This window comes from Periplaneta americana, unplaced genomic scaffold, assembly GCF_040183065.1.
Source record: "Periplaneta americana isolate PAMFEO1 unplaced genomic scaffold, P.americana_PAMFEO1_priV1 scaffold_19, whole genome shotgun sequence".
In the NCBI taxonomy this organism is placed as follows: Eukaryota; Metazoa; Arthropoda; class Insecta; order Blattodea; family Blattidae; genus Periplaneta; species Periplaneta americana.
The window spans coordinates 198,929-487,286 of record NW_027185500.1 but is presented as its reverse complement, the minus strand read 5'-3'; the positions used below and the strand labels follow the sequence as shown (position 1 = coordinate 487,286).

The 288,358-nt window shown below is 36.1% G+C and overlaps 1 protein-coding gene and 2 long non-coding RNA genes across 15 annotated transcripts; 2 read left to right on the top strand and 1 right to left on the bottom strand.

Moving 5' to 3' along the window:
• Nucleotides 1-48,933: 48,933 nt before the first annotated feature.
• LOC138693722 (uncharacterized) lies at nt 48,934-185,158 on the bottom strand. 6 transcript variants are annotated; one of them, XR_011330406.1, is made up of 9 exons: nt 182,874-183,360; nt 178,084-179,057; nt 162,035-162,120; nt 157,062-157,229; nt 146,679-146,723; nt 138,708-138,752; nt 133,982-134,026; nt 96,100-96,160; nt 48,934-50,022 (listed from the first exon to the last, which is right to left on the bottom strand). It is a non-coding gene; the product is annotated as an uncharacterized lncRNA (long non-coding RNA). The 6 variants fall into 6 exon arrangements; XR_011330408.1 differs by lacking the exons at nt 178,084-179,057; nt 182,874-183,360 and adding an exon at nt 185,033-185,158; XR_011330411.1 differs by lacking the exon at nt 162,035-162,120 and having other exon boundaries at nt 182,874-183,368.
• LOC138693723 (uncharacterized) lies at nt 172,708-174,125 on the top strand. Its single transcript, XR_011330412.1, has 3 exons — nt 172,708-173,597; nt 173,745-173,882; nt 173,995-174,125. It is a non-coding gene; the product is annotated as an uncharacterized lncRNA (long non-coding RNA).
• Nucleotides 185,159-185,476: 318 nt separating the features above from the next.
• Nucleotides 185,477-281,901, top strand: LOC138693721 (conserved oligomeric Golgi complex subunit 4-like). Of its 8 annotated transcripts, XR_011330401.1 has the most exons (10): nt 185,517-185,663; nt 201,762-201,911; nt 225,889-226,016; nt 226,706-226,800; nt 244,338-244,534; nt 248,825-248,981; nt 253,674-253,881; nt 256,432-256,587; nt 275,066-275,275; nt 278,928-279,231. XR_011330401.1 is itself a non-coding variant. In XM_069817544.1 (8 exons), exons 2-5 carry the CDS (start codon nt 201,893-201,895, stop codon nt 253,703-253,705), a joined length of 405 nt encoding a protein of 134 aa, XP_069673645.1. In that variant the 5' UTR covers nt 185,515-185,663; nt 201,762-201,892; the 3' UTR covers nt 253,706-253,881; nt 256,432-256,587; nt 275,066-275,275; nt 278,928-279,224. The 8 variants fall into 8 exon arrangements, 3 of the variants coding, with proteins under 3 accessions (XP_069673644.1, XP_069673645.1, XP_069673647.1); XR_011330402.1 differs by lacking the exon at nt 226,706-226,800 and having other exon boundaries at nt 185,477-185,663; nt 278,928-281,901; XR_011330405.1 differs by lacking the exons at nt 185,517-185,663; nt 201,762-201,911 and adding an exon at nt 208,482-208,654 and having other exon boundaries at nt 278,928-281,901.
• Nucleotides 281,902-288,358: the final 6,457 nt, after the last annotated feature.

Sequence of the window (288,358 nt, the reverse complement as noted above, 5' to 3'; positions counted from 1 at the left end):
TTTCGCCATAAAAGGCAAAGAACTGGTCAAGCACGTCCTCACTTTCAGCGTTGTCATATGGTCCCATTCTGAAAGTGGTGACTCAGTTCTACTTCATCAGTATTCCATAACAAATCTTCCTCTGGACATCCATAGCGTTAGAAATTCCGCACTTATTTTTTAAAGGATTTTATCACTGTTTCCACTTCCACTTTTTTCCATGATTTCAGCGCAAGCTCATAAGTGACGCAGCACACATGTTCATAGTTTGGGGTTCGTCTTGAAGGACAGATATAAGCTACAGTAAAACCATAATACTGTGCTCGAAATTTATACCTCGTCTTATCTGTGGAAATATACGCCTTCTAAAAATTTAACACATGATAGAACAACATCTAAAGCTTTACATACAATAGGACAATATAATACAAGCATAAAAAGATTTGACACAAAATAAGACAATATTTAAGAATTTGGCACACAGGGAAACAATGTTCATGTACAGTTTTGGTATAGAAAGTCGATCCTTCTTTCTTTCTTCGAAGCAAACAAATCAATCACAGTTTCATTAAAATTAGCAATGTTGCTAATCATGCTTTTTTCAATAGAAAGCATTGCTAATGCACTTAACTTTCCTTCGGTCATGGTACTTCTTGGAAAGGTCTTTATCATTTTTAAGGTTGAGAAGCATCTCTCGGCCTCAGAAGTTGTCATAGAAATTGTAATAACAATGAGCAATAGCTTGTGAGTCTCTGAAAATGTATATTGTAAGTTATTTTCTATGAGAAATTACAAAAGACTGGCAGAGCCACTCATATTCCTAAAATCCGATCTTCTGTAGATAATCTGCAATTCTGTTTTAAGGCGATCCTTTTCCAGAAGTTCATAAACATCTATTATTTCTTCAATTAGTTCATAAGGGAAGTGATTCTCATATTGTTGAAATTTTTTGCCATCAAAGAGACACAAGGCAAAAAAGTGAGCAGTAAAAGAAAATCTTCTTTTTGCTTGATTTGCGATGTTGTCGCAGACTTCCTTAGCTGCCACAGTGTAATGTAAGTAGACTTATTTTCTTCTCTTTTTTTTTTTTTTTTTTGGCACCTCCACATTCTCAACTTCCATGCTTACTGCCTCCATTCCCTCTCTTTCCTTCTGCATTGCAACATCATATACTGGCACAGATACGTAGACGACATACTAAATCCATACAAAGGAAACAAAAGACAGATTGAAAACCTACACAAACACATAAACAAAATACACCCGAAACTACACTACACACTACAAACAGAGAACAACAAATCCATAAATTTCTGAGACATCGCAATAACAAATACAGACAACAAACACAAGTTCAAAATATACAGGAAACCCACTACCACAGTAACACACATACACAACACCTCCAATCATCCCACACAATACAAACACGCAGCATTCCGATCCATGATACACAGATTCATCAACATTCCTATGAACTAGCAAGACTATAAGTAAGAAATACACACTATCAAATACGTAGCATAGGAAAATGGATACAACCCGAACATAATAGACAACATCACAAGAAAGACTAAATGCAAACAACACTAACATATCAAAACATGAACACATACAAAAATGCATCATCATTCAAGGAACTAGAATACAACATAGAACACAGAACACACTACAAAAACATCTTAACACACAGACAAGACATCACAAATAAATACAACTTAACAAGAGTTTACAAACTATCATGCAACAGCAGCAACGACTTCTACATTGAACAGACTGGAAGATCATTTCAAACACGTTACAAAGAACATATCACAGCCTTACCAAACTACACAACAATTCAATCTACGCAGAACACATCACAAACTCCAACCACAGCTACAGCAACATAGACAAAGACATGAAAATATACACATCCAGCCAGAAAGCCAGAAACTTGACACCCTAGAACAATATGAAATTTATAAGCATACAAAATCAGACCCACAGCACATCCTGAACACTCAACTCAATTTCAAAACACACACAACCATGAACACATCCCACCACAACAGGAAACCAGAAGAAAGCGCAAGATTTCACTAGACTTTGGACAATGAAGCACAAGACTTCGAAACTAATCAAGCAAGGTAAATCCTAAAGATTAACACAGTAAGGAAGTTGGAAATTTAATCAATGACATATAAGACTTATGTGAAACCAGTTTTAATGTATGGCAGTGGAGTTCTTATATCTATGACACCAACACAACCTAATGAAACAGAACCAAGCTAAGAGGATAATTACATGTAGTGTTAAATGTGCCCCCACGCAAATAAGTACTGACAATAAGGTTAAAAAAAAATGGACCGATGACACATGTCTGAGTTCCAGAAACAGAACAGTGCGCATGCCATCACCTTGAAGCTCCAGTTCATGTAAGTGTGCTGCATTTTGTTCTAAAACAACTGAAGAGTGAAATGGCAATAAAATTGATAAATACTGAATCTATCAAAATGGGGTACAAAATTTACCAAAACGAAGATGAATGAGAAAGATACGTAATACGCCAGCTTAAAGTATGAGCCATTGTAGCATAGGTGGCTTAAACATGGGTCTAAACGAGATAGCATTGGTTGTAGGAGGTTCGAATCTCGGTTAGTCTCAGTGTTTTACATTACAAAATTACCATGTCGATTGAATGTTAGTACATAGCACAACCCGTCCCCTGGGCAACACTACTGTCTTCATAAAACCGTCTGCATTTATATCTCATTTATAGCTTTTAAAAATATTGTGTGTTTAACTACAACATTAAAACATGTTACCATTGTAAACATTAATTTTGTTCTATTTCTTTTAATAATGGCAATACTCAAGTGATACTGTTTACCATTCTTCAGTTTAGCTTTGTTTTGTTTACCTATATTCTTCACAGGGAGTGTTGACAACGTTTGAAAGCCAATTTTCATAAATAATAAAACAATATTTGAAATAATAATAAAAAGTAGAGCGATATATTACAATATATAACATACTGAATGATCTTCCACATCTGCTTCGGCATGTGGACGTGAGGCCAGCAGCCGGCTGGTCAGTCTTGGCCCTTCATAGGCTGTAGTGCAATGGATTTACTTTACTTAATATGGCTGCAAGGGTATCTGTCGGATACAGGGGGGAGAGCCATTAATCGTTCCCATTGAAGGCTTTAAGGAACCAACCTGGACAAATACCCAATGTCCCATCCCTACCTTCCCGTGGTGCAGCTGTTAGTAAGCATAATTTTACGAGCTGAACTAAAGGGAGGGGCTACTCATCCATTAGCACTGGTCAGCTTGATGAGTTAATGACTGAATTTGGTATAATTTTCCTCTATCCAATATCTAATTCCCTCTTTACCCTTTCCTATCCAGTCCTCTGACTGAACTCTTACTTTCTTCGATCCCGACGGCATTAGAGCATTCGAGGCCTAGGGGTTCATTTCCCTTTCCTTCCTCCTCTTTCTACTTTTCTGTTCCTAGTGCTGACCTGCTATGGCACTAAAATCGTCCTCCAGTGGCTTAAGGAGGGAAAGCTGGTGATCAACAAGATCTCCCAGCTAGGTCCAATGGACCCGTCGACAAACAGCAGGTGTGGTCCTCCAGACATTCTGGGGGTTGTGTGTGAATGAAGTAGCCACCAAAACGTTAAAATATGGTGTTCACTTAAATCGGCTATAACTTGCTATTTATACCTCAAAATCTGTGCTTCATTGGCTGGTCATGATAATATCTTTGAAAAATATTGGAGTGCAAGAGGTCGAATGACTTTATTGTCAAACGTCTGGCATTAGAAAACAACAACAACTTTACTTAATATACAACATATTATATTGATATTTCGTATTCTTCGTCAGTCATATGTCAGCTGATACTTGCAGCCGTTTAGGTTCTTAAAGCCCCTTTTTGGGCCAGTCATGATATTGCAAACATTAATTAGGGCCTACATATCGAATTAAACCATAAAATTTTGCATGGGGTCTAGAGAAGGATAGTTCGTCTTTTTATTTAGATACATATTAAAATTATTTTACTTTAATATGTGTTTTGAATATTAACTCCAGAAATAAATTGTATTTTCGTCCAAAAACACCCTTGACACGAAATTTTAACAACTCTCATAATGTTGGATCATTCACGTCTTACAAATGTGTTATGACAAGGGAGGAGAATTCTATTACAATGAGACAGTCTTCACTCAGCGATTATGTGGCTTGGTCTGGGGCATTTGTAAACAAACAAGTAGAAATAATATCATTATCAACATCGTCATATTTTTACGACATGGATTAAGTCAAGATTGTTCCAGTTTCAAAGTGGTTTAAAATTGGTCTGATCAGCGTTTTCTTGGACGTCCTATTTTTCTCCTTTCATCTGGTTTGTAATAAAGCAGTTTACTGTATATGGTATTCCAGGATTCTATTCATTCTACATGTTGTCTCCAGTTATTATTGTAATCTTCTGTTTATTGAGATATAATTGTAATTTCCCCGCGTAGCATGGCTGTACTTATATAACTAATATCATATAAAATTATTAATTTCTGCAAAGAATAAGAGTCTGGGAAATTATTATTATTATTATTATTATTATTATTATTATTATTATTATTGTTATTATAGCTATTATCACAGTTGTCATTATCATCGTTATCATCATCATCATTATTATTATTATTATTATTATTATTATTATTATTATTATTATTATTATTATTAAGGTGATATGGTGAACACATGAAACTGACTATAAATGTTATTTACTCATATTTGATGTGCTTCTGATTTTCAAAAAAGCAAATAAACTATTAATTTTGTATACAGGCTAGGTAGTGCCTAATAATAGCCCACAATGATACTTGCATAACTAAGTTTATTAACAAATTCCACTAACATTTGTCATTAAAAATATAAAATAATAGAATAAGAGAAAATCAACTCTACCAGGAAGCGAACTTACACCTCTGGTTTCGAAATCAGAAACATTACCCCAATGCCACACCACCTCGTTGCAATAGCTGCATTGCAGATGGGTCGCTGTCAAAGAATCGACCGGAACAAACAACACAGCACTGCCTTCGAACACAATGAGTTTGCTTGTGTGAGCCTGACTTAAAAACTTTACATTTAAATTGCCAATTGTACCTATTAAATACGAAATTGAGAAACGAAGTCTTATTTTGTTTGAGAAATTAAAACTAATTCCAAAGAAAGCTTACTAGGAGGAACTACAAAAATTCTGAAGGAAACTCAAAACACAATCTGGCTTCTTCCAGGATATTTAAAAATTACGAAGTAAATACAATGTACAAACAACTGAAAATATAGAAAAACTTCTACTCCCAGAAATTAAATGTGAAAGTGAACTGATACAATACATCACTGCAAAACGTGACATTGACCAATCAGTATTAAAATCATTAGCTATTGAAATCATATGTACAAGATATCCAAAATCTGAATGGCTTCATATTTGTACAGATGGATCTCTGCTTGACAAACACAGTAACGCTGGAGCAGGAATCTAAGTGACTTTCTTAGCTTTTACAAATCTCTTGGAACAATGTCCACTCATTATGATGGTGAATTAGAAGCAATCAATATAGCTTTCCATCACATACATAAATTTAACAAAGCAGTTATACTTAGTGATTGTAAATCTGGACTCCAAGCAATAACAAAACAGACGAGTAAGAGAAATTCTTTCTGCTCTTAAAATGTTATAAGGGCTTCGTAAAGAGGTAGTTTTTCAATCAATACCCTCACACTGTGGAACAGTAGCTAATGAGAAGGCTGACTTCCTAGCCAAAAAAGGAACAAACATCAGACAAACTCGAAATAATATGAGTACAATCTCCTTTCATACCTCAAAAGACAGGAGCAAAGACATAGTCCAGTCCTTTTGTAAACAGGAATCCCTGAATAAAAGCGAAGGCAAATCTTGGAATATTCTGCTAGACAGTAATAACATCCCAGATTTGCTGTCGTTATATTTCGCTTAATCACCGGACATGAATGTCTCGCCTCTGATTTGCATTGGATTAATATTTACCAGCATCCACAGTGCACACTGCACCCTCTGTAGAAATCAAAACTCCATCAAGGAATAAACAACACCTGCTACAATGCCCAGAAATAAAGAAAATAAATGCTGATTTATCACCACAGCCCACCATATATTATTGGGAGAATCAGAGAAATCCAAGATCCTTAGCACTGGTCAACAACAATAACAGTATTCAGTATTCATATTGTAAATTTGTGTACGTTACACTGTTTAACACGAAAGCTGGAATAATCTTACTCTTGTGCATTCCAGAAAAAGCACAGTTAAAGTTACGGCACTTTTCATTTCCAGGTATGATCCATTAAAGTTACACGAAAATGCTAAGCAGACTGAACAGGCACCACAAAGAGTGAACAGCCCATCTCAACAATATCGTAATAAAAATACGCGCATTCTCATATGCACTGAGTACTTATTTTTCTCCAAATTCTTTCTTGGAGCGAGTCTTGTTGGGAGTCCACCGGTATGTAGGCAACAATTTCGCACGACTGTCCACAAGTAGCATATATACAGGGGCTCTTGTTTACTGCACATGTGCAGTGAGCTGTAAGCAAAACTTATACAATAAGAGACGTCCAAATTTGTTTTCCGTATCTGTACATACTCGTAGATCTGTGGTTCACACTTTTGTACGTGGTTTGTAACACCTGGGGCTATTCCACAAAGATATGGTGTTGTAGATTACAAATTACTGATGAAAGATGTTGTAAAGTATGGAGTTGTATCTTTCTGTTCCACAAAAGAATTAAAGTGTATTGTACATTACCAATGAACCACTACTAATGACGTCATATCAATAAACATACTATGTCATAACATGAAGCAACTGGTTATCTTCGTATTTCATTAATCGAATTCAGTTATGTTTGCCTCTTTAATTGTAATGTATTTTAAGGTTGGTTATAGATTCGAAGATTCTATGAATTTCATAACACTGCAATGTTATTTATTTTAGTTTACTTCTTTAATAATGAAAAATTTACTTCCTTATTATCATCAAGTTCTGTGATCCCCACATAATGCTCCTTGATAGTTTGATAGTTTCCCATATTAGCACTATACTAGGGACAGAAGAAATAGGCGGGAATGGCGAACCCCTCAGAACCTGCTTGGTGTATGGTCCTGTGCCAAATAACTTACTCCTCCATTCACACTTTTTGCGCTATAGGAAAACTTAAAAGAACAAATAAAATGAAGGGCTCGGTGCAATAAGGTGCTAACCCTCACTTTTGTGAAAAATTGAGATTTATACACAAACATATGTGAAATAATATTGTGCACTTTCTGTCAAAAGATGGCTCTGGTATGAGTATAAATTTCGCAGCAGTAAATGCATATCCTTTTTCTAACCAATGTTAAGAGTCATTTGTTTTGAGCAATAAGGCGCCAACCTATACAAAGCTGGAAGGAAAAAGTAGCCAAATGAACAGATTCTAAAAAAATAAGTTAATTGAAACGATGACGTAAGTATAGGTCGTGCCAGGGATTTTGGCAGATGGATTTTCTTACTGTGATCTGGCGAACGAGTCCTCACCGCTGCAAGATCGGCTGTTATCTCTGTCGCAGTGGAATGGGTAGGACATAAGAGTAAACATGCACGCCCGAGTGTTTGTGCACTCTGGACAGTCACCTCCAAAAACTAAACAAATATTACAGTAGTCTATATGTGTCTTTGGTATTCCCAAGAAACTTGTTCGATTAATTAAAATGTGTCTCAATGAAACTTACAGCAGAGTCCGTATAGGCCAGTTTCTATCTGATGCTTTTCCAATTCACTGCGGGCTAAAGCAAGGAGATGCACTATCACCTTTACTTTTTAACTTCGCTCTAGAATATGCCATTAGGAAAGTTCAGGATATCACAGAGGGTTTGGAATTGAACGGGTTACATCAGCCTTTTGTTTATGCGGATGACGTGAATATGTTAGGAAAAACTCCACAAACGATTAGGGAAAACACGGAAATTTTACTTGAAGCAAATAAAGCGATAGGTTTGGTAGTAAATCCCGAAACGACAAAGTATATGATTATGTCTCGTGACCAGAATATTGTACGAAATGGAAATATAATCTGTTATATATATGGAAATATATACGAGGCGCATCCAGAAAGTAAGTTTCCCGATTTTTTTCCCTTGAAAGTAAACGTAATTAGCCGTGTCAATTGCGCATGCGTAACAGATCTATGACGTAACAATCATATGCCAACCGGACAGGTCCCGCCTGGTGCCAGTAGTGTGGCAGCAGTGGTCCGAAATGGAAGCTCTTATTCCTTTCCCCGCCGCCTGCGAGGTTCGGTCGGTGATAAAGTTCTTTAATGCTCAAAGCATTGCGCCAATTGAAATTCATCGGCAGCTCTGTAGGTCTATGGGCCGAACATCATTGAGTAAGCAGATGGTGCGTCGCTGGTGTAGGCAGTTTTCCGAAGGTCATCAAAGTGTCCATGACGAAGAGCGCAGTGGGCGATCGTCCCTCATCAATGATGATCGTGTTGAGCTGGTGCGGCAGTTCATCATGGAGAACCGTTGCTTCACGATTACGGAGCTGAGTAGCCATTTTCCGCAGATATCGCGATCCTTGTTGCATGAGATTGTCACTAAGCACCTGCTGTTCAAAAAAGTGTGTGCCAGGTGGGTGCCGAAAAACCTGACACCCGAACACAAAATGCAACGTTTAGGAGCAGCACTGACATTTCTGCAACAGTATCAAGATGACGGCGACGAGTTCCTCGACAGGATCGTTACGGGCGATTAGACTTGGATTTCGCACTTCACCCCAGAAACCAAGCAGCAGTCGATGCATTGGCGGCATAGTGGATCTCCGGTCAGGACGAAATTCAAACAGACGCTGTCGGTACGGAAAGTGATGTGCACGGTGTTCTGGGACAGAAAGGGCATTTTGCTCTTTGACTTCCTTCCAAGAGGTGAAACAGTGAATGCTGACCGTTACTGTGAAACAATGCGAAAATTGAGACGTGCCATTCAAAACAAGAGGCGTGAAATGCTTACTGAAGATGTTGTGCTCCTCCATGACAATGCTCGTCCACATACGGCTCGGCGCACAGCAGCTGTTTTGACGGAATTTGGCTGGGAGTTGTTTGATCATCCATCCTACAGTCCTGATCTTGCTCCCAGCGATTTTCACGTTTTCTTGCACCTCAAGAAATTCCTGTCCTCCGGTCAGTGTTTTGTCAACGACGAAGAGCTGAAGACGTCTGTCACACGCTGGTTCCATTCACAGGCGACAGAGTTCTACGACAGAGGGATACAAAAGTTGATCCCACGATACGACAAGTGTCTCAATTCTGATGGTGGCTATGTTGAAAAATAGCTAAAACATTGCTGTACCTGTTGCCAATAAATGTTTTCCTGAAAGTGTGTTCCTTTTTTTTAAAAAATAGGGAAACTTACTTTCTGGATGCGCCTCGTATGTAGATGGAAATATGTTAATCCTTAGTCAATAGATAAGACTGAGTTTTACGAAATACGAACATTAAGGGATGGAAAATGGGAAGCAGTAATGATCAAAATAATTATACCGATTTATTTTTTTTAACCAGCAGACGTGCATCCTTTAAATTTAAAACAAAGATTCACTCATAAAATTCGGTTAGACTATTCATCTCATCTCTCAGAATTGTTTCTAAAATGTATAAGGAAAGTAAAAAAATTCAATTTCATGTAGGCTACTCCCTTGAAATAAGTTCAGTTTTTTTACTTCCGAGCAGAGAGGAGAGAGAAAGAAGTCGACGATTTAAAAATTCACTAAACTATATTTAACTAGAGACGTAAAATTTAAAATGGAGGTTACTCTCTACAATATTGGTTAAACATTCTTAGATTTTTTAAATATCATATCCTAAGGTACTAATGAAAAGGCAGAAGGGAGTGAGAAATCTCATGTCATCCGATCTCGATGAAAGTCGATATCTGGGGATCTTTGCGATCACAGAATATGAATAAGGTATTATTTAGTCCGACTTTGTCCCTAAAGTGGTGGAGTGGGACAAAAATGGGTGAAAAATTAAATTAGATATCTTAGGGGTTTTCGAGACGAAAATTATGAATAATACAATTTGTGCGAATTCAATATGGCAGTTTCAGTATATTTTAAAAAATTAAACATCGGATATCGCACAGGTAACACATGTACAGTATTTAAGGGGGTATGTAACACCTTTTGATAGTAGGCCTATACATTTAGTAAAATCCAAAGTGTAATTTCTACATATTCTGAATGAATGTTGTGCTGGAATTAAGTATAGTCATCAGCCAATACCTCTAGATTAATAAATAACATTTTAGAATCCATAAAGTACAGTATTTATTGTGAATGGTAATTATGTTTTGCAATTGGTGCCATTTGTGCAGGGAAAATTGGTTTCTCCGATATTTTGTACGATTTCGAATATTTTAAAATGCTTTCTTCTCTGTTCTGTTCACAATGTGCGTGTGAAGAAATTATTGCCCTTGTAATATCCATTACAATCCTATTTATTATACTCTTATATAAATCTAACTTCCGAAGCATGCAATTTTACCCAATTAACCGAATTATATTTTGATTATTAAGAAGAATCGTAATTTTATTAACTTGAATTGTCGTACCACTAGTAGAAGATCACTAGATTATTACTGGACAAATCTTGTATATTGATCTGGTAAGGGTAGGATTATATATATATATATATATATATATATATATATATATATATATATATGCGCAATGAAATGCTTTTTCCTTTTAATTAAGAATTAATTTAATTTAGAAAATGTAGGAGACGTATTGTAAAATCATTGCGAACAGAAGTCATTTACATTTATTAAAGGTATTCTTTGAGTAGGACTGTACCGTGGTGTGTTTCATAATAAGGATAATTGATATGAGCTGCTGTTATGAAAATATGAACAACTCAGAATGTTATCGCATCTCATTCTCGCAGCTTACACAAACAATATTGGCTCGCCTACTGGAAATGTCATTGAGGTCATCTGCCAAAATCGGTGCCTCCAACTATAACTACACTGATGATAGCATCGACGACCCAGATTATATTATATCAGACTGGAAATGAAGGCACATCGGAAGAGGTAAGGATTAATTTAATTTCTCATTATTAAAATAGTATTGGGGGATGGCACCTTTCTGCATCAAAGTTAAACGTTAAAGAAGTCACATATATGAATATATATATATATATATATATATACATAATTTTACTCCACTATTTCAGTGTGAATTAAACATATCAAGGGAACCTGAGATCAGTCACATCAAATTCCCTCCAAACAGGAAAAGAAAGCGTCACCATCAAGACTGAGAACGTTTAAACACAAGAGAAGGAAAAATAAAGGACAACAATATACTTCATTATTCAACAAAGAAGTTATTCAAACTAGAGCGATCGTGATTTTGGTCGCATACAGTAGAGTTGTATTCTCAGAGATATTGTTCCACCATTTATACTACAGAAGATTGGTCATATACAGGGTGTATCAAAAGGTCAGGTCAAGCCTTAGGAAGGTGATTCAGGATCTTATTTGCAACAAAAAATCCTAATACACTTTTTCAATATTCATCCCCGTTTCCGAGTTACATGAATATCACGTACCGTATCTATCCCCATTTGATTCCACACCTAATGGACATGTTTGATTGAGAGAAGGTAGGCTAATTGTCAGTTGTCTAAGCAGATGCTCAAAATGTCCCCCCCTTGCATGAACACATGCTTCAGCACGTCGTCTGCCCTCTCGCTGCTCATTATCCAATCCGTGCTGGTGTATCTCCATTGCAGCCATGTTAATCTTTGCAACGAGCTCTTCCCTGCTTGCTATCTCTGTTTGGTACACTTTCTCCTTTTGCAGCCCCAGAGAAAGAAGTTCAATGGTGTTAAGTCTGGGGACCAGGCTGGCCAGGCAACTATGATATCAACTATATGGTACTCCACCACATTTCAGACTTCCAGTACGCCAATGGTTAGATCACCATTTTCGAGGTAGATGGATTGAAAGGGGTGGTCCCATTGCCTGGCCATGGGCTGCATGCCATTCTCAGTGTCACTGCATGGGCTCCTGCTGTTCCCAGAACATTTCAGAAAGTGGAATAATAAATGGTAACATTTTAATCGACAATGGTGAAGTCTTAAGGGCTATAAATGCCGTAATTTGGCTCACTTTCCAACAAAAATAAAGATTGATGCATTAAATTAATCTTATTCCTGAATGAGTGGATTCTATGTTACATTCAGAGTTCACTTTCTCTGAAAATTTTCTCTGTCACAGATAGATCTCCCTATAGGCCTAAAATACTGCAAGAAACTTTGATGATCGAATCAGCGAATTACATGTAGATTCCTGGAATTGTTTCGAAAGTTCTGAAAGACTTGTAAAAGCCGTCTATAAAATTTTCGGAAAGCTTGGAATTTAATTTAACACAGCTAGTGGTAACAGGCATAGATAGAATAGGGAAAGGGACTCGTGTGCTGGGGAAGTGAGTTTGATTACACTCCGGCTCACTGATTATATTAGCATATATTTTTTCTTTCAACGCTCTTGGAAGCAGTGCCGAAAATGCAGTACACAGTGTAACTTTCCACATCTGAACGAGGAAAGATAAACTGTAGGCCTATGCACTTTTTTTCTTTCCAGCAACTTATATGTCTGTTATTTAACGAGGTCACTCATCAACTGAATTAGTGGAATGGAGATGTTATTAAGGCAAGATGAAAGGATTACGTGACCCAAACAAGTGATCAGACCAAGTGGGATATAAGCAGTTGTGGAATTCAATATATTTCAATTGCTGTCAATGTTGAGACCACTTCGATAATAGTAGCTCGAAAGAAGAAAGATGAGTTCATTTAGTTGTTATTAAGAGACCTGTGGCCACCTTTAAGGCCTTTGATATTGTGAGTTCATAACGTGGATGAAAAATTACAAACATTTCGTAGCAGTTGTTCATTCGCACAATATATTCCTGTTAAATTAGAGATAGGTGAAGATTTTCATAACAGTTACTTGAATTTGAATTAAATTTAATAATAACTGTAAACTTATTGTAATGCATTATGCCTGTGTTTCTCAAACTTTTTCCATTTCCGATCACTTTTAACATATTGTACAAACTTAGAATTCTTGTAGTCCATTCATTATTATTATTATTATTATTATTATTATTATTATTATTATTCACACCTATAAGCAGTGCTGACTAGATCAGACGCTATGGACAGTACTCTATAACAGAGTCGCCAGTATGAAAGGATAATTCCAAGCCTTTGGCGTGAGATGAACTCGATAGCTCAGTGGTAGAGCGCCTGACCGGAGAACAGGAAGTCGCAGGTTCGATTCCCGCTCGAGGTTGTGTAATTTTTCTTTCATACCATGGCATGATTGTGACTATAATAGTATTTAAATTCAATATTATTATTATTATTATTATTATTATTATTATTATTATTATTATTATTATTAATCATTGGCACTTCTTCACCACACTCGGGAGGAAAAACGTACATATATCATTGAAAATAACTTCAAAATTGTAACATACCATTCTAGAGACACGATGTCTTCACTGACAAGGTTATATTAATAGGTAACAGTTGGGCTGGGGGGTCCCTGGCAGATATTAATTATCCACAAACCCCTAAAAGCCCAACCTTGAGTGGGTACTGGACGTGCCAACAGGTGGTGGATAGCCGAGGACCTGCACTGGGAATAGTGCGAAATCACTAGGCCTGGTCAGGCCTGTCTCTGAATATCAAATAACAGACTGTGAACCAACTCCCCAACCCTGAAGTGTTGTGCGATGGGGTGCATGGCACATGGGACTGTTACTAAGGAGTCTCCGAGAAACTGGCGAACACAAGTACAGAAATCAAACTAACTGAAACTGACCAAGGAGCCACTTCGGCAGACTTGGCAGTACTTCCTCAGAAAAGGCTGTCGAGTCCTTGGCTACAGGCGTTGAGAAAACGAGACTGCAGTCCGGGAAGCTCTCAGGAACGCAAAGGAAAAAACTCCTGAAAGAGAAAAAAATGAAAGAGGGTACTTAGACAGTTGAAAAACCGCACAAGAATACCTCTCCAAAAAGAAAAGAAATAGCGGGACTCAGTGGGAGACTTAAAAGGCCCCACTCAGGATTCTAGCACCTCTACTTCCGTCAAACAACATCCCAAAAACAACAGGAGCTTCACTGCGGAGCAGACTGTGTCTTATTGCGGGTATGAAGATGGCAGTTGTCTGTCAACGTCATCCTGATACCAAGCTGACCTGGTTCAGACTAAACTAACTGCGGCAGTGGAAGCCACTACTGGAGAAGGAACACCACTGCAACCTATGGATAACCTGTGCAAATGAGGGTACGGTAGTAAAGACTGGCTTATCCGGAGGGAACCTTTGGGAGGGGGCGGAGCTGAAAGTTGTCAGTTCCAAACAACCCAAGGTGTCGTCTGGATACCAGAAACTGTTTAACTATCAACAGTTAAAAACAGACTCAGGATACAAAATCCTGAGTTCAAAACTGAAGACTGGCTCCTTATGAGTCGGAAGGTGGGAGAGAAGGAGCAAATGCTGGCTTATCAGTTGACTTCCACTCATACAAGGAACTGGAAAAAAGAGATTTCAAGGCCTTTTGGGGCCTTGGGAGGATCTCCTTTAAAAAATTGGACTGGGAGGCTGGTGATGAGGGTATTGCAGGTATTAAATCTACATCACAATAGGGCAGCACTGTCTGCCCTATGTATAAAGATAAGTCCTGCGATGTAGCACTCATCCAGGAACCCCGGTGCTACAATGGTATAATCAGAGGTCTCAAGGAGGCTGGTGAGGTATTGATATACAATAGAACCACCAAGACTCTAAGAACCTGCATCATAATTAAAAATAATACGAAAATACTACCGTTAATAAACCTTTGTTCCAGGGACCTTACAGAAGTAAAAATAAAATCATCAAGTAAGGAGGGACCGAGGGAGATAGTTCTTGGATCGATTTACCTCGTCCACCAGAGATGTGGAGAAGCTGTCAGAAAGAGGGCTTACATCTGGTCATCGGTTGTGATGCAAACTCCCATCACACTGCATGGGGGAGTTCAAACACCAACAACAGAGGTGAGTCTCTGTACAATTTTATTGTATCTAATAACTTCGATACAGCCAGTATTGGTAACAAACCTACCTTTGTTACCTCTAGAAGGCAGGAAGTTATCGATATAACTCTGGCCACCAATTATCTGGTACATTTATTAAAAACTGGTATGTATCTGAGGATGTAAGTTATTCGGACCACAGATACATCCAATTTGAAATATTATGTAATTTTAAACAGGAAGAATCTTATCGGGATCCAAAAAAGACAGACTGGGGCTCCTACAAGGAAGACCTAACCAGACATCTAAAGACGATGGACAATAAGATTAATGATTTCTCTGACTTAGAAATTGCTGCAGGGCAATTGCAAGATGCAATTATCTCTGCATACAATGACAACTGTCCTCTTAAAACAAGGAACCTGGACCTTGCTAATAAGAGGAAGGAGACGAGAAGGCTATTTAATGTAGCAAAGATAACAGGACAATGGACTGAATATAATAAAGCCCTGAGAGAAGCTAAAAGAGCCTCCTGGAGAAGACACTGTGAGGAGATAGAACAGGCACCAGAATGTGCCAGAGTAAAGACTCTCGGTGTGCTATTGGCAATCTCCAATTAGAAAACGGAGAATTTACTAAAACAGAGAAGGAAACATTGGAGGAACTCCTTGTCCACTTCCCTGGTTCACAAATCATACAAGAGCCTCTTGGTGGCTGGGACAGTTTTGGACTTGAATTTCCAAATTACCGGGGTTTAAGAGAAAACTGGGCACTGCCAAAAGTGTTATTAGTTACGACAAGTTGAAATGGGCCGTGTTCTCATTCCAACCATACAAATCCCCAGGATATGATGAAATTATGCCCATCATGCTCCAGCAAGAACTTCAAATAGAACCCATTATGCAGTTCATCAGCAAATATCAACTTCAGTGGAAGGGTCATCTCGAACGAATGAATCGATGCAGAATTCCAAAAGCACTGCTTCATTACCATCCATATGGCAAAAGATCTCTAGGCCGTCCAAAGAAGAGATGGGCTGAAAATTCTAGTTTGAGACCGTAACAGGCCACTTGGCCTAATACTTGTTAGGAAGATGATGATGATGATGATGATGATGATGATGATGATGATGATGATGATGATGCTCCAGCAAGGATTAGAACCAATGTCCAAACAACTGATACTTATTTTAAGGGCTAGTTTGGTATTAGGACGCATACCAATAAACTGGAGGCATAGGTACAAGGGTAGTATTTATACCAAAACCAGGGAAATCTTTGATCCTGGCGAAGTCCCTACGACATATCAGTTTAATGTCATTTATACTCAAACTCTTGACAAATTGGTAAAGGATGGTGAGTTGAATACCTTTTCTTTGCACAAGAACCAACATGCCCATCAAGAAGGCAGATCAATAGACACTGCACTTTTTCAGGTTTCACGAAAACTGGAAAAGACAATTAAAGCAAAGGAAGTGGCACTAGGTGCCTTCATTGATACTGAAGACGCCTTTGACATTACCTCCTTTAAAGCTTTTACTACAGCTGCAAAGAAACATGGTATAGATGAAACCTGTATCAGATGGATTGAGTCCATCTTGAAAGGCAGAGTGGTACATACAACCCTCATGGGCAGCAATTTAGCTGCAAAGGTCATGAGTGGATGTCCACAGGGAGGTGTATTATCACCCATCCTGTGAAATGGATTACTGGATGAAGTCAGTAGTCTAGGATTTGAAATTATGGACTATGCTGATGATATAGCCATCATAGTTCGGGGAAAATTCACGAATACCATTAGGGAACTTATGCAAGTGGCCCTAAATAAGGTAACAACATGGGCTGAGAGACAAGGTCTTAAGATCAGTCCTCATAAAACAGCCTTAGTACCTTTCACCAGATAAACAAATTTGAAGGGATTAGGACCATTATTTCTTAAAGGTGAAAAACTCAAAATGGTTGAGGAAGTCAAGTACTTAGGGGTGATTTTTGACTCTAAGGTAGACTGGAATCAACATTTAAAAAGAATAACACAACGAGCAAATACAGTTTTTGAAACTGTTAGACGTACGTACAGAAAAAAATTGGGACTAAGGCCTAGTATGATTCACTGGATCTACACTAGAATAATCAGACCATCTACAACCTATGAGCTCTCGTTTGGTGGAAAAAAGAACTCCAAAATCAAGCTATGCAGAATTCAAAGAACAGCCTGCATGGCTATAATGGGAGCTATGAAAACGACTCCCACTGCAGCTATGGAAGCACTCTTAAACTTGACTCCATTAGACACAGTAGGAATGGAGGAAGCGAGACTGCAACATTCTAAGCAACTGATATTCTCAGATGTAGAGTTGGGTTTTTGCTGGAATTCAAGAGATTTATGGCAGATGACATACTGTGCATGGAATCAGACCATATTAATCCTGTTCGACATTATACAAAGAATTTCAGTCATCATTGACTCTGAAGTATGGAAAAACAAAACTCCAAAATTTCCTGAGAAGTCTCTGATGAGGTACACAGACTCAGGAACTGGATCAGGAGTCTATGGCATCAGACCAATGGTTAGCTTAAGCTTCCCCTTGGGTAAATATGCCACTGTTTTTCAAACACAGATATACACCATTATGCAATGCGTTCTTGAAAATATAAGAAGAGCTTATATAGGAAAGCAGATTCTTATATTCTCGGATAGCCAGGCTGCCCTTATGGCTTTAAATACCATATTGTTACTTCAGGACTGGTTCTTAACTGCCTCAATATAATTTGGATCCTTGCAGAACAGAATGAGGTTAAACTCATCTGGGCACCAGGGAAACGAAAAAGCTGACGAACATGCAAGACAAGGAGTGGCTTCAAAATGTATTGTAACAGAATACCTAGTTGTTCTGTCAGAGAAGCAATTAAAAATGGTTTACGGTTCAACACTATAAAACCTGGATTAAGACACCAGGTATCAATCATGGGAAACAATTTATTATTAGACAAGCAACAAAAGAGCTGAAATATTACTACAATGTAACAGATTTCAGCTGAGAACAGTCACAGCTTCTCTCACAGGTCATGCACCTGTGAAAAAGCATCTACACTGTAGATTCTGCGGGAAGGAGGCTGAAACAGCCCAGAACATTACTTGCTTCTGCAACGCATTGGCTCACAGAAGATACCATACCTTATCCTTGGGAAAGATTCTCTAGAACCAAAAGATTTTGAACCGAGTTCTATATCTGAACTGTATACCTTAATCAAGTTAACAGGGCTGATGGATCGGTATTATATTATAAAACATAGGTAGCACAATAAGCTTAAGGCTGCGGTGCGTCTGGAGCAATGACGGGCCTAAATGTTGGAAAAAAAAAAAATACAACACAAATCAGATAACAGTCTCATGTGTGGAATGGGAGGATTTCGAAGTTTCATTATTATTAGAATAATAATAATAATAATAATAATAATAATAATAATAATAATAATAATAATAATAATAATAATAATTATTATTATTATTATTATTATTATTACACATTTATTGACGTGGGTGTAACTATGGAATTGAAACTAATTATGTTAATAATGCACATTATATTGTATAAAAACTTGCATTTTCAGTTTACTCAAACAAAATAATCAATACGATGCAAATGTACCACGATTTGCGTGGTAAATCGGGAATCAACTGTGGATTATGATGCAGAGAGTTCCATTTTTTCCCTTGAGATTGTGTTATCAAATTTTGTTTGTTGAAGTCTAAGTATGTAGATTTAATCAATCTTTTCACAGAGGAATACGTAGATTTAGTAACAGTTCTGTAAGTAGCAGTGCTGCCCTTCTTTGCTAAAGCATCCGCATTCTCGTTTCCCAGGATTCCACAATGGGATGGTATCCATTGGAATACAATTCTTTTATTGAGTGTTATTAGTTGAGAGAGCATTTTATTTATTTCTGCTATTTGAGATGAAGGTGTGTGTCTGGAGACTATTGATAGAATAGCTACTTTGGAGTCTGACAATATAACTGCATTTTTAAATTTATTGATGTGGCAGTGAAGATTCCTGAGACTTTCACTTATTGCAGTGATTTCTCCATCAAAACTTGTTGTTCCATATCCAAGAGATCTATAAAGTGAGAAGAGACAGCACGTAACACCTGCACCTGCACCTTGTTCCCTGGAGATCAGGGATCCATCGGTGTATAAATGAAGCCAGTTTTGTGGAGGGTACCTAATATTAATTGTCTCTAAAGACAATTGTTTCAGTATTTCAGTGTTTACTTCTGATTTCAGTATTTCTTCTGTTAAATTTAGATTATACTCTATATTTAATAGTGTTAAAGGGTTTGGTTTAATTTGTAAGTTTTCTTTTAAATTCGGGACGTTGATTTTCTGTTTTACTTCTTGAACCATTGATATGAAACTTTTTTGAGTTTTTAATCTACGGAGAGGACTGTATGAATGTCAATTGTTTCCTGGTAATCTGGTAAAAAAAGAAATGTCAATTAATGTTAAAAAAAATACATAATGAAATTTAAAAAAAGAATATTCTGCGACAAGATGTGGTAGCTATCAAAACGATAAAAATAAATAATATAAATTGAATATTATAAAGATGAATAGAGATGGTAATTGATGTTCAATAAAGATTTTAAAATGGTTGATGCAATTGTCTGAAGAGTCTTTTCAGGAACCTTTAATTTTCTGAGGATCTCCAATGTAAATTTGGGAATTGTTCCTCGCCCACCAAACATAAGTCCAATGACATTCCAATCTTGAATATTATATTTGTGACTGAGATCATCACAGCATGAAAGGTAAATAGCGCGTTTCTCTTCATGTACCTGCATGGTTGATCTTCATTAATTTCGAACCTTACAGTGGGGTCAAGAATGAGACCAGTTTTTTATCACGGTCAATTATTATAAGAAGTGACACGAAGTTGTTTATGATGTTACGTGGATTAATGGTTCCAATATCGTTGACATTAATTGGTAAGTGGCAAAGGCTGGCAGTAATTTCGCTTGAAGGTTCCTAGTTTGATTAATATAAGGGCTGTCTTCTTTAACTAATAATCTGCAAACATTAAGATGTTGGAGAAAAGCTTCCCACTGTGCTTTAAAAATTCCAAGTCCTCTCAAATTTCGAGGTGCATACAGCATTGCATCCGGTACATCTGTCGGTAAGCCAACGATTTCCTTGACAGAACTACGGATAAGTTTATCAATATCATTAACAAATTTTAATTTAAGATCCTTTAACGGTGCACACTGAAATGGATAGATAAGCTGAGGCCAAATATATTGGTTTAAAATGTCCAGTTTTTGATCAGAAATGAGCAAAGGTGATGACACTAGGTGGTTGAGCCTATTTGTCAACTTATTAATAATATCTGTAGGATTAAATTTAATTTGATCATGAAAAGTGATTCCCAAATATTTGATGTTTTCATTAGAAGTCAGACAGGATATTATAGATCCATCTATTAACTTAAATGGCTGAGAAGAGAGTTGACCTCGGTGAAGAGAAATGACTTTACTTTTATCAGTATTAATCGGCAGTCCAATTTTTGCAAGTGAGTTCTTGACTAACATTGTCAGATGTTTTGCAGCACTATCATTTTGACTTATAAGAACTAAATCATCAGCAAAAGCTAGCACTGATATGTTTTCAAAGTTAGGAATGATATTTTAACCATATTCTTCTACAACTTGCTTTTCACTCAATTCTTTTAAAAGAAAATCTAGTGCCATATTGAAGAGAATAGGAGAAAGAGGAGCACCTTGTGCAACTAATTTTTGCATTGAGATTTGTCCTGTTTTAGATGTTCTTTTTATGGAAACACTAGTTGTATTGCCCTTAAGCAAAGCAATGATGAGATTTTTCAATTTAGAAGGAACAGGGAAAGTATGAAGAGTCTGTTCTATGTGAGCATGAGGAAGAATACTACTGTACAATCTTTATATTTCAATTTGGAATCAGTTAAACAGCCATTCAAAATCAATGAATTAATGTAAGCTCCTGGAGTGGCCATACATCCTCGTCGGTTGGCATTAAGGCAGAGAAACATTCTAAATTTGGTGTCATTTATTCTTTGAACAATTCGGCAGATTAAGGAGAATACTGTGATTGGGCGCCAGTTTTTAACTTCGGCTGGGTCACCATTCTTAAAAATTAAAATTGTTTGACCATGCTTGAGAGGGAGTGGGACATAACCCCAACGAAGCATGTATGTAGCGAGGTAAGAAATTGCTTTATATATTTTAAGTTCTCTTATAACTTTCATCCTTACTCCATCCAGCGTATACTCCTACAAGCTTTGATGACATCAGTATCTGTTATTAGTATACTTTCTATCAAGATCAACATATAGGTTATATCTTTCCATTAGAATATCATTTGTAGATCCAAACTGGTTATTAAAATAATCGGAAACAGTTGAGGTATTGAGTTTACATTCAATTGAATTAGAAGAAGATATTACATGATGAACAATTTTCCTCCTTTGATAATAGTAATAAAATTGAGCTAGTTCAAAGTCAAATTTATTTTTTCTTCTTTCAGATTGTTTTCGATTGTTTTTTTTTAGATTAGCTAAATTATTCATTCCAGGGCAAATAAAAATGCTTATAGCGGGAAAAGGAAGCAAAGAAGGGAAGAACAAGACATAATCCCTGCATTAGCTCAGAGAGCAATTAGTGATAAACTCTACAATCATTTGAGATCACAGGTAGGAATTCCTCTACCAAGCATTGCTACCCTGCAGCGTTGGACAAAAAAATTGCCCTTTTCTCCTGGTATTCTTACACCGGTACTGAAAATTTTAAAAGAGCAGGGACTGTCTTTGAGCGAAATGGATAAGTTATCAGTGTTACTATTTGATGAGATGAGTGTCAATGTTACGACCACGAGGATGATTCGATATTGGGCCCTCACAGAAGTGCTCAAATCGTAATGATCCGAGGATTGACAGGTGAGTGGAAGCAGCCCATCTATTATGATTTCGATGCAACAATGGACAGAGAGCTACTGTTCGAAATTATAACAGAAATTGAAGTGGCAGGTTTCAGAGTAGTTGCAATAGTTTCTGATCTGGGTAGCGGCAACAGAAGACTGTGGAATGAGCTACAAATAAATGTAAATCAGACCTGCTTTTCAAATCCTGCTTCAGAAGAAAATATTTTCCCCACCTGATTAAGTTATTAAGGAACCATTTTATTGATAGTGGGTTTCAATTGAAAGACACAATTATAGAAAAAAATGTAATTGAACGGATTATTAAATCCGATTCTTAGGAGTTGCAGCTATTCCCGAAATTACATTGGGGTCACTTTACTGTGCAAGAGAATGATAGGCAAAGAGTTGCACCAGCCATGGAACTTTTTTCGCATCACACTGCTGCGCTGATTAAATATTTGGTACCCGAAAGTGAGTAAGTTCATGAATTTTTTTATTCACAAATGACTTCACAGATGTAATGAATTCCGAAAGATCCCACAAGGAACAAGTAGAAGGAATGTAGGAAACAGTAGAACTGAGAGTCAGAGGCAGAAATACTCTTCTACCTTTTCAGAATGGCTTCCTTACCTCTATTAACTCTATTAAGAGCTTGAAAGGGTTGTATAGCGATTTAAAAGAAAAGGAATTGATTCTATAATGACCAGGAAACTCAGTCAGGAAGCTCTGGAGAACCTATTTTCCCAAATTCGTGGAATGGGACATTTTTATAATAATCATCTGACTGTGGAAGTGAAAAACCTTTTGCGCCTATTAATATTAGGATGTCACCTGCCCCACCCTACAAGTGCCCCAGTAGAAAATTCAGGTGGAATAATAATAACAAAGCAAGTTTTCAGGATCTCGTGGACATTTCTCATGAAAGCGTGAACGACATCCTTGAGGAAATAAACTCATTAGAAGTGGATACTGATGATAGAATTGACACAACAGAGCTAATGAAAAGGGAAGAAGTAGAATTGCTCAGATATGTTGCTGGTTATATTGCTAGAAAATGTAACAACAGAAGTGCTGTTTCGAATGCTAATTCCAGTCAACAATCTCCAGGATGGATAGAGGTCGCTACATGTGTTGGACTGGTTCATCCCTCTCCTCAGTGGATGGCAACAATTGAAGAGTGTGAAGTTATATTTAGAAAATTTCATAAAAAATCAGTCAAAAGAATGTAAAAAGCTGCTTATTTAGATTTTTGAGGACAAAGTTTCCAAATGAAGACCTGGAATTACTAAAGTTATTTAGTAGAGCACGAACATTTTTTAGAATTCGTTACCTAAAGATAGAAGAAAACAGGAAGAAACTGCATGAAGCAGAAGCAATGGCCATCACGCCCTTCACAAGACTATTTGAGTCAGTTCAAATTTTGTGAAACATTCTTAAAATAAATTGTTTGCTATTGCAATCCATCCTCAACCATTCCACTAAAATAGGTTAATTTACAAAATTTCATTTTACAATCCTGTATAAAATTAATTATCAATTAGTTTTAGTACACACTCTACTCCACTGTTATTAAGAGAAATTAAATACATTTTGCATGCGTAATTTAAATTATGTCGTTCACCAGTAATATAATTAATATTTTGAGGCTCGGAAACAGAAATTGCCGTGTAAAATAAATTAAATATAAGCTGCCTATTGTGCAATGTGTAGGCCTATTCGTTAATAACATTCTTTAAAATTGGACTGAAATATTCTACAAAGATTAGAGATACAAAAGAAAGTAAGTACAATGAAGCAGTCATAGTAGTTTTTATATTGCTATGAGAATTTGGAAAGTAAACGATCATTGAATTAAAAAAAAAAAAAAAAAAGATGGGATATTGAAGTGAGAGTTCTACCTCTAAGCCTTTACTCCTCCAGTGTGTATGTAACCCAAACAAATATATATAAATATAGGTCTTTAAATCACTTGGTTATCGTTAGAAAGTGCAAGCTGAGAGTTGACAATGTTGCCGTGGTGACGTCACAGATTTACAACCCTCTTGAATATCTCTTTAAATGCTGTTATGAAGGGACCTGTGAGAGTGATAGCGACCGACAGTTCACCGACCTTGGTTTTTTGTATTAACACCACTGCCACCTGGTGAGTGAAATTATAACTACTTACTCAAGTGGAAGCTTTTGATGGGTTAGGTGCAAGACACAAGTCTAGAAAATGGGTCACAGTCCTGCCATCTATCCACAAATTGCGGAATCCGAATCACTTAAAGTGAAGTGAGTAGACATTAGATAGATAGGCTACATGCTAAGAAATAAACATGAATTTCTGTCTACATTAATAATAAGATTATTAGAACGATATAATTTTTAAGTTCACAAATACTATTAATTAATTTTTAGTTTGCGCAATAACTAGATGCGAAACAGGAACAAGATAAAGTTAAACTTCTATCAAGATTAATCCCTTCAGACCTGAATTTATGTTTTAAAAAATTGAAAAAAAAAAAAAAAAAACTGGTCACATAATCATTCTGGGGATCCAAAATTCCTGAATCAAGTCTTCACAGAAAATCAAAATTTAGGAACAATTTTGACACCTGGGGCCCCAAAATTTTAAATTTTATTTTTAATTCAGATATAGAAATGTTTAAAAAATAATATTCTCCATTTCTATCACACTGAATTTTTCAAAATATTTAAAAGTATCGGAAACATTCCAAAAAAGAAAAAAAGAAACAATGTACAGTATAATGTAGAAACATCAGGCCTGAAGGAGTTAAGCAAACTAACACTTCAATGTTATTTATTTATGCAGTGATAAGAGAAGTTGTGAAACAAATACAAAGAAAACTCGTGAACTGAATACAATTTATTAGAGTAATAACTATAGGATTGATAGAATTCTGAAAAAAAAAAAAAAAAAGTTTTAACTTCAAGCTTTATATTCGTATGGAGTGGAAGGCACACAGGTATGCATGGGATAATTTTGATTGTGCTACTAAAGCCCCTTGAGTCTTGGTGTTGCCTAAACCCCAAAAGACACAAACCCCCTATAAGGAAGAACATACTGTTTTATCGTCGTTAAAATCAACATATTTTCACACAATTTGAACGCAGAAACTATCAAGAAATCTCTACTAACTAATTTCAAGAATTAAGTAGAATTGCCCGTTCAAGATGGTATGAACATGCAATAATTTAACATTAATATTTCTCAAAGCCAAAACCTTATATTTCTAGAGGTAAATAATCATAAACCCTCAGTTTCCTGCTACTGCAATGCGGACCAGGAACATTTCTGGAGTAATAGTTCATGCTAATTCAATTATTTGACCTAATAAAGAAGATGAAAGCCGCAGGTCTTACCTTGTTGGCGAAACGTTTAGTCCACCATCATTAATTCCATTGTCTGGAATCCTGATGTTCGACTGGGTTAGTTAAAGGGTCTCACCCCATGGGCTGCAGGTTGTTGTCGGCGTCGATGCCTTCCCACCCTAGAAAATTTCAGAAATGTGGAACAATAAATGGTAAAACTTTAATCGACGATGGTGAAGTTTTAAGGGCTCTTTGTCTCACTTTAGAACAAAAATAAAGTAAGATATCCCATGATACAGATTGACGCAATTAAATTAGTCTTATTCCTGAATGAGTGGATTCTATGGAAGATTGAGAGTTCATTTTCTCTGAAAATGTTCTCTTTCACAAAAAGATGTCTCTGTAAACCTACAATACTGCAAGAAACTTCGATAATCGAATCAGTGAATTACTTGAAGATTCCTGGAATTCTTTCGAAAGTTCTGAAAGACTTATAAACGCCGCCTAAAATTTGGAATGCAATTTAACACAGCTGGTGATAACCGGCGTAAATGGAGTAGGAAAAGGGACTTGTGTGCTGGGATGTGAGTTTGATTACAATCCGGCTGATTGATTATAATTATTTTTCTTTTCACGCTATTGGAGGCAATGCCGAAAATGCAGTACACACAGTGCAACTTTCCACATACAAACGTGGAAAGATGAAATGCATACACTTTCTTTTTCCTTTCCGGCAGCTTGTAAGTCTGTTATTTAACGAGATCACTTAGCGTCGACTGAATTGATGGAATGGAGATGATATTAAGGCAAAATGAATTCATGATGAGCTACGGGATTACGTGACCCAAGCAAGTGATTAGACCAAGTGGGATGCAAGTAGTTATGGAATTCAACACATTTCAATTTCTCAGTCCACAGTGAACAGCGGAGGGAGTTCGGCAGTGAAGAAATATTGTGTAGAGGCATTGACACCGACATCGCGTAGCAGTGTAATAATGGCGAATATTGAAGATAATAGCCAAGCAGTAGTAAACCTGGAAGCAAACATTGAAGAGATCTACAAGAAGTTGTAAACTCTACAGAAGGAAAACGACCTAATGAAAAGTAAGGTGAATATCTTAGAAGAAGATCAGAGAAGAAAGAAATTAATATTTTTTGGAATCGAGGAAAAGGAGGAGGAACAGGCATTGGAAACATACGAGATTGTGATGAAAGTGTGCTGGGATTGATTCAGGATTGATGTGAGTAATGGACAAATAAAAGAAGCATACAGAATCGGGAAAAATGGAAATAGTCCTACTCTAGTTAAATTCCCAAGTGTAATGGCAAAAGAAAAAATTTTGAACAAACGAAAGGACTTAATAAACTCAAATATTAGACTGGAACATGATTTTGAATATGAAGTAAGATGCAGGAGAAGAATATTGATTTCTTTTATGAAGGCTGCAAGGAAAAATGGTCATTTCGCTAGATTATACGGAGTCAAATTTATATAAATGGGGAGATGTCTGATGTGGAATTCTGTTTGGACAATTTGAACCATACAGAGATAGGGACAATGAAAGAGGAGATAAGGAACATTATAATGAAACATACGAAGGGAGAACTATTTGAAAAATTAGAAGGTGGAGAGGTCATCACACAGGAAATAATAGCAAGCGATGGAATGAATCAGTCAGCGAGTCAAATGAGCCAGGAAGAGAGGCCAGCGACCAGAGTTTGCACAGCGCAGCAACAGCAGCAGATGAGGATGTCAACAAGCGATTAAAGAAGAAACAAGAGGCTTGCACTAAAATTATGATGACGCCATCAAGGAGACAGGGGAGAACAGAAGGACGGCATACAGGAGCTGAGAACAGCAAAAAGAGTGCAGTGAATCCAGCTGGAAGAAAAAATGTGGGTGAGCAATTACAAAAGGGATTGACAGATGAAGAAGATACTAAGATAAGAAGTCAAACTTCTGCAAGAACTGGAAGGGATGAAGTAATATTAGCAACACCGAATAGAGTTATGTCAGTGGGAAGAAAATAAGGGACAGAAAAGTTATAACTTAAGAGGTTGGTGCATGAGTAACAAAACATAGGAAAGTGATGAAGTGAAAATGGTGATGGTGACAGAAAAGACGGTAAGGCAAGGGGATGATAGTGAAAAAGGATAAGATACAAGTAATAACCAGAGAGTGATAATAAATATTTATTTAGTATTGTTTTAGTATTTAGTATTTATTTATTTATTTAACCTGGTAGAGATAAGGCTGTCAGTAGTGACACAAATATAATAAAAAAAGTAGGAATGGAAATGTAATGAAACTTCTTCGTCTGAAAATATACAGAGTAGGTTAATGGGAATAAGTGGTCAGTGAATAAATAAGTTAACAACTATGAAAGAGTTCAACTAATGTAAACAATGTTGGGAACAAGTAATAAGAGGTTGAGAGAAGTGACTGTATTGTTAAATGAGATTAGTTAGAATAAGATAACACTGCGTAACAAATTTTAACTATGGAATTCACAACACATTTCTAGCTTCCATCGTTCATAGCATTTTAATACTATCTTGTATACCTACATCTCAAATGGCTCAACTAACCTTATGATATCAGTTTTAAAGTCCATACTGATAATTCAAGACAAGATGGCCTAGAAAAAATATTTTAATAGTACAAGTAATTTCCACTCTGCGTGTATGATTTCTTAGTTTATTTCTATGTAATATTGTAACTTTATGAATACCACATCATTAGGCCACAAGCTTGTTCTATAGCCTACTGTAAGAAATACCTCGCATCTGGAATTCGTTACCTAATGACGTCAGAGACTGCCGGACTTTATCACAATTCAAAATTAAATTGGAAAATAATCCTGCGTATGATGCAGCCATCACCAAGTAACCTAACTTGAGCTTAGTACTGGTGCATAACTTAAAAAAGGCTGCTTTTATACCCCAACCCACTCTAATAATTCATTAATTCATTTAGTGTCCTGCCGAAGGGCAGGTATTTCACTGCAAACTCAGCTTTCTCCAATCTTCCTTATTTTCTGCCTAGGACTCGAGTTACGGAATGCGCGCTGGTTCGAGTCCTCATAGGGGAAGAACTTCTCATGAAATTACTGCCAGCGTATGGTGTCCAGCATCGTGATGCACTTGGGGAGCTACGATAGGCAGCAAAATCCCCTTACTAAACGTAACGCTGCAATATGAGAACGTTATAATCATGGGGGGACTTCAATTTAAATTTAGTTGACTCACATTCTAGTACGACTAAGATACTTCAACAGAGTTGCCAGATTTCCCGATTTTAATATAAAAATCCTGAGTACCACTTCTATTCGAGGCGGGATGCAAAAAGTCCCTCTAGAAAATTAACATCACTTGTATGATCTTATGGTTACCTAGTAACTATTACATTTAATTAAATTCCATTTAAAATTTTTGTTTTTTAACATTGGAAAGAACGAATATTTTGGCAAGTGTAAGGTTTGTAGCAGTGAATTCAGTGGTGAATATGATATTTCTAAACATTTAAAAAGAGACGTTCATCAGAAATGCGTGGCACAGGGAATGGAAAAAAGCTTGTTGAAAATGCTAAACTCCAGTGATAAATATGTAGGGTCTATATAAACTCTGTAAATGTATACTGTATGTTAAATGATGGGTTTTGAGCAGTAGAATGCCAGGGCACAATATAAAATGTCAGTTTAGATGTATGTCTTTAAAAACACAGGTAGAAATATTTCAAATAAATTATTTAAAATTTAAGCCCTTTTAAACTTTGTCCCATACATAACACATAATTACACCACTGAAAACATTTTCAAGCTCCCTTTCAAAATTCTGTACATTTTTGCAAAATTATCCATGGATCTAAGTAATAGAGATTTCAAGCTTTAAAATGATGTATCACACAATGGTCTTTCACTCATTTTATGTCTGGTCTCTTCTGAACAGAAACACTGTGGCTGTAGCCTTATTGCTTCTGCATTTAGCCTATTTCGATAATTTGTTTTCGTGGATATTCAGAGAAACCAGATATGAAACTGATATTACATTCCTTTTTAGACCTTTAATAGTATTATTGATATTAATAATAATGAAATGTAATTATTAATATTTCTTTTGTAATATTACGATTAGCCTATATTATAATATTAATTGGTGAGTTTTCATGTTTTTATTGATTCGTATTTTCGTGACTTTGTATATATTTTGCAGTATTCTCCAAATTTAAAATACTATTTAAATACAATTTACGATTCACAGAATTCCAAACTTTCAGATGCGCTGCATTGTGCGATTTATTTTGCTTGATTTGATAAGGCAGGTTGGTCAAAAAAAATATCATGTATTAAAACTATAAAACCTCATTGTTCTCAGTGATTTTTAAACTGCGCCATGCGTTTGGTAGAGTTTCTAAATGTGCCTGTCCAATAGAGGCTTAATTTATTATCAGCCCCCAATAATATAGACATTTATTCCTAGAATCGTCATTGCCGCTACAAAACGTAAATGTTTTTATTCCCTACTTATTATTGCAGTTTTCAAGCAGGAATCGTAATATAACTTAGGAAGTTTACCTTTATTTGGAAGAGGTTCATCCTGGTTGTCCCATGGGAATCGAACCGAGCTCTTCAATACATGTACTCTCCATAAAACGTTATCTCTGCGTGCTTTAAATGAAATAAAAAATCATAATGGCAACCCAATATGTCATTTACATTGTTGAAGACAACATTGTTACACGTTGAGAGATGAATGTGAATTCCATAGAGAATGAAAAGATGGATCCAGTGTCAGTGAATAGAAGCTGTACATAAGACAATAAATTGATAGTACTTGGGTCGAGTATTTTCGACCTGATTTTAAAATACAGTCAACTGGCCTCAAGGAAATTTAAATATTGTTTTCATATTTTATATTTAAAACATATTTTTAAATTTTTTGAAGAAATTGATATAACTTACATTTTATGAGCAGTTACAGAGCCACGCACTGCATTCGTGTTACTTGATGTTTATCAGTATAAAAATCACAAATCTTTACTTTTCTTGAGAATATTAATTTCAAAATTCTTTGGCTTGAAGATTTTCTTCCTCTTTTATTAATTTTGTAACTGAAAGGTGAAACTCATTCTATACTATGTTGGCTGTGTTCTCATTATAGTCAGGACTGAGTTCTTCTTATGCTGTGGTTAGGAGATGAACCTTAATGTTGTGACTGCAGTTAACAAATTATCCATGTAATATGTACAATTCAAAATTTGTTTTGTAAATGGTGTACTTTGCATTCTAGGCAATCCCTGTTTAGGGAAAGTGTTTGATAATAATAACAATTGAATATAAACATAATTCTTCTCACATGCTCATCCGTGTATTATCATTACAAATAATTTATCAGCATATCAATAACAACCTCATAAAATTACTTACAAAAACACTCCCAAAAATAATATACACTTATGAAAAATAAATAAATAAATAAATAAAAAATTATTGGATTAACAATATTTTCACCGTTACAATTACACATATATAAACACTAAATATAAACATTTACATAGAGATAAAAAATTTTACAGTAGAAAAAGTTCGTCCAAAGGGCTGGACTCCGGAAGAGTACCCAAAACGCTCATTGCATTTCCGCGTTGAATAGCAATACTTAAGCGTTGACGCAAATAAGTAGTGCAACGGCGATCACCAGTAATGGAGATCAAAATTTGGCCGATTTGAGATACCAAAACTTTAGTGTCATGGCTCCAAGGACCGAAGGTCTCCACAGCAAATGGGACAAAGATATAATTGTCTAAAAGATGAGCATATTTATTGACTTTCTTCTTCACGGCTAATTCAGCAGCAGATGCTGCGCGTCTGGAGGTATTCGGCAAGTGAGATGGAGCTAGAGTGTCAACGCTAGTGGAGTCCCAAATTAAAGATGTTCCTCTAGACCATGGAATTAAGGTGAGACCATCGGGTCGTTTACCATCCGCGCGACTAATACCTGGTGGTTCCAAAAGAGACGGGATGCCACAAGAAGTCAGAGATCTTTTAATGATATCATTGAGTGATGTATGTCTGGGAATGCGACCCTTGCTCCACGCACAGCTGAGTGCATGATAACCGTAAATATCAGCAATTCCCCCACAAATACATTGGTGTGGCTGGCAGAGTTTACAACCAAGGCGTATTTGGTTTTTAAAAAATTATATTTCTTTGCATGTGTCTTCATTTTCTCTGGAACAAGTGAAAGAAGACAGTTGAAATTTCACAGTTTTCTCTATCATACTACATTATGTCAGTCATGTAGTAAGACCGTACTGATTGAAAATAAAGTTTAGAAACCTCTGTAAGGGTCAAAACGTTTTCAAATAATAATACAATAGAAATATATTACCTAATTCGACACTGAATAATTGGAATAAATGTCTGTTTCTCTAGTAACTGCTTTAAAACGAATGTTGATAATTAACAGAGTCAAGGGGATGATAGAGGTAGTATCTTTGTTTGGGGTTGACCCAACACTGGTCCTCATCTACCCAGGGCTAAGCGGAGGCAATTGCAAGATCTTTTTTGCTGAGGATGCTATAGTCAAGACCGTCCATGCATGGCAAAGCGCCACATCCTGCAAGAGGTGACCCTGCTTATACTGAACATGGTGGATGTGGAGTAACGATCAGCGCGTCTGGCCGCGAAACCAGATGGCCTGGGTTCGAATCCCGGTCGGGGCAAGTTACCTGGTTGAGTTTTTTTTCCGGGGTTTTCCCTCAACCCAATACGAGCAAATGCTGGGTAACTTTCGGTGGTGGACCATAAAATAACCCAATAAAAAAAGCATGGCGGATCTAGACTTGGCTAGTCGAAAAAAAAGCCCCGACATGTAGAACAACAACACATGGTAATCTGGTGAGTTTTTTGGCTGGTTGATAAACCTGTGAGATATTCTTATGCATTGGAAAGATATCTACAAAAACCCAGGTAAACATCTGAAGAACCAGCGATCTCCCCAGGGAAGTCCAAAGGCGAAAATCCGGTGCCTAATCGGGAAACCAATGCTAAGGAATGGTAACCCCTACAGCAGAGTCCCTGGCCCTCCAGGTGGGGGGTTGGTCGTTAGGCTAGCTACCTATCACTGTAAAAAAGAATTTGCTAAAGAGTCTCAACAAACAAAAGTCAGAAGGAAAAATGGAATCGGACTAAGGCGAAGACAAAGGAACACGAGTAAATTAAATATTGGAACATGGAATCTAACTGCTCTTCTAAAACCGGGAAAAATGCAAGAACTAGTAGAACAAATAACTCAGACCAAATTAGATATAATAGCATTGCAAGAAATTAGATGGAGTGGAAATGGCATAATAAATAAAAAAGATTTTACTCTATATTATAGTGATTCAGATAAAAGAAAAGGCCAGCCTGGTACTGGCTTTTTAGTTTTAAAAAAGTTACAAAATAATATAATGGATTTTAAACATTTCAAGGAAAGAATGTGTAAACTAAGAATCAGGAGCAAATATAACAAGATTACCTTAATAAGTGCATATGCACCAACAGAAGACAAGAACATTGAGAGTAAGGAACAGTTTTATGATGATTTAGAAAAGTTAGTTAAGGGAGTGCCTGGAAGTGACACACTTGTGATCTTGGGAGATTTCAACGCGCAACTAGGAAGAGAATTAATAATATATAGATACGTCACTGGTCAACATACACTGCATGAAAAAATTAATGAAAATGGTGAACTCCTATGTCAATTTGCAACGGCGAATGATTTAATAATAATGAGTACATAATTTCAGCACAAAAGGATACACAAAGGGACTTGGATCTCACAACACTGTAAACCAAATAGACCACGTTATAATTAATAATAAGAAGAAAGATCTTATAGAGGACGTAAGAAGTTTGAGAGTCCACATATTGATTCTGATCACTTTTTAGTTAAAGTCATCATGAATCAAAAACTGCCAAAGATATACAAGAAACAGAAAACTGATCAGATGATTAAATGGAATAAAGTTAATTTACAAAATACCAAGAAAATTAAGCAATATAGAACAAAGGTGTTTGAAAATCTTAAAGGCCTACCAGAACAGGTTGTTAATAACAAATGGGAAGGAATTAAAAAAGGCAATAGATGAAGCGGCAAATGAAACAATTGGTAAGGAAGAGAAGAAACAAAGAAATGAGTGGTGGGATGAAGATTGTAGGAATATTATAGCTGAAAAAAATGAAGCAAGAATGAGAGCATTGCATAATAAGACAAGAGCTAGTAATGATATTTATAATCAAAAAAGGAAAGAAGCTAATACAATATGTAAAAACAAGAAAAAAAATGGTTAAATGAGAAGATCATCAAAATTGAAGAAAATTCCAGCAAGAACGAAACAAGAAAATGTTTTGCAGAGGTTAAGAATTTCAAATGTCAGCAAAGTGTGAGTCCCATGATATGTAAAAGTGCCGATGGCAACATACAAATACAACCAAGTCAGGTACTGGATAGATGGAAGGAACACTTCCAGACACTCCTTAATATAAATAAGTTACTAATGAAACAGAAATAACACAAATTTTAGGAATGGAAATAGATACTGATCAACAAGTATCCTCACCAAGTTTTAATGAGGTATGTCATATAATTAACAATCTGAAAACAAATAAAGCTCCTGGATCAGAAAACATCCCACCGAATTTGATAAAATACGAGGGAAGAATGCTCAAACAAGAAATGCATAAATTGACGACAAAGATATGGGAAGAAGAGAAGTTATCAACACAATGGAATGAAGGAATCATCTGCCCAATCTTTAAAAAAGGAGATAGATTAATGTGTATTATGTTATTAAATATAACATATAAAATATATGTCATTATATTAGACCAAAGACTTGTTAAAATAATAGAAAACAAACTGGATGACTATTGAATGGGTTTCCGAGCTAACAGATCAGCTGTAGACAATACATTTATAGTTAGACAAATATTTGAGAAATGCCTTGATTTTAATATTGACCTATATAACATCTTTATTGACTTCAGTAATGCTTTGGATGCAATATGTAGAAATAGAATTATTGAGTGCCTAAAATTTTATGAAGTACCTAATAAAATGATACGATTAATAGCCATAACATTAAGAAACACTGAGGCAAAAATAAAGGTGACCAATAAGATAAGCGAAAAGTTCAGTATTCGAAACAAGGTGATCTGCACTCAGCTGCACTATTTAGTTTGGTTATAGACTTTATATTGAAGAAACTGGAGATGAGGGGGAAACATTACAACAAAATTAAGGCAATGTATAGCTTATGCTGATGACATAATAATAACTGCAAGAACAAAACCGACTTTGACAGAAACATTTAACAATCTAAAAGAACAGGCAATGAAATATGGATTGATAACACTGTGTAACAATGATTTTGTTTAAGTTAATTTTTTTGCTGTTTATAATTCAGTACGTTGCAAAACACAAGAAAACATCAATTTCCCATGTGTGAAATTGTTTTTAGAGATATGGCATCCTTTTGTACAATATAGGTGAGTTTACAATAATAGTTTTTTCTATATTAAGGCAGAAAACATATACAGGGTCTGAGCAAATGTGCAGAAGTTATGTAAGTACATTAAAACATTTACACGTCATAAAAACGCATACACAGTGTCTAAAGATGTATTTTTTCCTACTCTCCCTTTTGTAGGTTAAAACACTTACACGTCATGGAAAGATATTCACAGTGTCTAAAAATGTGTTTTTTTTCTTACTTTTTCTCTCGTAGCTTACATCAGACTCTGATCAACCCCAGATGTAGTCGCCACTATACTGTACTTGGTAGTCCATCTCTTTTCTAACAGTTGTAGGTCTTGATGGAATCTTTCGCCCTGTTCCTCTGAGTATGCATCCATGTGTGACTTGAAAACATCTGACTGGAGGACATGTAACTTGAATGACTTTCTTCAACTCATTGCTTTGTAATTCTTCAGAAGACCCTACACCACCTCCCTGTAATTGTCCACTCTACGATCACCCAGGAAACCTTTCACTATATCACGGAAGCTTTTCCAGGTTCCCCTTTGTATAGGTAGAAGTTTCACAATGAATTCATCATCGTGAAGTAATTTCTTCACCAGGGTGCCCACAAAAATTCCTCCCTTGACCTTCACCTCTGAGAGTTTGGGGAAGACAGATACTTGAAGATATCTGAATTTGTATCTAGTACTTTTACAAATTGCTTGATGAGGCCAACCTTAATGTGGAGCGGAGGCATCAGAATCTTGTTTTCCTTCACAGAGAGCTCCCACCCGTTTTTCTCACCAACCACAAACTCCGTCTTCAATGGCCATTCACTGGTTGAAAATGCCTGGCTATATCCCTGCTAGCCTACAGGCAAAGAAAACAAGGATATTTTGTGCACCCACCTTGTTGTCCCATCAAAGACGCATCATTTTTAAGTCACTAATTACATTCCACTGTTGTTCTGCATAGTTAACCATCTGTAGAAGCTGCTGGACATGGGAGTAATCTTCTTTAAGATGGACTGAATGAGCAATTGGAATTGAGGGACACTTGTTGCCATTGTGTAGGAGGACAGCTTTCAGATTCTTGCAAGAACTGTGAATGAAGAGCTGCCAGTCTTTTGGATCATATGGAAACGCTATTTCTTTAACAGGTCCCCACATTGTGGCAATAACACAGTTTGTCAGTGAGAGTGAAGTATTGCGAGAATGTTTGGTGACACTTCCTTTTGTCCGGATACCTTGCAGCTCCAGTCCAAAATGTTCCACTACTTTTAATCTTGATGTTAAAAGTTCTGCACAGGATTTTATTAATCCTAAGTCCCTGATTAAATCGTTTAACTCCTTTTGAGTGGGAAAGTGAGGTGTAGTCTCTGCATCCTCTGAGAAGTCCTCTTCCTCGCTGACATGATTCACTATTGGAAAAGTCAGACTACTGCCGTCCTGGAGGAGGAGAAACCAGAAGCTCCTCGTTGTGTGCAATAGGCCTGAGTGATGATGGTAGGCCCGGATATTCGAACACATTGTTTTCGTACTTCTTCTGTGTACTACTTCTGGTCTCTGAGGTGTTGTGAGACACCCAGGTCTCATCACCAGTCACAATTTGATCAAAAAAGGCGTCTCCATCTGTGTGATATCACATCAAGAATGTCAATGCTGAGGCCATTCTCTGAGTTTTGTGTTGGTAACTCAGTTGCCGTGGAACCCATCGTGCACAGATTTTGTGGTAGCCAAGATGTTGCGACACAATTTCACCAAGCAAAGAACGAGAAATGTCAGGAAAGGCAATATGCAATTCGTCGAGTGATGTGCGCCTGTCTTGCAAGATTCTGTCGTTCACTTTAGTCTTCAGGTCTTCTATAATGAGTGATGGGCGTCCGGGTCAAGTTTCATGGTGGACATTTGTTCGCCCATTGTTGAACATTTCGCACCATTTTCTCACATTTCTTTCATTCATTACGGTATCACCATACACTTCTTTGAATTGCCGGTAAATTTCTGCAGGTTTCAAATGTCGGGCATTCAAAAATCGAATCACACTCCTCACCTCACAGTCGGTGGGATTATCAATCGCGTCGTTCATTTTGAAGTAACACAAAATGCACAATGGCGACTTGTTGCAACCAGATCTCACAACATTATGAGAACACATGTTAAGAAAGCCAGTTGACCTTCAAACAAGGAAGGGGAGTCAGCTGCGCGGCGGGTATGCGCGAACGGTCGTTATTTCCTGGATCCCCCTCGTAAACAGAATGGAGAATAATAGAGTGGTCAAACAAATATACAAATGGAAACCAATAGTTAACAGAAAGCAGGGTAGACCACAAAATTGATGGGAGGATGATGTCCTGAATGATTTGAAATTGATGAAGGTGGAAAACTGGACAAAGATAGTTGGAAGCCGTAAGGAATGGAAGAAAGTTGTTGAGAAGGCCAAAACTTTCACCTGATAGTTGTAGAGCCTGAAGAAGAAGAAGAAGAAGAAGAAGAAGAAGAAGAAGAAGAAGAAGAAGAAGAAGAAGAAGAAGAAGAAGAAGAAGAAGTTGATAATTAACACTGCATTGTAATTTTCGAAGTTTACATTATTTGGAAAATTCATTAATTTCAACGAAAATAGTGCCCATTCTGCAATCCAAGAGGATGTTGATGAAATGCAATTATTTTTTCTTTCAGCTATAATATGTTGTCCTTTAGTACATTTATTCATTTTATACAACTTTTAACACTAGGCTTATATCACTTAGGAATACAATAATAATTACTTTCACGTGTTAATAGCACAAGGAAAGGTTGTCAGATCGATGTCACAGTTTTCTATGGGGATTTGTTTGGTGAAAATACACAAAAAATGAAACAACCAGTGTCTCAGCTTTCTCTCCCATAGGGCCTAGTTTGCACGTAAAAAATAAAGTATGAAATACTATCGGATGTTCTTGAGTTGCTGTTGCATATTCATACAGCAACACAGACTGATGTCTTCGATCTCTGTAACCGAGTTTACAATACATTATATTACTGTTTGTATTGATATTATTAAGCCTATTGTTTTTTACTTATTATAATTATTATTTGTTGATTTTATGGACACAAACACATCGTCTGACATTCCGATAAATGTGGAAACTCTCAATAAAGCTGTTCTCACAGGAGCGGTGCTATATTTTCAAGGTAAAGACGTTATGTATCACTACTTTTTAAAATTACCATCATCATTATAATGGTTTTTCGTTTCATGAAAATTTGAAATCAATTTTCATTCATAGTAGAAATACACTCATTAAAATAACAACAAAATTAACTAAATAAAACATAATTTGAAACACTACTAATTCGTTAGAAGCACAGAATTTTTTTATGTTATTTATTTTAACTACCAGATCGGCTTCTAGAGGTGGGACTGATTGAAGACCTCTCCAGTGCAGAAGTAAATTTGCAGTCTTGACAGGTGACAAGGCCGTAAAGTTATTCATGAACACTCTAGAAAGTTTCAAGTTCGAAGATACAGAAGAATTAATCTTCAATGAAGCTGATCCTGAAAATGATGCAGAAACATGTAGTGCTACCTCAACAGAAGAGAGTGATACCAAGTCTAGAAATCTCCCGAGATACGAGTGGATACCATTGGACACAAAAATAAAAGTGGCTCACGAGCATTCGAATTGGAGTCTGCATGCATTGCAGCAACATCCGTCAAGACACAAGAGACTTCTGCATTGTGGCAAAGAAACACTGAAATGGGAGGTACGTGGTACAATAAAATGGTGATGATGGACGTGGGTGTATGACAGATTTGTGGAAGGAATGAACAAGTGACAATCAAGAGACTGCAGGAGTGGGCTTTAGCGGTGGCCTTTCAATATTGGGGTTCTTCTTTCGACTTCACAGCAAGTTACAGCTGAGTTGTTGCTTTTAAGAAACGATATAAAATAGGCAGAGAAAAATACAAATCTGGTCTCTGCTCGAGAAACTTATTCGGAAGAGGAAATACTGCAGTCAGCAGATTGTTTCCTGATTACGTCATTAATACCGACCAGACTGGATGCACATATCAGGTCAACATTAAAACAACTTTAACTATCAAAGAAGAAAAACAAGTTGTTGTTACTGTTGGCGACCTGAACAAAGTATACTGCACAATATGCAATAACATCTTTGGGAAAAGTTTTACCTGAAGTGTTATTGTGTATGCAGGAACTTGGAGGTAAATTTGGTCTAGAGTAAACGCAAAGGTTAATGAATTACAGGAGGAACTAAAAAATGTGGTTGTTACATGTTCAATTTCAGGAAAACTGATTTCTGCACCTTTTGAGAAATTTTTGGATAGGTACAGTCCTCCAGTCATATGTGAAACAAAAACAGTTCCTTCTTATGTTAGATTCATGGGGTGGACAAACAGTACAACGAAAAGTTTATTAATGAAGACAACCTGCCAAATGTACTACTCTAAATGTACACCATTATGCCAGTCATGTCACATGTATTTTTACAGGGAGATTAAACAGTTTACATATCTATTAGAAAGGAGTCAAAATATCTCTTGCCGGGAGGATGAAATAGAAATTCATTCCCTTTTACATATCACCTGTCGGCTCCAATTTTTAAAGACATGCTACTGTATGTATGGTATGCAAGTAAGTTAGTAGCGGACAGAAAGCTTGTCTTGAACATCAAAGTCATGTGCTTCTGAATGACGTTAAGAGAAGCAAGTGTGATTGTGGAATGATGATAATCTTCATGAGCTGTGCTGGTGCAGGAAGTGTAACTATTTTCATCCACAGTCCTGTAGTGAGTGCACCATTACAAAGGACCAGGAGTAGGTGAGTCCTTTCATTAATTGAAGACTTGAAATAAAAAGGCTCTAAGTGCCATAATCATGAATTTGAGGAAAATGAGTTTTAAGTGCACTAGGTAATTAATGGTCATAATTTCAGTATTAATGTGTTTTAAGCATAGTATGGAGCTAGTGTCCAAAGGAACTTACAAACGTAATATTGTAATAGTATGAAAAATGTACTGGAAGTGGAAATTTAATGAAATGCTCTAAGTTCCATAGTTCAGAATCAGCAAAAAGATAGTGAAGAGGACAAACGAATGAAACAAAAATGGTTAATTGTTCATAAAGTCAAAGTTCATTCTGTAATGCTTCTGTAAAACTGTTTGTGGTCATAATTTGTCAGGTACTGTATCTTTTCAGTCAAATTCTTCTTCTTCTCGGTTAATACCTGGATTTTCTTCCGAGTTTACGAAAATATTTCAGAAAATGTTCCTTGTGCAAACTTGCACTAAGTCACCTTGCCCATCTGGAACAGTGTAATGAATAGTTGCTTGTCTCCTCCTCTGTGAAGGGTCATCGTAGGTACCATGACGTCTTCTTTTAACATGTGATACTTGCATCAGCCCCATCAAGTAACTCCCTCGCTTCTCAATATCTTCCAGGTCATAAAAATCTTCAAACAGCCCGACCTTGTGTTCATAGCTGCATTTACACTTGCATGCACACCGACTGTGAAAGCAAGATGGAGAACCCTGTGCACTATACCTCACTAGGTCTACCAGTTTTTTCTGATGTCACAACCAACCTAATTTAGTTAGACCTTATTGCTGCTTTCATGCAAAAAGAACAAGAATAAACAGTCTGTCCAGGTATGGTGTAGGTTAGCGATCAGTAATGAGACTAGCCCCCTGTGCTGGACAAGCTTTTGCAGGAACATGTTTATTATTTGAACTTATGTATTCATTTGCTTCATTTTTCAGCTTTTTTTTTCATTGCAGCCGCAGTACCTTCTCCTTTAATTCGTCGTTTCTTTCCACTCAGACTGTTACAAACATCTGTCGCCTCCGCCATTTAATCTAACTATGAGGAGGAAGCGCGCGCACAACATAGAGCCTTTCATAACAGCAGCGGCAGTTAAATCGTATGCTATCTGTCAATTGCATTTAGTACTACATTTTCAATTGTGGCAGTTCAAGTCTTTTATACATTATTGGGCTTGGCATAAAGATCCCATTTTGCACACAATTTCAAAATTCCTTATTATGGCACTTAGAGCCTTTTTTATTTCAAGTCTTCAATTAGTATAGCATGCTTCTCTGTTTCTTAAAATGTTTTCTACATCTTGATTGCACAACTTTTAACACTATATCACTTTGGGAAATGTATTATGTATTAAATTTAACACGTGAAAGACAACATAATACATTTTCCAAAAAATGTTTTGATTAGAATCCTTGAAAGAACAATGTAAAGCATTAGGTCTACTTCTGACTCATCATGGTATTGTGGCAGCTATGCCTCGGAACAGATGCGGCATAGCCTTCATGAATTGGTCTGCAGTATGACAGTAGCTACGTGTGAGTATAACCGCAGTCTAATACATATAGTCACGAAGCTTGAGATGATTTTTGCATTTGTCGCAATACAATGCTCCAAGCAGTTAGCAACTGAGAGTACTGGGAACAATAATCTGTGTGATAGTAGTGATCCTAGTGGTTAGCAACTAAAGTTCTACTGTCATTGCATGCATATTCCCTATGTATTGAGCTTCGTGACTGTATGTACTAGATTGTGGTATAACTATAACTGGCAATGACTCTATGCGCGCAAGAAGGGACTATTATTTGGGCTTATCTGGATCACATGAAAGAAAATGCCGAAACATATATCCCTTGATTTTTTTATTCTCTATCAACTAAAAAGAATCCAAGTTTCTGCAGGATGTTAAATTATTGCACTTCCAATACATATGAATATTAAAAATTTGCTCTAATACAGTACTTTTTTTTTTTCCAGGAGATCTAAGACCTATGGGAGAGAACACTGAGACATGAGTCTTTATATTTTTAGTGTATTTTCACCAAAGAAATCCCCATGCAAAATTGTGACATTGTTCTGATAACTTCTCCTTGTAAGTTTAAGAATTACCTTAGTTGACTAGTTTTGGCTTGGAAGCCATCTTCAGAACTGCATTGGTCCTCGTGGTTTCAGGTATCTTCGCCCCCCAGTGGGGGTTGTGCAATGTGAAGTCAAACAGTGTGTGTTCTGAAATTCAGTTGTGTGTTGAGGATTTGTTGTGGGTGTGTTTTTGTGTACTTGTATATTTGATATTGTTCTAGTGTGTTTAGTTTCTGCTTTTTCGGTTGGATATGTAGAATTTCAATGTCTGTGTCTATGTTGCTGTAGGTGTGGATGGCGTTCATGAGGTGTTTTGCATATGTGGAAGTGTTATGTGATTTGGTTATGGCTGTGATGTGTTCTTTGTAACTGGAACGTGTTTCAAATGTATTTAACTACGGTATTCTTAAACTTGGTTCTATTAACATGTGAAAGTAATCATTATTGTATTCCTAATTCATTTTATTTTTTTAACAAAACAAAATAATGCAATTTTTATGTTGTGCTACCTGAAAGCGCCTGGCGTTGCCTGAAAATATCAGGGTTGACCGGGTCTTTCTTTTTGCTTCTATTTTTAATTAAACTGGTTGTTAAGACTTTCCAGAAATCTCGGAAACTCTTTTTAATTTTAAAATTAATATTTAAACACATCAGTGACAAGATAATAAAGTCTCTACTGTGGAGGCAGCTGTGAGGAGTCTCTCCGAGTGCTACTGACAGAATAACATGATGTTACTGGGGAATAACATTCCTAATTACAGTTGAAAGCAGAAGTGCTTGCGAGCCCCATCCAGAGTTAATGCTTATAAAGAAAAATTTACAGACCTCCCATTACCCGCAGAGCCAATACTCACGTGGGTTGAAGCTGCTCTCTCTATTCAGATAATTTCAATGCAGTTAAAGAATTCGTTGGTGCGCTAAATCCAACTGAAGCCTTGTCAATTCAACGTTCACAGAATATTTTAATAGTGAATATTTGCAAAGGGAGTTGGCTGTAATTAAGGCACATTTCAAAGTTATACTTAGCTGAAGTCACATAAAACTTGAAAAATATGGTTTGTCTTTACATGAATCTTTATCAGTCCTCAAGGATGTTTAGAGTAAACGTCAGAGTGCTCCTTTAAAGTATGTTGAAAAATTAAGTGATAAATTGTGCGCTGTTTTAGGGAGAAATCCTGACAAAGTTTTAAGTTCTGTGGATAAATATCTTCAATGTGAAAATGTTGTGCTTCCAGAAGAAATTTCGCCAGAGCTAGTAAGCGCTTTCAGATTTTGCTCAATAACATTTGTAGACATGAATGGTCCTTCTCAGTTCTGTGATAAAGGTCATAAACTTACCCGAGCATTTGGAGAAAATAATCATTGTATACTGCAAATCAAATTACAATAACCAGAATGTGTCTAAGGAAGAATGTACATCATAAGTAACAAAATGCATAAGCCTGAAATTAAAATTTTTAGTGCATGTTTAACACATATTTTCGAAATGGAGCATATTTTACAGATTTTGACAGCATAAATGCATGCATATTTTAGATATTTTTAGTGCATATAAATCCGATGTCTATTTATTACACTAAGAACAAAAGGTCAACTAACATGTATATATGACATGAAAGCAAACGTGCAAAAGTTTTCATTTAGTAGATTTCAATATGCACTCCATTCGTAGCTCTGCATATGTGTAAACAATATTCAATCACTTCCCATGTGCATGCCATCATGTTGGGAGTTATGTTTGCTAGGCCTGCAAGTATCCTTTCATGTAGATCATAGACGATGAAGGTCAGAGTACACAACATTCTTAACATACCCCCACATAATGTATAATGTCTGGACTTTGTGGTGACCATGGGATCAGCCCTCCTCTTCCAAGCCATCTGTTAGGAAACCATAAGTTTAACGCTGTGCATTTTAACCATTGATGAATAGTCTTACCAGTTAGAGCAGTGCTGAGATGTGCAAAGGGTAAGCTCCGTCGTCCAGCAGGAAGAGGTAGAGAGCATACCCGCTAGCAGACCTTGGTGCACTGTGTTCTCCGTGGGTAAGAGATGCTAGCCCCAGGGTGCTCTGTGCTGACGACTGCTGAGTTGGAGCATCACCACAATCTTCTCGACGAAAATTTCGTTGAAATGTTACAATTGACCGTGTTTCAATCATGCAAATTACAGTCTGTGCTTTCTGCTGTGGCATTGCCATTCTGACATTTCTGTGCATTTCGAACTGGCAGCTCAAGGTCAAGCAATGGACTGCATTTGTGATGTGTGCTTACCCCAATCCTGGACCGTTCTCCTCAAATAAAGTCACTGGAACAGCTGGGATTACCAGTGCTTCAGTTCAGTGACTCGTGCGTGGTTTGTACTCTTGTATGTGACCTTGAACAGCCAGCTCGAAATGCACAGATAATAATGATAGCAATGAAATGTAAAAACAAACAAAAGCCTGTAAATTTATGCTCCAGGTGAGCCAATTAACGACCCATTTACACTACATCAAACATTTTGAGTTACTGAACATGCGTGAAAAATAGGATGTTTTCATCTCACTTATTTCTCCTATTGTGATTCTTTTTATATCCTGGAGTTCTTTTGTGGAAACCCTGTACAGGACTAGTTGAAAGCACCCGGCATTGTCCGGGTTTCCTTTTTCCTTCTATTTTTAATTAAACTGGCTGTTAGACTTTTGGAAATCTTGGAAACTCAACTACTGGCAACCAAAACGAATTGTCTTTACTAAGCTTTCCCTGTCCATAAAGATCAAAAGGCTATAATATAAGAGAGGGATTCATCACTATCCAGCACTGTGAGTGCTACCACCATTTCTTACCAACATTCCACCAATGAATTCAAATTCAAAGAAATGGAAAATGAACATGTGTGCTTTTGGCTTAAGTTGTCAGTCCTGAGTCCTAACAAGGAAGGTGAAGAAAGACATCTTGCCAGCATTGCCAACTGTGGCCGAATTCGACTAATAGTAACGAGCTTGTAACAGAATGGTCGTAGTCGAATGTCAAAATGTAGTCGAATTGAGATTCGATTGGGCGATCATCTGTGAATACTCTACTTTTATGTGTAAACATTTTCTTTTAAGAGAGAACACTAGCGAGTTTTCTAACTTTTACAATTTTCAACCGAACTGAATGATTTTTATATAAGTTAGCACATGTAATTTTATTTGCAGATGATACAAGTGTAATTATTTCAAGCAAACAATACGATCATTTTATAAACACTTCTAATACAGTGCTGAATCTAATGAATGAATGGTTCCATGCAAATAAACTAGCACTTAATGTTGATAAAACCAGTGCAGTCAAATTTAGTACACACAATAGTGCTCAGGTTTCCTACAGTATTCATCTCAAAGAATCTATAAGCACAAAGTTTCTTGGTTTAGAATTGGATAATCACTTGAACTGGAAAACGCATATAGAATGTATTACTCGTAAATTGAGCTCTGCCTGTTATGCATTAAGATCCTAATCTACTATTGGTGATATAAACTTACTTAAAATGTCATACTTTGCATATTTTCACTCTGTAATGAAATATGGATTAATATTCTGGGGTAACTCGTCTGAAGCTAAACACGTTTTTGTTTTACAAAAGAAAGCTATAAGAATAATGGCCGGTGTGCATAAAAGGACCTCATGTAAAAATATTTTCCGAAACTTAGAAATCTTGACTTTACCTTGTGAATACATTCTTTCCCTAATGATGCTGTATATTAAGAACCAAGATAAATTCAGTACTAATCAAGACATTCATCATTTTAATACAAGACATAAATCAGATCTTCATCTACCCTCTGTTAGTCTAAGCTGTTTTAAAAAAGGAGTTCGCTATTCATGTATAACAGTCTTCAATGCACTGCCTAATTATCTTAAAGATTTGAAGAACAACGAGAAAAGGTTCAGAAAAGAATTAACCAAATTTCTACATACTCATACCTTCTACACAATTGATGAATTGTTTATGCTTATGAATTGAATTATTCTACTTAAATGACATGTACAATTTTATATAGCTCAACTAAAATATGTTTTTATATTGACTTAATCTGTTTACTATGTATTGTATTTTTTGTTTAGCATAACTGATGAATTGTATGTACTGTAAATTGAATAGTATACTGCATAGGTCAACTGATGAATTGTTTAAGCTTATAAATTGAATTAATCTACTTCATATGAATTGTATAGCTTAACGAAAATAAGTTTGTAAATTGAACTAATTTGATTGTATATGTTTGTATAGTTTGGCTGATGAATTGTATATGTTCTTAAAATGATTACTAGTCTGTGTAGCTCTACTGATGAATTGTATATAGACCTACTGTAAATTGAATGGTAACATGTATAGCTCAACTGATGAATTGTTTATGATTATAAATTGAATGAATCTACTTGTATAGCTTAATGAAAGTATGCTACTTTGTATTGTATATATTTGTATAGTTTTGGCCGATGAATTGTATATGCTTTAAATTGAATAGTAATCTATATAGCTCTACTGATAAATTGTTTGTGTTTATAATTTGAAGTAGTTTGCATGAATGTATTATCAATTTCTGTATATCACAACTGGTTGAATTGTTTATGCCTTAAATTTAATTAAATTGGTTTGTATTATAATATAGCTCAACTTATGAATGATCGTTTGCGTTTGTAAATTTAATAATCTGATTGGCTATGTATTGTATACTTTTAGTAGAGCCATCGATGTAGCTCAGTCGGCAGACTCGCTGGGCTGCTGATCCAGAGCTGCGTTCGGGCTTGGGTTGGATCCCCCTTTGGACTTTGGTTTCTTCGGAGGTTTTCCCCAGCCGTGGGACTGAAGCCGGATGGTCTATGGCGAGTCCTTGGCATCAACCCCTTTGATTTGATTACCCCCTTTGACTTGATTACCTGGTTGGGTTTTTCCGAGGTTTCCCCCACCGAAAAGGCAAATGCCGGGTAATATTTTGACGAATCCTCGGACCTCATCTCACTACATCTCGCCAAAATGTAAAAAAAATTGTACAAAATTGTAAAAATTGTAGAAAATTACTAAATTGTAAAACTATAAAAATTTGTAAAAATTGTAATTGTAATATTGTAAAATGTTGACATGTTCCACATCTTAAAGCTTCATTGCTCATGTAAGATCTATGGAATAAAATAAATGAATGAATGAATGAATGAATGAATCAATCAATCAATCAATCAATGTTATAAAACTAAGTATCATGCAAAATTTGAAGCTGATTGGTTGTTTGGTTCTGAAGTTATTAAGTATTTTGTATTTTTTAAATGTGCATATTTGACGAGCCCCAAAATTTGAAAAATTTGATTTTGGATGTTTAACTTTTTTAAATAATAAACTGAACCTTACTTTTGATTTCTGAGTGCAGGTTTGCCATTCTTATATGTGTGGTGAAATGTGTCTGTACCATATGTAAATGCAAGGTAACAGCACAGGAACGTATTTGTAAAGTCAAACCATGTCAATTGATGTACTGAGCTAGTATAATGTATCATGTAAAATTAGGAAGTAAGATGGACTCTTCTTGCATGCAGCTAAAGCAACCCTCAGAATATCCATTTTGCTTCACGGTACATATGTGTGGCATAGCCTTTCACACGACCCTGAGCATACCTAATTCCCCTAGAGACTGTCGCCCCTTGAGAAAACATTTTATTTCTCAAAGAAGTAATTAGCCTCAAGGGCCGAAAGGTTGCATCACATCCTGACCCAATATTATAAAAGAGGCGGGACATTGTATCCCTGTGTGATTTCTCTCTGGATCTTGCTTCAGGCAAGTCCACTTAAAATTGTAACATTTATACCAGAATAAAACATTATCTACTGACTACTGATTCTTGTTACTGCTGTTTGTCTTCGCCAAGACCTGAGGGTCCAACCCACGTGACTAAAAAGTAAAGACTGTTCTACACTACACCACATATGTAGAAGTGGGTTATTACACTGTTAAAATTAATAATGATATTTAATTTTCTTTTTTTTTAAGTTTTGCAGGGTTATAAATGCTCCTTAACCAGTTCATATTGTGAATATCCAAAAAAAATGCCACTACAGTTTGTTAACCACCTATTAGTGATATGCAAGCAAAATTTCACAGCAATCAGATGAAAAATAATCATTTTGGAGTGTTTTGAAGATGTGAAAATGTCATCCTGAGAAAAATGGCAATTTGTAAAATACCCTGCAGCAAGTGAACTCATACAACTGCCCAGGATCACATGTTTCATCCTCTGCATGTTTTATGGCTCTCTGTATTCTCGTTCTCTTTTCAGAGCTTCTCCATTTGCTTATGCATTTTCTCTTTTCGTCATGTCTCTTGTATACAATTTGGGCTACCTCTGTCAGCTCACTATTTGTCACTGCAAAATCAATCCGTTTCTTTGAAACAAATATTTGTTCTGGACATGTGGCCCAGATTACTGAATGAACACATTCATCTGTATTTTGTGTACACCTGGCTAGAATTTCATTACATGCCAAATGTTGATATAGAGAGAAACTTTGTCACTACTTCAGAGCTCAACTGGTGTTTCATTTTGTGTGACTCTGAGACTCCTCTCCCTTAGCCTGGCTTCTGTTAGGAATCGGACAGTGATCATGACTTGGTTTCTAGTCAGTTGACATGCATTGAGATAGAGTTGCATTCCTGTACATCAAGGATGCCACTTACAATTTGCAGCTCTATAGTAATTAGTGAGAGCTGAAATTGTTTTTCCATTCAGCTTTCTTCTTCCAAGTGTTATGCATTTACCTCCCACTCTCTGATCAAATTTCTCAGTCCTGTGCCCATGCGCTTGGCGACATGGTTTATGCACTCCCCTTTCATAATTTGGTATCGTCATAAATGTTGAGTTGAGCCAAATGTTGCGATTTTTAGCATCTCCATCTGACAATATGGTGGTCACTCTGCTGCCACCATCTTCATTGCATAATGCATTAAGCAAAGCAAGAGAGACAGCCTACCTAGCTCAAATGGGATGGAAGACGTAAGAAAATTTATGAAAACAACAGGATTTTTTTTTGTGATGTATGGCTTTTTCGGTTATGTTGTGGTATATAACGTTTGGAAGTTTTGTTGGTAATTATATTTTACATCATGTGAATTTCATAAAATTTATTACAAAAATGGAGACTGTATTTAATTCAATATGGCTACTGTATTGGTTACAAATATGTTTGTAACATCATCAAGGCCTTCATATCATATCTTTAAAATAGCCTATTTTCTAAACTACAGAAATATGGTATTGGCCTTACTTTACTCTTTCCCTGATGGTGTTTTATGTTACAAACTAAGATATTTTTAGTATTTAGTAATCAATATATTTTTAATTTTAATGGAAGAAATAAATCCTATCTCCATCTGTCCTCTGTTAGTCTGTTACATAAACAAAGAGTTCACTGTTCATTCATCACGGTCTTCAATGCACTGTCTAATTATCTTAAAGCTTTGAAAAAAGGTTCAGAATAGAACTGATAAAATTTCTTCATATTCATACCTTCTACTCAACTCATGACTTGTTTATTCTTACAAACTGTATTAACCTACACAGGCGGCTATGTAGGCCTACTTATAATTTTGTACATCTTTTGACTTCTTCCTTATCGCAAAGGTACACTGCTTATCAATAAATGAAATGTAATACATTTACATCTAACATTAACTATCCACTAGCACTGCATTTTTGTCTATTTTTCTGTACCTTTTCTTGAAACTGCACGCACACACCGATTTCTCTTGACTTCCTTGTATTTTTTCCGGAGCCAAGCAACTTCTAATGATTTATATTGATACTTTTCTCGTAACATAGCTAGCATAATGTCATTTTCATTCAAAGAAAGCTCTGTTTGTGTGGAAGCATCACACATTTTATTTGAGAGATCACTGGTAAAGTCATCAAGTTCAGCTGACGCACAATCTTGCAGTAAAGAGTCACCATTAAAGGATTGACGTAACTTTTTCCGCAATACTTCATACTTTCTGGTGCTCAATTTTCTTTTTACTGGAGGAGGCGGATTAGGAATATCGAATAGTGTGAACAGCATTCCACACTAACTTGTTCCTATTAGTGTTCCTAACTGCCCATCTTCGAAATGATTAGAGCACAGTTTTATATTATTATATAAATAGTCAATACTCTTATCCATTAAATCTTTCCTTCCAAGGTTTATCAACCACAATCTGTTCCTGAAAAAAAAAAAAAGCATTAGATTAGATTAGTCTGCATTTCTATAGCACGGGACACTGAAATTTCCAACATGCATTTTTCTAAGTTCTGTAGTGTGGAAATCTGTGACAGGTTAGTTTAGGCTTTTGGTATGCCTTGCATATACTAAGTGAAGTGAAATGTACGTTTTGCGTTCATTTTTAAGTGTTCTACCTCTTTATTTTGCGTGTTAAACAGTCACTTTTAGGTTACCTACACTGATCAGTTCTTTCCAATTTTTAGTTACGCTGGCCAGCAAAAAAGTGGATCACCTAAGATTTTAAAGAACTATAATCATTTTATAGCTTATGCTTTAGGTTATTTTTTCTTCATTCTGACTAAGGCATATTGTAAAATGAAAAAAACATGTAACCTGTGCACTTCATCCTGTCATCAAAATGCTTTTTGTTTGCAGTTTATTTTAAGTTCTAAAGTGTTGTAATTTACACAAAATTTCAAGTAATCCATTTTGTGGCTTACATTAACAAATGATTAAGCCACTGTAACTGTTACTGTGTGCGTATTGTGTTATCACTCCTAGTGTCCTCCATGCTAACCACCAGATCCTGAGATTCCACTTCTCCTACATATGCACAGATGTTCAATAGGATTTAAGTCCGGCTGCATCCCAATGTCACGAAGGCAGTGAGCAGCATGGAGGGGGATAGTTATGCAAAGGGAATTACACGGTCCGCTAACACCTCCACTATATATTGGTGCGCCTCCATCGACGAAAACAAGTTTTGCTTGAGTTCAAAAACTGATATCGCTCAAACCATGACAGAACCATCCAAACAGCGTTCTTTCGGGAAAGTTGCAAGGCGAATATTGCTCCCCACTCTCTCTTTCTCTAACATCAGATAACCGAAAGCAAAATCGCGATTCACCCGTGAACGGCACCACTGACCACTAGTCCACAGTCCAATTCTGGTGTTGACGCATGCACTGTAATCACACTGCCCTATGCTGGAGGTGAGTGATGGTGAAATTACAGGTCTTTTTGAGGTCAAATTGGCTTCCTGGAGCCTTCGTGTACCATTTCTCTCACTCACAGTGATGTTCCTCACTGTTTCGAGATGCTTTCTGGCCTGGACCGCAGTCGTGTGGAGATATCGCAAGATACAGAGAATCAGAAACCTGTCCTCCTTGGTTGATGTAGATCTATCACGGCCTGATTCTGGTTGTCTGAGGTTGGTTCCCAGTTCATAGAATCACTGTAGGACACATAGAATGCTTCTGATAGCATTAACCGCATAAAGAATGATTCATCCATCTTCAACAAACATGACAGCTCTCGTAATGTCGTCTCAAATAAGAGGCATTTTAACATATCAAATTGAAAACAGAAACTGAAGAAACATTTTGATTTACGACATACAATGTGCGATGCATTGATAATTCATTAATAGGGCCACCACACAATTGTAAAACATGAAAGTTTTATTACTGGTCTGTGTCGTAAAATCATAAACCATACAGTCTAATGGTTAGGGATACAAAGTGGCTCACGAGGTGGTGTGGCATTTTATAACATTATGTTCATCTCCAAAAATGTTGAATACATCCATAGGCGGAGAGAGAACAGTTTCCTTGGGGGACAAAGCAAAACCATGGAATTCCCATAACGCAGTTATGGTGTCATCATTTACGTCCTCCCGTCAACACCTGTGGAGTAACGGTTAGCGCATCTGGCTGCAAAATCAGATGGCTCAGGATTGATTTCCGGTCGGGGCAAGTTACCTAGTTCAGGTTTTTTCCGAGGTTTTCCCTCAACCCAATATGAGCAAATGCTGGGTAACTACCAGTGCTGGACCCCGGACTAATTTCACCGGAATTATCACCTTCACCTCATTCAGATGCTAAATAACCTAAGAAGGTGATAAAGCTTCGTAAAATAACCTACTAAAAAAAATTACATCCTCCCCTCATTGTAGCTTGCCTTCACCTCATTCAGACGCTAAATAACCTAAGATGGTGATAAAGCTTCGTAAAATAACCTACTAAAAAAAATTACGTCCTCCCCTCATTGTAGCTTGCCTTCACCTCATTCAGACGCTAAATAACCTAAGATGGTGATAAAGCTTCGTAAAATAACCTACTAAAAAAAATTACGTCCTCCCCTCATTGTAGCTTGCCTTCACCTCATTCAGACGCTAAATAACCTAAGATGGTGATAAAGCTTCGTAAAATAACCTACTAAAAAAAATTACGTCCTCCCCTCATTGTAGCTTGCCTTCACCTCATTCAGACGCTAAATAACCTAAGATGGTGATAAAGCTTCGTAAAATAACCTACTAAAAAAATTACGTCCTCCCCTCATTGTAGCTTGCCTTCACCTCATTCAGACGCTAAATAACCTGAGATGGTGATAAAGCTTCGTAAAATAACCTACTAAAAAAAATTACGTCCTCCCCTCATTGTAGCTTGCCTTCACCTCATTCAGACGCTAAATAGCCTAAGATGGTGATAAAGCTTCGTAAAATAACCTACTAAAAAAAAAATTACGTCCTCCCCTCATTGTAGCTTGACCATGGTACAGTACAGCGTATCAGATTATGATCATTTATTAGTATAGGGCTTGAACTGTAGATCTGCTATAAATTATAATAGGGCATAATTTTAAACAATCTCCCTCTTTTTCTCTCTTGTACACAAACACATGCATACATGCGTACTGGTATCACTGCTAAAAGAAATATTTTTATCTTTAGCTTTCCTGAAGATATCTAATTTTGTGCTGTTTGGGTACAGGGAGACAAGTCATAAAAATGAGTTGGAGACAAATTAAAATTAAACTTGGAGCCCTTATTGCAAACACAAATATAACACATCAACTGCTAGTATTCTTTTGATTTTTGCACACTCACTTGTATAATTTAACTGAGTGTTCATCTGGGGAACAAAATTCCATCTGCACAAAAAAAATGACTTATCTGAACACCACAGAATTATTTTATTTAATCTCGTCTTTAAGTTTACACATTATACCCGGATCACTTTTCTTTTTTCTGCATTTTTGTGCAATATGTTATTCATATTGCTCTGTGGCGGTCTGAACACCTGCAGACTTTTAACACACGAGTACAGGATGTTACAAAAGAAACATTACAATGCTTCCATTCCACAAATGAGGTATAGAAATTCTTATACATTCAAAAATTTAAAATAAATATTGTCCAGACAATGATCTGAAGACATTAACTCGTCAATTTAAGCACAAAAACTTAATCATAAACAAAAGAAAATTCAATATTTTGTAATGTTAATAAAAGAAAGAGTTTAGACAAGTTTGGGGGGCAGTGCCCCCCCCCATGTCCTTCCATAACTCCGCCTATGAATACATCTCTCTTTGGTCATAAAACCTATTCAATTTAATAATACTCTCTCTAAATTGGTGGTTTATTATAGATGATTCGATTTTTACAAAGTGATCCATTTTTTTGCCGGTCAGTTTATTTTCTAATATTTTAAAGCCAACTGACGTCCTATATGAATTCTTCATATTCCTAACTAGGTCTACCTTCTCTCTGAAAATTACACCATTTTTTCCATTTTTTTTTTCAAAAAAACCTTCAGTGTCGTGTGCTACAGAAAACCCAAAATGAGATTTACAGCATTACCAGTACTGTAATGTTATCCATATTACGGTAATAATAATTTATTTATTTAATCTGGCAGAGCTAAGGCCAGTAGGCCTTCTCTTCCACCCAGCCACACTCCAATTCTAATTGAATACAATAAGGTTACAGTAGTCATTACATTAATATCTAGGTCGTAAAACAAGATGAAAGTGAATTATGAAAGTAAAAGTAAACAATGAAGGTTAGAGGGAAGCCAGAGAGAAAAAGACCTTTGGGGAGGCCGAAACGTAAATGGGAGGATAACATTAAAATGGATTTGAGGGAGGTGGGATATGATGAGAGACTGGATTAACCTTGCACAGGACAGGGACCGATGGAGGGCTTATGTGAGGCAGCAATGTACCTGCGGTTTCCTTAAAAGCCATAAGTAGATAAGTAATGTTTGTGAGACAGTAACTTAATAACCACTGATAAGAAATAATAATAATAATGAGAAAACTCAAATCACTGACAACCAACTGGCTGCACACGGTGCTATGTGCAGGTATTGAGCACGGTGTGAGCGGAGCAGTAACGTGTACAGTATCTTCTCGGTAGTAGTGGCATCTCGTAGGTCGACGCCTGTTTGTCATGGAAAGAAACACGTTAAAGTGAAGGCCTCTGACGCCAACAAACAATTTTAATCCTGAATGGGAAGCAACAGACTTCATGGAATGTAGCAAAGTTCTGTGCAGATTTTTCGAATTATTGGAGGAGATAAATTTGTTTCTGGAAATGAGTGGAGAACTTGTTGCACAGCTGGAAAATACAAACAGATCACAGATAATTATGTTATGCAGTATCAAGCTTTAAACAATATGCTGTCATTATGGGAACGTCGACTGTCCAATGGCGATCCTGGTCATTCTCAGGTTGGCACGTGTGATTTCTTAGAGACGGGCTGTTATCTTGAAAATCTCCAGTTGTTTTCTTATGAATGACTTTGAAGACAGATTTCAAGATTTGAGTCGCCTAAAAACGGATTTCGATCTATTTGCTACACCATTTACAGTGTACAATAAATATTGATGATACTCCCAAAGATCTCCAACTGAACTAAACAACTTGAAATGTGCCATTGAGCTGGCTGACAGTCACAGGAACAGACGTAGTTTGCTAGACTTTTACAGCCCATTTCGTAAATCAAGATTCCCTCGTCTCCATAGGCTTGAGGCATCTTTAATTTCAATGTGTGCTTCGGCCTCTGTTTGTGAAGCTTTATTTTCAGGTATGAAACATAGCAAAGGCTATGAAAGAGCCACCCTCAGTGATCATAACTTGAAGTGTGCATTAAGGGTTCAGAGTTGTGTTTCATTATGTCCAAATATAGTTCATTTCGTATAAACCAAAAGATGTCAAAAAGCAAGAGTGTGTGCCGATTAAATCTGAAAGTGTGACTCTTAATTGAGATATGTATCCATTGCACAATTTAGATCACTTTAATTTGAAACCATCTTTCCAGTATTATCGTTGTATTTGTCAATATGTTTTGTTTACATTTTATAACATGCCCAGTGTGTAGGAGCTTCATTTATAAATTGCTAACCTTCATTGACAATGTATTGTTTCCTTCTTATATAACTACACTTAAAAAGATGTTGCAAGTATATGCTACAATTATAGTTATATTGGTTCAATGTATTTGTATTTCTATAATGTAGGCTATTTGCATTTAGTTGTTTATGCTCGACCATGCCGAAATGTAGTAATTATACACCTGGTAGCAGTCCTTTAATGCATGTCATTAAAGTATACCTATTCATTAAAGTTCAGGTTTTCGATTATTCTCGGATATGCAATCGAAAGACGAGGGAAACGTCATGGAGGCAGGAAATTCAATACTGTCACAGAAGGTTATGTTCTGTTACTATAATAATTAGCGTTAATTGTAAATAATATTCAAATAAATTCAATTATTTGTCATCTCGTTTTCCAATTCTAAATCAATTTCCAGGTTATATCAAAATTAGTTCATGTTATTCATGTTAGGAATTCAAGAATGGATATCAGGCAAGGGTAAACATGTTCAAGGATGAGAATGGTGACTTGCTTGCAGATGCTCATTCGATCCTGAGCAGATGGAAAAACTATTTTGGACAACTACTAAATATACATAGGCCAAATACAAATGATCGGGACGAAATTGAAATACAAACTGCTGAGCCATTTATACCCGAACCTACACTTTCTGAAGTCGAAATTGCGATAAAAAATCTGAAAAATTATAAGTCTCCAGGTATTGATCAAATTCCAGCAGAATTAATACAAGAGGGTGGAAGCGCATTATCTAAAGAAATTTATAAGCTTGTACTTGCTATTTGGGAAAAGGAAAATGTACCAGAACAATGGAAGGAGTCCATAATCGTACCTATCTTTAAGAAGGGGGACAAGACTAACTGTAGTAACTTTCGAGGAATATCACTTTTGTTGACGTCGTACAAAATTTTGTCCAATATTCTTTTGAGAAGATTAACTCCATATATAGATGAAATTATTGGGGATCATCAGTGTGGTTTTAGGCGTAATAGATCAACTATTGACCAGATATTTTGTATTCGACAGATAATGGAGAAAAAATGGGAGTATAAGGGTACAGTGCATCAGTTATTCATAGATTTCAAAAAGGCGTATGACTCGGTTAAAAGAGAAGTTTTATATGATATTCTTATTGAATTTGGTATTCCCAAGAAACTAGTTCGATTAATTAAAATGTGTCTCAGTGAAACGTATAGCAGAGTTCGTATAGGTCAGTTTCTGTCAGATGCGTTTCCAATTCACTGTGGGCTAAAGCAAGGAGATGCACTATCACCTTTAATTTTTAACTTTGTTCTAGAATATGCCATTAGAAAAGTCCAGGATAACAGAGAGGGTTTGGAACTGAACAGGTTACATCAGCTGCTTGTCTATGCGGATGATGTGAATATGTTAGGAGAAAATCCACAAACGATTACGGAAAACACGGGAATTTTACTGGAAGCAAGTAAAGAGATAGGTTTGGAAGTAAATCCCGAAAAGACAAAGTATATGATTATGTCTCGTGACGAGAATATTGTACGAAATAGAAATATAAAAATTGGAAATTTATCTTTTGAAGAGGTGCAGAAGTTCAAATATCTGGGAGCAACAGTAACAAATATAAATGATACTCGGGAGGAAATTAAACACAGAATAAATATGGGAAATGTGTGTTATTATTCGGCTGAGAAACTTTTATCATCCAGTCTGCTGTCAAAAAATCTGAAAGTTAGAATTCATAAAACAGTTATATTACCGGTTGTTCTTTATGGTTGTGAAACTTGGACTCTCACTTTGAGAGAGGAACATAGGTTAAGGGTGTTTGAGAATATGGTGCTTAGGAAAATATTTGGGGCTAAGAGGGATGAAGTTACAGGAGAATGGAGAAAGTTACACAACACAGAACTGCACGCATTGTATTCTTCACCTGACATAATTAGGAACAATAAATCCAGACGTTTGAGATGGGCAGGGCATGTAGCATGTATGGGCGAATCCAGAAATGCATATAGAGTGTTAGTTGGGAGGCTGGCGGGAAAAAGACCTTTAGGGAGACCGAGACGTAGGTGGGAGGATAATATTAAAATGGATTTGAGGGAGGTGGGATATGATGATAGAGAATGGACTAATCTTGCTCAGGATAGGGTCCCATGGCGGGCTTATGTGAGGGCGGCGATGAACCTCCGGGTTCCTTAAAAGCCAGTAAGTAAGTAAGTTATTCTGTAGATTATAACAAGGTCAATACCATTATTGTTCCTCGGAAAAAATCAATACTTTCGCGTCTGCGCACATCTCACAATTTACGAGAGATGCACAAGGTCACTTCCACTCTTCGGTTAGATATGAATAAAATGAATACTTCCGAATAATTGCAAGTTAAAAATATGGTCGAGCATAAAAAGTCGTATGAAACTTGCCTATAATGGTAATTAAGACGCTCGTATGAAAATTATGAAATTCACTTGCGCTCGTTTCATAAACAAACATACTCGCCTCTTAATTACTATCATTATAGGCTTGTTGCATAATGTACTATTAGGCTTTAGGCGTAATTTAGTGTTGGCACAAGCTAAATAATGAACAGTGTTTATCAAAGCGCATGATGTATTCTTCTTTACTATCCGATCATCTACAGAGTAATGGTAAACTCAACTACAGATTACAGAGGCAAGCAGGCTGCCACCGCACTACATTCCGCGCTGACAAAGATCCTGCACCATGCGCACAGAAGTAACATGGCGTGCTTGCGACTTGGTTGATGGTGACTTAAATATTTATCCGTATAACCATTAAACGTTGGGAAACTTGAAACAACTATTATTAACGAGAACTGCTTGAAAAATATTTCCTTAGTCGATTCTTAAATTGGTTTGATGTCTGACATTACTCGGTAGGGAATTCCAGAGTTGAGGAACAGCCACATTGAAAGAAGATGAGTATGAGGATGTTCGGCGGCAAGGATAATACTGAGGAGTGCTGTGATCGTGTGTCTAGATTATGTGGCGGATAAATTTTGAAAACGAGATAGACAAGAGTGGAGAAATGCAATACATGAAAGAGGAGGAAATGTCAGTGGATTTTTTTGTGATCTTCTAGATGGAGCCAGGACAACATTTCGAGGGATGGTGTTATGTGATCAGCCCGGCGAATATTGCAGTCTCTGCGTCAAAGTAACACTTAGACCAGTAAACAGAATATCACGGTAATTGAAGTGGCGCATCATGAGTGTTTGCACTAAAATCTTTTCAGGAAAAAGGGTAGAAAGTTCTTCAACCACTTAAACAAGTGGATTAGTAAGAATACTTTCTTAGAAGTTTCTGCAACTTGAACGTTCCAATTTAAACTTTTATCCATATAAGGTTCTTCACTTATTTACTGAACGGAATTTCGGTGCCATTTACTTTAATCGGAGGCACATTTGATATAGTAATAGTGCTTAACAAACGTCAATGACCACAATTATTGACTGTGATTTTTATGGATTTAGTTTAAGTCGGAATTTCGTTGTCCATATCCAAATTGAGTCGAGATCGTCATTAATTTTAGATATTGCATCATTTATTTTGTCAGTGTGGAATTTTATGTATACTTGAAGGTCGTCTGCGTAGAAATGGTATCGGCAGTACCAGTACTTTAAAGATTGTAGTTTGTATAGACTGAAAATAATAGAAGCCCGAGAACTGATCCCCCCTAACCTCACGGCCTGCCAAGAGAAAGAACAATTTCCAGCTATCACATTTTGTTGGCAGCCATTAAGGTGAAAGGCAAACCACAGGACATGTTCTTCTAGGTGTAGGCGTCTGAGTTTACAGATTAACAGGTCAACGTCTACAGAACTGAAGGCTTTGCTGAAGTCAAGTAAAGTCATTATTGTCAATTTACGTCTGTCCCAGGCCTCAGACAGATCTTCCATGACTTTAAGTAATGCAACACTTGTGTTATGTCTGACCCTGAAACTTGAGTAGAAAAGTTTGTACTTGTTTAAGTAGTCTGTCAGTTGCTTGTGTACAATGCATTCCAATGCTTCGGATAAGACAGAATGATGATAGGTCTATGGTCATGAGATGCCTGTGGTTTAGTCTTGGGAAGTGGGTGGATAAAAGTGACTTTCCATTGTTGTGGGCAAGTCGAAGTCATAATTGAGGCATTGAAAATGTGAGTCACAGTCAGTAATATTAAGTCCATTATTTTGTTTAATAACGAAATGTTGCCGTGGTCTGGTTCTTCTGTTGCAGGTAGTTGTGTTTCGTTTCAAGGCTTTCTTTACGTCAGATTGTGTAATGTACGAAAAGTAAAATTTTTCTCTTGAGGAGATGGTCCATAGGTTAGAGTTCAGCGATTGTTTGCTGTTTGTCGATGGAGCTACGGATTGTAGGGTGAGTTTTCGTAAAGTGGTCATTGAGACATTCCAGTGAGATTTAGTTGCAGTCTACCTGGATAACGGTATGTATAGTGAAAATTCCAACTAATATACACAATAAAGTAAATCAAAATCATTTTACAGCGTTTTCTCACCTTACAGGGTCCTTAGGAAACCTAAAAAATGAGAGTTCTGGCGTTTTCTCCTGGTTGTTGCTACAATTAAAAGCACTGCATACTGACCCTTTGCAGGGAGTCATTTTAGGATTAACTTCGTATCAAAATACTATAGAAAAAGTCTTCTGCAATAAGAATTGTTTATTATGTGTAGTCATGACTAACATGTGCTTATTATCTACTGTCTTTTCTGACCGAACTACATAGAATGAAGCTTACTGGTCATCACTAAGGCAACAATAAATGATTCGAGTTTCGTGACTGTGAACACCAGTCAAGATGGAGAACAATAATTATAATCCAGCTGAAAACCATGAAGGTATAAACAACGTCCTTCCAGGTAAAGCGAAGACTTCTGGCCAAAGGGAGTCTATGTAAGGCAATTCATTTTTCATCAACAACAGTTTAATGGCGCATGACTTTGAGGAGAAATCAAATTTAAGCAAATTCCAACTGAATAATGCTGTACAACATAGGATTAAAAAACACCCTCACAATGTCGTCAAAGGACATTACTGAAGACTAAGACTTATAATGCTAACAGAAACCATGCTAGTAAATATAGTCGATCTACCAGGCCTTTATGCAGTTCATGCACTCACCCAAGAAAATCAAAAAGGCAGCTCATCTGCCCTGGAAGGAATGCGGAGTTGGGGGTAGTTTCGTAATAGTAGTGGAAGGGGTGGATGGAGAAAGAGAGAAAGTTTGAAAATAGAAATACAATGTGGCATGCATTATAAAAACATTGACTGACCAATTCTGCGTTGCATTACAGTGGAGTAGGTAGCTAATTTTGAATCACTTTCATCATCATCATCATCATTATCATCATTGCTCCTATCATCACTATCGTCTTCTTTATCCAAAGAAATAATCAGATTATCCACTACTGCAGGCACAGTATTATGCCGAAATCTATATTGGCTCTCCACTTTTAATGTATGTTGACAATAACCCTTCCAGTTCTCTTTGGGGCAATCCCGGTTTCTTTCCTAATTTGTTTTAACGTAAATTCAGACAAACCAGTGTGCAGTAATATGCTGCGTGTTTAGTGCCTGAGTAACTAAATGTGTAAGACTCTTATTCTTGGCTTCATTATCACACGTTTCTATTACTTTCGCTATTAGTTCACGTACTTGAGAATGAATTACCTTCTTTTTCTTAGGAGCCGGCATGATTAGGTACACTTAAGTCTAAATTTAGTTGCTATATACAGATACGCTTAGAGATACACTTAGTCTCTCTATATATGCAAACTCTACACACACACGAAAATTTTATTGCTACGTCTTAGCCTTGAATATATATTTACATCAGCAATTCTATTAACTAGAGAAAACAAACGTTCACCTCCATCTTCCACATATAAATGGAGAGAAATGTTTTTTGAAGAAAATAGGCCTAGAAAGGGGATTAGGGTCATTCCATAGTTACACACGTAACATTTTTGAAGTAATTAACTATGATCTTTGCAGGATATTTAATTGAATACTTAGTAGTTCATAAAAAATATACTACTGTCTTTTAACATAAGCATTCCTAAATATAAACACAAATTCTTAATGAAAAGGAATAATTAATAATGTAAAAAATATGAAATATTGTATGCCACTTGATTTATTACCAAAATGGAAAATGTTCATATTATTGTGCCAAATGACATAAATGCATTCAGTTGTTTTCCATATAATTAAGACACTTGTTTAGTACATGTAACTGCTAAATCACAAACTTAAAATATCTTTGAGCAACAGTAACAAGTATAAATGATACTCGGGAGGAAATTAAACACAGTATAAATATGGGAAATGCCTGTTATTATTCGGTTGAGAAGTTTTTATCATCTAGTCTGCTGTCAAAAAATCTGAAAGTTAGAATTTATAAAACAGTTATATTACCGGTTCTTCTATATGGTTGTGAAACTTGGACTCTCACTCTGAGAGAGGAACATAGGTTAAGGGTGTTTGAGAATAAGGTGCTTAGGAAAATATTTGGGGCTAAGAGGGATGAAGTTACAGGAGAATGGAGAAAGTTACACAACACAGAACTGCACGCATTGTATTCTTCACCTGACATAATTTGGAACAATAAATCCAGACGTTTGAGATGGGCAGGGCATGTAGCACATACGGGCGAATCCAGAAATGCATATAGAGTGTTAGTTGGGAGGCCGGAGGGAAAAAGACCTTTAGGGAGGCCGAGACGTAGATGGGAAGATAATATTAAAATGGATTTGAGGGAGGTGGGATACGATGATAGAGACTGGATTGATCTTGCTCAGGATAGGGACCAATGGCGGGCTTATGTGAGGGCAGCAATGAACCTCCGGGTTCCTTAAGTAAGTATAATACATTACTTCTTCTAAAGACTTTTATACTATGCCTACATTTCTTGTTATACAAAACAACACTAGATTACACTAAAATGCACGGTCCACAGTTTACAACCATATGTGGTGATATTTCCTGTATAATGTCATGTGACGAATATACCAATGTGTCAGCCATTTGTAGTACTTCCCTTCCTTGGACATCACACACACTTTCACTTCTTTGCCACCACAAGCTTTTGTAATTTCACCTGTATATTTGATGTCATTTTTTTTTACTACATCAACGACTAGGTTATTTAGTGTCAATGGGATTGGTGATAGCGAAATGGTATTTGATGAGATGAGGCCGAGGATTCGCCATAGATTACCTGACATTCGCCTTACGGTGGGAGAAAACCTCGGAAAAAACCCAAAACAAGTAATCAGCCCAACTTAATTCTTGAAAATACTATCAAAAAAAGTTAAATGTATAAACATTTATATCAATAGAACAACTAATATAGATTTAAAAAGGCCTATCTTTTAGAATTGCTAAATGATACCTAGGGTAAGTTAATTGATGTTATTAAATAAAACGATTTTAAATTAATATCAGAAATTTAGTATCATTTATCTAATGTGCCAATAATCACGTCAATTTATTTATACATAGTCCTAATATTGTGGCTATCTACTTACCATAAAAATGTACTGTATAAGCTTGTTTTTTTTTTATAGGTAATAAATTAACATAAACCAATTTTTGTAAGGTTTTAATTCAAGGAATTAAAAAATAATAAATATTTTATACGAACTCTAGGCATAAATTAAATGTTTTATGCTAATTTTAGGCCTACACACTATATTTTGACAACAATTGTTACTGTTTAGTCAAATGTCCAAAGAAAGGTGTGAACCTCACAAGTGATACCAAGAAGGCACCACTTATGAGGCAACTAGGCCAGGAGATAATGGGGTAGCGTGACCAGTTCTTTTCCCCCTTACAACAGTTATGGAACACTTATTTTCAAGAGTGTTTAACCTACAGTATACGTACATTGAAAAAAACGCACAGGTGCGTGTGTGCACGCACACACACACACACACACAATTATCTAAATCAACAATAAGTATTTGAAATTTCATTACTAATTATGTTTAGGCATAAAGACTTCCAATAAGAATAACAATTGTAACTGGATTTTACGATAAAATTTGGTCACACATGAACATAACATTTTTCTTCGTTTGTACATAAATCAAAATGTTGTCCATATAAGAAGTTGATTTCGGAATATGTATTTTATAAACTTTGTGTTAAATTTCTATCGTACCTGCTAACATGTTTCGACCTATTTATGGGAAATCTTCAGAACTGGGCGTTGTTGGTTTTGGCGCCTATTGTTTTGTTTCCTGTGAGGGTGCGTTCGTGTGATGTAGTGTAATCAAAGAGTGTGTGTGTTCCGAAGTTGAGTTATATGTTGAGAATTTCATTGCGGTGTATTTTCGTGTGTCTGTATATTTCATATTGTTCTAGTGTGTTTAGTTTCTGCTTTTTGGTTGGATGTGTAGTATTTCCATGTCTGTGTTGATGTCTTTGTAGGTGTGGTTAGCATTTGTGATGTTCTGCATATGTGGAGGTGTTTTGTAATTTTGTTATGGCTGTGATGTGTTCCTTGTAATGTGTTTCAAATGATCTACAGAGACATCAACACAGACATGGAATTACTACACATCCAACCAAAAAGCCAGAAACTAAACACATTAGAACAATATGAAATATACAGACACACAAAAACACTTACTTACTTACAAATGGCTTTTAAGGAACCCGAAGGTTCATTGCCGCCCTTACGTAAGCCCACCATCGGTCCCTATCCTGTGCAAGATTAATCCAGTCTCTATCATCATATCCCACCTCCCTCAAATCCATTTTAATATTATCCTCCCATCTATGTCTCGGCCTCCCTAAAGGTCTTTTTCCCTTCGGTCTCCCAACTAACACTCTATATGCATTTCTGGATTCACCCATACGTGCTACATGCCCTGCCCATCTCAACTGTCTGGATTTAATGTTCCTAATTATGTCAGGTGAAGAATACAATGCGTGAAGTTCTGCGTTGTGTAACTTTCTCCATTCTCCTGTAACTTCATCCCTCTTAGCCCCAAATATTTTCCTAAGCACCTTATTCTCAAACACCCTTAACCTATGTTCCTCTCTCAGAGTGAGAGTCCAAGTTTCACAACCATATAGAAGAACCGGTAATATAACTGTTTTATAAATACTAACTTTCCGATTTTTTGACAGCAGACTGGATGATAAAAGCTTCTCAACCGAATAATAACACGCATTTCCCATATTTATTCTGAGTTTAATTTCCTCCCGAGTGTCAATTATATTTGTTACTGTTGCTCCAAGATATTTGAATTTTTCCACCTCTTCGAAGGATAAATCTCCAATTTTTATATTTCCATTTCGTACAATATTCTGATCACAAGACATAACCATATACTTTGTCTTTTCGGGATTTACTTCCAAACCGATCCCTTTACTTGCTTCAAGTAAAATTTCCGTGTTTTCCCTAATCGTTTGTGTATTTTCTCCTAACATATTCACGTCATCCGCATAGACAAGAAGCTGATGTAACCCGTTCAATTCCAAACCCCAATGAAATTCTCAACACACAACTCAACTTCGGAAAACACACACTCTTTGACTCTACACTACATCACACGAACGCACCCTCACAGGAAACAAAACAAGAGGCGCCAAGACCAACAACGACCAGTTCTGAGGATGACCCATTAAAGGTCGAAACATGTTAACAGGTACGATAGAAATTTAACACAAGAAAGTTTACAAAATACATATTCCGAAGTGATACAATGTTAAAAGTCGTGTAATCAAGATGTAGAAGTTGATTTTTGTATGATGTGCCTCACTTTTACATTTATGAAACATTAAAAAATGAAATGGTTTTGAAGAAATATAAACAAATGTCCATTTGAGCGTGAAACACAAACTCTCAACCTTTCGTTGTAATAACTGTAATCAAGCACGAAATAATCATTGTTTTACTGTTTCTATGCATTATAATTATTAACAAAGGTCAGTACTTCATTATTAATTGAATTTAACATACGTAAGTAATGATTTATTTGCCTTAAATGTGCATTCAAATATGTGACTTCTAATAGATAATTTCGCGCTCTTAAACCACAAACTTCTTGGCGCTTTTTCTCCCACTTACGTGTTGTTACATAATCAGTGTTGTCAGATTCAAAAAATTCGGATATAACGAAAAAAAATGACATATAACAAGCAGAGATTCGTGAGATTTTTATTTTTCGTGAAAATGTCGCATTTTCATTAAGCAGAGTGTATTCGCCTGAAGAGTACCGTTAGCCAGCCGCTTGCTCCAAGGTTAGACTCACACCCCTCAAAACAATCACCCCTAACTTCTCCAAGGTTCAGGGCAGATGATCTGTGTCACCGATAGTACGCATCAGTGAAGTTTCTTGCTTTTACAAGAGGATTGGAAACCAATAAAAATCCATACAGAAGAAAACGTCGTCGTAATTAAAACGAACCACATATCAATTGTCAGAGTCTATATCTACTGTGATGCTATAGCAAGCTGTCATACATATAAACCCAGATGACAATAGACATTCAGAGTATCTATACAGTCAACTGCAAGATAAAATTCGAACATTGGTTCAACAAAGAGTGTTCGGAGATATGTAAGGCCAACTGAACGTCCTTCATAGAGGCAGAGCCTCCAAAAATGGACCCACTGAATTATGCGAAAAAACACAGGATATAAGATTCTCCCGAAGACAACTAAATCGGAGTATAGCGAAAATGAGGCTAATCTGGCAGCAGAAGACATAAAAAACTCTTTCTCTGCCTAGAAAAGAAAACCCTTGCCCCCTACAATAGGAATTCACATCCTATACAGGAAATTCACTTCTCACAAAATGGCAAGAAAGCAACAGACTGAACACAAAAATGAAAATAGGAGAGAGGAACTCAAAATCACCCACCCATTACATGGAAGTGAAGGATGCTACCACACAGCCAGTCCAAATGAGCACATAAAGCAATCAGCCTAGACACCCGGACATCACTGCTGAAGGATGGAGACACTGTGATATCAAAATATTGTACAAGAGCAAAGGCAACGTGAATGATCCAAACACAAACAGAGGAAACCCTGGAAAACAATAGCTTCACACTGCTAACGAAAATATTAACATCAGAGGAATAGTAAGAATACGCTCTAGGTTGTAAACACCCTGTTGCAAAAGATTTGACAAGAGTTCCAGAAAGGGAGCTGTGTAACATATCTTCATTGACTTCAGCAAACAGATGCTGCAGAAGTCGGCCCACACCACAGCCACAGTGAGGGGCATACGTCCAAGTGAATGGCAAACAGTTGGTGTCCTGCCTTCCTTTTCGTGTTTTGTTAACAAATAAGTGTGATTCGTTCACCTCAACTACATGTCTTACACAGTATTTGAAATACTTTGAATTTCGTAATTTGTAAGGATTTTCGAAAGTATTTTGTATTTAAATGCATAAAATTGATGTATTTTGTATTTCAAATACTCAAAATACTTTCTTCTTCTTATTGTCCTTCAAGTTTTGGATTTGGATTTGAAGAATGAACTTTTGTCTTATTTGCCTACCCATTTCAGATGTGCTAGCCATACACTTACGTTTCTTGCCACAACTGATTTCCTTAACACTAGGAGGACCAGATACTGTCTACCTACAAGGACCGGACCCGTTATTTTGACGGGTGCAGGTTTAACAGGTTTTCTTTCCAAATATTTAACACTTTTGAATAGGAATGATTATTTATATAATTTTTTAATGCTTTTAAAGTATATGTATGATTTTTCTCTAGGATATGACATTTTTAAAATTTCAGTAACTATTGAATTCATCTTAAAAAATCTAAGTACAAAAATGAAAGAAATAATTTCCATATTTAAACACTATGCATTACACTATAAACAAGAAAGACAAAAATAAGCTTCCTTTCATGATTGTTTATTCAAAGCCACCGGCTGCATCACAACACCTTACACAGGCACACTCGGAACTTGCTAAGCATGGTCCACACACGTACTTGAAGCACTTCGACACTGATTTTCACTTCTGTTCTTCCCTCTGCATCCTCCAGTCTGACATGTCTTGCGGATGTTGCGCTGCTGAGGAATTATTTCAGGAAGAGGGGCTGGTGGTCTAGTGGTTACATATCTGGCTGCTAGTTCTTCTCCCAACTTGAATATGAACTGGTGCCAAGACACATTATCACCTGTTACCTCCTGTACAGAATCCATGCGTTGATTGCGGCAGGTCCAGCACATTGAAAAACACTTGCATAGGCCATCTAGGGCATCCGTATTTCACAGTGTAAAGTCGAGCCATTTGATCTACGATGTCAACACCACACTCAGTTTCAGTATAGAACATCACTGTTTCAGGTAGCTTTTTTTGAGGCTGCTCATTGATGGTAACTGTGTTGTGTATTGTGCTCAACAGGAGCACATTCTTGTTCTTTTTACACTGATAGGAGGTTAGGGTCATGTCACCTGACTTGTAAATAGTGGTACTGTGCAAGGGCACTGTAGGTGATTTTGCTGATGGAGGAACTTCCCATCTAGACGTTTCCAGTGTACCGACTATGCTAATACTATTGTGTTTCAAATTTTCTCCAAGATTTTGCCGTGAAGAAATTGTTGCATGTAATATTTCTTCCCTTAGAAAGGTAGGGCTCTGCCAGACGCATTACAACATGTTCTGCTAATAGTACACTGCAGGACGCTCCTCATCTCTACCAAGGTAAGGAAAATCGTTCACCAAGTATTTAGAGCTTGTATCAACAGCCAGCCAAAACTTTATTCCAACTTGTCTGGTTTGCTGTTCATGTACTGTATGAATGGGCAGCGAGCCTTGCAAGGAAACAACTGTTCATCCACAGTGACATAACAAGCAATTGGCAATGAAGGTATTCCATACAGGAGTAGCAGCTGAGATCGTGTGGCTTTCTCGTCAAATCGCAGAAACCTCAAAATTTCACTAAATTGATTTCTACTCATGGTGTTTCGAAAAAATGCTGGTCCCCAAACCTGCGACCATAATAATTTTAGGAGAAAGTTTTTGCGCCATACACTCCTCTCACATACATAAGAGAAATAGCAGTCTCTAATGCTTCAATACTAATGGTCCAGCTGTCATCTTGTAATTCCTGACGTGCTCTTTTTTCAGTGCATCTTTTTATATTCAGAAGCATGCTGTCATCAATTAGAAGTTTCCATGCACTCAAGTGCTTACCATTTATGACGGACCTCTTCGCATGGTCTGTAGGTCCGGGGACTTCTGCCACGATATTCTGTCGTGCTCTTCTTCCAGGTGCAGCTTGTGGAGGAATAACAGTCCACTGTGTCCCATCAGCAGCAGTCTCAACACTTCCTAGGACAGGATTGTTTGTTACCTGAGAACAATTTCGTTCTCGGCCTCTGCCACGGCCACCTCTGGTAGTTGGAATATTAGGAGCCAATGGTAATGAAGCAGCTGAAAACATAATTAATAAATTATATACTTTTATGTTAGAGACACAATTCAATCCAGGAACTAGAGTTACAAAGATTTTTTCACATTGCTGTTGTGGTAATTAGAATTGAAGTAACATATTACTGGTATTTATAAGAAATATGGTGATGAAAACAATAATAATAATAATAATAATAATAATAATAATAATAATAATAATACGACAACGAATAAATAATAACAATAAATAATGATGATGGTAATAATAATAATAATAATAATAATAATAATAATAATAATAATAATACGACAACGAATAAATAATAATAAATAATGTTGATGGTAATAATAATAATAATAATAATAATAGTAATATGACAACGAATAAATAATAACAATAAATAATGATGATGGTAATAATAATAATAATAATAATAATAATAATAATAATAATAATAATAATAGTAATACGACAACGAATAAATAATAACAATAAATAATGATGATGGTAATAATAATAATAATAATAATAATAATAATAATAATAAAAATAATAATAAGTACCTAATAATAAAAAAATTACGTAGCCTAACTTACCTTTGTAGATGAAGTATCAGCTGGCTGTTCTGGTTGCTCATTATCTTGCCTCACATTATGCGATGAATCTCCATCTGAAGAGTCACCAGTTTCATCTCTGCTAGGAACGTGATCTGCGTCCTTATCAGCGTGGTCTGTACTTTGATTTTCACATAATTCGTGGATTTCGTCAATTTCGCACAGATTACGGGGATCTTCACGTTCTGAGTCGTTACCAGACGTATTCATCAAATAGTCGATTTCTTCTTCTGACAAATAATGTTTGTCAACAGAGGCTGCCCTTGTGAAACTGAATTTTCGCCGACGAAAACAGCGCGCATGTGTCAAAACAACACACACTCAGAGAGCAATATTTTATTTTTAGATACCGACAAAGGACCTGCCGAAGTCATAAATCATTCACAGAGTCGAATGAAATCTAAACATTGCTGCAACAATAAAAATTTGAACCGCATCTGGTATGCAGGCACGGCCGGTCTGAAACTTGAAACCCGTCAGAATGACGGGCGATGGTGCTACTAGTAGTAATTGCTTGTAACATCCTTTAGAAAAGTCATAAAAATCCAATATTTTTAGGAATCATACATCACAAAGATAAAATAAAAGTCGTAAATTGTGGGAGTCATAGGATGAAAAGCTTTCGAATAAGAATTATTTAAATACGTGGTACCCAGCAGAATGACGGGTCCGGTCCTCCTAGTGTTAATGCCATAAAGAAATCTCCAACAGCATCAAGGATCCATCACCCAACACTTGCTAAATGTTCAGCATTATGGAATGCGTCTAGGAGACCCAAATCCTCAGAAATTATATCAGATGTCTTGAAATATTCATTACAGTTTCCTTGCCCGACTCGATGGAATTCTCTTCATGACTCAATCTCTCAAATATTGCAATTCAAACGTGATACAAACAATATATGTGAAACACTGGGATAACCAACTGCTGTAGCCCTTGATTTAATGCAAAATGAGAAGACGTGCTATTACGGCCAACTTTTGTCCACATTAATTTCCCTCAAAAACAGATTACATATTCTGTTACCTACTAAACTCTGCTATCTATTCCAAGTAACTCCAATCCTAATAAGTTCGCTTTCATCAAGATTTAAAGCGATGTTGATCTGATCCCAGAAGCAATTGAGCTATGACAGCTTGCTTCCACCCATCATTTAAAATGGATGGCTACCTGACACTGCCTCACCAAAAGATAAGAGGATACAGAATATGTGTGTGAAATCAGCTGAGCAGTTCTCTGCTACACCTTTGGTTAGTTCAGAGGATGAAAACAATTCTTATGTTTTCAACTCAAGTACAACAGACTTTGAAAAGCAAAAAGAAAAGAACTTGTCTACTGCGGAGTATGAGCTTTCATACAATTCTTAAACAGCAAAGGGACAACCCTGTGCACTCAAGAGAATTACCCAACAGTGAAACAAGCTTTTATAAAGTATAATACAAGTTCGTGTTCGTCTGTGCCTGTAGAAAGACTGTTCTGTTTTGCAGGATTTATTCTTTCACAAGCAAGAGGATCCTTATCTGATAAACTTCTTGAGAAACTGATTTCTTTGAAAGGGAGCAGTAATTATTCATATGTAGCATACTTTCATTGCTGACTGTTCAGTCACAGTGTTTATAGAAAACTTCCGAGGTAAAAATACTTTTAATGTTAATATAATATTTTAGATTTTTAGTAATATTATTTCTTTAGGCCTATATACTGCATTGATTATTTGAAATACAAATGTATTCTGAGTATATAAAATAGGCCTACAAATGTATTTTGGTTAGGCCTAATTTTTTAAAAGTATTTTGTATTTGTATTTCAAATACTATTCTTTGAAGTAGGCTATTTTGAATTTATATTTGAAATACCTGGATGTCAGTATTTTGCCGAGCTCTGGTCCTACACCACCAATCTTCTGTTGACTGTTAGTAATGATAACATAGTAAACTTCCCTGTAAAATCTATAGTAGTCCACAACAGTATTGGCACCGACTTTGGCTTTGATTGCAGCGTCAAAGATCTTTATATGGAGTAGCTGGAGATAAATGAATATTAAACTCTGGACAAGAGTCAGTTTATTACATTCAAACAAGGTCTTGACTGCTATCGCACAGCTAACTACTATACTTCAAGCAATGCGGCACACTATTACTCTTACTTCTCTTCTGCTGCACCACTTTTCCTTCAGCTCCACAATCAATACACTTGATATTTTCTTTGCTGGGCAATAATTTGTGGACGACACAGAACTCTATGCAACTTTCAATATCTCTACAAGATTCATACAATTTGCGTAAATTAAAAGCCATGACTTGAAAGTGGCACTTCTACTAACAATGCATGTTTATAAGGTTGCTATAGCAATGACATCACGAGAATTGTTTATTCAATATTGGCGTATAATGATACAATTTTCATAAAATTTTCGTCTAAATATATTGTATATTCGTCCTTCTGCCACATCGGAAATAATTTCGATACAACAATAAATTCTAAAATACATACTTTAATTTCCAAAAAGACACTATCATAACATATAAGGTTAATCGAATTTTCTGTTTAACTTGGTCGATTAACCTAAGGGGTGGTGCTATAGATCAGGAAGTTCCAGGTTCGAATCTTGTCTCGTCTAAATCAAAGTAAGTAAAAAGTTGCATTTATATGATGTTGTAATGTAGGCTATAATGTAATTCGAGATACATAAATTAGATGGCAGAATTGGAGTAAAAAGGGTGTAGAGTAGAGTGAAGTATAAAAGAAGAAAAGATTTGAAGAGAAGGGAGAGACACCTAGCAGACAAAAAGAGAAATACATTTTAAAGATTTATATCACTCACTAGAGGAGTTGATTCAACTAACCTGGAAATAATGTGAATCGTTCAGAGACAGTTTCTTGGAAATAACTCCAAATCCTTCAGAATCCATATTCAAGACGAGACCAAAACAGATTTTCGACATCACAACACTATCATTGGAACAGATCCATTATAGGACCCACCCCGAGTATTCCATAGTATCGATTATATACAGTATATTTTCGATTATTATATCAAGTATGCCATCTTAAGAAAACAAAAAACATACAACAAATATGTATCATTTAATAAAACCAACAACAATGCAATTAGCTCATATCAGTCATCTTTGTTATGCAATAAATTATATTTTATACAAAACAAAGTTAAAGAAACAAACCAAAGCTAAACTTAAAACACAGTAACATTGAACTTTCTCAAACAATAAAACATTGGAATTAATACAACGATGAAATTAAGTTCATATCAGCCATCTTTATAATATATTATGTTGTATATCATTCAAATTAAATTAAAGAAAACAAACCATTCAAAACTAAAAAAAAATAAAGAAATAAACAGGGCTAAACTAGGGCTTGGTTAGTTCCCTTTGTACTTCGCTTAATCCCCCGTAACTGTCTTACAGCTATATCCTCTGCAAGAGGGCTTAGAAATATAACAGAGGGGCTCATTCCTATCCTTTACCCTGTTAACTGCTGCTAAACTCCTTTACCCAACACTATGAGAGCTACCATCGTTTCTTACCAACATTCCTCCACTGAAATCAGACTCCAAGAAATGGAAAATGAGTATGCGTGCTTTTGGTTTAAGTTGTCAGTCCCGACAAGCAAGGCGAAGAGGGAAGAGGGAAGACATTTCTGAATTTGTTTGATGTGTTGTGCTATATTAAAAATGCCATCACATGTAAAATGCGAAAATTTCGAGTGCAAGAATCGGAAGGACAGCCACCCGAAGAAATTGCCAACGTTTCTTCAAAATACCGGGAGATAGTGAAAGGTGAGTTTTCATTTACAGTGTATTAATATTATCATTTAAACTAATTTTATGTATTGTAGATTTTCCTAGCAACGTGCATCATGATGAATTGCATGAATTGCCGGATACTAATGTTTAAGTTATATAGGTGTGTGTATATATTAATTTATGTAATATGTATTCGTCTAAATTAACAATAACTTACCCGATGAACAGATGCAGTAAGCCACGGTAGTACACCGTTTTACTACAAATTTTCGGCATATGAAAAGCCTAACAATATTAATTTTTTATTAGGCCTGCATTTAAATTTGTTTGATTCACATCGTATTTTTACAAATGAATAGCTATGCGGGAAAACGTTCCAAACGACATTATTTCTGTTTCTCTAAATTATAATTTTGCAAGTTTTTCTGCTTTGCTATTAAAATATTGTCGTAAATGATGAGTGTTTTTCTCCAAAAATGCGTTACAAATGGAGTAATAATTAGTGTTTTACCTCTAAGGTCATTGGAGCAGTTTCTTTTCATTTTCTAGCTTATTCGAGTGATTTTACAAAGTACCACGAAATGGTGTTGCTGTGCTCATCATTTATATTTATATTTTATTCTCCCTTTTGATTTCAGATGCAAGGCATGACTAGAAGCAATTGGCAGAGAAGACCTAATGGCGAATGTGCTCAAGAAATTGTACAACAACTTTCGGGTGTGTGCAGACCATTTTGAAGATAAGTATTTCACAAGTACCTTCCGGACACATCTGAATAGAGAAGTCATACCTTGCAAAGTTCAGGCTATCTCCATCAAGTCAAGGTAACTTATTTAATCGTATACTTTTTAGGTATCTAAAACAAAGTCCAAATTTTCCAGAATGTTGAAATCTTTGTGTAACTATTTTTAAAATGCTTCTGCTGATAACATCTCGTTAGTATGAAAATGCTTCTACATTTTGTATACCTGTACAACAAATGCATAACAATTGTTAGCTGGGGTATAAAAATAATAAATTCTTTTGTGCTATTTCCTGAAATGCAGTTACAAGATTTTTAAAGTAAGCCAACGATATGCAATTTCAATGCTTCAGAACTATACTCATAAATTCTGTCATAATTGGAGATTCTGTAATTGTTATTTATAGGAAAAGATATGTAGTCCCATATTGGGCTTAGTAGACCCCATAACTATTCGTGGTGTTATAGGCCTGCTTACTCTTACTGTTAGTTTATAATTATATATTTTCTGTTTTGTTTTATACAGATTCTGCAGGGCCAAGTCACATGGAGTGGGAAGAGGCTGCTCAACCCACTGCGAGCTCCGGAGACCATGAGAAGATTGATAGTAACACAGAAGAGGAGAAAGATTCACAGTCTTCGAGTACAATTGCATCGTCTGAGAGGAAGAGTTCTCAAGACTTCCCAGAAAGAACCGAAGATACACACTGCCCTTGCATGTATAAAGAGTAAGGTTCCTGGGCCATTATATGAACTGGTAAGAAAACGCATCTCTTCAGATGGACGGTGTGTACAGAGGAAATCAGTGGTCACCGTAAATGAAAACAAAGGCTCTTACCATTTATTTACAGAGCCCAAGTTCCTATAGGATGATTAGGAAGTTATTAAATTTCCCTTGAAAATCTACATTGCTTAGAGTAATGCAAAAGTATATCACTGATATTGGTTTTAATGATAAACTATTTGACATACTAAGGAATGCCTGTAGTAAGATGACTGAGACTGACAAACTGTGTTGCCTTATGTGGGATGAAATGTCTTTAAAAGCAAACTTGTGCTACAATAGTAATGAAGACATCGTAGATGGCTTCGAGAGATATTGTAGCAATTATTCATCAGATAGAATTGCCAACCAAGGTCTTGTGTTTATAGTTAGACGTATTTGCAGTAATAACAAACAATTTCTGGACTATTTCTTAGCACATTCAAGCACCTCTGGCAATACATTAGTTGAACTCATTGGCAAAGGAATAGAGAAGCTGAGAAGCATTGGTTTAAAAGTAGTAGCTACTGTTTTTAATCAGGGCTCTAACAATAAAAAAGCGTACCATTTATTGGGAGTTACTACAGTTCAGCACTCCTTTACAGTAAATGACTGGAAAATTGTGGCATTTTTTGACACTCCACGCTTGATTAAAAGTACACAAAACATGTTCAAAAAGTATTCTGCGAATTTACTTAAATGTGTTGAAGCTATGACACATAAGTTTGATTGCAAGTAGATTGCAAATTGAATGTCTGCCGATCTGAAATTCAGACTGAAATCGATGGTATTAGTCTTTTTTTTTTTTCAGCGATTAGCAAATGATGCCACAGACATCTCCCAACTAAGTCAGGAAGTTTTGGTTTTTCGATACGTAGTGCATTTTTTTTTTTACTTATTAGTAATGGTATCAAAAAGTGAAATTTGTATGTACCAAAATATAATGCAGCTCTCCCAATCCACAAGTTCACGAGCCGCCACTGATGTTACATATTCAAATAAATGCATTTTTTATTGTTTCCGGACCTATATGGTCACCTTTATGACATGCGGATGTATAAATAACTTTTTCATATTCCTTGAACATAAATGTTATGCCCTCTTGTATTTTTCATTGTCTGCAAGAGCTGCACGACAACTAACACACTGCTTAGCATCACAGGTCTTCTTAGCAATATAACCAACAATATATTATTATAATGCATTTGCATTCACGATCTCATTATCAACATCAGAGAAATTAAAAGATTCCCTCACCAGCTATTAACCTCTTTCACAATTTCATTTGTTACTAGAACATAACATTATTTTAAGCAGCAATGCCCGATTACTGTACTGAATATCATTGCAGGAAGAGTTATCTGGCTTGTTCTACCATCCTTATTTCTAATTATGCAAAAGTAAATCTCTAAATAATCTTGATTAATACTCCAAATTAAGAGCGAATGCATACCAGTGTACATTTTTAACGACTTCCTACAAATCATACAATAAAGGAAGTAAATTCAGTTGTAGATTATAGATATAGGTTGGGATGAATTCTTTAATCAGTGCAGCTTATTAAATATGTTCAATAACATATAAAATTTAATATTGTTAACTAATGCTGAGTTTTTTCATTCAATAAACCCATCAACTCTCTTGCTCTCCAATATTCCCATACACAGTCTAGAATTTAATGTAGAAAATTACGAACAAACTGGCATAATGCTATTAAGTGTTAATCTTAAAAAAAAAAATGTATGTGCCTTCAATGTCATCACAAGGCTTAACACATTGTAATCACTTATTTGAAAAATCAATATTTGAGGAGTTCAGAGCTAAAGTGGATTAAGTCACAAATTTTCATACATTGAGTTTAATTCATTTTCTGATTGTCTGAAGTTGGATCTTTTCCGAGCAGTGATAGATCAAGACTTAATTTCCAAGCATTCGCCGGTAGGTGACACTAGTCACTTTTAGCTCAGATTATTTGTTCACTATGTTCTGAGCCATAGTGGGCCAAGTCACCAAAGCGTTGCATCAATTAACATCACGATTGTTTATATTTTATAAATCTAGAATTTGGGAATGGAGCAATAAAATTATTGCTAGTGAAATTAGATAATATACTAGAGCAGGTTTGTCCTGCACCGTGGCGTCATGGTCTAAGGCATCCTGTCTAGGACTCGTGTTAGAAATATGCGCTGGTTCGAGTCTTCATATGGGAAGAAATTTTCTCGTGAAATTTCGGCCAGTGTATGGGATCGGTGCCCACTCAGCATCGTGATGCACTTGGGGAGCTACGGTAGGTAGTGAAATCCGGTTACGAAAGCCAGCTATAACGGCTGGGGGGGATCATCGTGCTAACCACACGATACCTCCATTCTGATTGGATGATCGTCCACTTCTGCTTCGGCATGGGGTCGTGAGGCCAACAGCCGGCTGGTCGGTCTGGGCCCTTCACAGGTTGTAGCGCCACGGATTATTATTATTATTATTATTATTATTATTATTATTACTAGAGCAGGTTAACTTTAAGTCCTGTCCACATCTGTGGAGTAATGGTCAGCGCGTCTGGCCGTGAAACCAGGTGGCCCGGGTTCGAATCCCGGTTGGGACAAGTTACCTGGTTGAGGTTTTTTCCGGGGTTTTTCCTCAATCCAATACGAGCAAATGCTGGGTAACTTTCGGTGCTGGATCCCAGACTCATTTCACCGGCATTATCACCTTCATATCATTCAGACGCTAAATAACCTAGATGTTGATACAGCGTCGTAAAATAACCCCCCCAAAAAAAACTCTAAGTCCTATTATCTCAAAACTACAGCTCATGGAAATGATCCACTAGCTCAGAACGCCTCATTTATTTGTACAAGACAATAAGAATACAGCATTGCAGACTCCAATTTCTACTGAGGATGATTTGAACTTATTTTCTTCATAACAGAATAATAACTCTAATAATAAATCTAGACATTTAAGAAAATGAAATAAACTGACTTTAAATATTTTTTCATGAAATAATCTCTGATTTCCAACAGACTTAAGTATACGTATGATTTTTTGTACACTTTCCTGTGATGTTAATTACATTAGTGTACTAATAGTGAACTTAGGATCATGAAATCTTTTCTGTATTGCAATAAAACAGTGGAATTTAATTGTAACAAAATATCTTGTATGTTTAAGAAAAAAATATTTGGTTGGTTATGTCTAATTCATTTCATATTTCACAGCTCTTTTCCTACCTTCACTTCCTGGCACATCACGTTCTGAAAATCCTGATGATGTTGGCTCAAGAACTTTATTCCAAAGAAAATTAATAAATAATTGTAATAGGGATGGTTACATGTCAAACATTGATATATAACGGAGAGAATTTGTAAATAATTCACGTGGAGGTGTAAGTAATTATTGGCGAAGTCTTGAAATTGTAAGTAATAATACTACTACAGAGGGGAAGGGAAGAGAAATCTTTATTTTCCCGCAATTTTTTGCTTGCTCGTGGCGCTCCTCTGGTAGCTACGAGAAGCTTATTGACAGATTACACTTAATCTAGCTTATGCACCCCTCTCATATACAGGGTGCTTCAAAAATACGGGGCATAATTTCAGGTATGTACTGTATTTCCCACATGTAGACAATCAAAATAGTTCATTACAACATGTGTCCGGAAATGCTTCATTTCCGAGTTATGGCCTTCACAACATTGAAATTCACCGGAACGTTTTTCTTTCTGCAGGTCGTTGTCATTACAGAAGATGTTCAAAATGTCCACCTCCTGCTTGAATACAGACCTCACATCGATGTCTCATTGACTTGTGAACACGATCCCAAACTCCAGGAGTATTGCGTATGTCCTCAGAACATGCCACAATTCGATTCTGAAGGGATTCCAAATCAGGCACCGGAGATGAATAAACCAATTATTTTAAATGGCCCCACAAGTAGAAATCGAGAGGGTTCAGATCAGGTGAGCGTGGAGGCCAAGCAATTGGGCCACCTCTACCTATCCATCGATCAGGAAACCTTCGATCCAAGTACCGGCGAGCCGTACGACTGAAGTGTGCAGGAGCGCCATCATGCAAGAAGTGAATGTGTTGACGATTGATCAGTGGAGTGTCTTCTAAAACATGAGGTATGGTGTTTTCCAGGAAGTTTGTTTATGCCTGCCCCGTAAGTCTGTTTACAAGTACATGGGGTCCAATTAATCGATCACCAATGATACCAGCCCACATGTTGAGGGAGAACCGCACCTGGTGACGAGATGGAACAGTTGCACGTGGGTTTTCATATGCCCATACAGTACATGCTGATTGTGGAAATTTGTTATGCCATCTCGTGTGAACTGTGCTTCATCTGTAAATAATACTAAGGCAGGAAAGTTCGGATTTACACCACACTGCTGCAAGAACCACTAACAGATCCTAACTCGTGCAGGGTAATCTGCTGGTGACAGGGCCTGTACATGTTCCGGCGAATTTCAATGTTGTGAAGGCCATAAGTCGGAAATGAAGCATTTCCGGACACATGTTGTAATGAACTATTTTGATTGTCTACATGTGGGAAATACATACCCGAAATTATGCCCCGTATTTTTTAAACACCCTGTATATTCTAAGCCCTCTTGATCCTCTGTGATAGCAATATAACTTTGGTGATATTACGAAAGTTTCACGCTAGTGTACACTCGCGCTAAGCACTGCATATACGAATCTGTGACAGGTTAGGTTATGTTAGTTTAGGCCATTGTTGTGCCTTGAATATACGAAACTATGCAGGATTTTCAAGTGCTGGCAAAGCCTCGCGATGTTTCTTTTTAGTGGTGTTATCATTAATGGTCTATTGGTGGCTAGTTTAATGGCTGACATGCAAACTAAGTTGCATTATGGAAAGTGTGTGTTTATTTCATTATTATTTGTTATGCTCCACTATATTTCAGTAATTATTGGATTAATACAAGTTTTGCGTTCTTCACATTACATAGTATTGTGTGTTTTATATCTCTAATTTCCTTTCCTTCACTAGAAGTCACAATGTTTGTACGTCCATGACCACGCACCTATCAATCCAGACGCAATTTAATACATTTCCAAACAATTTCCTTTTCTTCAAATATACCCGTATAAAATCCTCAAGTTTTCAAATCCACCTCCAAAAAAATCCCTTAGAAATTCACTTCCAAAATCACAGGAACTAACTCAGCGCTAGTTTCGCCAAAAACAGTAACACTGAACTTAAAGCAAAACAATATCAATTATCGTACAATTTAGGTAAATTTACATGCTACGTTATCAAAACTTAAAATCGCAGCACCATAAAAACAATTTTAAAAAAATCCAACACTGAGAATAATATGATATAGTACTTGATTACATTCCCCCCCCCCCCACAATTATGATATTAAATCAAACAACAAACCAACATTGTCTTTAGAAACACATTTTTTCACTTTTTACTCCAATCAATTTCCCCAACAATTTCCAAGAATTTCTTTGTAATGTCTTGTCCTTCGCTTTTTATTCTTTTCCTGAACATATATTGGGCCAAGTACTTCACAAACTCTTTGTAGGCTGGTAGTGATGCTTTAACACGCCTCCATGTACTTTCTATTGTGTTCGTATGGGCTCCTGTTTCAGTATTAACGAACTCAATGCTATGGTTTACTGTTAGATGCTGGTAACCACACTTACTAAGGTTTGAATACGCTTTCCAACAGTCTGATATTATTGTAATTTTAGGATGGATCCAGTTTTCAATCACTTCGATTAGTGTTTTCCCACTCCTATCATGTACTGCTACTAAAAACCATCTCCCGCTGTCCCTTTCCACTCCTCCAAAACCCACTGCCCTCCCACGAAATGATCTCTGTTATATTTTCGACGACCAAATTTGTTTTCGTCTATTTCTACTACCTTACCATCTCCTCCAACTTTTTCGCTGTTTACTTGTACAACCTCATCAATAAATTGCCTCCAGTCTGTAATAGTGTGATCTCCAAAGAAGTATTCCTTTTCAATTTGTGCATTCGTACAACCATTCACAATATCATAGGTTAACAACATTACTTCTTGCATTGTTAATTTACTCTGTGTAAACCACGATCCACATCTTATCGATTTCGTTTTTCCACACTGTTTACCTTGTATTTTTTGATAGCATCTCCATATAAGTCCATCTCGTTTACTTTTACATTTTTTCAAACTCATCCCAGAATTACATGTATTGCAGAACATTTCACTCCTAAGTAAACCACAATCACATAAAAAACCATAGAACATATCTGTATTCATGGACAAAGCAACTACAAAGTTTCTATTTATAATTCCATAATTTCCATTTCTAGGCTTACATTTTAAGCCAAGAGGGAGAATTTGATACACTTCTTTTTGATATTTAACTATAGCATTCGAAATTGCCGCCATGATTCTGATGAAACTAATTTTCAATAATATTGGTTGGTTGGCAACATAATAAAAACGATATATATTGATAATTTAATTGATCGAAACGCTACTTCTGTTGACCTATTTTTGCGGCTTTGCATATTTTTATATTTAGGGTGGGTCCTATAATGCATCTGTTCCCTATCATTAGACACAGCCATGATTTTATTTCAAGCGAAGATTACGCCCATCCTCAGTTATGGCCTAGGACTGGTATGGAAAGAAGCAAAAATTATCTAAAAACATTAGAAAAGTCATGGCACGTTCCCTGTATGTCTAAATACATATCATCCAGACTCGTCTATGAGTTAGCGAAAAGAACTTTTCCCATCGGTAACTTAAGAACCATCCCTATGTTACTCCTACGACCTACGAAGAACTCGCCAAACCTCTTACCAGACAGGCAGAGGAAGAAATAGGATATTTAGCCAGGTTTCTACCACACACAAGCCATAACCACAGAACAACAAAATGATGCCACAACAGACAAAGGTGGTCCACACCTGTGCAGTAACGGTCAGCATGTCTGGCCGCGAAACCAGGTGGCCCGGGTTCGAATCCCAGTCGGGGCAAGTTACCTGGTTCAGGTTTTTTCCGGGGTTTTCCCTGAACCCAATACGAACAAATGCTGGGTAACTTTCGGTGCTGGACCCCGGACTCATTTCACCGGCATTATGACCTTCATCTCATTCAGACGCTAAATAACCTGAGATGTTGATACAGCATCGTAAAGTAACTTAATAAAATTTAAAAAAATAAAAACAGACACAGGTCAACCTTCATTTTCCTCTTGCCACTGCCAATGGACTCCTAACGAATATTCACACGTTTATCACTGGGATTGTGGCGCTGGAAATCAATTTTTAACACTTTTATCACAGCCACGACACATTTCAATTTTTAATGTACAATATATAAGCAATTATCACTACGATGACACAATAATTCTTGCAGATAACACAGAATATGTCCCTCCCACCATGATGATCTACACACTTTCACTTCATTGCCACTAGATGACTCTCGATTTCCACCAGACGACGTAGCAGGGATGCCAATATCAGCAAACGAAACTAATGTGAGGAATGTTACAGCAGGTGTGCTAAACGTGAGGAATGTTACAATAGGTGTGTAGCACATTAGGTTAGGTTAGGTGTGTAAGATTATATGAATGGTTACCACAGTTGGCGATACTGCAATCATTCTCCCACTCCACCTCAAATTACATCACAATGAAGAAATATGGCCACCTTCTTCATCCAAGCAGGACGATTTTCCTATATAAGTAAGGAACCTATTTAGGTCGGGTTGGGTGGGACCACAGCTCTCCGAGAGATCACATCGAGTTTCTACTATTCCACACTACAAAACTAAGGCATTTTCAGTGTTTGTTTCTAATTCCCTATACTGGCAATACGTGACTGAAACTTCCTTCGAAGTTTAATGTTTGCAGTAAGGGATCAGTAATAAACTTAAGTAATTGTTTCGTTCGGATAAATCGCAATAAAGAGAACGCCAGTAGGGGAAGTTATGCTCACCCACATGAAATTTGCATTCGACATAACACTCACCTATCACGTAGTGTGTCTGATGAGCAAGTAGGGAAGGGGTGGTGGGTGGAGCTTCTACGTTCTGCTTATTGCGGTTTTCCCTTTCGTTCTGTCCCAGATTTATATTATTATTTTTTTTCTTCAAAATCCCCCAATTTTAGGGGGTTTTACAACATGTTGAAAAATAAAATAAAAGCGGAAAACACGAAACATCATGGTAATTATTTTTATATCTGCCAAATTTAGGCCTATGTAGGAATGGCCAAGCGGCCGACCTATGTGACAAGGTTAGTGGGTTAGTTGAGATATAGGCCTATAAGTGACCTTGTCACATTAGTAGGCTAGTTATGTATCCCCTCGACTAACCCACTATGTGACAAGGTTAGTGGGTTAGTTGAGATATAGGCCTATAAGTGACCTTGTCATATTAGTAGGCTAGTTATGTATCCCCTCGACTAACCCACTATGTGACAAGGTTAGTGGGTTAGTTGAGATATAGGCCTATAAGTGACCTTGTCACATTAGTAGGCTAGTTATGTATCCCCTCGACTAACCCACTATGTGACAAGGTTAGTGGGTTAGTTGAGATATAGGCCTATAAGTGACCTTGTCACATTAGTAGGCTAGTTATGTATATCCCCTCGACTAACCCACTAACCTTGTCACATACCTAAGGCCACTTAGCTGTTCCCGTATAAATTTGGCAGAGAAGTGAATAATTACCTCATCTTTTTTTCTTCCTTGTAATATTGGGACTTCCGTGATTATTTAGGCTAAACTGCTGCTCATACCCTGCTTCCCACACCTTCAGCTGCCTCCTCTGCAATACCAACATAACTTTGGTGACATTTCATGCTAGTGTACACTCACGTTATGCCTTGCATGTACGAATTTGTGACAGGTTAGATTAGGTTAGGTTAGTTAAAGGCTTTTGTTTTCCTTGCATATACGAATCTGTGACAGGTTAGATTAGTTTATTATTTACTTTAATGACACCGTGGTTTATCGTATTTGACACATGTTGGAAAGAATGATTCTGTAATTTGCCCTTTCGACATAGTTTGCCACAAGTTTTCCCATTTCGATAAACTATGTTGTTTCATGTCAGGTAGTATTTCGGTTTTTGGAATCTTCTCGTAACAGATTTCCAGTTCACTGTCTTGAGATGCTTGCTTCGCTAGTTGGCCAGCAAGTTCATTGCCGCATGCTTTACTCCAGCTGAATTCTATGATCCAGTTGTCTGAGTTTCGTCCTACATTCTTCTTATGGTTGTTGTTATATTGCAACTGTCTTGTCTGTCTTATCTTTTCTATTATCTTATCTAAAGCCTTCACAATTGCCATCTGTTCAGCTTGGTTATTACAACACCTCGCACCAGTCTGAATTTCAGTTTATGTGTAAGTGTTCCATCTGTAAATATTGCGATTCCCGAACCTACTCCTCTCTCACTTTTACTTCCGTCAGTAAATACTTCAAACTTGTGAGTCTTATTTTTATTCACTTTTATTTTGACAATGTCTGCAGGGTGTGACCATTTGTCACATTGAACATCACGGTCAATGTTTTCTTCTCTTGTTGCATTGCATATCTTTGCGAGCTCTTGTTACTCATACCCCATTCCCAATATAGTTGAAACATTAGAAAGTTTCTCTGGTACAAAGCATTTTAGTAAAATTGATCTTTACAGTGGCTTTTGGCAAGTGGAAATCGAAGAAAAGGATAAAGAAAAGACTGCCTTTAGCACCCCACTAGGTTTTTATGAATATAACAGAATGGCATATGGTTTGGTTGGAGCCCCAAGCACATATAAGAGATTGATGGACGGAGTACTATCCGGCCTAAAGAGAGTATCCTGTTTTATGTATATTAATGACATTGTCCTGTACAGTTCAACCATAGCAGAGCATGCTGAAAGACTTCGAGAAGTTTTACAAAGATTAAGAGATGCAAACTTAAAAGCACACCCTGTGAAGTGTACATTTGCCGTGCACGAAATCGACTATCTCTTTCAGACATGTGGCAGATAGGAATGGCATTTGCCCAGACCCAAAGAAAGTACAAGCTGTACAAGAATTTCCGATTCCTAAAGATGTTAAGGAAGTCCGCTCATTTCTTGGTTTAGTTGGTTACTATCGCAGGCACATAGCAGATTTTGCTGAGACTGCAAAACCATTTATCGAACTTACAAGAAAAGATAAACAGTTTGTATGGCTAGAACCACAACAAGAATTCTTTGACATATTGAAAAAAGCCTTGTGCAGTGAACCTACTTTGAAATATCCTGATTTTAAACAACCGTTCATTTTAGCGACTGACGCCTCAGGAGTTGCCCTCGGAGCAGTGCTATCTCAAAAGTTGGTTCAGAAGAACATCCCGTAGCATATGCCTCTAGAGTTTTGAATAAAGCTGAACGAAATTATAGCACGACAGAAAGGGAATTACTAGCACTTGTATGGGCTACGAAACACTTTTGTTGTTATCTATATGGTCATGAGTTCATAGCCGTGACCGATCACACAGCTGGTTAATGAGTTTAAAGGAACCAAATTCTAGACTACTTCGTTGGACTTTAAGACTTTCTGAATTTCAATTCCAAGTCCAATACAAACCCGGTAAACGTCACCAAAATGCTGACACTTTATCTCGAATGCACAATGTTTTCGCTATAAAAAGTGAACAGACAGTCAATCACTCAGAAATCTTCAGATGGCAGAACCAAAGTACTTAGAATGGGTAGCAGATACAGAAAGATTTAAGTTAGACGAAAACAGTATTCTGTTTTGTTTCGATACAAAGCAGTTGAACTCAGAGCAACGGTTAGTTGTTCCTTGTCCTATGAGAAATTTGATTTTGAATACTTACCATGATACTCCTATTGGTGCACATCAAGGTCAAAAATGTACATTCGAACTGCTTAGGCAACGATTTTACTGTCCGAATATGAAAACTGATATTGAAAATTACATCACGAAATGTGTATCTTGTAATGAGAGAAAGATGGGAAGGCACCCTATAGCTCTGTCACAGAACTTTGCTACTTGTTTAAAGCCTTTTGAACTAGAAAGTATGGACATAGTTGGTCCATTTCCCAAAACAACTTCAGGTAACACATATTTGTTGACTTTTATGGACACTTTCACAAAGTATAGCGAAGCAATCCCGATTTCTGATTAAACTGCTGAAACAAAAGCTAGAGAATTTGTTACGACGATAGTAGCACGACATGGCACTCCGAAAAAGCTACTTACAGATCAGGGTAGAAACTTCTTGTCTAAATTATTTAAAGAAGTTTGTAAATTGCTACAAATTCAAAAAATACAAACGAGTCCATATCACCCTATGTCGAATGGCTTAGTGGAATGCAGTCATCAAACATTCACTAACATGTTATTACATTTTGTACGTGCAGATCAGAAAGATTGGGACAAATGGATAGCAATAGTCCAGATGGCGTACAGGAGTACACCGTACTCCGTAACGGGATATTCCCCACATTTTTCGCTTCACGGTAGTGAAATGCAGCTCCCATTTCCTATCGATATCGTTCCGAAATTTTCGAGAAGTAACATAACCGATGAGCATGTCGAAGTTTTAGCAGATAAACTAGAAAAAGCTTACAAGGTAGTAAGAAACCGAATAGCTCCTAGTAAGACTGCACAAACAAAGCAGTACAACAAAGATCCTAGTGTAAAGTTTCGTTGTCTCAAGGTAGGAGACTTTATATTTCTACACTCTCCAGCAATTAAGAAAGGTGTAACGAAAAAATTGTCGAAACCATGGATCGGTCCATTTCAGGTTGAAGAAAAATTAAATGAAGTGAACTACAGAATTAAGTTCAAAGATGGTAGAATATAGGTAGTGCACCTAAACTGGTTGAAACTATGTCCCCCAGAGTCTGAAATTAAAGAAGGCAAGTTTCGTCCCTGGCAAGCAGACAAAGACAGTAGTTTCAGTGAAGCGGAAACCATCGAAATAATTAGAGACGACCCGAAGTCATACGAAACTCCTCGTGAGGAACCAGCAGCAGCGGATAGTGATGACGGATGGTCCTCGGAAGACGATATTCCTCTTAGTCAGTTACGTGTTCCCCAGAGTGATGATTTCAATGAAGAAGATGATGTACCTCTAGCTCAGCTAAGGTATTATTACAAGCTGCACCGAGAAAGGTAACTGCACAAACTAATGACCTTCCTTACTTACTTACTGGCTTTTAAGGAACTCGGAGGTTCATTGCCGCCCTTACATAAGCCCGCCAATGGTCCCTATCCTGAGCAAGATTAACCCTGCTGTTCTGTTACATTCTACTATACGAATGTACTGTTCGGGTCAATATGACCCAACCTCTGATAATTGCATATAAAATTACAAAATCATGTTTGTGAACATTCGCATGACTACAATATCATAGTTTATCATTATTGTTATTGTTAATATTACTGTTATTAATTTTTTTTTTTTATTTTTATAATCTTACATTATTTTGCTTTTTTTACTATTATTCGTTTGTGATATTTTATTTTCCTACATTTTCATTAATTTTTTTCTACATTCTTATTAAAAATTAATAACAACAAATTGAATAAACATACTTGTTTGAATGAAATGTTTAACTTATAATATAACAATAGGCCTTGGAAAATTATAGATTGAAGTGCTTGTGCTATGTTATAATGATAAACTTCTGTCTTATGTTTTGTGTAACACACATGATATACATAATCACAATTCTTTCTCATTGCTTACAATTATGTGACTCAAATATATAACATGACCTTTACAATATGTTTGCTGTAGTTTCCGTACAACATGTTCGTTTTATTGTCATTGGTTGATGGACAGAACTTATAGCGTTCACGTTTTACAGTTTTTCCTCTTGTAGAGTCTGATACCGGTAATGTAGTCACCATTATAGGTTTTTGAATGTTCTTGACAATTCTGATTGCTTCGTCTGTTCTTGAAAAGTGCTTTCTTGATGAAATATGTTCCTTTGTCAGTGATTTTTCAAGTTCCTCTAAGATTAATCTCCTTCTAGTCAATGTATTTGCATTCCAATTTGGATCTATCGAAGTCCACAAGACATACGCATTGTAAGCAGAAACATCAAGAATGTTATAGAAAAATATCACTGGCCATCTGTTTGTTTTTCTTTTGCAAGTATATGTATATGTTACTTGGTCAAGTGTGTCTACAGCCCCTTTGGATGCATTATAATCTTAACTCATTTGAGGTTTCTTATCATTCCTGTTGCTGACTTCATTGACATGATGCAGTGTACTCATTAGCACAACATTTTTGTTTTTCTTTGGGACACAATTGACCACAGTAGTATCATTTGTGAAGCAGAATGAAGAACTATGTATTTCCCTTTTGTTCATTTGCTGTGGAAGTTCTGGCTTATTTTTACGTATAGTCCCCAACATTGTCATTTTTTTTCAAAAGTATTGTTCCAAATTGTAAGAAGTGAAAAATTTGTCACAAGTTACATTTTGACCCCGTAGGTTACTGGAAAGATCACACACTACCCTCATACCCTGACTTTTTTCTGATAGTGCATATTCATTCCCTGTATAAACTTGTGCTATCCATGCATATGAAATTTTGCTGTCACAAAGCGTCCATATTTTTTTTATTCCGTATTTCGATGGTTTGCTGGGAATATACACCTTGAATGGACAGTGACTTCAAAGTCCTACTAACTGTTTGACAGATATTTTCGCTAGGATTGAAGAATTTAGGAAGGACCTCCAGACATTTCTCCCAAATGCAATGAATAGCAGCAAGTTTATCAATGAGTCTTCGTTATTCTCTAGTAGATTTCTTATCAAATCGAAAGACACGCGATATCTTGCAAAAGATTTCAAGTGACATAGTTGCCCGCAAAATGTTTCTGCCCGTTTTCTGATCCCACAAACATTTTGTTAACTCCCCATGAGATCGAGTCACACCAGCAAGAAGCAAGAGTCCTACATAAGCCTGGTAAACAATACAGTCGATATTTGCCCATTACTGGCCATAAACTTGCCGTCCTTCTATGTTTGGCATCTATATTATTTCATTATGGTGGCATACCTTGTAAATCCTGGTGTAATCTTGTTGAGGTTCGAGGCAGAAAGATGCTCCTGTTGTGGAGGTGGATTCACCTTCCACTCTATAGCTTTATTCTTGAAAGAATTGACTGAACAATATTGACTGGTTGTTGACTGTCAAAATCGTCATCATTTTCACTTTCAGATTCACTTACATTATCTTCAAATTCCGAAATAAACTCTTCACTGTCGGAGGAATTCACAATTGATACTAACTGATCATTAATCAGTGGTCTTTCCGTCATGGTGTGTGAACTCAAACTGAGAAACAACATTGAAATATTTATCCAGAAAAAATGCAACAGTTTAGAAGGAATTCATTCAGAAAAACAAAAGGAAACCAGTCCATTGTTGTAAATTAGTGTATCTAATTGTTGGGAATAATTCAATTTCTACTCATTATAATAAAAGCATGATACAAATTCTTGAAAAATGTTAATACCACATTAGAAAAATAATAAAATCTTAAGCTGGGTCATATTGACCCGAACGTTACACAAGTAACAATTACAGATTATGACAAATCTATTTGAAAATTTAAAATTATTTTTAAATCACAAATGCATATTGCATTATTAGACAAAGTCACTGAGTCTCATAAGCATATCTCACTATTTCAAGGAAATATTAAGAAAAAAATATTCACTTCGGGTCATATAGACCCGAACAGAACAGCAGGGTTAATCCAGTCTCCACCATCATATCCGACCTCCATCAAATACATTTTAATATTATCTTGCCATCTACGTCTCGGCCTCCCCAAAGGTCTTTTGCCCTCCGGCCTCCCAACTAACACTCTATATGCATTTCTGGATTCGCCCATATGTGCTACATGTCCTACCCATCTCAAACATCTGGATTTTATGGTCCTAATTATGTCAGGTGAAGTATACAATGCGTGCACCTCTGTGTTGTGTAACTTTCTCCATTCTCCTGTAACTTCATCCTTCTTAGCCCCAAATATTTTCCTAAGAACCTTATTCTCAAACATCCCTAATCTCTGTTCCTCTCTAAAAACTGAGAGTCCAAGTTTCACAACCATACAGAAGAACCGGTAATATAACTGTTTTATAAATTCTAACTTTCAGATTTTTTGACAGAAGACTAGATGACAAAAGCTTCTCAACCGAATAATAACAGGGATTTCCCACATTTATTCTGCGTTTAATTTCCTCCGGAGTGTCATTTATATTTGTTACTGTTGCTCCAAGATATTTGAATTTTTCCACCTCTTCGAAGGATAAATCTCCAATTTTTATAGTTCCATTTCGTACAATATTCTGATCACGAGACATAATCATATACTTAGTCTTTTCGGGATTTACTTCCAACCCTATCGCTTTACTTGCTTCAACTAGAATTTCCGCGTTTCCCCTAATCGTTTGTGGATTTTCTCCTAACATATTCACATCATCCGCATAGACAAGAAGCTGATGTAACCCGTTCAATTCCAAACCCTCTCTGTTATCCTGAACTTTCCTAATGGCATATTCTAGAGCAAAGTTAAAAAGTAAAGGTGATAGTGCATCTCCCTGCTTTAACCCGCAGTGAATTGGAAAAGCATCAGATAGAAACTGGCCTATATGGAATCTGTTGTAAGTTTCACTAAGACATTTTAATTAATCGAACTAGTTTCTTGAGAATACCAAATTCAATAAGAATATTATATAAAACTTCTCTCTTAACCGAGTCATACGCCTTTTTGAAATCTATGAATAACTGATGTACTGTACCCTTATACTCCCATTTTTTCTCCAATATCTGTCGCATACAAAAAATCTAATCAATAGTCGATCTATTACGCCTAAAACCACACTGATGATCCCCAATAATTTCATCTACATATGGAGTTAATCTTCTCAAAAGGATATTCGACAAAATTTTGTACGATGTCAACAAAAGTGACATTCCTCGAAAGTTACTACAGTTAGTCTTGTCCCCCTTCTTAAAAATAGGTACGATTCCATTGCTCTGGTATAATTTCCTTTTTCCAAATTGCAAGTACAAGTTTATAAATTTTGCTAGATAATGCGCTTCCATCCTCTTGTATTAATTCTGCTGCAATTTGAACAATACCTGGAGATTTGTACTTTTTCAGATTTTCTATCGCAATTTCGACTTCAGAAAGTGTGGGTTCCGGTATAAATGGCGCAGCAGTTTGTATCTGAATTTCGTCCCAATCATTTGTATTTGGCCTATGTATATTTAGTAGTTGCCCAAAATAGCTTTTAGTAGATTCAATATTCTGAAATTAAAGGACGAGGAAACTAAGCAATGTTATCAGGTTGAAATTTCAAATAGGTTTGCTGCTTTAGCAACTGCTGACGAAGCTGAGGAAGAGTTAGATGTTAATAGCGTGTGGGACAATATCCGAGATAATATCAAAATTGCAGCTGAGCAGAGCATAGGTTATCATGAAACTAAAACTAATGACCTCACCATGACAAATTCTGATGTGACGTCTGCTTCCTATGTTTCCTCTCGCCGTGAAGATATGAACCCAGATGATGATGATGATGATAGTTCTAACTTAGATAATGAAGAGGTAACTGAACCCAACGTAGGACAGAATAGTGATGAAATGTCCTCCCTTAGATATAATTTACGTTTCAGACCAACTGATTAGATTATTTCGTTTCAGACTGTACACTCGCTACTACACTCCTGCTCACGATAGTAGTTTGTGATTCAGTAGTTAAAATAAATTAATAAAGTAACGCAGAGAGTAACCGAAATTGAAAGCACTCTTATTGAATTTAGACAATCCATTCATATAACCGCAATGGACAAGCTCCTTACTTTGTCTTCACAAGTGACAGGCAATTTTATGCTCTCATGGAAGAGAATGATCTATCTCAAAGTAGAGATGAAATGTACATGTTACGTCCCCCAGATGTTATTTTTTCAGCCTCCTTGCAATCACATTGTTTAGCAGCTCTATTTTTTTTTAAATCCCAGGAAGCAATGAGACTGTGTGACCGACGGCTGGTTGGACCACACAGGTGACCTGTATGGTACAGATCGTACCAGAATAATTATTGGGTGTACAGCATACCAGCTACCGTACGTATGACTAGAAGTTGTCATAACCCAAATGCTACACGACCGTAAACTTTTACATTTATTATCCAAGGGACAGGTATTATTAATATATCTGCAAACTGTCATTTTTATTCTGATCAGTTTAAACTGTTTCCCCATGTTTTTGGAAAACTGCACCCAGTATATGAGCCTAACGATGTTATTGTCCCTGATATAACTTCTGAAATAGTTAATCCAGATCTAAATCTATGTGAACAACATGTCATTACTTAAGAATATGCTTCCAAATATTAAAGATTTTAATAATGATTTGTAATTCCTCTATGATTACAAGAGAAGATTAAAAGTGTAAAATCTAAAGTAGAAGAATCCCCCACACAAGTAAGTGCAAACCCCTGGCTAATTGCTTTAACCATAACAGGAGTTATATTGTGTCTTGCTTGTACGCTACAGACGTACCGACAATGTCCACGTCTGCATGGTGTCCGGTTATATAAGCTCACCCGCAAACAACCAGAGACAGCAGAACCTTTACGAGAAGGCCAGAACGAGATGGAGCTTGGCCCAGTGCAAGAAACCAGAACTCCCATCCCTACTGCGAGGAAAGCAGATATATCAACCGATGCCTGCGCTGGCCCAGCTTCAACCAACACAGTCTTTGCCGGACCTAGATTTGTCTCCAGGGCCTAGATACTACTCTTCATTTTGCAACAGTCATCTCTTCGCCTCAATGAAGAAAATTTGTATTGAAGAAGATTATTCTTTACTGATCATTTTTGTGAATGACATCACTATTCTTGTATCTAACATGTAAGTGCTAAGTCTCAGATGATGCCAGCATATCACTTTGTGTGCAAAAAATTCGTAAATACTATCGAGTTAAATGACAGACACCCTGCAAAGTTATAAATTAAAACATCCAGGAACTCAGTTTACATTAAATTATGCCTCGTTACGTAAATGGATTACTCATTTAATGCATAGATACATCAGATTTATTAAATAGCAGCAGTCCTACCGCCATTATGATATCAATGTCAAAAATTATATCAATTTCGATCTATTGCTTATGAAAGTCAAAATCTTTGGCACTTCGCCCTCCATAAAGACTTTTCTTGTAATTTGTAATGTGAATGATACAACACTAGCTTACAAGACACAGACGATCCAAATCCTCAATAAGAATGAATGATGGCCTATATAATGGATTAAAATCCTGCAAGCCTGAATGATTCTGAGGGCCACTAGTGAGGGAACTACACCCCGTAAGCCTAACAGAAAAAGGTCTACTAAGACTTGTGTGATAGTCATACTTCACAGGATCCGACATGTCTTGCCATTCATTTGATTAGGAGTAAAAGCACATGCCTATTACGGCATCGTCTTTTAAAAAGAAGAGGGCATTGTTGTGCCCAAGGATTATGATACGCAATCATAACTTTGTTATGGCCATAAGCAATACATTTTCACTTTATTTGAAAGTAATGAAATCGTACACTCAGTTTAATCATTGAAGACAGGCGGCAGCTTCCTGTTGCGATTACAGTTGTGCATCTTAGTGAAGTCAGCAAGAAGCAAAGTCCAGTCCTTGAACAAGGCAGGAAATGTGTACGCTTACATTTTAGTGCAAAGCCATTCTTATGCAACAGCTGACATATAACGAAAAATACTCAGATTATGCAGCAATCATTAACAAACCGCGTCTCTTGCAAGACTTCTAATTGGTGATCATTTTGAATTCTGATTTTCTATTGGTTCAATCAAAAACAGACATTCAATCGTGAGAGTTCCTTAAATCTGTACTGTTGCAAGTGACAACAGGAAATGCCGATCCGAAATAATGGTTAGGAATCAGAAGTGTGGTGTTTGGTCAATGCAATACTGTCTTCATAGAAGATTCGCGGGCAAAGTAGCATCACTCTGTTACGTCGCAAGGGCGTGGTTCGAGAACTTATAAAATGGACATGAAACGTCCAAATTGTGATCATTAGTCTTTGGTCAAGACAGCAGTCATGCAGTGGCAGTCGTAACTTCCAGACGTCCAGAAAGAAGGCGGAAAATGGCATCTTCTTTGAATAGCACAGGGTTCGCCCTACAGAAACTGTAAGTAAAATTAACTATTCAATTCTCATACTTTACAATTAACAGCCATTACGAGACTTCAGAAATAATCCTTCCATTTCAATACTCCATATTTATCTGTTCTAATTTGATATTTTGTTAATAAACTTAGTAATAGTGAATAGCTAGAAAGCCTGAGATCACATTCTAAATAAGGAATCCCTCCTATCTATAAGGAGGAAGTACAGTATATAAATCGTCAGAGAGATAGGAAGTGCAATGCAGTGTAATTCGTTTGTGTTGTCTTGATAAATTTGTTGCTATGCCAAAAAGGGCACAACAAAATATTTTGGTTTTCGTAAGTGGGATATAACTCGCGATTTTCTCAAAGATAAGCCATCCGCCCTGTTCGTGGTAGAGGGCACGACAGTACTATGTAGCAGAGTGAGTGGACAGGAATACTTCTCTCTATCTCTATTTATAGGTGTTCATATATTACACACTAATAGTAATTCATAGCGTGTCAGCCCATGTAGGGCACCGGCCCTTATGCACTATGTTTTCTCTTTCCCTGCTTTGCACACCTTTCATTGATCCTCGCAGTGATGATGAATGTGAGCTACTGCAAATCAATTTGTCATCCTGTTCCCGTTAATTGAAGTTTTATTTTGGACAGTTTTCTTTGTTAAGAGTTTATCCATTATTTCCATTATCAGTTACAATGGCCTATGCAGTATTTTGTTAAGGGGAGTCATTATTAAAATTAAGTACAATTTACATTATCGGTATTTAAAATTTTGTGTATTATTATTATTATTATTATTATTATTATTATTATTATTATTATTGTTATAAACTGAGTTTTCACAGGGGATGTGAAACTACAGTCCTGAGAAGAACATAGTCATGCTGTGGCTGCATAGAAACATTTGCCAATGTAAAATTTTCACTAACCGTGCGAGAATCTTACCAGACATTTTGCTAAAAAAATTGTAAAATTGAGTTTGTGGTGGTTTAGACACATCAGAGAATTGGGAACGATAATAAGAAGTTTACATTAAAAATATGAACTGTCAAATGCACAAAATATTAAACGGACATTTCACAATAAAGTCAGAACCCAAACGAACAGGTGAATACCACTCTTAAAATGAGTTTAAAGTCGACAATGCACAATATTTAACAACACCTACACTGCGGAACTGTCAAAACTACTTTCTCAATATGTTTCACAAGTTTAATTTCTTATTGTGTCAGCTTCATTTTATTACAAGATCAGTACTAGGTAGTAGATCTTTCTATAATAAAGAAAGCATTGTTGCAATTCGAATGTTCCACAGCACCAAAGAACAAAGGCTTGTAATAATACACTCTAAACAAATAAGTAATAACATAAGGTACAGTACTACCCACAGCAAAGAAAGAAAGAGAGTAAGGAAAGAGCGAAAGAAAGACAGTCGGATAATCTGCCAATCGGTTAATAGGGTGACGGGTTCTACTTACTCCAGCACTATTATGTCAATACCAATTTCAAACCTCGTGCTCCATCTAGCATCCACCTTGGCCTCCACTCAGGGTTGCCAAACGAAGAATGCTCTGGCTGTAACTCTGTTTAAGTGTATATTACTGTTGATTACTGGCTTTACCTATGGCATGCAAGCTCCTTCACTTAACTGTGCATTGTACATGTGCTGTGTCACATCCTTCGACTTAAGAGGAATAAACAGTGCAGTTTCCCCTGTTTATGGAGTGTACGGCCAAGTGCAACATAGTTTACTACACACATGGTGGAAAATTGTGCACATATTGTTTGGCAAGGCGTTGCTAAACTTTTTGACCCCACCTTTACTTGCCAGTTATTATCAGTTGTTTTAAAGTTATGTGAGACGAAAATAAAAACAATTTTCCCGTATGTTAACATGAACAGATCCTTGAGGGTTATGAATATTTTAATACCAAAATTGTTCAAAATATTCAGAACAAAAAGATGTGGACTGGGTGTAAATGTCATTGGCTTTAAAGCTTAAGTAGCCACCTAAGCATTCTGCAATATATTTTGGGTCCTATCAGCAGCGTTGATGCTGAAAGATTTTTCAGTAAATACAATTTAATGTAGGAAGTAATAAGACAACACGAATGACGGAAGAAAATGTACAGGTGTGTTCCTTCTACGATTTCTTTGTTACGAATTCATGAACATGAATAACAGGATCATAAATTAAATTAGTACCTCCATGTCAGTATTATTTTAATCCCCAATATTTTCAAAAGACATGACCTATCCTCCTATATTGGCGTAGAGTCCATGTCTTCCTTCAAAACGCCACAGAACGCAAAATGACGAATGTATGAAAGCTACAAAATGCTAAATGTTAAAATCAAAATGCTAAATTTCTAAAAATCATAACCCCTAACAATGTAGTCTTTGTAGTTTTGTATAACAGAGTTAATTACTTACAGGCTTTAGCAGTGGATAATCTTCAGAAGCCTCTCTGATGTTCGGAAGGCTGAAGATTCATCTGTGAAAAGAAAAGAAACCAGTAATTATTATGTTCAAAAATTTGTCACTGGATTATATATTCTACTGCATTTATTAATAATTTTAATACACACTAAGATTTAGTAGCCAGTTCGGTATTACTGAGCACAGTTACATTCAATACCCAAGAACTATTCCATTTGCTTAAAGTGCCAGCCATATACTGAAATGGTGTTTTCTAGGAAATACCTGGTTGAAACAATATTACTAATTTCAAATCTCCAAAATGTTCAAGACAGAAAACACCTGATAAACACAAGCTAGATATTTTGATAACTAGTCAATACAGAGGTATAGAGGCCAAAAGGGGATGCGAACCCATGCTGCGCTCCTGGCTGTCCATGACAGTGAAGATCGAGAGTTTGTCCCTGGACGTGAAGGAGCTGAATGAATTGAAAGAGAGGGAAATGGGAAGAGAAACTTTAAAAGGTTCCTTGCAAGGGAGTTTGGGGCTGAGAAAAACTGAGGCCACTTGTCTCATTTCGGGTTTTGCTGCTCCACTGAAGGAGCTCTAGAAAATTTTGGAGGGAAAAAAGCCCAAAATGGACGTAACCTAATAGCTACCACGTAATGGGGGGAGAAAGAGGAAGAGGAGGCATTCAACAAACTGTAGTTACTTTCTTTATTTGCGTGGTATTTGTGGGCCAACCTGCATTGCAGGCCCTAACATTACGCCCTGAAAAACTAGAAAGGTATTGAAACTTCAGTGGCTTCTAAGCGTCACCATGGCCACTGCTCAAACTAGCCAATCAGAGACCATGTCAACAGGCCAACGTTGCCGACTGTTTCAAAGCGAGCACATGCTTTGTTTGGAAGTGTTGAATCTTCGTTGCTGTGTTACAGCAAGTATTGGTGTTCTGTTGTTGCTATTGTTTTCGTAGATGTTTTTTTGTTGATGAAGATAGGCTTAGTTTGAGTTTAGTTTCAAATTTAGTTTAGTTGTGAGTGTATTTGTAACGCGATTTATAGTGTCCTTGTGTTTCACTTATACCATGTCGCAAGGCAGATAGTGGCACAAAACGAGCCACAGGCTCAGATGGAAAAAGGAGTGCTGCAAGGGACAGCAAGAAGAAACGGAAAAGACGCTCCTCTTCCAAGTCAGGCAAGAGAAATGGTTTGTAATGTGCGGGACTATTTCGAGAAAGAAGAGATAATGGCGGGCCTCTTATTCCAGTACAACAGGTGGTAAATAGTACTGCAGAGGCTCTCAAAATAGGAAAGAACACCATCGTTAAAATAGGAAAGGAAAATTTTAAAATGAATGAGCAAGAAAATGGACCTTCCTGACTTGAAACCCTGGGAAAGAAAAGAAAAGTAGAGCGGGTGACAAATTTAGATGCCTTTCAGGAGGAGCAATCTGGCGGCATGTATATTTATAATACTGACGGGAGGAGCATCCTACGTTAAAAGAAGTTGCAAACTTCACTTTGAGATGCAGATCTTTTCCACAGCAGTGTTTCTTCTCTGCACACTGTCTTAAAGAATTTAGGTTTCAAGTATAAAAAATCAATGGTCGTAAGATATTAATGGAGAGAAATTATCACTTACATATTAGCCTATGTACCATATTCACATTCATTCATACGTTTATTATTATTATTATTATTATTAGTCCGGTCTAAGATTACTGTATGATACAAATTTGTGAGTTCACAATTTCGTGTCAGCTGCTTAGTTCCGACACGGCAGACAAAGAGCCACACTGCACTACTGCACAACTTCACAACGTCGCTCCCTTTCTGCGTCTGCGAGAGAGAACTGTCAATATCTTTCTAGTTTTGTATAGACTGTAGTTGCAACATGAAACATATGGTCTCTTCTCCTTAGTTGCAACTTACTGCATGAAATGTACAGTCTCTTCTCCCTAGTTGTGACTTATTGCTAGAGCCCTGAATTTTACATGCTAAAAGTTAATATTGTTCCTCACTATAGCCCATAAATATAGACGCCACGCCCCCATTTCTTTGAGATGTCATTCAGTATTTTCCTTCGGTACCGTTAAAGGTCTCTAATCCTCTTAACCACCATTTACAAACTAGCATACGATTTATCATTGCCATGCCTCCACTTCTTTGAGATGCCATTCTTGCCATTCAATATTTTCCCTTTGGTATCGTTGAAGGTCTTTAATCTTCTTATCCACCACTTACAAATTACCGCACGGTTCACAAGATCCATTGCTCAGTCCTTCTGGCTCTGCTGTCTATTATTACATATCGGACTCTTGTGAACTAAGCTTAAAACCCTCCTCACGGGCACTACTTCTATTCATCTACACTCAGTGTCAAATTAAAGCTGAAAGTCCATAGTGTATGATGAACTTAATATTTTCCCTTTAATAGTTACTAGTTTCGAGATGCAGATCTTTTCCACAGCAGTGTCTTAAAGAATTTAGGTTTCAAGTATAAAAAATCAATGGTCGTAAGATATTAATGGAGAGAAATTATCGCTTACATATTAGCCTATGTATCATATTCACATTCATTCATGTTTATTATTATTATTATTATTATTATTATTATTATTATTATTATTATTATTATTAGTCCGATCTAAGACTGCTGTATGATACAAATTTGTGAGTTCACAATTTCGTGTCAGCTGCTTAGTTCCAACATGGCAGACAAAGAGCCACACTGCACTACTGCACAACTTCACAACGTCGCTCCCTTTCTGCGTCTGCGAGAGAGAACTGTCAATATCTTTCTAGTTTTGTATAGACTGTAGTTGCAACATGAAACATATGGTCTCTTCTCCTTAGTTGCAACTTACTGCATGAAATGTACAGTCTCTTCTCCCTAGTTGTGACTTATTGCTAGAGCCCTGAATTTTACATGCTAAAAGTTAATATTGTTCCTCACTATAGCCCATAAATATAGACGCCACGCCCCCACTTCTTTGAGATGTCATTCAGTATTTTCCTTCGGTACCGTTAAAGGTCTCTAATCCTCTTAACCACCATTTACAAACTAGCATACGATTTATCATTGCCATGCCTCCACTTCTTTGAGATGCCATTCTTGTCATTCAGTATTTTCCCTTTGGTATCGTTGAAGGTCTTCAATCCTCTTATCCACCACTTACAAATTACCGCACGGTTCACAAGATCCATTGCTCAGTCCTTCTGGCTCTGTTGTCTATTATTACATATCGGACTCTTGTGAACTAAGCTTAAAACCCTCCTCACGGACACTACTTCTATTCATCTACACTCAGTGTCAAATTAAAGCTGAAAGTCCATAGTGTATGATGAACTTAATATTTTCCCTTTAATAGTTACTAGTTTTGTCTGAAAGACCATTAAAATTCTTACTTCCTATTCCAGCAATTGGTGAAATTTTTCCATCCACATTACATACATTCTTATGAAACAGTACAGTCCATGAAACCACATTTCCGAAACGAGTTAAGTATGCAAAAATTATCTGAAATATGAAAAAAATAACAGCCCATAACAGAAAAAATGAAAAAGATATTTAAAAAAAATTATTTAAACTAACAAAGGAAACTTTACATCACACTCCTTTCACATTTTATTGGAACACAGCTCATTTTGAAGCTCGTGAAAACGAGAATAAGGAACGACCTTGCAAATATGCCGAAGTTGCTTCTAAAGGGCGTAAATCCTAGTTGAGAGTCACTGCATGCCAATTAGTATACTTTATAATTATTATATCATCGTTCACGTAGCTCAACCATTAGTGACGTGCCTTTCGAGTAAAAGTTCTCGGTTCAATTCCCGGCTACTTTTGATTATTTTGACATTTTAAAACAAAAACATGTAGAGGACTGGACTTCTGAATACCGATGCTTGGATGTGAGGATTATGACGTTGAAACTTTTGAAAATATGAAGAATATATGCTTTGACAGAGCACAAGGAAAAAAATGTGGAATTTATTTGTTGTAGTATTATGTTACAATGTGTTGTTTTGATCATATGTTCAGTAATGAGACCTTCCACTATCATTCACTGCAGAATTAAGTTGCTTTGTTCGCAATAAAATAAGTAAGATACTTTTATTTTATTAGTTTAGAGTAATCACATTTGTTTTGTCTTTTTTTTTTGCCATTAGATTTCAAACAATGAAAGAATAATAAAAAAACTAACAAAAAGGATTACACAAGAAAATAAAACATTATTATAAGACAAGATGACAAGATGTGTATATGATTTGAACACAGGTCTTCTACTTAACAACTAAACACGCTATCCGTTGAGTTACCTCTGTGTCCTTCAGAAGCCATTCCATGTCCATTACACATTTACATACAATGTTTTGTGATTCTTGTAACGTTATTTAAGCCCTTTTAATAATAACTTCGGCATGTTTTGATTTTATATTTTGATTCAGATCTCTCAGAGCAATAAAATAAGTTATCATTTGTTAAAATCTGGAGGGGGGAGCAATGAAAAGTTCCCTTGTAAGAAAATGCAAATTTTGACTTTTATACTTCAAATCTGTCGTCAATTTGCAAAAGGAGACATGTCCAAAATAACAAAGTCTTGGAAAATCGCAAAAACTATAGCCTAACTAAGTTAACAAATTAAAATGTTCACATATTTTTTTCTAATTAGATCACTATGGGTACATACATTCAGGATCCATGAACATTTTAATTTTTTAAGACTGTTATGTTTTTTTTTATTTTTTTTTTTTTTGCGATTTCCCAACACTTTGTCCCGTTTTGCAAATCGACGACAGACATCAACCTTAACCTAGGCCACATATAATAGTTATTTAAAAAGTGTTACGGGCGAGACATATTTTTTTCTAATTAGATCACTATGGGTAGATACATTCAGGATCCATGAACATTTTAATTTTTTAAGACTGTTATGTTTTTTTTTTTTTTTTTTTTTTTTTTGCGATTTCCCAACACTTTGTCCCCTTTTGCAAATCGACGACAGACATCAACCTTAACCTAGGCCACATATAATAGTTATTTAAAATGTGTTACGGGCAAGACATTAATGGCATGTCCATAATACTGTCATTGGATCTATAATTTCCTATGAGATGAAGTAACATTATTATTTTTATATCAGATGAGTTCAAACAAGAGAGTAACAGAGTTTCGAAAAAGATTGAAGATTAGCCAATCAAAATATCTGAAACATTTGGCAAAGGAGTGACAGAGAGATGCTAAAAGAAGAGAAATTGGGCTGAAAAAAAAAGCAAAAACTAAAAAATAAGAAAATACAGTATACACAGCATGTGAAACACTAAAAAAAATTGCTTATACTGTAGGTGTCCACGAACTATGGCGAAGTCTTTGAACAGAGTAAGTAAAGCATTACCAAATAGCCCTCACAAAAATTGATTTTACGGAAGAGCCCTCAAGCAAAGAATTTCTTTGTCACAAGAAAATCTACCCACAAGACATATAGGGTGCTATTCATAGACATTTCGCAGCATGCGCTACAAGTGTACTAAGCTAGCCCCGGCTATCCACTGGTTACTTGTACAGAATTCAAATCATATCCTATCGCTAACGATTGGTTTATGAATACGAAAAATGCTGATCATCCACCGAAAGCCCGCGCTAAAAATGTCTATGAATACGGCCCATAATGAGCAAAGTGAAAATAAAATTTCTGACTTTGCTGTAAAGGCAAAATGAAACCTTTTTGCTTCCTACCACGGATGATGTTAGCTTGCAGTGAAAAGTATAAAAGCCAATATTACTACTCCAGAGGAGTTCTATAACTGCGCAAAAGAAATTGATCCTGGCATTAAAATGAAATATATTAATGCTGCTGAAAACTGAAGCTGTAAGAGGACTGTTAGAAGCTAGATGGGAATAAGTGTCTTAAATTTCAAATTTGCAAAGCCTCCACTACTTTACCATTGCAGAAAAATGTGACACCTTAGTTGTGAGTCAAACCTCTATTAATGCCAACACCAAATGAACTTTGTACTGTTCTTCCATCAAGCAATGAGCATTGTTCAATTTTAGAAACAAAACCAACTATTGTGAACAATGGGGATTTTTTTTTTTGTTCACTTAAAAGAAAGTGTAAAAGAAGATAGTAGAGAGAAAAATTATTATGCTATTGTACTACACATATGGGACGATGGAGGATATTGTTCACTTACTAATTTATATGTATTCTAACACATCAAAACATTGGATTCAGCCAGAAGAAAATGATAATTCCTTTCAGACAATTTGTACATTTTTAAGGTAGTTTTGCTCCCCAACATCGTTGCACACATGATGCCCTAACTATATACAAACCTTAAATAATTAAGTGTTCCAAAATAGAAACCACCAAAGAATACCATATTGCAAAAGAATTTAATTTAGGAATATCACTTCTTAACGAACAAATTTCAAATGTACACAATCCTTTGTTTAATTTAGGCCTATTTAAATTCATCAACATTTACAAACCTCCGTAATTAGCGCCTTCCAACACCCACCCACTCCTTATTTTACTCAACCTTCCCCATATGACGTAATACCCTCACACACACACTTTGTAAGCCTGCTTGTGTCCATCATTCAACAATACAACCTAGCAGCTTTCAACACCCATGCAAGTCCTAAAGAAGAGATTGAAAACTATTAATTACTAGCTAAGCACATGTTTTTTTTTTTTCGTTTGAATATTTGCAGTTGCATATGGCCTGGTTGATTTACACAACTTGCAAAAATCTTCCTTATGGAAAACTACAACATTATTAACATCAATTATAAGAGTGAACGAATGTTCAAAGTAAACAAATAGCTACAAACAATACCATTTTTCATACAATGCATTAATGGAAGATAAAATTTTCTTCATTGTTATATTGTTTATTTTAACCAACTTATCAATTAGCAGTAATTATTTTAACTATTTTAATTTTTTACATTGTCTGTGTGCTAATCCAGTAATGTGTTCATATAGCCTATTGTTACATTTATATCAAAATGATCTGAAGATGGCAAAACATTTGCCGAAAACGTCCACCTATGTAACACTGTCAAACACATCATGCTAATTTAGCGAATACACTTCACTCAGCAATTGATAAGCTTTTTGATGGCAAACAGTCAATAAACTTCTGTATTCTCAGCTTATCGACACTTATATAATATGCCTGTAAAACTTAAATATTACCTATATAGGCTAGATTAAATTTGTGTTTTACTTCTGAACTAGGCCTGTTATGAATTTAAAATGTTCACAACTGTATCAATTTCATCGCCGACAAAAATATTCAAATCTGTTACAAAATTTGTTGACTGTTAAATCAGAATTTTTCTCTGCTGCCATTGTTTAAAGTCAACTAACTTTAGTGGAAATTCCGAGATAGACGAACACCTGAACAATGATGGTCAAATCAAGACATCTTGAGACACAGGAACAGGCTCAAATGAATTTGAACCTTATCTGTTGTCATCATCCTGATGGAGGTGAAGTAGGCTACTGTATAACATAGATGCATTCTCAGCCACACGTCTAAGTCAGCACCCCTCCACTTTGAAGGTATTTTTCCAACTTCACCATTTGTGGGAGAAGGTCAAAGGTTATGCCAGCTTTGCTATGGAAGAAAATTAAAGTCGTAAAGAAGCAATGCTTTTTTTTTTTTTTTTTGGAAATGTACGCTGCACACTGCTGCCAAACATACCAGTAATTCGCTGAAGGGGGTTTGAGTTCCGTGTAGCCTCATGTTTGCCCAGCAGTGTCAAAGACGACGTTTTTCTTTGAAGAGGTAAGATAAGAGTTTGTTTATTGATCAGGATTTCTCAGATTTGCTCCAACCACAAGGAGCTTTAACATACGTTTAACTAATGAGTTAATATTTTAATTCACGTGTCAATATAAACTCCATGCCGAATACAAAACATTGTGATTATTATGATATAGGCTATCGAGTTGATAGATAGACAAAAAAAGTTAATAATTGTAATATGTATTATATGTCTTTCTCGTGTTAAATTTTACTGTACCTGGTTAACATGTTTCAGCCTGTTATGGGCCAGCTTCAGAACAGCACACGAGAAAGACATGTAATACATATTCCGAAGTGATACAGTGTTAAAAGTTGTATAATCAAGATGTATAATAATTTTAGTTTCAATTTTAAATAAAGGTCATCTTATTGCTTAAAATTTGTTTTCTGCAGATGGTTGTGGTACGAATCAGTGTATGGATGTTGGTATAAAAATAATTTATCTAAGGATTTTCTTTACAACGAAAATGTGACAGCACTGCTTGACATTACAAGCTTTGATGTGTGTTTAAAAAAAATACAAGATAAATCCTGTCACTAGGGGATTAATTCAACGATTTTACTATATTGAAACATACACAAAAAAGGAAATGAATAAAGAGTTTTACTTTATCATTATAAGAGTATGGGAAAGAAGTATTTTGGTCGATTTTTCCAGGACTAGGTATCAGAAATATTCTGTTACAGTGTTCTGAAAATGTACTAGGGAAGCGGATACTGGTATGTTCCGGATTTTTGTATAAGTAAACTAATAAACGAATCAATTAACTGTAATGTCATATTTGTTTAGGCTCTTAGTCACCAGCATACAATCAGCAATTGAAGGGTCCGGAGCCATAGTGGGCCAAACGCCATTTATTAAAAATGGAGAAAGCAAGGGTTAAAGTTAAGTGAATGCCATAGTTTAATGAAGACTGACATCATTTAGTTTTAATGTATATACTTTATATTACTTGCTATACATTTCCATTCAATTATGGTAATAACTTCATTTTAACCATTGTTTTTTACGGTTTTAGTAAATGGCACTTGGCCCGCTATGGTTCTGAATCCTTCAATTAACCTAGAGAAACTCTTGGATGCAACGTGTAGAGTGGATAAAAAAAAAAAAAATTCCTATAAAAATAATACATTAAGTTATAGGCCACAAGGGAGAAAAAATATAGTTATTCAAAAGTCAAGAAAGATATGAAAGTTCTGAACTTACTGAGAACAATTACTGGGACAGATATGCTATATTCTGTAGGAACAAAAAAATAATAATCTTTAGTAAAAAAAAATTGCTGAGACCAGTTAAGAACGACCTTGGTCTTAGTATACCTGCTGTCTATTAAAATACCTTGTGAGTGCAGAAAATGCTATATTGGCCAGACGGGACGCACCATTATGGAATACTGCAAGGAACATCAAAGCAGCATACCCGATAAGTCGGCAGTAGCGCAACACAGCCTGGAAATGGGCCACAAGATAGATTTCAATGCCACCACCATCTTGGAAAAGGCATAGGGTTATTGGGAACTAGCTAGTCATCAAGGAAGTCATCGAAATCCAACTAAATGGCAAATGGGGGCCTACAGCTGAATAAAGTGTGGAAACCTGTAATGAACATGGCAAGCAGTTGGGACTAGGAACTAGCAGCTGACCATACAAACTAGACCATCGACCTGAAAGTGAGAATATAGAGTGGTGCTCTGGGTGGTACTGGACTCCATGTTTTAACTGGTCAGCAGAAGGAGGTGTATACACAAATGAGATTTTTAAATCCCCTAATTAAGATGCCTCTTGTGTGTTCTGCTTATAACTTTAGCAAATGAAGTGACAAAACAAAAAATACATCATGTTTCAAGTAAGTAGTTTGCCATAACTTAGTATTCGGCGTACTATAAATAGCCTATAACAGTTGTTATTGATAGAATAATTCTGTAACATGTATATTGCTTTACAGATTTCTGTTGGGAAATAAGTTGTTAAGGAAGCAGTGGGTTTAGAAAATGAACAGAATCCGTGGACACCCAGAGTAACGCAATCAGCTAGTAGGCCACCAATGTTATTCCATTTCAACAGGCTTGAGATACGAATGTTTAAAGTAAAACTCAATTTAGGCCAGAGTCCGTGGCCCTTAAAATTAAAAATATTTGTCTCTGATTTAGGCTACATTCATTTCCTATACGACTATATATGGAAAATAGCTTCCTTTTCTTCTTCTTTCACTACCTCCTGATTGCCACCGGAGCAGCGTGGAGGGCTTGCCTCTGATCCATTTCTTATATTGTTCCCAGTCAGCTGTAAGAAGTTTTATTTGTGCAATCGACTTCCCTCTTTTTTCGACTATCTCCTTGATAACTTCTTCCCACATTATTCTTGGCCTCCCTTTCAGGCGACTTTCCTGGGTTTAGCTTCTGCAAACTGCCTTGTCTTCCTTCCTTTGGACGTGTCCAGACCACCTCAACTGCTGTTCTTCTGTTCTTTTGACTAGCCTACTGGTTCTTGTTGCAATTCCTCTCTGATGTGTTCCGATCTCTCCTAGTTTCACATGCTGTTCTCATCTGTACAGCATTCAAACTGTTAGGACCCAGCTCTCCCATCCATATATTAGTATTGGTTATATAATTGCTTTCTGAACTCTAGTCTTTGTTTTCTTTTCCAACTCTGACTTCCCAAATATAATGTTATTAATTGCGAAGTATGTCGAGGTTGCCTTTTGGACCCTGTTACGGACTTCTAGTTGGAGTTTTTCTGTTCGGCATATTCAGGTTCTGAGGTAGTTGTAGGACTCAACTTGTTCTAATTTTTGTCCTAAGCACATGATCTCTATATTTTCCACCTGCTCCTCCGTCCTTGTAATCATCATAACTTGACTTTTCTTCATATTAACTCTCATACCCCTTTCTGTCTATGTTTCCGTCCATTCCGTCACTGCCTTTTCTAGCTTGCTCTCTGTATCTGTTATGCGCGCAATATACTAAAGCCTGTACATATACTGGTCTCATTTTCCACATCCCAACTAGGCTACAGATTTATCCATTCTGGCTTTACATGTCATTATTTCATCCATAAAGATGATGAACAGTAGTGGGCTTAAACTGTCCCCTCATGTCAAATGTACCTGACCATCCATACATACTACTCCTTCTACCTTTTGAAATACTGATTGCATAGCTCTCATCAGCTTCTTAGGGGTTTCTTTCTTCCTCGGAGCTTTCCACATCTCTTCTCTAGGAACTTCATCAAAAGCCGAGTGTAAACCCAGGAATCCTAGATATGCTGCTTTTTCTCTGTTTAACCATTTATCTATTATAGTTCTAATGGAGTGGTATGGAAAATAGCGCCCACGGGAATAACAATGGGTGATTTGTTGGTATTTCCGGCGCAAAGGATTGCGATACTCTGGATATCCATGGACTCTGGAAATAAAGACAAATCAATGGTATCCCACAACACATAGTATTTTGTGTTCTGCACACTTCGAGAATAAATGCATGTAGGCTATTTTGTAAACGAGAGGAGACGTTTACTGGCTGATGTAATACCAACCATCTTCCATTTTGTACCTCTTTACAAAAGGAAAGAGACTTCTGGTCATGAGTTTAGTGACGACTATAAAAATAAATAAGTGTTAGTAAAAATTGGATATTCGAGTTATGAAATAAGATTCACAAGATGCAATATAGGCCTACTTTTCGTCTCATCCTATCCTCCTGAGACAACTCTTTTTAATGGCTCCATAGGAACCACACAGTATCCTTATCTGTTGGTGAATATGATGAACAGTAATAAAAGAAAGTAGAAATGAAATGTAACAACCATAACACATTCAACCCACGAGCTCAGAAGACTCGTTGGGTTCAACCTTCGAGGATAAAAAGAAAGGAGAGAGCGAGCCAAGGCAAAATGCTTGAAAGCGATGGGACGGATGTGACATTTTCCTTGCCTGCCACTCACAGGTATGTGTCTCTAGTAAGTATTACAAACTCTTTGGGCTAGAGGATTAGGGCAAGACCAGATTCCATTACACAGACTAGTATATACATTCACGAACCTTGAGTTGTTGAGGGTACTAGGAACAATAGACTGTGCCGGTACTATTTCGCATTGTCTGTGACAAGGCTATAGTAGTGATCCTAGTGGTTAGCAACTATCTATGGATGCATATTTCCTACGTATTGAGCTTCGTGACTGTATATAGCCTACTAGACTCTACTATAACATAGAAAAAAACATGGCAGCCATCGAAGATGGTCAGCTGACAATATACAAGATCAGACTCAAATGGAAATTATTCTATAATATAAGTTACAGGTAACCTACTGTACAAACAGGCATAACTTATGAGAAAACGCTTTGAAATTATTTGGGCATAAATTCTATAAGAAACCTTCGACCTAGAGTTATTTTTCACATCTACGCATTTCACTTATAACGAAATAGTCTAATATTACTGATTACGTTAAATCACAACTGCATGCATAAAAACAGGTTAATCAACTAGAGTCGGCAGCATTTGGGAAGGAGATCGTCTGCTATATGCTCCGTAGCATTTCTGGTATGTGACGTCACAAGGCGGTACAGTAGAACCAATCGGAATCAGTCTGTAACAAGTGCTTCCCGAGTTCGTTTGTTCACTGTGAGTGTTTCAATACACTGAATAAATAAAACTGACATAATAACTTATGTGTGTAAGGTAAATAAATGGAAGGAGAGATTGTAAAAAGACAAGTATTACACAAGCAGGCGCGGGAAATAGTGTTTAAGGTGTATAATTATTTTTAAAATGCTGGCGAGCAGAATGTTGCCGGCCATCATGGTGATGGCTGCAACGTTGCCAACGCGCAAGAAACGACTGCAGAAGCATATGGTGTGGGACTGGGAACAGTGCAAAGAACGCTAGTAAAGGAAAGGGGGATTGTTTGGTGTCATGTTACAGTAAACAACGCTAAGGTCATTATTATCTTTTGCGAATTTAAATTCTCTCCTGCGCTATTTGTATTGCACACACGTGTAAGTGCGATGTGGCAATGTTGTACGCTGCCTTGCTCTCTCTATCTGTCTCTCTCGGCGCAAACGTTAGCAGACGACCGCCTTCCCAATTGCTGTCGACTTTCTAGTATACTATCCATCATATACAGGCTACTAGAAAAAAACAGAATGTAAACAAAGTAACTGATGTGCAAAAAAAAAAAAAATGGAAAATGCAGATTACCTGACATAGCCCTATTTACTTGTTGCCAAGTTCACATTTCTTGTGCATTTTTACTTTGGTTCCAAGTTCGTCAGTAACTTTCCTTCTTTAACTGATTTTCAGTTTTTTTCTTTTTTGCCAGTTCCTTGGACACTTTTTTGTTATTAAAAACTCTGGTATAATTAAATATGTTAGCTAACACTTTTACACATTTTTTAACAACTTTTAACAAAGGCACACCACAACTTCATCCACCATCTAGGGGAAGGAAGGGTATTGGCGCTCACCTAAAGAAAACCATTATTTGTTTTTAAAACAATGGTCAATCTTAATACTTTATTCACAAAAAGCAGACATGAACTAGGTTTCTTTACATCTGAAATAGTATTACTTAAGAAAGTATTATATTTAGGGAACTATTAGGAAAACAATGAAAATGAGTAATGAGCGGTATTGCCCGACACTGTAGGGCAATGGCGCTCAACATAGTAAATAACATTCACGCATATTTAGGTGCAGTGATCGCATTTATAATTATATGATCGATCAACCCCACTGCATTCCTTGTGTGTCTAGTTTGCACACACAATACACCGAAACCACACTTCACCATCTTCATCGAATTCTCCACACACAGCGCAAATCTCTTCTACTTCCTGAGGAACTGTGTTTGGATTAATGTCATCTAATTCATCATCGTCACACAAATCATCTTCATCCAGTTCATCTTCTGATGTACTTTCTAATAACTTTCTTTTTGGTTTTTTAATTTTCTTTGCCCTGATCTTTGATAAAGGAGCAATGGTTGATTTTGGTTTTTCAGACTTCTTAGTCTTACGTTTGTCAGCTCTGCGCTTCTCTAAGACTTCTAGTTTTTCCTTCATCGGTGATGCTGTAAGTATCTCAGAATGCTGTTTGGTATTGCCGGATCTTCTTTTACTGGTGGTTTTTGAAGAGCCAGGAATAGGTGATATTTGGGTGATTGGTATTGATTTTCTATTTTGATTTGTTTCTAATGCAGAAGGATGCGATGGAATTTCTTGAGAGGTTAAATGTTATGTTTTATTTAACGACGCTCGCAACTGCAGAGGTTATATCAGCGTCGCTCTTGAGAGGTCGTCGGCTGTATAGAAGATATTGAGGGTAAATTCTTGCGACATATTGGCTTCACACTAGTTGCTGACTTGTTCCTTCAATCTGATTATCGTCGTCAATCAATGAAAGAATTGAACCTTCACCTGGTGGGCTCAAATTCATTGCAGCCATAAAATCTTCATCTGAGTAAACATTTCAGTTCAAGGGCCAAATGCCATTTCTTTTCAAGCCATTGGTCGCTTTTTCCACAGAAGAAACTCTACCATATGCTTGATTGAAAAGCTTTGCAATGTCTTATGGAGTGATTTTTTGAGCTGCATGAGGCTTCAGAAAAGTTTCGCATTCTTTGTTGAACGCTGATTTTAATGGTCCACAGAAGGTGAGGTCAAGGGGCTGCAATCTGTAGGAGATATTGAAATGATGTGGATGCCTGTGTCTTTCCAAAAGGAATGTGAAGAATATGATGTGTGACTGCTGTGGATGTCCATTATAAGGAGAAAATGGTTATCGATGGAAGCACTGGTTTCCTTTGCAAAGTGTTGTAACAAGACAGTGAAAAGTTGAGACATCATCCACCCATTTTTAGAGCACTTGTACAGTGCTCCTGCAGGTCCATCATACTGTAGCTGAGGTGACATTCGTTGGCGCGGGAAGATAAACATCGGGGGAATGTAGTGTTCCGCAGCACTAACTGCACAATAGACCGTAATATTCTTCCCCCTCTCCCAGCTGGTAATGGCACCAACTTGTTTCGTCCCTTTAGATGCAATAGTGCGCGAAGGAGTATGGACAGTTGAGACCTCCGTCTCGTCTACATTGTAGATCCTCGTGGCTGGAAAGTTGAATTTTGAAAACAGTGACTCAAGTTTGCTATAGACTCGTTGAATTTCATCCTTATTAAATGCCAGAATACAGTTAACGCTTTTTGCTTCAGGTTTCCTTAAGCTCAATTTTGGATGCCATCTTAAGAAACCGTAAAACCAATCTTTTCCAGCTTCCATTTTGTCTCTGGAAAAGTTATTTTTAATTTCATGTTTTCCTGCATATTCAAAAACTATCTTTTTGAGTTCGGAAGCTGTAATACCAAAGTATAATCTAGAAATCGTGAAAACATACTCTTCAGTTTCATTTTCTTGTTCCTCACTGAAAACACATTTTGCACCTAAAGAGGGGACATAAGGATTTCCCACTTTACTCTGTCCTTAAGTTATATTATGCTGAAAGGGATATTGAATTGCCGAGGTGCTTGTCAAATTGATGTTCCTGAAGAAACTGTTCTAAAAGCTGTTTTCATGGGCTCATTGTTCATGCTGCCTTATTTGTACACCTTTCTCTTTTTTTCGGCATCTGTTAATAGTCGAATTACGAAGTTAATTAATAACAGAATAAATAGAGACATCGCACGTCGTTAAAATAGAAAGCATAATAATATTTAACATATTCAATGCTTTAAATAACATTTTATTGCAGCAATATAAGAATATAGGCTTAAATGGACTGTTTTCTGCAAGGAAATAACCTCAGCTGGAGGGTAATACCGCTCACTTGAGCGCCACAACCCTCCGTAGCAATATTGAAATTCTTAACATGTAGCGACGAAAGAAGCTTATTACTGATGTTTATAAATATATCAATGTGAAGCTGACTTTATCCCCTACATAAGCATATTAATTGTTAATAATGTAAAAGAATATTTGTTCACATACCTTCAGTTTGAAATATGTGTGTTCTTATAACAAAATACTAACAAAAATATTCTCGCTCACAACAACTAAATGTGCCTTCCCACGGTAACCGTTCAACTACTATGCACTTAGTACAGTGTCCGCAAAATAGCAAAAATAGCAAAAAGCTCTTCAAAATTTAAACCAAGCAGATATATTAGCATGAGCGCGATTGCCCTTTGAGCGGTACAACCCTCCGTTCCCCTACTATATTAGCTTACAGAGTTTTCAATGAACTGAATTCTTAATATTATCATAGCAACTCTCAGGTTTTTAACTTAAAAAATTCAGACTCGTAATTGTTGCTAATCAGTACTTGCATGAGTCGATAAATTTCACAATATGCCTATAAGCATTCTTTCAGAGACTGACATAGTATGATTATTAGAATTAACAAGGTAACTCACCAAATTATCAAATTTGCTCCAGCTGTCACATTTCAAGTCACATCTAAATTACTCGAAACTTTAAAACTCAATGACACAGATGGTGTACATCACTACGTATATCCATCATAAGTTAATCTATTTTAATGAAAAAGATGTAATCTTCCTTGATGATAGTTATGAATGGATTAATGTCTTTTCCCGTAATTTCACTTGTGAAATAGCCTAATCAAAATTTGCAATGTTATCTTGTTGATACCATTCAATAAAGTTATTCTCATCTTTCTGTAAAATCTGCTGCACACGCTCTTGAGAATCTTTTCTTTCTTTGCTAAGTTTCACTGCGAGATAAGATGAATGATTAGGAAAAATTATAGGATAACCATCATTAGTCAGGTTTGTTTGGAATTTTCAGAGGAACACGAATAAGTTCACTATTCAGCAAAGGGAAAATATCTTCTCTAACCACAAACATAAGTTTGAAATATATAACACATACTGTTTTATCATTCACTTCAAAATTATTACGTTGTATATTCTTCAGCCACTTTCCCCTCAATGTTTTCTCTTTACGAAATTTAAAAACTGTAATATATGGTGCTTTGCCATAGTTCGATTTCTAACCAGACACACAACAGGAATGACCCATTTCACAACCAAATTTGCTGCTTACGATTACAATATATTAAATTAAATGGTTGAACGAGGATTGAGCGTATTCTCTTCCTGCACTTCCAGCCATCGTACATGTCATACCAACATAACTTACGAGGCATTACGAACGTTCCGCGCTAGTTTGCAATATTGCAGCGGGATGGTTACGCGGGTATTTAAAATGTATAAATTCATAGCTATCGATATAACATAACGAATGTTTCGCGCTAGTTTCTAATGTTCGAGCGGGAATTCGTAGTTGTGGAAATGGCTGCAGTAGGTGATCGTATTAATATTAGAAAGCTGAGCATTATTAATAGTGAAAATGAAGCGCAACAGTGGTGCCGGGAGAAAGGTCTGCTTCCCGCAAATATGGAGTGTCCACTTTGTGGGGAGTTTTCGTACTCCCAAACAATAAGGGAGTGCGATGAGACGAATGTACCAGATGTAGCGGAGTCAACGATCACGGATTGGTTTTCATACTTGAGGGAAGTGTGTAGAGGTAAGAAAATGAACTGTTATGGCAGATTGGGTTAATTTAGGATTTTACTGACAGGTTAGGTTAGTTTAGGATTTTACTGACAGGTTAGCTTAGGATAGATAACGATGAAAGAGTAATGGAACGTATCGTATGATGACGCAGAATATCTGCATGGAAATATCATATGTACTTCGGTACATTGAAATAATATTAGGATAGATAAGGTTAGTGTAGGATTTTATTGACAGGTTAGGTTAGCTTAGGTTTTTATGGTGCGTTACGTAATTATTTGTGACAGGTTAGGTTAGTTTAGGATTTTAGTGATAGGTTAGGTTAGTTTAGGATTTTAGTGACAGGTTAGGTTAGTTTAGGATTTTAGTGATAGGTTAGGTTAGTTTAGGATTTTAGTGACAGGTTAGGTTAGTTTAGGATTTAAGTGACATATTAGGTTAGTTTAGACTTTTATAATGCGTTGCATAATTATCTGTGACAGGTTAGGTTAGTTTAGGGTTTTGGTTAGGTTAGGTTAGTTTAGGGTTTTGGTTAGGTTAGGTTAGGTTAGGTTAGATAAGGTTAGTGTAGGATTTTAGTGACAGGTTACGTTATCTTAGGTTTTTATGATGCGTTACGTATTAGGTTAGTTTAGGATTTAGTGACAGGTAGGTTAGTTTAGGATTTTAGTGACAGGTTAGGTTAGTTTAGGATTTTAGTGACAGGTTAGGTTAGTTTAGACTTTTATGATACGAAGCATAATTATCTGTGACAGGTTAGGTTAGTTTAGGGTTTAGGTTAGGTTAGGTTAGTTTTGGATTTTGGTTAGGTTAGGTTAGGTTAGGTTGGGTTAGAATTTTGGTTAGGTTAGGTTAGTTTAGGGTTTTGGTTAGGTTAGGTTAGTTTAGGGTTTTAGGTTAGGTTAGGTTAGTTTAGGATTTTGATTAGGTTAGGTTAGGTTAGTTTAGGATTTTGGTTAGGTTAGGTTAGTTTAGGGTTTTGGTTAGGATAGGTTAGGTGAGGTATTGTTAGGGTTTTCTTTAGGTTAGGTTAGTTTAGATTAGGTTACGATTTTGGTTAGGTTAGGTTAGTTTAGGGTTTTGGTTAGGTTAGGTTAGTTTAGGATTTTGGTTAGGTTAGTTTAGGGTTTTAGTTAGGTTTATGTTAGGTTAGGTTAATGTTAGGTTAGGTTAGAAATTTGGTTAGGTTAGGTTAGTTTAGGATTTTGGTTGGGTTAGGTTAGTTTAGGGTTTAGGATAGGTTAGGTGAGGTTAGGTTAGGGTTTTCTTTAGATTAGGTTAGGTTGAGATTCTGGTTAGGTTAGGTTAGTTTAGGGTTTTGGTTAGGTTAGGTTAGTTTAGGGTTTTGGTTAGGTTTGTTTATGTTAGGTTAGGTTAGAAATTTGGTTAGGTTAAGTTAGTTTAGGGTTTTGGTTAGGTTAAGTTTGTTTAGGGTTTAGATTAAGTTAGGTTATTTTAGGTTTTTGTTATGTGTTAGATAGTTTTAGCTTTTTTATGCTTTGTGTAGGCAAATCTGTGGCAGGTTAGGTTGGGTTAGTTTAGGATTTTGTTGAGAAGTTGGGTTAGGTTAGTTTAGGCTTTTGTTATGCTTTGCATATACGAAACTGTGCAATGTTGGGTTAGGATAGTTTAGGTTTTATTGACAGGTTAGGTTAGTTTTGGAGTTTAGTGAAATAGGTTAGGTTAGTTTAGACTTTTATGATGCGTTAGGTTAGGTTAGTTTAGGTTTTTGTAGGCTTTTATTTGCTATAAGTGTTATTTTCTTTCAGACAATGTGGATCGCCGTTAGAAGAACGAACCTAGAATTGGAGGGCCGAATCATATAGTAGAAATTGATGAATGCAAGATTGGACGTAGGAAATTTTAGGCTGGTGGTCGTATTGTGGAGGGTTCTCGGGTTTTGGGCATGATAGATCGTGAGACGAAGGAAGTGCGATTGGAGATTTGTCCGAATAATAAGAGGGACAAAGATACTTTTCTTGGTGTTATTCGGAAACATGTCGCCGCTCAAACCACAATAATGACGGACTGCTGGAAGGGATATGAAGGCCTGGATGTTAACAATTTCCGTCATTTGACTGTGAATCAGAGCCTCAACTTTATTGATCCGGAAAGCGGTGCATGCACGAATTTGATCGAAAACGCAAGCGATTGAGTGTGGCTGTCGTGAAGTAGTGATTTTTTGTTTTTTACGTTGGCAGTTGAAGGACGTCATTGTGTATCATAATGGCGGGCTTCGAAAGAAAGTTCAGTTGTGAAATTTATGTGTTTATTGTAGTAATATATGCTCCAGCGGAGTGTTTTTCAGTGCGTATTGAATTAATAACAGTTCAGCGTTCTTCACATTACATCGTATCGTGTGTTTCATGTGACTAAAATCGTTTCACTGACTAGAAAACAGAACGTTTGCACTCACATTACGTTGGACGTTTCATTTCACAGGTAATTTGCCACATATCTCTACAGTTATTTTACTTGTAACAATTACCAATAGAATGCTTAAGTTTTAAAATGCATCTCCACAAAAAATTCCATCAAATTCGCTTTATAATTCGAACATTTTGTATTGCAAAATCGTCGGAATCCGCTCAATCTCAACTTAACACCAAACGAAACTACTTTGTAAATCACCGCCTGCACCTATTCGACAGTGCCGCCAACTCCAATTTGCGAAAAGTCACTATACACTTACAAAAACTCACCAAATTTAACGTCATAAAACCCACCTAATTTTTGTTTCTACAAATTTTTTTGCACTTAATTGTTAAATAATGAGTAGATAAGATATAAATAATTATTAAACACTCAATATCGAAACTATAAAATTAGTGATTTCACATTTTTCAGATAAAGGTGTAGAAGATGAAGTTTGAAACACCTGCAGCTGCAGTTGAAGTTCAAATTTTTAACATGATTGTGTTGAAGAAATTAAAAATTATAACAATACATAACACTCCGTCTTAGTGCAGCCCTAATTTCAAAATTTATTGAAATTTCTATTCTATTTCTAATTTTGTTTTTTTTTTCTCCCTATGAGGCCGGGAGGAGAACATCTCTATGCACCGCGACCTGAGGTCTATTGTGCACCCCTGGGATGAGTTATAGCTCAACGACCGCACCCACGTCGAACCGACCTAAATCCCAACACCCTAATGACCAGTTCCACCATCCCTCTAAGTCCGTGTAGGTACCATTCCACCACAACAGCACCCTCACATTCCCCCCTTAAATGGTCTAAGGTATAGGCCACCCCTCCCATCGGGAGGGGAGTGGGTTCCGCTGCTGGGTCACCAACTACTATGCTTTGGCATATCCATAGAGCCAGCCAAGAGCGTCAGGAGCTTTGGATGGCTGCCGCAGGCGCAATCTGAAAACTAAGTACACAATCAGAATGATAAGGAAAGGATGATGAGGGGGGGAAAGGAAGTGACGAGAATAAGTGGGGTTCCATATGCCTGATAAAGTTACCTGATATTCATTCATAGGAGGGAAAAACCCTGAAAAAAAATACCTTACCCAGGCAACTTGTCCCAAGCAGGGAATCGAACCCTGGCCCGCTAAGTTCGGGAGCGAACGCACTACCACAAGACCACAGTGGTGGACTAATTTTGGTTTAATGATAATGCTTCGAAACCACTTCTGAATTTCACCAAGCAAGACATAACATTGATGGTGCGAACTTGGTATGCTAATTCTTTTAATGGTTTTGTATTTGATACCTCTTTGTACTGGAAAACTTTATCCAAAAAATCAATAGTAAAGCTGAAATTTTCCATTTCATCAAGTTCATCGTGCGCTACTGTACTTAAATGTTTTCAGTAACTTTTTGGCTGTGTTGAATTAAGAAAACCTTGATTTGTTGTAGAACATAATGGAAACTTAAACTAGCAACATTTTTCAGTATTTTCATACATTCATAAAGTCTTTTCAGCAGTTGCTTGATTGGAGGAACAATGAAAGAAACACGCCATCATTAAATTAATTTTTCACTTTGTGGATTAAGGCTGTGTTCTGTTTTCAGTTCCAGCCATTGGGTTATTATGTAGTTAAGGGCAGAGTACATTGATACCTGTAGTCATCTAATATTGCAAGACAAGTATTTTGAACAAGGGTACCTGCAGGATCCAATCTTTGCAGCGATGTCGATGATGACGCCAGGATCTAGTAGGCTCTGAGGTTGGTGTGAAAGATACACCAAAACAGCTGTAAGCCACACGTGCTTATATAATTTAACACTAGTAAGTTTGCCATTTAACCAATCATTTATATTTAAGTGTTAAAAGTAGTGTACACAAGATTCAAGATGGAACAACATTACCTTGAACTACTTGACTTTCAAAATGAATTGTGAATGCGTCTCTTAACTGTTTTTCCCTTTCTACGTTTTGCTGATCCAGTTTTGGTATGTGCTATTCTCTTTCCAGAGTAGGTAGGTGGCTTCTGATCTAAGTTGTAATTACTACTTGGTCAGGTTCAGCATCTATATGAGAACATACCTATGTAGCCAAATTAATCACAGGATCACAAAACCTGATTCACGAAATTTCTTGGCTATTTTATAAACTCCGAATTTACCAAGAGGATCAGCTTGCAGAAACTTCCTTTGAAGTTGTCAATGACATCTCTATAAGACGAACATTTTAACAACGTAATGTTTATGAAAGTCCATCACTGTATCTGCGTGGTATAAGGCATTATGCTTTGGCCTAGTGATACGAAATGACCGCTGGTTCCAGTCCTCAGGGGAGAGAACAAATTTTCTCATGAAATCTCGACCAGTGTATAGGAACCAGTGACCACTCAGCAGCATGTTGAATTTGGGGAGCTACAACACATAGTGAAATCCGGTCTCGTGAGCCAGCTGTAATGGCTGGGGCAGGGATTATTGTGCTAATCACATGTTACCTTCATACCAGTATTGCTTTGATTATCATTCACACTTGCTGAGGCATGCAGATGTGAGGCCAGCAGTCGACTGATGATCTTGACCCTCCATGGGCTGTTGTGCCAAGGATCTATTTATATATTTATGAGTCATTCCACGTAAACTTTGACATAACCATACAATTTTAAAGTTAATTTTTTTGTGCATTTTGACAGGTAATAATTAATTTTATGGTTATTGGCATATAACAACCAAATACTGATCCCTTGTCTTCTGTAATATTCCAGATTTTTTAATTTAAAGTACGGATAAAACTAAATGCCTTGAATTTATCATTTCTGTGGTTGGCTAAACTATGTTGTGCAACTCACTATTCTTTTGTTTTGAAGGGTGCCATTGTTTCTCCTTTAATATTGGAGAGAAATACATGTTGTTCATAGGTTCTCCAGTTTTTATATTAAATATATTAATCACATTTACTTTAGCACAGTTAATAGCACATAATGTCCCAATCGTCACACAAAATATGAATAATAATATTTTTCATATATTTAGAATAATAAGTGTAAGAATAGTGAACACGGCATGACTACTCAGTACGGATTTAACTTAAGTCCATCTGAAGATCAATTAACTGTAATGGGCTTCGCAGATGATATTGTTATCATTGATAAAGACAAAAAATCCGCTTTAACACTCTTCAATCATGCATTTCAACAATTCGATGAAATCGGACTAGATATTAACATTAACAAGTGTAAAGGCATTTGTATTAAAAGAGGGTCAGCTGTTTGAAGAAAACTTCCACATCTCATCTTGAAATGAAATAGCTGGTTTGCAAAGAGGTGACTTCATTCGCTATCTAGGAGTCAATTTTTATGATGAGATTAATTTTGATCCTCTTTCAACATTGTCTAAAGTAAGAACAAATGTAGAATTACTTATTTCTTCACCACACTTACAAGCGGATCAAAAATACATCATTAACACCTCAATCTGTCCTAGTCTAATATATCCATTTCAGACAGTGCCTCCAAAAAGAATTTCTAATAAATTCATAATGGATGCAGATATTATGACTGCAACTGCCTAATGACCTTCCTGCAGATATGTTGTATACAGACACAAAATTCAAGGCATTAAGTTTATTTTGTTCAGCATGGGAATTATACTTACAACATATAAATGCATGTAAGATATTGCTTAAATCCAATAATTCCTTCCTACATGCTACAATGCCATTATCCCAAGAAATTACATCCAGTCTCACAGCACTCAATATCACCGAATCAGCAAATATTTTAAATAAATACGGCACTGTAGATACGCGAAAGGTACGGCAAGTATTAAGAGAAAAAGCGTTTGAGAACTGGAGCCAGAAAAAACATAAAGGCAAAGGCGTGCTCTTATACCAACAATATACCCCGGCTTGTAAGTGGATCCGGAATCTGTAGTGAGTGGAGGGAAGCGATCAAGATGAATGCGAACGTGTCAGCTGTGCGTAGTGTACCTGGCAGGTCTTCGGGCAGTAACCTCTGTCGACGTTGCGACAGGGAGGTTGAAACCCTCGTCCATGTCCTAGGGGCCTGTTCTCACAGTGAACTTCTACGAAATACGCGGCATCATACAGTAAGATCTATAATAGCAACTGCCTTAAGGAACAAAGGCTATTCAGTATGTGAAGAAGTACACGGCATATCCAGTGAGGGCAGTAATCGAAGAATCGACATAATTGCATTTAAACCTCCCTCTCTTGAAGGTTACATCATAGATCCTACTGTGAGATTCGAATTGCACGAACACCAGCCAGAAGAAGTACACGAGGAAAAAAGAAATATATACGAACCTTCCATCAGTTTTTATAAGGACAAATACCATCTGGAATCCATCGTCATTATGGGACTAATGATAGGAGCCCGTGGGACCGTACCCCGGTTCCTAGTCGACTTCTGTAAATCTTTTGGCCTGCATAAAAATATTTTAAGAGATCTAACAATTGCAGCACTCAAAGGCTCAATAGCTATTTTCAGGCATCATACATATGGACCATGACTAATTCGGATCTCCTTGACGTTACTTCGTTTAATATCATGTGTTTCAATATAATTCAAACTGTTACTTTTCACTCTAACAACAATGTATCACTAAGCCTCAAGGCATTTACTCTAATGTATCATGGTACTCTTTGTCGATGGCAACCTGTAGTGGTTACAGGAAGAAATTAAATAAAAATATGGTACCACTTTAATATGAGGCTGCAGGGAAACCAGCAGGAATGTGGCCAGAACAAGACAGCTCTCCTAAACCTTGAAGAGTTGATGATGATGTTATCACTTTATATAGAAATTAGCCTATGTGCATGCAGATATCATCGTATACGATTAAAAAGTTCACACAATGTGGCAACCGTCACATACATAAACCCAGAGGTTCATTGCCACCCTCACATAACCTCGCAATCGGTCCCTATCCTGAGCAAGCTTAATCCAGTCCCAATGCGTGCAGTTCTGTGTTGTGTAACTTTCTCCATTCTTCTGTAACTTCATCCTCTTACTCCAAATATTTTCCTAAGCACCTTATTTTCTGTTACTCTCTCAAAGTGGGAATCAAAGTTTTATAACCATACAGAAAAACCAATAATATAACTGTTTTATAAATCCTAACTTTCAGCTTTTTTTGAAAACAGACTGAATGACAAAAGCTTCTCAACCGAATAATAACAGACTTTTTCCATATTTATTTTGCGTTTTAATCTCCTCTCGTATATAATTTATATTTGCTGCAAGGTATTTGAATTTTTCCATCTTTACAAAGGATAAATTTCCAATTTTTATATCTCCATTTCGTACTATGTTCTGGTCACGAGACTTACTTACTTACAAATGTCTTTTAAGGAACCCCAGATTCATTGTTGCCCTCACATAAGCCCACCATTGGTCTCTATCCTGTGCAAGATTAATCCAGTCTCTATCATCATATCCCACCTCCCTCAAGTCCATTTTAATATTATCTTCCCATCTATGTTTCGGCCTCCCTAAAGATCTTTTTCCTTCCAATCTCCCAACTAACACTCTATATGCATTTCTGGATTCGCCCATATGTGCTACATGCCCTACCCATCTTAAACATCTGGATTTAATATTCCTAATTATGTCAGGTGACGAATACAATGCATGCAGTTCTGCGTTGTGTAACTGTCTCCATTCTCCTGTAACTTCATCCCTCTTAGCCCCAAATATTTTCCTAAGAACCTTATTCTCAAACACCCTTAATCTCTATTTCCTTCTCAAAGTGAGAGTCCAAGTTTCACAACCATACAGAGCAACCGGTAATGTAACTGTTTTATAAATTCTAACTCTGGTCACGAGACATAATTAGTATTTGGTCTTTCCAGGATTTACTTTCAAACCTTTCAAGTAAAATTTCCGTGTTTTCTAAAGCATCATATCTACTGTGTATATGAGGTCTTATACACTGCTACCTAATGTATCAGGAAAAAAATATAAGTTGATATTACTTATCCCAAAACTTAACAGAAATCTTGTCTTAAAGAACTCTTGTGGGAACTTCATGTCATGAAATGGTTACAACTGTCACAGAAAAAAAGTATGTTTTGTAGAATGTACAGTCTCTATTGTAATGTTCTTTTAGTGATTTTGAAGCACTTTTGAAATTTTTCTTGGATTGTGAAAGCTATTTGACATTACCCCATTACATTATTGATATATAAATTATAAATCACTAACTCATTACTAAACACTACACATTAAATGCCATGTGACTGCAAAGACAAAACCAGACTGCAGACCATAGCCTCACACTCATGACATGCTATTAAGTACCAAGCCTTGTCGAGTCATGGGCACCGGCCTGAAAGCTGCTATTTCCCACATCCAGTCCAGTACAGCTTCCACATTGTATTCCTAGTCTAATAAAAAAACAACCCATGTCTTCTTACAGCAATACTTGGATATACCGCTGGTTCTTATGGCTTTTCTTTGTAAATGACTGTAATGAAACAGGTCAAAAGAGGAATAAATTGGTGAGAATGATCAAACATCTATATTGATCTATTTCTTCATAGAAGTTGAGTCCTAGACCATATTACTGTAAAAATATACTGACCATGCTTCGTACGCTCTGCAAAATAAGAGTTTCTTGTCCATACTTACGTTGATGTGAATGCACAAGATGAACAAGGCTAGTGCACCATACAATATTTACACAAATATATAGTTGAACAGACAAGTGCAGTACATATACAAAGTTGTGCATAACTTCATTTTTATATTTTGAATAAGATAGTTTTCTCAATTTCAAACATAGCAGCAATCATTTCTATTACTTGTCACCTATAATTTTAGTTTTCTTACGGATTCCTTACATAATTTTGTTCAAATAAATAAAAAATATTACTATTAATTTAGAATCATGAGATATCTCAAACATCCGATATTTATATTGACAGTATATTTTTTACATGTAATTAAATGCAATAATGTCATATGAAAGGTGTAAAATATATATATATATATATATATATATATATATACGCTTTCAGAGAAACTTAAGGTTTTACTCACCAATTTGTAACAATGCAATCTTGTATGGAATTTATCTAGAAATAAATGTGAAATTGCATCCATATTTCCAAATTAGTACAGAAAAGAGCAATTGTAACAGAAAATTAATGTTACATTTTTGTTAAGTTTCTTGCAATATCATTATAAAAAACGTGCATATATTATACCATATTTGTATTTTGTAGCACAAAATGAAAGGGGTACTTTATTATTTGCATAATATTAAAATAAAGTCATGAAAATACTAAACTGCACTCAAAAGTTACATACTAAAACATTTTCTAAGCGTAAAAAAATCACACATTTTTATAATATTGACCTGCTATTAAACTGACAAAAATCCAAACAGCATCATACACAGAATTAAAACGAGCCTGAGATCACACTTCTACTTCCCATGGAATATTAGTTTACTAAATTAATTTAAGTATGAATCACTTCACAGTAGATGATTATCTCATAAGTTCAACAGGGTGGACAAGCAGTTAATCAAGAAATAAAAGTAATATACAGTAAACTTATATAAATGTAACTGTAGGCTAATTATATATTATTCACCTGCACTATAATCAGACAGCTGCAAATTAAGGTATAGAAATGTTATGTTTTATTTAACGACGCTCGCAACTGCAGAGGTTATATCAGCGTCGCCGGATGTGACGGAATTTTGTCCCGCAGGAGTTCTTTTATATGCCAGTAAATCTACTGACATGAGCCTGTCGCATTTATGCACACTTAAATGCCATCGACCTGGCCCGGGATCGAACCCGCAACCTTGGGCATAGAAGGCCAGCGCTATACCAACTTGCCAACCAGGTAGACAAATTAAGGTATAAAAGCAATGTACTGGTGCAACTGGTTTTCAAACAATCTGAAACTCGTCATATTCAGCTCTTTTATTTTCAGGTGTGTGCATGTTATGAAGGAATATCTTCGACTCTTATCCTATTCAAAGAAAGTTCGACTACGGTCTTAGACCCTGCGATTTGCTTTGAACGAGACACGAATCAGGCACTGCAGATAAATGACAAGAGAGCTGAATATGTACTGTACCTGTCTTCCATACCTCAGTGAAAAATATGGCACTTCGCTTTACAACTGGGATGTTACAGGCTTACTATTTGGAGTGAGGGGTTGTTTACCAAAATTTACATGTAATATCCTTAAATCCTTTAAAACTCGCTTTTATGAGGTTCACAAGATTGTGATGGAAATTCTGAAAGCCTCTCTTCAAATTCTACACTATCATTTATATGTTAACACATAAATTTTTGTTTTAATGTACAAATCGAATAAGTATTTTACTCGTTTCATTTCCCTTTACCCTTTATGTTTGTTAATTTCGGACCCCAGTGGTCAACCTCACTTGAGGCAAATGATTTTAAATATATCTCAGTAGGGTCATTCCATACAAAATTTTAAAATTTGTAACGTCAAGTTCTGGATTTTTTTCAATATTCTAGTAAATGAATGTCATAATAATAAATAGTTAAATGGCCTAATATAAACTTCATCTCACCAATGGTTGAAAAGTAATGAAGGGTGAAATATTCGGGGAGCTGATATGTAGACTATTGCTAAAAATATTATTAAAATGACATGCTTCATTGTATCAACGTAAAAATTGTGCCAATACAATGATGACTCTATATATTTAAACTCACTTCTGACTTATTATGGATTTTTACTTCGTGCATGTATTAAAACTTACAGTAAAATAAAAAATGTTAATGGTTTTCAAATCGAATATTTTTTTACCATGCTCCTTTTTTCTACGGTGAGAAACAATTTCTTAATCTATTACAAAAATTTTATGATGCGATCTCTAATACTTTGGGAAAAATTAAATAAACCAGAATTGCAAATGTTGCCATTAAGGATCAAAGTTGCGTGCAGAGTATTACGTCACGCGCTCATACCAGACATCCACACGTGTGCTTAGCGATCGGTATGACAAATGCCAGATGTTGCGACATTTTGCTCAATGGTACACTAATAGATTTCACGTGGGAGTTTCTTTTTTTCTATTATAATCTCAGTGCAACTTTTTCCCTTCAGTTTAGAGGGTGGTTTTGTTCTGTTCTGTCATTGTAACTTTTCCCTTCAGTTTAGAAGGCGATTTTGATCTTTTCCATCATTGTAAGTTGTAAGTGTTCAATATGCCTAAATTAAAGACGAAAAGTTGGAGTCATCTGTGGTGTTGCAACACTTTCGGACTTTAAAAACATTCGTTACAAGTCTGTATATGAAAAGTGACAAGTAGCATGTGTAAAAAGGTCCCGCATTTAGTGGTAGGTGATGTAATTTGAGAACGCTTTTGCCATAAGATTTCAAAAATGAAAATAATTAGTGAAGTTGCTCGGACTGAAAGTGAGGTCGACAAATGAACAAGCGAAGAAGAATGCTTACAAACAGAGGCGGGAAATTCAACAAGTGAAGAAGCATATGCTCCTGAACGTAAGGAACTTTAAATGTATCTATCAGAAATGTTGACGTCATTGTTACAGAGTAATTTAGTACAAGGAATGGATGACAACTGACAGGGCCAATATGATTTTAGTGAAAGTGACTGTGTAAATTTCATTAATAACTTCATTGGTTGGCTTAAAAAATTCAAGATACTGTACACAACTTCATTGGGAAGTCCCAAGCAAATTATTTAAGTAGCTGAAAAATGAAATAAAGCCCAGTGAGTTCATTATCATTGGTGATTTTTCAGAGAATTGCAGTTTCATTATTCAGGATGCTACACAAGGTCATCACTGGAGTACTTCTCAAGCAACAATACATCCATTCACACTATATATTACAGAAATTCAATGGTGGTAATTTAGAGAATCTTTGTTTTTCAGTAATTTCGGAATATCCCTATGAAAATTTACGATTTATAAATACGTGAAGTAATTTTTTAGGAAAACTACTATCCTGCTAACACAGCTAACAAGCAAACATTCTGATGAGGGCAGATAAAAAAAGTTAATTTTTTTTCTTCCACCATGTTAATAATGTCAAAATAAGTACTTATACAAATTTTGGCTACTCGACCGCAATTACGAGGCCGTCCAGAAAGTAATTTTCCCTGGGGCCATTTACAGAATAAAGCACAATTGCATGGTAAGACTTATTGGAACAGATACAGCAATTGTTGCGCTATTTGTCAACATGTCCCCAACTGGAACTGAGACATCTGTCATATCATGGGATCAATTTTTGTATCTTTGTGTCATAGAAGTCAGCCACTTGGGATCGGAACCAGCGTTTGATAGCCGTTTGCAAGTCTCTGTCGATCCCATGATATGACAAATATCTCAATTCCGGTGAGAATATGTTGAAAAACTGCTCGAAAATTGCTTTGTCTGTTCCAATATTTTTTTCCAATGAAATCGTGTTTTCTTTCCGTTAACTTACCCTGGCGAACTTATTATTTTTACGGCCCTCGTAATTGCAGTTGAGTGGCCAAAATTTGTACAAGCACTTCTTTTGAGATTATTAACATGGTGAAAGAAATTAATTAACTTTATCTCCCTCCATCAGAATGTTTTCTTGTAAGAAGTTTGTTTTCCCTTATTGTAGTGATAATTACGACTAATCTTACAACAAGAGTCTTACCACTTTCGAAATACTGGAAGAACTTGAGAAAGTATCTTCTCAAGAAAATGTTTCAAATATTGGGTGGTTCTACAATCTCCGGAAGATGACGGTAATGAAACTGGTGACGATTCGGTTGGCGAATATTGTAACAATCTCTGTGTCATTGCCAACTTGAGGCTCCAGCTGAACTTTTTGTCAATAACTAGTTTGTAGATTGCAATGAAATTGTTCAAACACAGATTGCGAAAATGAAAACGTGGTAGAAATACAACTATCTTCCTGAGCCTCCTCTGTAGAAGCATCAGGGATAATTGGAGGGACTGATGTGACCTTATAAGAACAGTCATTAGCTAAAATTAATCCATGTTGATGGTGTCAAGTAACACCGAAACAGCTGTAAGCCACACATGCTTACATAATTAACACAAGTAAGATCGCCATTTAATCAATTATTTACACAATTAATCGTTCCAGTTCTGTAGAATTAGAGTCCATTTTTCTTGCGTTGTGGGCCAGAAATCTAAAAGATGTGTTTACTGCAAAAGCAAAACCACAAAACTTTTTTTTCATTGGTAGCAGTAGTTCCGTAAATTTATTGTTATGCATATTTTTTTTTGTAAAAACTGAATCCTTACAGTAATAAAAAAAATCCTATTATATCAAACATGTAAAAGGTTGACTAAATTACGTCCAACAACCTTAGTAAATATGCCCTATTACATAGCATCCACATGGAATTTCTGAGTAACAGAGACAGTTTATATGCATAGTAGTTTTGTACATATGTCCCTTTGTATCTGTATACACAAAATATAAGTGTAATAATACATTTTTTAGTTATATTAAGCAAAAGAGTCATTTTTTTATTAATTATGTCCAACAGTTTTAGTAAATAATCGTTGTGATGACTTTACAGTAATATGCAAGAGAAGGTTGCTCATATGTCCACAGGGTCGTATTCGACCCACAGTTAAATGGGCACTAATGATTATGTAAGCGGAGATTTTGCATTGTCATTCTCTTACTATGACTAAAAGAAGCAACATTTGTGAAAATGAAGACATTTTTCAAAAATAAAAATTACAGGCATATATAAGTCAAAGGAGCAGCAATGCAATTTACAGAAGTAAGATAGGCTTAAAATATGAATGAACTCTTGTATTGCTGACATTGTTAAAGAATTACTGTACATTAAATATTATTCCCAAATTTCTTATTTCTTTAGACATCACAGAGCTTTGGAGATGGTATATTAATTTATTTACTTATTTATAAGACTTGATTACACTGTACTTGTAATGTCGTTGTTTTTTTTTTAATAATGTCAAAGTTTTCAGCTTTTGTAGCCAGTTCTTCACAACCTGCACACATTTTAGTCAAAGTTTAAAATACACACATAAGCTTGTACCACCTTTGCAAATGGTTCCTTGTCTTACTGGCAACTAGAGGCACTTTCCCCATTCTATATCAAATGTAACACTTTCATGCCTATATTAATATTCCAACAACAAGATTGTCACACATTTCGTTTGTCCATTCAGTCCGTACCATCATTTACAAATATTACACTTCACCAAGGACTTCCTTGCCTGCTCTGGATACATACGGTAACATATTTCCTATCAACTTTTCAATGCTGTACATAGTGCAAATATGGTTGATCAGTACGAGATTGTTGTATTAACAAAGTTTCAGGTTTGCAGTTCTATTCTTGATGTCTTTAGTATATTTAAAGAAGTATTAAAGCTCTTGACTTCTTGAGTCTTTCTTCCTTCTCTCTTTCGGTATACCAGGGATATGTAAGAAAAATAAGTTAGAAGATCATTAAAAATAAACTGAAACTTTTATTTTTAAGCTTTTAAATTTACTTGTATGTACAACACTAATTATATACTAAATTTGTTTTTGAAAATGTGTAGTGACTAGAATGTTCTAGAAAAAAAATAACAGGAAGTAATGAGGTAATTTTTATTTACTACCCGATATATATTTTATATCAGAAAATGTATATTAATTACATACAATCAACTACTTTCCAACAGAACAAGTCTCGAAAGTTACGAAACGCGTTTGTAGTGAGTATTTTACGTATGGGGAGGGGCCAACACAAGGTGAAACAAACATTTCATATTTTACACAGGGTTCCAAAAATATAGATACTGTACATATGTGGTTAATTCCGAGTGGACGACACTCACATTATAGACCACTGGGCTGAATTTGTTGTCACTCTGGGGTCAGGTCTGAAAGAAGAATGATCACTAACCAATAAACAGACATGGGACTCAACCAACTGTATTTGTTAACTGTTAAAAATGTGTGTCTTTCAGACAGAATTTGTGTTCCTTCTCAATGATCATTCAGAGTTTAAATATGTATTCAAGTCATTTGAGGAACTTGAGCATGTAAGATACTATTATTCTTTCTAAATTTAAATATTTTCCAAATGTCTGATAAATGAAATAACTTAACAGTAAAGCCAGTATTTCAACTGCTATGTCATAAGATATTTTCCCATTCCTTTGGTAATAAATTTAATTCAATCGCTAGTAAATCAATTTGGAAGATGATCTCTCTTCGCTTCATTATTTAAATTCATCATCACCATCAGCACAAACATAAATAGTTTAGATTTAGGTTCATTTGAACCTGTTCCTATGTCTCAAGTTGCTCTTGATTTGACTGTAGAGTTATAAAATCATTAAATTAATCTAAGATAATATATATTAAGTTTTCCTGTTTTAACTTTAGTATAATTTTCAAATACAAGAAGCTGATATTTTTGAAGACTAAGTGTGGAAAGTACTTTTCAAAAACTTAACTTCCCATCAGAAAAAAACAAGTATTAATAGGTATATTTTCCTTGTTAGAAATAACACACATGGAAGTGAACAAATACAGTTCATAAATGTTCAGTATTTAATGAAGATTAAAATCTTGCCAGCATAGATACCTTAAGAAAAAAAAAAATATATATATATATATATATATAACATAGTGTCAAGATTAAATTAAAGATTCCATTCATTAGTGCAAGCAAATTACAATTCACTTCTGTATATGAAATATTACTCATGTGAACTGAATTTCCACGATAAATGAACTATCAGTACAGCGAAGATGACCAGCATTATTCACACATATTGCCTCCGTCTCATATAATACAAAGAAAATATGTTAATCTTTTAATATTTCGGGTTGTAAATCTGGACAATTCAGATGAAGTTAGCTTTACTATATTCACAAAACTGACATAAAATATATTTTCAAAAGATATATTTCCCTCTTCCTGGCACACCATTAGGCAAAAGCTGGAGCATCAATTTTTCAATGCCAGAGAACTGGTTCAAATCCCGGCAAGTTTATGTATAATTTCTGGTGGACAAAGACAGTGCTTAGTTGCAGGATACACAATCTTTCTATCCTAATTATCATTCGTATATCCATCTCTCTTGGTGCACTGTGGGAAAAGAGAACTGCACAGTTTTGGCCCATTATGTCTTGAAAGTACAAGAGGTATCTAGTAAAAAAAGAAAATTGTAATAATTATGATGTTGCCTTGTAATCACCATACATATTTAGACTATAACCGAGGTCTGAGTCAATCCTTTGTAAAAAGAATTAAATTGTAACACATTTACAATTATGAATGAAATTTACCAGCAGTATTTATATGTAATCATTCTATTTCATGTATACATGCTTGAAAAGAATTGTACAATGCAATACACACAGGTGTTTACAGACACATAACCGATTCACTCAATCTGTTGAATTTGTCAATGTTCAATATGGGTTGACATTTAACACCATTTTGAGCATTACAATATCTGGACAATATTGTTAGATGTTTAGCCTAAGAACAAAGACACAGTTTCAGAAAGTTTTTCACGAAAATTTTTTCTTCTAATATATGTATTTCTTTTTTAACATCTTAGAGTATATGAAGGAAAGCACATTAAAAAATCTTTCTTCTAAACTTAAGGAGTTTCATAAATATGTGCAAGCCCATGAAGCAAGTATGTATAATCATCCACTTCTACATTGTAATATTGTAGTCATATGAGGCCTTCATGTAAATCTGGATTCACACATTTCACTGAACTTCAGAGATTAAAAAAGTATGTGGATATCATATCGTCGCCTGAATGCAAGAACTAGGTAACTTGGTTTTTCATATTTTGTGACATCGCATATTTACTTACGAGGGGATCCAGGAAATAACGACCGTTTTGTTGTAATAATTAAAAAAAATATATTTATTTGAAAAAACAAAGTCTGTTACATAACTGAAGCTTCCTTTACTTCTCTACATAATCACCACCTACATTTAAACATTTGTCGTATCTGTTCACTAGGTTTAGAATTCCCGTGTTATACTCCTCTGCCGCCAGTTCATTAAGCCAGGTGTTCACTGTCTTCTTCAACTCTTCATCACTACCAAAACGCGTACCACCCAGAAAGTCTTTCAGCTTAGTGAAAAGGTGAAAATCGCTATGAGCAAGGTCTGGACTATAGGGCGGATGATCAAAGATTTCCCAACCGAATTGATCCAGCAATTCTCGAGTTGAAGCAGCAGTGTGCGGGCGGGCGTTGTCGTGAAGAAGCACAACTCCTCTTGAAAGCATTCCTCGCCTCTTGTTTTGGATGGCTCGCCGTAGTTTTCGTAAAGTCTCACAATAACGATTTGCATTGATCGTAGTGCCTTTTGGCATGAAATCCAGCAAAAGAACACCTTTGCGATCCCAAAAGACAGTAGCCATGACTTTTTGTGTTGAGAGAGTCTGTTTGAATTTTCTCGGTTTCTTGGGTGATGAGGGATGATGCCACTGACGTGATTGGCGCTTGGTCTCTGGGGTGTTGTGAGACACCCAGGTCTCATCACCAGTCACAATTTGATCAAGAAAGGCGTCCCCATCTGTGTGATATCGCATCAAAAATGTCAATGCTGAGGCCATTCTCTGAGTTTTGTGTTGGTCACTCAGTTGCCGTGGAACCCATCGTGGAACGAGAAATGTCAGGAAAGGCAATATGCAATTCGTCGAGTGATGTGCGCCTGTCTTGCAAGATTCTGTCGTTCACTTTAGTCTTCAGGTCTTCTGTGATGAGTGATGGGCGTCCGGGTCGAGTTTCATCGTGGACATTTGTTCGCCCATTGTTGAACATTTCGCACCATTTTCTCACATTTCTTTCATTCATTACAGTATCACCATACACTACTTTCAATTGCCGGTAAATTTCTGCAGGTTTCAAATGTCGGGCATTCAAAAATCGAATCACACTCCTCACTTCACAGTCGGCGGGATTATCAATCACGTCGTTCATTTTGAAGTAACACAAAATGCACAATGGCGACTTGTTGCAACCAGTATTCACAAAATTATGAGAACACATGTTAAGGAAGCCAGTTGACCTTCAAACAAGGAAGGGGAGTCAGCTGCGTGGAGGGTATGTGCGAACGGTCGTTATTTCCTGGATCCCCCTCGTATTTATTGCACTAAGGAATATGTCTCGTTTTCTTTTACCTATTTGTTATATTGGAAAATAGATGTCACTGGTATCGTTCGATCAGTTACCTAGATCCTGGATTACATTTTGTGCGATTTTTGCTATGCTATAAAAGAGGTAACTAAAAAACGCAAATTTCGAGTTACCTAGTTCTTGCATTCAGGCGACGACATATTCTGCCAGACTGTGTTACCTGGCCCCTGTTTGCCGAGGTTCTGAAGAATAAAGAAGCAACAGTGATTTCATTACATATTGTTACTAACAAATGCTCAACAGTAATGCAGCTCTGTTGTGTGTTGCTGACATTAACGTCAAGGTAATATAAACAGGATCAAGATAAATATTAATAAATGGAATAATAAACTGCTTCCAACTGAATTTGTAAAAGTTTCTCTTTTTGTGGGAAAAATAATTTACATTTTAAATTATCAAAGGTACATTTCACGAACATTATATCCTCTTCCATCACTGTAGTGAAAAAGGTGAGAATAGATTCGAAACTTTAATTATCCAACTCCACGTTACAGTCCTACCATTATAGACACGTGTAATTCTGAACACCAGCCCTACAGTCCTGTAGAGAAAGGTCCTCAAGGGACATGGAGTCTTTCGGAAGAAATAACAACGGTTTTATTTGTGATATTCGGAATCACACATATTATCTACTTGAAATACTAGGTGTGTCACAAACTACACAGTTAGACCCACAATCAGTCATTAATGAAAACTTCAGAATTTAATATGCCAAACATAAACTGAAACCATTTTTCTAATTTTTTTATAATTCTAACATTGGAGAAGGTCAGATCTCCGTCATCATCTCATTGCACAGACCAGCCTCCTATGGTGCACCCTGGGCAATGACTCTATCGGTAAACTGGCTTCATGTGGGTGAAAGACGAACAGTCACGTACCCGCCATTAGACAGTAAAACATAGTGAATGCCATTTTTACAGGTGCCTTCTACTCAGACATATAATATTTTCACTGTCAAGGCTTTTACTGGCTAGATCTGAAGGTACAAGCAACTAGCCCAGCAGCGGACCATCAGATCTGTGCCCCGTAAGATATGCAAATTGAACCCTAATTCCTTCTCAGCCTCGGTAATTCATTTCTCTCCTTGCATTCCTACCTCTCTCTTTTGTATTTCTCTCCCTTTCTCTCTCCCATTATTCACAATTTTGAACCTTCTTGCAGGATAGTTTATTTGCACTTGCAGTCCAGTGTTGTCAAATCAACATGAATACTGTAGCACTGAGTGATAAAAAAAAATATTATTAAGCAAGTACTAGCATTTTTCGATGAAGAGAAACAACCAGGTCAATATCTGTTTCCTCCAAATCAGATGATATAAGGTCACAACATTTAATGAGGAACTGACTGGATTGAAGCCAAACAATGAACCTCGTGTTGTCTTTTAGGTAATGTGAGAGTTATCGTAGGGCTAATGCAGGGCTACATTATTATCAAGAAATCGTAACTACATAACAGTAACAACGACGTTTCATAAAAAAAGGAGAGTCTTTAAAAGCAAACAGTGGCTCTCCCACAAAGGAGAGGGGCTAAAGGGACTCAAGTGCAACCAATGAAAAAAAAAATGGAGAAAAAGGAAGAAAAAAAAGAAACGAAGAAGAGGACAGATTTATATTACACTGACGTGTATGTATCTATTATACTGGGAAGTGTGTGATTTACAAAAAAATTTATTCTAAGTTGCATCCACGTGAATAGATTTTTACAATACACTTTTATTTAAAAAAGCACAAAATGTCGATAATGTTCGAAAATTGGTAAATTCTATTTTGAGTGTATTTAATAGCCCACCCATTCCTACCAGGGAATCACTTTCTGTAATTCTCAGTTCATCCACACTTTCAATAAGAAATCAGTTTTACAGCTTCAATGTTGCCTTATATCACTGCCTATATATCTTTGTGACCCACAGGAAACAAACAAATAACAGTAAATGTGAACTCACCACACTTGTTGTGGGGCAGAGGCGGCATACCAGGCCAGACAGAGGCTGTAAAGAGAAGAAATAACATTTCGATTAAAGTAATATTAAATAGAAGGGATGCAAGCATTCAATATAATATATGATATGTCGTGTTTTAGGTTTTTGCCAGCTGCTATTGAAGCATTAGAAATATCTGGTGCAGAACTGTGTATTCAACACTAAGTAGATGTATTGTTCATAAACTGAATCAGGCTGAAGATGGAATTCAGACAAAAAAGACCTCTCAGCACATAAACAAATAAATAAATTATAAATTTACAATCTGTACCAAATCAGCACAAGTTTAGATATATAACACTAATTTGTATAACAAATCAATACAAAATACAAACTACATAACAATGTGAGTTATTTCCCTGCGTCACACTGTCTACATCACCCACTGCCACGTGTGCTATGTAGCACGTGGGATTGCTTCTTCCTAACACTACTTAAAGCTGAATATAAATTAAGACATTAATAACAATCCATGGCCAAGGTCAACCAACAAACTATTGTCGTCACGTGCACTAGCCTGAGCAGAGGTGATCGATCATCCAACAGATACAGGAGTAACGTGGTGAGCAAGATCTTCCCTCGAGTAAATGAAGACATTAAGTAATACTAATATATAAAAGGAGTAATAGTGAAAACATGAAATAATTTTGTTGCTGACCCACTGCAATACAGAAAATATGTTATTGTCTATTTATGGGTGAGTTACATAATGTAAACAAAATTTGGATAAGTTTCGATAATACAAGTGAATTACAAATTTCGCGAGTTTGATTTCCAATCATCTCAGAATTCAACATTAACATCATAGCCTACGAAAATATTACCACATTTCCAAACTATACGTGAGTTGTACCAACTCTGAAAGCCATTCCTTGACATCTACCAGTACTGTGTTGTTACTAGACATCGGATTTTTAGGCACTAAAAATTGCAGTTTTAGGCGCCTAAAATAAGCTCAAAATTTGTAAAATTAGGCTCTATTTTAATGAAAATAGGCATTTTAGGCACATCAAGGTATCATACTTATTTCTTTCACTGAAATTTTTAGTTATACACTAAAATACGCACAAAAAAGTATGTTTAAACATTAAAAAAGAATACTATATTATATTTATAAACAGAGCTGCACAAATTTAATATATTGAAACTAATGAAATAATGATTATTGATATCAAGATTACTCATTTTAAGTTATTGAAATTCAGTTCCATGCTCAGACTTTATTATAATTATCTGCACAGTACATCACCAGAATTTTTTTCTAAATTCTCCACAGTTAACCTTTGCCTTTTGTCACTGAGAATCATTTTGAAAGCAGAAAAACTTCTTTCAACCGAAACTGATGTGAGAGGCGCAAATTTTAAATTAGGTACAATAGAAACATCAATACTTACTGGAACATTTACACTTTGCCCTGATATCACTCTTGATACTTTTTCCAACAATGAAAATCCTACATTCTTATTTAATACGTTGTCCCACTTATTTTTAACTTTTTTCCCAGTTTCGCCCAAAGCAGAATGTATGTTCACTTGAGCTTCCTTTACTATTGCTATTTGGCTACAAAGAGATTGTTTTTCACGTTCTAATTGTTCAATGCTTGCAGGTATGAAAGAAAAGTTTGATGTTATGTAGGCAATATTGTTTTTCACTCGTGAGTCATTCAGACAATCTTTCACTGCTTTCACACACGCTGCACTATCAGTTTCAGGTAATTTATCAATAACTGTGACCACTTCTTTAAAATACTTAGAATAATACACCACTGACTGAATCCAGGTTCCCCATCGTGTAACAATCGGCTGAGGTGGGAGTGGGATATCTGGAAAGTTCTCTCTGAATATTGAAATCCTGGATGGGGCTTTACAAAAACATTTTTTTGTGTTAGAAATAAACGAATTGACAAGAGGAAATTCATTCCGGATTGTTTCAGAAACCCTGTGAAAGCCATGTGCTAGACAGGTTACATGCGTGAGGTTAGGATAAAATGTTTTAAGTGGAGCTGCAGCAACCATGTATGAGGCAGCATCAGTACAAAACAACAGAACTTTAGAATCGTCTATATTACCTGAATATAAAGACTGTAGGCCTTTATTTACAAAATAAGCAATGGCTTGGCTATTCACTTTCGAAAGTTCCTTAACACATATGAGGTGTGGAATCGAAGGTCCATCAGGACTAAGTTTTCCTACTACCATATTTGCTATATACCTATTCATAGGATCTGAGGTTTCATCCACAGAGACCCATATGTAAGAATCACCTATATCCTCCCGAATGGAAGCTAAAGTTTCATTGTATATTCTAAGTAATTTTTTCTTAGGGTCGACTCAGATGGGATATTTTGTTTGCAGTATTTTTGTAAAAACTGTCTTAAAACCGGATTTTCAATTGCATTCCAGGGAATGTTAGCAGCAACAAATGCTCTGGTTAAATCAGCATAGAAATTGCTGCTGAGATTGGATGAAGTAGGCTGTGTTAGTAAAGTTTGTTGCAGTTGATTTTTCTGCTGAGCTTTAGCCTTATGAGCCGCTCCTTGCACATGCTGCTTTAGGTGGCACTTCTTTTCTTGCGAAATCTAAAAATGTAAAGTAAACTGAATTAAAATAAAATCCTAATTGTTGTATTGCCGTATTTCTATCACAAAGTTAGTGGGTTCGAACAATCAAAATTTTAATGACCTGCAAATACTTTAACTATCGGAATTTAAAAGGTTAAAGTGTAGTTGTCTTAAAAAGAATTATACCTCAGGATAGCTCAGTCAATGTATAAATATTATAGGCCTACTCATTAAAATTAATAGAATTTATATATTTCAACTATTGTTACATACCTGTTTGCTACAAATCTTGCAGAATATTATTTTTCCATCATAAGTGAATTCTGAATATTCTGTTAGCCATTGCCGGATCAATGTAGATTTTGCACTTACATTTTTCGGCATTATCGCGTTAAACTTCACAGGAAAACGTCCTACCGCTCAAAACTTCTCAACACAAATAAGGTGAGGGAAAGAGCAACTGTTAACGAGCATTCAAATGAACCGTTGTTATTGAGATTCAATTGGACAAAAATACAAAGTTCCACTTATTGTTGCATTTCCTGGTAGTGTTAACACTAGGAGGGCCATTCTTTTAAATATTTTGTAACGGTTTACCCTACTAATTCGCAGTTTTACGACTTTTCATAAATATTTCAAAAACACTCTTTCTCCAAAAATTGTGATTTTATGACACTCTGAAGGGCAGTACAGCTAATCGGTTTCAGACCGAAAACAGTCATTTTTATAGTATAGTATATCTCTGAATCGGTAGCAGCACATGTTTTGATTGTTGCCTGCTTCAAAACTAAGGTTGGTTCTTTGTCGGCATTTATGCCTCCAAACATGTTAAATTCGGTGAAATCTATTGCGAGTGTCGTGAGATTCAAAACATTTTGTTTCCTTTATCAATGGTTTCATGGCCAGTGTGAAGCAAACTTTCCACTTTTTAAATGCCTTAAATTTCGCAGTGAATGTATGTATAAATTATAAAAAGTAAGAGTAAAATGCGAAACTTTACAGTGAGTTAGGCATTTTTAGGTGAATATTAACAAATTAGGCTCTAATAACCGTTTTAGGGCATTTTAGGGCACTATAAAACTCTTTGAATACCTTTCAATTTCCATGAAACACAAATATTAATAATTATTTTTACTTTTCTCCTAAAGAAACAAAATAGGCATTTGCCCTAGAATCCGATGTCTGGTTGTTACATACTTTCTTGAACACTGCCCACCCCATTTCATTAAGATTTCACTGTAATTTAGAATCTCCATAATATTAATAACAATATTTCATACACTTCTCTGATTTCATTTCCTCCATAATCATCTTTGTTTCTGAAGTTTTCTCAATCTTATCGTGGTTGTTGTATTTATGTACATTTACATTGAATGTCTATCACATTTTTACAATCCCCACAACAAATGCGGCTATGGCTTAACTCCCCTTCTCATAATAAATTTGGCAAAATATTAATTGTGATGATCAGTATAATATTCTGAATGCAATTGTAGTAACTGTAAGAAAATTGTGCTGATAAACAACATCGTAACGCCTAACTGTAATTTTCTGAAATCCAGATTAGATGATATAAGGTCACGACATTTGATAAGGAACTTATTAGTTTTGAACAAGGCGATGAATCTTGCTAGGTAACATAGGACTAATGCGGGGCCACATATTCTGGTTACAAGTTTATCTTGAGGCCATAACAACGAAATTCGATAGAATGAGAGTGTTTACAAATAAACATTGGCACACCCAAGAGCGAGGGGGGCTAAGTGGGTGAAAAAAGTATGAAGAAATGGAAATGGTTATATTATACTGACGTGACTGTATGTATTATTGTGGGAATTGTGTGATTATTAGAACACTTAATTTTAAATAGGATGAATGTGAATCGATCTTAACAATATACTTTTATTTCCAAAAGCTCAGCATTTCAATAATGTTCGAAGATATGAAATGTTTATTTCAAGTGTGTCTAATAGCCCCAACCATTCACATCAGCAATCACTTTGAGTGATGCTGTCTGTAGGTCTCAGTCCATAGAGACACAGTTTCACAGATTCAATGCTGCTCTATGACACTGACTGCAGACAGCCCTCACCCGCAAATCATACTTCAGGAAAGTGAACATGAACTCACATTTATGTGACGTCCAGGTCTGTGTCATTTCGGGTATGTTGGCTGCTATAAAGAAAAGAAATGACAGAATATATTACAATTCAAGTGATTAAATCATTTGGTTAATGGCAGGCAACTAACACTAATTAGGTGGCATGTCTTTGTTGAGGTGTGATGTGTCATTTTCGGATATATTAATCTCGTCTTGTGGTTCTATAAAGAAATGAACTGAAAATCTGTAATAGAATTCAAGTGATTAAATCATTTGCTTAAAACCAAATATGTAACACTTATTAGAAGGGATACAATCACAGAATATAATATAATTATTATGTTTTGTCGAATTATGGGTGTTTGACAGCTGCTTTTGAAACATTAGAAGTATCTGGTGAAGATCTTGCTACTCAAATAGGCTAACTTACTTACTTACTGGTTTTTAAGGAACCCTGAGGTTCTTTGCCACCCTCACATAAGACCGCCATTGGTCCCTATCCTAAGCAAGATTAATCCAGTCTCTACCATCATATCCCACCTCCCTCAAATCCATTTTAATATTATCTTCCCACCTACGTCTCGGCCTCCCCAAAGGTCTTTTTCCCTCCGGCCTCCCAACTAACACTCTATATGCATTTCTGGATTCGCCCATACACTAATAGGCTAACATTAATTAGAAATATTTTTAACAATCAATGTACTATGTACTTGTAGGAATTTCATTGTTAAAACAAAATCAATGGTTTTTCATGAACTTGTAAAAATTTCTATGGTTAAGTACTCTTTGTCTCTTGTGGCAGCTCACGAATGGTGAGAAGATATATAAATTATTTTTATATGTTTTATATATCTCCCTCTCCCTCTCTAGCTGAAAAATATTAAGACACTAATAGAAATTCGTGGTTTGTCAGCCATGTAAGGCACTGGCCCTTATGCACTATGTTTTCTCTTTCCCTGCTTTGCACACCTTTCACTGATCCTTGCAGTGATGATGAATGTGAGCTACTGCAAATCAATTTGTCATCCTGTTCCCGTTAATTGAAGTTTTATTTTGGAAATTTTCTTTGTTAAGAGTTTATCCATTATTTCCATTATCAGTTACAGTGGCCTACGCAGTATTTTGTTAACGGGAGTCATTATTAAAATTGTGTACAACTTAGATTATCGGTGTTTAAAATTTTGTGTATTATTACTATTATTATTATTATTATTATTATTATTATTATTATTATAAACTGAGTTTTCACAGGGGGATGTGAGACTACAGTTCTAGGAAGTACATTCGTGGCAACATAGTCATGCTGCGGCTGCATAGAAACATTTGCCAATGTAAAATTTTAACTAACCGCGCGAGAATCTTACCAGACATTTTGTTAGCTTTGTGGTCATTTAGACACATCAGAGAACTGGGAACGATAATATGAAACTTCTAGCACTGGAAACGATCAATACTAGATACCCTACAGAAGAATGGTTACACGTATATACCGATGGATCCACCACAGAAAACCTTACTGGAGCTGGAGTTACATGTACACATTTTTCCTTTTATCATTCTGTTGGCAGAGACACAACAAATTATGATGGTGAAATAGAGGCTATACACATTGCTCTCCGACAATTATTAAATCTTCCCTTAAATAAATATAACAAGACAGTAATTCTTTCAGATTCTAAAGCTGCAATTCAGGGAATATGTTCAAATGCTACAAAGAAGTCAACAAAAATAAGGGAATGCTACAAAATGTTGACACAACTCCAAAAAGTTAATAAGATTGTCCGTCTCCAATGGATTCCAGCACACTGTGGAGTCATGGGGAATGAAACCACAGACACACTTGCAAAGAAAGGCACAACAATAAAACAAAAGCCTAAATTTAATATCTCATATTCCTCAATAAAACGCTTGATCACTACAAAATTTTCTTATTCATACCTACAAGAAATAGAATCAAGTGCTAAAGACAAAAAATGGATTACACTACTTTCCAACCCAGATATAATCCCCCAGAGACCAAGGAAAACAGCAATTGCAGCCTTCAGACTATTGACAAATCATGACTGTCTAGCAAGTCATCTCTACAGAATAGGTATCTCAGCTTCACCAATATGTGTCCTGTGTAACGATCCGGCAGAAATGAATGAAGACCACTTGAAGACCTGTGAAGTATTAAGATCAGAAGAAACTACAGTTCAAAAGTATTGGAAAGCACGACTGCTATATTAAAAATATGAACTGTCAAATGCACAAAATATTAAACGGACATTTCACAATAAAGTCAGAACCCAAACGAACAGGTGAATACCACTCTTAAAATGAGTTTAAAGTCGACAATGCACAATATTTAACAACACCTACACTGCGGAACTGTCAAAACTACTTTCTCAATATGTTTCACAAGTTTAATTTCTTATTGTGTCAGCTTCATTTTATTACAAGATCAGTACTAGGTAGTAGATCTTTCTATAATAAAGAAAGCATTGTTGCAATTCGAATGTTCCACAGCACCAAAGAACAAAGGCTTGTAATAATACACTCTAAACAAATAAGTAATAACATAAGGTACAGTACTACCCACAGCAAAGAAAGAAAGAGAGTAAGGAAAGAGCGAAAGAAAGACAGTCGGATAATCTGCCAATCGGTTAATAGGGTGACGGATGATCGGGGTTCTACTTACTCTAGCACTGTTATGTCAATACCAATTTCAAACCTCGTGCTCCATCTAGCATCCACCTTGGCCTCCACTCAGGGTTGCCAAACGTAAGAATGCTCTGGCTGTAACTCTGTTTAAGTATATATTACTGTTTTACCTATGGCATGCAAGCTCCTTCACTTAACTGTGCACTGTACATGTGCTGTGTCACATCCTTCGACTTAAGAGGAATAAACAGTGCAGTTTCCCCTGTTTATGGAGTGTACGGCCAAGTGCAACATAGTTTACTACACATATGGTGGAAAATTGTGCACATATTGTTTGGCAAGGCATTGCTAAACTTTTTGACCCCATCTTTACTTGCCAGTTATTATCAGTTGTTTTAAAGTTTATGTGAGACCAAAATAAAAACAATTTTCCCGTATGTTAACATGAACAGTTCCTTGAGGGTTATGAATATTTTAATACCAAAATTGTTCAAAATATTCAGAACAAAAAGATGTGGACTGGGTGTAAATGTCATTGGCTTTAAAGCTTAAGTAGCCACCTAAGCATTCTGCAATATATTTTGGGTCCTATCGGCAGCGTAGATGCTGAAAGATTTTTCAGTAAATACAATTTAATGTAGGAAGTAATAAGACAACACGAATGACGGAAGAAAATGTACAGGCGTGTTCCTTCTACGATTTCTTTGTTACGAATTCATGAACATGATTAACAGGATCATAAATTAAATTAGTACCTCCATGTCAGTATTATTTTAATCCCCAATATTTTCAAAAGACATGACCTATCCTCCTATAGTGACGTAGAGTCCATGTCTTCCTTCAAAACGCCACAGAACGCAAAATGACGAATGTATGAATGCTACAAAATGCTAAATGTTAAAATCAAAATGCTAAATTTCTAAAAATCATAACCCCTAACAATGTAGTCTTTGCAGTTTTATTCTCTTAAGACCTAATCACCAATAATAATATGCATGTTGCCAGGGGAGGATAGAAAACAAAAGGTATGAGAACAAATGAAAAATATGTATAAACAATATTGAATAATCTTTTAAATTTAAGTATCCTAATAAATATAGGGGTGCCATTTGAAATTTCAATTGGCCCTCGGGAGATGTGAGTGAGTGAAAACTAAAATGCAATTACCATTAGTTTTAAACTATCCTCTCACGGTCTTACTAATAAAAATTCTATATACAGATGTTTAACTGTCTTATACTTATACAATAGTTCAAGAATTAAAACAGAAAATCAACGCCCCGAATTTAAAGGAAAACTTACGAATTAAATCAAACCCTTTGACACTATTAAATATAGAGTATAATCTAAATTTAACAGAAGAAATGCTGAAATCAGAAATAAACACTGATATAATGAAACAATTGTCTTTAGAGACAATTAATATTAGGTGCTCTCCACAAAATTGGCTTAATTTATACACCGACGGATCCTTGATCTCCAGGGAACAAGGTGCAGGTGCAGGTGTTACGTGCTGTCTCTTCTCACTTTATAGATCTCTTGGGTATGGAACAACAAGTTTTGATGGAGAAATCATTGCAATAAGTGAAAGTCTCAGGAATTTTCTATGCCACATCAATAAATTTAAAAATGCAGTTATATTGTCAGACTCCAAAGCAGCTATTCTATCAATAGTCTCTAAACACACACCTTCATCTCAAATAGCAGAAATAAATAAAATGCTCTCTCAACTAATAACATTCAATAAAAGAATTGTATTCCAATGGATACCATCCCATTGTGGAATCCTGGGAAACGAGAATGCGGATGCTTTAGCAAAGAAAGGCAGCACTGCTACTTACAGAACTGTTACTAAATCTACGTATTCCTCTGTGAAAAGATTGATTAAATCTACATACCTAGACTTCAACAAACAAAATTTGATAACACAATCTCAAGGGAAAAAATGGAACTCTCTGCATCATAATCCACAGTTGATTCCCGATTTACCACGCAAATCGTCTGTAGCTGCATTTAGATTGGCAACAGGCCATGACTGTTTGGCCAAGCATCTGCATAGATTTGGAATATATCAGTCTCCTAACTGTCCATTGTGCAACTCAAATCAAGAAATGGATTGAGAACATCTCAAAATCTGTGCGTCAGAGGCTAACCATGACAATATCTTTGAAAAATATTGGAGTGCAAGAGGTCAAATGACTTTATTGTCAAATGCCTGGCATTAGAAAACAATAACAACTTATACAATGAGTAGCTCGTTTATAAGTGTAAATTCCTTACCAATAATCACTAAGTACGTCGTGTATAACAGTTCATTACTTCATTACGAAAGGTAATAGAATATCTGAGGTTCTCTACTGCATCCGGTAGAGCGCTCTAGTGTGGAGTGTTAAATATCGGTAGTACAACTGGCTCTAATCGATTATCACACTACATTTTGGTCAAAGAGTACAAGCTACAGCAATATTATTCTAATAATTCTATGTTCTTTGGTTTGTTCTTCTGTGATTACAAGGTAACCATCATCATAAAATGACAGTCGATATGAACAGCTGTTAGAGGGGCGGCCATTTTTTCCCTATATACAACGCTTAAACAAGGGGTTTCGTGTATGTAACTACTGCAAAGCAATTCCCATTGTATAGTTACAGCCTGTTTATACGTCCATAGCATATTCACGGTTTATTAGTAACGTTTTCTGTCTCAAAACTCTGCGTAAGTCTCGTATAAAAACTATACACAGTTTATTAGTAAGACTGTCAGTATCTAAATTGACAATTGACGAGTTTCTTGTTTAAATTTAATTTAACTGAAAACAATCATTCACTAATGCACGTTATCACATCCAAATCACTTTCGCATTCACGCAGACCAATATCAAAAGCCACACTAATCACATTTTCAAATGATGATGTTGGTATGTTACTGTCATAACCTGGCTTTTAGCTAAGCATACTGCAACATAGGCTTATACGTAGGTGCAGCAAATTGGTTGCAAATCACAGCTGAAGTTTCATGATGAAATAACGATCTTGTATCTTCACTTGTGGTTTGGCACACTGTAGTCTTACAAAATCAGTAATCCTTCTGGTATAGACTTTATATTGCCGAAAGAAGTAAACATCAAGGGGTTGGCAATATTTTGTTGTTTTCGGTGGCAGTATCTTCAGCATAACATCTTTGTTTGGAAAACTTGCATCTAGAAGGGTACGATCTGTATGACCTGACCAGGAATCACGCAACAATAAGCTCTTTTCACTTGTTACATGTTCGCCAAGGACTGAAGTTAGAAAACGTTTCATGTGTTCTTTAGTCATTTTTTCACTTTTGCTTGCCTCCACATGAATGTTTCGTGGACAGGTTGTTTCAAGTTTCTTTGAAATATTTGGGCAGAAAGTGCCTTGAAAACAGATGCACAACTTGTTTGCTAGTCTGCCCATCATTGATAAGCCACATCAATTGTGTAGCTGTGGGCAGAGCTATGTACAGACTGCAACACACTAGCGGTAGATTTCTCTCCTCTGTGGGACAGTGTTGATGCTGAAGACATTTCATACTGGAATTGACTCTGGTCACTGTTCCAAACATTACCTTTCTCCATACCCTCCTCTCTTATAAACATGTTCACTTCCTCCACAAACTGTTGTGCCTTCTGACGTATACTATTATCGTCTTCTATGTCCTTACGTGTGACAAATGCAGTAATATGCCTGGATGAAATGCATATTCACTCACAGTAAGTTTCGTGTAGGTGAAGCAAAATAAAGTTCTTAAAGCAAAGTATACAAAGTGTCCCAAAAGTTGGTGTCATGGGAAAAATAGGAAGTAACTGATGTAATGACAATGATTTGGTACAGTTAAGCAAATGTAGATTAAATGGCTGCCAGAGATGGAACATATACTATGCAAGATAAAGCCGAAATTCAGCATGTCTTGGGTCTTTCTCTGTCAATGGCAAACATGGGACGAATTTCACTGTTGCCATCCAATCAAAGAGACCTGGAAAATTATCCATCGGTCGAAACTTCAAACTCCTTCAGGAGACTTGTTCTGTAGGAGAGAGACCACATATAGGGTGTCCCATGGTAATAACAGTTCTGTTGCAGTACTTGATCAAGTTAGCAGGAAGTCCCACCCGATTATTGCGAAAGATTGAACAGGAACTTGGAATTCCTAAAACCTCTATGCAAAGTATTCTGCAATATCATACATTCCACTCTTATAAAACAAACTTTTACAGTTACTGCATGGTCATATTGATCATTGGCAAGAATTTGTAATTGGTTTACTAACAATGAGTCCAAACCTGAGGAGTAATGGTTAGCACGCCTGGCTGCAATATCAGGTGGTCCGGGTTCAATTCACGGTTGGGGCAATTTACCTGGCTGAGGTTTTTCCGAGGTTTTCCCTCAACCCAATATCAGCAAATGCTGGGTAACTATCGGTGCTGGACCCTGGACTCATTTCACTGGCATTATCACCTTCATCTCATTCAGATGCTGAATAATCTAAGATGTTAATAAAGCGTCATAAAATAACCTAATAAAAATACTAATAATGAAATTAACAGTGAGAGTATCATGGTCATGGTGTAATGAGCAAGAGAATCCCCACATAGCACAATATATTGATACCCAGAATAAGTGTGGTGCGTGATACATGGACAACAGATAATGGGACGAATTTTCCTTGCAGGATGCGTCAACGCTGAACGATGTCTGCAGCTCGCAGAAGATGTGTTGGAACAGTACGTTGGCGATATGGTAGTAGTAGGAAGTAGGATAGTCTAATTCCAACAAGACGGAGCTCCCCTGCATTTTGGTGTACATGTACAGGACTGCTTTAACGAAAATGTTCCTGGACTGTGGTTCAGTCGGACCTATGGAATGATTCCCAAGGTCCCCAGACCTCACAAACCTTGACTTTTTCCTGTGGCAACACCTTAAATCTGTCCACGTCCAACTGATAATCTCAGTGCTGCATGCCACACAACAATGTACCAAGGTCTTCCATGCTCGTATCCGTATCTGCAAGGCTCAGGAGAGAAACCAATTTGAACATCTTTTACAGAAATGCTTTTTCTATCTCAAAGACTGAGATATCAGTATTATAAATAGGTCTATACAACAATCATTACCGGTACATCAAAACTTCCGATTTGCCCTATGACAGCAGTCTTCTGAGACACCTGGTATAAACCAAAACTGTTATCAGCATCTGTTCTAAAACTAAATCTAATTTATGATTTTTATCAATGAATACTTTTCATAGAGTGTCCATGATACAGCTTTTAAAGATCTATGTAGTTACTATAAATTATACTGTACTGCAAATTGGCAAATTGTGGAGTTACTTACAAAGTTGGAGAAGGTCATTGGGATTAGTTCTAGTTGTACCAACTCCTATAAAAAGAAAATGAAATTTGGTAATAATTATGTAGAAAAGATATCTATGGGCAGTAATTGCCAGTGCCTTCATGCTAAGGAAGACGACAGTAACTACAAAAAAATATAAATCTGCCATGTTTGGTATCGTTGGATTCGTCTCGATATTTTGCAGTACAAATTTATTTTTGTTCAAATCAAACGAAAAATCACTTACTGCTTTGCTGTTTTTTCAACCTCAGTAATGACAGAAAGCAGTAAGTAGCCTACTGACCACACTCTAAGAGAGCAGTGTCGGTACCTATACAACTTTCTTAACTGTATTAGAATCCCGACCTTCAACCTCAGTAATGACAGAAAGCAGTAAGTATAGGCTACAGTATCTTTCTCTATACTCCTGGCACTCTGAATGTAAAACTTGCCATGATTAGGGCTTCCAGTGCAATGAGACAAATTATAATCTTGGATACAAAACAATATATGAATCAAGTGAACACTTTGAACTTAATTTTTTTAAACATGACGTGCAACCTGTCCACCTTCCAAAATTTTGAGAAAATCTCCAAACAAAAAGTAAAGATATAACAATAAAAAAAATTGACTTTGCTAATGTCTGAAAATACGTCATTCCGGTAAAACATTTCTGAATATGAATAACCAACATGTTATGTCTTGGCCGCGAGTTGAATTGTTCTTAAATTTTCTATTCAATAAAGCGGACATAAATAATCTTTATTTCTTGTGTATTTTCGGGTAGATATCGTTTCACGAAAACTTAATTGTATTTTTGTCTGTAAATTCTGTAATTTAATTCTACTATAATAAAATTTAAATCCAAAACATCCTTCAAAGTGTATTTATTTCTAGTACTGTACGATCAAAGTAAGAAATACGTCATACAACAAAAAAAGGCAGTTACTTCCACTTACTGCTTCAACAAAAGTTCCTTTATGCTCTGTAAAAGGTAGTATCTGCTGTAATCAGTTTGCGGAAAATTTAAATTTCTGATACCATAAATAAATTTCCTGCTTATTTTACAACTACACTTTTAATCTGAACTCCATTCAGAAATGAGGAAGCAACGGGAAGTATATTTAACTTTGAACGCATTTTTCTCAGGTACGAAGTTCATGAAGTTACTGCCTTCCACCTTAGCATGGTAGAGTAGCAGTTACTGATTTAACACCAATCCTAATAACAACAAAGAAAAGAATCTACAGCTATCTTTCATCTGAACACTCACCATGATACCATCTCCACAATGTGTATATCCGAGGGTGGACCCAAAAGTAAGTGTTACGCGCCCATGCTTTGTAGTTACGAGTTGTGCTGTCAGGTGGTGTTAGTTTGGGGTCTCCCACGACCATTAGTGAGCTGGCGTCAGTCTGAGTTAAGTGGTTTGTTTGTGGTGCTGTGTTGTTTGTGTTCCTGTTTCAACTGTTTGGCGATTAGTGAGTTGGCCGACCACAAGGAACAAAGAGTGTCTGTGAAATTTTGTTTTCTGTTAGGGAAAACTGCAGCCGAGACTGTTGGGATGCTTCGGCAAGCCTTTCATGATAATGCTTTGGGGAATTCACAGGTCTACGAGTGGTTTTCCCGTTTCAAATCTGGCAACATGTCAACTAAAGACATGCCACGCCCCGGGCATCCTTCGACAGGAAGAAATGACGAAAACATTGCCAAAATCAAATGTGCAATTGATGAAGATCGTCGAAAGACCATTGACGAAGTGTCTGAGCAAACAAACCTGTCATGGAGGACGGTCCAGTGAATTTTAACCGAAGATTTACACATGAGATGGGTGTCTGCAAATTTGTTCCTCACTTGCTCACAGATGACCAAAGAGAAAACAGCGTGAGAGTTTGCCGCGACTTGAGTGAAGTGCAGGACGATCCAAAGAATTGTGACTGGGGATGAGTCTTGGTATGATCCAGAATCAAAGCATCGAGCCAGTGGAAGACTCCAAATTCACCACGACCCAAGATAGCACGTCAAGTACGATCCAATGTGAACAAAATGTTGATTTGTTTTTTTTTTAATGTGAATGGCATTGTCCACAAAGAGTTTGTTCCGCTATTCCATCTTTATATTCTTATTCTCCGTCCGAATCAGACAACTGATCTGTGCTGGAATCAGATGTCCCTAAGTTTATGGAAATGTTCTCCAAAATACTGTCCATCACGTGCTCACTTTCAATGTAAATGTTCTGCATTTTCTTCACATAATCATACACTGATATCCATTCTTGGAAGAAGCGATTACAGAGTCGGCCTCTGCTTATGCATAGCGGAGAAATTATAGAGGAGTCTTCTTAGGACTTCCTCATCAAAACTGTCTACAGCTGCAACAATCTTCTTTTTCGGCTGTGATTTTTCCGGACTGGAGAAAGAATCTGCTGTTCCTGCATCAATATTTTTTCCTTGTTTCTTGATTCTTGCCAAGGTTCGCTTTGAAATATCAGTGGCAGCCAGTACTCTTGCACACACGCATTTCAATGGAATTGGTATTCCATTTACAGCCAATTCTGACATGAATTTCCATACATTGTATGCTATTTCATGTTCGTGACTATGGACTCCTCTATGATTTCACACCTTAGACAATGCCATAATGAGGGTGCTCAGAAGGACAATGTTTTCAGTATTAGCAATAGCGGTAGTAGCAGAACGATCTGAACACTTGGAATGCTAGTAACCAACTAACCCAACACCCCTCCAGTTGAGTGTGAGGGCGAGTCCAAGCAAACGAACTAAAATGGGTCCCTCGCGCTGGTGCCATAACTTCTCGTCCGGGCTCTACATTCTATCATTATGCTCATCTGATCGTTTTTCACGTCTGCACAGGCATGCAGCAAACATAATAGTATGACGTACTTATGTGAGCAGGTTTTCTCGGTTCTAAAGATATGTGAAACCAGCCACAGATCATAGCTAAACGATAATCATTGACACCTATGATTCGGCTGCATTGGAGTATGTCGATTGTTGCAGATATTACTCATCTGGGGCACAGACACACATGCAATGCCCAGCATTTTAAGTAGTGCTGTTGATCGATGAAAATATTTAATCGATTAACTTTTTGAATTTAATCAGTTGAAAAAATGTTTTAATGTACTGCAATACACAATTATTGTTAAATTTAACTTGTGTTCGGTGATAAGCATAAGTGTTAAATGTTCTATATCTGTATATATTATATCGTTATATTATATTAATTACTTACTAACATATTTATTATGAGGGAATTTTTTAGACAAACCTAAATAACAAAAAGTATGAAGACTCACCTAGTTAATATTACTTCATACATGATTTTAAACATGCGAGTGTATTCACATGCTCCGAATTAAGTGCCGCTCTACATTTAGTAACAATGTTTCCTGCTTCATTAAACACGAAAAAAATTATTTTCTGTCAAGCACTTCTCCACGATCGTTCAATTTAAATCCAAACGTTTCACCGAGTTTACCTCTCAAATTCTCATTTGACATAATGGAGTTTACACTTTTCACAGGCCACATAAAACTGATTTTTTTTTCTTTATCAAACTAAACACACAACCTTCATATACAAACTCAGTACAGAAACTGCAACTGCAAAACTACAGCGGTCGAAACAGAAGACTGGCCCCTATTGTAATCGAATTACTAGATTTTAGAAAGAGAAGAAGGTAGTTACGCTCTCACTTGCACACAGTGTAGACATGGCTATTTTATAGGGATGAGGGAGATGAATCCCAGAAAAGTATGTATTTTATAATATGCTAGGAAGATTAACTGACAAGGTGGAAGTTTTCTTGGAAAACCATAAAATTTAATAAAGGCTTCGCATTGTGTTTCAACTTTCAATAGAGGTAGACTAGGTCACTGTCCTCATATCTCCAATCTTTTGTCCAACACAAATATTCCCTAATGCCGACAGTCTCTTCTGTGACATTGAGTTTCTCTGTCTTGTTTTTATTCGTTTTAAACACGAGGAGCTCCTCTCGACGGATAAGCTAGTAGATGCTAGTATTAAAATGAGGGAATTTAACTTATACACTTCTCCAAATACATCTTTGTTGATATCGTTGTCATGAAGAAGTCTAGCACTTTCATAACTGGTATATTTCTTTATTCACTGTTCTGGTACAAAAGCTCAAGTTTAGTTTTTAGAACCTACGTCTTTTTTTTTAATATGCTGAAATAGCTAGCTTACAGTGAAGAAAATGCATCATGTGGGAAGTTTCTACTATAAGTGTCAAATTTGGAAGCATCAGCCAGGCTGACAAAACGAAGTTATTACACAACTTTTAACACTATATCACTTCAGAAAACGTATTATGTGTCTTTCTCGTGTTAAATTTACATTGCCTCGTTTACATGTTTCAACCTGTTATCGGCCATCTTCAGAACTGGTTGTTGGTAGTCTTGGTGCCTTGTGTTTGTGTTTCCTGTGGGGGTGTGTTTGTGTAGTGTAACATAAACTGCAACACCTGCAACAACTTCTACATAGGACAGACAGGCAGGTCATTTCAAACACGTTACAAAAACCCATCACAGCCATAACAAAACTACAAAACACTTCCACATATGCAGAACACATCACAAATGCTAACCACACCTACAGAGACACGTAAATTCTACATATTTAACCAAATAGCCAGAAACTAAACACACTAAAACAATACGAAATATATAGGCACACAAAAACACATCCAAATGAAATTCTCAACACACAATTCAATTTTAGAACACACACTCTTTGACTCCACATTACACTACACAAACACACCCCTACAGAAAACACAAACAAAAGGTGCCAAGACCAGCTACAACCAGTTCTGAAGATGTCCGATAACAGGCTGAAACATGTTAACGAGGTAATGTAAATTTAACACGAGAAAGACACATAATAGGTTTTCTGAAGAAACAAAGTTTTTCTAAATCCCCAAATCTTTTATCGATCTGCATGATGATGTCAAGGATCTCAAAGAACAATATCTTGTAATTATGATCATGTTCTATATCACTTTTTCCACTGTAGCAGCAGTCTGTACTTCCTCCCTGAGAATTCACTTCTACTTTTCTCTACGTTCAAAATTCTAGCATGGTGCGGTATCTGAAATTACCATGATTAAGCGAAGAAGCGCTTTCGTCATGGCCCCGAAATGATAATTCCTGCTTGCTTAAATACAAAGCAGAGTCAATGACTGACTGCATAACATGTCTGTTTAAACGAACATTTTCAATATACTGCACTAACAATAGCCTAGCATTTTCTTTCAGAACATTCCCAATAGTGTTCATATTCTTCTGTAAATGTTTGAACTGCAGCACGCACTTTAAATGTTCCGCCGAATTTTCATGTTTTTGTAGAGTATGACTAACATTATTTTAGAAAATCACTGAATCCGGTTTCATTCCACACATGTTTTTAAACCCAAGTAGTAGGCATGACTAACAAAATAGTATTTCAATGTAGTGGCTCCCACACAACCACTCACTGATGCTTGCAGTACCATGAAGTTTTAAAATTAAGTTGGTATGGTTTACCAGCTTGTGAGTTTAACTTTTTACAGTTTGTCTAAAATTGGTTGAGTTCTGTCTAGAAACAATAGATAACTCTTATCCTGCTCACACCAGTGAGGTTTGAATTAATGTACATACTGCGTGATTGAACGGATTCATTTTGACATTGCAACATAATACAAAAACTTATATAGTAGTTCCTAACACACTTATCAGAAATTCATTAGAAACTGAAACGCACTTAATGTCTTCACCTAATAAAGTAATAAGTAAAATAAATTATATTTTAAAAATTATCACAACTGAATAGCGAGAGTCGAGAACCGACATAAAACACAACGAAAAACAGACTGAGGTACTGAGGAAAGGCAAATATTCATTCATAATTTGCACTAACAAGGCTGTGTTCAGAACATCAAACTTTCTTTCCATTGCTTTCATAATATTAATTTTTAGTGAAATTTTCCTATGAGGTACAGTAAAATTGTAACCAGAAGAATAAAAAATGAAAGGAGTGAAGATAGCAGCACAAAAATTAAAATCATAAAACATAATAGGACCTATATAGAAAGAAGACTTGACAAAGCAGAATTTTAAGGAAAGTTTTCTTTAGGACGGGCCATGTTGCTGGACAGACAAGTAGTCGTAAATCTCCGTGTCACCCATTATAGAAAGCGCATCGACTGGGCTGAAGACCAAATACGTGTTCGTCACAGCAACACCCATTTTTTGAAGAATATGGAAGTGAGGGGGGAAATGTCTCAGTCGTTGTCATAGCAACCACCCTGACATAGAGGAACAAAATAATATTTTAAATTTGAGAATCAGTGCCTCGTCGCAGCCGCTCGAGGAACTGAGACGTGAAAGTTACACAACAGCGGGAATATTTAAACAGACTGGTGATACTGTACTTGAGATTTACTGATTTATAGTGCTTTGGTTTTTAAAATTAAATAATTTAATATATGAAATATAAATCAAATGGCTCGCAAAATAACAAGTGAAATGTTCTTCACCTTCTTCATTTGAATAACCGCTATGTTGTAAATGAAACTGCCAACCAACTTACCACGAAAGGATGTGCAATAACTACAGAATTTCAACATCTCACTCAACCAGAGAAATTCACCACAACTCAAGAACTAACAATGACCACGAACTTTAGCTAGAGAACAATGTGTGACAGTATTTTTAATGATCAATTGATCAGCCCAAACATATTCCATGGAGAAACAATGACACAACAATTCGACTCATTTTGTAACACAGTTACATTGACAAAATATTTCAACAAAACTGGATCCCTTATCTCATTGAACTGTGAAGAATGATGATGCAACGAACTTGAACCACTGAGCAAACTGTGCAGTTCCTACTAACAACACTAAAATTCAACAACTTAATGTATTAATATATTTTAATGATCAGTCTATTATCCCAGCAGCAACGGCAGCATGCAGAATCCTTAATAAACATTTATACAAGATTATAATGCTTATTTCATCCTAACAGCAATAACAGTAAGTATCGTTATCTGTAGCAGTAGTAATAATACTTAATGATGCTTTAAACTTACAGATGTCATTCAATATACTAAGTCAGATTAATTCAATTTAGAAGTATAAACAAGTCATCAATTTACTGAGTAGAAGGTATAAGTACCGGTATGCAGAAATTTTGTTAATTCTGTTCTAAACATTTTCTCTCGATCTTCAAAGCTTTGAGATAGTTAGGCAGTGAATAGTGAACTCCTTTTTTATAACAGCTGAGACTAACAGAGGGTAGATGGAGGTCTAATTTGTGTCTTGTATTAAAATTATGAATTATTTTATTAGTATTACATGTATTTTGGTTTTAACACAAAACATTACAAAGGAAAGAATGTACTCACAAGGTAAAGTCAATATTTATAAATTTTTAAAATCTTTTCACATGGTGTCCTTTTATGCATAATTGTCACTATCGTTATACCAGCACCTTTCTTTTGTAAAACAAAAATATGTTTAGCTTCAGATGAGAATATTAATCCACATTTCATTACACAACGGAAATATGCAAAGTACTGAATTTTAGGACTGCTTATATTGCTAAGAGAAAATATGGATCTTAATGCTTCAACAAGGAGAGCTTAATTTAGGAGTAATGTATTACATGTGGGTTTTCCAGTCTGACTGTGCTTATAGATTGTTTGGATCAATACCCTTTAATCTAATCTTGTAGAAAACCTGAGCACTATTACATGTAGCTGCTGGTACTAAATTTGACTACAATGGAATTATCAACATTAAGTGCTGGTCTATTTACACTAAACAATACCTCATTAGATTTAACACTATTAGGTGTGTTAATAAGATGATTGTACCGTAATCACACTTTCGACATCTGCAAATAAGATTACCTGGGATAATTTATGTATGGTTGAGATTAAATCATTGATGTAAATTAAAAACAATAATGGACCCAAAATTGATTTCAAGGGACTGGGCAGATAGAAATTATTCAAAGATGAGTACTGCAAAGCCATTAACCTTTAAGAGATAAGTGTTAAAACCAGGGGCGAATGCTGGTCACGAAAGTTAGGCTTGCTCTTTTATTGATGGGGGAAGATGGGAGGATATAATTCATCTGGTTTGCAGATTTTCGTGTCTTGTAATAGACAATGTTAAAGCATTTAAATTGTCAAAGCCACTTTTACACCATACACCGTTATCTGTAAAAAATAACAAACACGGCCAACAAAACAGTTTATTCAGTTTTTTCGACCCTGCCAACCAATGAGTATTGTTGTATTGAGATGCACTGAAAGACCGCACATATTCTCTATTTTTCTCCTTATGCTGTCTTTTTAAACCTGGGAGCCCTGGACATGGTCTGCCGTTCATATGTCGGTCTTCTCTTGAATAGTCCTCCGGGAAAATGGATTTGATAATAGAGTTTCAATAACACACATTTCCAAACTCATTGCAACACTTCAAATTAACGTTAATACATGCAGCAGCTAACATTTGCATTCCGCTCATAAAATTACATTGCACTCGCAAATCACAGCACATTCACTGGTAGAAACTGCTGCCAATCAGTGTTGCCAACTCGATTCTTAAACATCCGTTGTGGAGCCTTGTAGAAACCGCTAAATTGCTATATTGTCAATGTAAAATTATATTATTTTGCCGCTGTGAGTGCTAAAAATACCCGCTAAATCCCTAGCTCAGCAATACAAGTTTCATAAATTTTACCCGCTAAACTAACGCCGAAAAACGCTAGATCTAGCGGGAAAACCGCTGAATTGGCAACACTGCTGCCATTTGTGCAACGTTAAATAGTCAGTGTAGCTCTCGGACCAGAGCTTCATACAGCATATAACAGAAGCATTGCGACTGGGACGGATTAGGAGGAAGGCACTTGCACGCGCATCATATTCTCGCTGTTTCTACGTCTTTCCTGTAGCTCCGAGAAACGAGCAAGAGTTGCGATCTCGCGGTGTGCAACCTGCGGATTGTATTATGCCTAGACATTATTACAAAAATGAAAAGAAATTTTAATGTGCGTAATCCCATTTTGAGAAATACGCATTCTACGAAAATATTGGGCTTGCGCAGCAAGCATAGCATGCCCTGAGAAATCACCCCTGGTTAAAACAGTATTGTAGTCATGACTTGATATATGTTATAAATTGTGTATTATTTATAAAGTACGTTGATATTCTTCAATTTTATGTAACATTAAGAAGAACATTAGATTAAATAAAATAATTTTAAATTTTTTCTATTGTAAAGTTTTTTTCTTCAAAGGAGCAAAGTCAGTTCTACTACAATCAACTAGATCCAAAGTATGAGCATGGTCAAGGACAATGAATTTTGAAGAATGAAGCTTTGTATCTAATGGCAAGCAACTAATCACTAGGATGGGAACACTATATAAAACCACACAGGGGTTAAATAAAAAAATTATAGCTTTAAAACATAAAAACAAAAGAACTGACAGTGTTATCCCAATTACTAGCAGCGGCAGCAGCAGCAAGTGTGCATGTCTCGTAATCTGCATATTTATTCACCATAAATTTTCACACAGAATGGATTCTGAATAGACAAAATCTGTCTACTTATATATTTTTACTATCCACAATGTCAAAACACCTCTGATTGAGGTTCTGGTTGATGTGTACTGTACATCTATTATCAGGCAGTACATGTCACTTGACGATAGGTGTCAGAGGAAGAACAATAATTATTACTTGTATACATTTTAAGTCCGATTAGTGGAATATGTTACTAGCCAATGATGTATGAAATGAAGAGGGAAAGGAACTGGCCACCCTACCCCATTATCTCATAGCTTAGTTACCTCATGAGTGTTACCTTACTGGTGTCACTTATGGGGCTCCAACCCGTCCTCGGACAGTTGACTAAACTGACAACAATGTAATAAAATTGAAATTAATTCTCCAGAAAAACATCAAAGGAGGTACATCTCTCTTTCTCTCCACTACTAAATACCAACATAACACGTGAGAGGTCCAGAACGAATTACTAGGGAAATGGTCTGCTTCCCTAGTATTGCGTCCTGAACCTCTCGTCTGTTTAGCAAGAAGGGAGCAAAGGCAGATGTGCCTCCTTTGGTGTAATTCTTTTAGAGAATTACCAAATTCATTTCCTGTCATCAGTACATTTCAGAACCATGTACGAAGTATCAAGGAATATGTTTCCAGAAAACCTCAAGTAGGTCTAATTTATCCAAAATTTGGTTATTTGTATGTTTACGACAAAACTCACTACTTTCTTTTAAGTAGGCTTACAAACTCCTTTTAACATATCAGAATAAATAAAAAATATAAATGCAATTACCATAAGCTATCCCCATACTAGTCGGATGATCGTTCACCTTTGCCAGCAGTCGGCCTTGATCCTCTACAGGCTGTTGTGCCACACGTTTATTAATTTTTAAACTTGAAACTCAGGTTGTAAACAGACTATACGAGGGGCACAAATGAACCAACATACAGATGAAACCATCTGAAATGTAAAAAATATGCACAGTTTAAAACGTACTGTTGCACTACACAATGAAAAGTCAGAAAGAACAATGAGAATGAATGGCCCTAAAAGAACCAACCGTACAATGAATTCACATATTATTTAATTATATTTTACAAAATGTGGTCAATAACAAGAATGTGTGCTTCAACATATCATACAAAGACTGCACTGTAACACGAACATCAAGTAAAAGTGAAGTAGTACATAGGGGCCACAGAACAATAACAAGCATGTCTCCTTCCACCCATTCTTTTTAATAATTCTATTCATGAAGTCACAAGGGAATTATATAGGCCTACAGAAAAGGAGACTTATACCAAAAGAATTCTTAAGCATACTTATGGATTTTAGAGAACTGGAGGTTCATTTCCGCCCTCACATAAGCTAGCCATCGGTCCCTATCCTAAGCAAGATTAATCCATTCAATACCATCATATCCCACCTCCCTCAAATCCATTTTTATATTATCCTCCCATCTATGTCTCGGCCTCCCCAAAGGTCTTTTTCCCTCCGGTCTCCCAACTAACCATACATATCCATCAACTCATTATTATATCTTCTTCATCAGTTGACGCCATCATGAACCGCTCTCAATATCTTCCTCAAAATCTTTCTTTCAAAAACTGCTAGCCTGTTGCACGTTTCAACATTTAATGTTCATGTTTTTTTTTTTATTTTAGTAGATTATTTTACGACGCTTTATCAACAGTTCAGGTTATTTAGCATCTGAATGAGATGAAGGTGATAATGCCGGTGAAATGAGTCCGGAGTCCAACACCGAAAGTTACCCAGCATTTGCTCATATTGGGTTGAGGGAAAACCCCGGAAAAAACCTCAACCAGGTGACTTGTCCCGACCGGGAATCGAACCCGGGCCACCTGGTTTCGCGGCTAGGCATGCTAACCGTTACTCCACAGGTGTGGACCGTTCATGTTTCTGCACCATATAAAATAACTAGTCTTATTAAGGTTTTATATATATACTTTCTTTTCCACCTTTTCAAAGAATAAATTTAAATTTCCAATTTGTATATTTCCATTTCGTACTATATTCCAGTCACGAGACATAAACATATATACTTTATCTTTTCGGGATTTACTTCCAAACCTACCTCTTCACTATGAGCACAATTCAGGAACTAGAAAAGAGCAGTCTAAAACCATCATTGTATACACTTAAAAAATCGCGTTCTTTCTTTTTGATGCAAATAATCCACAGTAAGGTTAGTTGAGGGCTGGATAATGGAGATCCTATTGCATTCTCCAATGACAATCACAGTGAGCCTCAGTGCTTCCGACTGACTGAAGTTTGTGCTGTCAATGAAGAACAAAGAAGTTACAGTAAAGAGAAAATTCTCGATGAATAAAACCTTTAGTACATTTGAAGCAAATCAGCAGCCCCACTCCCTTTTTTTCTTTTGATTATTTCTGAAACCACAGTTTCTTTGCATTCCCATTCCGTAATTCAGTACTCTGTTTCAGAGCTATCTGTTGCAATAAATCGATTCCAAGAATTTTGTTTTCTTGGAGCATTTTCTGTGATATCTGAGGCATGTCCAATACAGTCACGTCATGATCTTCTGTCAAACCGTGTACAATCTGGATATTTTTCCTTTACATGTTTGACACCAACTGCCGAGTGTGAGTTCTTACTGTACTTATAGTTCATACTGTCCTGTGTTTTTATTGTGATTTCAAATCATTCCTTTGTTCCTATAAAGGGTCACTGGGACTGAGTTTAGAAACTTTAAAAACTTTTTATCAATTGCTTCCAAATACGTTGTGTTTCCTGTGTCTGTACATTTAAATGATAGTAACAAATTTCATAAAGTTTCAGTTAGTTCCTTAGGTAATAATGTTCACTTATTTTAATTAAATTATGTATAAATTCAAAACATTCCTCATGGCTTCAGATTTGTTACTTGCATTTTTTAAATTACATCTCATGATTAGGAAAACTGTGCATGGATTTTTAGAGTTGAGTATTGGTTAATGAGATAAAAATATTAATAGAAATCATAATTTTTACGTGATAATATTCTTTGATTTTTTAAAGTTAAAAATTTATATCATGAAAAGTTTATAATTAAGAGCTGTGCATAGCATTTTAAAAATGGATGTCAGACCTTTAAAACTGACAGATGAAGGCTAAGTATAGGGCAGAATATTAAACAAATATATTTGCCTTTTTGGTAAAAAAAAAGTTCGTCCAAATGTTCCAAGTACTAGATCAGTCAGTGCGGCAACTGAAACATGGGACTAGTGTTACGAGGCATCAACTGGTGCTGTCATCTACCAGAGGTGAATATGAATCCAAAGAGAGATCGTTCTTAAAAGTGCTACACTGAAGGTCATCATAAACTGACGCCATTTGAGAAGGAAATGTGTGAGAAGAACTATAGGTCTCTCTTATATACTCTGTGTGCGTGTCATAAAGCAAGAATGAAACAAAAGAAAGAACATAACATTTACAGTTTAGCTGGGCAGAAGTGTCATACAGGCCCTATTGTATGTCAAAAGCAGTTAATTTTGTCAATGTGATTCGAACTTCAAAGCAAACAACAGTTGGCTACAAGGTTTTAAAGTCAGACATGGGATTACTTTCATTAAAGTGGTAGTTGTAGAAGAAAAATCAAACACAGTGCTGGTAATCAAATGTTATTTCACAGTATGTAATGTTTCATAGTTATTTGTACTATACTCTCTCTTTCACAACAGAAAATTTGGGAAAAATTTCATAATCCTTCAATACAACAATAAGCCTAATATAACACAATTTTTCTAGTCCCCAGAAAACTGTTGTATTGAGATGGTGAAGAATCGGCAGAACAGAGAGAAGTTCTCTCTTCTCTCTGTGGCTTAGTGGATAAAGCACTGGCACATAAAGCTGGAAACCCGAGTTCGAGTCTCGGTGCCAGAGAGAATTTTTTTTCCGTCCTACCAATTCTTCACCATATGGAAATGCAGAATTACTGCACTGAAACTCCATATGTACTTCGGTACATCACAGTAATATGTTGTATCGAGGTTCGGCTGTATAAAAGATAAACAAGGCTGTAAGTCATTTTGTGTGACAGCAAGGGAGTTGTGCACAAAATGCTTGTGACAGTTAGTATTATCTGGAAACTTTGAGATTCCATTGTGTACAGTGTAAGTGTCAAGAAGAAAACAGTTTGTTCCTATTGCCTGACTACACAGTAAGTCACAAGGCTTTCATTACTAGGAAGTTTCTGATCAACACAAAAAAAATGTGTGTTGTCTCATCTATTGTAGTCAGGTAATCACCGATCTTAGCACCATGCGACTTATTTTTGTTCTCAGAAATCAAAGTAACCTTGGAAAGGTGTTACAGTGAAACCTGTTCAAATCGGAACCTGAATAATCCGGAATCCTGTCTAATTCGGAACAATTTATTGGTCCCGGCGAAATTCGTATATATTATGTGTAATTTTTTCTGAATAAAACGGAAACTGTCCAACGCAGAAATGGAAATTGTCTGCTACTGTTCAAAACGGAAATAATATTTTCGACACACTACTGTAATGTAAACTATATTTTGAAACAATATGTGCTTTCAAGGAATGTATGAAATACGTAGGTCACTAAGATAAAAACAAGTTTTCTTCGCAAAATTGTTGAGGGTGCGAGAGTTTGTTGGCCTGGTGGTCATAAATTTTATTACCCTATTGACTAGGTAGACGAGTCCCTTCAAAGAAATTCAATGCTTCACGCTTCACCCCTGTATACTGTCGTAGCTGGGTAGAACGAAAGTCTATTAGTGATTTCATGATGAAATTTTGCACTATCATTAACTGATGAAGTAAAAGTTATCGAGGAAAATTAGAAACGAAGCGTATGGAAAATAATGTTGAAATTTAGGAATGGAAAACTCAGGTGTAACTTAACACTTTCAGAAATAAAGGCCGTATCATGAGTGAGTGGCTTGCGGTCAATAATGGTGACATAAAAAGGAAACAGAAAACAACTGGTTACATAGAAATAAATGAACTGTTGTGAGAGTGGATTCTTCTTGCTCTTTCAAAGATCGTGCCAATTTCTGGATCTATTCTGCAATGCAAACCCTTGAACTGGAAAAGAAATTGGATAATCCAAAATTCAAGGCTTCTAATGAAAGACTCCTAGTCCAATTAAATAATGTGCTGTGATATACAGTCCAGTATTATAGTATAGAGTTAGATATTAAATTTAGTGTAATTAATAAACTTTATAGTGCTTAATGAGTGAGTTACGATACAATTTATACAGGAAATGAGATTTTCATCAAGATCATTCACCAATTACATAAGCAAAAGGAAGCTAATTTAATGTCACTAGTGTTAAACGGAATATTTTGTGATTCCTACAATTTGCAGCATGCCATTTTGTTTTTTATTTATACAAATGATAAAATATTCCATTTTAACTTCACACCTGAATAATACGGAAACCTGTCCACAACGGAAAAAAAATAGGACCATGTCACTTCCGTTTTGAACAGGTTTCACTGTATTTTGATGTGGTAAAGACAGAACAGAATTCTATACATGGCCTTCCACCATTCCTTTCAATTGCTTCACGATCATTGTCTGCAGTGTGTAGGTGAAGGAGAAAGAAGGAACTTCGTAAACAATGCTTGGATTGTTCATACATGGAATCTTCACTTTCCAGATGTCGCACTGAGTGGAACAATCTTCACAACTAACTAGAAAATCTGTGGTTTTTTATTATACATAACAGAGAAATGCTACAAATGAGAGATATACTTTAAAAAGTCATAAGTACCAGCTCTTTCACCCACTAGAACCAGTGCATCCAGGCCCTTCATGTGATATGTTGACTGTTTCAGAGGGTTATCATCTAGACACCATCTGCAAATGGAAGTACAAGAAATAATGAAAATTTAAGACAAAATATAATTAATAACAGTGGTGGCTCGTGGGTATTGAATTCAGAGGGGCTGCATACATTATAAATCTTGCAACTTCCTTATTTAAAGATTAGTTCCATTCGCCTTGTCTTGTAGGTTGCAGACTTTTGACTCACCTTATTAATGTCGTTTAACATAGTCTTTTCAATGGACAAATGGCTAATGCGATCAGTCCCTCTTCTCTCATCGTATTTCTAAGACAGGATTTTACTCTTTTCAAATGAGGCGCCTGAGATCACAATGGGCTACGTGACTTTTTTTAGAAAATGAGTTATTGACGTCATGGGCAAGTTTGGGTTGAAGACTTTATACAGAGAAAGGTTCAGTTTCAAAATGGTTTATTTTAGAAGCGTAAAATGCATGGAGAAAATCAGTACATAGATCAAAATGGGATATATTATTATTAATGAATTAATCAAAATGGGATATGCCAACCATTATCTGAACAGAACAAAATGGGCCATATTTCATATTGTTACGTTATATTTCCAGAGCACATGAAACAGAATGGTCTATGTTTGCCAAAGTTTGTGTGGTTATAGTTTTTCTTCCTGATTTTTCAGAAAACCAACATGGTTGAGACCTTAGTTACACAGTAATCATACGTCTACACTTCTCTTCTCATTTATAAGGCCAGGACTGTATTGCTATGAAAAATATTGATGAAAGCTAATGTAATAAGCGTTATTTTATGAATTACGATAATACGTCAGACGGAATATTACAGTCCATCTTGAGTCTTGTGTACACTACTTTTAACACTTTATTACAGAAGATTGATAAATGGGCAACTTACTAGTGTTATATATTTAAGCACGTGTTAAAAGAATTATCCTTGCAGGAAATGAGTGCTCTCTGGACCAAAATGATCGTATTTTAATTATTTAAATGCAATTTCAATTAAGTAACATATTAAACAATTTATTCTCCTATCAAACACGGATGTTCCCTGGACCAGATGTCCTATTTGAATTATGTAATTACTTCATATTTATTTCTAACAAGTGCAGTGAAGGGCACAGGTGTGACTAGTTTTTAATATTTTCCAAAATGTGGAAACAGTAATGGTAGGCTTGATGATGATATTGAGGGTCCCAATTATTTATTTTTATCTAAAAATAAACTATTTGAATTAGTTGGGAGGCTGGGACAGAGCCAACCTTGAAATAAGTTCTTCTCATGGTTATAGTCACACACTGGTTCTACATGCGAAGATTGTGGCTTTGGAGGAAATGTTACTTCATCAAGTAGAGCAAAGTGTGATGATACTTCAAGCCTTGCTCTTGATGTCAAACACAGGATTGTACGAGCATTTTCCGAAATTGGAAAAGATTACATGGTACAAGAAAGTTTCGCAATGGTCATGGATATGAACCCATTGTCTAAAACTGCATACAATGACCATCTAAGTAAAATATGTGTTGCTGCTACACACACTAGTACAGATGTTCTAGTTTATACTAGACAAGAAGTGCTTGATGCCCACAGACTGGTGTGAGTGTGGACTGGAGAGACAGGTATAGTCCGACCATCGAATCTGTGCCCCGTAAGATATGCAAACTGAACCTTAATTCCTTTTCAGCCTCGGCAATTCATTTCTCTCCCTGTATTCCTATTTCTCTCTTTTCTATCCCTCTCTCTTTCTCTCCCCCACTACTCACAATTTTGAGCCTTCTTGTGGGACAGTTTATTTGCACTTGCAGTCCAGTGTTGTCAACTCAACATGAATACTGTAGCACGGAGTGGCGAAAGAAATATTATTAAGCAAGTAATAGCATTTTGCGATGAAGAGAAACAAACAGGTCAATATCTGTTTCCTATAAATCAGGCAACGAAAAGAGCAGCTGCGATCACAGGTGAGGCTTATTGTATTTCAATTGATTACGTATTAAAATTACTTACTTAACTAATACTAATATAATACTACTTTTTAATGTAATTTATATAGGCAGGTCAGAGGGCCTAATAAAGAAAATCAGGAGAGAGGGAGTCTGTGCAGGAGATGAAAAGCTAGAGTCACCAGGGAAGAACAGACCAAGGGAACCTTTAATTCTTGTAGATGATATGGACAGATGTATTTTAACAAGAAAGATACAAGAATTTTATACGATGCAGAAAGAAGTTCCGACATTGGAGAAATTATTGAAGGTTGCGAGAGAAGCAATAAATTTCCAAGGAGGGAGAGAAACAGTACGGAAAGTGATTCGAGATATGGGATTTAGATTTAAAAAATGTAGAAATACAAGATGTATTTTGATTGAAAGACGTACTTAAATTAAATTATGAATAAGTAATAATTAACCTTACATTATTATAAGCAATATTCAAGAGACATGACACTGTTTGATGGAAGTTTGGCAACATCCCTATTCGGTAAGGTTCGTGGCCTGCTGTTTGATGTAGTGGGAGAGAAATGGGTGGAATGGGGTGAGTAGAGGCATTAACTTTTCCAAGAACGACGACAGTGCTGAAGGGGCACAGTTCCGATGGTGCGACAATACATAATATTATGGTCAGTTTCGATGGTACTTGGCCATACCTCAAACTTTGGTGTCGGTTGTGTGATTGATGTAGTCACAGGATATGTGATAGATTTTGTTGTTTTATCGAAAACAGCCAAAGATGTTCAGTAGCAAAAAAAAGCTTCATGAGAACAGTGCAGAATTTCACTTTTGGTTTGAAGGCCATAAACCAGATTGTAACATAAACTATACTGGTTCCTCTCCTGCCATGGAACGAGAAGCTGCTGTATGCTTGTGGACAAGGTCTGTTGGCCATGGATTTAGATATGCAACAATACTCAGTGATGGGGATTCCAAAGCTTTCAAAGAACTGGTCGGGCTAAATGTATATGGAGACAGTCACCCCATTGAGAAAGAGGAATGTGTGAACCATGTTCTGAAACGAATGGGCACTGCTTTGCGTCAACTTATTAGTGAGACAAAGAAGGGCACCACTTTAGGGAGCAAACGTGCTGGTCCTTTGACGAAAAACATGGTCGAAAAGGTTCAAAAGTATTATGGAAATGCTATTCGCAATAATAAGGATCCTGCGGAAATGAAAACTGCAATTTATGCCATATTGAATCACTACAGATCTACTGACGAAAACCCACAACATAAGAAGTGTCTTACTGGTGAACATTCATGGTGCGTTTTCAATAGAGATGCTGCAAGGAATGTGCCACCACCTTTACCCAAGCATAAGATAAAAACCACATTATCAGATTTTGTGGTTGCCAAAATGATGTCAGTGTTCCAGAGACTGACCAGTGATGACTTGTTAATGAGGTGCAAAGAAGGAAAGACGCAAAATGCCGATGAGTGTCTACACTCTGTGATATGGTCCAAATGCCCCAAGACTACCATGGTGACACAAAAAAGAATTGAAGTGGCAGTGATTGAAGGAATTACACAATTCAACAGCGGAAGCAGCCTTTATATTGTCAAGAGATTGGGAAAAGGACGTCTCACACCAGGAAAAAAACACAATGAAAGTTGCACGCAGAAGAACCACAGCAGAGTATCTCACAGTAAATTTCAAAGAAATGAAAAAATCCGGAGGTATTGTAAAGCTGTTCGAATTGGCAAAAACAGGGTTGAGGAACAACAAAAGCAGACAGAGGGCCCAACCTATGGTGCAGGAGACTTCTAAATAATGTATGACTTGAGGCTTTCCCAGCGTTTGATGTAGAATAACTCTTCTCGGATTCTCAGCCAGGTGAGTTGGAGATTTGCTTCCAAGCTTTCGATGGCTAGCTCTGCCATCTTCTTCAGGGAATGAAGAAGAAGATGGCAGAGTTAGCCATCAAAAGCTTGGAAGCAAATCTCCAACTCACCTGGCTGAGAACCAGAGAAGAGTTATTCAGGGAATGAAGAAGAAGATGGCAGAGCTAGCCATCAAAGGCTTGGAAACAAATCTCCAACTCACCTGGCTGAGAACCCAAGAAGAGTTTTTCGACTTCTAAATAGTTCAAGTAAGTTAAAGCAGCCATACAAGAAACATAGTTGTAAAAGGTAGAATAGTAACATGAAACTTCTTTTGTCATTTCCCGATAAACAAAATTCCTACACTTTTCATTCTTTAAACTGTAAGAAGGGGGTCATGGGGTAGTATGTGGTCTCAAGGGCACACAATCTGCTGATGGTTGTGTGCTATTCAAAAGCTTGAGAAATGCCATTTATTCCTACCAAGCTCTATGTATGCACTTCCTCGTAGTGGCCCTGGAAACGTTTTATGGCTAAGCATACAAGGACGCAAAAGCGAGCCCCCGACACTATAATTGGGAACTATCAGCTAAGGAAGTAAACCCTAACAGAAAATCATCAGCCACCCAGAATTGCTGGATGGTTGGGCTTGGGCATGACGACCCCATCCCGGAAAAACCCACTGTTACGAATTCCAAAGTAAAAATGAAAGCCGGATTGTCTTATGGACGAAGACCTGGCAAATGTAATAAGGACTTGAATCTCGGAACATGGAACATTTTATCTCTGTACAGACCTAAAGCCCTGATGATGCTAATAGATCAACTTCAATGCTATAAATGAGATATTACATGTTTACAAGAAATACGGTGGCCCGGACATGGGGTCATTGAAAAAAAGGATTTTACAGTATTTTATAGTGGACACAAGAAGGAACACAAGCTTGGCGTAGGCTTCATTGTGAATAATAAAATTAAACATAATATTTTGAATTTTAATGCAATTAATGAGAGAATTTGTTATTTAAGATTTAAAGGAACATTTTTGAATTACAGTATAATTAATCTCCATGCTCCAACAGAAGACAAAGAGGATCATGAGAAGGATATTTTTTTACGCTATTCTCACGGAAACATATGATAAATGTCCAAAACATGATATAAAGGTTATCATTGGAGACGCCAATGCACAAATTCGCAAGGAAGATGCATATAGACCCATAATAGGCAAATATAGCCTACATGAGGTGACTAATGATAATGGAGAGCACCTCATTAATTTTGCTGTCTCTCAAAACAAGGTAATAGGATCTACTATGTTCGATCATAAGAAAATACACCTAGCTACATGGAGTACAGCTGCCAACCAGATCGACCATGTCTTAATTGATAGAAGACATGCAACCGAACATATAGAGGCGCCAACATTGATACAACCATTATTTGGTAATATCACGACTCCGAGCGAGAATTAGTAATGGAAGAAAAATACAAAGTACAAAAACACGGAGATATGATTGTAAAAAATTTAAAGATCCGGAAATTAGATATGAGTATACTAAGAAATTAAATGCCTATTTTCAAAGTAACCAGTTAAATGATCAAGCCTCTATTGGGAACAGGTGGCCCTATTTGTCGAATGGGATTAGGAAGACAGCACAACAGGTATTAGGAATGGCGGAAGTAAATAGTAGAAACAACAGGAATAACTGGTATGATGATGAATGTAAGAGGGCCACAGAAGAAAAAAATAACTATATAATAAAATGCATCAGAAAAACTTTACGAGAGGTGCATTGTAAGAATATGGACAAGCAAGAAAGAAGGAGAAGAAGACCCACAGAAAGAGAAAGAGAGAATATGAAAACCAGTAAGTTTGAAGAAATAGAAAATCTAAATACAAAAAATGAAGTAAAATTATTTTATGGGGAACTAAATAAATCAAGGAAAGAATATAAGCCTAGATTAACTATATGTAAAAACGAAAATGGAGAACTGATTACCGATAAAACCAAAATTCTACGTAGATGGAAAGAGTATTTTAACAATCTTTTATCGAGTAAACCAACGCAGCAGGAGAATATGGATATCAGTAATGACGTTTTTAATGATGAAGATCTAATAAACAAAGAAGAACCACCCACAATGGAAGAGATACAAAGCGCAATACCTAGGATGAGGAATGATAAAGCTCCAGGAATTGTTCAAGCAAGGAGAGGAATGCCCCAAACAGATACATGAAGTCATATGTAAAGTTTGGACATATTAAACCATGCCAAAAGATTGGAAAATCAGTATTATATGTCCTATACTAAAAAAAAAAAAGGGGGACCCCTTGGAATGTAGCAATTATAGAGGCATCAGTCTGCTGAGCAATGTCTATAAAATTTTCTCAAATGTTCTTTATAAAAGACTATCTGAATACACAGAAAGAGAAATCGGAAACTACCAATGTGGCTTTAGGCCCAACAGATCGACCATAGAACAGATGTATACACTCAGACAAATTTTAGGCAAAACTAACGAATACAACGTAACGACACACCATCTATTCATTGACTTCCAAATGGCGTATGATACTATTAATAGCAACAACTATATCAAGCAATGGCAGTACTGAAAATACCTAATAAACTCATTAGAACTAGCCCAGATGACAATGAAAGAAACTATAAACTGTATTAAGGCTGGTTCACAATAAACGTGGAACGGAAATGACAACGAGAAGAAGAACGGAAATGTTGTTAAAATAAATGTATTTAAATGTGAGCATTCACAATTAACTATTGTGAATGCTTACATTTAAATACATTTATTTTAACATTATTTCCGTTCTCGTTCTCGTTGCCGTTTCCGTTCCCGATTTATTCTGAACCAGCCTTTAAGATCCAGTCAGACTTATCAGGGGAATTTGAAACCAACAGAGGTATAAGACAAGGAGATGCATTGGCCTGCTTGCTGTTTAACATAGCCTTGGAAAAAGCGATCAGAGAATCAGGAATACAGACAACTAACACAATATGCTATAAGCCTGTTCAAGTTCTGGCATTCGCAGACGACCTAGATATTATTGCTAGGTCACAGAAAGCACTAGAAGAGGCATTTATCTCCCTGGAAAAGGCAGCAAAGATAATGAGATTGAGAGTTAATGAGAGCAAGACTAAATACATGATCTCCAGCCGCAAAGGAAGTACTATTAATAAAGCACCAACATATCTTACAATTGAAAATTACAAATTTGAATATGTAAAAAATTTTATATATCTTGGCTCCATGATCAATAATGACGACACCAGTCTTGAAATTAAGAGAAGAATATCTGTAACAAATAAATGTTACTTTGGATTACTGAAATATAATAAATCGAAATTCTTAACCATCTCAACTAAAATAAGAATATATAAGATGCTTATTAGGCCGGTGTTGACGTATGCCTCAGAAACATGGACTATGGACAAATAGAACTCCAGAAGACTTAGTATCTTCGAGGGGAAAATTCTGAGAGCAATTTATGGACCCATCAAAATAAATAATGAATGGAGAATTAGATATAATAAAGAAATATACGATCTGTTTAAGGAGCCAGACATTATAACAGTTATTAAAATTGGTCGATTGCAGTAGGCTGGACACCTGGTAAGAATGGATGATACTAGACCCGTTAAAAGAGCCTTTACATCCAATCCTGGAGGAAGCAGATCCAAAGGAAGACCGAGGAGCAGATGGGAGGATAATGTATACGAAGATGCCAACTTTATTGGTGCACGAATGTGGGCAGTCAAGGCTAGAAGTAGAGAAGGCTGGAATAAAATACTGAGGAAGGCTAGGACTCTCAATGGGTTGTTGAGCCAATGATGATGATGATGAAACTGTAAGAACTCTGTAGCCATTAAAGATAAATACTTCAAATTTGCATGGCATGATGAAGACGTAACCTACGAACGAGTGATTTGGAGAGATGGAATTTTGTTGTCTGTTAATTTACAATTTTTATGATTTTTCCAATATATAATTATAAAAAAATATTTTTAAAATAGCTTTTTTATTTTTTAAATAAATGAAATATTACTTTTTTTAATTTCCTCACTCAAAATTGTTGAACAATGAATTAGCTTTCTTTTAAGTCCTGAAACAACTCTCTAAGTCCAAGCAGAGTGAAGTTTATCCGTTTTAAGTGATCACCTGCATTTTTCGGTATGTTATATCCTGAGGGGAACTGGGTGGTCAGAAATTTAAAATTCAAGTTTGAAATGACATATATAGGACCATAGGTGGAGTTATGGTGGGGGCACTGCCCCCCCCCCAAACTTGTCTGAACTCTTATTTTTTTTTTATTAATGTTAGAAAATATTGCATTCAAAAGATTTTTCTTGGTTTTGTTTCTGATTAAGTTTCTCTACTTAAATTGACGAATTAAGTTTTCAGATCATGTGTCTGGACTATAATATTTATTTTAAATTTCTGAACGTATAAGAATTTCTATACATCATTTGAGGAATAGAAGCATTGTAATGTTTCTCTGTAACAGCCTGTACTCGTGTGTTAGAAGTCTGCAGGTGTTCAGGACGCCACATGGAGGAATATGAATAACACACTGCACAACAATGCAGAAAAAAGAAAAATGATTCCAGTATAATGTGTAAATAAACTTAAAGACGAGATTAAATAAAATAATTAGAATTTATATTTCATGATATCTTTCTTTTTGAAATAAACAGATAAATTAAATGTAAAATTGTCTGTATATTTTGTTACAATTTTACTTTCAATATATTGTTGTGAATATGTTATAAAAATACCGAACAATGCACAACAAACACGGAACTGTGATTCTGTACATTATTATGATTGCCAGCTGTGCGAGAGATTTCGAGGCAATGAGTTTGCGAGACATTCGTTCATTCTTTGTCAGTGTACAAAAATCTAAAAATGGGTTAACTAGTGTTAAAAATGCTCCAGTTGCATCATAAGTAATCACTACCACTACTGATGCTAATGCTAGTGTGACCAGTACTGTGTGATGATCAACCTATTGCTAGTGCTAGTCAGTGAAATAGATATTGCTGATCTTGGCAATCTTATTAGTGGCGCTTCCAGACCAGTTGTCTCGGAGTTTCCCTAAAGTGAATGTGCTGGTATTGAGAGAAGTTTTACAACTTCATGGTACAGTAAATCTGAATGGCTACAGTACAGGGTGGAGAAAGATGCTGTATTTTGTTTTCCTTGCAGACAGTTTTCGAGTTCTGGTAAAGAATGTGTATTTACCAAAAAGGGCACTCACAACTGGAAGAAAATATCAGAAAAACTTAGTAAACACGCGATAAGTTCATCTCATTTGTTTTCAGTTACTAAATGGACTAATATGGAACATTGTAAAGAATCAGTAATCACACAGATTTTCAGTTTACACAAGGATCTGATTAACACAAATCGACAGTATTTATTTAAGATAATTGACATACTGTTGTACTTAGCAAAGCAGGGTTTAGGTATAAGAGGACATAATGATGGTGAAGAATCGTGCAGTAAAGGAACCTTTCTGGAGTTATGTGAAATTTTTTCGAAACACGAACATCTCAAAAGTAAATTCAGTTGTTATTATAATCTGACCAGTGGAACTGTACGGAACGAATTGTTAGAGATATGTTCTAATGAAACAGTGACAAAAATTGTTGAAGAAATTAATGATGCGGGGTTTTATGCACTTCTTGTGGATGAAGCTAAGTCTCATAAGTGCGAAGAGACGAGTAGGCTATATGTGTTAGATAGCTAAGGGATCTGCTGTAAAGGAAAACTTATTAGGGATGGGAGACGTTTCAATTTCATGAACTGGTAGTGCACATAATTTCAGTCATATGTTAAGAATTTAGGGATCATAGCATTAATGATTGGGCAATCTTATGGCGGGTGTTAATAGTGGATTGCAGGCTGTAGTTCGTGAAAACCTCAAGTACCCTATGCAACTTACATACACTGCATGGCTCACAAATTAAATCTTGTTATAGTTTCTACTTGCTTGTTATGGATTTAATATAATGAGTCATTATATGAGTTTCTCTCTCATCCCGATACGCATGTGCAATTTGTGGATATTCAGAAAAAGCTTAAAATAAATAAGCATGAATCAACAACTCAGTGATACTCGCTGGGCTTGATTTCCATTTAAGCAACATATCCTGCAATAGTAAGGGTGCTAAAGAATACATCTAGTAACTTAAGACACCCAAGATGTTCAATTGCTAAAGAACTGCTACAAAATATTCAATCCTTAGATTTCCTTGTGTTTCTGATATTTTAGAACATCATTTTTCAAATACAAATGTTGTACGTAGATCACTACAGCGTCTCTATTCATGTATTGCTTCCTGCAATCTGGCAGTTCAAGGGGCTATTGGAAATTTGGAGTCAAGCAGGAATGAAAAGATGTGGTTGGAGATGTGGGAAGAAGTAATAGAATATTGTAACAATAATAATATACAACATATTCCTAAAGATTTTTGAAAGAGAATGACACATTTACAGAGCAAGAAAGATGTAAATACAGACTAAAACGACCTCGTACAATTTCAAAAAAAATTTGATGGCTATGTTGTTAGTGAAACAGTGGGGCAAAGATACAGGAAGGGCTGACAGTGCAGCAACACAGAGTGTTTGTACTTGACATGCTATTAGCAGAAATAAGAAGATTTTCAGATGGAGGTATGATATTAGCAATGTCATGTGAAGAATTTTTGAGATTGAGATATTGAGAAGGCGCAAGATATTTTATTGATCATTCATTATTCAGTGCCACAAACAAATAAGAGAATGTTAGAAGCTGATATAGACATTGCTAGGAATGTGGTAAGCACTAAACTCAAAGACGACACTTTGCAACTAATAATAAGTTAACTTTTGGATAAAATAACAGCTTATGTTCTTCCAAATGTTAATCTCCTGATCAAAATAGCATTAACGCTGCCTTAAAACAGCGAAAAATGCGAAAGGACTTTCTTAACAATGCGCAGAATAAACAAATGGCTTCGGTCAACAATGACACAGGATCGATTGTCAAACTTATTGGTTCTGTATTCGGAAAGTGATATTGTTAATGTTATGTTTTATTTAACGACGCTCGCAACTGCAGAGGTTATATCAGCGTCGCCGGATGTGCCGGAATTTTGTCCTGCAGGAGTTCTTTTACATGCCAGTAAATCTACTGACATGAGCCTGTCGCATTTAAGCACACTTAAATGCCATTGACCTGGCCCGGGATCGAACCGCAACCTTGGGCATAGAAGGCCAGCGCTATACCAACTCGCCAACCAGGCCGACTGGAAAGTGATATTGTTCAGTGCCTAGACCGTGATGTGAATGTTGATAAATACATGCAAAACGGAAACAGAAAATTCACACTGCAGTAATTCAGTGAATTTCTCAACACAAAACAGTTTCTGATTTATTTATTTATCTATTTATGTCCATAACAGGGCAAAGCCCCAATTACAATAGACAGTACAGATTAAAAAAAACATAGAATTGCATATAACACGAAAAAAGAGGTAAAACAGATACAAGTGTAAATACAAATTAAAAATGGAAAAGAGAAGAAGAAAAAAAAACAAATAGATACCACCTAAATAAAAGACACAGATACAGATATAAATGAAAAACACCAAATAAAAAAAATCAAAAAGAGCCAAGTACAGACATCACAGCCAAAAATGCAAAATGTAAGTAGTAAATGATGAGTAGTGACAGTGTTTTTCCTTGCGTTACTCCTCATTTGTGAAGAGCCACTTGTATTGTATTGCATTGTATTGTATTGTATTGTATTGTATTGTATTGTATTGTATTGTATTGTATTGTATCTATTACAGATTATAGGTTCGTCATGACTATTGTATGTATAATTCCTAGTGATAGTGTTTATTGAAATACATGAACTAGTGTACTAATAACTGCAGAGGTGGCAAGATATGGAGGCAACAGTATGGCAGATTACTTTCTTCGGGAAGGTAAGCTTCATATAAAAAAGTTCCTGTTAGCTGTTACGTAGTTTTGTTGATGTATGCATGTGTTTGTGTACGAGAGAGATTGTTTTGAGTTATGTCCTATTATAATTTGTAGTAGATCTACAGTTCAAACCTTAGGGGGCTGTCACACTGAATCGATCGAACGACTGTGATCAACCGACCTCAGAAACGTACAGAGGGCGGTGACAGCAGTCACACAGCAATCAACAACGAGCGTCTAAGATCAACTGGTTGGTGAAAACAAACGTGTTCATTTTTCAAGCGACAGTTGATGCAAGATGGCAGATGAGTTGACGAAACTGACAAATTAATCTGCCTTGTCGGAGAAAACGAAGTGCTATTCAATCCAAGGCTCCCTGGATATCGCAACAGAGAAACCATAGACTTTGTGTGGAATGGGATCGGCTCAAGAATGGGACAAAAAGTGGTAAGTAACTATATGAATATTCTTCTCCAATAATAGTAACTGAAAACTATTTTGTAAACGTGTTGATGTTAGGAATACATTATGAAATGTTGTTATCCAAGAGTGATTGATTGATTAAAACACTGTTATATTAATATAAGAATAGTAATTATGCTCGTGACATAATCAAAAGCAATGCCATATACTTAACCTCTATCACTCAGTCAAGAAATTTAATGGAAAACTCTGTTTTCTTTATTCACAAAGAGTATGTGAACAACGAGAAAAGGTTCAGAAAAGAATTAACCAAATTTCTACATACTCATACCTTCTACACAATTGATGAATTGTTTATGCTTGTGAATTGAATTATTCTACTTAAATGACATGTACAATTTTATATAGCTCAACTAAAATATGTTTTTATATTGACTTAATCTGTTTACTACGTATTGTATTTTTTGTTTAGCATAACTGATGAATTGTATGTACTGTAAATTGAATAGTATGCTGTATGGGTCAACTGATGAATTGTTTAAGCTTATAAATTGAATTAATCTACTTCATATGAATTGTATAGCTTAACGAAAATAAGTTTGTAAATTGAACTAATTTGATTGTATATGTTTGTATAGTTTGGCTGATGAATTGTATATGTTCTTAAAATGATTACTAGTCTGTGTAGCTCTACTGATGAATTGTATATAGCCTAGACCTACTGTAAATTGAATGGTAATATGTATAGCTCAACTGATGAATTGTTTATGATTATAAATTGAATTAATCTACTTGATATTAATTGCACAAATTTGTATAGCTTAATGAAAGTATGCTACTTTGTATTGTATATATTTGTATAGTTTTGGCCGATGAATTGTATATGCTTTAAATTGAATAGTAATCTATATAGCTCTACTGATAAATTGTTTGTGTTTGTAATTTGAAGTAGTTTGCATGATATGTATTATCAATTTCTGTATATCACAACTGGTTGAATTGTTTATGCCTTAAATTTAATTAAATTGGTTTGTATTATAATATAGCTCAACTTATGAATGATCGTTTGCGTTTGTAAATTTAATAATCTGATTGGCTATGTATTGTATACTTTTAGTAGAGCCATCGATGTAGCTCAGTCGACAGACTCGCTGGGCTGCTGATCCGGAGCTGCGTTCGGGCTTGGGTTGGATCCCCCTTTGGACTTTGGTTTCTTCGGAGGTTTTCCCCAGCCGTGGGACTGAAGCCGGATGGTCTATGGCGAGTCCTTGGCATCAACCCCTTTGATTTGATTACCTGGTTGGGTTTTTCCGAGGTTTCCCCCACTGAAAAGGCAAATGCCGGGTAATATTTTGGCGAATCCTCGGACCTCATCTCATCTCACTACATCTCGCCAAAATGTAAAAAAAGTAAAAAAATTGTACAAAATTGTAAAAATTGTAGAAAATTACTAAATTGTAAAACTATAAAAATTTGTAAAAATTGTAATTGTAATATTGTAAAATGTTGACATGTTCCACATCTTAAAGCTTCATTGCTCATGTAAGATCAATGGAATAAAATAAATGAATGAATGAACAATTGCATGACATTTTCGTCACAGAACGTAATTCTTTGTTTCAGCAAAGACTTGTGTCAAGAAATAGCAAATTTTGAGGGCCGGGTATAGAAGTAGAAGAGGCAGTGTGCTCCCCTCAGGCTCTGGAGCATCGGAAGTAAAGAAGTGAGTATACTTTGATGTCCTCAAATTTTTGGAGCCATTTGTTGCTGGAAGAAGGTAAAATATTTTTCTTTTCTTCTATAGGTCTAAGCCTGTAAGAAATGTAGATAAATATCCACAACCCAATAGGTTGTTAGGTTCAGCTAGTTTTATTATTAATCTATGTTAGGTTATGTTTAGTGTAGTTTATGAATAATTTAAGTTAGGTTATGTTCTTTTCATTTTCCTAACCTACTAGATTAATCTGGATCTCTACCATAATTTAGATGTATTTGGCTAGTGAAAAAAAAATGAGAAAGATTGTATAAACAAGGCATATTATATCAGATATCATTATTCTTTCCAGTTCGTTTACAAACACCCCTACTCAAAATTCTCCTCAAATTTCTACATCAGCTCTCAAATGTAGGATCTAATAGTGGAGAACAGCAAGAAGCCAATAGGTACCACACTCAAACCTGTTCATTATTATCATAATGATTTTTAATTTTCTTTCAAAACACAAATATCTTACTTTCAGTATTAATACATTGGTGTAATACAAAGACTTATTAAATGTGAAAGGAATGCATACTGTACCATATTGATAAAATTTATGTTGCATACTAATATAACGAGTTTGTTTTGATAAACTCATTTAAGGTGGCTGGATCAGTGTAATGATCGAGACCGAGCTGATTTTTTTCCTTTCACAATATTAGCGAAGTTGCACTTTAATTTATTGTTCACTACACTTATTGTATTCCACAGAACTTACATTAGCACTGAAGCTTGAAGATATAGAGCAACTCAAGAGTTACACAAATTTTTGGAGAGGTGAGCTGAGGCCGAGGATTCATCATAGATTATCTGAAATTTGCTTTAAGGTTGGCAAAAAAAAAAAATAATAACTGGAAAAGGGGGGGGGAAATAAAAACCAACCAGGTAATCAGTCCAAGCCCGAGCGCAACTCGAAGGGGGGGGGGAGATAAAAACCAACCAGGCAATTAGTCCAAGCCCGAGCACAACTCGAAGGGGGGGATAAAAACCAACCAGGCAATCATTCCAAGCCCGAGCACAACTCGAAGGGGGGGGGGGGGATAAAAACCAACCAGACAATCATTCCAAGCCCGAGCACAACTCGAAGGGGGGGGGGGGATAAAAACCAACCAGGCAATCATTCCAAGCCCGAGCACAACTCGAAGGGGGGGGGATAAAAACCAACCAGGCAATCATTCCAAGCCCGAGCACAACTCGAAGGGGGGGGGGATAAAAACCAACCAGGCAATCATTCCAAGCCCGAGCACAACTCGAAGGGGGGGGGGGATAAAAACCAACCAGGCAATCATTCCAAGCCCGAGCGCAACTCGAAGGGGGGGGGGGGATAAAAACCAACCAGGCAATCATTCCAAGCCCGAGCACAACTCGAAGGGGGGGGGGGATAAAAACCAACCAGGCAATCAGTCCAAGCCCGAGCGCAACTCCAGATCAGGAGACAAGCGAGACTACCGACTGAGCTAGAGTGTGGGCTCTATAGAAGTTACAATATATAACAAACAGATTAATTCGATTTACATGCAGATAAAATTCATCACTAGAGTTACAAACAAATATACAATGCAGTGATATGCAATGCACTACACAAATGCCTTACTATTAAATATTTTATCCATAACTGGTATCAAAACTGGTCTTAATTTTATTGCTTTTAGCAACCTAAACTACGGCTTTTTTCACAACACTGAATTAAAAACTTTTTCACATTAGCAACCATAAAATCCATACATTCATTCATTTATAACTTGTTCACAAACAACACGTGACAAAGAAAAGGCGTGCAATTTAAAATTGAATTTAGATACCAATAATGGATAAAATATTGTATAGCACACGAGAGTGAACAGATTTTATGCACTCAAGGAAATTATCGCCCAAGGCATAAAATCCAATTTTACACTCTTATACTATAAATTGCTATTAAATCAATGAAGGAAACATGCGTTAACCTAACTTATGCTGAACTCTCCAAATAAATAAAGTAATTACAATCTTATTATCATATTCCATATGCAATTCCTTACCTTATTAATTATGATTTGTCAGGCATAATGTTCAAACAATATCTGATATATTTGCTCCAAAATGGTAAATGTTAAATTTAAAAATGGTTAAGGGTCTTAAAACTCTACTGCTTGTCTATTCCCCTTGTGTAACATAGTCTCTGTTGAAATATTCTTTAAATCTTGTCTCTAATTTCTTGTGAGCAACGACTTGAGGCATTCACATTTGTTTCTGTGTTGCTCTGTATCTCACTGGTTGGGTTCACAAAGGCAAACGTTCATCACACACTTCCCCATCTCTGTCCAATATCATGTTATCTAGAACACAGGTAGCCTTTTTATTATTTTGTCTACATTCTCAGGTTTAACTGATATAGGTGTATGAAAAATTCTAAATTTGGAAGCCAATAGCCCAAAGGCACACTCTACACTGCTTCTTGCATGTGACAATCGAAAGTTGAATATTCTCTTGTCAGGAGTGAGGCCCCGCTTGGATACGGTTTCATTAGATCAGACAGTAATCTAAATGCCACTATCGCATGAGGCATAGTTGGTCCTCCAGTGTGCAGTGGCTTATCATCTGGAAAGCCTATCTGTTTATTAATTATTTTCTGCCCAAATGCAGAACTTGCAAATACCCCACCATCACTGTTCCTCCCAAATGATCCAACGTCAATGACAATGAAATGTAGATCTGCAGACACAAGTGCCATGAGGATAATGGATGTATACATCTTGTAGTTAAAATATAAAGATCCACTTTTGCATCCTCACATGCTTCCCATCTAATGCACCCACACAATTACGAAACTGTTTCTTTGTTTCAAATTTGTGTGCAATGGTAGCCCAGTCTTCTTTATTTGGGAATACCAAGAATTTCGGCTACAGTGATGAATAGATGGCATCACATATTTCAGGGATAAATCCACTGATAGTATTATGTGCCATCCTAAATCTGTACGATGCAGACATGTAAGTCACCAGTAGCCAGGAACCTTTAAAATAAATACGTTCAATGTTAATTGTGGCGCATTAAAAGTGAGGAATTAACATTAAGATAGATTGATAAGAGATGTGTTCATGTACTTAATTGGGTCAGTTAAGTTTTAAGCACTGCAGAATATTCTCTTGATTCTGTTCTCTGGTCCAGGTGAATGTATTTGAATACCGAATACATGTATTAAGTCGAATTTTAGCTTGAACAGAATGAAGGTAAGTCTTCTCTTGAATTTGTACTGCTAACTGTTTACTAATTGAATCATGAATTGCAGAATAAATTTTTTAGGAGATACAAAAAACTGATTATCTTCAAAAGCGTTTAGTATTTTGAAGTGATTATTTTTTATTAAAGCATAATAATAAATTCTAGTGTATGACATACATGAACTTCAATTTTTTTCTTTACTATTTTCTGGTAAAAAATGTGAATTGCCTGAACATATGGGGTTTCAGCAATTCACTACCAATAACAATCATTTTATTTCTTGAAAACAATTTTTAGGTGAAGAAGACAGAGAAGGCCATTTTTTTATTATAATATATATATATATATATAAGCCAATACATTGAAAAAAGTACACAAACATACTAAATTGTGTCGATACATACTTACTTATGGCTTTTAAGGAACCCAGAGGTTCATTGCCACCCGTCACATAAGCCCACCATCGGTCCCTATCCTGAACAAGATTAATCCAGTCCCTACCATCATATCCCACCTCCCTCAAATCCATTTTAATATTATCCTCCCATCTACATCTCGACCTCCCCAAAGGTCTTATTCCCTCAGGCCTCCCAACTAACACTAACAAATTGTGTGAATAGCACATGTAATTCTTCAAATTCCTGTAAACCTATAAAAAAGAAAGAAAAGCAAACTGACTTTTTATTAATTACCGGTACAAAAAAAATTCAACATGTCCTAAACTGGCGGCCTTACTGCAATGCACTGTGACTTATTGCCACTGTGAAATGCACACTGAGCACTGGATGTGTGGGGTCAGAGCCTTCTTTAGTTACCAGCTGGGGCATGGGTAGGTTTGGCAACGCAGAGTGGAGTGGAGTGGATTTTAGAGTGATATTGTGTTTGCTCATTGCTTTTGTTATACATAACGCGTATTTTTTCAATATTACTTCACGCACAAAGGTAAGATCAAGATTCAGAATAGTGATGTAAATTATTACGGGTTCGAAAATAGTGTTTTATTGCAATCAATTAGCTAGACTTCAGAATACGGCGTAAGTAGGCTACTTACACACAAAGGCTGCCACTTAAAATAATTACAAAAAAAAACATGTTTTTATTGATAGTACGGAGGTAAATAAAAAAATAAAAAAAGATATTCCTTGCACCGAAAATAATAAAATCAATAATGCAATAAAGACGTAAGTTCCTACGCAGTATTCTTAAGTTCCATTCAGTTAACAAATTTGTGGCTAGCAAATTGACAATGTTTTGCGACTTAATGGTGTTTCATCTGTGAAAGGTTTAGGATATATTTTAATATTATCTTATGCGATTATCTATCGTGTTTTTCTACAAATATTTCAGATGCCTAGAAAGTGCTGTGTGCCTATTTGTCGTAGCAACTACAATACCAAAACAGATGGTTATGTCACTACATTTAGATTTCCTGTTGATCCTGAACAAAGGCAGAAGTGGGTTAGAAATATAAAAAGAGGCAATTGGGAACCCCAGAAAGAATCTGTAGTATGCATAAAACATTTTTCAAATGACAGTTTTTCTAAAGGTGATACATTGTGTGATTCCAAAGGAAATGTTCTTTTTGTACCTCCTAACAGAAAATAGGTATTTGCAAAGAAACTCAGCTGAGCGACTTTATTGATACACAGCAGGCGAGATCCTACAACTCTCCCTTGAACAACATTTCTGCCGGACTACAAACCACAAGTAAGACTATAAAAATGCAGTTTATAAAATATTTAATGTCTACAAGAATAGTCAATCACTTTCTGTCATTATTAATAACAGTAAAAATTGTCAAAGACTGCAGCCATATTATTTTCATTTACTGTCTTGTTTTTATCGCCAGCCACTTAAAATTAAAAAAAAAATAAAATAAAAACATACTTGTTTTTTTATTGATGGTACAAGGGAAAATAAATAAATACTTAAAGAAATGTTACTTGTACCAAAAATAAATAAAATAATGACGTACTTTCGCAATACCCTATTCCAATCAATTAACCATTATGTGGCTAGTAAATTGACAATGTTTTGCCGCTTAATGTTGTTTCACCTCTGACATGAAAGGTGTAGGATATCATATGCATTTTAATTTCATGTGATTTTGTCGTGCTTTTCTATAAATATTTCAGATGTCCAGGAAGCCAGTTTTAGTTTGAACCTGGCCAATCACCATAACAATACTGTTATCCTAAATTATTTGTTAGATGAATGTAGAGTATCCAACGCCCACTGAACGAATATTTCACTTTTATCACTGCCAATGTTGCGCTATAATTGTATATGCAAGATAGGCTATAACAAAAACCTAAACTAACTAAACCTAACCTGTCAAAGCAACAAGTTATACTAAATATGTGTAAAATTGGCCTATGTCTTTATAGTGGGTGGGACATAAGTAACATTGACCAAACCGACAAAGTGATTATATGCATCTACAAATTATAGATAGTTCTGACGTATAGCAGGCATTCCGAATCTTCAACAAAACTGCAACATTTATGGGATCACAAAACAGCTGTTTACAATGACTTCGAAAACCAACGGCGTAACTTTATTGATATAGCAGACGAGACCCAACAATTTGACTAGAATTCTGATACACACAAACCACAAATAAGAATATAAAAATGTGGTTATTTAATATTTAATAGAATAGTCAATTACTTTGTCATCCATAACCGTAAAAATTCCCAAAGACTGCAACCATTTTATTTTCATTTACTGTCTTGTTTTTTATCACCAACACGCATTTAGTTTATAATACATCAACAATTAACGTTTGGTACGACCGTAAACCTAATTCCATCGACACACACTTATATTGTAACATTAATTTACATTGAAAATCGGCATTAGCACAAACACGTGTACTGTACGGTCGGCCTCCGGGTGACAGTTAATTATAGTGTTGCCGACGTATGGCCCCGGCTTGTAACTAAAGAAGGCTCTGGTGGGGTTCCTTCACCCCTCAAAGGCCTATGTATGAATATTACAACTATATGAATAACTGAATTTGAGGAAAACTATGACTTGTTGGCTTTCTGCAGTTCACGATTCAATTTATAACAAAGAATAAATGCACAGTGTATTAAAATATAGAAAACCGAAGGTGCTTATAAAGTAATTCGTCCTGGGCAATTTATTTTAATGCATTAAGAATAGACTTAAGTTATTTCTTAAATTTTCTGTGGAACAAATAACAGCAACCATGAGTATTTCTATAACTTAAAGCAAAACCGTCAAGAGTATATGGACACATCTCATATCAATTTATCAATATTAGTGTAAATAAATATGTCCATTGTTAATTATTGTGCATTAACAGTTGCGGTAGTTATTGATACTAATGAACTGTTATATATTTCGTTGCTGTATTATTTGAAATTGCTATTCCATATATCAAACTGCACTCAATGTATATAAGGTTATTTAGGTCTTTGATAGGTTAGAGTGTAGTTTAGGTTAGTTTAATTTAGTCTTAATTTGTCCGAATTTATTTACGAAATTTATTACTAACTTATTACTTTCCACAAAAGGGCATGAATACTTTTCGTTATGTCAATACTGAATGTCACTTTCAAACCTCCAATTAAATGCTTACCTCAAAGTTACAGTCAGTCAGCCTTTCTTCAAAACTTATGCTTCTCCTGAAATTTGTGTGCCCAACATCTATTAGTGGCCTCACTTTCTCTATTATTTCCTTGTATGTATTAATGGACAAACGATAATAATATTTAAACTTTTCTTCGTCATCCCACAACGAAGGTACAAGCTGGTGGAACTCTCCCAAGCTCTCACGTTTAAGAAATATTTCTCTTGTTCACTGCGATCGCCTACTTCTTCATTTTCTCTTCAATTCAAATATTCATGAATGAAAACAGTATCTTCACCTGAGCTGTCGCTATTCATTTTCTACTGTTCAAGTGTTTACGTTTGAAGTGAACCGTTGCTTAGCAACGGTTTGAACGATCTCTATTCTCTGTCGATCGATATTCAGTGTGACATGGAAAACAAATTCAGTCGATACCTCTACATGGCAGCCGGTTGCACTTTGTCGATCGATGCTCTATATATCTTCGAACATAATGCTCGAAGCTATATATGACTACAACCACTGCCATCGTGATCTAATACAGGCCGTAAGGCAGACCACGTGACTCGCTTAACAGCTGATCGCGAAAGGCGGTCTTTCAACCATATGAATTAGTTGCAGTGCATGAAGAATAACATATATTTCTCTGAAATGCAGTGTAATTGCGTCAGTAAAATTTTAAACAGTGATTGTGAGCCGCTTGAGACACAATTTACTTGCAATTTAAGGTATAATATTATTTTTGGTGTGAAAATTACGTTGTTGCAGGCAAAGTTCGTATGTGTAATACCTGCCTTTATTTCGATCAAATATTGCGCCCTTATGTGGTTAAGTGAAATTTTGGTCTTATAAACAGTAGGCTAAATATGTGTAATAATATATACGTGAAAGTGAAACATTGACTAGCATGTAAAGTAAGTTGTGATTAGGCCTAAGTGCAGCGTTACCAATGTTACTCTTGTCTAATCCATTATTGTTAGTTTACCGTATTTGTCTTATTAAATTTAAATTATTGCTCCCTTTTTATTTGTGAATAACCTACATTATACGAGTAAATAATACGACGTTTGATAATATACACAATTTGGACTAAAAACGAGATACATATAGTATATTACAAAAAATTATACCCTATAGTTTCCATTACTGTTACAGTATCTAGAATTGTAATTAGTTGAAATAAAGCACTCATGCTTCATTACGAAATTCTTGCACATTCATTTATGCACGTTTCAACAATTTTCAGTTGCATCGCACGCATATTTTAATGTGTTGAAGTTATAGGTTATGTTTATTCTATCAGTACTTGCCTTATTTCCATATTCGCAATTATGCATTATAATTAAGCATAACGCTACGTATAACTCATAAATGCAATTTGTCTACACTTCAATTGTATTTATTCGTTTCATACGGTACTCCAGTCTGAAGTCTGATTAGTGTAATATGTTACTAGGGCTAAACTAGCGCTGAGGTAGTTCTCTTCGTACTCATACATCTTGCATATACAAATTAGTTCGGTTCGTTCAGGATTTTAATATGCCTTGCTTATAGGATCAAATGCATCTCCACAAAAAATAAATTCAACTGTTTTCAGTTCAGAAATTACCGGAACTATACCTCAGCGCTACTAAGTAATATAACGTATGTACATTTCATAGGAGGGACTGTGGTGAATTTTCTGCCTATAAGTAAGGACGGTAACCGTGTTCTGAAGTTTATCCTAAAAAATATATTCTTCTTTGTTAAATCTCAAAACCGTTTTCGTTCTCAACTTAAGCCTAAAATGTTGACGCAGATAGGTTATGTTAACATGGTAAATTCTCTTCACATAAAAATAACACAGTTTTATTTATTATTCCTGCCACATTATGCAACACATAAATGGAACTTATGCACATATTACATTGAATAAAAATTTAATTGTATTATTTATTTGTTCCCTACTATACTGGGTTGTAATGAATTGTATTTATCTAACCTACCAGATTAACACACAACTGTACATACACTAATTTCATAGGAGGGACTGTGGTAAATTTTGTACCTACAAGTAAGGAAGGTAGATGTGCTAAATTAAAATCACAATAAAAATAATTCTTCTTTATTAAATCTCAAAATAGCTTCCATTCCAAACTTAAAATGTTGATGCAACCAGGTTATGTTACCATGTAAAACTCCGTTCATATTAAAATAACACAGCTTTATAATTATTTCTGCAACATATTATGCGATAAGAACTGTGAAGGGGTCTTATACACACATTACACTAAATAAAATTGAGCGCCGACACGCATTAAAGTAATATATTTCACTCAGCTCCGTATACTCAAATAGAAAAGCCCGACTCATCGAGTGACGTCACACAACCTGCATTGCGGCCTGGTCTAGATCACGATGGCAGTGCTACAACGTAATTGTATATGACAGGGAAGGGTAATACATTTCGCATCAATTTTTTGTTTATCTCAATATTTGTTATCTGGAATTCAGTATGTGATACTTTAAGCAAAATAATATAGAACATTTATTAATTTGAAATTTTCTGTAGGTATTTTACTTGAAAATGGGGACTTTTTGCGTAGCATTTGGAGACTTTCAGCATTATCGTGTTGGCAGCAGCGGTAGTGCGAAGTATAATATGAATATGAATCAAATGAACAGAAATAAATTAATTTAATTTTATACAATGAATCGACCGGCAGTAATTCGGAAATTAGACGACACTGTTGTTAATCGGATAGCAGTAGGAGAAATTATACAGCGCCTCGCTAATGCATTGAAGGAAATGGAAAACAGGCAAGTTTTTTTTTTTCTTTTAACTTCACAGGTTATGTTGTTTTAAGGATATTATAATTACAATGTATATAGTTTACCAAAGGTTGCACTAAAGTATATCCTTGCTACCACATTATACTTTTAAATTTCAGTAAGAAGCCTACTAGTGGGTTACTTTATGACGCTGTATCAACATCTCAGATTATTTAGCGTCTGAATGAAATGAAGGTGATAATGACGATGAAATGAGGGGCGCGCTTCCAAACAAGGGCAGTGGCATTTCCCCTAAGGTTAGAGTCCATTTAGGTGTGTGTGTATTAATTGAAAAAAGATGTCACATAAACATGCGTCCTATTTTCAATATTTTCTAGCCCCTAATTTTTTATTAATATACAAACACCTAAACTGAGGTCTAACCTTAGTGGAAATGCCGCTGCCCTGTTTGGAAGCGCACCCGTTAGTTTTGAGTAAATGCAAGATAAACGTATCAAAGTCGTATGAAAACTCCGAATTACCAAGTATCATTAGCCTGCCTATGAGCCCTGCAGACTTTGCGCTTGAACTTAGAGATACCACAGTTCTATTGTTTGATAGAGGATTAAATAAAGATTACAGAACTACCTGTAACTGAAAATTCAATTTTTGAGAGATAACGGCAGTATTATTCTAGGGATGCGATTTGCTCCTATTGGGTTGAGGAGAAAAAACCTCGACCAGATAACTTGCCCCGACCGGAATTCGAACCGGGCCACCTGATTTCGCGGTCAGATGCGCTAATCGTTATTCACACCGGCCAAGAGGCCTACTATCTAGCGTAAACAGTGCCACATGAGGCGCAGAAGTTACATCTCTCCCCCTACATGTAGCTATATCATTTCAATTCCATTGTTTTCCACTTGTTAAAGGGAATCACAACACAAAAACATATTAGGCCTATATTTAGTTTGTCATATAGTTAGGTAAACTAGTGCTGAGGTATCAATGGTTATTAAAGGAGAAAAATTCGCTCAGGCGCCAGGGATCGAACTCGGGTCCTTGGTTCTACGTACCAAACGCTCTGACCACTAAGCTACGCCGAAGTTCAATCCACAGCACCGGATCGAATCACCCTTCTCTAGTGTTTTTTCCGGTGCTGTGATTGAACTTGCGTAGCTTAGTAGTTACAGCACTTGGTACGTAGAACCAAGGACCCTGGTCCGATTCTCGGCGCCGCACAGTGGTCTAAAATCCATATTTAGGAGGACAATGCAGAAAAATGACATGTAAAAAAAAATGAAATTAAATCCTTAAATTATTTTTCCTATACAAGTGAGTAACACTCAATTGATTACCTTAATCAGCGGAGGTGGCTGCATAGCGAGATAAGAGGCCGGTAACATACCACATTTCGCACCCAGCATTCTTACTCAGCAAGCGCCGCGAGTCTGCCGTTTTCCTTGTGCTGTAACTCTGTTGTAAGTGGTCGATTCCATTCATATTTAGTATCAATATGTCGAGTAGTTCTTTGGGTATGTAACACTGTTTGTTTTTGTTACATTTAATGTTATTATAGTATGTAAAATTAGCATGAATGGACACGGGACAAAATATAAATATAACCATTGAGTGCAGATTTTGCTAAGGTAGAGAAAAAAAAAACCCCTTTGGTTCGTCCAAAAATGATTTTTTTTTTTCACTTCCTCCACTATTTAAGTTACCTCTATTTTAAATCTAGTCATAAGGTGCGCAGATTTGCGGAAGTAATAATTTTTGAGCACTATTCTTTCGAGGTGCAGTAGTGCAATTTTTCTCGTTTGCAGTTAAACCTATTTCAATATCTGTGAATCGAATCTGCTTTCGCAGTATAATACAGGGAATTCAAGATGACAGCTTGTTAATTATATACCAAATAAGCTTCCCGAGTGCCCAAAAGGTGCAATAGTATCTAAAATGTTACATTTCCCCCCATAAGATAATTTATCGTTGGAGAGCAAGAGGATAAGGAATATGCGTTTTTTAAACGAAATGGACATTGGCTCAGTGAGCTACTTATTAAATTAGGTTATCCTCGTGATAGTAATGAAAATTTATAGAAAACTTACCCCTGGAAAAAGTCGTGTCTGCCCAAAAAAGCTTTTCCATTACAGCAAGTATGAGGTCGAAACAAAGACAATCCAATTAGAGCTTGTATACAAAACAAGTTTACTACCTCTAACTACTGTGTAAAATTTCATAAAAATCTGTTAAATAAGAGAAAAGTTACTAATTTTGTCTAATTGTGCCCCCTATAAGGAGTAGTTCCACTTATACCAATGTAACGAGAGCTTGTACACAAAACATACATGCTACCTGTAACTACTGTGTAAAATTTCATAAAAATCTGTTAAGTAGGAGAAAAGTTACTAATTTTGTCTAATTGCGCCCCCCCCCCCCTATAAGGGGTGGTTCCCCTTATACCAACGTAACGAGAGCTTGTACACAAAACATATATGCTACCTGTAACTACTGTGTAAAATTTCATAAAATTCTGTTAAATAGGAGAAAAGTTACTAATTTTGTCTAATTGCGCCCCCTATAAGGAGTAGTTCCCCTTATACCAACATAACGAGAGCTTGTACACAAAACATATATGCTACCTGTAACTACTGTGAAAAATTTCATAAAAATCTGTTAAGTAGGAGAAAAGTTACTAATTTTGTCTAATTGCGCCCCCCCCCTATAAGGGGTTGTTCCCCTTATACCAACGTAACGAGAGCTTGTACACAAAACATATATGCTACCTGTAACTACTGTGTAAAATTTCATAAAATTCTGTTAAATAGGAGAAAAGTTATTAATTTTGTCTAATTGCGCCCCCTATAAGGGGTAGTTTCCCTTATACCAACGTAACGAGAGCTTTCATACAAAACATATATGCTACCTGTAACTACTGTGTAAAATTTCATAAAAATCTGTGAAGTAGCTGAAAAGTTATTAATATGTCCGCTAAATTTGCATTCTGGACCACTGTGTGCCGGAGTGAATTTTTCTCCTTTAATAACCATTGTAACCATAACAGATCAATTCTGTAGGACCAAAAGTTAATCTTTACATAGCGCTGAGCTAATTCCTGTGTGCTTACACACCTTGCATATATGAATCTGTGACAGGTTAGGTTTGATTAATTTAGGCTTTTGTTATGCTTTGCATATACGATCAATTGCATTTCCACAAAAAAATGGCCAAACTAGGCTACCTCTGAGGTAGTTTCCTTCACACTGCGCTTATACACCTTGTATATACGAATCTATGAAGGTTAGGCTTGGTTAGTTTAAGCTTTTGTTATGCCTTGCATATACGATCAACTGCATCATCATAAGAAATCATTTTTAAATTAAACGATTTTCACTTCTGAAATCACTTGAACTATCTCAGTGCTAGTTTCACTTCAAAAATCCTGGTAATTTGGTAGAAAAAGTTGGTCAATCTGAGGGACATCAGTGACAGGTTGGGTATGGTTTGTTGAGGTTTTTGGTACGCCTTGCATACTTATACGTTTTTTGATAGGCATATAAAAAACTTGAACAAACCAAACCTAACCTGTCCCAGATTCTACATGATGTCCGCCATATTGACCAACGTTTTATACCGAATTATCAAATCCCTTATAAATTAGACGAATTTCACTTCCGAAATCACCGGAACTACCTCAGCTTCAGCACTAGTTTCACCATATAGTTTAACATAGGAAGGAATTACAATCAGTTTAATTCAAACGTGGCACCTGTACCTTCAAAAACACGCGAGGAAAGAGGGAGAAAAGCGAGTAGCCTACCTGATGACATCATTGGGCTCAGCTGCCGTTGACAACATTGCATACATACGCCTGTTTCTATGCAGATATATAAATTGCATTCATTTTGAGATAAATTATAGTGTGCTATGGCTTCAGGGATCCAACCATCCACCGCTGTGGAGTAACAGTTAGCATGCCTGACCCTGAAACGATCGGGCCTTGGTTCAAATCCTGTTTGGGACAAGTTACCTGATTGAGGCTTTTTCCCTCAACCCATTAAGTGCAAATGCTGGATAACTTTCGGCGCTGGAACCTGGACTCATTTTGCTGACATCATTCAGACGCTAGGTAACCTCAGCAGTTGAAAAAGCATCGTAAAATAACCCACTAAAAGAAGTATCCAACCGTACCAGTTCAAACAGGAGAAATGCGATTTTGATAATATGTTGTTGTTGTTTTCTAATGCCAGGAGTTTGACAATAAAGTCATTTGACCTCTTGCACTCCAATATTTTTCAAAGATATTATCATGGCCAGCCACTGAAGCACAGATTTTGAGGTGTTGCGAATCCATTTCTTGGTTTGAGTTGCACAATGGGCAGTTAGGGGACTGATATATTCCAATTCTATGCAGGTGATTTTGATAATATAATTATAGTGATAATGAAGTGGAAACGTTAATAATTGTTGGGAGGGCACGTGGAAAGGGTTGATGTAAATATGTCCGTTGCATTGAAATGCCAACAGATATAGGGTTCCCAGACATCCTGTAAAATATGGGATCATCCCATTTTTTGTTATTGCGTCCTGTTTCCCGAGAAAAGTCTTCGGGACAGCTTTCTGTCCCGTATTTTAGAGTTCCAAACTGAGAAAAAACGGAAAAGTTACAATGTCGCACTTCATCATTGCAGATGACTGTAGATGGTCTGTTATGAAACAATATTATTGTGAGTTATTAATTTCTCAAGGCGAGTGATGGCAACACCAAACGTTTAGATGAAGTCTGGGTGGATGTTTTTAAAAGTACTGAAGGAGAACTCTCAAATTTGAAGAGAGTAGTGGAGTTCATTATGTGTATCCCTGGAATGAATGCGTGTGCCAAAAGATTATTTTCTTGCATGAATGCTCTATGGACTGATGATAAAAATAAATTGTCTGTAAAAACAGTAAAATCAATGCTTGTAAAACCATTCTTCAGTGAGGACTGTGTTGCTTTTCATGACATGATTCTTCAAAATAAACAATTGTTAAGTGAAATTCATTCTTAGAGAAGTATTACAAGGCCAGGGCTGATTGATTTATAAGAATATTGTCACATGAGTAACTTAGTGTATTTTGTAACTATTTCTGTAATAACTTAGTAAAACCAATTTGAAAGCAACTTACATAAGGAAGCTTAAACTTAATGCAAATAACTTATGCTCCCTAACAATTTTGTTTACTATTTGTTTACTTACTCTTAGTTAGTTGGTAAAGTGTTTGTGTAGTAAACTTCGCTACATACACAGTTTGAAATATTGGTATATTTGGTGGATGTGCATATTAAACTTACTTAATGATAATTGATAAGTGTCCCGTATTTTTTTTCCGATATGTCTGGGAACCCTGAACAGATAATGAGTGTGTTATGTAGAAATGTAAAATGTGAGAACTGTAAAAACTGATACCTAAGGGTGTGTTACTGAAAACTCTTCCTTTAAAAAGCTTAGTATTTTGGATAATGATGTTCTAAATTTGACCTGCCATAATTTGAGCGCAAAAGACAAAAACAATAGTAAAAGGTGTTTACTTTCACCAAGTAACCCTATAAATAAAACTTGGTATTATGTAAGTTACAAGTTGTGTAAATTCATAACAGTTATTGGACACAAAAATCGAGTTGTCATACCATTTGTCCGGATTATCGAAAAAAATTAAATTGTTTTCAGGACTCTTAATGTCTGGAATTTTGTTCATTGCAGTATTACATTCTGAAATTTCATATATATATATATATATATATATATATATATATATATATGTATTCACATTCAGTGTCCTTACTGAATATATTGCATGTTAATACAGAACTGGACTTTGAAAATGGTGCTGCATTGTACCAAGAATATTGCCTATTGAAAGAGATGATGCCGATACTGAAAGATCTACCAACTCAAGAACGCAGGGACACTGTTTTGAAGATATGTAATGTGCCAAATTTGGTATGCAGTTTTTGATATATAGGTAGAAAGACAGTCTGAGATAAGTGAAAGGTTAGGTTTTTGGTATGAATTGTGTGTTTGGTTTTTGGTATATAGATATATAGGCCTAGATAGTCTTCGTAAGGTCTGAGAACAGTTGGAGGTTAGGTTTGGTTTGGTCAGGTTTTTGGTAGAGATGTATTGTGTTGGTAATATCCTGCTTTAAACAAGAGCAGATGGATTCTTTTTTGGAATGCAATATTGTGAAATTGTGTTGATACTGTATTATTCTACGAACGCAACAGTGCCTGGCAAGATTACAGAGTCATTGTTGGCCTATAAATGCTCTCAAGCAGTAAGCAGTCAGTTTCAGTTTGCTGAACAATCTCTCACAGCTGACAGTGGAAACTGAAATGGGTAGCGTTATTTGTGTTGCAATGCATAAAGTGGGGACACATCATGTTCATGAAGTCCTTCAGACCTGAAATTTTCGCAGTGTGAGTCGAAAGTAGCATTCTGCAATCCATTCTGCATTCTGTTACGCATCAGTATCACAGCTGTAGTTTTCGTCCGAATTTCTGCACTTGTTTTTTAAGGTGCTACATAGTATGTTGACTGATATCTAGAAGGAACCCGATTTGATTCGGCTTCTTGCAGCACAGAGACCCTTTTGTCCATTTCCATGTGAAGGCAGTTGAGTGATTCCTTCATGACTTTCTCCATGTTTTGTCTAGCGGTTAATGTGATGTATTTCCAGCTCTCGCCAGGCATAATTTTCTTTCGTCTTTGACATCTCTCAACCTCAACATACCCATATCACTTTTTACAGGGAGCAGTTGACTAGGTTCCTCTTTCGACATGAAAGTTATCTCTGAGACCTTTCGTATCCAGGGTGGCATCGTGCAATTTCCTGCAGCCTCTTTTGAGCTCGATCAATTGAAATAAGTACTTCGTTCCAACAAAATTCTATAGGAAAAACAAAAAACATGGAGGCTCATGTGTATTTGTAAAATAAGTATAGAAGCAATACCATTTAGCCTACATTATTTGATAATGTTGAAGAACATTTTGAAACTAGCATGGTGGAATTCTCGAGTTTGAAACGAATTATAATCTGTATATATAGGACTCCCAGCAGTAATATCAGATCCTTATTGATAAATTGGATTTAATAATTCATACTTTGCGAAATAGAAACAAAAATATTATAATCGTGGGTGATATAAATGTAGATTTTTAAAATAATAATAATAATAATAATAATAATAATAATAATAATAATAATAATAATATTACTTGGAAATTACAACTAGTATTAAACACACATGGCTTAGAGGCAATAGTAAATGTCCCAACAAGAATAGGAAGCAGCAGTCAGTCAGCAGTTGGTCAAATAATACTAAACAAGGATTTGTGGAACTACAGTTCTAATGTAATAACAACTGGGTTCTATGATCATGAAGCTCAAATCTTGCAGTTACATCTAGAAGATAGGAATAAAAATAACTATAATAGTTCTGCTGTATACAAGAAAGTAAGATCCTTTAAGGAAGAAAATATTCAGTATCTAAATCATCTACTTGAGAAAGAATCTTGTAACTCCATATTCGAACAAACTTCAGTAAACCTTGCTTATGACGAATTCTTTAAAACATTCAATTATTATTATGAGACAGCTTTGCTTGAAATTAATATCAAATTTACAGACAATACAAAAAACTGGGTCACTGCAGGGATAAGGGAATCCGGAAAGAGACTAAGATTTCTTAACAAAATATTAAAAGGGGGGAATGTCTCAAAAACGTTTAAAGATTATTATTATCATTACAAGAAAATTTATAATAAAGTAATAAGTCAAGCCAAAAAACTGCACAATGATAAATTTATAAATTCAGCTGGGAACAAGTCAAAAGCTATGTGGAAAGTTATTGAAGATGAACTCGGACAAAATAGTAATGATATAAAAAATATCAAACTAAAATGTGATGTGGAGAACTATGTGACACCAATAAAACAGCAAACATATTTAACGATTATGTAGGTATTGCAGAAACTGTTATGGATAACAGCACACAGATTAAAAACAATAATATAACAAAACACAAGGATAATTGTAATAGCATATATAACAAAACACAAGGATAATTATAATAGCATATATAACAAAACACAAGGATAATTGTAATAGCATACGTCTAAATTCTACTAATGAAACAGAAATTATGGAAATTATTAAACGACTTGGGAGTAAAAGATCAGCTGGCATCGATGGGATTCCAGATTTTCTTATCAAAAGATGTTTCCTAAATATAGTTACTCCTATAACTGCCATTGTAAATCTTTCACTGTCAACAAGCCAGTTCCCAGATAAGCTTAGTTTAAAGATGGCAAAAGTGAAACCCTGATATAAAAAAGGACCACAGATGGAAGTTCGAAATTATAGACCAATCTCCTTACTCTCTGTTTTTTCTAAGATAATTGAAAAGGTTATGCACAAGAGGCTTGTATCATTTTTAACCCAACATAATATAATTGTTGAAAACCAACATGGATTTTGTAAGGGTAAATCAACTAATACGGCAACTATAAACTTTTTAAAAAGAGTATATGAATCTATTGACAAGAAAGAAATAGGAATAGGATTATTTTTAGACCTCTCAAAACCATTTGACCTAGTGGATCACACTATTTTGTTGGAAAAATTAAAAGCTATTGGAATTAGAGGCTTGGCACACAGTTGGTTTACTTCTTACCTGGAAAACCGTGAACAAAGGACAGAGATCACTTGTAAAGAAAATGGTAAAATAATAAATTATCTGTTTAAGAAAAAATGTATAGGTATGGTGTTTCACAGGGCTCAATTCTCGGACCAATTCTATTTTTGATATATATAAACGATTTAGAGTCATACATCAGCCATGGAGAACCAACTTTCTTTGCAGACGATACCAGTATCTTTTTATCAGGACGTCAATACCATGCGTTTTCTTACAGAAAAGACTAGTGGAATGGTTTGAGAGAAACACACTGGTAATCAATAAGTGGAAAACCATAGCCACTTCTTTTCATCATTCACAAAACAATCATTCTGAGTGGCCAGTCATAGAACATCAAAATGAAACAATTCAATATTCTTACAGTACAAAATTTCTTGGTATATAGCTAGATGAACATTTAAAATGGTCTGTACACCTTCAGGAACTAGGGAAGAAATTAAGTAAAATTTGCTTTGCCTTGCGATTACTAATAAGAGCATCATCTATTGAATCTGCTCGCACATTGCACTTCGCATGCTTTCACTCTATCCTAACGTATGGTATAATCTTTTGGGGTAATTCACCTACTGCAATCCAAATATTTAAACTACAAAAGAGAGCTATTAGAGCCATAGTTCAAGTATCTCAAACTACCAGCTGCAGGCCAGTCTTAAAAAAAATACATACCTTGTCATTACCCTGTATTTATATTTATCAAACTTTAAATTTTATCAAATGTAATTTGTATAGCTTTCTCAAAAATTCAGACACACACCAGCACAATACAAGAAATAAAGATATTTTTACTGAAAGTTTTAACACAACTCTATATAAAAAGTTTCATTCATGCTGGTCTTCGTATGTATAATGACCAGGGAAAGGATTTATATGTAAATACATATTTACTTATAAAGCTAATATAATTTATATTTTGCATTATCTTTATGTTTCACAATGTGTAGGGTTGAAAAATCCTACTTTTATTTTCCATATTTTTCCATATTTTAGAGTTTAGTACATATTTTCGTTAATTTCCATATATTTTCCATATTTCATATAAAACAGTCCATATTATATTAGGTTTAACAATAAAACAAAACAAAATTCCATTAACTTTTAAAAATACATTTCAACAATAGAGATTTAAACACATGTTCAGTAATCCCTTTAACATCAGAGTTATTTGAAAATTAGCAGTCCTATCAACAATGGGAAAGTAAGTTACAAAACTGTATTAATTTAATTTAAAATTTTTAACAGACTTCAGTTGTGCAGCTCAACAGTTAAATGCCAGAGTACACATAGGTTCAGTTTTGTAAATCATACTATAAAGACGGTAAATATGCCAAAAGTACGTCATTCAGTCAATTTAAAATCAAAACTAACAAGTTACATTTCAGAATTTAAAGAAGATGGTTTATCAACTGACAATAAAATATTATTTTGTAATTTGTGTCAGTGTGCAGTATCATCTACACAAAAGTTCCTGGTGCAACAACACATTACAACTAGTAAACATCAGGCCAACAAACAACTAAATTCCAAGCAGAGACAATTGTTTTTAACACAACCAACAACATCGAATGTAAGATCTGAGTTTAACATCGACCTGTGCCGTTCTCTCATCTCTGCTGATATTCCTCTCTACAAACTAAAGAATAAGGTCTTCAGGGAATTCCTTGAAAAATATACTCAACATACAATCCCGGATGAGTCAACACTTAGGAAGACGTATGCTCCATCCATCTACGATGAGACAATACAGAAGATAAGAGATGAAATTAAAGATAGTTCAATTTGGGTTTCCATTGATGAGACTCCCGACAAAGAAGGTAGACTTGTTGGTAATGTAGTTATCGGTTTGTTAAGTGAACAATATTCTGAACGAATTCTTTTACATTGTGATGTTCTAGAAAAGTGCAATAACAAAACTATAGTTAAACTGTTCAACGAAGCTATGGGTATCCTGTGGCCAAAGGGTATTATGTACGATAATGTGTTATTCTTTATTAGCGATGCTGCCCCTTATATGGTCAAAGCTGGACAAGCATTATCTGTTGTATATCCTAAATTGACTCATTTTACTTGTGTGGTGCATGCATTTCATCGTGTGGCAGAAGTGGTCAGAGACAATTTCCCTAAAGTAGATTTGTTGATTTCATCAGTGAAAAAAGTATTTCTCAAAGCTCCCAGTAGAGTTAACGTGTTGAAAGAAATGTACCCTGAAATTCCATTGCCACCAAAGCCAATTTTAACTAGATGGGGTACATGGCTAGAAGCAGTTGAATATTATGCCGAACATATAGACTCTATTAACAATGTTCTCCTTGCATTGGACTCTGAAGATGCAGTCTCAATTGATACTGCGAAAACAGTTACCTGTGACATAAGTGTGAAGAATGACTTAGCTCACATTCAGCATACATTTTCATGCATCATAAAAACGCTCAAAAGTCTCCAAAATAGGCACCTTTCACTATCTGAAAGTTTTGAAATTATAAATAGTACTGTGGAACAACTGAATCGTGGTAGAGGTAAAGTTGCAGATGCAGTAAGAGCTAAGGTGGACACTGTACTTTCAAAAAACCCTGGATATGAAGAACTACAAAAGGTTGTTGCTGTGATGAGTGGTGAATCAACAGTGAAGATTAACTTGGACTTATCCCCAGCAGACATTGTGAAATTGAATTATGTACCAGTTACTTCTTGTGACGTCGAACGCTCTTTTAGTCAGTATAAATCTATCCTCAGAGACAATAGAAGAAGATTCACTTTTCAGCACTTGAAAGAAATGTTTGTAACCTATTGTTATGGTAACAGACAATAAAAATTGTGTTTTGTTGAAACTACATTGGAAGATAAGGTACGTCCATTATATTTTTTGTTTAGTTTGATTAAAATGTACCAATATTTAACGTACATAGTCATTTTTTTATAATTTTAAGTCCATATTTAATTCCATATTTTGGTAAAAATCCATATTTAATTCCATATTTTGGTAAAAATAACTACATATATATTTACATATTTCATATATTTTTAGTCCATATAAATCCGTTCCCTGATAATGACCTACAAAATTATCTTAAAGAAATATCTGCACATCAAAAATTTAAGAAAGCTCTTTACAAAATTTTAATCAAAAACTGCTTTTACAGTATGAACGAATTTATTGAAAATTGACATAACTGAATAGAAAGAATGCCTTACTTCAAAAATTTTACTTCCTCTTTTCCAGATCCTGACTTCGAGAAGGATGTCTTCTCATGAAGGACACATTGGTCGAAATTGACTCTAGACTGCTAAATGAAATGTGATTTGTCTTGTAAAGTGTTATACCTGTTCTTGTGGTTGTTATTTGTTAATGTTGAAATTGTGTATAATTAATGTTGAAATTATTTATAATTAATGTTGAAATTTCGTATGTTGTATTTTAATTCTGTTGTAGCATAGTAATTATGTGTCACTTTTGACATGTCCCATATCATGTATGTGATCAGTTGGCTGCAGTAAATGAATATGTATATGAATATTAAAACTGATTACTGCTTGATATGAAGTTCAGACACATGATGTGTAAGATAAATAGCAAAAGCCTAAGACAGTGCTTTACAAAACCACTTTTAGGAATGGTCCTGCTTTTTGTGCCTAAAAACCTGGTCATCCTACAAGAAGCTTGTGTACAGTATAGGTAGCTGTCATGCATCACTTCTTGTTCTCATCACCTGAAGTATCTCTTCGATGTACTTGCTGATGGGCCTTACAGCTTCTTCTGTTGCACGCCACATACACATAATTTAGTCTCTAAACACACACCTTCATCTCAAACAGCAGAAATAACTAAAATGCTTTCTCAATTAATATCACTCAATAAAAGAATTGTATTCCAATGGATACCATCCCATTGTGGAATCCTGGGAAACGAGAATGCGGATGCTTTAGCAAAGAAGGGCAGCACTGCTACTTACAGACCTGTTACTAAATCTGCGTTTTACTCTGTGAAAAGATTTATTAAATCTACATACTTAGACTTTAACAAACAAAATTTGATAACACAATCACAAGGGAACAAATGGAACTCTCTGCATCATAATCCACAGTTAATTCCCGATTTACCACGCAAATCGTCTGTAGCTGCATTTAGATTGGCAACAGGCCATGATTGTTTGGCCAGACATCTGCATAGAATTTGAATATATCAGTCCCCTAACGGCCCATTGTGCAACTCAAACCAAGAAATGGATTCGGAACACCTCAAAATCTGTGCTTCAGTGGCTGGCCATGATAATATCTTTGAAAAATATTGGAGTGCAAGAGGTCAAATGACTTTATTGTCAAATGCCTGGCATTAGAAAACAACAACAACATAATTTTTGACTCCAACTTTCAAACCACAGGAATAACAAATTACAGTTTTTCTCAGTGCTGTGTTTCAGCAAGTAGACGAAGAAGATTTCGATTGTTCTGAAAAATGTCGTCATCAATAGATCTGTTTTGCTACATGTATACCCACCAGTGATTGCTACAATTTACAAACATTGCCGAGTTACCTCCTTAATTCTTTGACAAACACCACTTCTATGTCCAGCATTATTGTAGCATTGGGATCAATAATCTCATAATTATATCCATTTCATCCACTTATAGCTTGCTTCAACCAAGCTCTCCTCATCCTTCTGATTCATTTCAATGAAGCCAAGGAAAGACTCTCCAACAAATAGACTACTGTTTTTTTTTTCTCAAAATCAATTTCCATTTAGCGTATCTCAGACAATTGCTCTCGATGTGCTTGATCAGGACTCGAGTAAAACATTAACTTGACTTCAAGTATGCTTCTTAGTAACCTCTGCCGAACGTTGATTGCCATTAGGTGGATGAATTCATTCTGAACCCTTGGTGAAAGCTAAGATGTTGATTCAGGATGTTTTTCTTTTTGAACTAGTTGTTTCATGACAGAATCAAAGAGGTCAGGAAATTACTCATTAAAAAGCCATCAGGCATCTGAAATGCTTTGCAGAGGTAAGTTTTGTGTGTGCTATAGGGGATTTTACGCAATGGACTCTCCTCAAGATTTCACGCCACTTTTTCAAAGTACTTGAACAAAATTGGAGTTATTTCTTCGTCACTTTGTCCATTGTGCAGTCTTCAGGAAGAAATGGGTCAGAATCATTTTCAATTTTTCAATGATGCTCAGTCCTTTCCTCTAAACCCACTTTGTGTGGAAAATATTGGAGAGGAAGAGAGTTAATCAATGGCTTCACTGCTAAAATTAACAACAACACATTTCTGCGGAAAATTCATTAAAGTAGTGGAGAGGAATTCAAAATCAGTACCATTACTGCTACAAAAGCTATTACAATTGAAGGGTTTTTTGAAAAAAAAAATCATAGTCCAAAAAAATACAAATTTCAGATATTAAGCATATGGCGAGTGTATTGTAGCACCATCTACAGAATTAGCCTAGTTGTTGGGAAAAAAACACCATAGGCCTATGTTGTAAGAGTGGAAATTTTCACTGGTTTTCATAAAACAACCATAGTTCAAAGAATTTTTTTTTTGTGAAAACAGTCATTTTCCAGTCAGGACGATTGTAGCATTTACAAACATCCCTTGTGGTCACTGATTGAGAAGAAACTGCCTTCTGAAGGATGCACTGAAAGGAATTGTGAACGGGAGAAAAGTTCTGGGCAGAAGAAGATATTACATGATAGACATTAAGATATGTGGATCATATGCGGAGACTAAGAGGAAGGCAGAAAATAGAAAATACTAGAAAAGCTGGGTTTGCAGTGAAAGACCTGCCCCTGGGCAGAACACTATGAATGAATGAATCACCTTGAAATATGCATTCAATTTTAAACTGTAGTAGATTCGCTGCAAAAACCACCTCAGAGAAAAATACTTTGGCACGTGAATTGTTGTATTAGTTATGGTCGTTATGGAGTACTGTATTGTATTGTATTTATCAACATTCCATGTATTCGTACATTGCTTCACAGCTAGAATATGGAACAAGTCAAAAAGCTTAACACTACTATAAAGTCTTAATTCATAGTTACAGTCTAGTGGAAATATATACAGAAGAGGTTTACAATATAGTGTACTAGTACAACACAAAGTTTTAGTATCAATTTCATGAAGCGTTGTTGAATGTCATGAATTCACCTACAGAATAGAAGGCGTGAGAAATTAGGTAGGTCTTTAATTTGGCCCTAAATAATCTTATGTTTTGAGTTTCATTTTTATATCGATAGGGAGGCTATTAAAAATTTTTATACATCTTGATTATTTTAAAAATTTTTACTGTCATATAACACACTCCTTTTTGAAAGCACGATAGACTTGCCGATGGAGTATGAAAGTCATCTTTAGGTGCAGAAGTAATGCCATGGAAGAAATGTAGGCAAGTAAAGAAACAGGAATAAATAAAAAGATTAAAGGGGAGGCACACTTCAGCCACAACAGAGTATTTTTTCCTAAAACAACCATTGTCCACAGTTACCTATATTTACTCATGTATTTCTATGAGACAATTTACATTATAAAATATGTACTTCAGTTTTCCCAAGTTTTTGTAACACCTTAAGAAGTGGCATGATGAATTTTAACAAGACCTTCAAGTGTGAGCAACACTCCTGCCAGATAGTTTCTTGTTTCTCCTGAAAATGTATGTTTTTGGACTCTTGCTGTTTAGTCAACTGTCCGAAGACAGGTCTGAACCTCACAAGTGATACCAAGAAGGCAAGTAAGCCAGGAGATAATGGGGTAGGGTGACAAGTTCCTTTCCCCTCCATTGCATACATCACTGACTAGCTACATATTACACTAGTCAGACTTCAGATGCATACAAACAATTGTTCTTCCTCTGACGCATATCAAGTGAGATGTACTGTCTGACAATAGATGTACATATCAGCCAGAACCTCAACCAGGACTATGGTTGTTTTTTGAAAAAACTCTTCAATTAATCATTACTCTTTTTTATCTTTTCACCTGCATTAGACCTATTTGTTATGTATTTGTGTTTGAGCAGTGTCATTTCTTTGTATTGGAAAAAAAAAATGTCCTCAGGTGCAGTTACATGTTGGATATTTGGATACCAAGTCACAATTCTTATAAGACATAATTGGAATACATAATTTTTGTAGCATTTTGATTCAATTAGAATCTTTAAACTTCATGATTACTGGTTCACAAGATTAACATTTTTTTTCCTTGCATCCTTAATTTAACTTTTTTTTTCTTTGCATCCTTAATTTTAAGTCTAAACTAAAATGCTGTTCAATTTGGACCATCCCTATACAAGCATTATAATTATTAGCTATACATACTGATACTGAATAAAACTTTCTGGAATTACATAATTTTTCATAATTAGCAGCATTCACTGATAGGCTTATATTATGCATAATGTGAACTTGTCATTCCAGTTTGAATGCCTGTGCCACTGCAATAAAAATCAAGCAAGCAAACTTCAGAAGTTTGAAGATTTGTGTACAATAGCAACATACAGTTTCAGAGGAGAGCATTAGCCATATTGCCATAACCACCAAGACAGCAGATGGTCAGTGTGCGTACAGGTAACTTTATGAATCATGATAATGTCACATGTTATTATTTGTTAATGGCATGAATGATTTTGACATACTTGTATAATTTTTTTCTCATAGTTTTTGATATAGAAGAGGATAGATCATATTATTCACAAGTGCATAGTTACCGCATTATTGTTACCTGATTTATATAAAAGAGAAAGGAATTAGACAGTCTGGAAGTTTTAGTACAGTGAAACCACTACAAGGCGGAAGTGCCATGGTCCTCATTTTTGTTGTTGTTGTGAACATGTTTTCGTATTATTCAGATATGAAGTTAAAATGAAATATTTTGTCACATAATTGAAAAACAAAATGACATGCCACAAACTGCAATAAGTACAACATATTCTGTTTAACAACTTACTTACAAATGGCTTTTAACATTTAGAAGCCGCAAGACCTGTACCACTATTGCACGCAAATTTCTAACTCTTAAGCAGGAGTTCGTATACCTGCATAATCAGGCAAATTCGTGTTGGGTTCGTTAGTTGAGCGGTTTAAGGTGCACAAGCTATGTCCGGCCAGCATATCATGCCTAAGATCACAGGTTCGCGTCCTAGTCACTGCAGTCAATTGAGTCTGTGGTAAAGGATGGGGAGGACCCATGTAAAACAATCAGTGTAATGGTACGCATACGGAGTTTCAGTTGACTGCAGTTGAAATGATTTTGCTCCTTTTGGGGGGGGGGGGGATTTTTTAATTATTGTAATCAAATACAGTGTCCTTAATGTTGTATGAAATTAAAGAATATCAACGTATTTTATATATCATATACAATTTATAACATAATTTATAAGATATAAAGAACATAGAAATATCTCCCATGAAATTTCTCATTCTGCTTTCAGTGAACACATATCCAATAATCAACATTACTTTACAGACATTAACTCACACATGGAAATTTTACATATGAATAGGAAAGGAAAATTATTTTATATTCTGGAGTCTATTGAAATATAAAGACAAATTCATTAATTCTCATAATTTGAATGAAAAAGCAATTTATGAAAAAAACATTCTCTTTGACCTTTATATTACTTCCGATTTGAATAGTAAAAGACTAACATAGTATTAGTCTGTCTTTCCCTCAAGCCAAGCAACAACACGGTTCGATCACCTGAACCACACCGGTGAGTCATTCATCCAAGTCGCAATTTTGTCCATTCTCCTTTTATTTTTATTTTTTAAATATGATCTGTGTAAACTTTTTATCAAAAGAATGTACATATATTATAAGATTTTAACTTTTTAACATGTCAGTTCTATTATCACATTTTTATTCAATCTCATACATTATTTTAATTTCTTATATCATTTTCAAATATTATATGCATATATAGAAGAGATAACAGTATTGCTTATTTAGAAATCAATTATACTTTATATTTTTAACTTTTCTAATGAGTAAAAGACTTTTATAAAGTATCACAACTTATGATATCTTCTATTTTTCCATTTGTCACTTTTTAATTTTTGAAATATAACTAAACAAGAGATTAATTATAATTGCTTTCGTTTTGCAGTTGTGGTAATTAGTCACTGAAGATGGAGAAGCATATCTGACTATAACTAACATCTTTAATAATTTTATTGTACTTATTAGTGTTCATACAACTGAAAGATATCACCTTTAATGTATTTTATATAATATCATGTCATGATCATAATACTAGCTATACCACTATAATGGTAGCTCGGCTCTTAAAGGTTAAGGAACCCGGAGGTTCATTGCCGCCCTCACATAAGCCCACTATCGGTCCCTATCCTGAGCAAGAATAATTCAGTCTCCACAATCATATCCCACCTCCCTCAAATTCATTTTAATATTATCCTCTCATCAATGTCTCGGCCTCCCCAAAGGTCTTTTTCTCTCCGGCCTCCCATCTAACACTCTATATGCATTTCTGGATTCGCCCATACGTGCTACATGCCCTACCCATCTCAAACGTCTGGATTTAATGTTCCTAATTATGTCAGGTGAAGAATAAAATGCGTGCAGTTGTGCGTTGTGTAACTTTCTCCATTCTTCTGTAACTTCATCCCTCTTTGCTCTAAATATTTCCCTAAGCACCTTATTCTCAAGCACCCTTAACCTCTGTTCCTCTCTCAAAGTGAGAGTCCAAGCTTATTTTGGGGTTTCGTAACAAGCTGTTTTTTATGGTGATGGTTTGTTAGCCAACCCCCAACCTAAAGGACCAAACCATATCTGGAGGCCATCTCCTCTATCCGCAACCTGAGGACACGCCATGCAGTGGTGATAGAGACCCACAATACAGGGATTCTGTTTAACAACACTCACATTAAATCAGCTTTCTGTTACTTACTCCATTGGTGAGTCATCTTGATGAGGTCACTTTCTGCATAAATGTTTCTGGTACTCACTTATTAAACACTCTACTGTAAGGCTGTACTGTGTACATTTGTACATCACTCACTTCCCTACACACCTGCTTCGAAACAATTTTGTGCCTCAAAATTAAGCTTTCGGATATATTCCACCGTATCCTGAAACTTCACATTTTGGAACTACATACAGGTCAGAGCAAATAAGTAAGACCAGAGGGTCGCCTACTCTGTTTGGCTCATTACGCAGGCTAATCTGTTGCATTCTGCTGCTGTTTCTGATAACATCAATGTTTAGTTTACATACAGGGCAGACGTCTTGCTTTTGTATCTTCTCCTCAGATGGTGGGGACTGCTGGGCACTTATGTCTGACATAGTTGATCAATATGCTCTTCGCCTGCAGAGTGTTAAATCCATTACCACTTGTAAGCTCTTCCTTTCGTACAGCCCTTTGGCTGCGCACAGTTAGTATGGCATTGCCTTGGTGTTCTTGTTTTGGTTTCTTAGTCGTATTTAGCACAAACTGTCTCGTATTAACACTCACTATGCACGACCTCCCTGAATATAGCCTATACTCTTGATTTACATAACTGAACCTTCCTAATTCACAGTTTTTTTATACCCCTCACATAGACTGTACTCACATTCTGTGACATGATACAAATGTTGGGTGTATTAAAATCATTCAAACAGCATAGCAATAATAAATTATGTCTCTTTACTTCCATGAAACATAATGACTTGAAATATGCTTGATTTTAATTGTTGAATATATCTCTTGTGTTGTGATAATGTTAATTTTATTGTTTGTGTGCATTGAAACAACCGGAAGTGAAATATTCTAAAATTTTTATAGGAGTTCACTTGTTTTGAATCTCTGTTTTGTTTTATATGTTCGATTTCTGTTATCAGTGTTCACGATTGCTCTTTGAGATAATTTTACAAGAACACTCTGAATAGAGAGACAGTGTTGGCGGTAATATAATTATACTGTACATTTCGGATACCTAATTGAGTTCAGGCCATTCAAATGTCTTGTGTACACTCCCACCCCCCTATAGGTTTGCAGCTCATCAAGTAGTACAGCTGTCAACAGAGTTTTCCTGTTAATTATTATAAGTTAATTCAAGTCTCATATGTCCAGCTTCCTCTAAATACAAACTCAGGAAATTAGTCTATGCCAACTAATACATCTCCTCTGGTTGCATTATTTTTATTATAAATATAACTATAAATAAAATAAATCTGTGATGCAACAACCCATGGAGGGCCAAGGCTTATGGTCAATCAGCTGGACTGCTGGCCTCATGCCCACATGCCACAGTTAAGGTGAATAGTCGTCCAACCAGTATGGGTGTGACGGCAGAATGGTGATCCCCCAGCCATTATAGCTGAATTTAACTGTATAAATATAACTAGAACCAAATAATGTATTTGAAATACGAGGCGCATCCAGAAAGTAAGTTTCCCTATTTTTTAAAAAAAAAGACACACACTTTCAGGAAAACATTTATTGGCAACAGGTACAGCAATGTTTCAGCTATTTTTCAACATAGCCACCATCAGAATTGAGACACTTGTCGTATTCTGGGATCAACTTTTATATCCCTCTGTCGTAGAACTCTGCCGCCTGTGAATAGAACCAGCGTGTGACAGACATCTTCAGCTCTTCGTCGTTGCCAAAATGCTCACCGGAGGACAGGAATTTCTTGAGGTGCAAGAAAACGTGAAAATCGCTGGGAGCAAGATCAGGACTGTAGGGTGGATGATCAAACAACTCCCAGCCAAATTCCGTCAAAACAGCTGCTGTGCGCCAAGCCGTATGTGGACGAGCATTGTCATGGAGGAGCACAACACCTGCATGAAGCATTCCACGCCTCTTGTTTTGAATGGCACGTCGCAATTTTCGCAGTGTTTCACAGTAACGGTCAGCGTTCACTGTTTCACCTCTTGGAAGGAAGTCATTGAGCAGAATGCCCTTCCTGTCCCAGAACACCGTGCACATCACTTTCCGTACCGACAGCGTCTGTTTGAATTTCGTCCTGACCGGAGATCCACTATGCCGCCAATGCATTGACTGCTGCTTGGTTTCCGGGGTGAAGTGCAAAATCCAAGTCTCATCGCCCGTGACGATCCTGTCGAGGAACTCGTCGCCGTCATCATGATACCGTTGCAGAAATGTCAGTGCTGCTCCTAAACGTTGCATTTTGTGTTCGGGTGTCAGGTTTTTCGGCACCCACCTGGCACACACTTTTTTGAACAGCAGGTGCTTAGTGACAATCTCATGCAACAAGGATCGCGATATCTGCGGAAAATGGCTGCTCAGCTCCGTAATCGTGAAGCGACGGTTCTCCATGATGCACTGCAGCACCAGCTCAACACGATCATTATTGATGAGGGACGGTCGCCCACTGCGCTCTTCATCATGCACACTTTGACGACCTTCGGAAAACTGCCTATGCCAGCGACGCACCATCTGCTTACTCATGATGTTCGGCCCATAGACCTGACAGAGCTGCCGATGAATTTCAATTGGCGCAATGCTTTGTGCATTAAAGAACTTTATCACCGACCGAACCTCGCAGGCGGTGGGAGAAGGAATAAGAGCTTCCATTTCGGACCACTGCTGCCACGCTACTGGCACCAGGCGGGACCTGTATGGCTGGCATATGGAAGTGTCAGGGCTTGCAAAAGTACCCTAATCCAAGAAAATGAGTAGATGCAAGAAGAACTTGCTGCTATGAACCACATAATGCCGATTACTGGGCAATTCGAAAGCATGGTCTTGAGCTGTTCGTATTGTGCAGAGCGGGTAGAAGCCAACGTGAGGATTAAATATTCTGTGTTTTATATAGTTATGATCGCGTTTTATCCCCAAGAAAGACCCAGTACTCTATTTGATAGATGACTAAGTCAACCTTGTGGCTGTTCTGGAATTCTGTCGTATGATTTCATTCCTGTTCTTTGGTATAGATTTTGTACTTCAACATGTAGGCTCTAATTTTATGTAATTAACGGCAGTTTAGCACTAAAGGAGCCTCTATTGTGACAGATAATTAATGTAATTTCTAACTAGAAACCACAGAACAGCAGGAGAGAGAGAGAGAATTTTTTTATAAGGAACTTTATTAAACATGTTCCATTGCAGTTTGTAATACTACACGTTCTGGTTTACATCAATATTGCATGGCGAGAGAGAGACAGAGGGGGGTAGATTTTTTTTTTCAACCATGTTGTGTTATTAGTTACTCTGCAACAAGGTTCACGTTACGTTACATGCGCTGTGATAAATGTCATCAAGCCAAGCCGACGTTGCTGATAGTTTGTGCAGCTCTCTACTCCTCACCAAGCAAGTTCCTTCTGCACTAAAGTTGTCCCTGTGGTTTGCATCTTGATTGAGACTGCAGCTGTCTCATGGGGCTGCAAAACAGAACAGAAATAAACTTCTAAAGGACTGCAGTGTTTAAAGAAGTTAAAAGCAATCTCCTCTCCCACATTCGTCTTTAGACTTTGGCTCAGTGATCCAGATTCGTCAGACATAATGAGTAGTTGACTACCTGTCTGCTCTGAAGATGGAACCTTATGTAGTTCTGAAATGGAAATGTCAAGTTCCAGGACACGGTGAATACCCAAGTGCCTAATTCTGACCTCCTCTCCCATTGTAAGTGAATTAAATTTGGATTTACACTTAAATTGTAGTATTTATGTAAAGTACAGCATTCTAAATAGCTACAGCATTAATTTTCCATTCAGGAATTTTCAGATTTAAATTTTACCAAGTCCAAGCGAAACTGGTTGGTGGCTTATTTTTTGTGCTGAGTACTAAACAGTGAATTTGTAATTTGTGGTCTCTTTCTCCAGAATTGTTATCATGCAGTATGTAAAGACATTTTGTTTTCAAGTTGAGAACAGAGTAAAAGAGATTAATTTATGAACGAAAAACTTTTTTTTTTTGTACATACAGTAAATAGCTTTTTTTGGTACATAAAGTAAATATATTGCGTGAGTCAACTGCTTTATTTCTTCATCACATGATAGTCACATTCAAAATTTTTGCCACCTAAAAGTCTGTTGCCTTTAGCTGAGATGGAATTCCTATTTATTTTCTCTATTGCTGCAGCATCAGTAATGAATGCACAAATTGTAACAAATTGATGTTTATAACATGTTGGCAGCATTGAAGAAGTCCTTTGAGCAGATGTACATCCCACAAGAACGTCAGCCATTCATATACACGAGTCTGGAGTTGGACTCTAGGAATGTCCATCCAGCCAAACATGAAGTGCACTTTCTACACGAAGATTCCGTTATTGATAAAGTGAGAAGTGCAGTGGAGTCCAAGCTGTTGGGCTGTAACGCAGCAAGGAAGTTCTATGCACAGGTAAGGCATGGAAAGCAGTAAACTGTAGCACAAAGAGAAAATTACGTGCACGGATAAGTGACCTAGAACAGTGGATTGCAATACAAATGAATGCTATACAAAGTTCAGTTATCAGGCGCCGTTGATTGCAGTACAGTACATCAAAGCTTTCCACAGAGATAAGTAGTCAGGAATAGTTGACTGTAACATATTGAGAAAGTTCCGCACATGGCTAAGTGATCAGGAACAGTGAACTGTGGTGCAATCAAATAAATACTTGAATTCCTGATTGTAAAAACACTCTAAGTCACATTTTGGTTGAAAATAAGTGGAGCATTGTAATGACTACCTCACACATAGATACATCAGTCTGAGCAGAAAAACAACCGAAGTGACAGTTAATACTGTGAAGCAAATGGCATCACTATTCATCTGAAGTGCAGGATTCCAGTTGTTTTTGCAATAAACAGGAAACAGTTGGCATTACTGCTCTTTATGCCGGGTACAGTACTATACACGTCCAGCTGCATGTGTGTTCACTGGTGTTTATAGCCAGAAAAGAACAAAACATTCTTTGCAATGTAGAAGAAATGTTGAAAAGGCCAGAATTCATGGTGGAGAACATATTAACGACAGCAGTAAGAATGTCCCTAAAAAGTGACTAGTGAAGACTGCAAATGCCAGAAAGAGTGTTTTAACCCGACAACATGGTATTTAAAAGTCCCTGCACTAAGCGCTAAAGTGGTATTTAAATGCTCTAGTAGAATGGAATTTATATTACTTCACTCCTTTATTTCAGTTTTCGAAATGGTTAAACATAATATAACCATATGACAGTAAAAAACATACTCTCTGCAATACAATTGAAAAAACCACATATTCATATCTGAAATTGGTTATGAACTATGGCCGGTTTTGTGTAGCCATGCAGGATATGTACACGTGTACTCATATATAAAATCACTTCAGAACTCACCTAGAGAGCTGCGTATATGCGCATGGCAAATAGGTCTGAGGGATTAAAAAATTGGTCAATATGACAATTGAATGCCTAATATTGCTAGCAAGGATCAGCAAGACTGGTTCTTACAAGGTATATGTGCCAGTGATATAAAACGACACGGGACGAGCAATGAGAAGAAACCTAACAGAGTGAAATCTTTCAAGTATTACATTAGGTTGGAAGTACAAAAATCGAGGTATGCAAAAAAGCCTTCTTTATTATTTGAAGAGTGGAAATGGCAAAGTTCTAAGTGCCATTCAGAAAATTTCACAGGAGACAATAAAAACTTCTCAATTTCTGAACTTAATGTTTTGTGTTCAAAATAGACACATGTTTGTACAGGATACATGTTAGTATAAGACTTAAATACACTTCCTTGATAATTGGAATGTAGTATAAAATATAAAAAAATGAAACTTATAGAATATTCTGATATTCATAGTGTTTATTTTATTTTTTAGTAGGTTATTTTACGATGCTTTATCAACAGCTTAGGTTATTTAGCGTGTGAATGAGATGAAGGTAATAATGCCGGTGAAATGAGTCCGGGGTCCAGCACCGAAAGTTACCCAGCATTTGCTCATGTTGGGTTGAGGGAAAACCCCGGGAAAAAACCTCAACCAGGTAACTTGTCCCGACCGGGAATCGAACCCGGGCCACCTGGTTTCGTGGCCAGATGTGCTAACCGTTACTTCACAGGTGTGGACATTCATAGTGTTCCAAATGCCATGTTTTGTAGATAGGTATTGCAACATGTACATCACAAAGGGGTGATAATGTAAGGTCATGTAGACTAAAAAAAAAGTCTTCTTATAGTTCCAGGATTACTGTTCCAATACTCAGTTTCTGCAAAGTTCTTTATAATAAAGAATTTTTGCATAGTCTGGTGGAAACGATATCATGTTTTTCAGATCTGCTATTTTAGCAGCTGGTAACATAGGTTGTGGGAGTACATGCAGGAAAGTGTCTCTTATCTTAGTAGGACGTTTTCCTTTCCTCATAATGTTCATCACCTTCCACTTTAGGTTTCTGTGAGTTTTCTTGGTAACTATTTGGTTACATGAATCATATTTAATTTTGAGATCTCACATTTTGAGGTCGTAATGACAGAATCTGCAGCATATTTTAGGTCAGATTCAGTCTCCATGACATTGAAGATGTCGAGCAGTTTCCACAACATGATGCACATCTCTTGGAATGCATGCCTTGCAGACTCAATAAGACCAAAATCACGATCACAGGTCAAGGGCAGGTCTTTTACTGCAAGCCCAGCATTCTCCAGTCTTTCCTATTTTCTGCCTTCCTCTTTGTCTCCACATATGATCCATATATCTTAATGTTGTCTATCATCTGATATCTTCTTCTGTCCTGAACTCTTCTTCCATTCACCATCCCTTCCAGTGCATCCTTCAATAGGCAGTTTCTTCTCAACCAGTGACCCAGCCAATTCCTTTTACTCTTTCTAATCAGTTTCAGCATCATTCTTTCTTCTTGCAGTCTTTCCAACACAGCTTCGTTTCTTACTCTGTCCATTTCACACGCTCCATCCTTCTCCATATCCACATTTCAAATGCTTCTATTCGCTTCGTTGTAATGTCCATGTTTCTGTCATGATGTACCAAAAACATAATAAGGAAAGTCATTACGCGATTTTTGTTTTGATCTGCGCAATTATCAGACTAAATGGCTAATTTCCTCTTGTTCAAATACCCTCCTTCATTTATTAATTTCAATAAGCACAATGCAACTTCACGAGAGCCAATGCTCTCATCCCACATACACATAACACGATCATGAGAATCTGCAACATGTAAGCCTAAATCATAACAGTTGAGCTTCTGCTATAAAACATGTTGCTGTGGGTAAGGCTTGGAACTAGTAACACTTGCTGACGATCAGCAAGTGTTACTAGTTCCAAGCCTTACCCACAGCTGACATTACTGTGGTAAACGTGCATCATAACAGTCTCAAGTACTCCCTTACATTTTGTATGGCACTGATTCAATATGAAAAACTTATTACCAAGAAACAATTGGCATTCAAACAGTCCTCTCTGTAGATTGAAAACTCAAAAAAGTTTCATATCCATTGTTCAAGAATTAAAACAGAAAATCAATATGCCGAATTAAAAAAAAAAAACTTACAAATTAAACCAAACCCTTTAACTCTATTAAATATAGAATATAATCAAAATTTAACAGAAGAAATACTGAAATCAGAAGTAAACACTGAAATACTGAAACAATTGTCTTTAGAGACAATTAATATTAGGTACCCTCCACAAAACTGGCTTCATTTATACACCGATGGATCCTTGATCTCCAGAGAACAAGGTGCCGGTGCAGGTGTTATGTGCTGTCTCTTCTCACTTTATAGATCTCTTGGATATGGAACAACAAGTTTTGATGGTGAAATCATTGCAATAAGTGAATGTCTCAGGAATCTTCTATGCCACATCAATAAATTTAGGAATGTAGTTATATTGTCAGACTCCAAAAAAGCTATTCTATCAATCGTCTCTAAACACACACCTTCATCTCAAACAGCAGAAATAACTAAAATGCTCTCTCAATTGATATCACTCAATAAATGAATTGTATTCCAATAGATATCATCCCATTGTGGAATCCTGGGAAACGAGAATGCGGATGCTTTAGCAAAGAAGGGCAGCACTGCTACTTACAGACCTGTTACTAAATCTACGTATTACTCTGTGAAGAGATTTATTAAATCTACATACTTAGACTCCAACAAACAAAATTTGATAACTCAATCCCAAGGGAAAAAATGGAACTCTCTGCATCAAAATCCACGATTTACCACGCAAATCGTCTGTAGCTGCATTTAGATTGGCAACAGGCCATGATTGTTTGGCCAAACACCTGCATAGAATTGGAATATATCAGTTGCCCATTGTGCAACTCAAACCAAGAAATGGATTCGGAACACCTCAAAATCTGTGCTTCAGTGGCTGGTCATGATAATATCTTTGAAAAATATTGGAGTGCAAGAGGTCAAATGACTTTATTGTCAAGCGCCTGGCATTAGAAAACAACAAACAACAACATTTTGTATGGCGTAAGTCTCGATACCTTTTCACATCACGGGACTGAGTCTGTTTTGACTGAAGAAATTTCACAAGGAAATCCATCACATGTTTTGCACATATCAGTTCTTAGCCGATGAAATGAAGCATTTGGAAACTCCTTATTGAAAACTTTATCATAGAACTTATGTAACTAACCACACTTCCTGGATACTTTTCTTTAAATGCCTGATGCATGCTCTTGATATTCAAATCCATGCTCGGCCTGACAAATGCTTTCAACCATTTCAGAAAGCCTGGTACTGTGATCCAACTGCTGTATTGAGTGTCAAATACGCTTCCTTCTGGTGTGTCTTTGTCAATTGTGAAGCCATTCGTTTCCCTAGCATTGATGCAAAGCATCATTGTGATGTTTCTGCCACATTTACCAAACTTGCTTCTTGCCTTTAAGAGCCAAGACTTTCAAGTTACTTGAATACACTGAACTTACACCAGTTTCGTCGCAGTTGAAAATTCCGCTTGGAGGGAACGAATATTTTCCCATTAGTTCCTCTAGTTCGGCAAAAAAAGCATTCACTTGTTCCCTGTTAAAGCCTGGAGCTCTCTGCAGGCTTGTGAATTGAGCACAACACAAAGAAAATTCGGAATACTGCTTGATAAATCCACCATAAAACTTGTTTCCCACTATCTGCTTTGTTCTGTTGAATTGGTGTGGCAATTTTTTAAGTGCTCAGCAAGATCGTAGACTGGACTAAGAAGTCCGATTATGTTCAGGATAGGAAACAATTGTCCAGTTGTTTAAGATATTTTCCAATTCATTGTCGAATGTTCTTTAAAGGTTTTATTTTAAGTCATTCTCCCCTCTTAAGGGCACAAACCCAAACACGGTCTTGCTCTGCTGCTTCTCTCCCCACCAGTACTCTACTGACAGTCATTTTCCCTTTTTAGATGCTGTCATCTTGAAAGCAAATGATGGCATTATTTTATGTGCAACAATAATTATTTTCTGTTTGGTACTGGAAACACTGGTAGTGTCCAGTATTGGACCATGTGTAATTTAGAATAAAATGCAAAAAATTAAAATCTAAATGCTTTTGTCTAGTAAAATTTACGTCTCTTTCAGCTGTCTATCCCAGCAACGAATGCTAGTTTTGTGCAGTGGTTATTTGTTAAACACATACAGTGCTCACAACACACGTGGGTTGCCATCCACAACGCACATTGCACGCTTGTTTGAACATCCATTTTCTATACAGTCATTAAGATGGAATGGGTATTATTGCTGCATGTCATGGCTAGACTCTAGAATACAAATAACCAAACTGTTCTAGCATTAGTGACCATTCCGAGTTGAGCTGGAGAAAAAACAAGCACTGATCAGTAGAGGGGGGAAAAAGGAGTGGCATGTGATTTGATTGTTAATTTTTTTTAATGTCATTACATTCCTTTCCTTACACCTTAATATAACACTGCGTAACAAATTTTAACTTTTTTTTTGTGCTGGGCATGTGATACATGTTTTCTCTATAATTTGAGGCTCCTGAATAAGAATACTTACTTACTTACTTACTTACTTACAAATGGCTTTTAAGGAACCTGAAGATTCATTGCCGCCCTCACATAAGCCTGCCAGCGGTCCCTATCCTGTGCAAGATTAATCCAGTCTCTATTATCATACCCCACCTCCCTCAAATCCATTTTAATATTATCCTCCCATCTACGTCTCGGTCTCCCTAAAGGTCTTTTTCCCTCCGGTCTCCCAATTAACACTCTATATGCATTTCTGGATTCGCCCATACGTGCTACATGCCCTGCCCATCTCAAACGTCTGGGTTTTAAGTTCCTAATTATGTCAGGTGAAGAATACAATGCGCGCAGTTCTGTGTTGTGTAACTTCTCCATTCTACTGTAACTTCATCCCTCTTAGCCCCAAATATTTTCCTAAGCACCTTATTCTCAAACACCCTTAACCTATGTTCCTCTCTCAGAGTGAGAGTCCAAGTTTCACAACCATATAGAAGAACCGGTAATATAACTGTTTTATAAATTCTAACTTTCAGATTTTTGGACAGCAGACTGGATGATAACCTGAATAAGAATATGACAATAAAAACAGTTGTTGGTTACGGTTTTCGAGAAATTTTCGAATTATATCTATTCAAAGTACTGCTTTATATAATGACACTAAGGTCAAATATTCGCTGTTCAGAAGATTATAGCTTTCTTTTTCTGCATTTTCTTTCATACTGGGCATCAGGTAAATCACGAGATAAAGTTCAACAATAGTCTGCAAGCATATTGGTACTCCACTGTCCTTGGTATCTTTTTTTCCATAGTTGAAATTTCTTGATGAAAGCGCTCACCATGCTCATCACTGAAATCGTCACAATTCTTGGGGGGAAAAGTCAAGATGGAAGTGAAGGAAGTGAATTTTCAAGCACATGTTCCAACCCATAATTTCATACGCCAACAGTAAATTTTGCACTAGTTCTTTATAGTTCTCACTTCTACGGTTACCGAGAAAATTTCATACAACCTCCTTGAATGCAGTCCAGACAGCTCTCTCTTTTCCTTCCAACAAAGATTCAGTGTGATTGTCCCTCATTATTTCTCTAGTTTGTGGTCCATTGAAAACTCCCTCTTTTACTTTCGAGTCACTAATAGCAGGAAATTTTTCCTGGATATGTTTAAATGCTTCATTTTATGATTCATCCCTTTAACAACATTCTTTATTAACCCTAACTTAATGTGTGAAGAGGTTAAAATTACGGTATTTTACTTTGAGGTAGAAGGGGTTGATGTGTAATATTTTTCTTCCCTGGCTCTAGTTATCGTTGTTTTATTTTATAATGTTTATCTTGAGTGCAACTGTCCCATTCGCACAGAAAGCAGTAACATTTTTGTGTAGCCTAATTGAATTCCAAGAAGCAATATTACAATCTTCAAACCCGCACATATAAACCATTCGTAATTTGAATATTATTATTAAAGCACACTTTAAATAAATACACGTCTTGCACAGAATACTAACACCACGGAAATCTCCTGGTAAACTGAAGCTATTTCATATAGCAAGTCTGTTTCTCCCCCTCCAAATGGAACCAAAAAGGGCAATAAAACAATTTCCACTTTTAGAAGTCATTTTGACAAGGTGGTCTATTGCAAAATATAAATTACAGTAATGTCATTACAGCTCACAGTGAAAGAAATGCACATCTCAAGTAAAATCAGGTAAACACAAGCGAATTCATACTGTGAACCTGTTTCACTCCCTCCAAATAGACTCGTAAAAGGGCAATAAAATAATTTCCATTTCTTCAAGTGCTTCTAACATGTTTTCACATAATGGGTCATCACATTTGTAGAACAAAGTAGTTTCAGACGAAATACGGTGATTTTTTAAATAGACTGCATATATAATGAATTATATTGTCATCTCGAAAACCTGAACGGTTGGAACATTTTGTGTGTTATTTTTTTAATTCGGGAGGTCGAAATTAGTACGAGTTTGTTAGTTTTATGTCTGGTGCAAAATGGCTGTTGACCAGTGTAATTTGATATCAGCAAAGAAAGTATTCTTACACCAAAAACGCATGGTAAATTAACTGCAATAGTTTCGTACGGAAATGTTGTCTATTTCAGTATAATTTCATCGTAACGATGTATTGTACTGAAGTACAAAAGGATGACTAAGAGGATTTTTTTTTTCAGTTGATCATGACTTCCTGCAACATTATGGCATGATTTTAAGCTACTTACTAGTGTCCTGGAGTTACTCCCGTCTTCTGTTTTTAGTACACCTAGGAAACTTGGTAACCCCACCATGACTTTAAGGACACAGTGTGTATTGGAAAGTTACAAGAATAATTTCGAGGAAAAAATTGTTCCGGACCTTTGGTTTAACGTACCAACGCTCTACCACTGAGCTACTCGGGAACTCTAACCGACACCGATCCAATTTTTCCCTCTATATCCACAGACCTCAAAGTGGGCTGACAACCGTCAAGCAACCAACTTCGAGTGCACACTAACTCTGTGTGACTTAAATTGTGGCTTTCTGTTAACGAACAGTGACGTATATTATGCAAATCAAGATTTCAGGTATAACTCCCTGTAAAGTTGATTTGAATAATTTCGAGGGAAAAATTGTTCGGTGACTTGATTTGCATAATACACGTCACTGTTCGTTAACAGAAAGCCACAATTTAAGTCACACGGAGTTAGTGTGCACTCGAAGTTGGTTGCTTGACGGTTGTCAGCCCACTTTGAGGTCTGTGGATATAGAGGGAAAAAATGGATCGGTGTCGGTTAGAGTTCCCGAGTAGCTCAGTGGTAGAGCGTTGGTACGTTAAACCAAAGGTCCCGGGTTCGATACCCGGCTCCGGAACAATTTTTCCCTCGAAATTATTCAAATCAACTTTACAGGGAGTTATACCTGAAATCTTGATTTGCAAGTTACAAGAAGCAATTGATGTATTGTTGACAGATTTTCCTGCCTCTTAGGCTACAGTCCCACTATAATAACCAAACATCGGAAGTTATGCAAAACCGAAACACTACATGCTAATTAGGTAAAGTTATGTGAAGTGTTCCGTCTCTTCTCAGTAGCTCAGACATCTGCGAGTAATGCGGAGAAGAGTGGATTCGAGCCTGATCGGAGTGATTATTATTTCCTGAATAACTCGAAAGTGGAGTTTTACTGGGTCATGGGACCGATGTTTCAGTTTGTTTTAGAGAAAGTGAAATAATTACTGCCCAAATCCTATTAGTTATTATTAGGCTTTACATAGAAAAAAAAATCGAACCATTACTTAGAAGATAGTTTGTCTTCTTAAAAAAAGTAAAAAACAAAACAAAAAAAAGAAAGACAGTTATGAAAAATTGTTCTTTAAACATAATTTTAACGTTATTCCTATTGTAAACTAATCTGACCAGCAGAAGTTAGTTTGCGTCTATTCGTACTTGCTAATAACACTGGTCGACAAGGTTTTCTTCACAAGAAATCTGATTAGTGATTCTAGTGCAGTTTTTCATACTGAATTCAGATATGTAGTCAGAACTTTTCCATCAGGCACAGTTTTTTTTGTGACAGCTACTTTTTAAAATCGGATTTTAGCATTTTCTTTGACCTGTCATAGGAACCGTTACCTCATATGTAGCGATTTTATCCAAGCTGTATTTAAGGAAATGATTTGTAATATTATGCTGAAGCACCATAAAACAATCCTGTGCAGGTTCATTCATGTTTGGACATGCTCAGACCTGTTCATCTGGCATTGTGATGTGTCAGTATCGAGCTGGCCGTGAGTTTGTTCAGTAGTGAAATAGTTCCTTCCTTTCGGAAGTGTATTGCGTATGTAGTGCTTAGTGTTGTTCATCATGCCAAGAAAGTGTGTAAATCATGTAGACAGTTTCTGCTATATTTGTGGTGAGCTGACCTTCAAATCTCAGAGGCGACATTTGACCCCACTTGTAAAGAAGTGTTATCGACTTTACTTTGGCTGTCAGGCTGGTGATTTTGATAAGAGCTGGGCCCCAAATACATGCTGTGTTTCGTGTGTTAGATTGCTGACTGGGTACACATCGTATGCCATTTGCAATTCCTATGATTTGGAGGGAACCGAAGGATCATTTAAGTGATTGTTATTTCTGTTTGACAAATATTACAGGAATCACATCTAAAACAAAACATACAGTTAAGTATCCTACTTTGAAATCTGCAATAAGGCCTGTCTTACACAATGAACAGTTCCCTGTACCAGTATATGCCGTTATGACCTTAGGTAATAACTCTGATTCTGACCTAACTGAAACTGAAAATGCTTCAGATGAAAATCAAAATGATCCTACATGGAAATTCTTGGGCTTCAACACCGGCCAGATGAGTGGCGACTATTCATAGATTCGTCTAAAGTTAGTTTGAAGGCTGTGCTGCTACATAAAGTAATTCTAGAGAAAATAGCCTACAATATGCAAAATATGAATGGTATATCTGTGGTGAATTAAAGGTCATTGCTTTATTGCTTGGTTTGCAACTTGGGTTCACCAAATTTTGCTGTTTTTTGTGCCTCTGGGACAGCAGAGATAGGAAGTCTCACTATGTTACAAAATCATGGCCTAAACGTGAATCTCATATCCCTGGCCACAAAAATGTGTCACATGTCCCTTTAGTGAATCCTGAAAAAATATTGTTACCTCCATTGCATATTAAGTTAGGAGTAATGAAAAATTTTGTCAAAGCTATGGATAAACAGTCTGATGGATTCTTGTACTTGAAATCGAAATTCCCCAAAGTCAGTGATGCTAAACTGAAAGAAGGAATTTTTATAGGACCACAAATCCGGTCATTAATGGGTGATGATCATTTCGAAGGACTGTTAAATCCACTGGAGAAAGCAGCGTGGCAGTCTTTCAAAAGTTTATGTTTCAATTTTCTTGGAAACCATAAAGCAGAAAACTATCGTGACATAGTGACTGATCTTCTGCATTCTTATAAAGCTATAGGATGCAACATGTCTTTAAAAATTCACTTCTTGGACTCTCACTTGGACTTCTTCCCTGAAAATCTTGGAGCTGTCAGCGATGAGCATGGTGAGCGTTTTCATCCGCAAATTTCTACTATGGAAAAGAGGTACCAAGGCAAGTGGAGTTCCAATATGCTGGCTGACTACTGTTGGACCAAGAAGAGAGACGTTCCAGATGCAAAATATGCCCGAAAATCACTATCTACCACTTGCTAGCTAAGTCAGAATGAGTAGTTATAATGTTGAGTTAGATAGCTAGTTACAGATTTTTTTAGAATATCATAAAAATTCAAATGAATATCACAAAAAACTCCTGCCCGATGGGGGAAAAACTGAAATTATATTTGAATTCAGCACGAAATATTCTTCTAGAAAATGTTATTTTACTTCTTGTGAAAGAAAAAAAAGTTCATTTTTGTCGACTAGTGTAATGTTTCCACTTCGTCTCTCAGGTTTCTTGTTGCTCTCCTGAAACTATTCCCTAGGACGCTCCTCTGCTGGACCAGGTGTCAGTTTTCAGGACAAGACACTGGTGATTCACAAGGTCTGATTGCATTTAACATATTTTTCAGGAAAGCTACAGTACAATTCAACCATTAACTGTTTATAGCTAAAATTTCCCTAACACTGAGATTACTTTCATTCCATTTATTTGAAACACTCTGTATAAAGTGTCATTACTATTGCTTACAATTACACAATGTCATCACTACCTCTTTTCCTCATACGTGGCCAAGAACTTGCTCTATCTTTCACAAAAATCACTTTGTTCTCGTCAGATATGTAATAGCTCCTTCTATGTAATCTGTGGCCTTTTACCGGAAAAAAAGTATATATATATATATATATATATATATATATATATATATATATATATATATATATATATAATATATTCGACAGGGGCGAAAAGCTAGAACTGAATTTTCTACCACTAACTTTATGTAAGGTCAAGCGTAAAGGCCCATTCACAATGAAAATTAAACATAACTGTAACATAAACAAAGAAGTTTGCGCCCAGGCTACCAAATGGGATCATTCACAGTGATTCACATAAGCATTGACATAAACATTACCGTAAGACGTTAACATGAAAGTTTGCAAACTCCAAACTTTCATGCTTATGCTTACGTGATTTGCAAACAGAACACAATCGTGGAGCGCTGAAGTATACAACAGAATATGAGGAAATGGCGTCGTTGTTATGTTTCCATGGTTACCAAGTATGTTTGCGGTTATGTTTATGTTCCCATCGTGAATGATGGTATGACTTCTTGATTTTACTGTAACGTTTATATTCTAAAGTTAACGCTTACGTTATGTTTAATTTTCATTGTGACTGAGCCTTAATAGTAACCCAAACAAACTGGGCAGTAATAAAATTTTATTATTCCACGTTGTTCAAGAAAAAAATTACTCGCATGAGGCTCGAACTTGCTCTCATCCATATGACAGACAGCATCTGAGGTATTGAGACGAACAGCCACGCTTCTGAAACTGAAACACCATTGACTTCTGTGGCATACTACAATAACTGGAAGAAACATAATGCGTATGTACAAATAGGCTATCTCATATTAAGTACCAGTTATGTATTTTTTGAATGAAGATAATTCTAAATCTACAACATAGGCGAATACTAATTGAAAATGTTTTGTTTTGAAACAATGTGCAATCGTAATATTCTTAGTTTTAGGGTGCTGTGCAGTTATTAAGTAATACAGATATTTTGTATGGGCATGTATTTGCCAAATAATGTATATATTAGTATTGTAATATTTGGTAGGTTGGCTTTGGCTAGGTTACAATGAACTTGAAGCGCATGTTTTAAAATCTTGTCAAATCGTTAGCAATTTGAAATAGTTTTGAAAAATATTTTGTTCAATATTGATCAAACTTTAAGAAGTTTTCTTCTATTGTATTGAATTGGAAGAAAAATTTGTTCGTACACAAGCAGCTTATACCTTATTTTTATTATTTTCATTTTGTATGATTCTCCGATAAGCAAGTTGTGATACAATAATATTAAATTGGGCTAACCGTCTATACTTATCTAGTTTATTTTGGATTAAACATTAACGTTTTCGGCACTTATGTGCCATTTTCAAATGTATGGAATTGCCTTATTACATGATCAAATACATACACCTTATGTGTGTGAAATATATGGTATGTAACCTTGATGATCTACCATCGTTTACAAGATAATATATAAATTCAATGCCTTCCTCGCTTGCTTTCCTCTATCTAACTTTACTATGTTTTCAGGTATCGAAGTCGTACCCTTTATTGTTTCTAATGCCTGAGATTTATGTTCAAGAAAATCCAATAACTCCTTGAGTGTTGACATGTTTCGATCTGCGCAGCTTAATTCCCATTCGCGCCTACTCTGAGTGTCTATTTTCTCCAGTATCAATTATGATAATAGTACTTCGTGTAATGGAACCTCTAAAGATAGTGCTTCTAACGCATTCATATTGCTCTTTACTTGGCTCACTAATGACCGTAAATCTCCGTGTGATTCCTTGCTCATTGTTGGAAGTGACAAGATTGCTGTCACATGTTTCGACGCAATAAATTTTTCATTGTTGTATCTCTGATAAACCATGTTCCAAGCAGTTCTAAAATTTACATCACATATTGTTAGATTTTCTACTAGTTTGTGTGGTTCTCCCTTTAGTGCAGATAATAAATAATGCATTTTTTGAGCTTCTGCTAAATCACTATTTTTTACTATTAGACTGCTAAACGTATCCCTAAAGTTGAGCCAAGTGCTATAGTCTCCATTGAAACTAGGCAGACTAATAATCGGCAACTTTATTTTCCCTTCAACAATGGGTAGATTACTCCCTTGTGCAACATTATTTCTGCTTTCCATTATTGTAAAAAATCTTGATTTTACTCTATCATACTGCTCTTCAAATTCTATCCTGTCCTCTGAATGATCTTTGTCTGCTATCCTTTCTAATTGAACTTGACTTTCTTCATATTTCATTTGTATTCTTTCTAGTCTCTCATATTTTACCTTGATCAAACCCGGTTCTGTTACTTCATGAACCCTTCCAAGAAATGTTTGAAGTCTAGCTAAACTAGTCTTAGCTAAACCTCTCTGATGTATAAGTATCTTTGAATCACTCATGTTGTCCTACCTTGTTGATGACATAGTTTGAATCTCACTGCCAACCTGATTGTTAGAATTACTGGCCTCAGTTGTTTCCTTGGGCAACGACCTTCTGTTGACCTGGACGTCTTGATGGAACTGGATTGCAGCCCTTGGAGTTCAGTGCAAGGCCGCTAGGTGGAAATACTGGATTGTAGCTTCTGTAGCTTGGTGCAAGGAGTTGACTGTCAGGCCACTAGATGACTCTCACAGAACTTGCCTTTCTTGTACAATTCTCAGCATTCATTCTTAGCCATCTTGGATTTTGACCACAAAATCACTTTTATGTTTCACTGATTTTTGCACTGTTACCTTGTTTCCAATGTCACTAATACTTATCCGGTTCGCGGGGATCAAATGTAAAGTCCTGCGAAGGTCGTATTGATGAATAAAGCACACGTGGACTGTAGAATAATGTGCTTTATTGTCCTTGATGTTCTAGCCGCAACAGCTCACCATCATCATGTTTGTAGACGCCCTCCTAATGGAGGATTACCAACCCTGAAGTACCAAACTTGGCGACGTGCCAACCTTTGAAGTCCCAAACAGCTTCCATTTTTAAGTAAACTGTTTAGACTTTTCAGAAATCTTGGAAACTCAACTATAGACAAACAAAACGAATAAATTGCCTTTACCAATCTTTTCTCGTCAATAAAGATGAATCTTTACATAGCGTTCCTTACATGAATTAATAAACTTCTTAGCCAAATGCCTGTCAGGGTCAACTCAAATGAAAACAGTTGTACATCAGACGCCTAAAAGAAAACATTTCATCAGGGCCTTACATCCAACTGTTTTTTAAATTTAATTTTATGGTGTATTTAAGGGGGGACACTCAACTTAAAAATTGGAGAAAAAGTGTCATAGAAAAGAAAAATTAAATTTCTACACTAATTTACGTGACAGAACTAAATCAATACGCAGAATTCTTCCCCTATTCATTGAGAAGTCACAGTCAAATGCACAAAGCCAAAAAATAAAAAATGATAATTAAAAGTGATATTTCATATTAATGATTGATTAAAAATTGAAATATTTTTTATTTTGAAAAGTACTGGATCTAATGAGCTGAGATTTTACATGTTACTTTCCATGTGTATATTAAACGTTTTCTCCAAATTTGAAAAAGATAGGTCAAATAAGAAAAAAGTTTCAAAATATAGTTGAGTGTCCCCTTAAGGCCAACAGAACTTCCCTTCCACACCCACCACCAGGAGTACAAATAAAATAATGGAAGAAATCAAACTATACACAAAGTAAAACTAAACGAAAATATATGCAGGGTATAGTCACACAAGCTTTAAATGAGTTAGCATTGTCTTGAAGTTCAGCAAAACACAAACACATCCCTCGGTACCTACAAGCCCACTAAGTGTTGACTCAATGTTCTGCAGATCTTATATTTTATCTCTGCCTGTCAGTGACCATTAAATTTCAAGTGGCTTGTCTTATTCTTGGGTGTCAGCCTATTAAAAAACATTACAACCTTTCTGCAGTCTCCTTTCCTTCCCACTGTAAATGTGATGTTGTACAGAGACAGATATAAAATAATTATAAGATCTGTACATTGATCTGAAGCTGTGCTGACATCAATTTTATGTCTATATGTGCTTTTACTTGAATTTCAGAGACAGCTGACGATAAATAAGGATTACTTTGTTTTCAGTCTGAACCCGTTGGGGTGTCATCATGAACAAAAATTTATCTCACTATCAGTCGTACAAAGAATCAGTATTCATTTATTCATTTAGTGTTCTGCTCAAGGGCAGGTCTTTCACTGCAAACTCAGCTCTCTTCAATCTTTCCTACTTTCAGTCTTCCTCTTAGTCTCCGCATATGATCCATATATCTTAATGTCGTCTATCATATTATATCTTCTTCTGCCCCGAACTCTTCTCCCGTTCACCATTCCTTCCAGTGCATCTTTCAGTAGGCAGTTTCTTCTCAGCCAGTGACCCAACCAATTCCTTTCATTCTTTCTGATCAGTTTCAGCATCATTCTTTTCCGTACAGCTTAATTTCTTATTCTGTCTGTCCATTTCATTCTTCTCCAGAAGATGCTAATTTTTCTGTTAAAATCTTCCTTATACGTATATAATTAAATTTATATTGTAAGATTTTTTACCTCTGTATGCCTGTTTACATCATATCCGGTTTTTTCAAAACCTGACTTCAGAAATTATTATTATCTCACAAATTCAGGTCATATTACTTATATAATTTTTTATTTTATGAACAGAATAGAGAAAGATACAGTATAATTTCGCGAGAAGTCATTGTGTAACATAAAGAATACTATTCTGAGAGACATATATTTTAGAAATCAAGATATTTTTCTTTCCATAACGACTAACATACAATATTGACTACATGATTACACAGAATTTCGCAATAACACATATTTGGACATGAACAACAGCATTTTGGGAGATGTGTATTTTAGAATTAATACAATTTTTCAGTTGATTTATGTGTATTCACATATTTAGAAACATGAGAAAAGTATCATAGAATTGCTTTTTGATGTGCGTACAATTCTTTGTTTTCCCCTTATTGTGTATATATATATATATATATATATATATATATATATATATATATATATATATATATATATATTTGGGGAAACACAAAAAACTGTTTAAAAGAAATGCATGAGTTAAGAATTATTGGACTATATGAATGGAAAATGTTAGTAAAAACACAACGAATATTTCTGTATCCAAAAATATTTTTTAAATAGAATATGACTCAATATTCATGTTTGAAAATGTTTGACATCTGAGGTTTTTCAAAATCTGGTAAAGATTTAACAAAATGAATATTATTTTTTTGTTTTATTACATTGTTGTTTTAAAAATGGTATCTACTTCACATGCCATGAAGACACTTTGGGGGCATGGAGGTGGAGCCCATGCTTTCTTGACCTCGGCACTAGAATTATGTGGTGTGATCGGCACCGTGCTCCGATTGTCTTTTACCCCCTGGAAAGACCTGATACTCAATTTGATAGGAAGCTGGTTGAACCTCGGGGCTGTTCTGGAAGTTTGATAATGAGAAAATTCTGCCACCGCCCGAACCCCAGCCTTCTAGTCCGTTAGTTGTTGAAGTTGCAAAACCATGTATACATAAAGAAGTGTGGCAGGCATTTTGAAAAATGTATTGTAGTCTTTAAAAATGATTTTAGGTGATGTTGGAGAAGCTTAAAGAATTGCTTGTGAATTTTTATTGCCGCAGAAATAAAAAAAACAATATGAACATTCATACAAGATGTTTAAGGAATGGCGCAGTGTTAAGAAGACGATTATTTGTGAAACTTCTTTGTTAGCATAGTTCTTTGAAAAGTCAGAAATAGGAAACTCAGCAGCTAGTTCCTGGTGTGAATATTCCATGTTAAAGGCAAATCTTTTTACTGGAGATAATATTGACATGTCAAAATAGCTACTGTAAACTGAAAGCTTTGTTGAGACGAAAGAATAACGTGTACAAACTGAACAAATCTAGTGCTTGAATTCCTTACAGATGCTCCTGATGACAGATACTTATTAGTGAAAGGAGTGGCAGTTGTGGAAATTGGTGGAGCATGTGGCTGTGAAGAATTGTTATGATTGAGACTGAAAGATGTTGAGGTGAATGCTGATGTTATTATCGTGAGTATTGAGGATTCTAAAAATGATATGTCCCGTAGATTCACAATTACTTCTAGTAAAAATGGTGTTTGTGGTTTAGAAATTGTTACCAAGTACAGTACATTATGATTAGGTCAAAGATTGGGAATAACAATTCGTGGTTGTTTATGCGATGTAACAAAGGACAATGTTACAAACATCAAGTTGAGAGGAGTACTCTTTCTACAATTCCTACAAGGTAGGAACTTTTTTAAATTTGGAAAATCCTAAACTGTATACAGGCCATTCATTTATAAGAACTCAGCTACGTTCTTGGCAAACAGAGGTGTGGATATTTTAGCACTCAAGAGATATGGAGGATGGAGACATCTAGAATTGCGGAAAGTTATGTAGCTGATAGTTTGAGTAACAAGAAAGAGAGTTCCTTGTGGAGAAACAGGTCAGTTATTATGAAGGATCCAGTTAGCTGTGAAAAAGGACTTTGAAATAAGCAAAGAAATAAATCCTGATTATATTCATCGAAATTTTGCCCTAATATTAATAACTGTAATAAATGTAATGTTTATATTAATTTCAGTCGTCAGCACAAGAATGAATGAATGAATGAATGACATAACTTGGTCTGTTAGCTGTTAATAATAATATTCATGTAAATGTTTCGACCAATATTAATAAATGTGATAATTGCAATTTTTTTCTGTAAATTTCAGTTGTCGGCAGAAGAATGAATGAAAGTATCACCTCCAGAGAAAAGTAAATTAGACCTACTTACTTCCTGTTGCTTATAGACACCAAGGAAGTGACGGTAAATAATAAATAGACTTCCTTCCTTAGAATCAGTGCAATAACAATATATTTACTAGAGTAGGAGTGGGAAAATGAAAAAATTATCCAGAACGGACAAGAAAAATTGAGAGCGTCTAGTTCAAAATCTGCTTAATGTACTTTCTGATGAAATTGAGTCATGTACCATATCAGGTATCCTGGGACTTTTTTCTCTTGTGCGCAGGAGGGATCCGAAGGTTTGAACTGCAGCCTGAGGCTTACTTGCTTTCTGGGACATACTTTACTAAATGTACTAACTATGGATCAAATTCTATCATACTCCCACATAAAAAGCTGTATAAGTGTTAGGCTCCGCTGCGTAATATATGAAGATAGTAACGATACCCTGTATCCGAATGTATCCAATGCAATGACAAATAAGAATGCATGTTTTAAGAAAGTCTTTCTGCAGTGTTATTAATCGATGAAGAAACATATTTTTCTGTAACTGAAATAAACATGTTTTACATGCACTTATTCCAACATTGGGTTTGTTCACTCACTCACTCACTCAATTATTTAATTATTTATTTATTTTTTTATTTATGTATTTGTTTATTTGTTTTTGTTTTGTTTCTTTCATATCTTCCATTTATTTACTTATTTGTTTATTTATACAAAATAAAACTAGGAAAAATTGAATAATCTCATTATTACATATTTAGACATTACAACAACAGTGACTGCCTCCGTGGTCTGTTGATCACCATGCTGGCTTCCAGATCTGGAGGTCCTGGTTCGATTCCTGGGCTTGGCTCTCAGTGAATTTTCCTTGAAGAAGAAATTTGTATGAATGTGAGTGTGATTGTGAGTGTGCCAGGTTAATATTAATTAGCCAATTATCAAAAACATAAAATACATCAGGACTGTCACTGGGCAGTAACCTGAACACACGTTTCAGCGTCACATTTTTGACAAGTAACTCCATCAGCCAGCACAACCATGAAGCATTAATAGATGCTGTAGAATTACCAACAAAGAAAAAAAAAACAACAACAGTAGCTCTTACCGATCAAAATGAACTGTCGCGTCAATTACATTTAAAAACATTGATAAATCCCTTCAAAATTCGTGTTAGAGATTTCATTTTAAGTTTAAAAACGAAAATTGTATAAAAGTAATCAAATCCATAAATAAAATCCCGTGCGATTTGAAGGGTACACGGGAAAAACGATCAAGGTCCATCAAAAATCGAAATTGAGTTAATAATGCTATCTTATAGTGGAAAGGAAGTACTATCATGTGGTCTAGCTAGTAATAAGAAATCATCGTTCTTGACATTCCACTATGTCAATTTCTATTAAATACACACATAACAAAGTATTAAGTGCTTAAACTTTAAAATTCGTTTTTCTCGAAACTTTCTAAAATGGACCTTGATAGTTATTCCCGTGTACCCTTCATTTGTAAAGCCTTAAAGAACACTTACTGGTCAGAATGATCGGAACGATCTTTCTTGTGTTAAAAATAGTACCGGTAGCTATTGTTTTATGAAAAAAGTATAACAATTAACGACAGTATATTTCAGTAAAACATAGTCTACTGTTGTAAAATTTATTTTATTTTTGCTTTATAGAAACTCTGCTGCAAACCCAGCTTATTGTACAATTGAAAGATCATTATCTGCTGAACTAATTGAACAGATCTATTAACAATTTGTGTTGTAACAGAAAATAATATATATTTGCAAACTTATATTAAAAGGTAATGCTATTAATCATGTTTACTGTGGTATATTATTTTCTTATTTTTCTCGATCTAAAATTATGCATTTAGCAAATTTTGAACGGTACTCCCTCAATTACAGCATTAAACTTACAGAAACGAAAACAAAAGATGCCCCACTATAAGATGAGAAGACGGAGTTCAGATTGAATGGGAACAATTCTTTATTATTAGTTGTTCAAATGAACGATTCGTGAATGAATCGACCCAACTCTATTGTCTATGTATCTTAACATTTTGTAGCATTTCTGGGGTGACTTTAGCACAGGCTTCAATGATACTGTTGTGCGACCGTCACTCAGGTCGCACTGATTGCTGGCCGGATGGCTACTGCGTTCGACTTCTGCTCCTTCTCGTCAGGATTTCTCACACCACCATTGTACACAACAATGGAAAACTACTTTGCTGGAAAAACTGGAGCTCTCAGGATACTATAGGGAACTACATGACTACTAAACTAAGTCCGAAATGATTGCAATGTTGTTATCTCTAACTAATTTATTATATATTTACATATGTACAGCAAAACTACTTACAGGGTATATCATTCTCCTCTACCGACGCCATCTTCTGTCAGGATAGATTCGACGTAGCTAGGTTAACAATCTCCACCAACTAATCAACTGCCTCACGCGTCTCCTCTCCAACACTTTTTATGATTCGGTACCTGTTTCCCGCCCGGGGTACCGACCACACCATCCACCCCTGTGAGATGGTCTTAAAACACTTTTGATTTCACGTACTTACAAATATCGTCTTAATCAATCATTTCTTACATTTAATTTTGATTTAGTGCATTATAGTGACAAGTCACTATAATAAAATTACGAGCAAGAAAAGAGTCCGAATAATGCGTGATATAATTTGACCAATTAAAATGCATGCTTTATCCTACTGGACCAATGGGATTGGGCCAGCAATGATCTGAAGCGTAAGAATACTTTCGTTGTAGGCAGTGATTTTACCACACACCCAACAAGACTCTATACCGCTGGCTAAGCATCTCAAGACCGTGTATTCCGCTGACACTGTTCCTGTTTCAAATTTAATACTCCACAGGAAATCATGCTACAGGGCGTTCTTTAGCCCTGGGGCATAACAATACCATTCTTTAAATGTTCCACATTCTCAATTTTCTCTACATATATCAAGCTCTTTATGTAACTCCAAAAGAAAAAAATCAAGCGGTGTTAAATCTGGAGACCTGGTCAGCCATTCTACTGGTCCACACCGACCAATCCAATGTCCAGGGAACTGTTCGTCCTGTCTGCTAAAACATTTGTGTGGCTTAACCTACCAGAATGAAGAATGATATCAATTCTTTCCTCTTTCGATAATGTCATCACGAAAATCAAGAAATTTGTTATAGGAAAACTTTCAAATAATCACAGCAGTGCATTGAAACTGTCACAGGTTAACCAAACAGTAAAGCAGGAAAAGTTAATTACCAGAATTGCATAAAAACACCTTTTCCAAAGCCTCCTCAGTACTCTACCATGTTACAAAATATCTGTAGATTAGATGCAGTAACTAATGTTTGTGTCAGTATTACAGTTATCTTTAAATAACTTGAAAATGATTAGAGATATCTCAAAAGAATTGCACCATTGTTTTTCTCAGAATATTTCACATGATTTTGAGTACCTACATGACCCTCTTTCGATTTAAAATTTCAAAGTTGCATTCAGAATGGCAGCTTTTGAGATAGGTGAGGGCTAGACTCAAATGTGTCACTGGTAGAGCATTTTTCTTACAAATAATGGTAACACCAATAGTAATCGCAAATCAAGCGTATGGAAGACATTTATATGGTTCCAGACTTTTGATTCACCCTGTATATTAGCAGTATGTTGTTTATTTTTTCCCCCGTAAAATCATATAAATTCCTAAACATGAGATCTAAAATCCTAAAAAAATCATAAAAAATCGATTGGAAAACCTAATTTTAGTTTCTTAAAACCTATAAATTCTGCGCTTAGTAATGAGGTATGTCACAGGCCTTATATTTTAATACATGTAATGCAAACTCTCATCAGTCACGTCTTGGCCTCCTCAACTTTCAAACCTACCGTCCACCACTGACACACAGCAGAATATACTTTTAAAATGACCACAGTACAAGATGATGAATACCATAAACCTGCAAACACTGTTTTGAAAGTGGAAAATTTTCTTCTTCGTCTTCTTTTTGGACGTCATATCCTCTTTGTTTGAAGATTTTGGCGTCCTTTGGTCTTGACATTTATTCAGTTATTGCAATGTATGGTTATGCCATCAATACTGGGATGTGTGATTAAATTTTCATTTTACATGTTTTCATGTGTTGATATAATAGTCTTCCTATTGTTTCAAATAGCATTCCTGGTGGTTTCCATGGACCATATCCTAAAATATTTCCAAGTTGTATTGTTAATTTGTCGATGGCTTGTTTAAATCGTCCACACTGAAAGAATATGTGATTAATGTCTCCTTGTTCTTGTTGACATGTACACAAAGGCGAATTTGAAAGACCAATCTTGTGTAAGTAGTAAGGCATATGGCTGCATCTTAGTTTTACAGCACTGATAAAGGTGATGAAGGAGCGGTGTCCTTTATAATCACAATACCATGGGCGACTTTGTATGTTATGGTGTACCAGAGTTTGTCGGATTTTGTTCTGTGTAAGATCCTGTAAGGTGGTATTTAATACGTTGTTATTCGACATGTTTATTGCGTCCTTTGCAAGACCATCCACCATCTCGTTTCTCTTTATTCAGCATGTCCTGGTATCCAGATTAATTTGAGCAAGTTCCCTCGATTCACTTTAAATATGGTTTGCTTGATGTTAATTTCTAGCCATGTTTGTTTTGTGTGCATATCACTATTGGTAATTCTGCTTAGTACACTTTTAGAATTCGAGGCCATTATTATGTGATTATTTTTATTGTTTATTAAAGGAATAAGAGCTTGACGGATGGCTGAGAGTTCAGCTGTATAACTAGAACTGTTGGAGGAGTTTCAATTTGGCATGAGTGTTATCAGTCGAACTGAGCTATGCAACTCCAACGCCTGTTTTTGTTTTTGAACCATCAGTGAATATAATAACTACATTCAGGTTCTGTTGCTTCTCATTGCAATCCATTCTTGAAATAGCTGTGGTGACTGAACCTCTCCCTTCTGGAAGGACACTAGGTCGTGCTGAATTGGGGCCATCAATATTTTGTAAGGGACACAATATATAAGATACCTCGGAAATATTTGGTATGAGAGACTTTGAGTATATTCTTGAAAGAGGTGATACACTGTAGGGAGAGTCAGGTCGATATTGTGAGGGTTATGAGTGTGCAGGGTCATCAATTTTTCATTTTATTGTCTAACAGTGCCGAACAATTGTTTAAAATCGAATTAAAAAATTTATGTGCCATAATTTGTTGTTGGATGTAAAGCAGGACATGTGCTATTTCTTGAAGTGTATGTTTTTTTGTTTGGTTTTCCACTCACACCAATTATTTTCTTCGCCACTTGGTAGTGTAAGGTCTCCATCCTGTTTGTGATTTGTTTGTTTATTGATATTGGTAATGCGTACTCTGTTACACTGCGGAAGATGATGTTATATAAACATTGCAATTGGTTTGAGTGACACCCCCACTTCCTATGCACAATGCATTTGAATAATTTCACTTTCTGCTGAAATTTGAGGTTAATAGTAGAGAAATGTTCATTCATCTTGAGGTTAGATTCCATGATAATTCCCAACATTTTTATACTTTGTTGTATGAGGATAATCACCAATTAGGAACAGGATTCTTTATTCATAAAAGAATAAAATCAGCAGTAAAAAAGGTCGAATTTATCAGTGATAAGTTATCGTATTTAGTACTTAAGGGTAGATGGTGCGATATTGTAGTTATAAATGCTCACGCCCCTACAGAAGAGAAAGACGACCATATAAAGGGTAGCTTCTATGAGGAATTGGAACACACTTTTGATCAGTTACATAGATATCACATGAAAATTTTATTGGGGGATTTCAATGCTAAAGTAGTACGGGAGGATATTTTTAAACTGACTATTGGAAAAAAGAGCCTACACATATCTAGTAATGACAATGGAGTTAGGTTAGTCAACTTTGCCACATCAAAAAATTTAATTGTTAAAAGTACAACATTCCCCCATAAGGATATACATAAATATACTTGGACTTCTCCAGATGGATTGACACATAACCAGATAGATCACATCTTGATAGATGAAAGAAGACATACTAGTATAGTAGACATTCGAACTTTCAGGGGGGCAGACTGTAATTCTGACCATTATTTGGTAATTGGAGAACTAAGAGAAAGACTATCAGTAGCCAAGCGAGTAGAGCAACAAGTTAATATTAGAAGATTCAATATTCCGAAATTAAAGGACGATTAAACTAAGCAACATTATCACGTCGAAATTTCAAATAGGTTTGCCGTATTAGCAAGTTCTGATGATGTTGAGGAAGAGTTAGATGTGAATAGCATGTGGGAAAATATCCGAGATAATATTAAAATTGCAGCTGAACAAAGCATAGGTTATTATGAAACTAAGAAAAAGAAACCGTGGTTTCATGGTAATAGAAAGAAGGAAACAGGCAAAATTGAAATTCTTACAGGATCCAGTTGAGGCGAATAGAGATAATTATTTCAATACAAGACGGGAAGCAAATCGTACGCTTAGGAATAAAAAAAGAGAATACTTGAAGGGAAAACTGAATGAGGTAGAAACAAATAGTAAAAATAAAAGCATTAGAGATTTATTGAAGGGCATAAAGGAATTCAAGAATGGATATCAGGCAAGGGTAAACGTGATCAAGGATGAGATTGGCGACTTGCTTGCAGACGCTCATTCAATACTGAACAGATGGAAAAACTATTTTGGACAACTACTAAATATACATAGGCCAAATAGAAATGATCGGGACGAAATTGAAATACAAACTGCTGAGCCATTTATACCCGAACCCACACTGAAAAATTATAAGTCTCCAGGTATCGATCATATTCCAGCAGAATTAATACAAGAGGGTGGAAGCGCATTATCTAACGAAATTTATAAACTTGTACTTGCTATTTGGGAAAAGGAAATTGTACCAGAACAATGGAAGGAGTCCATTATCGTACCTATCTTTAAGAAGGGGGACAAGACTAACTGCAGTAACTATCGAGGAATATCACTTTTGTTGGCGTCGTACAAAATTTTGTTCAATATTCTTTTGAGAAGAGTAACTCCATATGTAGATGAAATTATTGGGGATCATCAATATGGTTTTAGGCGTAATAGATCAACTATTGACCAGATATTTTGTATTCGACAGGTAATGGAGAAAAAATGGGAGTATAAGGGTACAGTGACTGCCTCCGTGGTCTGTTGGTCAGCATGCTGGCTTCCAGATCAGGAGGTCCCGGATTCGATTCCCGGGCTAGGCTCTCGGTGAATTTTTCTTGAAGAAGAGGAATTCCCTGGGTGTCTAGAGTCTGGAAATTTGTATGAATGTGAGTGTGATAGTGAGTGTGCCGGGTTAATATAAATTAACCAATCATTACAATAAAAAAATACGTCAGGACTGTCGCTGGGCAGTAACCTGAACACACGTTTCAGCGTCACAATGTTGACAAGTAACTCCATCTGTTAGCACAACCATAAAGCATCTAATAATAGATGCTATAGAGTTACCAACAACGAAAAAAAAAAAAGGGGGTACAGTGCATCAGTTATTCATAGATTTCAAAAAGGCATATGACTCGGTTAAGAGGGAAGTTTTATATGATATTCTTATTGAATTTGGTATTCCCAAGAAACTAGTTCGATTAATTAAAATGTGTCTCAGTGAAACATATAGCAGAGTTCGTATAGGTCAGTTTCTGTCAGATGCGTTTCCAATTCACTGTGGGCTAAAGCAAGGAGATGCACTATCACCTTTACTTTTTAACTTTGCTCTAGAGTATGCCATTAGGAAAGTCCAGGATAACAGAGAGGGTTTGGAATTGAACGGGTTACATCAGCTGCTTGTATATGCGGATGACGTGAATATGTTAGGAGAAAATACACAAACGATTAGGGAAAACACAGGAGTTTTACTGGAAGCAAGTAAAGAGATAGGTTTGGAAGTAAATCCCGAAAATACAAAGTATATGATTATGTCTCGTGACCAGAATATTGTACGAAATGGAAATACAGTATAAAAATTGGAAATTTATCTTTTGAAGAGGTGGAGAAGTTCAAATATCTGGGAGCAAGAGTAATAAACATAAATGATACTCAGGAGGAAATTAAACACAGAATAAATATGGGAAATGCCTGTTATTATTCGGTTGAGAAACTTTTATCATCCAGTCTCCTGTCGAAAAATCTGAAAGTTAGAATTTATAAAACAGTTATATTACCGGTTGTTCTCTATGGTTGTGAAACTTGGACTCTCACTTTGAGAGAGGAACAGAGATTAAGGATGTTTGAGAATAAGGTGCTTAGGAAAATATTTGGGGCTAAGAGGGATGAAGTTACAGGAGAATGGAGAAACTTACACAACGCAGAACTGAACGCATTGTATTCTTCACCTGACATAATTACGAACATTAAATCCAGATGTTTGAGATGGGCAGGGTATGTAGCACGTATGGCCAAATGCAGAAATGCATATAGAGTGTTAGTTGGGAGGCCGGAGGGAAAAAGACCTTTAGGGAGACCGAGACGTAGGTGGGAGGATAATATTAAAATGGATTTGAGGGAGGTGGGATATGATGATAGAGACTGGATTAATCTTGCTCAGGATAGGGACCAATGGCGGGCTTATGTGAGGGCGGCAATGAACCTTCGGGTTCCTTAAAAGCCAGTAAGTAAGTAAGTTGTATGAGGATGACTTGGTTGGATATTTTAAAGCTGTTTACATTAGGGTGTCTCTTATGATTTTTAGAAATTATTATATGTTGAGATTTTCTGTGATTAATTTGTAGGCCAATATCTTGGATTGCGGTGCAGATAGTGGTTATGTCATCTTGTAGTAAGTGCAAAGCTATTGTATTATTTCTTAATGGTATCCGGGCTGTTATAAAAATGTCGTCAGCAAACATTGTAAGTCTGGCTATCTGAAGGTTTAACTGAAACAGAGTATGAGTATATATTGTAAATAAAATGGGGCTAAGAGATGATCCTTGTAATAAACCAGAGTTAGAAATTCGGTTACTAGTATTTTGGTATCTTGGATGGAAACTGATTTTCCTGTTACACATAAGGTTAATGATTAATTGATTTAACTTTTGTGGAATGTTGAAGTATTCTAATGCGGGAACTAGAAGTTGTAAGTTAACATTATCATATGCTTTGGATACATCAATTGCGATTAAGTGGAGATTTTTCTTCCTGATCCATGCTACAGCTGTATTTGCAGCTATGTACTTGTAGGAGTTTCATCGTCAGAACAAAATTAATGGTTCACTGAACTTGTAAACATTTATATGGTTAAGTACTCTTTGTCCTTGTGGCAGCTCACGAATAGTGAGAAGATTTCTACATTCTAATTTCTGTAAAGATTGTGAGTAGAGTATGTGAGTAGTATGTAAATCAAACTGCATTGGGGCCACTTCCTAATTCGTTCAATGTAATGTATAGACGAGTATTTAATGTATTTTCTGGTGGTATTACTTAGCATGATGGGTCTATAGTGGTTACTGTCTACTCCTGTTGTTTTTGGTTTCTGAATTGGTATCGCAAAGAACTGCTGCTATGGGATCGGAATATTGCCTGTATTGAGGATAGTATTGTAACAATTAGTCAAGCCTTGCAGGAAGTGATGTGATAGATAGTTTAAGATGGTATATGTTATATCTGGTCCTTGAGAGGTGTTTTTTTTTTTCTTTTGAATCACAGTGACTACTTCGTTGTACGATATCGGTTCTATCAATTCATTTGAAACATTAAGATTCAATCTCTATTCCTGGAGGGAGGGAGACAAGCGGTGGAACGTCATCTGGTGTAACTAGTTTTAGGAATTCCTCTTGCATGTCGGTATTACGATGAATTATATTGAAGGAGCTGTTAAATCTGTTGGTGAACCAGTGAATTCTCTGCCATATATGTGATATCGGAGTGTGCTGTGTTAGTTGGGAACAGTACGTTTGGTTACCAGACATAATGTCCATACCTCAAAATGTCCATGGAATAATGTCCGTGTTAAATTGTCCAGAGTCAAAATGTCTATAGTTTTATAATGTCCACTTCACTCTGATGTCCAGAGTCATAATGTCCATAGTTCTATAATATACACTATCTCCATCACAGAAGGGTAAGCCACTTCCTTCTTTTCGTGGGTACCTGTACCAACATCATGACTTTAATAGAGATAGGACAAAACTATATTGGTGATGCAGATAAAGGAAAATTTGTAATGCTGCAATAATAACTAACAGCAAGCTAGATAACATTTGGGTTTTGCAGGATGGCACAGATAAGCATTTACATAGTGCTGATGAAGCAGGTATAGAAGTAAAGTGCATCTTGAACCGTGTTAAGGCAAGAGCAAGAGTGATGCCAAATGAAACTCCATCAACTGTTTTGGTAGCAACTCTCGGTTCTCCTGTGGAGGAGGTAGCATAAAAGATGCTTGAGTGCAGAAGTTTGAAAAGAATGATAAACCGTACACAAATCCATGAGCGGCCTCCCAATCCAACAGCACTGAATGATTTAGTCATAACAGCTCCTTATGACCATGCGGCAAGGGGTCAACAGTTTCTGTTGTTTAGCTCAGGCCAGGATGACGAAAATAGAGTTTTAATATTTTCTTATGATGATTCCCTAAGGGTTCTGTCTCAGTGTAATATGTTAATTTGTGATGGGACTTTTAAGTGTGCGCCCCAGTGGTTTGCACAGTTGTTCACAGTGCAAGGGAGACATCTCGAATCATGCAGCACACAAACAATGCGATAGAAGGCTGGCACAGTCATGGCTGTACATTATTCATCCATTTGGCAATTTATACGTGCCTAAAGAGCGAAGAAAATTAAATTTGGGCACAAATATTGCAAGCAAGAGGAGGGGCATACACAAATTAAAGAGCCGGTGAATTAAATGTATTTGACGAATCAAAAACAAATTCTCCAAATTGTGAGAAACTACAACAGGTACAAAGAAAATGGAGAAAATTCTCATATACCTTAAAAGTATTGGTTACCATCTTAAAAGTGGGGCTCTGGTTTCCGATGATTAATAACTTATTTGTGCGAGTTACAGAATAAAATTGATTGTGTTCTATTCAATTCATACATTATGGACGTTTAACACTATGGACATTTTGACCGTACGGACGTTTTATCATATGGGCTTTCTGTCATATGGACATTTAGTACATGGACATTTTCACCATATGGACATTTTGACCTTATGAACGTTTTATCATATGGATGTTCTGTAGTATGGACTCTATACGATGGAAGCGTACATTTTCCATGATCTGGTTTTGGTTTGTTTGATGCTTTGTTTAACCCTGGCGTTGCTTTGCTTATATTTAATAAAATTGGAAAGTATTTTATGCTTCATCTTTCTGTTATTTGTATGCATCATAATCTCTTTGTTCCACCAGGGTGGTTTCATTCGAGCTCCGAAGTTTTCCTTGGTTGGGGAAGATGGAGCACTAGTATGTTTATCCAATATCTGTTTGAATATAGCAAGGAATTTCGTCATATCCTTCTCTTGGGCTATCAGGTGATGTCTGGGTAAATCTAGTTTCTCTTGAAGCATTTGCGGATTAATTTGAATTTTCCTATATCCATGTCATTGTTGGTATTTAGTCCATGGCATTTGAGCAATCTGAATCTGTACTATAAAATGATCACTACCCTTCGTATCAGGTGAAATGCTCCAAGTCGTTAGGGGTAGTAGTAAATGTCAAATCTGGGGAACTATTCTCTTGATGTGGAAGTCCTAATCTACTAGGAGTATCTTCATTTGCTAAGTTGAGGTTATGAGTTCAAAGTATTGTAAAAATTTGTATTTTCGAAAGGCCCGAGTATCTGCAGAGATTGTTTAAGATTGAAATCTCCCAGGATTATTATAGATTTGGATGTTGTCAGATCAAAATGGTGTTCCCAAAAGATCCAAGACACATAGTTATACGGTGCATTATATATGCCTATTACCAGAATGATGTCTAGTTCAATTTGGATAGCCTGAAAAGTTTTTGTGTAATTGGTAATTGTAATTGTAGATGTCTGTAATATCTGTATCGATTAGTCTATTAAAAAAGCTATTCCACCTATAATAGAAACTAGAATACACATGTCTGTAAGTTTTAAGGTTATGATTATTTTCATTTATTGCGTCTACGTGAATAGGTTAACAAATGATTTTACAAGTTCAGCATTCACATACATAAGTCGAGGGTTAAACGATCGCTGAGGGACTTCCGCTGGTTTTGAAATAGACACTGACCCACTTAGGTTAATTTCAATTAAGAAACATGCCAAACGAATTATCTTTGCACCAAAAACAGATCCTCCCTGGACCAAATTATCGTATTTTATAATTATTTGAATGCAACAGAAGTCAGAAGTCTTGCTAAAATCGGCGGAAGTCCCTCAACGCTCGTCTCGCCAAATCGAGCTTTGGGAAATCTTCGCCAAAGCGGCAAATAATTATGACAAATCACGATGAGCACTGGCAGAAGTATGTTCCATTTCATCCACCTCAAATACAGTTTTTTCTTATATTAGGCTATGGAAAGAATTCGTCTAACAGATGCACTCCTATGCAATAACAATTCGATACTCAGCCCCGGAACAATTTTTCCCTTGAAATTATTCAGTCTGTTTCACAGGGAACTTTACCTGAAAAACTAGACTTGCATAATAGGCCTATATACGTTACTGTAGGTACCTTAACAGAAAACCACAATTCTGAATTGCACAGAGTTTGTGTACACTCGATGTGGGTCTCTGGCGTCTTTTCAGACTCGAGTTGTGTGGATATAAGGGGAAAAATTGAAACGGTGTCGGATGGAGTTTCTGGGTAGCTCAGTTGCTGGAGCGCTGGTATGTTCCACCAGAGGTCCCAGGATTGATACCCGACCTCGGAACAATTTTTTCCTTGAAATTATTGAAGTCTGCTTCATAGGAGCTTTACCTGAAAACTGGACTTGCATAACAAACAATTCATTCATAGCGTTCTGCCCAAGGGCAGATCTTTCACTGCAAACCCAACATTCTCCAATCTTTTCTATTTTTTGTCTTCCTTTCTGTCTCCGCATATGATTCATATATCTTAATGTCTTCTTCTGACCCGAACTCTTCTCCCATTCACCATTCCTTCAGAAGGCAGTTTCTTTTCAACCTTTTCCTCTTCCTGATCCGTTTCAGCATCATTCTTTCTTTCCACTGCCGCTGCCGCTTTCCATGAAGTTTATTTTGAGCTAACACACTTCTCTGCTTGAAACCTGGAGGATCAGAGTAATTGTTTTGTTCCTGTTGTCTATTAGGGCCTAGCATTATGTGCACAGCTTTAAATGTAAGGATCAAGTTTAATTTTGGACAATAAATTAATGCTCACTCAAATTATATTTTGTCTAAATTATTAGATTTAGATTAGATTAGATTTATTTATTTAACCTGGTAGAGATAAGGCCGTCAGGCCTTCTCTGCCCCTCTACCAGGGGATTACAACTATAACATGAACAATAAGATTACAATTAATATTAAATTTACAATTACAATTACAATAAAAATTAAAGTACGACAAGAATACCTGATTAATGAAAGCTAGACATTTTATCATAGAAGTTAAGAACAAAGAATATTTTTGTATTTACTAAATTACAAATTAAACCTACAATAACAAAATTCTATAGTGATGAAATTACCGGATATTGAGATATTTTGTGGTAGATTAAAAGAACTATTTACAAGAAACCATGTCTGAACGAGTCTCAATTACTGACCAACTGCCTAGTAAGTTTGCGTTTGAATTCAATTTTATTTCGACAGTCCCTGATGCTAGCAGGTAACGAATTCCAGAGTCTTGGCAGGGCTATTGTGAAAGAGGATGAGTATGAGGAGGTGCGATGGGATGGTATTGTTAGTATTGTTTCATGGCGAGAGCGTGTGTTCAGATTGTGGTGGGAAGAAAGGTAAGTGAAGCGAGACGACAGGTACGAAGGAATGTGTGTACCGCCTGAATATGTATTGCAGATTCGCATGTTGTTTCATTGCCACGTAATTAAAATGATAGAATTTTTTTTCTGTTTCGTAATTCACACTTTATTTGCTTTTGTACGTAATACAATAGGGTCCTAGTATGAAAATTTAAAATGTAAATTTCTGGAACTCTTAAATGAACTTACTTACTTACTTACCTACTGGCTTTTAAGGAACCCGAAGGTTCATTGCCGCCCTCACATAAGCCCGCCATTGGTCCCTATCCTGAGTAAGATTAATCCAGTCTCTATCATCATATCCCACCTCCCTCAAATCCATTTTAATATTATCCTCCCACCTACGTCTCGGTCTCCCTAAAGGTCTTTTCCCCTCCGGCCTCCCAACTAACACTCTATATGCATTTCTGGATTCGCCCATACGTGCTACATGCCCTGCCCATCTCAAACGTCTGGATTTAATGTTCCTAATTATGTCAGGTGAAGAATACAATGCGTGCAGTTCTGCGTTGTGTAACTTTCTCCATTCTCCTGTAACTTCATCCCTCTTAGCCCCAAATATTTTCCTAAGCATCTTATTCCTCATAGAAGCTATCCTTTATATGGTCGTATTTCTCTTCTGTAGGGGCATGAGCGTTTATAACTACGATATCGCACCATCTACCCTTAAGTACTAAATACGATAATCTATCACTGATAAATTCGACCTTTTTTACTGCTGATTTTATTCTTTTATGAGTAAAGAATCCTGTTCCTAATTGGTGATTATCGGTTCCTTCCCCATAATACAACAAGTAATCTCCTATTTCTGTTATGCCATTCCCATCGAACCTAACCTCCTGTACTCCCACAAAGTCTATTCTATATCTAGCTAGTTCTTTTGCTACTAATGTTACCCCTCCTGTTCTATATAGACTTGTAACATTCCAAGTACCAAATCTCAAAACCTTATTCCTTTGCTGTGGTCGTGTCAGAGAATCAGTCCCATTCTGAGGCTTATTTGAAGGATTCGTAACAAGCTGTTTTTTACGGTGATGGGTTGTTAGCCCTTCGCCCAACCCTCAAGCTGGAGGACCACCCCTCATCGGCTGTCCGCGACTGCTTATTCAATATATTCACAGCTACCCTCCATATCTGGAGATATCTCATTCAGTCAGGGACAGGCTTCTTTCACTTGTTAAACTCTGACATATGACCTGACTTTACTTTTCTTTCAAAGAAAGTTTTGATAAGAGTTTTCATCATTCTTAAAAATACCATTGTGTTCAGATAGGTCCAAAAATAACAGGCCATCTACTGCTAACAAGAGTAACTAAAAATAACTATTTAAGCAATTGGTAACGAAAGTAACGAATTTAAAAGACTTGAATAGTCGTCAATAACGAAATTACGCATATTATTATTCTGCTTCACTTATTTAATGTTGTCACAACTGCCTCTGTTACAGTGGTCGATAGTTAGTGATTACATATGTAAGTCTGATTTAGTCTAGAAGGCTGGGAGAAAAGTTGGCTGCTCGTCCATTGAACTGAAGATCAGATGACTTGTGGAACAAGTCTGATGTTACCGAACGAGTTGGCTCAGGTAGTAGCATTTGAGACTCGCATTCAGGAGATCCCAGGTTCAAACCCCATGGCCGACCAATCTGACTGGTGTTTTTCACGGTTTCACTTAGTCACAAAGGCCGGATTGAAAACTTGCATACCATGATTCATCACCAGCTCAGTCACCAATATCATAAACATTAATCGAAAATTTGAGTCGGTTACCTACACACAAACTATCTACAACACAACAATAGAAACAGGAATAGTAAAAGGGGCTTACTTATATACCCACAGATACTAAAACACGCGAGATGACCACGAATGTTAAAGCGTATATAAATAAACTTAACAAAAAGAAAAAAAAAGTCTGATGATAAATCATTAGTTAAATAAAACGTGTTTAATGTTTTTTCATTGTGCTTATGAATAATTGATAAGTTGTAGTACGTAACTAAAATGTAACTAATTTTTGTTTCACATCTTCGGTAGACACCTGAATAAGCAGGTAACCAACTATTGGACTATTGAACATGACATTGAAAAAATGTTGCTCTGTTTTTGCACATAAATGGACTTTCAGTTATAATTAATACATCCAGTATATAGCCCATCTACTGTAAATATTGCAAAAGGAAGAATATTTCTCAATTAAGGGTATGCCCTACTGAGTTCTGATGAAATATTTCAATTTTTACCATTTTTAAATTTTCCCACCAAAAACTCATATGGTCTATGATAAATATTTGTGCAAAGTTTCGTTTCATTATTCGAATTGTAGGTGACCTAAATATTAATTCTTTTAAAGGGCCGTAAGCTAACCAGGCCATCTAACCTTTAAACGCAGTTTCTGGGATATAATATTTTTTTGCATTTTTCAATCTAGGAATTCAGACTTATCAAAAACTAAGTAAGATAATGCAGTGGCATTTTTAGTACATATTTTAAACACTGTATTCCAGGGACATTTTTATTTTATTTTTATGTTGCTTGAAAAATACAGCCAATGCATGACCTTAAGAAAAAACTTTAAAAAAATTCAAGATAATTTGTTTATTCGGAACCACAAATAAATACAAAACTCGAATACACAGTCTGATTACTCTTCAGCTGGATGTCAAGCCATGAAACTAGAAACAAATCTTTATTCTTTCATGTGTAATCTAATTTATTGGTAAGATATGAATTTGTCTATTTAATTTTTTATGGATCAAATTTAGAAACCAAAAATTCTTAAAATTTCAACATCATCATCTAATCTTAAAGGAAAGAAATTTGTGATTAAAACTTAATTGAAATCATATAAAAATTGTGGAAGTCGTAAAAATCAGTAGCACATACCTTTAAATAAAGTACAACCTCTATTTAATGAATCATTGGGGACCTTGTTTTCTTTATTTCCTTAAGTGGGGCTTCCACTAAATATAAGAGATAATCATAAAAGAGGGGAGAGTATTGGGGAAATTCTACATTTTTAAAAATAATTCTAGTTGTGCAGCCTAAAATTCTCCAAGGATTCTTTTCTTAAATGTGGGTATGTTATACAACCGAGTTTGCATAAATTGGGTTCTGAACTTATGTGTGTGGTATATTCTCTAGGTTAAAAGAAAACAAGCCATAAAATCCGCGAATTCATTGACTACAGGAACATTAATCAGGATTATACATATGTAGACAGGATGATGCAATTGCATTATCTCTTTTCGTTTACATGTTAATCATTACATTAATTATTTATAATCAAAGTAAATCATTTAGAACCTACATAAATGTAAAATTATATAACTTATTTTATATTTGTGCTGTGATCAGCCTCAGAGTTTCTGGCCACAGTTCATGAGGTTCCAAGTTCGATTCTGGTTAGAGCACAGGAACTTTTCCTTAAAGGGAACTGTACTTGTGTTCGTCCATGATCTAGGTTAGTCTAGATTTAAGATCTCTCCTGGCACTGCACAACCACACAATATCATTGGAGCAGTGTCACTCTGCCTTCCAGAAGTGGGTTATACATAATCCACTGCCAAGAGAATGTCGAAAGACAATGTGGTGGCATTTGAGGGAAATATTTGTGCAGTTGGTAATTGAATTGATTTTCTGTTCTAGATTGCACAAGTGTTACGAACTCATTTTCACTACTGCATGAAGCTGCAACCCAGCTTGGGGCTGTCGTTACACAGAAATTTGACGAAGCAGTGCGTGCTGAAGAATTAGCATCAGTAGAGAGATTTTTTAAGATCTTTCCTCTTCTTGGAATGCAAGATGAAGGTCTGATTAAGTTCTCATTGTACCTATGTTCAAAGGTAATATTACAAAATCATGCAGTTCTTACTTCAATTTTTCTGTCTTTGTTTTCTATTCTAATATGTTTATCTTCAAAAATAATGTTTTGGTAGGATAATTTTATTTATGCTTTAGTATTTCTGAGCTTTAGCTCGGACATCTCTCACATAAAGAGATCTGGCTAAGTCTTATGAATTTAATTATATTTGAGTCAAATACGAAATTGGGATGTACATTTGCAAAGCACCAAAGAAGCTGCAGTTAGAATTATATTGAGATGTTTTATATATTTTGAGAGTATGAGTAAATAAAATTAGATTCAGAATTTAAAAAAAATATGCAAGGCAAGGTACAAATACAGTAAAACTTCATTTGTGCATTTCTCACTTATACATTTTCTAACATATACTTTTTTTTCTTAAGTTCCGGCAAAATTCTTCTACTTTTCATGTTAATTCATTTCAGTTATACGTTTTTCGCACTTATCGTATTTTGAGCCCTGAGAGGTACAAAACTTCATTTATACGTCCTAATTCAATTTTGCTCGAAATTAGGTTTGCCATGAAATGTAAGAACGCGAAAATACCGTATTTACGCCATCGAATATAATGTGCACACCAATTTTTTTATCCAAAAATCCAGAAAAAAAAATTGGCGAATATAATAGGCCTACGCATTTGTGCTAAAAACCACTCAAGTTTAAAATTATGTTATCAAGACAGGTTATAAAGGGACTCTCTTACCTCTTACCTATACATCACATTCATGCTCATTTGAGTATCAGAACTGGAACATCTGGTGAACAGGTCTGGGTTGGTGTCAGAACATTGACAATGACTAACGTCATGCTACCCAGTGGTGATATTCAGCCGGTTCGCACCAGTTCAGATAAACCGGTTGTTAAATTATTTTTAGATATTATTTGCAATTACCATGGACATATACCGTATTGTTTTAGCATATGTACACATGAGAGAACTGGTTGTTAAACTTCTTCAATATCACACTGATGCTACCCTTTCATCAGTAATTACTGGTAAATTTTTTTGGTTTGATGCGCAGTTGTTGAGAGTTGTGTTCATAAAATTTCACAGTAAAAGAAAAATATTATTGTCATTTTAGCAGTTAAAAATATTATTCTTATTAAATAAATGGACAAGAAATTACAAATGAAAAGTTCGCAACGAGTGTTTTTGTACGTACAATAAATTTGTTAAAACTGAATAATTTGGTAGGATAATAAGCCTGTTTTGAGGTGAATTTTTTTACACTAGAACTAATGTTCAGTTCAGTTTTGACTCCTTTAAAAGAGGTTATTAATGAGTGGAAGAGAAACTGTTTTCTTTCGTAAAAGGGAGTAGAGTGATGACCAAAGGGCAAGTACAAGCAGGATTACAGCTGTTGTCAACCCTTCCTCCCGTATCTTTGTAAAAATGAACTGAAGGAATTACCAAGGCCGCGTACTCAGTAAACATACCTTCCTGATTAATGGAAGGGGGTGCGAAGTCAGTCAGTACCTACTGCCTAATGACTATAAAAAAGTGAACATTATTAATTACATTGAACGTAATCTATCCTGTGTGTATAGCAATGTCTGTAGTATAAAAACAGACTTCGGTTTTAGTGAACCTCGGATATAGTGAACGAAATATGCTGGTCCGGAGTTGACTGTATATAAACTTCAACCAAAAAATGTCGTGTTGAGAGATAAGATATTTTGTGTATTTGTATATTAAAAAGTGTTCTATTGAGAAAACATTAACTGAGCGCAATTCTGCAAGATGCTACTATATTTTGATTCTGCATATTAACCCATTTATGCCCAGATTATTTTTTTTTTTAATTTTTGTTTCACATATCATATTAAGTGAGTCAGAGGGACGTTGTAAGCATGAGGAACTATGAAAATATTGATTTTGTTACTTCGGTAAAAATTTATGGGATGGGTCGATAACGACTCACTAGGCACTTCCTCGAGAATTTGTTCATTATAATGTTTTGATGATTTCTTGTTTTATTTATGCTTTTGCGTAGTATGCAACTTGTTAAATTTAAAAGTAATGTATAAACAAATCATTACCATATTAAAACCGCATACTATTTTTTTAAATATTTATTGAATAATAATTATAATTTCCCTGAGAGCTACATTCACATGTATTTTACATTCACAAATCTGAAAGGAAACCTTGTACTTGAAGAAATAAATAATTTGAAACCCACAATAAATTATGGTACATGACATAAGGCCCACACCTGTGGAGTAACGGTTGGCGCGTCTGGCCGCGAAACCAGGTTGCCCGGGTTCGAATCCCGGTCGGGGCAAGTTACCTGGTTGAGGTTTTTTCCGGGTTTTTCCCTCAACCCAATATGAGCAAATGCTGGGTAACTATCGGTGCTGGACCCTGGACACTTTTCACCGGTATTATCACCTTCATCTCATTCAGACACTAAATAACATGAGATGTTGGTACAGCGTCGTAAAATAACCTACTAAAAATACATGACATAAGTCCTTAGACCTACTCATGATATGGTGCACCTCTGACATTCTTTTACATTGCCACAAATCTTGTATCGCCGTTTTTGTTGTTGGGCTATAGTGCCAACAGTGATCCTTTCTCCGGTGTTCTTTGATGGTATCGAAGAAACGAACTCGTCTTCCACTCTTTGGAGAAGTGTCATATTTTAGGCTTGCGTTATTTCGTGGCCGAAGGCGAATGCATCCAAAGACTTTCCATATGATCGACTGACTGAGAAGCCAAGCATTGTTCATGCACACATCTAATAACCACGAAAGTAATGGTATGTGCCATTTTTTCCACGTATATCAGAAGTATGTACTCCACTCATATTGCAGTTATATTTACGAAAAACAAGGCAGACGAACTTTGATTTCCTCTTCTTGTAAAGGGGCTGCTTCATGTTCGTTAGACATGATGTTCACCTTTATTTCTTTCTCACTTTATTCTACGTGTCGGTGGTGGGGAATTCTCAATTTCATTGCTGATAAGATCTGAATCTTTTCTAATATCGGTGCCCCTTTCCTCATTATAAGGCTGAACAATGACTGGTAGCTCTGTCACTAACTCTGCTGTGGCTTGTAGTTGAGCTCAGTCGGAGTCCTTGCAATCTTCATCTCCAGAATTTGCATCCATTATCCTCAGGTAGATCAATCAATACATCTGCCCCGTATTTTGGAATTTCGGAAGAATCAGATCTCTTCAACTATCCTAGAATTTAGATTACTGTCAGACCAGTGAGTCTGATAACAGGGAATACTTATGATTATGGAAACTGTAATGAAGGATCTCAGTTTTCAGATGGGGCCAGTAGGGGACTCTCATGAAGAGAATAAAAAGACAAAACGGGGTCATTCTGATTGTTATTCACACTCGGCTCTCTCTCTCATAGGTGCCGCTAGTGCCGAGAATTATGAACTACTTAGTTCGTCAAAGACTATCCAGAGTGCATCCCAAGCAGTGAGATATAACATTACACAAATAAAACAATGTTGTAAACGAAAGCGGTAATAAGCCTGAGATATTCTGAGAAGTGCCATAAGAATTATCATTCCCAAAAGCACTCCTAATCCTTACACAAACTTCTATTGAGGTAGTTGTTCGTAAAAACATCGCTCAAAGGAAAATAATAAGAAAACAAAATGATTTCATAATGAAAAGCTATGTGAAAGGTAATTCTTGAATAAGTGCTTAGTGGGTCGTTGTCGACCCACACTAAATTCTAAGCCCTACTGTACAGCAAATAGCGTAAATATTGACAAAAACATACAAGATACATATTCTCCTGTATCTTCTTGGCAGGAAACACTGATTGTTAATAAAATTCACGGATTGAACAGAGTTTTTACTCACTTTTTCTTCTCCAAGGCAGACGGTAGTTGCGTCATATTTATTCGGCAAGTTCCCGCGCAATAATGACGTGGTTTGTTGGTTTCCCGCGTGTTTCACAAGTGCATTGTACCTTTGTGCATCTAAGAAAAGTAGATACGTAGTGTTGCCTAGAATAATTCGCGTGGAAAATAATTTTAATCAATGGGTCGAAAACGACCCACCTGGGCATAAATGGGTTAAGAACATTTACTAGCTCACACTTATCGACATAGACATAGAATGTTTGGCCTGTTCTTAGGTGTGTATATACTGTGTATTAAAGGTGTTTTCTGTACTTTTTCGGTGGAATTGCATCTCTTTTGAAGTAACATATTTTCTGAGGTGGAAAGCAAACTAAGAAATATGTTATGCTTATACATTTTGTACAATTGTAGCACTTACCTTTTTTATTTGTAGCTTCAAGAAACAGCTCATCAGAATCTGCTAGTTGCCTTGGAGACGAACCCTTCTAATAAGCGAGCTAGTGTTATCTATGCTGATACGTTGACTCTACTGTTTGAAGGAATTGCTCGGATCAGTGAAATTCATCAACCTCTTGTGGAGACTTATTATGGTTTGTGAATATTTTTGTATTCCAAATATTTTTTGAACATGTTATGCTTTCGTCTGAAACGTAATTAGTATTGCCATGAAGATTTTTATGTCAAATATACCAGGTTAATAATAATATACAATTATTTACTATTACATCTGTATAAAATAGAAATTGAAAACAATCAAAATACATTTTTTTTGTAATGACAGCAGCTTCATCATGAATAGAAAATACCTCCAAATCCGCTGAGTCATCAATAACATTCGCGCTCATTTGTTTATTGTTATTGTTAAGTCATCTTAATTGTATATGTTTCTCCTTCATAAGGAAATGGAAGAAAGGCTACATATTGTGGCATTATATGAAGATTTAGGTGTAGAAGACATTTTGTTGATGCAAATGTTTTCAGAAGAAAGAGCAGCATCCAGCATCATGGAGGCGATACATCATATGGAAACCCACAATTTTTTTATTTAATCGTATGGGGAAAAAAAAATTTTATCTGTATGGAGCCATACAGCATATGGGTGCCTAAGTTTTGTACACGGAGATCTGTACAGATCTTAGATCATCTCTTGCTGTTCCTAATGTATTTTGTTTGATGTTCATAAACAAAAATCGTCCACCTCTGCAGCACTGGAATCCATAATTATATAAAATTATGGTTGAAAAACAAGAAGTGCTGCAAATACACACTCCAAGATTCATGAGACAAGTGTGCATCTATGGTGGGGCTACATGGTGTATTCTTTATATCTTGTACAATTAAAATGTAAAGCAAAACAATTTCTTTACTTCTTCTTTAATATTAAACAATCATTAAATGACAGTCTGAGAGATAGAGAGAGGAGAGTAGAATATAGTTCAAGGGAGAAACCAAGGGTGGGGCGTATGACCAAGAAAAAAATTACTGTGACAGCACTGGCAGCACCCTGATATTGTTGGTAATATTCAATCTCAAAGGAGCAGCCCAGCCGTTGTTTCATCACAGCATTAAGGTTCACGTTATCTGCTTATTACTAAAGCCCGGATTTCTAAGCAAAATGCACATTCTTTTCCACACTGTTAAAGGTAAGCAGAAAGATTATACCTCGTAAGACACACCTAGATAAGAAGTTTTAGCTATGTTTTATTAGTGCTTATAAATTCTTATTTCGCAGGAAAACGTTTTGATTCCTTATTTTACGATTTTTAATTCAAACTGCATATTTTACCCAAAGCTGTAATTTTAAAAGTGTGTTATTTCACACCTAGCTGCCATTTATCACTGATTCCATTTTTTTTATTGGCTAATAAAAATTAACTTCAGTCGAATGCGTAAGAAAGCAATGCTAGGATATGACCCAGGATGATGCGAAATAATACTGCGTAGTTCTAATTAGAGAACCTTGGGATTCCCCGCCAAGCTTCTGCGACTAGGCAGATCAATCAGTTATCGCACTTATCGCGTTATCAGAATGATGTCATGTGCCTGGATGGTGAATCCCCGAGTTCCAAGCTGCAGTGTGCAAGTTGTGCAATACGCTTTGGTTCAATGAGGTGTGTGTGATTGCTGCTGTTGTAGTTAAGGAATGTCATGTGCCTGGATGGTGAATCCCCGAGTTCCAAGCTGCAGTGTGCAAGTTGTGCAATACGCTTTGGTTCAATGAGGTGTGTGTGATTGCTGCTGTTGTAGTTAAGGAATGTCATGTGCATGGATGGTGAATCCCCGAGTTCCAAGCTGCAGTGTGCAAGTTGTGCAATACGCTTTGGTTCAATGAGGTGTGTGTGATTGCTGCTGTTGTAGTTAAGGAATGTCATGTGCATGGATGGTGAATCCCCGAGTTCCAAGCTGCAGTGTGCAAGTTGTGCAATACGTGTTGGTTCAATAAGCTGTGTGTGATTGCTGCAGTTGTAGTTACGGAATGCCACCCACAAAAACCTCTCAATCAGCATTCTTACGCAAAGGCGTAAATGAGTTTGGGAGTAATATTTCCAGTGAGGCAGCAGTGTCTTATTTTGTTTGGTGTGTGAAGAAAGTGTTTCTGCGAAGAAAAAATATGGCACTGTGCAGCATATTAATGCAATGCGGCATGAGGAGAGGTTTAAGAATAAATCTAAGTTAAACCAGCAACTGATTGAAAGCAGTGTACAGTCGAGTTCTAATGATACATTTTTCAGAGACTCGTGTTTAGCATTAGTGGGTTCCGACATTCGTTGTGGAAATTGAATAATGTGCAGCTTCGGGTATTTTTAGAAGAATTCACAAACAAAAGGGTCCCAGACGAATCTACATCGCCCAATAACTATGTGCCACAGTGTTTTCAAGAAGTAATTTGTAATATTCGGGATAAACTGAAGCACGAAAACATACGAATTTCTATTGATGAAACCACAGATGCGTCGAGACAGTGCGTGTGTAGTGCTGTAGTGGGAAGCAGGCAGCAGATCATTTCTTCTTAATATACAAATAGCTGCTTGACTGAGTAAATCATTCCACTGTTGCAAAATTTTTCAACGACTCGTTACTTTTCTTGTGGCTGGAAGGGATTCGGTATGACAATTTATTGTTATTTCTCAGTGATGTTCCTGCATATATTGTTAAAGCGGGAGCTGGTTTAAAAGTTCTTTATCCTAAATTAGTTCACTTGACATGCCTTGCATTGTGTCACTCAAACTGTTGGAAGTCAGTACAAAGACGTGGATCTTCTTGTTTCCAGGTGACAGCCTTCAATAAGGGAAGAGTTCTACGAAGCAAATAATTTCTCATCGTATTTCCGTGTATTCGTTTTTGCTTATTTTGGTGTCTATTTTCACCATTTTTCGTTCTTATTTTGCTGTTTCCGTGTATTCGTTTTTGCTTATTTTGGTGCTTCTTTTCACCATTTTTCGTGCTTATTTTACTGTTTGATTGTGCTTAGAAATCTGCACTTTACTTATTACACTAGCATATATATCTTGATTCTGATAGGCTCTGCAAATAATGGCGTCATGATAACATTAAAGAATTACAGACAGGCGGAGTGTGAAAATTGTCTAATATCTTTGGCTCTTGTTCTCTTGTCTCGGCTTAACTGATATCTAGAGCCGGATTTCCATGCACTGTCAAATTTTAAAACATGCATGCATTCGTGCACTGTCATATGACAAGACATGCACAATGAAGTGAAAGAAACATTAAAAATATGCACTATCAAAATTGAGTTCTACATGATGTTACATTTATATTTTATTTTGAAACAACATAAGCTTACTACAACTAATTTCTCAAAATTTTCTTCACTTAAGCTCATGTGTTTATCTGAAGCACATTCTTGGACACAGAAAATGATCTTTCTACATCACAAGAAGTGGCAGATGCATACTTAAGAGATGAAATTTGGGTCAAAGTGAGGTCGAATTGTAAGTCTTTTGCATTTCCGCATGGTCATGACCCCATGGAGAATCGAACCCGCGACCTTCCGGCTTTGCAGCGTTACATCTTAACTGCGATGCGCCCCAAAATACACAAGTGCTTACGTCTTTATTACAACAATCACAATAAACTGCATCACTGTCTGTTTTTAGAAATTCCTTTTCCTCAATGCATTTTAACAGAAGATTTATTCTTGCAGTTCTAACAGGAGCTACAGCAACACTTCACAATTTGACACAAAAGTATACTAAATTGCAGTTTAAAAGCATGCTGCTTCTGGCTTCCTTTCTTTCAATATTTTGGTCCCTGGCTTGTAATGAGAGAGAGTTGGGGTTGGAAATTTCAGTGTAACAAAGGGAGGGATTAGTGCAAAGCCTTTTGATGCTACAAAACCATATTACAGGGAGCTTTCTTTTATTTTTTTTCTCAATAAACAAATAACGTGGAAATACCAGATTTTACGAAGCAACATTCATAAAAGGCACTATTATGCAAGTTAACATAAAATATCCACTAGATCCAGAAAAAAGAACATAACATACAAAATAAATTTCTAAATATGTGCTATTAAATCTAATATCTTCAAAACATGCATTTTGCATGAATTTACTCCCAAAAAGGCCAAAACATGCACACAGGCACGGAAAAGTATGGTTATTTGGAATCGGTAAGGTATAAAACAAATATTTGAGAAGTGTAACAAGTTTATATAAAAACATGGAAATCTGGGCTCCACTGATATCCATTTTCAGTTTGTGCACCACAGAATACTGTGGATAATAAGATTTTGAGTAAAAATGTGTCCATTCCTTTCCTACTAGAGGTCTCCTCAATGCTAAGAAAAGTTGAAACTTGAGTACATCTAATGGATGGGGTTGAACATAGAATTTTGCTTTTATTCGTTTTTATTCATTAACAGAGAAATCTTTTACAGTTTCCTAATTTGATATAGTCCACACTTAGATATTATATTCCCCCTAAAATTTCATTGCTTTCGGCAAGATTAGAACCCATGACATTTGGACAAGAGATAAGCATAGAAAATTAGAAAGGAACAAAATATTAATTTCATTATGTTTCACTTAACTGTTCTTTCACATTGTATCGACAGTTTAATGTTAATCGTGAAGTGTTCATTGCTGAATGGTACTGGGATGTGAAACTTGGAAAATAAATTATAAAGCCTAAAACCCACAATTAACATTAATGTTTTCATATTCTCTGATTAAAAAGGAACTTTTGTAGTGACGATATTATTATGAAGTTGAGTTGTCTCATTATAGGACGTGAGATAATATGTATTCTTTCTTATACAGGAAGATTGCTGACATCTTCAAAGGGAATGTGATCATCAGAGCAAACGAGTCGTGTCTGAGTTTAGCAAACATCGTGTTTGGAAAAGATAGCGCAACAATGAACGCAGCAGTAATATCCAGACCAGCTAGAGCCCAAGGAGTTGGAGAACTAACTATCATGCACTCACGTGCTGAACTCTGTGTTCGTTTCATTAGAAGGAGAATTATGGTAAGTCACAATAATTCCCCTGCTATACTGACTATCAGGGACAGCTTTGGAGAGCGGAAGAGGCAGCCGTCCTTACTAAGAAGTCAGACATTTTTACTTTTTAATACATTGTGCTTGCTATTTGGGAAAAGGAAAGTGTATCAGAACAATGGAAGGATTCCATAATTGTACCTATTTTTAAGAAGGGAGACAAGACTAACGATATTAACTTTCGAGGAATATCACTTTTGTTGACGTCGTACAAAATTTTGTCCAATATTCTTTTGTTAAGGTTAACTCCATGTAGATGAAATTATTGGGAACCATCAATGTGGTTTTAGGCGTAAAAGATCAACTATTGATAAGATTTTTTGTATTCGACAGATATTGGAGAAAAAATAGGAGTATAAGTGTACAGTACATCAGTTATTCATAGATTTGAAAAAGGCATATGACTCTGTTAAGAGGGAAGTTTTATATAATAGTCTTACAGAAGTTGGTATTCCAAAGAAACTAGTTCTATTAATTAAAATGTGTCTCAGTGAAATGTGCAGCAGAGTCCATATATGCCAGTTTCTGTCAGATGTTTTTCCAATTCACTGCGGGCTAAATCAAGGAGATGCACTATCACCTTTACTTTTTAACTTTGCTCTAGAATATGCCATTAGGAAAGTTCAGGATCACAGAGAGGGTTTGGAATTGAATGGGTTACATCAGCTGCTTGTCTATGCGGATGACATGAATATGTTAGGGGAAAATCCACAAATGATTAAGGAAGATTAGATTAGATTAGATTTAACAGCGGTGTTCCTTCCAGCCCAAGCACTGCGACCTATAAGATCTATTGCGCATCCCCGTCTTTCATCCCTTTCAGTCCAAAAGTTTCAAGTTCTTGATGAACTGTATCAAACTTTGGATTGGGACCTTTGAGATCTCTTCAAGTTTTGGAAAGTGACTCCCAAAAAAGAGAGATCTTTGTTGTGCAAGCGCATTACAAACGCATAGCAGATGAGTTACTGACTCATCTCCTTGTGAACATCTTATACACAGTGGGTCAGTAATAAGTCCCATCCTGTATAAGTTTTTCTTCAGGGCACAGTGTCCTGTAAGAAATCCTGTTGCCCAAGAGAGCTGCTTTTTGCTAAGTCTCAGCAGCTCATTCGATTTTGTCCTTGCAAGACCTTTGATAAGGGCCTTGCTGTGATTACAGCCCTTAATTGAGTTCCAGTAGCTAATATGTCGTCTGTGAGCCCAATCCCTGATGACCTGCTTAATTGGTCTTGAAGATAGTCCCAACACAGGTTCTGGTCCTATAAATGGGGTCTCAGCTCCATCTTTAGCAGCCTCATCCGCCTTCTCGTTTCCGTGAATCCCTGCATGTCCTGGTACCCACCTCAGATGAACCGAGTTAGTGTTTGCCAGTGTCATGAGGGTATTCCGGCACTCCAGTACCAGTTTCGACTTGACTAAAGGCGATTCAATCGCCTTTAGTGCCGCCTGGCTATCAGAAAGTAAATGATTAAGGAAAATACGGGAATTTTACTTGAAGCAAGTAAAACAATAGGTTTGGAAGTAAATCCCGAAAAGACAAAGTATATGATTATGTCTCATGTACGAAATGAAAATATAAAAATTGGAAATTTATCATTCCTAGAGGTGGGAAAATTCAAATATCTTGGAGCAACAGTAACAAATATAAATGACACTTGGGAGGACATTAAATGCAGAATAAATATGGGAAATGCCTGTTATTATTCGGTTGAGAAGCTTTTGTCATCCAGTCTGCTGTCAAAAAATCTGAAAGTTAGAATTTATAAAACAGTTATATTACCGGTTGTTCTGTATGGTTGTGAAACTTGGACTCTGACTTTGACAGAGGAACAGAGATTAAGGGTGTTTGAGCATAAGGTGCTTAGGAAAATATTTGGGGCTAAGAGAGATGAAGTTACAGGAGAATGGAGAAAGTTACACAACACAGAACTGCACGCATTGTATTCTTCACCTGACATCATTAGGAACATTAAATCCAGACGTTTGAGATGGGCAGGGCATGTAGCATGTATGGGCAAATCCAGAAATGCATATAGAGTGTTAGTTGGGAGGCTGGAGGGAAAAAGACCTTTGGGAACGCCGAAACATAGTTGGGAGGAGGATAATATTAAAATGGATTTGAGGGAGGTGGGATATGATGATAGAGACTGGATTAATGTTGCACAGGATAGGGACCAATGGCGGGCTTATGTGAGGACCACTGTTAATTACTGATGATGGGACAGCAGTAACCCAAAACATGTCTGATTAAAGAAGCCTTGATGAAAATATTGTGTTCATACAACTGTATTAATTATTTATTATATTGCAGCTATATTTTAAGAATATTTGTAATTTGTTATAGATAAATGTGGTTTAATAACTTCAATGAAATGTAAGGATGCTGTGAAGCTTTCACTGACATCTCCCACACCCTTGATGGAACAAGAGCTCATAATGATGTTTTTTGTGCTTGTTGTTGATAGTAGTTTGACTACATTTGCTTGTTTGTGTTACCTTACTCGTTCTACTTTGTTCAAGAATGACTTGGAAATTGGTGTGCTAATCGAAGTGCTCTGGAAGCCATGCTGCGGGAAGTGAGCTCTGCCACCGCATGCAGGAGCTTCATGAAGGCTGCAGCTAGAAGAGGGTTTACAGACATCCAGTATGTCTACTTCATAGTTAGGAAATTATAAGGTAAGTAGAGTTAGCACCTACCTTTCGTGTAAATATGGACTTGTGGTGTCACTTTCTTTTTCTACACTTCAGAGTCTAGACATTGTGAAATTTTTAGCTTTACAGCTCTTTCAGTGTTCACCGGATCTGTACTCTTATTGATCTTGTTTAGTCTTTGGATTGTAATAGGAAGCTGTTTTAAGTAGTCTGTAGTTTTTTTCATTCTGAGTAAATAATGTTCTGCCGATTTCGCGCTGGATCCTACAACTTTGTTACCGAATTTATTTGAAACTCAACTCTTACATTTTCATTCAAAACTTTCATTTCAGCTACCTGTATATTTTATCGTATTTATTTTGTGCTAGTGCTCAAATTATCAGCCATAAAGTAAAATGTTTAAGAAGCATTTTAATAGAATAGACATAAAGTCTCTGACTTCACCTTATTTTCTGCCATTGCAATATGTAACGAGAATTATTGTGAGACTCTTGTTGGTGAAGCGTCTGTCACTACAGAATATATATATTTGTTAGGTTGGAGTTCTTCCTGTGTCACACTGCTGCGACTCGCACGCTAATTAAACTGAAGAGCAGCATTATGCGTTGACATTGTTATTGTATTTCCAGTATCTGGTACAGTAAAACAGAATGCTGTTTGTTTAATAAACAGGGTTTTTGAAAAGGATTAACACCTTGTAGAAATAGGAAAATAAGCATGCAAAGTATTTTTTAATTGTTACTGCGAATGTGTTCTTGTCAGTGTAGCAATTCATTTTGTATTGATTTACCTTCCGTAAAATTGTGGTTTTCTGTTGTTAACTTTTGGAAGAGTTACTGAGCTAGTCTAAGGAATACCACGTGGAAGTGGACTATTTTATCTCCCATCTGCAAGAATAATAAAACCATGAACAAAAATCACAGACAACACTACAGAAATTTCAATTTAGGGTAGCAAGAGACATCACAGTCTAGTGCATACAGTCACAAAGCTATATGCATCCAGTGACAGTTGAACTTTAGCTGCTAACCATTAGGATCGCCTCATCACTATAGACAGAGTATAGCAACTGTTTTCCTTGCCGCTTGCCAACAATACGGCACTCTGATTGGTTCTTCACGTGACCTCGCCTACTAGTACTAGCATAAGAAAACCATTAAACTGAATTAAATAGCAGTTTTCTTCTTAGTTCAAAGACAGTAAAATGCCTCAGTGTTGTGCTGGGATGTAACACAAGGCAAGAGGAAGGTGTACAAGGGCAAGGATGAACTGGTGCAAATGAACACTTCCGATTATGCGAAGTGAGTATGGTATTAATGCTGGTTTATTTCCTCACAAATAGCGATTATTTCCTATACATAATATAATATAGTATCTGCAGTGCCTGGGAAAAGTGACATAAGTCAGTTTCCACAAACCTTTCTTGATAATTTATTGACAACTTACGGAACATCTGCTCGTTTGGAAAAAGAGACATAAGTATTTCTCCCATTACAATAATTCATACAGAAAAAAATCAAATCGACATAAACCAGTGTAAGTTGTCAATAAATTATCAAAAAAGGTTTGTGGAAACTGACTTGTGTCACTTTTCCCAAGCACTGCACATATAATATAATAATATATAAAATAAATCAATAAAATTTAACATACTATAATATAATATATTATATATCTTAATTATATTATAACAATATATAATTAAATAATAAAATTTGTATTAGGCCTGCAGCTTTCTTATTTTTCATTTTAAATATGACACAGGCTAGCAGCACTGCAGATTCACCCATTCCACCAGGAGAATGCAGCTGTGGCCTGGAATTGGTGTGCTTGATGTGATCAAAAATAAGTTAAACAAAGCCTTGAAAGAAAATGAATCACAGACAGAGAGGTTAGATAAGTCTCTAAATGATGACAAAATATATTTGCTAAAAAGAGGTACAGTAATACTTGCAGTAGGTCTACATTGTACATTTACTCTCTCTCTTTGCCAGAGCTTATACACGAGTAACATGTATTTGCAATGCTTCTAATTGAGATGTTACATTTAAAAGTTCATAGGTCATGCGTGAGACATTTAGCTACATGTCAGCGTATTTACAATTATTTCAGTGCCCTAGAATGGAATTTGCAGCAGAGAGCGTCAATTTCACTATTCCAGCAATGTTAACAGAGCGAGCGCTTGGGAACAGCCACCGACCTTTGCAGTACTCTCTCTATATAGAGCTCTACTCATCACATACCCCTTCCCTAGCAGACGACAAAATGTATTATACTTTCGTTATTGTGTTTTTGACACTTTCCTTCCTTTATTGAAATATTAAATACATAAGGTTTATTTATTATTTTCATGAAGTACGGTACATAGTATGTTTTATGAACTCACCTTGCTGGCTCTTTTGGAAGAAGGATAATTCTGGCCTGTTTTTCTTACAGTTTATAGCACTACAAACGTCTCTTTCTTGTCCCATATTATTATTCCAATTATTATATTTTAGCCATTAACATTTATTACAACCGATAATGAACATTTCACAGTTTACACAACTTTTCTTCACAGGGAACAATGTGGAATAGTACGGCACAGTCTATTGTTCCTAGTACTCCGAGTTGCTAACTGCTTGCAGCGCTGTATCACGAGAAATGCCAAATATCATCTCAAACTTCGTGACTGTATGATATTAGACTGGTAAAACCTCTTTTTAACATTGCCACTTTTAAGAAATTCCGTTTTTAAGGAATAATCTATTAAGGCCCAGCCAAATTACCATAAGAATACTTACTTACTTACTTACTGGCTTTTAAGGAACCTGGAGGTTCATTGGCGCCCTCACATAAGCCTGCCATTGGTCCCTATCCTGAGCAAGATTAATCCAGTCTCTACCATCATATCCCACCTCCCTCAAATCCATTTTAATATTATCTTCCCATCTACGTCTCGGCCTCCCCAAAGGTCTTTTGCCCTCCAGCCTCCCAACTAACACTCTATATGCATTTCTGGATTCGCCCATACGTGCTACATGTCCTGCCCATCTCAAACGTCTGGATTTTTGGTCTTAATTATGTCAGGTGAAGTATACAATGCTTGCAGTTCTGTGTTGTGTAACTTTCTCCATTCTCCTGTAACTTCATCCCTCTTAGCCCCAAATATTTTCCTAAGAACCTTATTCTCAAACACCCTTAATCTCTGTTCCTCTCTCAAAGTGAGAGTCCAAGTTTCACAACCATACAGAACAACCGGTAATATAACTGTTTTATAAATTCTAACTTTCAGATTTTTTGACAGAAGACTAGATGACAAAAGCTTCTCAACTGAATAATAATACGCATTTCCCATATTTATTCTGCGTTTAATTTTCTCCCGAGTGTCATTTATGTTTGTTACTGTTGCTCCAAGATATTTGAATTTTTCGACCTCTTCGAAGGATAAATCTCCAATTTTTATAGTTCTATTTCGTACTATATTCTGGTCACGAGACATAATCATATAATTATGGCCAATTTTTCCAAATAATGTTTAATTTGGCTTAACAAATGTGAAATTAACAGCTGGTTTATTTTTAACGTTTTGTTAAGATTTTTTTCATTTTTCCAACATAATTTTGTTTAAAATAACCAACACTTAACTTTAACTGTCCTCTATGTAGATTAAAAACTCAAAAAAGTTTCATATCCATGGTTCAAGAATTAAAACAGAAAATCAACGTCCCGAATTTAGAAGAAAACTTACAAATTAAACCAAACCCTTTAACACTCTTAAATATAGAGTATAATCTAAATTTAACACAAGAAATACTGAAATCAGAAGTGAACACTCAAATAATGAAACAATTGTCTTCAGAGACAATTAATATTAGGTACCCTCCACAAAACTGGCTTCATTTATGCACTGACGGATCTTGATCTCCAGGGAACAAGGTGCAGGTGCAGGTGTTACGTGCTGTCTCTTCTCACTTTATAGATCTCTTGGTTATGGAACAACAAGTTTTGATGGAGAAATCACTGCAATAAGTGAAAGTCTCAGGAATCTTCTATGCCACATCAATAAATTTAAGAATGTAGTTATATTGTCAGACTCCAAAGCAGCTATTCTATCAATAGTCTATAGACACACACCTTCATCTCAAATAGCAGAAATAACTAAAATGCTCTCTCAATTAATATCACTCAATAAAAGAATTGTATTCCAATGGATACCATCCCATTGTGGAATCCTGGGAAACGAGAATGCGGATGCTTTAGCAAAGAAGGGCAATACTGCTACTTACAGACCTGTTACTAAATCTACGTATTACTCTGTGAAAAGATTTATTAAATCTACATACTTAGACTTCAACAAACAAAATTTGATAACACAATCTCAATGGAAAAAATGGAACTCTCTGCATCATAATCCACAGTTGATTCCCGATTTACCACGCAAATCATCTGTAGCTGCATTTAGATTGGCAACAGGCCATGATTGTTTGGCCAAACACCTGCATAGAATTGGAATATATCAGTCCCCTAACTGCCCATTGTGCAACTCAAACCAAGAAATGGATTCGGAACACCTCAAAATCTGTGCGTCAGTGGCTAACCATGACAATATCTTTGAAAAATATTGGAGTGCAAGAGGTCAAATGACTTTATTGTCAAATGCCTGGCATTAGAAAACAACAACATTTTTCTCTCGCTTGTGATGAAAGCAATGATTCAATACGCACAGCTCAGTTATCTGGCGGTGTTGACAAACAGATTGATGTGAGGAATATTTATTAGACCACCACTGGAGAAGAAATATTCAATGGCCTTTGCTCATGCCTACATAAACATAATTATTATTTACAGTAGTCAAAGCTAGTGTCCATGGCAACTAATGGAGCCTGTTGCGTTGTTCCCGAGAAAAAGAGTTTAATCATCATCATCATCATCCTTCACGAATTAGGCCTCTGTAGACCTGTTTCGGCCCCATCTAGCAGTCTTCTTAAAGGTCTTCCTGGTCGATGATGTCCTCTAGGTTTATACTGCATCATAATTTTTGGGATTCTTGAATTTTCCAATCTTCTTACATGATCTAGCCAATTGAATTTGTATCTGCTGATTTTTTCTTCTACTGTCTAATTGTTCTAAAATTTCTTCATTCCTTTTTCGGTCTAAAAGAGTATATCCTGCTGTCCTCCTGAAAAATTTCATTTCCGTTGCTTTGATTCTGTTCATGTCTTTTTTCTTTAATGTCCAAATCTTGCTTCCGTATAAAAGGGAGGGCAATGCTAGTGTATTATATATTTTTATTCTTGTAGATTTTTGTACTAATTTAGCTTTTAATGTATTGAATGTTATTCCTAGAATTTGTGTAAATTTGGTAATTTTCTTGTTCATATCTTTTTCATTTTGATAAGATATTTCACAACCCAGATAATTGAAATTTTGCACTTGTTCGAGGCATTGGTTATTGTGTATTATCTTCTGACTGGGTCTTGTCCTAAAAATGCCATTACTTTTGATTTTTGTGCTGAAATTTCCATCCCAAAATCTTTTAATATTTTTATTTAATGTATACAATTCTCTTTGTAAATTATCCTCTGAATTGGAAATTATGACTTGATCATCGGCATAGAGTAAGGTATTTAATGTTAGAGCACTGGTTATTTTGATTCCTGATGTGTAGATTTGGTTCCATTTTAAAATAATTTCATTTATATAAATATTAAATAAAGTTGGTGATAGTGGACAACCTTGTCGAACTCCATTATTAACTAATTTTCTTTTGGATATACAGTTATTTATTTTGACACTTATTTTGCTGTCTGTGTAGATTTATATTATATTTTGTAATAGCAAATTTGGAATATTTTTATCTTGTAATATGTCGAATAAAAGGTCTCTCCGGACTTCATCAAAAGCTTTCACAAAATCAATAAAAGCTATATGGGTTTCTAAATTAAATTCTCTTCTTTTTTCTAACAATAGTTTGATACTAAATAATGGATCTACACATGATCTTCCTTTTCTAAAGCCATTTTGACACTCCAGAAGGAAAGTTTCTGCATGTTTTTTTTAATTTTTCATTTAAAATCCTACTAAATATCTTATAACATGTGTTGAGGATACTAATCCCTCTATAGTTTTCAACATTTTGTTTATCTCCTGTTTTATATATGGGAATAATTACACTATTTTTTCCATTCTTCCGGTAAAGTGGCAGTCAGATATATTCTGTTTAGAAATCTTAGTAATCTTTCCTGAAATAGATCTCCTGCATATTTATACAATTCTGAATTTAGGTTATCTTCTCCAGGTGATTTACTATTTTTCGTCTTCTTTAATGCTTCTTGTAGTTCTTCTTTTGTAATGCATTGTTCATCTGGGTTTTTTGTGTCCCAGAATTTTGAATCAAAAGTAGGATTGTTCCATAAGTTTTTGTAAAAGTCTAGGAATGTTTCTATTTTGGGGCAAGGGTTTATCTTGGCGGATTCCTTTATGTCTCTGTTCATGTATTTTAAAATTTTATATGTATTGGGTTTCATTTTATAAATGTCAGTTTCTAAAAAAGATATAAACTCTTTCCATGATTGCCTGTGTCGTTTTCTAATTTCTCTGTTAGCTATCGCCCTTTTATGTTTATAATCTATTTCATCATTGACGGATTTTGTTTGAAGGTATTTTCTATAAGCTATGTTTTTATTTTTTATGATCTTAATTTCATCATCCCATGATCTTAATTTTTTCTTTTGTGTGAAAGCCTTATATTTTCCGATGCTCTCCATGGCTGCCTGTGATATTTGAGTTTTAATATTTTCCCATTCTTTGTGAATGTCTTCATCTTCAGGTGTTTCTAACATTTTTTGTTCAAGTCTTTTTTGATAAAGCCAGCGTACACTGTCGTCATTGATTAATCTAATTTTGTAACACATTAATTCTTTTTTGGGGGAATTTATCTTTGTTAAATAAAGAGTTTAATTGGCAGACTAAAAGTGTTTCTTAACGAAAGAGGTGTATCAGATTTCTACATAGTACATTGCATTCTTCATCAAGAAGCGCTTTGTGAGAAAACTTTGAATTTTCAGCACGTCATGGATGTGTTGATACGTAATATAAACAAAACTTGAAACAGCGCGAAGTCAAAATGTAGGACCCGCATGATGGACGACCAATTATGGTTGGCAGTGTGTGATGTAACTCCGGATTTCAATGCAATATTGCTGAAACAAATATATGGAACTGAAGAGGCTAATTTCAGTAGAAAGCATTTCATTCATTATTATACGTAGACAAATATATTGGTTTATTTTTACATCAGACTAATGATGATTATGTATTTAATTTCAATTTCCATGGGACTTGTAGTTCCTAATAATTGTTTATTTTCAAAGTGTTTTGAATTTAATTGTTTATACCACGAGTAGTTGTCATATTGTTCCAATGTCTATAGTTTGTTTATATATTTATTTGTATTTTTATTTGTGTTATTAACAAATTGTGATTTTCGTTGAGTAAAAGTACACGAACTTCCCCAGTGATGTCTAGCGTACAATAAACCGCCACTGTTCTAGTTAACACACCTGTCGCTGTCCACATCTTCAACTCTCCCACCCCAGGTCATGAGCTTATGCAAGTAGCATCTTGCAAGTGATTCGGCGCAGACGATCCTTTTGGAGGCCCGTGCCTTAAATTAATAAGAGTGTTATAAAGTCTATACTTACAATGGATTGATGTGATATTCTTATAAACTATTATGTACTGACAGACTGAATGACTAGAACAACAATGGCTCTTGTTATATTAATGCAGGGAAGGTAGTTGTAATGCGAGTCCGCCACTGCGTGAGCGTTCTGCTCCGGCTTGCAATTGAAGAACGAGAGCAGCTCTGGCCGGCTAAACAGAGCCGCTCTCATGCCTGGCGCTGTTTTAACTGAAAGTTGTTGGGACATCATGCTGCACTAGAGAAATAAAATACATAAAAACCAGTTTTAGGATTGCTAGATTTGTTTTAATTAAAAAAAAAAGAAAGAAAGAAAGGTTTGCATATAAAAATAAGGAAGATGTATATGAAGTTCCGAGAGATTTAGTAGCATATAATTGATTGTTTATTGTTTAAGGTGTAAGGTCATTACCATTCCTAACAAGCCATCAGGTCTACTTCTTTTTAAACACAAACACAAAATAAATGTGTGTATATAGGCGAATAGATTCCATGTTGAAAATAATTATATTGCGGAGGAAAAACATAGATGGCTTTCAAATTATGGAAGATTTATTTTAAGGTAAAAAAAGTAAGAAAACTGGAAAAACGTACAATCTGGCAAACGTAACTAGTTTTCTGTATTCGATTTTCAGAGGGAAATCAAGTGTGTCGTTGAGATGCGGGAACACATTAACACAATTCATTACCGAAGCATATAACTTTGTATTACTATTATTTTATTAAATTTATATGTATGAATAAATTAGTTGCTGGGTAACTTTCGGTGCTGGACCCCGGACTCATTTCACCGGCATTATCACCTTCATATCATTCAGACGCTAAATAACCTGAGATGTTGATACAGCGTCGTAAAATAACCCAATAAAATAAAATAAAAATAAATGAGTATTTTTCAGATTTGATATATAGTTTAACAGTGCCTAATTTTCTGTCCTCAACCGATTCAGAGATCTTGAAGGTCTGTTCCATATCTTACAAAATGCTATTGACCTTTTCAATACTATTCTGGTCTTCTCAGGCCTGGATAGCCTCGTGGTGATTGGAGAGCTAACTGTAGGACATATGTTTATGATCTTATCATTTTGTTTAATTGTTTGTAGCTCTTCTATGTCCAATGTAGCTATATATTTGATTACAAATAATAACAAACTATTGTTATCCACAAGAATGTTTTGAACACACAATAGACATTTCATCATCTGAAGCCAGCCACACATATGGTGTTCCAGAGAATACCTATCAACCAAAATTAATGTACGATTATGCAGAAATGAAAAGATTTAGAGAGAAATTACAAATGCACTTTTACTAATATCTTATCTTATGTACTTACTTACTTACTGGCTTTTAAGGAACCTGGAGGTTCATTGCCGCCCTCTCATAAGCCCGCCTTTGGTCCCTATCCTGAGCAAGATTAATCCAGTCTCTACCATAATATCCCACCTCTCTCAAATTCATTTTAATATTATCTTCCCACCTACGTCTCGGCCTCCCCAAAGGTCTTTTTCCCTCCGGCCTCCCAACTAACACTCTATATGCATTTCTGGAATCGCCCATATGTGCTACATGTCCTGCCCATCTCAAACGTCTGGATTTTATGTTCCTAATTATGTCAGGTGAAGAATACAATGCGTGCAGCTCTGCGTTGTGTAACGTTCTCCAGTCTCCTGTAACTTCATCCCTCTTAGCCCCAAATATTTTCCTAAGAACCTTATTCTCAAATACCCTTAATCTCTGTTCCTCTTTCAAAGTGAGAGTCCAAGTTTCACAACCATACAGAACAACCGGTAATATAACTGTTTTATAAATTCTAACTTTCAGATTTTTTGACAGCAGACTAGATGACAAAAGCTTCTCAACCGAATAATAACAGGGATTTCCCATATTTATTCTGCGTTTAATTTCCTCCCGAGTGTCATTTATATTTGTTACTGTTGCTCCAAGATATTTGAATTTTTCCACCTCTTCAAAGGATAAATCTCCAATTTTTATATTTCCATTTCGTACAATATTCTGGTCACGAGACATAATCATATACTTAGTCTTTTCGGGATCTACTTCCATCCCTATAGCTTTACTTGCTTCAACTAGAATTTCCGCGTTTTCCCTAATCGTTTGTGGATTTTCTCCTAACATATTCACGCCATCCGCATAGACAAGAAGCTGATGTAACCCGTTCAATTTCAAACCCTCTGTGTTATCCTGAACTTTTCTAATGGCATATTCTAGAGCGAAGTTAAAAAGTAAAGGTGATAGTGCATCTCCTTGCTTTAGGCCACAGTAAATTGGAAACGCATCTGACAGAAACTGACCTATACGGACTCTGCTGTATGTTTCTCTGAGACACATTTTAATTAATCGAACTAGTTTCTTGGGAATACCAAATTCAATAAGATTATCATATAAACTTCTCTCTTAACCGAGTCATATGCCTTTTTGAAATCTATGAATAAGTGATGCACTGTACCCTTATACTCCCATTTTTTCTCCACTATCTGTCGAATACAAAGTATCTGACCAATAGTTGATCTATTACGCCTAAAACCACACTGATGATCCCCAATAATTTCATCTACATACAGAGTTAATCTTCTCAAAAGAATATTGGACAAAATTTTGTACAACATCAACAAAGTGATATTCCTCGAAAGTTACTACAGTTAGTGTTGTCCCCCTTCTTAAAGATAGGTACGATTGTGGACTCCTTCCATTGTTCTGGTACAGTTTCCTTTTCCCAAATAGCAAGTACAAACGTATAAATTTCGTTAGATAATGCGCTTCCTTCCTCTTGTATTAATTCTGCTGGAATTTGATCGATACCTGGAGACTTATAATTTTTCAGATTTTCTATCGCAATTTCGACTTCAGAAAGTGTGGGTTCGAGTATAAATGGCTCAGCAGTTTGTATTTCAATTTCGTCCCCATCATTTCTATTTGGCCTATGTATATTTAGCAGTTGCCCAAAATAGTTTTTCCATCTGTTCAGGATTGAATGAGAGTCTGCAAGCAAGTCACCATTCTCATCCTTGATCACGTTTACCCTTGCCTGATATCCGTTTTTAAATTCCTTTATACCCTTATATAAATCTCGAATGTTTTTATTTTTACTATTTGTTTCTACCTCATTCAGTTTTTCCTTCAAGTAATCTCTCTTTTTATTCCTAAGTGTACGACTTGCTTCCCGTCTTTCATTGAAATAATTATCTCTATTCTCCACAATTGGATCCTGTAAGAATTTCAATTTTGCCTGTTTCCTTCTATCTACTACAGTGGAACAATCTTCATCAAACCATGGTTTCTTTTTCTTAGTTTCATGATAACCTATGCTCTGCTCAGCTGCAATTTTGATATTATCTCGGATATTGTCCCACACGCTATTAACATCTAACTCTTCCCCAGCTTCGTCAGCAGTTGCTAAAGCAGCAAACCTATTTGAAATTTCAACCTGATAACGTTGCTTAGTTTCCTCGTCCTTTAATTTCAGAATATTGAATCTACTAATATTAGCTTGTTGCTCTACTCGCTTGGCTACTGATAGTCTTTCTCTTAATTCTCCAATCACCAAATAATGATCAGAATTACAGTCTGCCCCCCTGAAAGTTCGAATGTCTACTATACTAGTGTGCCTTCTTTTATCTATCAAGATGTGATCTATCTGGTTATGTGTCATTCCGTCTGGAGAAGTCCACGTATATTTATGTATATCCTTATGGGGGAATGTTGTACTCTTGACAATTAAATTTTTTGATGTGGCAAAGTTGACTAACCTAACTCCATTGTCACTGCTAATTACGAGTAGGCTCTCTTTTCCAATTGTTGGTTTAAAAATATCCTCCCGTCCTACTTTAGCATTGAAATCCCCCAATAGAACTTTCATGTGGTATCTAGATAACTGATCAAAAGTATGTTCCAATTCCTCATAGAAGCTATCCTTTATATGTCGTCTTTCTCTTCTGTAGGGGCGTGAGCATTTATAACTATGATGTCGCACCATCTACCCTTAAGTACTAAATACGATAACCTGTCACTGATAAATTCGACCTTTTTTACTGCTGATTTTATTCTTTTATGTACAATGAATCCTGTTCCTAATTGGTGATTATCGTTTCCTTCCCCATAATACAATAAGTAATCACCTATTTGTGAAATGCCATTCCCATCTAACCTAACCTCTTGTACTCCCACGAAGTCTATTCTATATCTAGCTAGTTCTTTTGCTACTAATGTTATCCCTCCTGTTCTATAAAGACTAGTTATGTTCCATGTACCAAATCTTATAACCTTTTTCCTTTGCTGTGGTCGTGCCGGACAATCAGTCCCATTCCGAGGCTTACTGTTAGGTTTCGTAACAAGCTGTTTTTTACGGTGATGGGTTGTTAGCCCTTCACCCAACCCCCAAGCTGGATTACCACCCCTTATCGGCTGTCCACGACTGCTTATTCAATATATTCGCAGCTACCCTCCATATCTGGAGGCCGTCTCCTCTATCCGCAACCTGAGGACGCGCCATGCCGTGGTGATAGGGACCCACAATACATGGTCTTATCTTATGTAGAGGAAAATATTTTCAAAGTGTCTTCCTGCTACTCATTGTATACAACACAGTTTGATTGCAAAATTGGAGGTTATTTTTCGAAGAAGTTCTAGTGAAATAACATAAATTTCTTCTTGAATTGCACGTTTTATGTAATTAATTTGTTGCTGACCGATCCCAGTGCACTCTGTCTTTAAGATATATCCACAAGGATTGAGATCTGACCAGTCCACACATCTCCGAGTGAAGCAAGATCACTATTGCCAAAATGCTCATTCAGTGGCTGGGTGTCAATAAATGGTACTCCATTTTCTCACCAGAGATAATATGATACAGAAAAGAAATAATCTCGTCTTCCAGTATTGCGTCATAACACTGAGAATTGACCATTCCTTCAGTGAAATTTTGTTTAAAATTATCTTCGCACTTTCATTTGATCTGTAATACTCTGTAACGTTGTTCAGGATATTAAGTGTCATTTCGTCAAAGATCAAGAATCACGAATTATACACACTTCAGTCATCTAGAACAAAATAGGGCAACGTAATGAAGACATGTGTAAGTTTCACCTCGTATATTTTGGTTCTGGAGGTTCATAATCCACAGTTAATTCCCGATTTACCACGCAAATCGTCAGTAGCTGCATTTAGACTGGCAACAGGCCATGACTGTTTGGCTAAACACCTGCCTAGAATTGGAATATATCAGTCTCCTAACTGCCCATTGTGCAACTCAAACCAAGAAATGGATTCGGAACACCCTAAAATCTGTGCTTCAGTGGCTGACCATGACAATATCTTTGAAAAATATTGGATTGCAAGAGGTCAAATGACTTTATTGTCAAATGCCTGGCATTAAAAAACAGCAACAACTTTTTGAAAATGGTAGATATTTTTTGGACCACCCAGTACATAACGTACATGAAACAAGAGTATAATAATAATATAATTTCTGTTGGTCTTCAATTCCTTCGGGTGTGATTAACATCTGTGACATTCCTTGAGTCTGCTAAAACAACAGTTTTGAATTTTATTTTGAGGTGGGAAATGTCTAAGGTACTGTTGAAGATTCTAATCTGGAACCTGACAGAAATGCGACGCGACCCTACAGTTCGCGATAGTGACCCCTATTAGTAATGCTAGCCTGTTCTGTTCCTACCTCATAGCGGAAGCTGTTGAGCAAGTCACATTCAGGTGTGGTGTTGCTGTTTTCGCCACCAGTCATCAGTATTATTAATATTATCAGTTATCACTATCACTACCACTGTCGTAAGCCCCCTTAAATTCATAATAATTATGCTTGTAATGTTGGGGACCGATAGGTTTTTCAAGTTGGCTATTCGTTTACCATTCAGTACTCTAGCATGCGTAAACAGCGTAAGTGCTGAATAATAATGTCCAAGGTTGAAGGTTTTCAGGTGCATATTTTTGCATCGGATTTGGTGAGTATTTTGAAGTGAATGACGGGAATATTATATGTAAATTATGTAATACAAATATACGAAGTTACAAGTGATATTATATACAGAGACATTGTAGCACAAGAAAATCAAGGCGAAAACTCAAACCCACGAATTTCATTAATCACATATGATAGGAGTTCATCTTTTTCCCAGTATTGTTTATCTATATTTTCAATGTGTCTACAGAATCCTTCTCAGTCTTCATTTGTCACAAGAGAAAGTGCAGTTTTTGTCACTTGCATTAATTTCTGTAAATTTAAGTCACCCATGACTAGGGCCCGGATAGTTATGTACTAAAATTCAGTGAAATATGTACATATATGTGTATTTAAAAATCTTGAAATATGAATAAAACCATTAAAATATCAAGAAATATGTAACATAATATCATAATTTCCCTACATTTTCTTGAAATATGTTGCTGATAGACTACCTACAGGATCACGTCATGTCTTAACACATACCATATTATGGATCCAATATTACAACTAGATATAATAATCTATGTAAATAACTTAAAAATTGAAAATTACATATTGCTGTTAATTTTCCACATTACGAACACCATAACAATAAGGAACAAACATGTGTTTCAAATTGTCTAATAGAAAACTTCTCCTGTTATTGTGTAACATGGCTTTGTACTGTCTAAATGATCGTTCAAATTCATATTATGTAATGGGTGCATATTTAAACTTGCACAAAACTTCTGGTGTGTACTCAATTTCAAAGACTTCGGTACTACTTTCATTTAGCATTCTGTAATAGCACTGATAGCCTTGAATCCTCGGTTTTTCTTCAAACTGGAAGAAAGCGTATCCTTCACTGCAGCTACAACCGGCCCTTGTAGACTTTTCAGAGACGTGACTGCAGAATGAACAACATCAAGCCTGTCTGAGAGTATGGAAGAAGATGTCTCCAAAGATTTAATGGCAATGCATAAATGCGAAAAATTGCAATATTATTTTTAAGCTTTGCATCACTAAATGATTGCTTTACTGTTTCTACAGAAACTGCATCTTGGGAATAAAAATGCTGGACAACTTGTTTCACAGAATCAGAATTCTTTGGGTAGTAGCCTACAGCATCAATCCAACTTCCCCACCTTGTTAAGATTGAATGAAAAAGGAGTGGAAGCTCAGGAAACAGTTCTTCGAATTTGTCAACTCTGTTGTAAGCCTTTAAAAATACTTTATTTGTATTCGAAATTAGTGTGTCATCTTTAGAAAATTGAGATGGAACCAGTTCTGCTATGCGATGGAATGCATGCACAAGACATGCGAGATGTAACATTTTAGGATATAAAACTTGGAAAGCTGTGGCAGTTTTGCACATATATGGTGCTGCATCAGTCACAAGAAGGAAGACATTACTGTGTTTCACCCCATCGGGCCACAAAAGCCCCATTGCATCATTAAATAATTTAGCAATATATTTATGATTGCATTTGATAACACCTCACAAGTTAACAACACAAGCTTACTCGCTTCATTATCTTTCAACACGCCCAATATAACATTTCCAATATATCATTCCTATACATCAGTTGCCTCGTCAATTGAAATCCAAATGAGATCATCACAACCAATTTCCAAATGAATAGAGTTGATTGTTTCCATATATAAGTCAGGTGCACAGTTCTTTCTGATTGTAGATTAATCTGGCACAGTTTCACGTGTGTATTTCTCAAGAAACTCGCACAGCGCTGGATTTTTTAACTTCCAAATAGGGATATCAGCACAAACCATAGCACCACGCAGATCACTTGCAAACTGAGATTTCTGAGGTTCTGGGCGTTTCTGAGTTGAGGTTCAGTGAGTAAGAACTGCTTTTGGTTTCGAAGCATGGGCCCGATGATGTGACGTGGATAAGTGTTCTAGGACTTGAAAACGTTGAGAACAGGGCACATTCTTCTCACAAACAAGGCAAAAAAGTACCTTTCCATCTGTGGATAAATTGTCAAATTCCTCTGTGTAATGCTTTAACTTTACACAGAGTGAGATTTTTTCCTTCGGCATCTTTTAGTGGAACATTTAACTTGAAATTAAAAAAGAATTAAATGCTGAAGTCATACAACACAAAGTTATTGTTCAATCTACACACGCCAGCTAACTGCGACTAATTGGCGCTTCAATCAGTGACCTGGCATGGCTTGGACACGCAGTGACAAGGTGCGCATCACGTGATCGACGGACAGGCAGAGAGATTCTAGACAGAAAACCTTTTTGACCTTCTCACGCAAGGTCATACACTTGTAAGATATGCAGGCATGTAATAACGAATAAAATTGCAATTAAGCATGGAAATATTAATAAATATGTAAAAATATGTAAAGAGCAAAATATGTAAGAATATGTACTAAAGAGCAAAATATGTAAAAATATGTACTTTCAAGTTTACGTTTTTAGGCTCTAATTGGCATGAAACTCCAACATATCACAAATCTCGTATCTTAATGTTGATAGGAAAAAACATGTAATTACATAATTATCCGGGCCCTACCCATGACATTATTGTCCCTGACAATACGTTTCACTTTAGTTCAAGCCAATTCAATTGGAATCAACTCGCAGATGTAAGGCGGCAATCTAAGAACTTTGTGGTTATGTTGTTCCAAAATGTTGTCAACTTTGTAATTTTTTTGCTTTAGCTTCAGAGATAGAATAAGGTTATAGAGGTCGTTCTTTCTCATACTTTCATCACAGTTCACTTCTTTCTTGCGAAGCCAAGAGATCATGTCTGTCTTTACTGCATATACAGATGGCAGTTTGTCGATCTGGAGACAGTGATACGGAGCACAGTAACTGATTGAGGAGGAAGATTGAATATCAATTTTTGTATTACTCATCTTTCAAAATTTTCGGCGTTTATCTGACCGTGGTAATCTCCCGGCTTTATATATAAGTTCTGCATTAGGAAGGAACCCATTAATTCTTCCTACTGTACCACGTTCAGAGTTTACATTCGTGTGGACATTTACACTCTCATTTTGCCAACATTTTCGAAATATCATATTGCTCTTCACCCAGGTCTCGTTTATATAAAAAACTGAATGTCCCTTGCTCCGGAATTCATATATTTGCACCAGCTATATCGATCTCCAGTCTACGATGGGTGAAATTATTTTCAGAATGTCTTGTAATATTGAACAGTGCAATGATAGTACACAAGCTTCAGCATGTTATCTGTTGTTTTTTATTCCCCGCTTAGCCTCGCTTCATCATCCCGCAAGTTCCAAGATTGGAGTCTTCAACAGTAGAATTCATTACCCCATTGACATGGTAGCTGGAGATAATGATGGGCAGGGTTGTTTTTTATATGCGGCACAGATTGTAGATTTTGTCTGAAGCTTTGTTATTAAAGAACAAAGCTTTTCTACATGTAATAAATTTATTAAACGGAGTCCCCAGCTTCATTTCCTAAGGATTTATATCGCCATTAAAAATCTATTGCCCCTAGAGTCAACGGCAATTCAGAAGGCGGTAGTCTGCTAGCGTTTGTGTCGAGAGAGACAGAGAGAGCAATGCAGCGTAGAACATTGCCACATCGTACTTCATGCACACGTGCAATACAAATAGCGCAGGAGAGAATTTAAATTATCAAAAGACAATAACGACCTTAGCCTTTGATTACTGTAAGCATGACACCAAACAAACCCTCCTTTCTTCACTAACAATAGGCCTATTCTTTGCACGGTTCTCAATCCCACACCGCATGCTTCTGCAGTCGTTCGTTGCGCATTGGCAACATTGCAGCCAGCATCAAGATGGCCGGCAGTGTTCTGCTCGTCAATATTTTTAAAATAATTATACGCCTTAAACACTCTTTTCCATGCCTACTTGTGCAATACTTTTCTTTTTACAATCTCTTCTTCAATTTAAAAAACACACACACACACACACACACACGCACACACACACACACACGCACGCACACACACACACACACACACACACACAGAGTAAATGTTAGTTTTAGTTATTCAATGTATTGAAGCACTCACACGTGAAGAAACAAACTTGGGAAGTACTTGTTATACACTAATTCCAATTGGTTCTACTGTACAAGCTTGTGACGTCACATACCAGAAGTGCTATGGCACATATAGCAGCTGAAATGCCGTCTAGTCTAGCTGCATTTCAAACCACAATCCTTGGACCTAATGGTAAGTATAATAGTCACTGACGACATTGATTTGTGTGAGAATAAATTTTATGTTATGTATGAGATGAGGACTACAGTTAAGTTTCAGGAGGACTTTGCTAGTTATGAAGCCAATGAACCATTTGTTCAAAACCTCATAATGAACTTAGATGGGTTGTTAGGAATTTTTAAAGGATCTTCAACTACAAGCAATTATGATACATTAGTCAGGATTCTAACTGTGAGGTCACTAGTCACATGGAGAAAGTTGTATTGAAATCCACGTTCAACAGGGCGAGTTCGATGCACACAGACTGATTATTATGTATTAATGCTCTTTAAAAGTAGAAGCAGACTTTGGGTATCCCACCATATGTCTTCAATGTTTCGAAGTGCATCTTCAGGGCATTTAGTACGACTTGAAGGATCACCTGTTATGTCTGGCTACCCCAAGAAACTGGTCCAAGTTTCAGTACATAGTGAAATACCCATATGTCTGCTTTGAAGACAATTACCATGAAAGCTTAAAATCTTACACTTATAAGATTATTTTGTATGCAGAAGTGTCATGTCATTTTTATTCTATAATTGAATGGTTTGAAATTTGCAGCCATATTAAGTTTGCAGATGACAAGTTAGTGAAATAAAGGATTCTGAATATTTTGTAATGTTGCAGTTGGGAGGTCTTGTGTTTGATAAGGAAGCTTGTGCACTGGTGAGTTACCTCACAAGCACTAATTGTGGTCTATACGTGACAAGTTTGCCCGTCTGACAACTATTCTCAACCTGGAGAGGGTAACTGAAATATCAGATATTGGGGTAATAATTCTGGACCTCTCACTTGGAGACTCATTCCTACTGAAATTCGTCAGATAATGGCTCTTAGGTAAGTCAATTGAGGCAGAGTTCTTTTTATTCTGATATTTTTGTCATAAATAAAGATTGCTTGTTGAATTTCTACCAGTATTCATGCTTGTTAATAGTGAAGTGTATGGTCAAAAGACCCATGCACTGGATTTAAGGGTAAATTCTTTATTGGTAATATATATATGTGTAATTGTTGAATAAGTCTATATCTATCTAATTTAACATATAAAAAGCAATCAAAATTTATAACTTTCCGAATACCATCAATTACATTCCAAACAGTAACTAGTGAACAGGTCAGTGTTAATGCAGACAGCATCCCAAACTATTACATTACAAAAGTGACCATCATTCCCGGAGTCGCTAACAAGCCAACCTGCATAGTCAGGAGACCCTTGCCCTTCACGAGATTTCATGGCTAATTCTTAATTCTTAACTTCTTAATATATGCGTCTGGGTAGTCGACTCCTGATAATTCACATGCGGCTAATGTGGGAGGGAGAGGAGCAAACACGTCATTTCCGTTTTTACTTCGTTTATGCTTTCTTCCTCCTTCTCAAGAAATTTTCGATCTAAAATCATAAAAAATGAACAATCCACTAAAAAAAAGACTACAGTATTTTTGTTAAGTGAAGGTGTCTTATGATATTTTGTAAAACCTGTACTTCTTGTTTTAAGATTCTGTCACACTGCAGTGCTGTATAGTTACAATTAGGGCTCGGAAGTTGATGAAATATCATCTTTCTTTCTGAGACATCACAGACAATGCAGAATGCAATACAAACCCGTTCACTTCAACACGAATCAATATAGCCTAGTTTTATTTTTCGGTCTTTTATTGTCTATTGGTCATTTTTAGGAAATGTTCCACTTTTTGTTGCATTTTTGCCCTTTTCTCCTTATGAACGGATTTTTTTTACGCTGTAGTTGTAGTCTAAATTCAAGAACCTACTGCAGATTGCTCATGCAATTATTTGCATCTTACAGGAATTTTCCTTATGGTTTCATAAGCCTGGACTCGGATCACGTGTGTTACGTGCTTCCCCCATTCAACAAAATAGAACAAATACTGCAGCCACAGTGCTCACAGTCAGCATATTGTATCTCACAAGTGAAGAGTAAAAATTCAGAAAGTAAAATAAAGCAAAGTTTTTTTGCTACAGTTAGTGACTGACTTTGGTGACAATGTATTTTCCATAGATGAAAGTATACTATTTTTTTATATTTTATCGTTATAATCATGGTCATTTTTCTAAATTTTAATGTCATATTTTCAGAAATATAGTGTCATTTTATAGGCCATTTTTCTTTAATTTTTAAGTCATCAACTTCCGAGCCCAAGTTAAAATGTTTCAAAGTGTTTTGCACTGTTTCACATTTTGCACTTCATTTTGAAGCGTATTTTAGTAACTGAGCCTGTCAGAGTAACATTTACTGGATTTCAGACAATAATAAAAAATTTTGAGGATAATTCGCGATTTCTGATATTTCACAGAAGTTCATGCACTAATTATTGTGAATGATCGAAAGTCGACTGTATATGAAAAATATGAAAGAACTCTCAAAATTAGCATTTGTCACTCGATTGCAAGGTTTTTCTTCATTTTTTGGTTATACCAAAATAGCATCAGGCCAGAGAAGGCAATTTGTGTGTTCTGATGAGAGAAAACCTCTTGCCACAATGCTGTGAGGGTTTAGACGAAAGTAGCAAACCATCAATTTGTACTTGGTATGAGAGTTTTGTAGTGAGGGTTGTGTAAGTAAATACAAACACACCAGTAAACCACTCATAAGTGAAAAACATAATAAAGTCATTTATGTGAAGCTCTCAGAAATATCTTTGATGTGCCATCTCATGACATACCAAAGAACAGGTATTACATTGAGTGTAGAGGCTGTATGAAATCTCCTGTTGTGAAGCCACTGAATTTCTCTCAAAATGGGATTTAGTGAAAGAATGTGTATGTCAACAACATTGAAGATACAAAATAACCTTCTGAGTCCTGTACTATATTTCATACATGCAGCTCAGTCCTGCTGATCCGAAGCTGCGCTCGGGCTTGGGTCGGATCCCCCGTGTGGTGTCTGATTGGTTTTCCCCAGCTGTGGGACTGATGCCGGATGGTCTATGGCGAGTCCTCGGCCTCACATCATTTCATCCCCGTTTTGTCTGATTACCTTGTTGGGTTTTTTCCGAGGTTTTCCCCGACCATAAGGCAAATGCCAGGTAATCTTTTGGCGAATTCTCGGGTCTCACTACATCTCGCCAAAAAATTGTAGAAAATTGCAAAATTATAAAAATTGTAATTGTAATCTTGTAAAATTTTGACTTGTTCCACATCTTAAAGCTTCATTGCTAATGTAAGATCTATGGAATATAATAAATGAAATAAAAAAAAATGAAATGAAATAAGATGTATGTGTAGAGACCCGAAGTACAGTATAATATACCTGCATTTGTGCCCTAACTGTAACTTGCAGAATTTTTCCTCATGTCAATGACTTTTTTTTGAAGTGTAGAATTATATTGAACTTTAAAATAATACAACAAATGTCTCAGGACTCAGGAGGTTAAAGATACATGGATTAAAATTGATTATGAAATATTCTGCAGTGGTTAGCAAGAAATTGAATATCAGTATGATGAGATGTGGGTTACAGTAGAACCCCGTTTATCCGAAACAATGGGGGCAGAGGTGATTTCGGATAAGCAGTTTTTCAGATAAACTGTAAATTCCAAAAATTCCACTTTTCTATGAAGAAAAAAAATTATGATTAAAAATGTCTCTATGTTATCCAGATACTATAAAAATTGATCACTTACATCTTACAATAACAAGATCTACTTAAAGTAATCAGATATTTTGGGATGAGTTTTAATTTCGCAATGTTTCTTGTCCCTCCGCTGCTTTATTAGTAAAACTTCTTCTGGTGATGTTTCCTCTACAAAATGTAACGCAGTCTGTATCAGAGGATTTCACCATTTTTTCATTCTTCTCACAGCCTCATGTTTTTCTTTAACTGTAGTCTCTACACATTTCCTTTACTCGAAATTTCAATAGAAGATGTACCATACACTGTAATGCTTGGAACTGCAGATGAAGAATCCACATTGTTATTTTACTGATTAATGTTTTCTGCGAAGCTAGTAATCCTACACAATTGAAGCAACGCATTTCACCTCTAAGGCATTGTCAACTAGTGAGCGACCTTCTTTAAGAGTGAGAGATGAGTGAAAGTGTTTCTTTTAGAGGGCCCCGTCACCAGCATAGCTCATCGGCTAAGGCACTTGCCTACCAATCCAGAATTGTGTTCAGGCACAGGTTCGATTCCTACTTGGGCTGATTACCTGGTTGGGTTTTTTCCGAGATTTTCTCTAATCGTAAGACAAATAAATCTTCCTCTACATTGAACTAAAAAAAAAAGTCTCGGTTAACCTGGATTTCTGTTAACCAAAGTTCAGATAAACAGGGTTCTACTGTACTTAACGATGTTCACATTAAAAAAACTAACTCTAATATGTCAACAAAACTTATTTTGAGTTACCCTTTCATATCTGATGTATTTCATAAGTTTATCTCGAGGTAGTTCCCAATAATAAATTATTCCATTGGAAAAATCATTTACAGACACATTTGTAACATTAAAGATTTTCTACTCTTCTTTTTTAGGACTGATTTCAGAAGAGATGACATCAAAGAACTGAAGCTGTAACACAGGAGTACAGTGAACCTGGAATATGTTGCAGTGCTGCCATTTATTTTTATTCTCTGTGAGAATTACCCTCAGGTGCCTAATTGCTATTTATAGCCCGTCATTTTTAATTGTGGTGCAAGGTATTACGTATTTGAGTTAGGAATGTTATAGAAAAAGATAGAATATTACATGTTGAACAGTTATACATTTGAATGTAAAGTGTAATTAGATTCTTAGATAGTGGTGTATTTAGAAAGTATTTATTTGATTAGTAAATGCTTTGTCTTGGCTGGAATTTCCTGTAAATAATGATACTGTCAATAATACCATGGCTACATTTTTACAAATGCTTTCATTCCGAAAATTAAGATTTTATGCCATTTCTTCAATTCTGCGGTTGATGCAGCTTTCTTAAATAGTTAATTAAAAATTACACTTTCTTTTTTTTTGTGTGTATGTGTCCTGGTGTGCTTGTAATTGTGTGTGTAAATTCGCGAAACTAATAATAAGATGCTCATATTCTTAATTTTCGCAATACCAGGGGTGAAGCGTCCATATAAGCAATGCGAGACATTTGTTGAAGCACATTGATACAAAGCTTTATTTATATTAGAAGTTTTTGTATTCATGCATTATTGGAAAATTATTCCTTGCACTTTCTTCTCAGTAGAGCCGTGTGCTGTGTCTCAACCTGTGTTATGCTCAGAGCTGTGTGAACAAAAAGAACGGTTCTTATGATAGGCAGGTTAGCTATTAGAGGGCTACTACAGCCCTTTTGGCAGTCACTCACGTGAATACAGCTGTGCAACAGCATTATGGATACCGTGAGACATGTAGAAAAAGTTCACTTCACTTCACTTCAGTTTATTTATTGACGTCCTGCCAGCTGAAGATCCGACTAACTTTAATGTCTGGGTCTTCATAATTAAGCACTATGTTTGTCACTTGATGAATGCAGTAGTACTAACATGCCGGATGTTAGATTTTCATTTTACACCTTATTGGATGTTGTTTAATACTTGCGTTTTGATTGAGTAGGGACTTTAGATCCCAAGGGTTTAATAGATGTGAGTTATGAACTGGTCTGTTTTTATTTTATGTAGGGGACATTCAAATGAAGTATGGTTTGCGATTCCATTTTTACCACATATACAGTTTGCCGTGTCTGTCACTCCAATTTTGTTTAAATAAACCAAGGTCTGAGCTTGCTTTAGTTTTAAGTTGTGATACGTTACTGTTTGCTTTCTACAGGGTCATTAAAAAATTAGTGGCAACAATGTTTGTATGTGGCACTATCAGCGGTAAATAACGTAAGCTGATAACAATGTGAAAGAGAAACATCTGATGTGTGTTATCTGTGAGTTTGAAGACAATAATCTCATTTATGAGATATTTGTAGTGAGTTTAATTTGTAGACTGTTATATGTAGCGCTCTGAAATATTTAGCAAATACGAACAAAGATGCTTCATTGAAATTCAGATTGCAAGAGGCAGGAATGCTCGACAATGCCATACAGCATTACTGGAAGCTTGTGGTAGAGAGACTTCACCATATCGTAACCTGGCTAGGTGGGCGCATGCATTTCGCAGCAGGAGGGAAGATGTTCATCAAAAACGTGGACTGGCAGACCGTAATTGGCAAGTGAATGCTGGAAGAACACCGTTGTTGGTTATGATTTTGTCAGAATCTTTCTCATTCATTCAGTTTGTGTCATCGTGTGAATGGTGCATAGTACAGTTACTTTCTGGAACACCATTTACAACCAGCGGTGCACCGTAACGTCCAAATCTCCTGAATTCTCATCCTATTGTGCTACATGATGGTGCTCGCTCTCACATAGCTGCCCCTGTGGTTAATTTACTTCGCAGATGGAACTGGGAAATTCTGGAGCATCCTCCATACTCCCCAGATATGAGCCCATGTAATTTTCAACTTTTCGCGGAAATGAAATTCCCACTTAGAGGTTCGCTTTAGGACTAGCGCAGTCTGTTCGAAGATTAGTTCTGGATGGCATCCGTCGTCTCCCTGAGGTGGGCTCTTCATGTTGAAGGAGATTGCTTCTGAGCACTGCAACATTGTGACTGTTCCAAAAATATTTTCTTTGTTGTTAATTCAAATGTTGCCACTGAATGACCTATGTAGAATACCTCAGAGCATAAGGCCACGGTTTGCATTTCTTTACATCCCATTTTGGGTCAGGTTGAGTCCCATTCTCTCATTATTGTTTAAGTTCCTAATTAATTTTGATATAATGTCATGGGATAGGACGTGGATATAAACAACGTTGCTGATTTTGCAAGTTGATCTGCCTGTTCGTTGCCTGGGATTTTGACATGTCTGAGGTTCCATAATAGATCGATGTTATTGTTATTTTTCTCGTTTGTGTAATAGATATTGGCAATCATCCTGTTCTTGTAGAGTTGTGAATGTTGTCTATATTGATCGAATCGGAACAAGTAATAATATTGTGGTTATTGCGAGGATTTCAGTGGAGTAAACAGACCAATTATCCAGAACATTAAATTGTTGGCTGGTTGAAAAAGGCGGCTGCTGTCCCCTGCTTAGTTTTGGATCCATCTGTATATATTGCTGTTGTTGGTTTGTTGTTGATAGTGGTGTAATGTTCTAGGCTGTGTTGGAATTGTTGAGCAATCATCATACCTAATTGTTTTCTCAAAGTTATTAGTTTCACGTATCCAGTAATATATCATAGTCAATACTGTAAAGACAAATTCAATTTCTGTGTATTATATGAAATGAGTATTGCCCATTGTGCAACTCAAACCAAGAAATGGATTCGGAACACCTCAAAATCTGTGCTTCAGTGGCTGGCCATGATAATATCTTTGAAAAATATTGGAGTGCAAGAGGTCAAATGACTTTATTATCAAACGCCTGGCATTAGAAAACAACAACAACAACAATTTCTGTGTATTATCTAAATCTTTCCATTGTTTGAACTGTTGTGATTAACATTTGTATGAAGAGTGAAATTAATTCTGTATTGAAGTTCAGTACTATCTGCAGTTCCCCGTGAGATCACAACTTTCCATAAATTTGAGTTCTCTCTTTGTAAGCACTGTAGAAAGTGCTTGTTTGCTGTCAGTCTCAGTGATGCCAACTGTACCATCATATGACACAATGTACCACGTACCATAATGATAGTACTATTGTATGCAGTATCATACTGTAATTTCATTTCTGCCAATAACCCAATTTTATGCTGTATTTTCAACAACTTTTTTTTACTGTACGACATAATTAGAAATTTGGTGTCTTATCATCATTCCATATGTTGTAAGACCTGTTGCTTAACTTAATTTCAAATGGAGTGAGTGTTCGTAATTTATAGCTTGTTATATTTGAATAGAAGTATGACAACAGAACCTCACGACTTACTATGATCAGGAAATAGAAAGTCGAGTAAAAGGATGTTGGAGAGCAGTCATTCTCGTACAGTGGTCCCAAAAAAAAAAAAAAAAATGGCTGGCTGGAGTTTTGTAAGTCTCAAAAAAACAGATTTGAGCATGCATGGAAAAGGCTCAGCTGAGTTCACAAGATAATATATTTTAAAGGATTATGTCAATAATTTAAATCTAGATATGCACTAATAAGGGATAACTCATTCCTTTCCAACTTACTCTATTATAAAAAAAAAAAGCTGAATAGTGGTTTAAAATGCCGATTAAATTGCCCGTTATAGTAGATTCGAAATGCCGCCCCCCCCCCCCCGGTATATACAGTCAACTTTGGTTATAGTGAACCTCTGCGGACCAGCATATTTCGTTCACTATATCCGAGGTTCACTAAAACCGAAGAGTCTGTTTTTATACTACTGACATTGCTGTACATACACCACGTTCATTATCAGTACTGATATTGCAAGTTTTCTTGGACTTCCTGAGCGAGGACAGAGGGGCAGAGGGAAGGAAGCAATAACGTGGGTGGAGCCAACTGAGTTGTTTGCGCATGCTCCACATCATAATCTCTTGTCAAGAAACATAGAATTATTTCTTTTACTGCGTACCAGTAGTGTTAACATGGAGCAGCAACTACAGGGTAATAATTATGGTGAAATCACATCACTGCAGAGAAAAAGTAATGCTGTTATCCACAGTGGAGAAAGTATTAGTTCCGTGAAGAGAATTAAGAAGAATATTGAATTACAACCAAATGAACCTCACACTACTCCGGGAAAGAATAGGTATGTAATGTTTAGAAATTATTGCTATAATAGTTACGTACAATAGTGTGTGTACTGTGAGCGACATAATGAATTACTGTTGTAAGTTATTATTTTGTTATAGTTCTACAAAACATATTATTTTATTCCAGAATTAGGACTTGTGTAAAGTTGAAGTGGACGACTTCGATCAACATGTCATTCGGGATACAATCGAAGAATTCTGTCTTGTTCAGAAAGTAGTAGCTACAATTAAGAAGATAATTCCGAATGGATGATGCCATTGACGAAATAATAATTAATTTTGGACCAAGCAATGAAGACGATGACGATGATGGCAGCAATGATAGCGATATGGATTGTGTATAATTGTAAATTAATGTAAATTCACATAATAAGCCTGTAAAATATTGTTATAAGAATATGTACATATCAGCTGTAGGTGTAAGTCATGTAGGTCTATATAATGTATAGAAATAGCTGTAGTAACTCCGCCATTGCTGGTCCCCAGCTTGCATGAGAGAGGAGGAGTGTACACGATTATATTTAAATACCTACTCATTACAAGTTAATTAAAACCTGCTACGAAAACATGTTCTCCTCTCAAAACTGGAGTGTCGTGAGATGATGATGTCTGTATTGAACCAAGTTCTTTTACAGTAGAGAGCCGTAAAGTGAAAGAACCAACGTTTTCTGAAAAGAGTGACGTTACTCGAGGGAGGGCATCCTTGCCGTGCCGTTACTTTGATGAGTACATGCTGTACCGAGCAGTTCAAAAGACAGACTTAGGGGATGTAAGGTTCAAGATATATTGCAATAACAGTACTAATGTTCACTTTATCTTTCAACTTAAACACTTTATGTTTCGACATCCTGATGTTCACAGTTCGAAACTTGAATCTAATCTGGTCATGTAGGTAGTAGGCATTGACTGATTTCGCACCTTTTCCCACTAGAGGTATGCTACTGTGTACTCAGCCTTGGAATTTCCCCGGTTTCACTTTTACAAAGATGCGGGAGGAAGGGTTGAGGACCATTTTACTGTAATCCTTCTTGTATTTACCCATTGGTCATCACTCTACTCCCTTTTACAAAAGAAAACACTTCCTCTTCCTATTCATCTAATAACCTCTTTTAAAGGGGTCAGAACTAATCCTTCCTTAACCCTCACTGTACACTGTTCTCTTTAACATGTTTCAAGCTGTCCAGGAAGCTGAACAAATCCTTTGTCTTTCAATGCACATAAGGAGCAGAAGGTTTGAGATTTTGTTCTGAACATATTCTTGCAAGTTTATAGGAGAAAGGGTTTCCTAAATTACTATTTTGACCATTTTAAAATTACATTTTCTTGGGAAAGTTATGTAGTTTTAAGTTCACTATAACCAAAGCAAGGGTTCACTATAAATGGAAATATAAATGTACTTTTTAATGTATGCAGGTCGGGACCAACGATTTAGGATCACTATAGCCGAATGTTCACTATAACCGAGTTCACTATATCCAGAATTGACTGTACATGTAAATAGGCGAGTATCTGCAAGACTACAGAGTGGCTCAAAGTGAGAGCTTTGGTTCTGTAATCTTTCCATCATGAGTTTGAATCCACATTGTGACAGAATTACTTAATACTGTTTTTAGCATATCTATGTAGTATAATCATTTTAATTAGCTTACCTAAGAACCCTCTAAACATTTAGTATTTAGCAAATGGTAAGTTCTTGTCTTTAAACTTTTATGACGGAATAGCAATGTTGAAAAGGCGTTCACTACGATGCTTTGTCTTAGATCACACACTGAATTCCAAGGTTCGAGTCACTTGCATCTGTAGATTTTTTTAAAGGTTCTAAAATTAAAATCATGCATTTTAGGCACTGATAAAGGAAACTAAGTAAGAAAGTATTATTTTACAACAAACAACATATTATGGCATAAAATAAAACCATCATATTCCGTAATTGAAATAAAATAATTTAAAGTATCTTAAGAAAAACACATTTGATTGGAAGTTTACCTTTGATGCCATTGGATGAGTTTCTCGCAATCCCAGGACATGGACCATATCACAGGTCTATATGGAATTAATCTGCAGCATTCTGGACTAGTCCTAATTCATCGGCAGTCGCAGGAGATGCATACAGCCAGTTCTTCTCAAGCATTGAGGAGAACGCATTTTAATTTTTAAGACATTTCAGTGGAAAAGGCTTTACCAGTGCGACTTACTTCTAGAGTAGCAGTTCCCAAACTTTTTCAGCCACAGAGCCCTTTTTGAAGCAAAAGTTTCTCGTGGGGCCCCCAAGAAATGTTTAATGTTTAGTTCTGTCTTCTATGTTTTATGAAGCATACTATGCACGAAATGTATACGGAAGTGTGAATAATAAGGTACATATATTAATATAGGAAACAATAGTGAAAAAACTAGAGAATATTATTTCAATTTACAAAATGATATAATTAGTTAATATATTTAAAAAACGTTACAGTGTTACATGTATACTCGAAGTTCCTGTTCCTTGCGGCAGAGTTTGTCAATGTCCGGTGTCACAGAAGTTAGTTGAAGACTCATATCGTCTTCTGCATCCAAACGAGCTCGATATTTTGTTTTTGTAGCCGTGTACCTCGAAAGGCCATTCCACAGAGGTATGTAGTACCAAAAGCAGCAGAGCAATTTAGCTTTTGAACTTAATATCGAAAGATCTTCCCCTGACTGAGATCAAAATTCGGGAAGTGGTTTGCTTTTAAATGATCCCCTGAGAGTGGCAGTCCGAAACCATGTCTACAAGGACCTCATATCTGCCGCAGTGAGGGCTGCTGGTTTTGACTTCACTGGAAATGGCTCCACAATTCACTCATATTTAATTCAAATCAATTCCTAAGTGTCCCATGGAAAGTATGAATTCATATTTTGAAGCAAATTATGAAGGTGTTCTTTTATTATTGCTATGAATGAGTCATTCATGATTATGTTGTTTTCTTCTATAAAGTTTGAAGTCCATGAGAAACATGCCAGATCCATATTATCATGCTTTCTATGTAGGATGGTATCTTTTTCTTCAGCATGGCAATTATGTTATTAGCTCGAATATAGTCTTCCATTTCCCTTGTATGGATGTACTAAATTCGTTTATTTTTTAAAAAGTGTCTGCCAAGTAACATAATTTGCACAACCATTCCTGATCATTCAAATAATCTGCTAGGAAACTGTTTTGGTCATTCAAAAGTGAAGAAACTTCCGTTCGAAGTTCAAGTAAATGGACGCTTTACCACGCATCCATCGCACTTATGTGTGTAATAACAATGACTCGTGTATACTTGTCATATCTGCACACAGAATTTTGAGTAGCCGCATCAAATGTCGTGCCTTAATAAAGTTGATAATTTTGACAGCGTTGCCTAGTACCTGCTTTAATAATGCTGACATTTTTTTCGTTGTGAGAGCATGTCGGTGTAGTACACAATGACTATTTGTGCAGTTTTTTTTTAAGCTTTCTTGATCCTTGTAACAGCACCAGCAACAGGACTTACCATGGCCGTTGTGCCATCTGTACATATGTCAATGAAATTGTCCCACGATATCGAGTTTTCAATGAAGACATTTATCAGAGAAAAGAATTCAGTACCACTTGTAGAGGATGGCAATGGCTTACAGAACGAAATATCTTCATGAAAAGAACCTGAAAATTCGTACCGCACAAACGTCATTAGCACAGCTAATCCGGCAATGTCCGTGGATTGGTCAAGTTGTTGCGAAAATTTCCTTTGACTGATACGGGAAATTATGATATTTTTAACATTGTGTGATAGATCCTGGATTCGATTACGCACAGTGTTAGTTGATAAGGTCACCGGAGGTTAAGTTTGCAGTTTTTCTATCCACCATGCACTTCACTACCGTCACTAATAGTGGTTTTATTAGCTTCAGCAAGGGTGTGAGGTTTACCAGCAAGGGCCAGGTCATGACTAACCAAGTACGACGCTTCCAGTGCTTTCTCATTATTTGTCTTCACATGAGATAAAAATTTTGTCTGAACTGCATGGAGTTCGTCACTTTTTACATCTTCATAACTGCCGCGGATGGAGAATCAGCTCCGCGTAGCACACTTTGGGAACCGCTGTTCTAGAGTTAAAAAAAAAACTGTTGTGTGTTCATGGTGTGCCATACGATAAAAAATGGTATACAATATACTTAGAGACTATAAGAATCACAAGGAATTAAAAATTACATAATAAAGTTTTCCAGCCAGGATTGAACCCAAGTCTTCTGCATATGAGACCAGAGTTCTGTCCACTAGAACACAGACAGCTTTACTCATTTAACTCTCGATGATCCATTATCAGCTAGGAGGCCAGATACCCATCAAATGACTACAGATAACTGTGCGTTAAAACTTTAATTTTGATCTAAACAAGAGTTCAGACACTTTTTCTTGGGGGCGACTGTACAAAAAATTACAATATTAGGCTGTGATTGTGCCATAAGCACTAGCATGCTAGCACTTCATTCAAGTGGTCTGGGTTTGATACTTGGCCAGGTCATGATAGAATTCGTGTTGGACAAAGCAGACCAGAGGGTTTTTTGGGGTATTCCTGTTTCCCTCCATCATTCCACCTCCTCACTTCATCTGTCATCTGTAATAGTTAAAAATAAGTTGGGGTAGAATTTTGGGAGGGATACAGATTTTCAATGCTTGGGCCCTGGGCTTATCAGGGACTCGTTCTGGCTCTGCCAGGGCTAAGTTAGGATGACCTATCTGTTAGCATCAGATTCACAAATGCCACCTGTTCCACCTGTCGGAGTTGGGACAATCGTTGCATATATAGGGCGCACAATTGAGGAGTGTTTTTTTTTTTTTTTTTTTCAAAAACTGATATCTACCTGAACTGAAGATTTGATATATTTAATTTTTTTCGTCTACATTTGAAAGTTGTAGTTATTTTAAAGTTTGTTTCTTTCGTTATATAAATGTCGAATCCAGCATTGTTAGGACATAGTATTTGTCCTTTCAGTTGTACAGAAAGAAAATATTGTATTTCTTGAAACTATACGAAAACATAAAAATCTCGGTTTTCACAAAAACTGTAGTTATCTGCATTTGAAAAAAAGTTCCTTAATTAGCCAAAGTGAACTTAAGTACAAGGATCCATCCCGGATCTGGCCTGGCGAAGCTAAGCCAGTCAGTGTGGTAACAGCTGGTAATAATGCCAAGACCAAGGATGGACCGATA

What these genes read in the sequence shown, in the direction of transcription:
- LOC138693721 (XM_069817543.1), top strand. An exon ending in CATTGTACCTATGTTCAAAG is followed by an intron (nt 244,535 to 248,824) that starts GTAATATTACAA and finishes TTTTATTTGTAG; the next exon opens with CTTCAAGAAACAGCTCATCA. An exon ending in TCTTGTGGAGACTTATTATG is followed by an intron (nt 248,982 to 249,290) that starts GTTTGTGAATAT and finishes CTCCTTCATAAG; the next exon opens with GAAATGGAAGAAAGGCTACA.